The 245,130-nt window shown below is 51.7% G+C and overlaps 9 protein-coding genes and 1 non-coding gene across 11 annotated transcripts; 2 read left to right on the forward strand and 8 right to left on the reverse strand.

Moving 5' to 3' along the window:
• Positions 1–32,639: 32,639 nt before the first annotated feature.
• On the reverse strand, positions 32,640–37,207 carry TVP23C (trans-golgi network vesicle protein 23 homolog C). The gene is made up of 7 exons (XM_088523444.1): positions 37,166–37,207; positions 36,311–36,393; positions 35,722–35,866; positions 34,541–34,630; positions 33,782–33,913; positions 33,572–33,700; positions 32,640–33,071 (listed from the first exon to the last, which is right to left on the reverse strand). The coding sequence occupies exons 1-7, from the start codon at positions 37,175–37,177 to the stop codon at positions 33,039–33,041; spliced, it is 624 nt and encodes a 207-aa protein (XP_088379570.1). The 5' UTR covers positions 37,178–37,207; the 3' UTR covers positions 32,640–33,038.
• Positions 37,208–38,748: 1,541 nt separating this feature from the next.
• Positions 38,749–51,510, reverse strand: FBXW10B (F-box and WD repeat domain containing 10B). The gene is made up of 14 exons (XM_088523445.1): positions 51,018–51,510; positions 49,511–49,678; positions 48,183–48,395; positions 47,956–48,083; positions 46,927–47,049; positions 46,267–46,382; positions 45,596–45,799; positions 44,389–44,510; positions 43,700–43,848; positions 43,133–43,275; positions 42,425–42,583; positions 41,914–42,188; positions 40,808–40,981; positions 38,749–39,697 (listed from the first exon to the last, which is right to left on the reverse strand). The coding sequence occupies exons 1-14, from the start codon at positions 51,508–51,510 to the stop codon at positions 38,841–38,843; spliced, it is 3,324 nt and encodes a 1,107-aa protein (XP_088379571.1). The 3' UTR covers positions 38,749–38,840.
• A 4,463-nt stretch (positions 51,511–55,973) lies between these two features.
• LOC104566795 (cytochrome P450 2C5) lies at positions 55,974–61,315 on the reverse strand. Its single transcript, XM_010213604.2, has 9 exons — positions 61,076–61,315; positions 60,368–60,530; positions 59,826–59,975; positions 58,936–59,096; positions 58,312–58,488; positions 57,925–58,066; positions 57,266–57,453; positions 56,384–56,525; positions 55,974–56,167 (listed from the first exon to the last, which is right to left on the reverse strand). The coding sequence occupies exons 1-9, from the start codon at positions 61,256–61,258 to the stop codon at positions 55,974–55,976; spliced, it is 1,500 nt and encodes a 499-aa protein (XP_010211906.2). The 5' UTR covers positions 61,259–61,315.
• An 8,698-nt stretch (positions 61,316–70,013) lies between these two features.
• ARHGAP44 (Rho GTPase activating protein 44) lies at positions 70,014–90,146 on the forward strand. Of its 2 annotated transcripts, XM_088523446.1 has the most exons (21): positions 70,014–70,120; positions 77,299–77,338; positions 77,909–78,013; positions 78,388–78,464; positions 78,553–78,664; positions 79,307–79,383; positions 79,482–79,599; positions 80,122–80,190; positions 80,293–80,374; positions 81,415–81,542; positions 81,698–81,809; positions 83,054–83,135; positions 84,004–84,084; positions 84,310–84,423; positions 84,898–84,989; positions 85,183–85,363; positions 85,676–85,693; positions 85,935–86,156; positions 87,693–87,829; positions 87,902–88,285; positions 89,983–90,146. In XM_088523446.1, exons 1-21 carry the CDS (start codon positions 70,068–70,070, stop codon positions 90,129–90,131), a joined length of 2,433 nt encoding a protein of 810 aa, XP_088379572.1. In that variant the 5' UTR covers positions 70,014–70,067; the 3' UTR covers positions 90,132–90,146. The 2 variants fall into 2 exon arrangements, with proteins under 2 accessions (XP_088379572.1, XP_088379574.1); XM_088523448.1 differs by lacking the exon at positions 85,676–85,693.
• A 1,965-nt stretch (positions 90,147–92,111) lies between these two features.
• On the reverse strand, positions 92,112–93,956 carry LOC148594918 (testis-expressed protein 47-like). Its single transcript, XM_088523453.1, has 7 exons — positions 93,795–93,956; positions 93,526–93,658; positions 93,346–93,449; positions 93,142–93,206; positions 92,722–92,914; positions 92,402–92,558; positions 92,112–92,266 (listed from the first exon to the last, which is right to left on the reverse strand). The coding sequence occupies exons 1-7, from the start codon at positions 93,954–93,956 to the stop codon at positions 92,112–92,114; spliced, it is 969 nt and encodes a 322-aa protein (XP_088379579.1).
• A 444-nt stretch (positions 93,957–94,400) lies between these two features.
• USP43 (ubiquitin specific peptidase 43) lies at positions 94,401–108,088 on the reverse strand. Its single transcript, XM_088523454.1, has 16 exons — positions 107,534–108,088; positions 105,311–105,451; positions 103,489–103,589; positions 101,636–101,728; positions 101,420–101,555; positions 101,173–101,311; positions 100,198–100,357; positions 99,987–100,098; positions 97,927–98,030; positions 97,541–97,618; positions 97,313–97,442; positions 96,764–97,115; positions 96,311–96,469; positions 95,750–95,902; positions 95,358–95,651; positions 94,401–94,423 (listed from the first exon to the last, which is right to left on the reverse strand). Exons 1-16 carry the CDS (start codon positions 108,086–108,088, stop codon positions 94,401–94,403), a joined length of 2,730 nt encoding a protein of 909 aa, XP_088379580.1.
• Positions 108,089–115,094: 7,006 nt separating this feature from the next.
• On the reverse strand, positions 115,095–136,163 carry CFAP52 (cilia and flagella associated protein 52). The gene is made up of 14 exons (XM_088523472.1): positions 136,100–136,163; positions 135,061–135,260; positions 134,177–134,313; positions 133,422–133,550; positions 132,250–132,349; positions 131,671–131,787; positions 123,425–123,525; positions 122,261–122,431; positions 120,352–120,500; positions 119,505–119,650; positions 117,131–117,282; positions 116,427–116,529; positions 116,046–116,157; positions 115,095–115,270 (listed from the first exon to the last, which is right to left on the reverse strand). Exons 1-14 carry the CDS (start codon positions 136,161–136,163, stop codon positions 115,095–115,097), a joined length of 1,857 nt encoding a protein of 618 aa, XP_088379598.1.
• A 1,934-nt stretch (positions 136,164–138,097) lies between these two features.
• Positions 138,098–143,801, reverse strand: LOC104566827 (TBC1 domain family member 24). The gene is made up of 6 exons (XM_088523473.1): positions 142,768–143,801; positions 142,303–142,461; positions 140,677–140,740; positions 139,667–139,762; positions 139,083–139,356; positions 138,098–138,243 (listed from the first exon to the last, which is right to left on the reverse strand). The coding sequence occupies exons 1-6, from the start codon at positions 143,799–143,801 to the stop codon at positions 138,098–138,100; spliced, it is 1,773 nt and encodes a 590-aa protein (XP_088379599.1).
• A 3,806-nt stretch (positions 143,802–147,607) lies between these two features.
• Positions 147,608–241,076, forward strand: STX8 (syntaxin 8). Its single transcript, XM_010213625.2, has 8 exons — positions 147,608–147,630; positions 147,969–148,068; positions 151,438–151,532; positions 153,037–153,147; positions 162,984–163,108; positions 164,730–164,822; positions 207,893–207,994; positions 240,928–241,076. The coding sequence occupies exons 1-8, from the start codon at positions 147,614–147,616 to the stop codon at positions 240,993–240,995; spliced, it is 711 nt and encodes a 236-aa protein (XP_010211927.2). The 5' UTR covers positions 147,608–147,613; the 3' UTR covers positions 240,996–241,076.
• Positions 201,284–201,419, reverse strand: LOC148594919 (small nucleolar RNA SNORA16B/SNORA16A family). The gene has a single exon (XR_015913298.1). It is a non-coding gene; the product is annotated as a small nucleolar RNA SNORA16B/SNORA16A family (small nucleolar RNA).
• Positions 241,077–245,130: the final 4,054 nt, after the last annotated feature.

The following is a 245,130-nucleotide window of genomic DNA, read 5'->3' on the forward strand; positions in this document are numbered from 1 at the left end:
AATAATATTTTCCCAGTTAACTGGGAGACTCTGGGGGAGGAAAAGCAAAAAATACTGAGCTGCAGACATGTCTGCCCAAGAGGCATTTAACACATGAACCCAGTCCCAGCCACATGGGGACTGGGCACTGCAATTCCCTTCTCATGGGTGACTTGGACAGCATAGCCTACCACAGCTCTGAAGAACCTGCTCCAGGCCTGTGTGTTTAATTTCTGCTTTGCCTCATGGACATTAGCTTCGCTCAATTCACCATGCACTCCCTCAATTGCCTCTCTAAAAGTAAGCCTGAACAGAGAGAAAAACTTCCTCCAAGTGGGATAAAGGGCCTCAGCCCAGAAGATCCAGCCTTTCAGATCCCCAATATCTGGCATTGAGCCCTAACTTTGCTGCTTTTTACATGGTTTGTCCCTTCAGAGCACCATGTATCTTCAGGGAGGACTCAACCTCTTTGTTCACCAGGAACAAGACCATGAAAAATAAGTGGCTGCACAATTTCCACTTGGTGCAAAGAGGAAGCGGTGCCGCGGGCTGCACAATGGGCGCTTTGTGAGCCCGGACAGCAAGGGGAACACAATGAAGCATCAAAAACAACACGCACTGCTGGCAGGATGGTTCAAACAGATCGGCCTGTTCATCCTCCACTTCCCGGAGGCCCCTGGAAGAAATGCTGGCACTGCCATTTCCACGGGCTTTAAAGCTCTCCTATGGGTTGGTGTTCTTCCTAATTCCCAGTTTGGGTTTCCTTAATAAATCCCAGATTACTTAGCTTCTATAACACTGCTGTATTAATTCAGGCAGTCTTTAACCCTTTGAGTCCCAAAACAATGAGAACTTTTCCTTTCTGTTTGCCTTGAGTGTATTTTTTCAGGCTGAACTGCATGCTAGGGAAGGGGGCCAAAAACCCAGATGTGCAGTCTTTACCTGTTCTGGTAAAATAGGTACAAAATCCATCACCTCTGCAATACAGTACACCTTATATTAATCCATTGCTGATGCTAATGACTCTGCAAAGCACAGGGCTACAGGAAAGGAACGCAACAACTCTGCTCCATCTTCTGCATCCTGCAACACCAGGCAATCTTGCCATAGCTCTGAAGAGCATCGGTTCATGCACAGTATATGAATTATTGCAATGCAAATGGAGGGAACAGCAAGCTCTGGTAGCTAACTCAATGGATTCCTAGAGAGTCTGTTTGAAAAAGTGGATACTGCACATTGATCTGAGGAACCAAAGAGTAAACCCGACTTTTTTTTATCCAAGGAAAAAAGCAATCAGAAATGGACATTTCAGAACAATTGGCAATCTTGCCAACACAGAGCTGTTTATGCAATCAAGTTGTTATTTTTTCTTCCTCAGAAGTGCCTTCTTAAAAGAAGAACGAAAATTACAGAAGTTCCCAAAAACAAAAGTTTGATTTCAGCTAGGACAGAAATCAAAAGCAGACCAACAATCCACCCCATACCTTTTTTTGACACACCTGTTTCTGTAGAAGGGCTTTGATGTGGTCAGCACCATATCCCATCACCTTTGATTTCCCTACAGCACATTTCAGATGAGCTACTTGGAATCCCTCTTGGCATAAAAAAAACTTAACTTTGATCCCTGAAAAGCAGAAAAACATATATATTTTTGAACTCCCTAGCTCTCTACTCTGCACACAGTTGCATTTCTCTTTTGGAGACATCCCAAAGTCTTCAGCAGTGGAAATCTCAGGGTTTTGCCATGTCCTCTTTCACATGCTTGGCTTACACACAACTGTTTTCTAGAGGACTGACAGCAACAGTCTTGGGAGACTCATCCCTGCAGATCCTTTTGAGACCCTATTTCCTGTTCCTCATGCGTTTGGCAGCTACAGAGCTGGCAGAGACCCAGCAGGCAGCTTTCCCCACATAACATAACGTGCATTTCACAGCTCAGGAAGGAGTAAAGGGTACTGCAGAGCTGAGGGCAACTCTCTGCCCATGAACATCTGATATCCCTTCACCAACAGCCATAAACATCTCCAGAACATCTCCAGAGATAGACTCCTTCATTCTTTCTTCTCTGGTTCCAGCTTCCCTCTACTCATCCATGGTGTTTTCCCTACTGGCTAGACCAACCCAGTGGGCTTTACCTGGATAGCAGCTCATAACCTCCAGCCCCAGAGACCAGCTGCCAGGGAGCAAGATCCTCACCTCCCCACATCCACCAGGAATCATCAGGAAAGAGCTGCCCTTAGGGGAAACCACCACTGCTGCCCCACAGAGTCCTCAAACTTCCTGAGCTGGACCACATCCCAAGGACAATAATAAATCTATCCCAGTACCAGCATCCCCCACAAGCAGCATTTCCCCACTTTGTTCCTCCTCATATCTCATCTGATTGGCACCGACAGCAACAGGCTAGGAGATTCTATCAGTGTGTCCACCTCAACTGTGGAACACACACCTTGTTATTATCCTCCACATCAGTTACGCTGACTTTGTACTTATTTCTGATGAGGTTTATAGGCACACAGGTATAAACAAGTATAATAAGACCATTGCATTAGGATCATATACCTTGACTCACAGCTAAAATAATCCTTTGGAAGCCTTACAGTCTGTTTTACTCTAGAGATCAAAATAAATTTTAAAAGGATACCTCGCATTTGTAAATAAATACACTTGTAAACACTGTAGGTTTAGCTTCACTTTTGATTCACATTGCCTGGAAATGAGCTGGCCTGAGGAGTCATTTCAGTGCAGTTTCTATTTTAGCAGCCTTTGTAAACCTCCCACAACTCACACGGACTGTACTGGAGCAAGGCTGGTTGTGAGCCTTGCAGAAAGTTGTCACACAGTTTTATCCCTATGGACATTCCCATTGGGGTCAGATGTTATTCCCATGTGCAAAACAACACATGGGCCAAAATCTTCATAGGGTTGGAGCCTTCAGAGTTTTCCTGTTGTTCTCTCCAGCATTGAGGTGTTGCCTTTTTCTGACAAGATATGACGCAGATGAGGAACATTCCTGTGGCAGGCTTGCTGGAAGTCCCACTGTAAATATTGGTGATTGGTGCTTTCAAGTCCCACAGGACTGTGCTTTCTCATGGTGTCTTTGGTTTAATGTTGAAAGAATGCCCCAGCACTCTGCTCTCTTGCAGATATGAGAGCAGAGAGCACCTCTGCCACAGTCAGCACCTGGCCAGTGTGATGGCAGGAGATGCACAGGAGAAAGAGGGCACCAGGTCACTGCAAGCACTATCACAGGGCATCTTGTTTTGATGTCCTAAAGACCAAGGAATTTTCCATGCTTTTGAAGACTTTCCAGAGAAGCTTTCATCCCCCAGTCCCTCTTCCAAATTTCACACTTTTGTTTAAGCAGTAACAAGTTGATAAAAATCATCATGAGCCTCCTTGATCCAGCATCATCCTCTCGTCTAGTTTCCGTTTCAGCTGTCTGACACAGCAGGGGTGTCAGAGCTAAACACAAGTCTTCGAGTTACCAAAGTACAAGCAGTAGCCACATTTTTCCCAGAAATATTTTTCCTAAGATGTTAGCCAACATCCCTTGAAATAATTGCCATTCCTCACAGGAAGTTGCCCAGTTTAGTATAGTATTTCCCATCCAGATTTCTTAGGCAAATATAACCAATAACAAAGACTTATGTGTGCGTGTGTGTATGTATACATATGTGTGTATATTAATAAACACAAAGCAGCAATTCCTGGCCATGCTGTGATGCCTTCCCTGAACACAACTTCTGGGCAAAAAGGAGGAATAAGTCCAAGCACCATTACAGTGTGGTGATTGATCTGCTGGAAAGCAGAGGATGACCTGGGGGTACTGGTGGATGAGTTGAGCATGAGTTAGTAACATGTCCTTGTGATCGGTAGGTCAATAGTATCCTGTGTTGTATTAGGAAAACCATTACCAGCAGGTTGAGGGAAGAGATCCTTTCCTCTACTCAGCCCTGGTGAGGCCGCATCTGGAGCACTGTGCTCAGTCCAGGGCTCCCCAACACAAGAGTTCCTGGAGCAAGTCCAGCAAAGTGCTACCAAGATGAGGAAGGAAATGCTGAGAGCTCAGCTCATTCAGCTCAGAGAATACCAAGGGGGGGAATCTATTGAATGGGTATAAATATCTGAAGGAGGATGTCAAGAGAATAGAGCAAGACCATTTTCAGTGGTACCCAGTGATAGGATGAGCAGCAACAGGCACAAACTGAAATGCAAGAAGCTCCATAACATAAGGAAACATAAGGAAACACTTTGACTACAAGGGAAACCCTTTCCTTCCAGCCTCTGCCATTCTGTGAAGAGCTCCAGCAAGCTCCAGGCCCCAGCAGAGCCCTGGGTCAGGCTGCAAACCTCAACCAGGAAATATTCTGTGAGCCGAATCACACTTCCTATCACAGTCACATTGCCAAGTCAGCTAAAGTAAAGCTAGCTCAGCTCTATTTGCTGATAAGTATTCAATAGTATGCCTGATAGAAGTTCAGCACAAATACACTCTTCAGCTGAGAGGAAATAAATTAAGCTCTGCAAAAGCACTTTTCTGTGTTTACTGGTTTAATGATGCATTTTTCCTTGCTGAATGGCTACTCTTCTGTAAAATGGCAACAGAATAAAAGAAAACCTGTATGGCATTGCAGGCTAGTGATAACATAAGGAAGATCAAGTTGTCCTGCCCTATTCTCCCAAAACTGAGACAGAACCAGGCTCCTTCATTCAGCTGGACAACCAGACAAGTCCTCAGCAAGGTGAAGATCTGCCTGTCAAAAAAAACAGGCCCTGGGGCCAGGTCTCCACAGCTCCTCTGGAGGGATTTGAGGAGATATCCTCTAGTCATTAAGTCCCCTGGAGCAGAGAATAAGAGACATGGGGAAGAAAAAAAATCAGGAAAGAATCTCCATGATATTATAGTTGCCCTTATATTGATTTACTAGCCTTTAAGTTGGCCCTAATCTCCTCTGTTGAACAGTGGCCAAATAGCCAGTCTGATCCAGAACAGCTGTCACAACATACATGAGGGGGACAGACTGGGACGAGCCCTGTTGAGAAGCATCTCTATGGAGAAAAGTTTTAGCTAATAAAACACATAGCAGTCAGAAGTGCAAGGATTTACTCTGACATATCTGGGTAGCACTGGTGCGTCAGTTTGAGGCACATCAGGATACATAGCTACATTCCCCAGCGGCCTTCAACGCTCCTTCTGCATGAGGAGCATGAAGGGATCAAGGCTCCTTTTCCATGCAAAGCACAATCACGTGGGCTTTGGTTGGCAGTGCATAATGCATGAAGAGGAAAATGCTTGTGGGACAGCCACCTCCCAAGATGACCCATCCACAAGCAGCAGAGGAGATGTAGACAGCAGGCAGTGTTCACTACCAGTCCTGTTCTTTTTGCAGCAAATCACCAGGATCATCTTCCCCAGCCCTCCCAGATATCTCATCTCTGCCTTCAACACCTCCAGTACTCATATGAACACATAAAACACACACCACACCCCAGTGCTGGTTGTTAAAGTACACCATGGTTACTCTGCACACAGGGAGGGCTAGGCTTGGGATCAGGATCAGATGAAATCATGAAAATTAAGAAAGAGACAAACCAGGTTGGCCGGGCAGGCAGAGAGGGAGGGATAACAGCTCTAAGTATTAGTCAGGAAGAGTCAAAAGTTCATGATATTCCCACAGCAGAAAAGCTCTGTAAAGGCACCGCGCTGAGGTTAAGCGCTTAAACATGAGGACAGGAGAGTTCTCTCAGCAAGGCTTCCCCCTTGCAGGGCACCGCTTGCCCTCTGTCCACCCTCGCCTGCAGGAATAGAAACAGAGACTAAATTCAACCTAGTTACATAGCAAGCCAATACCATACCACAGGCAAGGTCAGCACCTTTCCAGGTGGTTCTCCAGGCTAGGATCTCAGTCACTTGCTATGGCCAAAATGCTCAGCAGTGACCCATTTGGTTTCAACATGCAATGGCATGACACCTAGCAATCCACCAACTTCAAAAAAATCTGTCACATTCACTCTTTGCAAGTGAACCAAAGTCCAGGACATGCTGAGGAGAACAAGACCGCCTCTGGCTAACACTTCTACAGACTTGAGGCTTAACTCACAGCTGAAACTGGGCTAAAGACTTGAGATCCACTCTCAGCAAGACACACAGCTCAAACCTGATTCCAGAGGAATACTAGAAAGCACCAGAGTTGTTAATGATCTTGTGAAGGATGGTTTTGCAGAGGCTACAAAGTCACATTGCATAGGGAAGGACTTGAGCATAACTCAAGGTGACACCAGTCTGCATTTCTCAGGCAGCAAATAGAAACAATGAAATAGCTGCTGCAGAGAACAGCAACTAGTTAGATACATGCAAACATGGTGTACTGTCCAATTCTGGAGGTCCTTGTTCCCTAGTCCTTCCTTTGCTGGGACCTGCTCACATGGACTATCCCTTTGCATGTGTCATACACCCCAACACATCCTATTTCAGCTACAGAGAAGACAAGACATACCTGCCTCATGTATTTCATCCTGAAAGCTCAGATACAGAAAGATGCTGAAACAGAACAAGAATTCAGATCCAGCCATAGATCTTACCTCCTGATAGTGTAGCTCCTCCATAACATCCAGAAAAATAAGAATAGCGATATATAGAAAGACAAGTAGCATCCCCAAAGCAGCTGTACATTTGGTTATCAAACAGCATCTTCAGCAAATGCTGGAACAGAGTTTATAGTAACATGGCAAAATTGGCAAACATGGAAACTTGGACCAGATACTCAACCAGCGTAAATCAGTGATACATTAATCAAGCCAGAACTCTACAACAGCAGAGGATCTGGCTCATGCTCAGCCCACAAGACCAGCTGCCATCAGACTAAGCACAGCACAAATAAGACACAGGGGTTTATAAAATAAAGTCTCAGATCAAAAGTAGAGGTATGTGATTCAAGTTACAGGCACAGCTTCAAATTAATATTTGTTTTACCTTAATTACTGTGTTATTAGCCTCAGCAGGAAACTTAGCTTGATAGGCAAGATCCTGCTGTCAGCCAACACAAACTTCTAGGAGTAATTTCTACTGAGCCTCATTCAAGTTGCCTAATACTACCAAAGTTGGCTCTATGGCTAATTAAGCTGAGAGCACAGTTCCAAAGAAAACCACACCTCCTGGATGGGAAGACACTTCTCACAGAAGCAAAGGTAGGATAAATGCATTCAGTGACTCCAAGGTGTCCACTCAGGGTATTCAATTCTAGCTTTGTCATACAGAACAGCTATAACACTATGCTGGAGCATTAATGAGCTTCTGACCAGCAGAAGACTCAGCAAGTACATTATTCCTATGAGACTAACACGACTTTCTGCATCTCTCAAGAACCAAAAGGATGCTCTGGATTCACTCTCCCTCTCGCCGCTCCTTCTCTCCCTCTTTTGTTATCCATAATCCCAGCAGTGTTTCACTGAGGGGAAGATGATTATTCAGGGAAGCTATATACTTCTTTATAGACGTACACTACGAAGCAATTCAGCTGAACATAAGCTTAAAAATAGCACCTGTGTGTAGCAATCTGAACAAGAATAGAAAGGATGGCATGAGTTTCCCAGGATGGCATCCACCCAGACTTCAAATTTGTCTCAAAAGCCTTAGCCAAGGTCCCTGCATTGGCTGGATCAAACAGAAGTTGATGAGGAGAGCTCAAATCAGGACACAGAGGGGTTCAGTGGAAACTCAAACATTGCCTCAGCACATTCATGATAACAGTTGCCAAGTGACTACTGGAGAAAACCTCTCCAATATCTACTTCAGTGAATATCCTACATCCTAACTGCAAGTGGTTTCTCAGCTTGCATGCAAAACTATAAAGTTTAAATCTAAAATTAAGGCAGAAGGCATATACTTTGTCACCCAGCACACTGGTCTGATTCACAGCTGGAACAAGAGCCAGGGTGACCAAGATGACCAGACAGCCCCACCCCATGGGTGGGAAAGCAGAAAAGAGGGAATCTGTATTTAATTTGAAGGGTAATACTCAGGGAGAAACATCCACTCCCCAGATCAGAGATGCCAGCTGCATGCAGGAAAGCTTGATTCGACCACAAAGGCCAACCTGAAACAAACATTTCAGATCCTATAGCTTCCCTCACAACAAGGTAGGGCAACAGCCTGGAGCACCCAGTGATGCTGGGACAGGCTCTAGGAAAGGCCACATTGCCCTTAAGCAAACACTTCCACCCAGGTTTAGGCAGCAACAGCATGTTATGGAGCTGGCTGAAGTCCACAGAGGCACAGAAGCTGGAGAACACAGCTGAGCAGAGCCAGGATGAGCACAGGGCCAGGCAGGCCTGCAGACCCAGCCAGCTCAACCAGGAGAGCTTATGGTAAAGCACTCAAGCCCAAGCTGTCCCATCACTGACAACAGTCATCTCCAGCATGCATTCCACCCTCCAGAGCCCAGCATGCAGAGGGTGGGCTGAAGTGCAGCACACAAACCAGGTGCAAAGAACTGGTCTAGTAGCCAGGGGCATTTCGACATAAGCTCCTCTCAGATGAAGGACTTGTGGCCAAGCAAGTTTCCACCAGGTGAAGAGCAAAGATGGATCTTCTCTGTCATAGATTCCTGCAAGACTGAAGCTTCTCTGTGTCTCTATTCCTCTGCAGTGAGGAGAAGGAGTCCAAGTTTCCCTCTGCCCATCATCCTTGCCTAGGCAGTCCGCAAGTTCTTCAGAGGAAGGACCGTGTTCAGCTGAGAGACTCCTGTCTCCACAGGACACCTCAATCTTGCTGCAAGACAGTTTGCTTCTCCTACACACCCAGAAGGACTTGCAACCCATCAGTTACTTGCAAGGCACTATCACCAACAGTGGCCAAAAGGAATTTCACTGGGCAAAATACTAGAAGCCACAGAGGGCGGCTTGTAATATTTCCCTTTCACATGCCAGCCTTGGTTCTCAAAGCACACAGCCTTATTTCCACAAGTGCAGAAGTGCTGAGGCTGCAGACACCTGTGAGATCAGCAGTTTAACAGTTTGGAGATCATTCCAGTTTAACAACTCCAAGGATGAAGATGACTTTCTTCAGGAAAGTGAGAGAAGCATATTTAGCATGGTCAAAAACAATTTAGTTCATTGCTCATTCAGTTATCACCACTCAAGTCTAATTTAGTCAGAAAAGCATCTCAGTTTCTAAATTATTTGGTCATCTGGGTCCATAAGAAAGGCTTGTTCAGATCTTACCATTTTAATGTTTGCACAAGCTAAAGACTTCATGGCACACATGAAACAAAACACTTTCATATCTTTGAGACCACACAAACACCCAGGGTCATGGCAGGGTACGTCAGACTCCTTTGAAGAGCACCACTCCTGAAGGTGAAGTGAAAATCCAACCACCCCACCCTTTAATTATTGGGCAGGACTTCATGCAAAACAGATTTTTGTTCAAAAGCGTTCAGAACAGCAACCAATCTCAACAGCAGTAACAAGCTGCACCAGCTTAAAAAAAAATCAGTTGGGAGGGAAGATAATTTCATCTAGAAGCTATTCTGCTTGGAAAAAAAATCATTTTGACAAAACAACAACAGCTTTAGTGAAATGCAGGACTCCAACTGGAAAGTGTCCAATATGGATCAAAAACATCATCAGCCAGAAGAACATAGAATTTGGCCCTTAATTAAAATGACCTCCCAAAAGGGCGAAGTTTGCACTGTTCGCTTTCATTTCATTAGGAAGTTCTTAGCAAAGGGAACCATATCCCAGCCAGCTCCTCAAGAAGTGACATCATGCAGGGCACATTGCCACAGGACACAGACTGGCTGCAATTTCTGGTGGCCCCAGACTGCCTCCCACTGAGCAGCCCTCAACTCCAGCTGGAGACCTGCTACATTCCCACATATATTTGAGGCTCCAGGCCAGCAGTGTGCTCTATATGCAAAATCCTTGCTCCAATGATGCCAAAGTTCTGCTTTGGGCTACAGGGGATCCAAGGTTGCAAAGTACGTGCCAGGATAGCAGAAGCTGGACCTTAACAAGCAACCAAGCTCTTGGAAAGGGAGCACAAGTTGGAGAAGCTCATCTCACCATCCAGTTACCTTAAACGTGCATGTTCTGAGCGCCCAGTGCTCAGCAGCAACACGCCTCGCATTCCCCACGGATGCCTTTCACTGGGAGCGGGTTGTGCGCACGCACACGCATGTCCCTGGACGGGAACACGAGCCAGGGCGCTGAAACAGCGGCCGTTTTTAGCAGGAAGATGCTGCAAGGCCACAACACACGCCTGGTGCGCTAAAAATGCAAACGGGAATGTTCAGTATCCAGCCAAATTAGCCTTGGGAACAGAAATACCGACTTCAGGCAATTAATCTTCTCCAGGGAAGAGAACATTCCCCCGGCCCGCCCTTTGGAAACCCAGGATGACCCAGGACAGAGCTCACAGGTCTGTTGCTTTTAATCAACAAACAAGAATAGAGAACAATGCAAGGGGCAGAAAAGGAAGTCATACATGTATGTGCCACCAAATATAACTCAGGAAGGGGCCTGCGCTGGAGAGATGAAGCCTCTTTCGTAGGCAGAAGGCTTTTGCTTGGTTTACCCACATGGATTGTCACGTTTATTTACTCAAAGGACTTTCTGAAGTGGTTTAGCTGCAGCAAGTCCTTGCATCTGTTTTCATTTTCCTGTACACACCACTGCAGCCTCCCCCCTCCTCACTCCTGCAAAGCTTCTTCAAAAACAGCAGTCTGCATAAGAGGATAAATGTTTTACAAGTGCAGGAAAGAAAACTCCTCAAGTAGCTGTGATTGCTGAGATAGGCTGGTTTCGTGTCTTCTTAGGAGCCTCCTGGAAGGATCCCAGTGAAAGAGGTTAGTTAGAACAGCCTTCTTGAGGACTTTTCTTTCTTATCAGACCTTGACCAGAGCAGAGGGATGCTGCAGACCAAGGTGGTTTTTGTTTTAAATGCAGGCATGTATATCCATCAAGAACAGCACAGGAACTTAGGAGAAAGGGACACCCTCCCAAGAGCTTTGGTGTCTGAGCAACAACCAAGTGAACCTTCCAGGCCTGGAAATTCAGTTTTAACCAGTTGGAAACTGTTTACTGACCAGCAAGAAGAGAGTCAGATTAATGAAAAAGGTCTTGTAAATGTTGACACATCTGCCATCTCTGATTTCTTTCAGAGAAAGATGAGTCTTGCTAGAAACAGGAAATTCTCTCCATTTCAAGGAGAGAAACAACAGTCACTGTGAATCCCAGAGCCATGAAAAACACAGGCCAGACCCTTCCTAGGACACATGGTTACCTGGCACTCCTTACATTTCTCTTGCCTTTGGTTGGTATCTATGCCCACAGAGCCATCACCTGGTGGATTCTCATCAATCAAGACTCCACTGCCCTGCCATTCAGGGGTTCCTTGCTCTCCTGTAGGGACCGGTCCTAGCTATAACAAAGCCTCGCTTAGAGGCCAGCTCTGAGGATCAAGCCATCCCTGCTTCACAGCTTTGATCCCTATGAACAAACTCAAAGCACACAAGACCTTACTACTCCTCTTGCAAAGGTAATGACTAACCCCCCAACAATGTTAATGACACTCAAGAAAGCTTTCTAGAGGTGCTTGCTCATACAACACTACTAAGCATTCAACCACTAGCCAGAGGTTACACACAATCCTTGAGCAGAAGAGCTTGAAGAACATCACTATTTACAAAGACACATTAAAGGCCTCTATCTCAACCAACGTTGCCAGGCACAGGGCATCCCAGCAAGCAGTTAATGCATGGCCCCTCTACAAGGCCTTCTAGTGGTGGAGTAACCCTTTTACAACATTTAGGTGGCTACAACTTTCATGTTGGTGGAAGGGTAAGAGCAAAACCAAGTATATGAAGTTTGTAGGAGATGGATCTAGGCAAGACTGGAGGTCAGGAATAGAGCTCGTGCACTCCCAGCCAAATCCAGAGGAGATTTGTGTTCCTAACTCCAAGAAATCCTGGGCCTGGATTTACGAGGATAAGAGCTTGATGTTTAGTCAAAGTAGAGCCCTCTTAGAAGTACTGGGCAAGTTTTCCAGGTTCAAGTCCCTCCTGACTCTTGGCCACAGCCACTTTGTCACCTGCGAAGCTCACCCCTAAGGAAAGAGGCAACATTCAACTCCACAAATCCATCCCTGGACTTCAGACACTCTGAATTCAGGAAGGCCAAATCAGAGAGTTTGGACCTGGCTAGTTTTCCTAATCTGTCATAGAAAAGGCAGCCAGGAATAAAGCTCTTCCAGCTGCATATATGGCTTGTAGCATGAAAGGCTCAAGTTGCTGAATGTCCTCTCCAGTGTTTCACAACAGCACTGCTCATCACTCCAAAAGGAAAATCATCCCAGTGCTGAGCTCCCCTTCCCCCAGTAAATAGCTGATAAGGCTCCTCTGCAGCTTTTTTCAGTCCTCTTTTCAGACATGCCCTTTGAAAACCCTTAACTTTAAGGGTAGATGGTGCCTATATAAAAGGCTGAATAAGTCCTGATTTTTTTCCTCACCTCACATCAGGCTGCAGAAAAGCAACTGATTCCTACTGACACCCTATCTGCAGCAGGGCCGTGGCTGAGCTGAGCCGCAGCACGGAGCCAGAAGCCTGGAAGAGCTTAGCACGCTGAGGACACAGCCATGGAGAGCATTTGGAGCCAGCATGGGAAACAGCTCCCCGCTCCACACGCTCACAGTGGGGACAGCAGCCCTACGCACACGCCATGCTCGGAGCCTCTTATTCTCCCAGCTTTTGGGGAGGCAAAGCTTCCTTGGGCCAATTTTCACAGCTCCTTCTCCCAGAAGGGTTCTGCAGCCAAGGTTGAGCTCTTCCCCTACCAGCCAACACACTCCAAAGCGCCCCAGCACCACTTCGTTTCTCTGGCACAGGTAGAGGCTCAAACATGCCTTGAATGTTCAGAGCACCAACAAAATCAGGCACTGATGAGTTCTGCACAGCTGCTCTGCATCATGCAGACAGACAGCCCAAAGCTGTCCAGGCTATGCAGGGGGGTGGCTCAGGCTGCTGCAAAGCCCCAGACAGACCTCGATTTGGGCCCAGTTTTACACCTTTGAGCAAGGTACGGTCCTCTGTGCAAGCAGTACTCAGCCTGAATAAAGTGACAGCGGAGGAGGAGGAAAAGCAGTGTCCCCGCTCCATCATTGGTGATGTTTGGGACACTTGCACAAGTGTCCCAAAGCCCAGACAAATGCACTGCCCATATCTGCTTTGCTTCAAGTTTGGAGTCCAAACAAATCTAAAGATTTGGCCCAAGCCCTCAGCTTTTAAATCCAGCTCTCTGGAGTAAACAGAGATGGAGCAAAGGTTAGCTCCCAAAGCCATCTGCCCCAAGTGCCATGAAGGCAGCGGCAGTTTTAGTTCTCCAAACGCACCTCTTCTCAAACAGGAGCACTCATTGATGCCGCTGGGCTCTTTGCAAGGTCCAAACAGACACGTCAACTCACTTGGGCTGTACTGAAACAGCTCTGAGGAACCAAGCTCATGCCAAGGATAAAAATCACATCATTGGTAGCAATCTCTCATTCACCCCGAACACACAGGGTATTAAATGAGCAGGTAGAGAAGGGTCCAGAGCAGCAGAACAGATACTCAGAAGAGGGCCCTAGGCTTGCAGACAGACCCCCACTAACAGAGAGCCTTATCTTAGGATTTGTGTATGGGGAAGAAATCAGGACATCTCAGTCAAGGGCTTGATCATGTTTCAGTTCAGCAATAGCAGAAAAACAGACCCAGAAATCCTGCTAAATTAGCTTTAAGTGACTGGGTGCTTCTTTCCCAGGAGGTGCTGACCTCCCCAGGCTGCTGCATGGTTTCACTCCAGCCAGGAGCCGGCGATCGAGATGCTGGCAGCGGGGCCTGCATGGAGCCACAGGGCCAGCGCTGTAACAACATCTGCTTTCTGTGATCCCCGGGCAGCACTCCAAGTTCATGCTGTATATACATACATCTGTGTCTCTGTACACCACAGGCCGCTTGTCTCCCCAAATGCTGCCAATCAGCAGCAACACACACCAAAAAGCTGTTCCCAAGAAACATCAAGCTGCAACCTAAATGGAGAGGCCACAGGTCCTGCTCAAACCAGAGCTGAACAGTTCAACATCGCCAAGCAAAACTCGGCAGCGGGACCCCAAATTCCATCCCATCCTGCAGCACCACAGCCTGCTGCACCCACATGCCTGCAAGGGACCATGGAAAGAGGATGGTCTGCACTGAGCTAAAGTGGTTTTGGAGCCCCTTTAGGATGATCAGGCCATGATGGATCACACCACAGGATCCAGTGCCTCATAGGGGCACCCTAATAACCCAGATGGGTCTGGCAGATTCATCTGCTTGGGAAACAGTTACAACACTCCCAAATCTCCTCTGAACCATGCCCATTTACAAGGGTGGAGGAGAAGGCATTTTAATGTTCCATGCAACAAATAAATGCACTCCTTGGCCATCATAGTCAGAGTCACATTGCCATTGGGAGCACACCTGACTGCTCAGGCCAAAATTAGCCACTAATAACTAATTAGCCACTAATCACACTCACTTGTGAGACCTCAGAGGAGGGAATTCACACCTGGGAAACCACCTTGAAATGATCAGCTTATAGGAGGCATCTCACATTTTTCCACTGCTCTGCCCATAACATTGACACATCTGAAAACTCCAGAGCATGAATCACGCTTCCTCGGCACATAGTTCCTGACTTAGGTGTCAGCTGCACAGAGCCAGGACTGAGAGATGATTTCCTCCCAACTCCCAGAGCGCATGAGAGAACAAATCAACACGTGGTCATATCTAAAGGACTTTTATCCATTCAACGACTTGCTTGTATTTAACAAAGTTCTAAGTTCCCAGTACTCAGGATCACCCTCATTACCACAATCTCAGCAGCACTTACCTGCCCATGAACTCTTAGGGGTGTTAACAGGAGGCATCTCCAGCCGGGTCAAGTGGTCAAATATGTCCCTCCCAGAAGGCTCCAAGATTCCCTTTAAAAAAAAGATCCATTTTTCTCCCTTTAAATATATTGCAAAGGTACAAGAAATAAAATCATAAAAAAGCTAAGTGGCCAAAACATTTTCTCCTATTTTTTCCTTCCTCCTCAGAGGCACCCGGCAGGAACAGATTGCAGGAAGCAGCTCTGCTGCCAACAAACACTGTGTTACTATAGAGATGTTTCGCTAGAGCCGCTTGCAGGAAAACACGGCTGGTTCCTCACACGCCAGCAGCCTGCTCTGAAAGCCACTGGAACCCGTGCAGGGCTGCAAAGGGGCACAGAGCAGTGGGACCCCAAATCTCCTGGCCTTGGGTGTCACCCTGGCACAGCAAGCTTGCTGCCTCTGAACAGCACTGTGCAGATTGCAGAGTCATGTGCTCAAAAGCCAGAAAGCACCAGAATTATGAGTGGTAAAATAAGATTCCTCCACCCTGTTGGAGGCTCTGCTTTCCAGCAGGCTCCACATGATCCAGGAAGGGTGATTTTGCTTTGCCACCAAACACTGTTGTGTAAAGCACAGGACTCTGCAGGAGCCCTGTTCCCCCCACTCCAAGAGCTCAGAGGCACTCAGAGTTTGCAGGCAGCCCTCATGTCTTCTCTTAAGAGTTGCCCCTTCCCTCTCCTTACACACAACCTCACCCCTTAATCCCCCTGTCTAATTTTCCTTCCCCACTTCCTTTAGCTTTTTTCTCCCCCATTCCCACCCCAAGTTGGCACCTCCCAGACCTTCTACCCCAGCTTCTGCAGCCCACAGAGACAAACACCCTCCCCAAGTACCTGAGCATCACTGGGATCCTCTTCTGTGCCAAAGCACCCCAAGAACCAGGTAAAGGGGTGTCAGGAGCTCAGATCTCATTGCAGGTTTCACTAGCCCAAACCTCTCACCTATAAAGTCCACCCAAAAACCAACCCCCACCGACTAAATTCTGCCCCTCCCACAGCACCTGCCAGGGGTTTTAGACCAGATTAAGATCCCTTGACAAGCTTCAGCTGTACCAGCCAGCTGGTTTTTAAGCCGCAGGGAGAGCAACAAGCCCAGGGTGCAGTGCTGCAGGTCTCCTTCCCCTTGGAAACAAGTCCCGGGGAAGTCTAGACATGATGGTGTCTAAGTGTCTTTGAGGTTCACTGCAAAAAAGAAAGCCCCAATAAGCTCTGATTTTCTGAGCCCAGCTTGCGGTGATGGGGACTGAGCTGACTGTGCCGTGCGGGCACAGAAGGGTCATCCCATGGGCTCGCCTGGCTCAGGGAAGGTCACACACGTTCCTGCAGGTCACACACGTTCCTGCAGGTCTCAGCTCCTGGCCACTGGCCACGGCAGCCTGGTCGCTGCTGTTAACACTCCTGCAGCCAGGTTTTACATCACCCAGTTTATTTTGGTCCCGGTAGCAGCAAATGCGGGAGAATCACCCCGGTGAAGGGGAGGCCGGGGTGAGCGGCGCCCGTGGTGCCTGGCGACCCTCGGGCGCACATGAGAGCTGGGGCCTGCGGCCAGACGGCAGCTCTCCAACAGACACCGAGGAAGCGATGGGGCCTTGCTCCTGTTTGGAGGATTTAATCTCATTTGGGTGAAATTTGGGGATGCCACAGTGTGCGCAGAGGCAACCCAGGTGCCTGGCACCCAGCTGGAGCGTCGCTGCAGGGCAGGACCAGGGTGTCCAGCCGGGCGTCTCTGCGCGCACACTGGGCCTTGTGGCAGCAAGAAAGAAGCCGGCGCAGGAGCTCACCTGCATGGTGACCCGCAGCGGGGACAGCGGCGCCATGGCCGCTGGCAGGAGGCCCCGTGCCCCGACGGGAACCACCCCGCGGGCGCCCCGCAGTGGGCCCTGCGCCGGGCCCACATTGTGATGCTTCGGGGGCCGCCTGCACCGCGGCCGCGACTGTTGCATCAACCGCCCCTCAGCCGACACCTGACGGCGTCTTCACAACCACAGGCAAGACAGGGGCACGGAGGCAAAGGGCTGTCCTGCGTGCCGGGCTCCCCGACGGGTATCCCCTATGTGCACCCACTGCTGCTTTTGGCATATCACTTGCTGGGCACATGGGACTCCTCAATTTTCTGCTTTTACCTCTCTTTATTTTATAAGAATATACGGAGAGATGTTCTGCAGATTTTGGAAGCAGGAGGCAGATTTCACGACAAATTCCTCTGAAGAGCCACGGAGGAAAAAATGTTGCAATAACAGGAGGGACTAGGTGACCTCATGGATATTTTCTGCATTGAGCACTTGGGAGCTTGTGGCTCCTCCCGGATCCTCCCGCATGCAGCTTTTGATGAGCTGCAGGCGAAGAAGAGAGGGTGTCTGTCTGGGAGCAGGCTGGGCAAGGGCCAAGTTTCTGGGGCGTTAAGGTGGTTTCAACAAGTCCTCGAGCTTCTTTCACCATTGCAATAACCTGGATTTGGTGCTTGGATTAGGGTGCTTCCCTTGCCCTGTCCACGCCGCAGCAGCGGGGCACAGAAGGACACGTGGGTGGGCAGACCTTGCATCCCCGTGCTCCTCGCTGCACTCCGAGCGGCTCCGTCACCCCGTGTCCCACATTCCCAGTGCATCCATGCCAGCAGGTGCGGATATCACCTGATTTCCTGCAAGCTGCCCACCCTCCTGTCCTTCAACAGTGACCCGAGGGCCCCACTCCCAAAGGAAACAGTGTGTGCAGAGCGAGGCCTCCCCTCCACGCGCCCCTCTTCTTCCTCGGGCCGAGGATGAAGGCTGAGCCGGCAGGGAAGCGGGGGCAGCGTATGGTCTCCCCCAGCCCTTCAGAGCTGTAAGCAGCACCTACGGGTCACGTAGACACGAACTCCAGCTCATCTCAGCAGCTGGGACTGCGACCCAGGGACGGGTGAGGAAAACGCCCGAGCAGCCGGCAGAGGGTGGGAGCTGCTTGGACATCTGGAACATACGGAGGCAGGGAGGATACACCAAAAAAAGGAGGGAAAAAAAGGCAAATTCAACCCAGTCCAGCAATTCCATCCATCCATCTCTCGTCATCTGTCCCTCTCTCATGGGAGGGCTGGTATTTTCCAGATAAGGGAAAGCCATCCCTATGGGCCGTGCTTGGGTGGTGTCCTGGCATTTCCACCCTGTTCCCGGCCAGGAGCAGGAAGCGCAGAAGCTTTAGTACAATGGAACTATTTTATCATTGACAGTAACTATTTTCCTGGAGCATCGTAAATTAAGAAAACTCCAGAGAACGCAGAGAAGGCAGAGCCCTCCCTGCAAATTCAGAAGTTTCAGGACTGAGGTCACTTCATCTGCTGTCCAAACACAAATGTGTCCCAGCCCTGTGCAGCAGAAGTTCTGCCGACTTGGAAAAGTGGCGACGGGGAGAGATGAGACTCAGGGGGGACATCAGGCTCTGTCACAGGCAGGGAGACAGGAAGCGAGAGGAATAGTGACCTGAGAACACTGTTACACCCTGGAAGGATGGAGCAGAAAGATGACTGAAGTAAATAGTTCTCCTCAGGAGCCAGCTGGGACGCTGTGTGCAGGCAGAGCGAGGGGAGGTCTGCAAAACCAGGCATCCATCCTGCAAGAGCTAGGTTGAAGCAGTAACGCCGGCAGGATGCCGGTTTCCAGGCCCCTGGCATGTGCCGGGGGTGGTCACAGGCTCCAGCTTTGTGGCGGTCACCAAGCAGGGGGTGCCAGGGGCCAGGCCGGGGCCAGGCCCTGCTCCACGGGGCGGCTCAGCCTCCGTGGGCACTGCTGGAGGTTCCGCAGGGATTTGCCTGGCCCGGCGGCGCCTGGCAGCCTCCGCAAAGCAGGCAGCGCTGCAGACACTCACCTGCCCTTTGGACACAGGAGCCGCCGTTCTGAGGAAACACATTGACATCAAGCACTAGAGACTTCCAGGAGCTCGCTCTAGTTCAAATATTCATGGAAATGAATAATCACTTCCTCTCTCAGCTTCCCTTAACAGGGAAGAGCTATTCCAAGCTTTGTCTGGAACTGAAAAAAGAAGCATGTCAGGAAGCCAAATCCATTTGTGGGGCAGTAGAATAGAGTGCTGAGAAGTGCTGGTCTGACCCAGATCCGGTGCATGCTGATAAACCTCCCCTGAATCATAACGGTCTAAAACCCTTTCCCCAAAAAGTTGGATTCATGATGCAATGTCCCGCTGACCACTCCCCACATTGCTCATCTGGGCAGGGACCCCTTGCAAATGCCAACGTGGTGCGCTGTAAAAGCTTCCTCAGTTTATTGTTGTTGGTAAGAGATGCTAATTGTGTGCCCAGCAAGAGTGCTCCGGTGAGGAAATGGCCATAAAGTGCATTTGTGTGACACATGCCGCAGGCTGGCCGCGAGCGCTGCGCTTCCTGCTCACCTCTCCACGCGTGGCTTTGCACCTACCTCAGCAGGGGAGGGAAACGAGCGCGCTGGGACTGAGCCTGCACTCACGTAACGAAGGAAAGGAAAAAGGTGAGAGGTTTTCAGTGTGTAGAGCCCAATGCCATCCTTGAGCAAAAGCTTGCGCGATGTAAATGTGCTGCTAGGCCTGGTTGGTATTTGGCAGGGAGCTGAGGCAGTCTGATTCCACAAGAAAGTTGATACTGAAGCCATGATGAGAGCCTGGATACCATGCCTTGTGTTTGGATCATGCTTTTTCCAGACCAATGAGTAAAAACAAGCAATTTTTCAGGTATCAAAAAATTGCAAATCAAAAGTGTCCAGATGAGATATATGATCCTAAAAATATCTTTTCATCCGTCCATCCATCCATCCATCTGTCCATCCATCCATCCCCCATCCTTTAGTCAAAAGGCAATTCTGTGCTGGATTTACAGAAAAAAAAAAAAAAAAAAAAGAAGAAGACCCCAGGTTGGAAGGAAGGGCAGAGTAAGCCATCCTCAAGCAACTGGAGCAGCATCTCTCCACCATCCAGAGCCAGAGCACAGGCTCAGGAGCAAAGATAGGGCTGAAGGGGGTGGGTTGCACCACCGTGTCCTCACCACCCCGCTGGCTGCAGCCTCCCTGCGCGGACAGCAAGGACGGAGCGAGACACACTTGGCTGCCGATGCCTCCTTGGCCACCGTGGGCTGGTCCGTGACTGATTCAGTCGTTCCTCCACTGTGTCTCAGCTGCAATCGTTCTCAGCCAGAGTTGATGAATATTTTTCAATTAAGTCATAAGAAAAATAGAAAGCCCCGTGCCCTGAGTATGCTAAAATCCCCCATCTCTGCTCTCTGTGATTGCCCATCCTATAGACCAGGATTCCCAGGGAAGGTCACACAGTGACATGGTGGTGCAGCAAAACCACAGAGCTGGTGCAAAAAAGTCCTTGAAGGAGCCCACACCAACCCTGGGAGCAGCGACCCTGCTGCGAGCTCTGCAGTTAGCTGTGGTGTTCCCCGCACTCACTGACATGGCTGTATCCCTCTTGAGGTTGTGAATGGTCCAACATCCAGCTGGGGAATTACTTCGAACGCACTCGAAGTATTCGGAGTAACAGTGTGGATGTTTTCCTGCTGTCCTTCGGACACGCATTGCTGAGAGCGGTAAGCAACCGTCAGCCCTTCTAGAGTGAGGAACGCTCAGTGTCCGGAGCATGGAGAGACCATGGCAGCGCTCCAGATGGCAGGAGAAGCCGACAAGCGGTGGCACGAATCTCCCAAATGTCACACTGGTCACATTACAAAGCGAGGAGAGGAAAGAACAGGGTCAAAAATCCTACAAACCAGAATGCAAAATTCAGCTATCGGCCACAGATTTTGATATCTACTGAGGAAACCCTCCTACCTGGGTTATGCTGTCAACTCAATATGCTGTCATCCTACCTGTATCCGTTTAATGTGGGGAGCAAATCTCACATGCAAGAAAATAAGATAAAAAAAAAAAAAAAAAGTTGAGGCTGGATAGAGCGCATGTTTGGCAGGTGACGAGGAGCTAGCATCCCCCGGCTGCCAGCGGAGTAACTGAAATCCCAGCACAAATGTATGGAGCCTTTCAAGAGCAGCAGCATTAGTGGCAGCCCTGCCTGCCAAGTCCCGCTAACACGAAAGCAAATAGGAGCTGCCATGTGAGTTGGGCCCCGCAGAGAAGCTGCTGCTGTGGTTGGCATGGTGCTGGGAGAGCCCCACGGCTCCTGCTAGGGCTGGCCACCAACATCCGCATCTCCATAGGCAGGAGGAAGGGGACAGAGGGTGTCTCAGCCCTGAGCATCCTCCCAAAGAGTGTCCGAGAAGGGCTGTGAGCAGCATTTCTCTGCCTCCCTTCTTCCCTCTGCCCCAAGATCTTGCCCTGAAACCAGGCTCCAGTGTCCATCCAAACCCCCGAGCATCTAGAAGCTCATCAGACACCACAGGGTGAACCTGGCCCACAACTGGCTTTTAGGGATGGGAACTGTATTTTGCCCTACTGCTGTATCTGGAATTTCTGTCCATGTGACTGGGATTTTCATGAATCTATCATGTATTATATCTCGACACACACTCTTTATTTGTGTGTGTACATGCGTTTATCTTATTTCATGCTGGTTTTGCTGTATAAAGGCCAACCCAAAATTTCAGTAAACTATGTTTATTTTACATATATGGAAAAAAAACAACTAAAATTATGGAAACGAAGCTCTTGTAGGAGTAAAATAACATGCACGTTCTTCTACCCTCTGTCTCTTTTCTGTATCACAAAATCACAGCTCACTGCAGACAGGATGTCTGCAATTCTGCATCCATATCACGTGCAGCAGCTGGACACATCTGTCTCAAACTGAACTAAGCCCAAACTTTCTGCTAAAAGTGTGTGAATGCCACTTGATCAAGCCAAAGGACTGATCTGCACGTTTTACTGCGTATGAACTTTTCAGAGCAGTCTGCAAACATTTTCTGGCCTTGACCGATTTGCCTGGGAGTACATGGCTGAATCATCTTGTTGAGCAGGGCCTGGTTGCTTGTGTCAAAGAAATTAAGAAAATAACTGAAACGAACCTCCAACCTTTCCCTCTATCGTGAAGCTGAGAGAAGGAAAGGTCTGAATTTGGAGGGGGAAAAAAATCTCTATCTCAATATTCATTACAAAAAGAATCACTGAACTCAAACAAGCATAACAAGATGGCCATTTATGCAAAGCAAGAGCAACTTCCCAGTCCTGCCCATGTCTATGTAGGGCAGAGCTGGCATCCTGTGTGGGCTCAGCAGAACGAGGCATTTAGCATTGGTGAGTTACAAGAAAAAACACACTAGTAACTCCTGAAAGGTTAAGAGAATTAGGGACAAATGATTCATTTTTCTAAAATAAATAAATAAATAAATTAGGCTTAGAAAATCATCTCCTCGTCTTTGCCTGATATCCAGTTTCAAATGGTTCCCATAGCCAACAAGAGGATACTGCGGTTACAGCAGCTGCCTTGCAACTGGGGTATCTGTGGAGTTTAGCATCGACTATAAAATATTGCCCTCCTCTGTACATCTAATTTGCTGATGAACCCCGAGACAATCACAGGAGTGATCCAACCCTCAATGTGCTAAACTTTCTCCAAAGAGAAAGACTCAAAACTGTGACAGAAATAGATGCTGAAGCATGGTATCTGTGGAGTAACCCCCGGCCCTTCAGCTTTAGGAGCTGCAGATGGTTTCAAGGACACTGCTGTATCATATCGTTCCTGTCTGAGCTTGCAGATTGCTGCATGGGGCATCCCTGTCTCCCAAGAGCTCAGTGGATCAACGCGTACTCCGCGTCAATGCGCTGCTCTGCTCCGTGGGCGCCGCCGCGCGGTCCCGGTGCCGGTTCTGGCCTAGCGCAGCGTTCCAGGGCCTGCTCGGGTGGCCCGCGCTGGGCAGGACGAGATAAGCTCCTCTCCGGGAAGCCTGAGTCAGCCCCAGCTGCCCGACGCAGAGCACCTCTCTCACGGAGCGTGTCCGGCCGCCCAGCGGCCCGCACGGCAAAACAACCTCCCGCTCTGCCAAGGGACGGGGAAGCCAAGGGCCGCTCTTCCTGCCTGTGATCGTGGGGATGTGGGAAACAAGCAGCCTCGCTGGCTGATTTCCTCCCCTTCTTCTTCCTCCCGGCTCGAGGCTGGCGTCAGGCCCACCCGCCGGCTCCGTGTAGACGTTTGTCTGACGGGAGGAAGGTGCCAGTCCAGGACCAGTCGCCCTGTCCAGGACCCTCCAAAGGGTGACACGGGAGAGGATTCCTCATCAGGGCACCTGATGCCGTGGCAGAAGGAGCCCTCATGGACAGCGGTGAGGAGCTGTTGTGGAGCGGAGCTGCTGCCCACCTTTCCGAGTCCTGGGGGACACCCAAAGTCATTCCCTCACACGTTTAGTGCAACCCAGCCCGACAGCAGTGACTTCCTCACAGCACAACCGCACGAGCAGCCACGTTTCCCCAGAAGAGCCGGCTGCAGGGAGCGGAGCCAGGACCTTTCCTGGAAAGCCAGGACATGCCCTGACTTCTCGATGTGCTAGGGGTGTGCCCGTCTTCATGGAAAGCAAAGCGCACCCGCGGGGAAACGCGCAGCGCGTCTCCTCCCCAGGAAGCTCCGCTCCGGTGGGTTTGGGACATGGCTGCCCAGACCTCTGTCCCGAGACACAACACTGCAAAACACATTGGAAATCTCTTTTAAAACAACAAAATTGGGACTTTCAATGTGCTTTGAGACGTATCTGTCTGGCAGGTGTGAGCGCTCAGATCCACTGTGGAGACATCTGCTCCCAAGCCATTTAGTCCCCATGAGTTTGTCGGCTCCTGAAGTGGACATCTAAAACGGATCAGCATTTGGGACTGCAGTGCGGTGACTCCTGCGCGTGTGAGCATGTGCACCCACAGCGCCAGCTCACGTGCGGTCCACATGGCAAGGTCGGGTGAGCTGGACTTCACTCTTAAGGAGTACTTTTAAATTAAGTGATTAAATTTTTAATCAGTTAATTGAAACCGGTCACTCTGCTTACTCTGAATGCTGTTCCACTACCAAAAAGTATGTGTAATTGCACATCTTAGTCATCAGCTCACATTTGAAAAACTTTGTTATTTGTGTCTTATACTTAAAATCCTTTTTGGATATCAAGATAGTTATTATTTCCCTCCTGCAGCTGCTCTATGCTACAGACATAGACCCATTTGTATGAAGGAATTCAGCCCTTTGGCTGGGCTCTTTTGCCCTTTCCTTGAAAAAAGGGAACAAAATCCCAAGACACATCTTTCCGGGGCCCATCGGCTGTTCATTAGGCACACTTCGGGATTGCTAAATCATTTTTTAGGAAAATAGACCATAGTCATCCTGACACACATACTTAGTGTCTCACAGGGCTGTAACCACCAGCCAGAATTTTGCTTTTTACTCAGAAATGACAGGAAAAACAGAATGTCTCACCTCTGACCCTTGGAAAGGGTCATACAGATGGCTTCCAGGACCGGCAGACTTTTAGAACATGTGATAATTCCCATGCATATTAACTCCACTGCTTCCTCTTGCACAGCTACAAGACATTCACAGCTGTAACCTACAGGTCCTGTGTGCTCAAGCCACAGGAGCAGAGCCAGTGCGCTTTGCCAGAAAAGGTCTGAGCTGGAATTTCCTTCGAATACATATTTAGACTACGAGGGACCTGAAGCAGAGAGTTCGTCTCTGGATCTGAGCGTCCTCGAGGATGCGCAGAAGGCAGCGGTCAGCTGTACTAGCCCAGGAGCGCCCGTGAACCAGCGCAGCGGGGACAAATGCCAGAGCTGCGTCCTGGCCCTTCCAGGTCCCACCTGGTGCAGGTTCTCTACTGTTTGCAGAGCTTGAACCTCCTCCCAAATATCATGAGCTGGGCTTGGACACTTAACTAGGATGCCTTGTTCAAGCAGAGATGATTAAGCTCGTTTTTGGAGAACCCTGTTGGGCTGCCCCATCCCCTAGGGGTGCTCTCAGGGGTGGTGGCCCTGCTCTGCCAGGGACAGGCTCCCTCCAACACTACAGGGTCTTTGGCTTTCACAGGGAGCATCGCACTGAGGAGTGAGTAAATCCTCCCGCTTGCAACCAAATTGCCCAGCCCCTCGCACGAGTCTCCAGGTGAAGATTTTATTATAGCCCACCCAGGAATCACCTGAAAGCCTGAACGAGCAGGGACCTGAAATCCCTCCCCCTGACAACAGGCAGTGGCTAAGCAGGCAAGGAACAGAACCAAGGTTACTTTAAGATAGAAAAAAAGCCTGCCTGATGAGAATCACCAAAACCTCCGTCCACGCTCACACAGACCGGCCTGTGCAGAGCTCGTCCTCCCCAGCTGGAGGCTCTCGGACCTCCCCGAGGATCCGCCAGCGGGTCCGAGTCGAGCCCCTGCCTCGTGCTGCTGTGGAGCAGCGGGCCCTGATACAAGGGGCATGCGGTGGATGCGGCATGCGCACCCTGTGCCTCCGAGGGCATCTGTCTGGGGATGCTTTTTGGTGTTGGTGGGCTGGTAGCTAACGCCCGGCAGCAGCCCATGCAGCCAGTGCTGTGTCCCTCCCAGTTACACCATGTTCCTGCGTGTTTACAAGTCTCCTGGTCCCAGGGCATCGTTCTCCAGCAGATCTAGAGAGCTAGAAGGAAGGGCTGAAATGTGGCCATTTGTGGACAGGGACAAGCACAGGACGCACTCAAAGGTGCACCATTACCTTTCTTCTCTTCGGTCTTCATGTGGCAAAGAACCATTAGAAAGCAAGAAGTTCTTTTTTTCCAAAGAAATCTGCATTAACTCCACTGGATCTGCGGAGGCCAAGGTGGAGACAGACAACTACAGCCAAGCTCTAAGTAGTCTCCACGGCCCCGAGCACTTGCTCAGATCAGTCACATTCCTGCTGTTTTCTGATTAGTCATTAACCGCCTGGATTTTTGCACAAATATTTGTAGGATGACAGCTCCTCCTACAAATGGCCATATTTGCCTGCAGGCTTAGATGCAGATATAGAATCCTCCTTTAGCTATTTTGACTCTCAGTTTTAGTTCACTTTTCTGTTTGAGTCTGTTCAATTGAAGCAGCAAAAGTTCCACAGGAACTTAAGGAAAAAATTATTGACAGTGTGGGTGACAGAGTCCTGGAACAGGTTGCCAAGAGAGGCTGTGGAGTCTCCTTTTCTGGAGATCTTCCAAACCCACTTGGATGCAGTCCTGAGTGACCCTGCGTGTGCAGGGGGGTGGGAGTAGATGATCTCTAAAGGTCCCTTTAGAGGTTCCCCTTCCAACCTTAATGATTCCATGATTCTATAATAGCCTTAATGCAGAGTGAGTAAGCCAAAGAAAGGTGCTCCATTAGTACACAAGCCTAATCCACCTAATAGCAGAGGCTCATAGTTCAGGTAGATGAGGTTTACAGTTCAGATACTATTTTTTAACTTCCAAAGTTCCGTAACATGGTATCTTTGGCTATTCCATAAACCTTCTGACTTCCCTCTGTGAAAGGATCTCACTCAGTTTAGGTCCAAAAGTAATACAACTGGCCCTTGCACTAATGTTGATGTGCAGGTCTGTGGGCTAGGCAGACAGGACACATCTAGTGATCCTGCATCTTAGAGCAAAAGGCTCTCTGTTCCCTGATCCTTGTCACATCACCAAGTCATTTATTTCCCAACAAATGGGTGGTCCCCAGGGAAATACAGTCTGGCAGTATTGCAACAAAAATACTACACACTGTAATCCTTGCAGGCCTCCTCGAGGCTGCTTGATTGAAAATGCCTCACACCTAAGAGGAATGAAATCCGGTGTCTGGATAACGGGATGATTGTTTTGTAGATATCCTAGAACTTCATGGCCTTATGGGAGAAAGGAGAAAACAGCTTGGAGTAATGACAAGTCTTGTTGATGTATCTGAAGCCAGAACCTTGGACATTGCCAAAAATTACACTAGGGATGTTTGTGAAAAAGAAAAGTGAAAAGACCACCCGAGCAGACGGGGTAGAATGGTCCACCCAGAGCGAGAAGGATAAGGTGTCATTGCAACACCAAGGCGGGATGGACTTGGAAGCTCATTTGTAGGAAGTAGTTGCAGAAGGGGGATGTGCAGGACCACAGAGGCGATGGAGGGTTTTGAAGGCCTGGCCCCACTTCTGCTGGATGGATGGAAGTCAGAGCACTGAAACGTCACCAAACAGGTGACAAATACTCCCTGCTTCCACCCAAACCAGATCAAGTGCAGTAAATGGGAGACATAGGAATGATCCAAGAGAGCCAGGAAAGAGCTTCCTGTTCCCAGATTCAAGATGTAATGAGAAAGGACACTTTGATCTGATGGTGCCCAGAAAAGGATGCTGCAGCCTGGCCTGCTCAGAGCATTTACTCACCCCTGCAGAACCAGCATCAAAATGCCAGTGCTTCTTACCCCCCTCCCTTACAGCAATGATAGGAGTGGCAGCATCAGCAAATACTCCCCTGCCCAAACACTTCTTCCTCAGGCCAGAAAATGAGCAGATCTTTGCAGCAGCCTGAGCAGCCCCAGGACAGTTTCATCTTGCTGTTTGTTCCCTCCTGGGCTCAGAGGCCTCATTACTCCTCACCACCCATTCCTGCCCCCCTGGCCCTGTGCTCATGGATCATGGGATAACGTTCACCATTTCCAGCCCTGCAGAGTAAAGGTGGACCCCTTGTAGAAAGTGGTGCAGCCTGATCTCTCCGGCACCACACTGAACCAGGACAAATCCTCCTTAAAATGCTGCTCCGGATGCCCAGGCTGGGGGCTGGGACCTGGCAAAGCCAGGTCCTTCGGGTTGTCCCTCCACGTCCCATCATCCTAAAATATTAATAGCAAGGAAAGCAGTTAGTTGCTGTTTCAAAGCACTGAAGAGAAGTAGCCAGGTCCAGAAGTTCTTGGCAAGATTTTCCCGGTGGCACTCAGTAATTTAACCCAGCAGCTCCCACCAAAACCTGTTGACAGAACATGGTTTCTAGGGTACGTGGGGGCCAAACCAAGCCTGGAGGGAGCCCCTTGGGAAATCCCACTACTCTGGGGCTGCCTGTGAGAAGGACACGTGTGCCCAGGGCGCCCAAGCCGGGAGCTGCCTGGCTCAGGGATACAAGAGCCCTGCGCTATGGCGCGGGGGATGGATGCAGAGCAGGAAGGCCGGAGCAAGGATACGGAGCACTGAGGGCCGTGGGGGCTCCGCGCTGGCTGCATGAGGGCACCCAGACCGAACCAGCCGCGAGCCCGTCCCGCGCGCGTCACTGGGAGGCTTCGCTTCTTACTCGCCCTGCCCAGCCCCAGCGGTTCAAGCAAAGCCGCCTTCCCGCTACACCCATCCCGCAGCCCCCGGTGGTGCCGCCCTTCCTGGCGCGTCCCTGCGCCGAGGGCCCCGCGCCTGCCCCGGCGCAGCCGCTCCTCGGGGCGACAAGGAAGCTCCCTCTGCTCCAGCTCCTTAAGCCCTCTCTGCTGCTGGGGGATTTAAGAGGGAAAAAGGAAGAAAAAAAAAAAAAAAAAAAAGCAAGGAAAAAAGCATAAGAGCTCCCTCTGCCGCTGTGAGCGTTGGGAGGGAGAGGGAGGGACCAAGTCTGCGCGCGCAGAGGCCGAAGGCCGGATCCCAACTCCCTGCTCTTCTAGGCCCAGTTCCAGGCTTCGAAGCTGAATTAAAGCAAACTCTTCTCAGTGGTGGCCAGTGACAGGACAAGGGGTAACAGGTACAAGTTGAAACCCAGGCAGTTCCATCTCCACATGAGGAAGAACTTCTTTCCTGTGAGGGTGCCAGAGCCCTGGCACAGGCTGCCCGGAGAGGCTGTGGAGACTCCTGCTCTGGAGATGTCCAAACCCGTCTGGATGCCGCCCTGTGCCCCTGCTCTGGGTGTCCCTGCTGGAGCAGGGGCTGGACTGGATGGTCTCCAGAGGTCCCTTCTGAGCTCAACCCTTCTGTGATTGTGTGTGTGAACCTGAATTAAAGCAAGCTCCCAGGCACGGCCCTGCAACCTGGCACAAGAAATTTCATGTGGACATGCTGAGAAGCTATGCAAAAAAGGGATTCACTTTTGCCCCTTCTTCTGAAGGGTGTTTGGGTGAAGCACAAGAAGTTTTGGGTTGGGACTTCTGCCATCAGGTGGGTTTGTGCAGCATCCAGCCCCATGAGCTCTCCAGCCCTGACCAAAGCCCCATCAAAAAGTCAGGCTATTGGCACTTAAAAAAGCAGATTATATGGAGTGCTAAAACTCATGATTTAAGGGGAAAAAATGACAAGAATGGAAGACCATGCAGGTCAAGTAGATACATCTGCCAGGGCAGAAGTCACCAAGTCAGAAAAGGGGCAGGCCTAAATGTAATCAAACTTTCAGTAGGAAACCGTGAATAAGGCTCAGCAGCTGAGGCCTCCTTTAATGTGGAGACAGGACAGCAGGTCCCAGCTAACGGGCCCATCCTTTCCCAGTGAAGCGAGAAGTGACTCACTCACTCCAGGGGTTACTATGGAGCTGTTTACACATTTCTTTGTAACTCTCCCAAAATGGGCCAAATAGCAGGAGGCTGGAGCAAGCTGGCAGCACAAGGAGTCGTGACTCAGCAGGTCAAGGGGGTTTCATGCATGAGCCCAGGGCACTCAGGCATAAGCCCACTGAGCTACTAATCCCAAAATAAACCAAATAAACCTTCCTCTTACCTTGATGCCCAATGGGCAGAAGGTGGGAAATCAGATTTTTTTTTTTTTTTAACTAAAGAAAAAAAGAATTGGGGAGGAATATGAGGAACAATAGATCACAAAACCCAACTCCTAAAGCGATCGAACAGCTCAAATATCCAAAGACTGGATTCATAGAGGTATAAAATAACTGGAGAGCATCAATGAAGGGGGAAGTTTGGCCTGACCAACACTGAAGCTCTTTGAAGAGTAGAGCCAGTAGCTGCTGCTCAGCCCCTCCGAGCACCCCGTCAAATATTTTCTTGTTAAATTCTCCTCCCTGTGTTGCTGCTTTGGTCCTTCTCCCTTCTCAATGTGCTGCGCCTGGCAGCCCTCCCTCTGCACAGCCGCCTGCGGATCTGCAACAGCAGATACCAACTGAAGGCAGCACCAAATATGCATATCAGAGACCCTACTCTTCCATCTCAGCAGTTGATCACTGGAAAAACAGATATCCCAACCCTGCACGTCTCCAGCTCCTACAGACGTGGCAAAGCTTCAGCTTACAGGAAGCTTCGCACCCTAAATAAACCCTCTTCTCCCCCCTGACCCAGGAGATGCGCAGCAGCTGAGGCAGGAGAACACTGAGGAGCCCTCATTTAATCCAGGGGGGTCTAATTCTGTATGAAAACGGGGCACAGGGGTGAGCTGAGGGCTGCCAAGAGCAGGTGCTGGCCATGACTGCAGGGGTCTTTTCCTGCTACAAATTGGAGGATATTGGAGGGGCTGGTGGAGGTGGCAGGGGCAGCCCAGGGAGCTTCAGCCCCATGTTTATTGCTGTCCCACGCACAGCAGGACCAAGCTGCCCCCAGCACAGCAGATGCAGCTTGTCCTTCTAAGCACTGATCCACACGTAGCGTTCTGCAGGAAGATGGCATGTCTGTCCCCAGATCTGGCCTGTTTGCAGGGAAAGGGAGGAGGGAAGCTAGAAATTCCTTCCTGCCAGGAGCCTTGCAGACAGCGTCGGGCCCCAGCCAGCATCCAGGCTTAACCCCCCGGCCCTGCTCCCTTTCGTCTCCCTAAGTGTCACGCTCGCTTCATCACTGTGGCTTTTTATTAAGGAAATACCAAGTGGCCCAGGACCCTATGCTCCAAGGACTCAGAACAGCTCTGCCTACAAAGTGAGGGTCATTTCAACCCCACTTTTCAGCAGTGCTTGCAGACTCGGAGAAGCACTTTGCTGCTTTAGAGCAAATAGTAAATATATATTTACTATTGTTGCTCTCAGGTTATTTCTATTTCTGTAAACTCTGAAAATTCAGTGCCCAGCCCAAGAGGTCATAGGTGGGGCCACAGTTACACAGCCAAAGCTGGAGAATCCAGATGCTGTGGCTTCCCCCAGCTCGTCTGAAGAAGCACATTCAGAGAATTCCCCTTGGCTGCAACTCCCATTTCCCGATTTGCAGGAAACCCCAGCAGACGGCAAGTACAAATCAAAAACTATCACACCCAGCTAGAGAAGTGATAAGGGACCCGGTCCTGCTCCATGCTGCAGCCAAATAGGATGAAATGCCAACTTCTCTAAAGCCAGAAAACTGGATGATTGCCGAGAGGCTAAAAATAAGCCAGAGAGGGCTATATTTAAAGGTACGCACTAATAAACATTCTATCCTTGATGAATAGACAGCAGTTTCCAGAAAAGCACTATTCTCCAGGCTTGGAAGAAGCTCTGACAACAGCAGAGCAGCTTTCAACGCATTTTACAACCACCACCTCGTGGCTGTGCCAGTGCTGGCCCTCTGGTATCAACAGGAGACTGGGGACGTGCTCAGCAGGAGCAGGAGGTCCCGCTGGACGCACCAGCCCCGGGCTCGGGCGGCCCCGTGTGGCACCTTCGCGTCTGTGACTGGACGTTGTCGTTTGTCTTCGTTAACTCGATGAGCGATACCTGTTAAATTATGTTACTGCCTGTAAACAGAGCACAGCCATGAATTATAGAAAGGACACCTGATCTGGTTAAACAAAGCCTTACTTTAATTTCATTTATAAATATATATATTTACAAAAAGAAGGTATCAATCCAAAGAGTTAAACAAATGTACAGCTCCCAAGTATTGCTACAGTACAGGGAGAAAAAAATATCATTAATACAATCCCACAATTTACAATACCCATTATTCAAAAAGAAAACACATTCTTAATTTAAAATACCTCATCAGAAGTTCAGAATATCCCCTGATGTTAAAGCATCATCTGCCTTGACAGAACGACATGACAAGAAGGAACCCATCCCTTTTTGTACAGCGCTTTGCACCAAATTCGTGGCTTTTTCATCTACATGAACATTATAACCTCCAATTTCATGATCATATAAAAGACTTTCCCCAGCCCAAAGACTGCTTGGAGAGCACATTTTGGGGACAGCATATTGCCTGGATTCAAGAAATGTAAACATCTTGCAAAGTCCATGCTAATGCCAGGTGTTTAGATAACCCTAAGCGGAGTATTTAAAACACCCTTCTGGTCATTTAACAGTGAGAAATAAAGGGCCTTGAGTTCGGATTCAGCTCTGGTTTAAATGGTTAACCCAAATCAACAGAGCCTCAGTAAATTATCAACATCCAGTCAGCCACGTGTCCCACTGTCCTGTGCCAAGGGCCTGGCCGAGGACCCAACAGGTCACACCATGCTACACCCTCTTGGCAGACGTGGAGATAAACAGTTGGGGCATCAACTGCAGGACTATTGTACAGACCCACGAGATGCCTGATGGCATCACTCTAACAGCTCCTGACAGCCAGCAGCTCAGGGAATTGCTCTGTCTCTGAACTCATGTGCACATCTTTCCCCACAACCTGCTCTTGCTGCAGACTCCATTCAGACACAGGCCTAAATGCAGAAGAGGGATTTTGTGTAACACCCAGGGGTTTGTCTAATCATGGTCTTGGCAAGATGTTACTGTGACACCCAAGAACATCTCTGATAAAAAAACAGAGCTGCTTCAAAGCCATTTTGCAGAGTTTCTGCCAGACCTCAGCACTAGACCTCCTCTTACTAAAGCCAAGATGTCCTTCAAATCCAGAGACCTCAACCAGCTCAGAGTCACTCAAATCACAGAACGAGAGAAAGAGAGATCTAAGGAAAAGGGGTCTGAACATTGTAGAAAGTAGCAAATACCTCCAAGAACAAAATACAGTTAACTCTACAGCTGAAACTCTTTGAGGTACCAATTGCTGGATGCTGTCAGCTAACAGAAGCCTCAGCTCATGCATGGTTTTTCTGAAGAACGCTCAGCTTTTCTGTCTCAATTCATCCAGGACACGCAGACCCTGTACGGAAGCCAACTACGATGGTTTTTAAAGTTTAGGCAAATTAATTCAAACCAAACTGAAGAAACACAACTGCTAGAGAAAAACTGAATGCAAGTTCTAGGAGTGTTAACCTAAAGTCTCGCACAATTTATTTACTTCTTTGAATTCACACACTGTTTATGCAGCTCCCAAATTCCACGGTCAAAGTAGCATTCTCCGAGTTCACCACTGCAAATCCAGCCTGGCTTAAGGCTTCCACCATCCTCAAGATGCTGTCTGGTCATCTTTAGCCACAGTCTACAGAAGAGAAAGAGAGTACAACACACAACAGCTAATTCAATCATCTGGCAGGATTCTAGGACGTGTCCACTTCTACCAGGGATTGACACTGGTCTGGGCCATATGGTAACCACTGCAGTGTAACATCATTTAAATGCAAAGTCAGCTTCAGAAGAGCACAGTCACACAATCATAGCATCATTATGGCTGGAAAAGACCTTCAAGACCATCGAGTCCAACCATAGATCATCCTTCAAGCTCACTGAGTCACAGTACATTGCTGTGAAGGAAGGCTCATCAGCGTTTCACTTCTGCTCACTCTAATGACAATTCCAATAAATATTTATGAACTTGGAGAATCAAACCACCTGCCCCCTACAGAAGACAGACAGGGCCACAGCCAGGAAACCTGGGGAAAGTAAAAATTCTCTTCATGACCCAGATGGAGAAAAGCTTATAGACAGAAACAGATTTGACTGCACAGGTTTGAAAGGCTTCCAGACCCTTGGAAATCTTACCTGTCGCAAGAACTGCTTTCCCAGGTAACTGGTTGCCATGCTTGTCAAGTTCTTCCTGCTGCCAACTTTGCACCGGATATAACCGTAGAGGTTGGCTCCCTGGAGCACCACCCCCATCACCACCACTGCCTGCGACACGGCAGAGAACGAGAGTCAGGGACTTGCACGTAACGCGCAGAGGCTGCTACTGCCTTGGAGAAACCAACTCACCAGCCACTTCACTTTGAAGGAAAAGAGAGCGCTGAACGCAAATATCACCCAGATCATAGGACAGGTGATCAGACCTAACCAGAAAATTCGAGACTCTGCTTCTGATGAGCCTTTATTCCCTTGTGCTGATACCTAGAAATAGAACAAAAATCAATCTGAGCAGACTACTGTACAGACTACAATGTTTTTACAAACAGTCTCAAATCAAGATGCCTCCAGGTTTCTGCCTGCACGTGACAGCACTCAGAGCTTCCAGAGTAACATTAAGATCTTTCTGCAAAACATGTTTCCACCTGAGGGTTCTTTTTGTCAATTTTTTATCAGAAGCAGTAGTGGAAATAGCATAAAGTTTTCTTGGAATGTTTACTGGGGTGCTAAACAGCCCCAGTATGTTTTGGGAACAACACATTTATTATATTGTTCAGTTTACGAAACACAGCAACAGTAAAATGAGTAATGTTTTCACACCAGAGAACTTTGTGGGTTGCAACATGACATATAAACACTTACTACACATTATGGAAAACTTCTAGGTTACTCTCAAAGCCAGAACAATAACTCAAAATAATTTAAAATCCTAAAAATGTAGAAAGTTGAAATAATCTTTATTCAGTAGCCTATATGAAACAAGCAGATGGTTACAGATATGTGTTTGGAAATAAATGTCTACATTGCACAATTGACCACATAAATGTAATTGCTAATTAATAGGAGCTTTATCAAACTGAGCAATGAAAAAAATATATAAAAGTCCTTTACCTTCCTGGCTTCAAATACCCAGTGACTTCTACCATCATCATCCACCTGGTTCCACCAGCGAAGGCCAACCATCAGTCGCCCTGTGACATTCTGAGGCAGGAAAAAAAAGCAGTAAGATTTTAATTTTCTGCTAAGAAAGATGAAACCCAGGCAGCTGGCTTAATCATGCAATCACCACATGCACCATAGAGCAGCATATAGGGATCAAGCTACAAATTTAAAAGATAGGGCCAATTTCTTATTTTCCGAGTTAATCTGACTGCTTTTGTAAGTCACTGAACAGGATGTGAAAATGAAGGAGCAAACAATGGTCTGAAGTCACGGCCACCCTTCCCTTTTGGTAACCATATAAGATCCCTCTGCTTCTAAGCATGTTTTCCTACCCACTAACATGCTGAAATTCTTTTGATTCCCCACTGAACCAATTCAGACAGCTATTCTGTTAGAAGACTATTCTCGTTTTATTTGTTGGGTTCATTTCAGCAGGCCTAGCAAACCAAATAGGCTCATTAAGCAGTTAGACTAGGACCAAAGTTGACACAAGGGGAATGACAGGGAAGGGATCGCCGCCTCTGTGAGGAAGGAGCTGTCACATCAGCTCACATTCTCAAACTGTATCCTAAAAACGAAGAGATGAGCTGCTTTGAAAAGAAAGCAAAATGGAAGCACTGCAATAAGACAGTTGTGCAGTTTCGATTTAAGGTTGACTATACAGCAGCTGATAGTAATTAAGAGGAAAAATTCTACAGACAACAGCCTAAGTTGCAAGCTAAGTTTTCCGAGGAATGGAAACAGGAGTAAATTAGGACTCTCCTGTCTACACTGCTGGGTTTTTTTTTTCCATTATATTCAGTGCAAGAACAAATTACTGTAATAATGCAAAGACAAGAATATTCTTGGCATTCTTAATATTCTTGGATTTTTCTGGCAACAAAGCTATGTCATCTTAAGTAAAAAAAAAAAAAAAAAGTTTTCTACTTGATTTTGAAAAAGAAAGATTTAAGAGTTATAATTTTGTAACACTTTTCAATACTTCATAACACTTGAGGTATTTTGGGGATTATGTTCTTGGAAAGGTGAAGAAAAGTTGCTTTTTTGTTACGTTCATATCACAATAGTTTATTACTGAATTATTTTTATAGCTCAAGATGAAAATAACAAAAAGCACGAGAGGAACTTACCTTCACAGCCCAAAAGTCACATGACAAGAGGAGGATAATTGTCACCATACAGGCAATGAAGCTGCTGGTTAGGAGCTCACAGAGCAGATAGACAACTATGGCACTGACTCGGAAGAACAAGTGAAAGAACGATGCCACCGGGTGCCTGGAACGACACACGGGAGGTACAGCCCAGTCACAGCCTCCGCAGCAAATTCACAAGGGAATGACCCTGCCACCACGATCTCCTGCCACCTCGCAGGCAGGATGGACCCTGCAGCACGAGATCAGCCTCCCCTGACTACTACAGACACAGCTCCCATGTCCCACGCTGCAGAAAAGCTCCTGTCACAAAGGGCTCACAGTCACCACCAATTACAATTCCTTATACTCAGGAAGAATCTTAACTCTGATTTCAGAGGGCAACAATACACATGGGCTGATATATTTTCAGGAATTGCCACTTTCCATTACCCAGAAGTTGCTCATAATTTCTAACTAAATAAAAATGATGTTTGTTGTTACCTATATTAACATACAACAGCTGTCCTTCCTTCATTGCCCTTGTGTCTAGGACTCCCCTAGAATCTCCCTCCACTAGTTAACGAACCTTATTTTCGACTTTTTGGATCTCCTGGATACTTCATCATCTGCGTCAAAGAGGGACACATCTTCAGTGTCATCATTGCTGTCCTAAGGAGACGGACAGACACAGAGTCACATGAGATAAAGAGGATCACTGCTCTCAGCTTCAAAAAGGGACAACTAGGACTATGAGAAGAACTGCAAGGACATCTTAAGAACAAAATAAGTTGAGAACAGGAAGATGTAGCCACAAATAAAAGAAAAACATGTAGCAGCTGGATTCTCTTCTAACTATTATCTATTTGGTGCTTGCTGAAATCTACTTAAACTCATCCTGGGAGCCCAAGGATCCCATCCACAGTCACGCAGCAAACTTCACAGCTAGCCTAGGGCTTATTATTCACCTGCTTCACTTCTTTTGCAGAATACCATATACCAAAGCCGCTGCTACAACGTGCAACAGGTTGAAACCCTCTGCATTTTAATAAGATTTCTCATAACGCATCGGTCACGGAATTCGAAGAATTTTTTTTTTCTTAAGATTTTCTTAATAGAAAGAGGTTGTGACTTTGCTGCAGGTCTTACAGCAAAGGTGACCAAGAAGCGGTCGGGAATTCCCGCAGAGCCCCGTTTCCCACCCTGCTCTCAGCCGCTCGCGGCCGCCTTGAGGCTACCGGGTGCCCCCGCGCTAACAGCGAGGCCGTCCGGGCTGCGGCCCGCGGGTCTCCCCGGTACAGCTGCGACGGGGAGGGGAGCCACGAGCCGCGGGGCCCGCAACGGCCGAGACGGCCGTTGCGGGCCCCGCGGCTCGTGGCTCCCCTCCCCGTCGCGGCCGGGCCAGACCCGGACCGAACCGGGCCGGTCCCGCCACCCGCCTCACCTGCCGGAGCATCGTTGGAGCCGCCGCACTTCCGGCTGCCCCGCTACGTCACCGCGCAGAGCCAATCGCGGCGCGCACCGCCCTCGGGAGGCGGTCGCACGGCGCGTGCGCGCCGGGAGGAGGGCGGGGCGTGAGACGTGGCGGCGGCGCCGCGCGAGTGACGTCACGGGGGCGGCCGTTAGAACCGTTAGAGGCGGCGCGCGGGTGTCAGGGTCGTTGTGCTATAAAGACGGGGAACGAACGGCCCATAGAGAGGCCTGACTGTCCTCACTTACCTACACATGAACCTAGCGTGAAACTCGGCGGCCTCTGACGGTTCTTACCAGCCGGTGTGTAACGCGCCGGGACGGAGCCCTGCTCGGAGCGGGGCTCCTCCAGCAGCGGCAGCCACAGCTTTGCTCACGGTTAAGCAGCACCGAGGCCTTAAGAGGTACAAGGCTGGAAGCTGTGTGGGCTCCTGATTACTGCTTTTACTACAGTCTTTAAATGAGCCATCAGTGAAGGAAGCAGGAGGGATTTCTGCCTTTAATACTGTGGGTTTTACCCTTGTGCATGGACAGGAGATGAGCTTGAATGCCACACATCGCATAATATTCTCAAAAGCATGTGCTAAAAGCTCTATAAAAGGAGTATTTGATAACTGGTGTGAGCATCCAACTACTAGTGAGAACACACATAAGAAAGAAACTTCCCAAGGGAAGCTGAGAATTCCTTTTTTTTTTTTTTTTTTTTTTCTCCTCTCCTCGACTTGAAGTCAGTATTTCTTGGATTGACCAAAGGAATGATAAAGAAGCATAGCCTGCAGTGTTGCATAAAGCCAAATACATAAGAGATCTGGATCTGATGGGATTTTGAGGATTGACCCCCATCTCCCACTGTGCCTGTTTTTATAGGAAAACTTTCAAAGCTGCCTGACCTGAGATTTGAATGACAGACTGGGAGAGTTTATGAATATTGGGTGGGGGAAGGCACTAAGAGAAGGTGGAGAGATGCATTAAATTCTAAAGATAACTTGGCACCATACAAAGTTACAATACTGTGTGAAGGGCAAAGAAGTTTAAATATGGTCTTCACAGCAGAACAGGCACAAACAGAAATGTAGGACATTCCCGTTGGATATGAGAAGCATTTTCTTAGTGTGAGGGTGGTGGAACATGGAAACAAGTTGCAGAGAGCCTGTGGAGGCTCTGTCCTTGGAGATGATCCCAGGGATCCAGTTTAATTTGGTGCAGACCTTACTGGACCTGGTTCAAACCTGCCACAGCTGGGAGGCTGGACTAGGCCTTGTCTGGAGATACCTTCCCACCTCATCCTTTAAAATTGAGTAAATTGCTCTAGGACCTAGTAAGAAGAATGCGTTTGTTCCAGTGCAGCCGAGCCATTGCTTCAGAAAGACTTGCCTTAAACAGCAATGCTGTGACTATAGTAACCCACAGTAGTTAACTATATATGTTCCTTAATATAGTACCTATCAATACCAAGTCCCTGGAGAGGAGTCACTCCAGTGCTTGCCTTGAGAAATATTTAAATTAGCCCAGAATACTTATTCAGTTTTTATATATATATATATATATATATATATATAAACTGGAGGGATCACAAGATGACACCATAAGAGATCTAATATATTTAAGAAGCTCCAAATAGTCATAGTTTGTTGGAGTGATGGATTACCTCAGATAAATGTGTTAAGGCCAAGTTCAGGAGCCGGTATTTTCCCCTCCTTGGTAAAGGAACCTATGGGAAGGCCTTTAATTTTCCTGGCCCAGGCCTTCTTGCACTCTCGCTGTTGGTCCTCTATGAGTTTTGTCTGGTTTGCCCGATACTGAACTGTTGTAGCTTCCTGATACGCCGCCTGCTGCTTTCTTGTCAGAAGCCTGAATCCGCTGTTAAGCCGATAAGGGTCTGCCGCATATTGAAGGAAGGGCTTTTTCTTTCTGGAAACTGCCTCTGTTTTCACTTGTACGACCATGGGGGTTGATTTGATTGGCTCGGAGGACGTTGTGAAGTGGCCGATCAGCTGAACCCCGGCTTCAGGAAGGGCAGGGACTTTGGCAGAGCCGCGGAGAGCTTGTGTCTCTTCCAGCGCACCACAGTACGACTTGGGACGGACGATGGACGGAGCAGGAATGGAGGACTTCACGAGGGGCCCGTGCAGAGAGTTTATTAGCTTGAGCCGCAGCCTTTTGCTTTCAAAGGGGGTTGAAATTCTTTTCATGGTCAGGGAATCACTGTTAGATCTCATGCGCTGGAGCTCGGCTGTCTGATCCCTTCTGTGCTGCCGGCGGGGTTTGGATATTTGCAGTTTTCCAGGGTGTTCCTGCTGACGCCGTGGAGGTGGCCCTGCCCCTGCGCCCGCTGGCGCGTGCCTCGGGCTGGAGCCGCCCGGCGCCGACCTGCAGCCGCTCTGCAGCGCGCGGACAGTTAGGAGTATCCGGCAAGGGGACAGCGGGCAGCTTGTCTTGTGCTGCAGAGCAGCTTCTGTCCTGTCACCAGGCGCACAGAGGGAAGAGCCATATTCAGTTTCAGCATCTGTTTTCAAAAAAGCAAAACAAAATAAACACTGCCTGAGCAGAGCTGGTGTCAAGGATCGTTCTTCTCGTCTTTGGTGGGGTATTACCACAAGCCAAGGCCCGTTGCAGTTTGCTCAGCCTTAGCCTCACTACTGATGCTGTCTTTCTCAGCCTGTGGTTTGTGCATTGCAAAGAGGGTTAAATTCTGATAGATAGCTCTGAAATTCCCAGTGTCTGAAAACCACTTTGAACAGCTACTACTCAGAGCTGAATTTGAATTGGGATTGCAAGACCTGCTTCCTAACCCGCCTGTGGTGTCACAAGTCATTAGGGGAGCAATATTTGATGCGTGACACCCACGATGGATTGTGTGGTGATGCCCTTAACCAAGAACCTTAACAAATACCATGTAGGACACCGGGGATCGTGGCCTTGCCACACAGCAGTTCACTTTGCCACAGTGTTTTGCAGCGCTGTGCTGTTTGCACGTTACTGTTTTGCAGCACAGCTCTGTATTTCCAAACTCGTTAACTTCTGCCCCATGGAAGTGTATTTCATACAGCATTAGGTTATAGCTCTGAAAGGTAAAATGGAGGAAAATAAACTAATGAAAATCATTTATCCTTGATCCTCAGGCCCAGAGTTTAGAACTGTTGGTTCTGCAAATACATAAGGCCTTAGATCTCAGTAACAGGCACCATGAAATTTGGGGGTGGAGAGATTCAGCTGATCTAAGCTGTTGTGCTGATTTCAAAATCTGTCTTTTTTAAACTCTGAGATTCCTGTATAATTCCCAACCAATTCTGAAATCAAAATCTAGGAGAGGCTACAAATTAAGGAAAAAAATGCCGTACAGTCAAAACCCATGTTTGTGATCAGAGCTATTTTATTTTCAAGTTTTAAGTTACCATGTCACCGTTGGCTGGTTGAGACAGTTTGCAAAATAACTTTTTTAAAATGATTTCCTGTGTAACTGGTATTGATATGTTTTACCCACTGCAAACCTTCCTTCCAGAATGAGCTTCGGACTCTCTTCTAGAGATCATTGCTTTTTCTTTAATCAATTCATTTATCTTAGGGGCACTCATTTTAAGAATTACTGTCAAAACTGTCTTTACAGAGTTCTTACCAGTACCTGGCACTGTTCTTGCAGAATATGACTTTTCTAAGCCGATCATATGGGGCTTTTGGTTATCCGGAATGAAATGGCTTTTCTGCTCCTGTGTGTTGAACGATGTTGTGCTTTTGAGCACCGTCTGCGGTGACTGGCAAGCTGCCGATTTCATCATTTCATGGCGGAGAGCTGGAAAAGAGAATTAATAATCTCGAGAAACTTTTTTAAAAAGTGGGGGAAATTAATATGTTGTAACTGATAAGACTTCAAGTCCTGTCACCATTTTGCTTCTTACCACAGCTTCTAAAAGCCTAGATTTCAGATAAGTATTTGCTTGGCAAAAAACATCATAGACAATCCAAAGATAATATAGCAAACAATTTTAAAAAATATTAATATTAAATATGTATGTATTCAACATATATATTTGTTGCCACAAAAATTAACATATAGTTAATTCCTAGCTTGTTTCCTGCATCTGCAAACTGGATCTTTCACCAAGCAGAGCTACACCAGAGAAGTTGGCATGTGATGGTCTTAAAAGCACGACAGCTTTCTTAGCCCATCACGTTGTCTGTAGCCAGCTTGAATGCAGCACTGGCAGTTTGTGATGAATATTGTGTTAAATACCTGCTGCAGACTTAAAAAAACCAACATTATAAAGGTAGTTTAAAAGGTGCCGGTTCATGTGCAGCTGCATTTCCCAGTGATGGCAGATTTTGAGTGCAGATTTTGGGGGTGGGAGGAGGAAGGGGTTAATAAATAATTCAAGCACTGAATCAGCTGCAGATTTCAGGACACGCCAGGTATAAGAATGTGAATAATACCAGTGATTTCTGTATTATTCAGTTAGAAAATGACAGTGAATTGATTAATGTGCTGAATTTATGCCAAACCTTCTTTCCAAAAAGGTGTAATTTCTCAGCTTTTGTGAAGCCTTTCACAGCCCCAGAACGCCTGAGGTACAGCACTACGTCTGCCAGATTGCTCCATAAAGCGTGGAGAATCTGCAGAGTGACTAGGGTGACGCAGCGGGTGCTTGAATTGACTGAATTATATGCTTGAATTTCAAAACTCATTTTAGAAACTGATGCCAGAGTATTGCAAAGACTGTGTAGTACTTTGAGATATTCCACAGCCTTTTGGCGACCGGCAGCAGATCAAGTAAGACAGCATGAGCTGGTCAGCATCTTTCATCTCCAGGGGAAGCTGATAAGTCTTCTGACTGACTTTGCCCCGTTTCGTTCGCAGAACGTGAACCGGTGTCTTGCTCATAGGTGCTTTGCGCTGCTCCTTTTTCCTTCCCGGCATCTCTCGGTCGGTCTTTACGTTGTAGTTCCACTGGACATCCTCGAACTGGAACATGAGCAGGCAGCTCAGCGCGTTGATCACCATCCTGCAGAAGGGAGGGGATGGGCTTTGAAGCCTGAGCTGCCCTTCGCACTGCAGCGATCAGCTAACGGATCCATTTGCTCCATTTATTACAGACCTTGGGGTACTTCAACACAAGTGAGGAAACTATTGCTTGCTTAAGGAAGAGACAAGCAAGGATCACTTGTTTTCTAGTCCCTCCAATTCAGTAGCTCAGGGGCTGATGGCCTGTGTAACTGTCATGTAACTGTGGCCACTCACCTGTTTTCTGCAACACAGAAAGAGGATATGGGGTCCCCTCGGCTATTGGCCCTCATCACTTTCAGGCAGCTTCCAGTGAGGTAGTTGAAGATCCGGATCTTCCCGTCAGCACAACCACTGATGACTCGGAGATAGAGAAACTCCAGAAACAGGACTGCTCTGTGCAAACAAACCAAAACAGCACAGCTTTCTCAGAGCCACCTGTGCCATTAAGTCCATCCACTGGATTATAGATTTCATTTTTATGTCTAAGAAAGTAAACGGAAACAAGCTGATGCTACATTTTTCACAGTTTTCGTATGCAATTAAAATATTACAGTGACCTAGTGCACAGTTGGCAGGGCTTTTCTGCATATAATTCAGTCAAATTTCACATACACAATATTCTCTATTCTTGGTTGAGTAATGAGGTAGCCTAGTAAATATAGATTGGGATCCTTGAAATACTGCACTGTAAAGGGCCACAGTCTTAATTTATCCATTTTTTGTGAGCAAGTGGCTACATATTTTAGGTTATTATAGGTCTCAAACTGATAGACACTACCAACACCTACTGCCTGATACTACTTTTGATGAAGACTGAAATCAAGGATGTTTCCAATTCTAGGGCTGGTAATTAAAGCATTTTATGTTCCTATAAGGGAGACATTTCCCTTACAGCTCTGTATTGATCATTGGGGGTAACTTGACAGACAAAGTGGTTCCTACTTTGGGTGACGGAAAGCTGTTAGGCACCTCTTGTAGTTCCCCACCATGCTCCATGCCAGGGCGTATCCATCAGTGCTTCCTGTAACCAAGTGCCACTGATCGAAGGATAAGCACTTAACCGGACCTTGGTGCCCTTCTAACACCTGCAAAGGGAAACAAACACACGTAACCATTTCCACGTGAGGAGCAAGACAGCTTCCTGCACGAGACCATCCTCACAAAGCTTTATCAGATATTATTAAAATATATCAATGCCCAACAGGGGTGACAGTGTCAGCTTAGTAGTCCCAAATAAGAAACGTTCCGGTCTTGCTGCTGCTGCTTAGCTATCATGCTGTTAACGTCATTTTCCATAATCAATGCATGTGCTAAATAGGTTATTGCATCGTACAATTGCAACCTCTTTCCCCTAAGGTAGAAAAAGTTTCTCTTCTTTCCAAGATGAGGACAAACGTTAATCCTGGACATTGCCTAAGGTAACTATCTAAAAAAGGTCATGAAAGTCATGATAAAGACAGAGGTTTTTGACAGTTTAGCACGGAATCCTCTCCCTAGCAAGAAACTCACTTTGATCAGAGCGCCGCTCTCCACGTACCAGACTTTCACCAGGCCCTTGTCACAGCCGCTGATGACGTGGGTGCCGTTCATTTTGACCACCCAAATGGTGGCGGTGTGCTTCAGGGTCCGGAGGCATTGCCTGCTTTCCAAATCCCATACTGTTAGGAGCAAAGGGGAGAAACACTAAATATCCACGTTCCAGTGACAAGTTTTGCTGAGTACAGCAGGAATTAGAAGGCATTAGTGGAATTTCAGCTGCATGTTGTGCCCACAGCTCAGCTTGGAGACAGGTATTGACTTCATGAGTTTAACTACACGGCTACCTTTTAAAATGCAAAGTCTAGAAAATGGCATATCCTTTTAATCCTTCAGTTATAAATACCAATGAAGTGTCTGGCAAAGCTGAAAACTGATACTGCTCTCCCAAGACTTGGTCTAGCGATGAAGCCACAAAGCCATTTTAAACTAAATAAAAACAGAAATACTGACAATTTATGCAAGGACACAGAGTCCGTGTGCGTGTGTATGCACACAACTTAGCGTTCTGTAAACAACAGCATGACAAAATTCACCATCCAGTTCATATATTTATTTTCAGAATCCCACACTTTGTCACATTCCTCACAACTCCCAAGTACTCTGCCCATTTGTCATTACTACTTGCTGTTGACCAGGAGCCTCCTGGTTTCAGCTCTCACCTTTCACCATCCCGTCTTTGGCTCCTGACACAAACTTATCTTTGAATAAATCCAGGCAGGTGATGGTCCCCGAATGACCGTTAAAGATTTTCGTACAAACACCACTGTATATATCCCAGCATCTACAAAGTAAGCACCAAAAAGGAAATCCAGTTATTAATAACTAACCAATGCATTATTAGTTCTGTTGTTGGGGTTTTTTTTGCTCCTTAACAGGCCCATCTGTCCTTCCATATGCCCTGGGTTAAACCAGGAATCATTCAACTCTGCTCCTGTAACAACAAATTAGCTTTTATATATGTGTGTGTGTATATATATATATACATATATATATATATATTTATTTCTCTCATGCAGTCTTTCACCTACCTACCTCCAAACCTGCCTGGAAATGGTTACATTAAGCTCGCCTTCATAGATAGGCCTTTATAGGCAACCTTATTTTTCCCGGCTGGTCTCAAGGTGACTTCTATTGACATTAGATAGAGAACTCAAACACACGCAAACCCCCCTTCGGCCTAGCGAGGGGCCGGGAGGAGCTGGCTGGAAGCAGCACCAACATTTTCCCCATTGCTCAGCACTGCCCTTGAGGAGGCCGCACGGCTGCCGCGGCAGAGCTGGGCCCCTTGATAGCGGGACATTACGCAAAGGGGTAATATCAACAGACCCTTGAGATCGGGGCAAATAAACCTCAGAGCTGATCACCTTCACCTCTTGCTTTAGAGTGTGGTACCTGGAAAGGAGCAGCAGCATTTTGCAAAGAAAAGTCTCTTTTTTTTCCCCCCCAAACCATAGGGAGATGCACGCGCAAGATGTTGAATGCACTTAACACAAGAGGCCTTTTCAAGTCCCAAGGAAGAACCCCAGCCCCACTGAAGCAGAGTCACCTTAGCAAAGCCAGAATCCTTCTGTAAGTGCCTAACTTTTTTTTTTTTTTTTTTTTTTAAGGATAAAATACACAGATTTTCCCAAGGTGTCTTCCATTTTAATCATTCAGTATCAGATGAAATTAGAAAATTGAGAAGCTGTCCTATGCAGGTGGAGGATATGCTTAATTCTCTCCTTTCCTTTTTTCATTATCCTAATGAAAGCAATGTGAAGGAAAATTCCTGAAGTTTGGGCTGGAAGGTTTAAAGTTTGGGGTTTTTTTTTCTAGATTTTCCAAGGGACTGGTGGTATCCTGAGGCACAGTCCTAGTGCTGCTCACCTGATGCTGAGATCAAAGCTTGCGCTGAGAACGAATCCTTCCTTCTCATTGAGGTACAGCGCTCTGATGCTCCCAGCGTGGCCAGAGAGCATGGGCAGCACTTCTTTCATTTCCAGCACACCCAAAAATCTCACTTTTCGGTCTGCAGAACCGACAGCTACCAAGTTTCCACCACTGTAGTGGATTACTCTGTTCGGGTCTAATCTGGATAAGAAACAGCGATCGAGATGAGCCTTAGCCAGGTAGTGGTGTCTGTCAGTCTCAACAGGCTGCAGCAGTTACTGACAGGCATTTCTGTAATATTTGAATTATATTGCTGAATTATAAAGCAAGCTGATGGACAACACACTCAGGGATGTGAATCCTTTGCAGGGCACCACAAGCAAGGTTCATAGTTCTGTATACCCAAGTTGGGAAGTAAGTTTGAAAATGGGAGGTGGTCCCCAGCTTCACATCCCTTGCAATCCTCTGTGGACTGATGTTCCTTACATCTCTAAAAATGACTCATCTTGGTATCTTATTTTAAGAAATGGATTCTATACTGAGGATTCTCTTAACGCTGATGCTGAGACCACCCATTCCCACAGGGGCATCTCGGGTCTTTCTGTCGGGTTTCAGGTTTCTTTAGCCCTACAGGGTTAGGGCAGAAAGCAGCGGAGCAGTCTACGTACTGGTCCGTGAGGACACGAATGTTGTAGGAGCCACAGAAGACATTTCTTTCTTCCAACTGTATGGTGTCAGTTTTCAGACCATGATAAGCTAACTGCAGACTATCTTCCTCATCCTCCTCCAGACAGAAAGAGACACACAAAAGTATTAACCAGGAGGGTGGAGAGAGCAGCATTACTGCGTAGTACATATAGCTCAATTCCTATTGTGCTGATGACCCCAAAAGACATGGAAAATGTCCACGGGAAACACCCAGCGTGTAGGAACGTCCCAGTTAGTAGAGAAGCAAGGATTGCTCCCTGTACAGAATTCAGTAGCAAAAGGTAGAGTAGCTGATAACAGCACCCTTTATTTGAGGAAAAACTTAATGTCCTCATGATGCTGCCCAGCCTTGCCAGTGCTGCTGGCCTCGAGACCATTCAAGGAACTGGAGGGAAGCACCAGTGCCCAGTACAAGTTCCTTCCATTGGGAGACACAGGCTCCCTCCTGTGCGAAGGGGAGCTGAGCACGCGTTGGTGCTTGTGAACTGCTCATGTGGGGCAGGCCAGCGGCAGGAGGAGAGCAAAGCTGCACCTAATTCACCATCCACCCTTCCCAGACCACTACGCCGTCCTCCTGCCCCAAACACCGATCCACGGAAGGAAAACCACCTCTGACATACCTTCAATTTACTGGTCCATTTTTGGTCTTTCACTTGGATGATATTTCCGTCTTTGTTCAACCGTGGAATGGTCACATTGACTATTTTAGCATAGTTGGAAACCACTCCCCGAGGGCACGAGCCCTGGAATAAACCAACAGAGGCAGCACTGTCACTGCACAGCCCAAACACACGGGGGACGCTGCTCGTGGTGCAGCACTGCAGTTACCTGCAGCCTTGTTCTTTGGGAATATCGCCAGGTCCTCGTGATGCTGCTTAAGAGCATTGGGTTACATTTACCACTTTGTTCATATAATATTTAATTTCTTAAAACTGTATATATTGTTACAATATTTAACTTCTTAATAGAAATATATTTTTCCCCCCTTCAAACTTAGAAGTCTTTAGCTTTCAATAAGCTGAAAAGCTTTTACTTCTTAATGATGGCAATTTGAATGCACATCTCGTCTCTAGTGACCACTCAGTTGATTTAGAATCTCCATAACCATTGAGGGGTTGAAAGGCTCCAAGCAAGTCTCTATCCTTATAGGATTAAGATTCATTTTAACACATGGAACCTTTCATTAAACCTTCTTTGAGTATTAGCAGGAGTATTTCCATGCTCTTTCCAAGAAATAGCAGGCACTCAGCCATATAATCCATAACTTTGGGGAATTTGCTTTTACTCTTAGTCTATAGCAGGTTTGTACTAACCAGGACAAGCCTTTACCCCTAGTTCTTCTCAACTGTGTCCCAACCACCAGCACTCACTTCCTGCATGGAAATCCATCTTTTCCATGTTTGTGTGGTGCTAATAACCCCACTGTTCCACCTGCTATAAAGGTCAATAAAGGCTGTTCTGTTTTGCTTTACCTATGACTGTATGAACATCTAACCCACTTCAGCTCTGCAGCTGAGAAAGGAGGAAGAAGGAGCAAGAAGTTGAGAAGGGACCTTCAGAAAAGGCTCTTTCATCTAATGGCCTGGGCAGCAAGAAGAAAAACCCTCTTTTTAAAGTGCATGATAATGGGAGAAGCCCAGGCCTCATACCTGCAAGCACACGATTTCCTCCTGGGTTATTTTCTGAGACACATGTTCCCTCTTGACTTCCTTGGCCAGAAAAGCCCAACATTTACTCACAGCCACACATGTACTGAGGGATTTTCGATCCAAAAGCCCTGAGGAATGAAAAGGACAGGGTGATTAACCCCTATGCAAATCAGAGGGCATCTCCGAGCCTTGGGAGAAGCCACCCCTGGAAAATGAGAGGACTTTACCCAGGATGTACTTGGACAGGTGAGCTGGCAGGCAGCGAATGAAATCCTTGTACTTGTTGATATGAAAGACCGAGTGGAAAGATCCTGGAACCACGGAGACACCTGTAGCGACTAAGGACGCAGTAGAGAATTTATCCACCGTACCAGGTCCCTTCTGTAAGACATACTCGCTGTTTTGGGGGCAGACAGACAGGCTAGTTGATAGCTGACCACCTAGAACACAACGGAATTGGCAGGCAGTAAGCTTGAGCTGTGGCTTCTATTCATGGTACGGTTGTTAGTAAGGCAGTGCAAAAGTCAGTCAACTTTAAGCCAACTTTGGAAAATCCCTTCAGTAGCACACAGTTCCAAAGGAAACGGTGGGCAGCCTCGTCCTGCGGGAGCAGAAGGTGTCAGTGTCTTGAAGAACAAGTCATGCTCCATCATGGGGCTGGAAGGTGCATGGGGTGCGAACTCTCCCTGTCCACCACTGCCCTGAAAGGCGCTGAGGGCTCTTCACAGGTGAGGAAAGTTTGGGTGATTAGGTATGCAGCACCCTCTTTGCACATGGTGGAAATGCAACACAACATATTTCTTCTTACAAAGAGAAGATACTTCATCTACCTCCTCCAATTTTATCTATAAGGATCACCAGCACAGGCTGCCCTAGTCTTTAAGGGGAATATCAAAGCACACAAAGGAGTGGGAGGCCCTCTCATCCTCATCCATTGGATTTTCCATCATGAAAATATAGTTCATGATTTTGCAGAAGGAAAAAAAAAACAAAAAACAAAACACACACACAAAAACTCTCTCCTGTTCTCTCCAAGGTAATGGAAAACCAATGACTTTCTCATACGACTAGCATGAGCTTTTTCATTTGTTTTGGTTGCTTAATGGTGTCCATGGACACCTCTAGCGTCTCTGTCAAGCGGAAAGCACCCACGGTGTAAGGCTGTCCTTGCTTTTAGGTTCAGCTCCAAAGGATGCACAGCAAAGGATTAGGGAGCTCAGATTGTGCCAATGGAACACCTTCAACCCTACGGCAGATCAGCTCGGTGCTCTCCACTGCACTCGGAGCAACAGGGTCATCTCGGCTATGGGACTGTGCTTCCAGCACCTCAGGAAATTCAGGAGCTGACTCAGCACAGATTCACCCATTAAGCAACAATCCCCTCTTGTACCAGACTTCCTTGAACTTTCCAGCTAAGCATTGCCATGATCTGCTCTGCTTTTTGGCTAAATGAGCTCAGAAAAGAACCGTTGCTGGGCAGTGCCAATTGCTAACCTTCCAGTTCCTTCAATATGCTATAGATTTCCTCCAGTATTAAATTCTCAAGTAGTGGTACCTGCATTACCAAACTGGCTGACTTTTGCAGATGAAACTGCACTTGCAAGGTTTGCAGACACGGTGCTAACGGATTGTATAGCAAAATGAATCCGGCTTCCGTGAGGATGACTGTCATCTTTGGCACTGTTTAAGACTTTAGAAGATGATTTGTCTGTGTCTTCTTTATCTGGAAGAATTCAGGAAAGAATTAAGGACATACACAGTCACAACAGGCACCTTAAAGTCCAATTAGGGGATTGCAGAAGTTGGACTAGAAAGTATACTAAGCTTATATTTTGCTATATTATTTATTCCATCATGTCTACCTATGCAGAACTAGTCCCTGGAGGGTTTTTTTCAGTATGTTTCTCATTACTTAAAGATTTAAACTGACGGTTCTTCCTTCTGAGACCTGCTGTCCCGCAGGATTCGTGTTAGGAAGTGTTTTCATTGCGCCGTGCTCGACTCCGCGCCCTTGGGGCTGCGCCCCCGTTCAACGATCCCAGCTCTCGGATTGTCACCGGTCCCAAGGGTAGCGCTGGGTCAGGGTAAAGCAGCAGAGCCCGAGGTCCCCCTGGCTCTGATTCCCGCTGCCAGGAATGCCCCTGTTCCCTCCACAGCATGTGTCCTCTCCCCCTGCTTTGCCATCCTGTTTCCTACAGCTGGAAGGATCGCACCAGAAGTGATGCGGGATTTGCGGTGTGAACCAGAAGGTTAATAGCGTGTGGCAAATAAAGTTGCAGTTAGTGTTGGCTGAACTGCTGCTTTCAGCTGTTACCATTTGTGCTGCCTGCAGGGAGAGTTCTGCTACGCGTAACAAAACATCTGCTTAAGAGGGGAACAGCCAGAGCAACAGCGGGAGCTGCCCGGGATGCTGCAGATGACAGAGGAACCCGGGCCCTGCAGCTGGGCAAGGCTACATCCGCGTCTAGCGTCATTCCTGGCGCTGGTGCTTGCGCTCTGTAGCTCAGGGGAATCCAGCCGAAGTCCCCAGGAGCCTCTAAGAGGGCAGTAGCCTTCTTTGCCACACAGATAATGTGAAAAGAAACTAAAGGGCAAACTGTCATCTATCAGAGCCACCACGCAGTAAATCCAATGCAATTTATTGCTGCAAGTGCTCTGCGGGAGTCACTGCTAGATCAAAACGAAAGCTGCCCCGGACCACATCTTCAGGTGCCAAAGGGGCTCTCAGACCTGACTGCTCTGAAAGGAAGCTTTTTGGTCCACTGTTTTCTGCCCAATAAGTAGTAAATAATAATAATAAAAAACAGTTGAAAAATCTCTTACATGGTAGTATTTCACCTAGCTCAGAAGAACATTTGTCCCGCATATAACCAAAGTTAACAGATAAAAGGGGAAAAGCTTTCTTTAGGCTAAGACCCGTGATGCACATCGGGTGACAGGCTGCCCCAGAAAATTCTGTGGCTTCTGACACCACGAGAATTTACAGGGTTGACTCTGGCCTTGCGATGTGACCGACGTGACGTCGGTGATCGCCCGCAGTGGGGATCTCGCGTCGCGGTTACCTGTTCTCGCCAGGATGGTTTGTTCTCGCACCAGGTCAGCCACCATAAACAGCAACTTGGCATCGCAGAGCTTCAGTAAGTGCAGAGTGTAGTTTGCTTTAGTCCAGTAGCTGCTTTTTGCGAACCACCACCACGTGTCCTGTATGTCTTGCTCTAGCCTCCATGGATCCAGAGCGCCATTGGAGCTGGAGGCGTTCCGGTCGCTGAGGCTGTAGGTGATTTCGGAGCGCACGTAAGTGAAATCCTTCTCCTGGGTCACTCTCAGGAGCCTCTCGATGTAGCAGAGTAAACTGAAGCTGTCAAAACGCTTGACGATGCCCTGCAGGAACCTGCTGCGGGTGAGTGCGCCGGCTCGCAGGAACCACTCCTTGGTGGAGAAGATCCTCCAGGCCAGGACACAGGTCTCGCAGCTTTCGCACACGGGCACCAGGTCCGTTTCCTTCCCGCATCGCAGGCTCGGAGCCGAGCACAGGCTGTACTCCTGCCTCTCCATGGCTCCAGCTGCCCTCCCGGGCCTGGAAGGGTTCAGGGACAGTGGCTTGAGCCCAAGAGCCTGGAAGGCAGGAGGCTCCGTCCGGCCGCCAGCCTCCCTCCTCCCCAGGGGTGGAGGCGCATGGGGACAGGCAGGCAGGAGGCAGAAGCCGGGAGGCTCAGAGGCCTCAGTGCAGCGTAGGACAGAGGCTCACGGGGGATGGAGACGGGTGCGTTCGGGGGCCTCAGGGATGCGGAGCCGAGAAGATGACGGCACCAGGGTGCAGGGGCTCCACCTGGCTCCGTCGGCGGAGGATGGAGGCACGCGGGGATGAAGGCGCTCGGGTCCAGGGGCTCAGCCCTGCGGGAGGGGGTGCTGCAAGACCAGGGGCAGGTCCAGGGGCGGACGGGGAGGGCTGCGGGGGAGGCTGCCGGCTCCGGTCCACGTCCCGGGCTGGACGGGGCGCCCCGGGCCAGCAGCAGCTCCCGCCGGCGGCGCCGGGAGCCCGCGCGGCCCCTCGCGCCCCTCCCCGCGCGTCGCGGCGCCTAGGAGACACCCGCTACCGTAACCCTCCGCCGCGCCGCGCCGCCGTATTGCCTCTAATAGCGCGCCCGCCCTATTGCCGCGCCCCCGGTGAGTGCCCGAGTTTTACCCTTCCCGCAGCATTTTTGCCCAGGAAAGCAGTGCCGATCAATAAACATTTCCCTTATTATTTTGGAAACATCTAGCTTTGAGAATTTGTTCTTAGAGTTTCATTTTAGACAGACTACTGCTCTTTACCAAATCATAAAGCAGAGAGAAGAGAAGTGCCCAGCATCAGCAGTCCAGAAGACCGCAGCTGTGGTGAGAAGAAAAGGCCATGGGAAAGGGCCCCACGGGGGCAGGGAAGAAGAGGAGGCTGCCAAGCAGCACAGCTGCCCTGGAACAGAAGGTAACCAGCAAATAAAGCAAAAGGATGTAAAAAACTTTCCAGAAAGTGGGAGTACACTCGGCCTTTGGACACCAAAGTGTTTGCTTTTACATGCAAAGCCCCAGAGATGAATGAGTTGTACAGTGTTGATCCAGGGTTTATTTGACAATAGACAGCGCAAAGTCCTCGAGTGAGGTTCAGCTGGCCAAAACCCTGTTTGCAGTCTTCCTCCTGAATCCCAGCCTGCCCTTGGTTCGAAGACAGACTCATGTAATGGCTTAGATTGCACCTAGAAAACCAAGCTGACTCGTCAGTTGTCTGGGAGAAGGGAGCAGGACTCTCAGTGCCGTAGAAATGCTGCCCTTGGGAGGGACGACGGCAGCTTCTCCTGCAGATGAGCCCAAATGAGGGAGCGGGGGAGTGCAGAGCCGGCAGCCAGGGGCTCAGCCCACCCTGGGAGGGCGCAGAGACACCCGAGTGCTTTGGTGGGTCGCATACCTGGCTCTGGGTGGGCACCAATAGCCACTTATACCACAGCCACACTCCTCCACTGGTGCTGAAAGCGGCTGGGGAGTAACAGGAGCAGGGGCAGGGAAAGGGTGTCTCTTCCTTATCTAATTAAATCAGAGCTTGACACTCCCCGTGCAGAGATCATGGTCCCTCCTGCAGTGACCCGTATTATTCCCTAAGCACAAAAAATGCTGTTCTAGGTTGTTTCTAGGAAACAGTCTTTGGCTCCCTACCATGTCTCAAAATCTTCTCGGAGCATTTAAGGCCTGCTGTATGTGGGACAAACCCCAAGAAGGGGACAGTCCTCTGGGAAGATGCAGGTTGCTTGTGAGGACCAGAAGCACCTCAGGCAAGGCCCAGCTTTGCCCTGCTGCACATCTTGGGGCAGCTCTGCTCTTTTTGGTGCGTCTCCAGCTCTCGCAGGTCACTAGGAAGAGCTCTTAGCTCTGGCTCCTCTGGTAACCACAGCAGCAGCACGCAGCTCTCAGCTCAGGCCCTTTTCCCACTAGGGCAGTTACAGCAAACGGTGCCACAGTTGGCATCAACCTTCTCCCACTCCATGAAGGAGACACAGCCAAGGGAAAAACCAGCATCTTAAGCGGAAACAGGACAGAGCCCAGCGGCAGTGCGGATCCAATGCAGGCTCGGGACCGGGCGGCTTTGGAACTGGAAGGGGCAGCACGCAAGGAGGAATCGCGACGTGTGGCAACACTCACAGCCCACAAGGGCTGGCGCTGCTCCCAGGGCCTGCGGCCCCTGGAAACCCTTGGAGGGGATGGGGAACGTCCCCTCTCCCAGATCTCGCACCAGCCCCGAGAGCTCCTCACGCACGTCCTGGGCACTGCAGGAGATGCGCGGGCAGGTGGAGCCTCTGCTCAGCACATGCCCCACAGCCAGGCCAGACCCACGCTCCCCACTCAGGCAGCGGGCAGCAAGAGCCCACGGGGAGCAACTTTTGGCATCCAGACACCATCCAGAGCTCCCACTTGGGCTCCAGCACCTTGGGAGGGCACCAAAGGGTGCTGCCCAAAGAGGCAGCACCCCAAGGCCCAGACACTGCTCTGGGAAGTAGGGCGACCCTCTGTGCCACCAGGCAGCACCTTGTCCTGATCTCTCCAGCCTCAGGAGGTGCCAGGACAAGCAGCCACCTCTGCCCAGGGCAGATTCCCGGATGGAGACCCCCAGGCAGGGGGGTCCAGTCAGCCCAGTGAGGGAAAGTCACCTAATACAGACCCGAGGCCACCACGGCACCTCTGTAACCGTTGCCTTCCTGCCCAGCAGGGACCTGGGCCTCACAGCCCATGGCAGGGGCAGCATCCCCAGCACCGAGCTGAGCTCCTCTGCCCAGGGGAACTGAGGCACCAGGAGGCTCTTCACTACCACACATTTTACACCAGCTCCACCAGGGTTATTTTACAAACCACTCCCATGCCCACATAGCAAACCTGGCACTAAGCGTGTTTGCTGGAGCAATATCAAAGGCAACACAGAAATAAAGGCCACAGTGGTGACCCGGTAAGCCAGCTTTTACCTGCTCCAGGCTCCAAAACACCTCTCTGCACTTCCAGCTTCTCCCTGCTTTAACTCAGCCCTTTTAATGGCAACCTGGGCTCCTTCCCCAGCTGAAACCACTTGGCTGCTGCTGGGTCCTTGGTACCCACCTGAGGAGACTGTTCTGCAATCACAGGCCTGCGGGTTGAAGCTTTGAAGCAAGCAGTAAATTCCAGAGATAAACAAGTTGTTTTTAGAGATTAAGATCACAGAGGAAAACCAGATAAAGCAAATTGAATGTTTTCTTGTCTGCCATGATAACAGGTTATAGGAAAAAAAAAAATGTTGGAATGGACAGAGCCCAAATCCCCTGTCCAGGGAGGTTTGCAGCAGGAAGAGACAATAGGAGAACTGCAGGTTTTGAAGGTCAGCCAGGGAATCTGCAGCACAGCCACGAGGCAAAGCCGTGCGAGGAGCCTGGCTATGCTGCCTGCTGGCCTGTGAGCGGGAGGAAGCAGCAGTCGTGGAAGGGAGAGCCCAGGGCACTGCCAAGGCTTGGCTACGGTGTGCCCACGTCTGAGCTGTTTTTTTCCCTTTGCACCATTATTAACACAAAGGCCTTTTCTTTAAAGGACCAGAGTTTGGGAATAAATCTTAGGATGTACCTGTTGGCTACTGAGTAAATCCCTTTTTATTTTAGCAGTTTCTCAGAGCAGCGCAAGTGCAAGAGACAGTAGCCTCTGCGTGGAGGAAGGAGCAGCGAGCGGCTTTGGTGGCAGGACTCTTCCTGCTCCCCACCACGGTATTCCTGTGGGACAGCGCGTTTCCCAATCGATGTCATCGTTTGTATCGCAAGAACCGATATTGCAGGTCCCAGAGTGGGGTTATGGTGCGGTGGGATGGGAGCAGCAGAATAAGTGTGACCTATGGTGGTAACTGGTGCTACCAAGCGGGGGGAATCCAGCCTTGCATGTGGACAAGGTGTCTCACACTCATCTTGGTTGTAGTGGCCTGTTCACACACTGTCCCTGGAAGGACGGGAAAGCCTTAGCACAGTTGGCTTTGCATCAGGAGACACCCCCCCTTGCTGTGGCCTTAGGGGAGTCTCGAATGGTGGAAGGGACACGTGGCCTCTCTCCTGATGGAAAACAACACAACAGCTTAGCGAGCATTGGGTAGTGGTGGCTGTTTTTATTACAGAAGCACTCACAATCTTGGACCGAAATGAGGTACTGCCACACACAGGGAGTTAGAGCAACAGGGAGCCCCGCAAGGAGCTCGGGGTCTAGCCAGAGGCAAGGTCGACCAGGGAGGAAAACCAGCACCGTCTTCCTCAGGTGACGGGGATGCTGGACGACTAAGATTAGGAACCAGGACACCCATAGAATTGGTGGCAGAGCCAAATAGTTTTTCTCTGAACGGAAGCCTGGCAGCCTAAGCCCAAAACAGGTCTCCCTTTTTTGGGTCTTGACTTCTGCACAGATCATGTTTACACTGCTTGCTGCTTTCTGAACGACTGAACATGCAGGGAGGCCCATGGGGAGGCCACCTCCTCCTGCCCTTTGCTTTCTGCTCAAGAACATGCCTGCCGCCGTATGGCGAGGAATTTGCCAGGTATTGTCCGATTCTCTATCTTCAGCCATAAGGCAGAAATATCCATCTCCTCGGACTCAACATCGAGCTCAAAGGTGAAGTTTTGCAGCAGTGTAGCAAGGAAGAGGAAGAGCTCGATCCGGGCCAGCGCCTCTCCTGGGCACATCCGCTTTCCTGGGAGGCACAGGGAGAAAAAGAAAAGACTTGAAGGAATCGCTTCATACAGGGGAAAGGCATATGTGTGTGGAGGGGTGGAGGTGGGCAAAGAGCCCAGAATAGCTTTGCTGCCAGCCAAGGTCAGTAGCATCTTCAACCTGGCTTTTCCTTAGATGGATTGGGACCCACCAGGCAGCATCCCAGCAAAGTCCATGTGCGGGGCTAAGCAGGTACCTGCTGAGAAAGCCATGAAGGCTTCGCGCTTCCTGAATTCGCCTTTCTCATCCAAGAAGTGGCGTGGGTCAAAATTTTGGGGGTTCTCCCACTGGGTTGGATCTCTATGCACTGAAGAAAATATTGGAATAACAGCTGTGTCCTGCAGGAGAAAGACGTGAGAGAAAAAGCGAGAAGGAACATGAGTGTTGTAGCACGTGGCTTTGCTGAGCAGAGCAGACCAACGCGGGGCTCGACCCTTGCCCGCAGCCCTGGCCATGTCTCTGTGCAGCCAGGGTTTCCTTCTGAAATGGAGAAACCCTCCAACCTTGCAATAGGGACGAGGGCTGGGCTGGGACAGGCACCGGCGGGAGCTCGCAAGGCACAGCTCGCCTGCAGCCCCGCACAGTGACACCAGCCATCACGGCGGTGGCAGTGGAAAGAGGAGACAGGCAAGAGGCAGGACAGCCGGAAACTGAAACATCAAAAGTTCCACAGGAACTTAAGGAAAAATTTCTCAACAGTGAGGGTGCCAGAGCACTGGAACAGGCTGCCCAGAGAGGTTGTGGAGTCTCCTTCTCTGGAGATCTTCAAAACCCGCTTGGACGCAGTCCTGTGCCACGTGCTCTAGGTGACTCTGCGTGTGCAGGGAGGTTGGACTAGATGATCTCTAGAGGTCCCTTCCAACCCTATGCATTCTATGATTCTATGTGCAGGTAGGATCAGCTGGGGCTTCGCTGCCCTCTTCTCCACAAAAAGGTTACAGCCACCTCACCTCACCGAGGATTGGGAAAGAGCAGTGGCCTTCACGAGGGAGCAAACAGTCCAGGGGTCAACGCGGATCTTGTTCAAGGTAGTTCTGCCACCCCTCCCCTCAGCCAGAGCCCAGTGCTGCCAGGGCACCTTGGGGATGTTGTGGCCCCAGAACTTGATGTCCTGCGTTGTCATGCGAGGAAAATTCTCAATTCGGGACTTCTGGAAGCGCTGCAGCTCGTGGATCACGGCGTTGGTGTACGGCATCCGCAGCTTGTCCTCCGTGCAGGGAGCACGGTCTGCACCCACCACTGCGTCGATCTCCTCCTGGACCTTAGCTGGGAAAAACTCAGGTTCAGGGCTGTAGTGTTTTGTGTCCAAGGGTCTCCAGTGATTTCTTGCTGGCCTCTACACCTATTCTAGGTTCAAAGGATGATCTAATAGAGAGTGAGGAGCCCAGTGCAACCCCTCACGGAGACCAAAAGTAGGGGGTCTGCTTGCATAGCTCCCCAGGTGGTGCAGGTGCTCAAGGCTTTGCCCAGAGCATCGATCAGAGCATCCAGGACCATCCACATGGGCAGGGTAAGGGTAGGAACAGAGGGAATGGTTGTGGGCAGAGGGAGACACACAACCCATCTGTATTTCTGTTTAATGGACCTCACTCTTGAGCAACCCACCAAGACTGATTCTGATCTCACAACAAAACCTCCTCCCATGGGAACCTCTGGGGCTGGGACTCTCAAGTCTGCTCCTTTGCTTCATCATGACTTACTAAGGCAAAAGAAACAGCTGCATTTAGGTGCCCTTACCTTGAATATGGGGGTGTTTAGTCAGCACCAGGAGGAAAAAGACCAGGGCATTGCTAGTGGTTATTGTCCCAGCACCAAAGAGATTGAATACCGAAAAGACCAGGTCTTCATTGCTGTACATGTTCTCCAGGCTGCTCTTCTCCTGCAGGAATGTGATAGGGAGGAAATTCAACACAAGCCAAGTGGTTGTCCTTAGGCTGCAGCCAGCTCTTGAGAGCAACCCTTATTCCCCATGGCAAATCCCAAGGGAATGCTGCCCTTCCTTGGTGCCCAGAGGTGTCCCTCAACATCTTCCCCATGAGGCTCACCCTTGGCGATGTGGCTAGCGGTTAAACCCTACTAAACACCTCTGGGAATTGAGACTGATTTCAGAGCAGCCACCTCTACCTTTTCCGCTTTTATAAGGAAACAGTCGATGTAGTCCCGGGGAGAGCTGGGATCCAGGCTCTGCTTGTGGCAATCGACTCTTTCTTGGATGTAGTCCTTGAGCTTCTCGCATTCGGCCAGGGCTTTGTGGTGAGGCCCAGGGAGGCGGTGCATGATGTTGGGGAAGGTGTTGTACACCTGCGGACACGAGAGGACAGCGGGCTCACGTGCCTGCACAGTTTCCCTCAAAGGTGGGCCTTGTTCTTTACTCTCTTATGCCTGGTTTCAAGCGCTAGCACCTGGTGAGACAACCCCCAGGAATGTAGTGTGAGGTGCATTGAGACACATTCCAAGGACAGCTTTAAAAATGTACATTGTGGGCATTTTTGGGGATACTCCCTGAGGGCTGCCCAGAGGAAGCTGTCCCTGTTGGATCAGGGCCACAAAGAACATTTGCCTCCATCTGATCTGGGGCAGAATTGAAGCACATACCTAATGTGACCATATGTTCAATTGCCACCAACCTCACTGGCAAAGAAAAGCTGTTGTAGGCAAAGCCAGACATCCAGTCCCAAGCCAAGGAGTGTCCCTAGACTGTCCGAATGAATCAGAAAAGAGGGCTCTGAGCACAGCAAGGGCACCTACCATGGCAAGAGGGGAGAGGAAAAAACTGATGTAATTTGCGATCACGGCCAGCAGCTCCAGAAAGGCTGCATCGCTGTAACTGTAGCGGCTCCCAAAGACAACAGAGCAAATCACATTAGCAACTGCATGTCTGAAAGTTACCATTGGCTCAAAGGCCTCACCTGCAGTGATGAAAGAAGCAAAAAAAAAAAAAAAGGTGTTAAAAAGTCAGTTATTTATTACACACTCACAGCAAAGAGCCCATCTGAGCTGCAGACACCGGGATATAGCTCCCTGCTCCCAAATGCCTTCCCAGTATTTGGGACCGAGGGACCCTACTTGCAACCTGCAGTAACCTGGAGGCTGGTACTTCTGCGCAATGACCACACTCCCTGCTTGCACAATCTGCTGGTGTTCACGATGCCGTTGGGAGACAGGGTCACAGCAGCGCCCAGGGTACAACCGAGTCCTCCATCCCTCCTGCCTCTGCCCTGCACAGTGTCTCCTCAAGGAGGCCTTGCAGGCATCACTTATTTTAAAATAAGGAAGCACCAGAAGAGGTGGGTGCCGTGACATGGGCTCACAAAAGAAGCACGTTGCTCTGGGTACCCTCTGTGTACCCTCTACATTCTCAGTCCTGGAAGTTTCCTATTCCTGCTCTTTGGGCATGAAAGGTTCCTCAGTGGCCATGCATCATGTGCACAGATTCATGGAGGAAAGATTCCATGCTGGGTTTCACAACCATGACTGTACTGACATCCTCACTGCCCTCCCTGGAAGGCTGGGACAGTCTAAGTCCTCTCTCAGCAAGGATCATTCTGCAAATAGCTCTGGGGACCAGACTTGCTGCACAAGGCTGTGCCGTGCCCTCCATCTGCTCCAACGGCCAGGAAGGGCAGGACCCACGTCACCTTTGAAGCTCGCCAGCAGCTCCACGAGGTGCTGGGCCTCCTGCTGCACGCGCTGCGACATGGTGTTCTTCCCCATCCCAAAGTCCCGCAGGGTGCTGAGCGTGAACCTCCGCAGCTCCCGCCACTTCTTCTCGTTGGAGGAGGCAAACCCTGAGAGGAAGCAATGGAAACCACTCATCTGCCAGCACACGCAGCTCCTCCGTGAGAAACGGGGCCCCTGGTGCTAAAACCGACGGAGGAGCCATAGGGCAGTAAGCCAGGGAATGACCATGGTGCGTGGACAGCATCCTTGAAGGATGAGAATCCCAAAAGAAACCAAGAACAAAGCTGGAAATCTGCATTCATAGCAGTTATCTAACAGGAATTAATATTGTTGTCAGATAAGAGACGTAATAGATTGAGGGGCTTGCAGAATATGAAATGTGTGTTTGACATTTTGGACACTGAGTCCCTCCCTATAGATCTAATCATTCACTGGACAGCTGCAGTCAGGTACTTTGTGCTCATCCAAAGACTAATAAAGAAGAAACCCAAGCACCTACCGTAATCTTTTGATAGCCGGACCTGAAGGGGTATTTCAGGTCTCCCTCCAAACTCCTCCGAATGACCAAGCAGAGCGTCCTTCACCACCTCGTAGCCACAGAGCACCACCGCGGGCTTCAGTCCCAGCCAGACGGTGAACACGGGGCCGTACTTCTCCCTGAGCTGATGGGAAAGGGGCGCTGAAGCAGGTGCCGAGTTGCCGCCCTCTGCTCCTCGAATGCCTCCCAGCCACAAAGCTCAGGTGAAAGGGATGGGAGTTTGACTTCCAAGAGCGCTGGGGAAAACTGTGAGTCCAAGGAGAAAATCTCCTGGTGCTCCCCCTCTCCCACCACCCCAGCTGTGCCCCGGCGGGACGATGCTCCCGCTGATGCTCCGTGGATTTTAAAGCTCGTCTGATCTTGCTGGGAAATGACTGTGGAAGGCAGCAGATGGTTAAATGCTCTGCTCACCCAGAAAGGGATTAGTATCACTTCTGTGGGTCCTGTTAAAGCACAAAAAAGACTAAAATAACAGTGCTGATTGTGGTCCGAATAGCACAAATTTGGGATTTTTTGATAGAGCAAGAAAGGAGGGAAGGGAAGAAAAAGGGGGAAAAGGAGTGACCCATATGACCGACCCCTTATTTTGGTGTAGCAAATTGCTGCTCCCTTCCCTGCTGCCCTGCCAGGGGCAGGGAGCTGCTACAACACTGCGAGCTGCTTTCTTACCTTCTCATAGGACGAGTAGAGGGGTAGGACGTCTTTTTGACATAAGTTTCCCAGGATGGGCCATGGGGTCGGTCCAGGAGGGAGCTGGCTCCTCTTCCTATCATTTTTCCAGACCAGGAAACACAAGAGAGAGAAAAAGAAAAGCATGATGCTGATCCCAGCTGTCCCAGCATCCATCCTCATCCGTCACCATGGAGCAGGGGCCAGAGGGATGGCTTCTCACACCACGGTAAAAACCCAGACTGAGCAGTGAGCAGAAGGGAGGTGAACTCTGCTCTTTATAGCACTGCCCTTCCCGCCGCTCCTGCCCGGAGGTTAAGGCTCTGTGCTCGCCCCTTGCCAGGCCGGGAGGTCAGTGACACAGAAAGGCTGGATTCTCCCGGTCCTACACAAACCCCGCACCTGCCGTGTTGTAACACGGACCCGAAAGCTCAAACATGGGACTTTCGCATTGCAAAACCCTGCACAGCTCAGCCAAGGTGATAAAACCTTCCCCCAGCCCACCGCGCCGAATCCCTTTGCTGTTCGGTGCTCCCTTTACGTGGCTCGCAATGCAAGAAGTTGCCACTGCCTGGGCAAAACCCTTATAAAAATCCTCGGTGGGGGCTTGGGCCTTGTTGTTCCCCGGCCTCTCGGGGCTGCTGCGGGGACGGAGCTGGCGCCGCGGAGCCGCTCGCTCCGAGCGCGGCCGGACAGCAAGGAGGGATGCGACGTCTCCCTGCGGAGAGGGCTGGAGGAAAAGGAGCTTGTATTCCAGGTTAGTGCCTGCAATGGAAGCGGCCTTTCAGCAGAGGGCATTACATGATATTTTATGAGGAGCCAGAATTATAACGCTATCCCCCTGGGGAGGCAGCAGCACCAGGATTACTGGGTAAGAAACTGGGACAAGCTTTGAACAAAGCTGAGAGAAACGGCCAGGACCTCCAGGACCTCTGCACTTGTGCCCTTTTTGGCCACGTAGTAGGGCGGTTTACAGCCAAACTTTCCAGGACAAAACCCTTCCCGTGGCTGGCACGGGTCAGCCTGGCATGGGGCTCCTGCAGCCGAGCTCAGCACTGCAGGTCCTAGCACCAAGTCTCCACAGACCAAAAAGCCACGGGCAAGTGAAACTGAACCTGCCACAGCCCTGGGACTGCTCCATTTCAGTATTTCCATTTCCCCCGTCCAGACGTGTTTTGTTTTGGAGGACTGGTCTTGGCAGGGTGGCCAGGAGGCCCACAGCTGAGGCCAGGAGGTGACCGTTAAACACTCTCTTTCCCCATCCTGTCCCTGCCTTTCCCCATCCTGTCTCTGCTCATCCCATGTTTTGCTGGAAACTCTTGGCTTTGGCACCTGCAAAGATTTGCTCGGGAACGTGGTGCAGTGACCTGATTTTTGGCATGAAGAGGAAAAACCTCGAGGTGACTGACACTGCCTTTTCAGTGGCAGCTGAATAACACTAAGCACTCACTAAAACAACAGGAAAAAGGAAAAAAAAAATGTAGCCATGGAGATTGCTTGGAGCAGCAAAGTGTAAGTGGAAGGGGAAATTCCCTCTTTTGGAAGCACAGCTCCAGCAGGCTCCAAACCAACAGGCAGACCCGAGGACGGATGCTCGGACAACAACAACATTTCAGTGCCACCCCATCCACTGCCAAAAAGGTGCTTAGAAAGCAAAATGTCTCTACTACAAAAATAAAGCATTACTGGCTTGCAGTATTGACAAAATGCAGCAAGCAAAGACAGCAGCCTGGACGTTCGTGAGTCCAGGTCACTAGAGGAACAAATTAAGAAAAACATAGGTACTCGCAGTGCCTATGAAACTTTGTATTTGTCTTTTCGAGACACTTATTGAGACTTTGCTGTACATGTTTCTTCCTAAACTATCAAATAGATTGAAAAGATCCACAAAATATCTTAATTATTTTATCTACTGTGAAGTATGCAGGGGTAAAAAAGGAAAGGCAGAAGCTGTCAACTAAACTTTCAGCAGCTAAATGACATTTTGCCTGAAAAAAACCTTACTAATGAATAGCACAAATGGGCTTTGGTGCAGCCCTTTCAGCACTTAGCAAGACTGGGGCCTAAAGTGAGTCCAAAAAATGGGGTACCTCATGTGTACCCAAAACTGCTGGTACTTTTCCCTTCTTTCTACTGATTTTCTTACGAGCCCTTTTGGAGAGCGGTGTCTGGGGAGGAGCAGATCCGGGCCCAGCCTGGGTATCGCTTCAGGAACAGCCTGCGAGACCTTTCAGTCAAGAGCACGGGAATAGCAGGAAACAGTCAGATATAAACACGCGGGGACGGACCCGGGTGACATCCTTCTGCAGGGAGAGCGTCCCACCGCTTTGCTTTGGTCAGCAAAAGGCAGGCTGAAATCAGTAGCTCCGAACAACAGGGAAGAATAATTTGACTTTAAAAAAATCCTTTCTGAGTTTGTCAGAGGCAGAGATTTTAACTTGGAAGGAACAGCTAAAAGAAACCAATAACGAGAGCAGCACAGAGCTGGCAGCCTCCAGGACACAGTGTGAAGGCTGGACCCATGCAAGCTCAAGGAAAAGCATTCCTAAATTAAATGTTCATGTTACTAGATCAGACTTGGAATATATCTGAGGGATAGATTCAAGGAATGAGAGGAAATGATGCTCATGGGGTGTTTTTTCAGTGTAGATGTGTAGGCAAACAGTGAAACACAGAAGCGAGAGAAAATGAGAAAACAACTCTAGTCAAATAAAGAAGTCAATAAAATATTTGATTATTGGATCTGGAAAGATCTGCTGTAGGAAAACATAACATAAGCTGCTTCTTAGCTAGAGCTTTTACTCTGTCTGCCTCAAAAGGCCTTGGAAGGAGCAGGACTTGTCCCACGGATGCACAGCAGAGCAGGCACCAGCCATGGAGCAGAGCCACCACATGGTGTGGCCACATATAGGGCCTGTCTGGGGACCCAGGCACAGAATCACTGAACCACCAAGGTTGGAGGCACCTCTGGAGATCCTCTGCTGCACCCCCTGCTCAAGAAGTATTGGCTGGGGCAGGATGCCCAGGACCGTGTGCAGTCATGGTTGGAATATCTCCAGGGATGGTGATGCCCCAACTCTCTGGGCAACCTGTTCCTCATTCTTTCTCATTGTGAAGAAGTGTTTTCTTATGTTTCAGTGGAATTTCTTATTTTTCATTTTGTGCCATCACCCCTTGTCCATTAGCTGGGCCCCGCTGAGTAGAGTCCAGCTCTGACTTGCTCACCTCCCCTGTCAGATGTTTACACACGCTGATAAGATGCCTCAGGGCCTTCTCTTCTCCAGGTTGAACAGTCCCAGCTCTCTTGGCCTCTCATCATACAAGAGACTCTGCAATCTCTTAAACATCTTAGTGGCTCTTTGCTGGACCAGTTCCAATAGCTGCAAGCCCCTCTGGTCCTGGGGAACGAGCACTGGACCCGCACTCCAGGTGTGACATCCAGGGGGTTGAGCAGAGGGGCAGGATCACCTTTCTTGACCTGCTGGCAACGCTCTTCCTAATGCTGCCCAGGATGACATTAGCCTTCTTCGCCAAAAGGACTTGTTGCTGGCTCGTGTCCAACTTGGTGCCGACCAGTCCCCAGCTTTTCTTCCCCATGGCAGGGCTTTGCAAGTCCCTCTGCCGAGCTTCATGAGGTTCCTCTCGGCCTATTTCACCACCCTGTCAAGGTCCCTCTGAACAGCAGCTTCTGGTTTACTCCTCCCAGTTCTGTGTCGCCTTCACACTAACTAGAGGGCCACCACATCATCCACGTCATTAATGAAGACATTAAACACCCTTACCTTGTGCTACATCCCATCTTTGGGTGTGAGGAGGACTAAGCAAACACCTGCAGGTTCCCCTAATCTTATGCTCTAACTCTGCTGGCTTAGAGTAAGCTGTTATATTACACTAAGGCAATTAATATTATCCTAATGCAATTTTCTCTTGCCAGAGCCCAAGCCCCGGCGGTCAGGAGGTGCTCTGCTCGCTCCCGGGCCTTGCTGTGCACAGCGAAGCGTGCGTGAAAACAGCTGAAAACCATTTCTGCCTCTGTCCCCTCCGCGAGCTGAGGGTGAAACGGCGAGGCGCTGCGTCTGCTCGCTGAACGCCCTGGTCCCGTTAATAACCAAACTGAGAGTATTTTTGGTTGCTCTTAATAATGCAGCAGCCCTGGCTGCACGGGAGCTCGGCTGTAGCTGCACGGAGCATCGTTTCCAACGGCCGTCGTTTCCTCTGCAGGAGCCTGGCTCCGCGCCAGCACCGCGCTGCAGCCTCCGCTCTGGAGGCCGGCCGGAGCATCGGGCTCCCCGCGCCCGCCGGGACCACCCTCCTTCCCTCCGCTCCTCGCAGACTCACTCCTCGCGGCGCGGCTCTCGCACTGCCCATTCCCGAACCGCTCTTCCCTCTGGAGAGAGCCTTGCTGTGCTGAACCAGCCGGATCTCTGCTCTCCTAATGGGAACACGATTCCTTGCTGGCTGCCAGCTCCCCACGTGAGTCATGTGCCCTGGGGGCCAGTTATTAGCGTTGGCGGCCGGTGACGGTCACGCACGGCACCACCGCGCGCGCCCGGCCGGCCCCAGCCGTGCTTGGCCGTGAAGGAGGATGTCGCCTGTGCCCCGTGCGTCCCCAGACGACCGAGCTCCTGCTCTCCTGCCCCCTGCTCCTCCTCCCCTCCACGCTCTGCCTTCCCCTGCCCTGGGCCCAGGAGCTGGTGACATTGCAGGGAGGGCAGATGCCATCAGGCAGGGACCGCAGCCCCGCTCAAAGCCACCCCTGACATCAGCTCCGGGAGAAGGACACAGGATGCTGGGTAGAAAAGCAGAGTTTGGACCAACCTGCAATGATGGGCAAGGCAAGCGCCCCGTGGGATTTTTTAGTGCCCTCCAAATTTGCTTGCCTTCCCCTTCTTTTTTTCCCTAAACACCCTGAACACAGGAAGCTTTAAATAAAATTACATTGCATTTTTTTTCCCTGCATAATGACCTAGACAACCATGGCATCTTCTACCACTTGTCTTCACAAATATCTTTTGAGGAGAAAGACATCATTTAAGCAGGGAAAATGAAGCAATTTGCATTTGCATTAAGTAAATGTCACTCACAATCTAATTCTAGTCTTCAGTGTTTTTAATTTTAACAGCAGGTGATTTGCACAGCTGTGGCAAAGCAGCAGCGAGCAGCCTGCAATCTAGGCATTGCAAACAGCCGTGGAAAGGGTAATGGTTAACTGGGTGATGCCAGGATCCATTTTGTTCCCTTCAGGGGTCAGGGAGGAGGATTTTACCGGTTAATCTCAGCTGGCACAGAAGGAAAATCCGGGTAGACTTTGCCTGAACTGCCCTGCAGGATCAGCTGCCCTCCTGACAACACGGGCACAGTCTGTACCGTGGGGTCTCTACTGTGACATGGACTAACCAAGCGTATCTATTATATTTATATATCAATATAATTTATATAGGATCTATAGTTGGCTACGCATTGATAAAATATGGTCCTGGTTTGGGGTGCACAAGCACCTTTGCCCACGCGCTGAGCCATGCAAGCAGAAAGGGTTCAAACAAGCCGGATAAATTGGGAACCCATGGAAATCCATCGCCTCCCCAGGAAAGGAACTCAATCGAACAAGCCTAAAACCACAACTAAACCTCCCTATCGCTTTTTAATTTCCAATCTTTAATTTCTAATCTTGTCTGGTGCTGCTGGTGGGCACACAGGCCAAACCAGCTCCACCTACCTATGGGATCTCAAGTTGGGGATCCCAACAGGGCCATCAATGAGTTTTAGGAAAATCATTAAAAGAATGCAGAACACATGGAATTTCTTAACTCGACCAGCGTCAGAGGTGCAGGTTGCACTGCCCCCAGGCTTCCCTGTTCCTGGATTTTTTTTCTCTACGTGTTCTGTGGGATGAAAAAAGCCCATCCCTCCCTTCTCCAGCCATGAGGCAAACTCGCCACATTTGTACCAAAGCCCCATGTCCCCACACTGTTCAGTTTGCTTCGTGCAATTACCACTCCTATAAAGCTCATTAAAATATGCTAAATGCAGAAAGAGGGGGAAAAAATAGCATTTGCACCGCAACTGTGAGCGCAGCGCTTCGAGCCTCCCAAGGCGCCTGCCAAACGGCTGCAGCGCAGAGGGGCTCAGCGCCCCGGCGAGGCCGCGGGGCCAGGCCGCGTGCGGACACCCGGCTCCCTTCTCCCCATGGGATAAATGTGTGTGTTGACCTGCTGCGTCGGCCGTATCTTCCTCTCCTTAGGGGGTCGCGGTCGCAAGAGGTGCCGCAGAGCCGGCGTGACCGGTGGGGTGAGCCGCAGCGACAGACCTGGCGTCGCCTTTGCCCCTTCCCAGCATCCTTCCTGATCTCCATCCTTCCAGTTGCTGTGGGAATAAAAATGAATAAATACATGCCTAAAAATACAATTAAACAAATAAATGCGCAACAGCGGCAGGAAAGGCCCTTGTAAATACCCTTCTGAGGGGTTGCCATGCCCCGTGGGGACCTTCCAGGGATGCTCGAGACCTACCGTGCAAAGACAGGGGTGGCAGTGTGCGCCGGCATTTCCAAACGCCACTTGTGTCACCCATGTCCCCTGTGCCTGGCGCTGACCTGGAACGGCCTTAGACCAAAGAGCTGCATCGTCTCTGGGCCAAAAGGGGCAGGTCTGGGGCCATATGCGGCCCGGCGGGGAGCGCCGGATGGCCGCGCGGAGCCGGGCGAGCAGATGGCGCGGGGCCCGCGAGCGGCTCCGGTGCTGCAGCGAGGAGCCCCGCGGCTCGGGAATTTGTCTCTCCAGTGCTCCTTCGTGCGCAGAGAGACACAATAATTATTTGGGAATGCGGCGGAGAGGCGAGTGCTCTGCTGCTGGGACCGCCCAGCACCCACGGGTATGGGCAGACGGGGCAGTGCCCTGCTCACGTCAGGGCTGTTGAGCGTCATATTGTTTTCCACTGAAATGGGTTGTCTTGATGCTAAATGGCTCTGACCAATCTGGGCTGACTCTTAAACACACTGGTCTGATCTTAGACATTCAAAAATGTTGAGTTGATTGCAGGGCAGGCGGGAAGGAAACCCTCAGGTATCTTCGGCAGATGAGAAGCTCCATCCTGCACTGACCTTTCTCCTGGATTTTCCCTTTCCCTTTCCCTTTCGCCATGGTGTCGCGCAGCAGTTTTCCCAAGGTCACACCCATGAGCAGCACATGGGGTTACCCATCCCGCTCCCACGGAAAGTTGTAAAACAGCGACTCTGACCGGCAATGGCTGAAAATGTGACCCAGGGAGAAGCTCCCAGGAGCTCTGGGTCCCACAGAAGTGACCCTGGGCTCGTCCCCTCCCAGCCGGGCACACGGACAGACCTGCAAGCCCGGCCCGGCTTTCCCGGCCGGCAGCTCACCCAGCGCCAGAGCAGGGAGCTCCCCCATCCCTCCTGAGCAGCTTTAAAGACCTCAACATAACCCCTGGGGAGTCAGAACCCCCTTGAATTTCACACAGTGGGATGGAGCTTCCTCAAAGCCTGGGGAGAGGGGAAAACTCTTCCAGGGACATGTCTGGGTCACACGGACAGCTGAAGACAGGAGCTGGGGGTTAAGCAAGCGCTGCCCCCACCAGCAAGTCACATACCTGGGGCTAATTTAAGCCTCAGACTACTAATAATAGTGATAGGACTCACTCCCTCTGCTGATACTGTTGCTTAGCCACAGTGGCAATCTCCTCCTTGCAAGTCTCAGGACGCTTCGGTCACTTAAACCACCCATGTTCACCCCGGGGTGCTCTCTGCACAGCCCCTGTTAAACACCAGGCAGATCTCACAGAAGGTGCGAACAAATCATGTGGAGCGGGGCAAGGACTGTTATTTTGCACTCACTCCAAGGCCACAAGCCTGGAAACACCCTCAGGTTGCACCCAGGAAAGGGAGCAAAACGTCCAACGGAGCAGAGGGCTGCACCGCTCGCTCCGCACCAGGATCACGGGGCCCAGCATCTCGGCTGGGCTGCAAAACCCTGACCTCAGCAAGGTCCAGCAAGGACAGCCCTGCTCGTAGCGTGAAACATCTTGATTTTTTTTTTCCATTACACAAACACCATCTTTTTTCCATCTGGGTGTCCCAAGAGCTGAAGCGAGCACGGCAGGGGCTAGCTTCATTTTTCAGGAATTTGGGGTCAGGGTGTCTCCTTGCCCAGCGTGTGGCCCATCCAGGGACCTTCGTTTGGACATCAGCAGCTCTCCACGCGCTTCTGGGCCGGTGTGTAACCCTCACAGTGCCTGGTGTCCTTGCCACGAGCAGAGGAAGCGCTGCCTATAGAGCTCCCTTGGGATGACCCTACAGTGCAGCTGCATCATCCCACTGTCCAACACATCGCTGGTGAGCTCCAGTGTACACCTAACGGGGACAGCGGGAGACCAGCGAACCCCCTTGGTCTTCAAAGAGGCTGCCAAAGCGCTGGCCTCACCCTGGAACTGTTTTGTGCCGCGGAGTCCCAGCTGCTCCCGCTCCCGTTCCGCAGACGGGAGGGCCGAGGCTGATGCAGATCAAAGCAGGAACATTCCCGAGGCTGCCGCGCGGCTGTTTCGCAGGGCCAAAAAGGGACCTCAAGCCGCTCGGTGTCATTTGGGCACAGCTGGGCACTGGGGCACCCTGACATAGGTGCATCCTTGGGAAAAAACAAAGCACAGAGGCGCCGTCCCGAGGGTCGGGCCCACGAGCCCCACGCACGGAGCGGCTCGAAGGGGCGCGAAGGAGGCGAGCGCGTCCCGGGGCTCCCACGGCGCCGCCCCGGGGGCTCCCGCCGCGCGCGGGGGCTCGCGCGCCCGGACTACATTTCCCAGCGCCGCCGCGCACGTCGCGCGCGGGGCGGGCGGGGGGACACGCGCGCGGGCGGGCGCGGGGGGGTCCGCGCGCGGCGCCGGCGGGAGGGATGCGGGAGGCGCGGAGGCCTCTGCGCGGCGCCCCCCCCGCCGCCGCCGCCGCCGCCGCCGCGTGAAGGGCGGCCCCGCCGCCGCCGCCGCCATGAAGAAGCAGTTCAACCGCATGCGCCAGCTCGCCAACCAGACCGTGGGCAGGTGCGCGGGGATGGGCGCGGGAGGGATGCGGGGATGCGCCCCCCGCCGTGCCCGCGCCCCCTGCCCGCCCCGCGGCACCCGCGCGTGTCCCGCACCCTGCACCGCGCTGTGTCCCGCGCCCACCCTGTCCCCTCGCTCCCTGCGCTCCCTGCGCCCCGCAGCGCCCTGTCCTCCCCTCACCCTGCCGGCCTCTGCCCCCCACCGCTGCGCACCCCCCACTGCCCCCCTGCGCCGCCACCCCTGCCCGCACTGCCGGCTGCCCCTGCCCTCCCCATCCCGCCCTTCTGCCCCGCCGCCCCTGCCCATCCTGCTGCCCCTGCCCACGCGCGGCCCCTGCCCACCCCCGTGCGGCCCCCGTCCTGCCCCCGGGGGGCAAAGGGAGCTGCGGCTGCCCCGGCGTCCTGCGCAGACTGGGGCTACCGACCCATCCGAGGGGTGTCCCCCGAGCCGAGGGGCTCCCGGGGCTGGACGCGGTGGGAGGAGGATCGGGGGTTCAGGGGTGCCCAGGGGCTCCCGCACGCCCAGGCCCCCGTCCAGAGCTGCGGGTTTGTTTATTGTTGTTGTATAATTCCCAGTGCTTTTGCAATGGTTTATGGTTGCGGGGCGGGGAGGGGGCAGATTTTCTCCCCGCCACCCCCTCCCTCTCCCCATGACCGCGCATCACCGCAGAGCGCGGCCGAGCGCGCGGAGCCCTGCGCCTTGCGTGTGGGTGGCGGGCGATGCTCGCGGCCCCGGCGCCCCCAGCCACCGCCGCTCGTCCCCGTCGCAGCGAGTGCCAGGATCGCGGCCCCTCGCGGCCCTGCTCGGGGTTAGCTCCCTGGGCGCGCGTGCATGCAGCCTACGCCGTCTTTTTTCCTTTAAATCCCCCGTTGCTAGCAAGGCCGTGCGGCTCGCCGTGCTGCCGAGCGGAGCTGCGCGCATCCGTGCGTCGGGGCCAGGCTCGCTTTGCTTTCAAAGCAACCACAGGAGGCTGCAAAAAGCCCTCCTGGAGCAGCCGTGAGGCCGGGGCTGAGCGCGGTGACAGCGGGCGGCATCCGGGTGCTGCCAGCTGCCGTGGGCAAAACCACAGGCAAAGCTGCTGCAAAGCCGCTGCGGGCCATGAAAACAGCGCGTGGACCGTTAGCAGCACCTTGGGCTCGGTGCCGAGCGAGCCGTGGCCGTGGGGCTGTCGCCTTGTTGCGCCTGTTGTTTTCCTCCATCCCGCGGGGGCTCCTCAGCCCCCAAACACGCGTCTAATCCTCTTACGGGCGCTTTGCTGCGACGCCGTCTTGTGACCGGCAGCTCCGGGATTCGGAGCCCGAGAGGGGCTCAAGCGCCGCTGCCGTGTGGCACCAGCCCCGTATGTGAGGAAAAGGGCCAGCTGAATTTGGGCTCTCAGTGGCTCTCCCCACTCCTTCCTGCAGCTTTTCGGTGTGCAACTGCCTTTCTCTATGTGTTGCCTGTGCAAAATTGCATTTTTTATGTTATTTTGTGTTTTTTCTGCACACGCGGAGCTGCCATTTCCGACCAGACGTAAAAGAGCTATAGCAAAGAAGGAGAGGGGCCAGGGCTTGCGCTGCCCATGGGGAGCGGAGCTGCAGGAGGGAAGGCTGCGGAGGGCCGGGCAAACCTGGGTGGAGTCCTGCCCTGTGGCCCCGAGCTGAGATTATTTTCCAGGAAAACCTGGATTTTGCTCCCCGCTGTTTGCTCTAACCCCCTGAATCCAGGCACTGAATCCATGGCTGTCTCCCTCGCAGCGCCTTCGCCACGGGAGCTTGTGGTTTCCCGGCTCAGGAGGGCGCATGTTTGGGGCACCGGTGATGTCCCGGGGGTGCCTGTCACCCCGGGGAGGTGACAGGAGGTTGTTCGCCGGCCTGGCAAGCTCCCGCGCGCTGCCCGCGTTTCCTGGAGCCCTGGGACAGCGGGCTGCGGCGCCGCGGCGCTGGGGATGGCGGCAGCGGATGGCAGGGCCGCGCGCCGGCTCCCTGCAGCCGCCGGAGGCAGCGGGCAGCTATTTTTATCCTGCTCCTCAGCAGCCAGTGCCGGCAAATGGAGCCATGAAATATTAATGGAGCAGCCCGAATGTTTTGTCCCCAAATTGCACATCAGTTCCAGCGCTCGCGCCGGCCCCCAGTGAGCATCGAGCGAGGAGCCGCTCGGCTGCCCCGGCGCTGCCGTTGGCGGTGGCTCTTTCGCCTCCTCCTGGCTCCGAGTGACCGCCGCAAACGCCGCGGCAGCCGGGCGAGCGCCGCGGGTGGGAGCGGTGCCCGCGGGGTCCTGCTGGGGTGTCTGTCCCCTCTGGAGGAGAGCGCTAGCGGACACGGCCCTTGAGCGCAGCACGGGCAGGACCCGCTCCCGGCGGAGCCTCCGCTGGGCTGCAGGGCGGGGAAGGAGAGGAGCTGGGATTTGCAGCAGGGGAGGATGGGGTTGGCGAGGGGTTTGCAAGGCAGGCGCTTGGCTTTGCCCCGCGAGCCCTCCGCCGTCTCCCTCTCCCGGCGTTCCTTCTCCAGGGAGTCGCTGGGAAGGCGCAGGCTCATGCTGAAGGGCTTTTCCTTGAAATCCGCGGATCGCTTTGCAGCCGGGACCTGGCACTGCAGCCCCAATGTCCGGCAGGTGCCAGGTCGCTGTGCCGGGGAAGGGCAGTTGCAGTGAGTTGTCCAGTGCTCAGCCGCTCACCGCTCCGCTTCGGGGATGCTGGGGCGTTTCGTTTCGCTCCGTATCCACCGTCCTTGGCAGCTGGCTGATACGGAGCGCCGCGTCCTTGGCCGGCTTTCGCGCGCCTCCCTCCCTCAGCACTCGACCGCCCAGCTATTTTTAAAAGGCAGGAGCAGCCACCCCATGTGCTGGATGGGAACAGTGAGAACCGACCCGTGCCCGTGCCTGTCCCCTACCCCACGTGCGGCGCCCATCCCCGCAGCATCGTGGCTCCCGACAGATGTTGCAGAGCAAAATTTGCTGTGTCCCCTAACGGCAGCGGAGTTGCTAAACGACAGCTCCTAAATGGTTTGGGATTGCACAGGGCTGCAGCTATTCCCCGTCGCGTTGTGCGTTTTGCTGCCTCATGCTCAAATTCAAGGTGCAGCAGCTGATTTTAGTGCTTTTCCCAAGCACGCGATGGAAGCTGAAGGCTGCAGCGAGGCATTTCTCATGTCTGGGCTTGCACTCCGGCTTGCATCCGCGTTGGACGCAGCCCTGCAGCCCCAGCCTGGGCTCCATAGGGCTGCAGCATTATCAGGCTGTGCCTGGAGGAGGAGGAGGAGGAGGAAGAGGAGGAGAGGCCAGGCCCGCGCTGCCGAGGCTGCAGCTTGCAAAGCACCAACTGAGTTGTGCAGAGCTCCGCACACTGGCTGCTCCTGCAGGCTCGCGGCTCCCGCGCGCTCGTGCCGTTCGCCTGGGGCTCTGGGAAGCTGCCGAAGGGAATCGGATCTTCCCATTTCTGCCCAAAGGAGATGGGAGTGATGTGCTGCTGGCTCCTCACGTTGGGTATTCGGAGCATTTTAAGGGTAGCGTTAGCTTTACCCGGGGAGCAGGTTGTCTTGGAGAGCATCTCTATTGCATCTGCGTGTGCTGTGAGGGCCTTCATTCACTCCTGGCCCTCCTTGGAAGAGGAGATACCATGAGTGACTGTCCTGGATAAAAGAAAAAGGATAAAGTGTCCTGGATAGAGGAGTATCCAGTGCCCTGGCTAAAGGAAAAGCAGGCTGGAAAAAGGATCAGATCGCATCCAGACTCCTGGAAGCAGGAGCGGACTCTGTGCCGGGCAGCCCCGCGGGCCGAGCGCCTGCAGGGCAGGAACCCACGGGTGTCTCCTGCCCGCGGGAGCCGCGCTGGGAAGGCGGCAGCTGGCTGGAGCCGCCGGGGTCAACGCGTGATTTCGTGTCGGCAGAGGCTGTAGTATTTGCGTGGGAATCAAATTAATTAGCTGGAGGGGCGGTGATTTCTGCTGGCAGCCGTTGTTTTTTGGAGAGGCGCGTGCTGACGGTGCCATAGCTGTGTCCACACCAACTTGCTGGCGTAGGCCCTTTCCTTGCTGTTATTTGCAGGGACCCAAATGCCTGGATGATGCCGGTGCCTGGTGATTGTCCAGCTCTTCCTGAGGGATGCAGGGGAAGAGGAGGAGTTTGCGATCGCTCGCCCAAAGGAAGGGCTAACACGCTGGAAGGCATTTATCCCGGCCCCTTTCCCTGGCATTCCCACAGGATGTGCAGGGGGACGGGTACGGGCAGGCGCCTGCTGCAGACGGTACCACCGGCCGAGGCTGCAGGACATGAGCCGACAGGCGGCCTCGGGGTGCCCCCATCCACGGATGCTGCCATCAGTGTGATGAGTTTGCTGGTCAAAGTCTTTCAGCCTGGTGGGGAAGGAGGCAGGAGGGTTAACAGACCCTTAAGCAGACTGAGCGGTCCCAAATCCCGGCGCGGAGCCGCCGGCCCCTCCGTCGCGGCCGTGTCCCTGGGCGGTGGCGCCGTGCGGCGATGCGGCCACAGCGACAGCCCGTCGCTCCCGCTCAGCATCACGGCCGCAGCAGAACTGTTTCCTCATCTCCAGCAAAGCATTTTCTTCCCCTCGGGCCCCAGTGCAGAGCGAGGCTGACGTCTTTTTGGGACGTGAGATGCTTCCTCCCGGATCTGCTCCCAAGGAAAATGCGCCGGCATGGGCTGCAAAGGGCCTATTTGCCCTAGTTCTTCCTGATTTCGTCCTTTCCCGAGGCTGCAGAGGGAAAGGGGATCCAAGGTGGTCCCAGGACCTGCCTCCCGCATCTGAGCCACTGAACGGGCGCCGGGTGCCCCGTGATCCTAGGGGTGCAGAGAACCCACCAGCTCGGCTCACGTTCCGCCCTCCAGCGCAGCACGGATTTGAAGGGGAGTTTTATGCACAAGAAGAAGAAAACATGTACCCAGCCATTTATTTTTATTTTATTTTTATTCTTTTTAAAGAGAAGACCCGCAGGAGGCCGGTGTGAGCGGAGCACTGGGGAAATGCAGCCACTGCACAGGGCGCTCGCGCTCTGGGCATGGTGTCCTCGTGCCCGGCCGCGGTGCATCCTCGGCCAACGGGAAAAGCGTCGGCGCCACCGATGCCGGGGCCTTTTCTTGCGGTGTTAGCACCGCCGAGGCGCAGTGCGATACCGTGCTGCTGGGGTAGGACAGCGTTATTTTTTCCTTAGACTCTTGACGTGTAAAAGCACCATCTGGACTGTTTTTTTTTTTTTTAATTATCTTTTATTTTTTCCCTCTGTGTTTTTTTCCCGTGTGTTTGGAGGCGCAATTTGGTTTTTACACTTCAGAGTAGAATTTCCAGAGCGCCACTGACAGGAACAAACAGAGACGAGGAGGAGTTTTTTTTACTTTCGAAGGCGTCGTGGGAAAGCAAGCGGAAGCTGGAGATGGGGCAGCAGAAAATCAGTGGAGCTGCTGTGGCCCCACGGATGCTCTGAAATGGGAAATTTTGGGCCCCTTTTGGCTTAATTGAGCGGCCCTGCAGTATCCCTGTTTTCACTGTGCTTGATTTATTTACTAACAAGAACACATTTTCCCATGTGCCTTAACTATGCCTAGAGCCTCCCAAGTGCATCTTGACACGAAGTTTTCCAGAGGGTAGGCACTAGAATTGGAAAAATGAAGGTTGGGGATGGAGGCCGTGTCCATCACAGCTCAGATGGCCATGACCCCATCCCGTAGCCTCCCAAAAGGAGCACCGGTGCCACGCAGATTTGCAGCAAGGTGCATGCAGGCAGTGCAGACAAGCCTTTCTGGAGCAAAACGCCCTGGGGACAGCGGTTCCACTCAGATTTTATCCACCCGGCCCCTCAGCTCGTCTGCAGGGCCTGAGTTGGCCGTGTGGTCGGAGGCAGCGCTGGCAGGAGCTGGGTGCGCGCTAGGCCACAGGGAACAACACCTCCCGTTTTCCCCCAGAGCCCCATTGCCCACGAGCTGCTTGGCTTGAACTGTTGATATTTCATAGCCTTTTTTGTTGTTGTTTTTTTTATTCCTTCAAATCTTGACTTCATTGGGCTCGCGTGGCCCCGCGCTCGGCCCATGCACATCCCTCCTGGGTTTAGCGGGGCCGCAGCCTCTTTCGCCTTGGGCCTCTCGGCTTCATTTGCTCCCCAGCTCCCGACCGGCAGCAAAAGCTGAGAACAGCCTGAACCCCAACTGCCTGAACACCATCAGTAAGAAATAAGTAATAAGAAAATACCAAATTGCCCTGGGCACGGCCTGAGCTGGGTGTTTCTTGTCTTTCCAAACAAGGCCCTGGCACGAGCCGAAATGATCCGACCCCCTCCCAGAAGAGTGGATTTGGGGGCGAAACACAGCTGCGGTTCTGCAGGTTTGGGGGTACAAAGCAGACAAGAGGTTTTCCTTCGGTGTGTGCTGGGAGGAGCGATGCCTCCCAGGAAGCCCCAGGGACAGGAAGGGGAATCTGGCTGCTCTCCTTGGCCTCCAGGAGAGCCAAAAACCAAAAACTGCTGCTTTTTTTTTTACCCAAACCGGGGTAGCGGCTCCCTGTGTGACTCCAAGCAGAGGGGTGAGAGCTCCTGAGGCTGCTCGGAGAGGCCCCGAGCTCCTCTCCCCTGTCCCCGTTGCCTCTGTTTGGTCACGTTCACCCCACGCAGGATGGGAGCGGGGCCTGGCGGGCCCGTGTCCTCCGCAGGGCCGCTGCCCTTCTCCTCAGCGCTCGGCCCGCGGCGGGCTCCTTCCTCACCGCTCTGGAGGGCACTTCTGCTTCCTGCCATGTGGAGAACAGGGTGGACGTCGAGCTCCTGAGCCGTGAAGCCACCTTTGCCGATCAGCTCCTGCCAGTTCTGGGGCTGCTCCCACAGCCGCTCGGCTGAGCCGGCCCTAAAGCAGCAGCGGCAGTGAGGAGCGCTCTCGGCCACGTGGCCACGTCGTGGCAGGAGTGGGTGGCGATTGAACCAGGGCTTCCGCCTGAGATGGTGCTTTTCCAGGCCCTTCTTCCCTTTGCTTTTCCTTCTTCCTTTCATCCCACCGCACGTGCTCTCCATACTGGCCCCTGCCCTCAGCTCCGCACTCACTGGTCTGTGCGTGACCAGGGGTGGCTTCGTAGGAGTGTTTTATTTCCCTCCATGTCCCCGTCGATCACCACAAGCTCTGGAGTGGGTTTGGAGCAGGAACGATGCCGAGCAGGTGATTCCCGGCACCGCCGAGGCCAACTCACCTTCCTCTCTTCCCCCACAGGGCCGAGAAGACAGAAGTTTTGAGCGAGGACCTCCTGCAGGTAACGGCGCCGTCCCGCGCGGGCGCCCGCGGGCATCGGGCACCGGCCGCCCGGCTGCGTGGGGCATTTCCACCCGCTGCCCTGCGGGGCCCTATCCCAAAGCATCCAGCATCTTCGTAGGTGGAAGTGAGGGGATCGTGGTGTCTCCTTTCCAGGTCATCTGGGTGGGTTTGCACCCAAAACAATACCCCATCCTTTCAACACGTGCATGTATATGTGTGTATATGTATGTATATAATAATACATAATGTATACATAATATATATGCATATATATGCGCATACCTGTGGGGTGCCGAGCAAGATGCCCAGGTAACACCTCCTGCCCCAAGGTTTTAAGCAGGTTGTGGGCAAAGAAGCCCGTTTGCAGAGCCAGCCTGGAACACCCGCTGGGATGCGGATCTTCCCGCAGAACAGAACCTGCTGCCCCTTGCCCAGCTCTCCAGGGAGCCGGGGCGGGATGCGTCCCGCGGCTCCCGGCTCCTGCAGGGAAGCTCGCGCCTCCCGGCGGCGTTTGGCCGCGGGGGCAGCTGCCTTGGGCTCCGTGCTGAGCCGGGCCTGTGCCCCGCAGGTGGAGAAGCGGCTGGAGCTGGTGAAGCAGGTCTCGCACAGCACGCACAAGAAGCTGGCGGCATGTCTGCAGGGGCAGCAAGGCGTCGATGCCGACAAGCGCTCGGTAAGGGCGACCGGCACCGCGGCGGGCGCACGGGGCCGTGGACCTGCTGGTTTTTCCCCATGATGGGATAGAGGGGAGGAGCGCGTGCCAGAATACGGGTGCCCACACTGGCGTATCCTGCTCCATAGCGGCCAGGAGCGCAGAATGGTTGAGATGCGCCTACAGGCACTGGCCACATGCATGTGTGCCCTTGCTGCACTCATGTAAAGGCGCTGGCCAGAGCAGCTGCGGTGTAAACCAGGGTGCAGGGATCGCAGCGCCTCGGCTGCCTCCAGGCACGTGGCGATACCCCTTCGCTGGGAGGAAATTCGCCCGTGTACAGCGGGAGCGGGCGGACGCGCGCGGGTGCCTGAGGGGCGCCGCTTGCCTTGCAGAAGAAGCTGCCCTTGACGACGCTGGCGCAGTGCCTCATGGAGGGGTCGGCCGTGCTGGGGGACGACTCGCTGCTGGGGTAAGCGGCACCTGGCATCCCCATGGGGTCCCCCGCCGCACGCAGCGCGGCGCCCACCCACCCTCGCCGCCTCTCTGTCCCTGGGCAGGAAGATGCTCAAGCTGTGCGGGGAGGCGGAGGACAAGCTGGCTCAGGAGCTCATCCACTTCGAGCTGCAGGTGGAGCGGGACGTCATTGAGCCGCTCTTCTTGCTGGCCGAGGTGGGTGGCGTGGCCGGGGCAGGGAGCGCGCGAGCGGCTGGGGCGCCTGGGCATCCCTGCCACCTCCGGGCGCTTCCCTGACATCCGGATGGACGGTTCTGCGCTGGTGCAGGAGGGGGTGGTGGCTCTTTCCTCCCGCCTGTCCCGGCGCCCCGTTCCGGGAGCTCGGCTGTTTGGCCCCGGGTGCTCTGTGCTGCTTCCTCGCTCTGCGTTCGGCCGCTCCGCGATGGGCGAGCAGGGCCTGAGGCCCCGACATCCACCGCCGCTGCAGCCTGGTGCTGCGGTCCCGCAAAGCCCCTCGGGGGCTCTCACTGCCTTCCCCAGCGCATTGGGCTTTTTTTGCATGCAAAGGGTCTGTTTTTGCTTGGTGCGCCGTGCGAGTTGGTACATTGTAGGCTGGGAAGTGGAGGAGGACAGAACTATCCTGGCGTGGGAACCATATTCCTATTTAAGGAGTCATGTCCTTATCTGACCTAGTTCCACAAATGCCAAATTTGTAGGTAGTTCAGGCTTAATATATAATGTATGACCCTTTTTTTTTTTTAACGTGTTGCTGTGGCCTCAAAACTTCCTGGGACCTGCTGCCCACACAAGTTTTCCCCAAGGAGCAAGGGCTCCTATCTCTTCTTCCGCCCTGTGCAGGTGGAAATCCCCAACATCCAAAAGCAGCGGAAGCACTTGGCAAAGCTGGTCCTGGACATGGACTCATCTAGGACAAGGTAGGAGGCCCCAGCCTCTCTTTTCCATCCTGGCAAATACTCTCACAGGAGTAAAAAGCCGGGGGGAGGGAGGCTGATGTGGCCGCCTCCGTCCTCAGGTGGCAGCAGTCGGCCAAGTCGTCGGGTTCATCCACCAACCTGCAGCCGTCAGGGGCCAAAGCGGATGCTCTCAGGGAGGAGATGGAGGAGGCAGCAAACAGAGTGGAGATTTGCAGGGTACCGGGGCGCTCTCTCTTCTCTCGTGGTGTTTGGGCTGGTGGGACCCACATGCCGCGATGGCTGCGGACGGAGCCCATTTGCAACCCGTGAGAAACCCTCCCGTTGGCCCCCTTGTGCGCCTGGCCCGCCCGCCCCAGTGCAGCACACGCATGCAGGGAGCACCTGGTGGGCCCCTTTGCAATTCAGAGCAAACGTCCTCCACCTCCTCCCCGCCAGAAAATGCGATAAATCGCTGGATATCCCCTCATTCCGCTCGGCAGCCGCACGCCGGCGCTGTGCGGGCCCTGTGCTGTGGTGCGTGCGTGCCGCTTGGTTTGCGGTGCCCTGCCACGCTTTTAATGAGCCGCTCACACCCCAGGAGCGCGGGCAGAGGCAAAAGAGGGGCCGGGGCTAGCTTCAATTTGCGGCAGTGCCACATGGTAGAGGCTGCAGGGGTGCGTGGCCAGGGGGGCCGTCCTTGCGAAGCCTCCAGGGCACGAACGCTGCCGCGTGGCCATCACCACCTCTCACCCCCGGCAGGACCAGCTCTCCGCCGACATGTACAGTTTTGTGGCCAAAGAAATCGACTATGCAAACTACTTCCAAACGGTGAGTGCCGCCCGCCTGGCTCCATCCGCCGCTGCCCCCCGTGCCCGCGCGGGCTGCGGTGGCACCCGGCACCCAACCCGCCCCGCGTTTTGTCACCCGCAGCTGATCGAAGTGCAAGCCGAGTATCACCGCAAGTCGCTAGCGCTTCTGCAGAACGTGCTGCCGCAGATAAAAGCCCAGCAGGGTAAGTGGCAAAGCCAGGCTCCAAGGTTGCCCGCAGGAGTTGTGCATCCGAATCCCCCATCTCTGAGAACCCAAGAGCATCTCTGAGCCCAAAGGAAAACCAGGGAGCTCCCGAGCAATCGCCCTTGTGGAATGATGCAAGCCATGGAGCAATGCAAGCCTGGGAGTGATGCTATTCTACTGGATGCTGCTGCTGCTAAAGCTGGGCAGGAAGCAATCTTTTTTTTTTTCTTTTTGAATTTTTTTTTTTTTACTTTTGCTTTTTGAGTCAAAGGACAGGCAAAAATAATGCCAGCATTTTCAAATGGCCACTCTCCTGGAAAGCGTTGATCAGACTCCTCGGAGCGTCCTGCGTGACGCCTGGAAAATCTTTCGCTTGGGTTTGATGTCTGCAGAGCACGGCTTTCCCAGGCACGCGGGGCAGAAATGTGGGGCTGGGGTGTTGCAGTGACATCTAAGCAGGATTCTCCTGACGAAGATTTCTGCACGGAGATGCTCGTGAAGTGAAGCCCTGGGAGCAGGCAGCTTGTTTCACCCTTCCTGCGAAACCTCCCCTGCAAGAGGCTCTCCACCAACCTAGCAGCTCTGCAACCTCTGTGCTGAGGATTTGCAGTCCCTCTTTGGAGGATTTGAGGATTTGCAGTTTGCAAATAACCCTCAGAGAGTGTGGAGAAATCCCTGCAACATGCCCTGTGCAAGCCCTGCAAGGGCTCTCTCAATCCTGGCTTTTCCCTGTAGCTGGAAGCGCCCTGGGCCCCAGGCAGGCTTCTTTCCTGGCCCTTGCTCTCTGCGGGAAGATTTTTGGGGTGTTACTGCAGCAGGAGCTGCCTGGGCCATGCTGGCTGCGATAGCTTGGCTGGCGAGTGCCGAGTAGATGGTGCACGTGGGGCTGGGGTGCTCGTGGTGTGGGAAGTGGGTGCGGGAAGTGGGATGCTTGGGGTGGAAGCACCTGGGGGTGTTCTGGGAACGGGAGGAGAACGGGCACATCCACGGGGCGCCTGCTCAGTGGCCATCCCTCTGACTCTTCCCTTCCTGTCGCAGAGGCTTGGATCGAGAAACCCTCCTTCGGGAAGCCGCTGGAGGAGCACCTGGCCGTGAGCGGGCGGGAGATCGCCTTCCCCGTGGAGGCGTGCGTCACCATGCTGCTCGAGTGCGGCATGCAGGAGGAGGTGAGGCCGGGACCGCCCTGCTGCCGCTGCCCGCGGGCCGCGCGAGGCGCCGCGCGGAGCCTTCTGGCAGCCCCGCGTTCAGGTGATGCCGGATGCCCAGCGCAGCCGCCCTGGGGTGCGGATTCCCCTGGGCCCACGCGCGGTGTCTCGTCAAGGGTCTGTTCCGCGTGGCTCCCTCCGCCTCGAAGCTGAAGAAGCTCAAGGCTGCCCTCGACTGCTGCGTCGTGGATGTGCAGGAGTACTCGGCGGACCCGCACGCCATTGCAGGTAACGTCTCCAATGGGGCAGTTCCCTGCGTTGCACCCTACCCCTTGCAGGCTTGAACCTGCAAGCACTGGCCTGGCCCTGCTAGGCTGCTTCCCTGCGACCGGGAAATCCTATCACATCTTAAAGCAGCTGGAGAGTTTCCAGAGAAACTTTTACTGTGCTGGAAAACCTTGGCAAGTGGAAAGCAAAACCCGTTGCAAATACTCGTGGATGTTGATGTGGCAGCAAGAGCAGGACGCAGCAAGGTGCTCCCTGCCGCTGCATCCAAAGCGCCGGGTTCATTTCTTGGCCTGGAGGCACCGGGAGCTGTTAGCAAGAGCCTGAAGTCTCCTGCCTAACTGTTTCAAATTTGGAGAACCAAAATGGAATGAGAAGGAAAGATTTTTCTATCTATTAATGCCCCCAAGTGGTTTAGTTTTGGCAGTAGAGTGTGCAGAGCTGCGATGTTGGAGAATAGGAGCTAAATGGTGCACGAGGAAGCACCTGCCAGCAATGGACATGGGAAGGGAAGTTGCATCTTTTACCGTCAATGACAATGTGGATGAGGAGCAAAGGCAGCTGCAGCAAAGTCCCACACTGAGCTGGAGTGGAAATGGGCCCCTTCGCACTCGCCATGCACCAGGAAACGCAAAGGGCTTTTCTTCCCCGCCGAATCGCATGAGCCTGCGCCGCGGTGAAGCTCATGGAGCTTTCAGGGTGAGGAAGGCAAATGTGGTTTGAATCGTGGCCGCCCCGCTGCAGAGCCCTGTGCCACGGAGCAGCCGCGCTGGTCGCCAGCTGTTGCCAGCTGTTTAACCCCGCGCTGCTGCGGAGGCCGCGCTGCAGCCGTGCACGGCCGCTCGTCCTGCGCTCCCCATCGCGCCGGGACCCAAGCCTGGCCCTGTGGGGACAGTTAGCCACCGCGGAGAGAAATGTCCTGGGAAGACCCCAGGCAGGAAGGAGTTAATGCTGATGGAGGTAAAAACGAGAGAGGGGAGAAAACAAAGGGCATTGGCAGGGCTGGAAGTGAAGTGGTCGCTGCGGATGACTTAGTGCTGCACCGGCTCTGGGGCAGAGCGGGAATGTTGAGGCTGCTTTGGGGGTGAGAGTGTCCAGAGCACAACATTCGGGTGCCACAAGCAAGGAGCAGAGCTGCAAGGCTGGTCCCCATCCCCGAGGGCAGCCCAGGGCGCGGCGCGGGGACAGGCCGGCGCACGTGCCCACGGCGAGCCCTCGCGAGCCCCGTCTCCCCTCGCGCACTGCAGGGGCCTTGAAGTCCTACCTGCGGGAGCTGCCGGAGCCCCTCATGACGTTCGAGCTCTACAACGAGTGGATCCAGGCCTCCAAGTGAGTCTGGGCATGAGGGGCAGCCCATGGGGGCGAGAGGGGCACCAGTGGCCATGGGGATTGTGCCCATTTCGATGGGCTAGGAGTTGGGGTGTTGGCATGAAATGGATGGGATAAAGCTTGGATGGGGAGAAGGTGTCTTCTCCTCCTTCCTGGAAGCGGTTCCAGCACTGTCTGAATATATGTTTGTCCATATCCCCATCTCTCTGCTGCCTGATGAGGCCTTGCAGAGCTCATTGCATGCCAGGAGCAGGTCTGCACCGAGGCTTTGCTGGGGCCCTGCAGCAAGGCAGGACCGAGGTGCCGGTTCCATGGAGCAGAGTCCCTGAGGCTCAGGGAAAGTCCTGCACCCCCAGCTTTGCCTTGGGCGAATCCCCAAAATGCCATCATTTCCCGCTGCCTACAAGCGCCTGGAGCAGAGGCGAGGGCCCAGTGTCCTCCAGCTCGAACCGTCTCGTTCCCTCGCATTCTGGGCTGTTAATTTATTTATGTCATTGTGTAAGCTGGAAAAAGGAATCAGCTTGGCAGGGGGAACCGAACTGTGCCCTTCCCCAGGAGTGGCAAAGGAGGGCATCCCCCACAGGCAGCACTGCTGCCACTGCTGGGCACTGCATGGCGGGATGGAGCCATGAAAATACTCCTATTTCCAGCAGCCCGAGTGCTCCTGCCAGCTCCTGTCCCTTTGCTGACAGCTGGCGCTCGGGAGCTGGCACTTGCTGCTCTGCTTGGAGGTGCTGGGTCTGGATGGGCCTTGTCTGGGTTCGGATTCAAAACCCAAAGAGGGGCATCTCGCCCCATAGGGATGGGTGGGTCGGAAAGCCTCAGTGAGCAGCTACGGCGTTAACCCTGTCGCCTGCCTCCTTCCTAGCATCCAGGAGCAGGACAAGAGGCTGCAGGCCCTCTGGAACGCCTGTGAGAAGCTGCCCAAGGCCAACTACAACAACATCAGGTGAGCGCCCGCACGCGGCGCCTGAAACCACCCCCATGCCAGGGCGGGATTTGGGTCCTCTTGTCCCTGGTGGAGCTGGAAACCCAGGGGATGCAGCAGGACAGGCGCTGAGCCCCGCAGCGCAGGCGGCGATGGAGCCGGGAGGGAGGTCCCCGGCCGCTCAGCGGATCTTGGCACTGCCTGCAGGGAGCCCGTCATGGTTGCATCTGGGCGCTCTCTTTCCAGGTACCTGATCAAATTCCTGGCACGGCTCACCGAGTACCAGGACATGAACAAAATGACGCCAAGCAACGTGGCCATCGTGCTGGGCCCCAACCTGCTGTGGCCACAGGCAGAAGGGTAACCCGGCGCCGGGGGCTCGCGCGGGGCCACCTCGTGCTCCCCTGGAGGGCTCGAGCGGGCCAAGGCGGAGGCTGGTGTAGGACCTGGCACGTCCCCATGGGGTTTGCAGGGAGGGAGGCAGCCCTTTTGGGGGGTGCTGAGCACCTACAATGCCTGTCGCTGCTGCTGGCAGCAGGGGCTGCTCGGCAGCCTTAAAAAGCTGCAGCTTAGCATCAAGCAGCTGTGAAACCTCTCCACAAATGCGCTGGGCACCCCAGCATCCTGGGAGCTGGGGCTCAGCTCTTTCCGGCATCCTTCAGGGGTGATCAGCATGCCCTGAGGAATGGCAGCACGGTCTGGAGCCGTGGCTGCTTCTGTCAGAGCCACGTCGGGGCTAGCGGAGAGCTGCCGCGGGGGCGAGGGCGGCTGGGGTAGGACATCCCGTCGGGAGCAGCGGGGAGGCCGAGTCCGCGCTGAGCCGCTGTCTTGCAGGAACATCACGGAGATGATGACGACGGTCTCCCTGCAGATCGTGGGCATTATCGAGCCCCTCATCCAGCACGCCGACTGGTTCTTCCCTGGAGGTAAGGCTGGTGTCCCAAGTCCCGTTTTGGCCAGTAGCCCTGGCACGGGGCTTGCTGGGCTGGGCATGTTGCCTGGCAGAGGCCACAATAAACTTGCTGCAGCAGTAGGGAATATGCCCAGCCCTGTGGCTCTCTGCCCCTGCCATCACCGTTTCACCAAGTGCCACCTGCACCGTCTCTTTTTCCCAACCAGACATTGAGTTCAACGTGACGGGCAGCTACGGCAGCCCCATGCACATCAACCACAACGCCAACTACAGCTCCATGCCCTCCCCGGACATGGACCACGCAGACCGCAAGCAGCACGACCAGGCCCGGCGGCCCCTCAGCGTGGCCACGGACAACATGATGCTGGAGTTTTACAAGAAGGATGGGTAGGGCCTTTCCTCACCGGTGCTGGGGTTCGGGGTTTGGTGGGATGGGGGTGGTCACCGCATTGGGATCCCCGGGCGTCCTGCAAATGTGGCCGTGACCCTGTCTTCGGTGGGTTTGCACCCTGTGTGTGCTCTCGTGCCTGCCAGCATCCCCAAAAGGCACCTCCACTCTGGGCAACACTGTCCCCGTCCCTGGAAAAGCCCCCTTCCCCTCCAGGCTCCCGCTGAAACCTTGTCCTTGCAAGCTCTGGGCCCAATGATTTCTGCTCGCGTTTCTTTTCCACTAATAACTCTCCGTTTCTGTCCATGCAGCCTTAGGAAAATCCAAAGGTACGGTATCTCCATGGCAGCCCCATGCGGGCTGGCTGGGGGTCCGGCCCGGCCGGCACTGATCCCGTCTGTCACCGTGTGGCAGCCGGGCAGGCTCAGCGCTCCGCAGGGCTCTGGCCGCTTGGCCCGGGTGGCAGAGGGGAGAGGGCACGATGCCTTGGGCACCCTGGCGCTGTGCCGTCGCCTGGCCTGGGCCACGCAGGGTGCTAAGGGCTCGTCTCTGTGTGTGCCTTCCCCGCAGCATGGGCGTCAGGGTGATGGACACCTCGTGGGTGGCCCGCCGCGGCACCTCGGTGACCCGCAAAGCGCCCTCCACGCCGCCCGCCGTGCAGCCCCCCGCGCCGCCCGCCGAGCTCGCCGCGGCGCCCCCGTCGCCCCTTCCCGAGCAGCCCTTTGACAGCCCGGCTGTTCCCTCCCCGCCTCCCACGAGCTTCGGCTTCCCGCCGGCAGCCGAGCGCTCCAGGTGAGTCCGGCGGTGGAGCGAGGCTCCCCCACGCCGCCTGCATGCGCCTGCCGGCTTCCTGCCCGTGCGAATCCAGGGGCAAAAGGAGCCCATGGCGGGAGCCCTGCACCCGGGGCTGCCTGGCTCACCAGGCGGTCCGGGTCCCCGCTGCGCCACCACCCCTGCGGGCTGTCTGCAGCCCTTGCAAGACTCTAGGTGCTGCTTTTAGGCTGCGAGGACCAGGCCAGCATTTGGTCCCAGTCCTGCGCTTCCTCCCCCAGGATGGGGTGGCTTGCTCCCGAGCTGCCCCGAGCTGCAGGGTCGTTTTGCCTGCCTGGATTCGCACAGCTTTGCAGCCTGCCAGCGCCGCCCCCGCCCCCGTGCCTGCCCCGGGGCAAGAGCGGCACTGCCGTGCACTGGCGTGGCAGCGGGCGTCACGAGTCACAACTGCCACAGCGTCACCCCACGTGGACGTTCCCTCCTCCTTCTCCTCCTCTTCCCATGGCCCCATCCATGCACCGTGCAAGGAGAGGTGCTGGTGGGATGCCCAGAAGGGCTGTCCCCATCACGCCGAGGGCACACGGGGAGCCTCAGAGGGCTTCTTGGCTGCCGGTGTCTGGGCGAAAGGGAGACGCTGCCCCGAATCAGCTGGCTTTGGGCACGGGCAGCATCCCGGCAGCCAAGGCCACTCGGGCTCTTCCCTCTCCTGGGGATCGCTCCTCCATGGCTCCCGTCTCTCCTGGTGGGTCCCTCCCCATGCTCCTTTCCTTTGCTATTATTTGGTATGATTTTGTTTTACTTGGGTCTGTTTTGTTTCTTCCTGTGGCGTTCTGGGACGTTCCGCAGCCCGGATGATGTGTCGTCTGCTTGGGCGGATTGCTGCCGCAACTACCCCTCCCCCGAGGACGGCCGGGCCCCCCCCTTCCCCGGCTCCCGGCTCCCCCCTCGCCTGCCCTCCGGGGCTCCCCGCGCCGCGCGCCGCAGCGGCCCCCCGCCGCCGTACCGCGGGCCAGGCTGCAGCCAGAGCCTGCCTCCGCTGCCCTCCTCCTCCTCCTCCTTCCCCCCGCTGCTGGACACAGAGCCCGGCCCCGTGCCCGGCTACCGCCACCTCCCCGCGCGCGGCTCCCTCCCTGCACCGCTCACCCCCTCCACTAACAGCTTCGCCCTCCCCGTCAAGTCCCCGCTTGTCTTAACCCACCCCGGCCTCCCCCGGGGCAGCTGCACGTGCACCGGGGACCCAGGAGCCGGGCGCCCTAGGTAAATATCCGCGCAGCGCCCTAGGTAAATACCCGCGCGTGGGGCCTGCCCCCCGGCCGGCCGGCCCCAGGGGCACCACCTGGCCCTGACAAGGGGGGACGGGGACGCCTCGCTCGGCCGCTTGCTGCTCGCTGGGGGTGGCGGAGCGGGGAGGCTGCCGCCTGGCACGGGGCAGGGAGAGCGCCAGGGCTTTGCACTGCTGCTTGCGCGAGGTGGGCAGGAGCGGGCCCATGGCAAAGCGCAGGAGCTCAGGGCGGCTTCTGCGCCTTGTTCCCCCCTCCACTGCCGTCTCTCCTGCAGCACATTGAAAACCAAGGAGCTTTCCCCCGTCTCTGGGCAGCAGAAGGGCAGCACGGTGCCCGGCGGCAGCGGGCAGCAGGCGTCCAGCCCCGGCGTGCAGCCAGCCCCGGAGCAGAGCCCGCTCGCGCTGCGCAAAGGTGGGTGCCGCGGAGGCCGCCCGCGTCTTGCAGCCCTGGCCCCTGGCCTCCCTGACGGGCCTCTCTCCGCAGTGTCCAAGAAGCTGGCGCCCATCACGCCCAAGGCGCCCTACGGCCAGCCGGGCGGCATGCCGGAGCCGTCGGCGGGCCAGCCATCCCCCGTGAGCCTGTCTCCCACCCCGCCGAGCACCCCTTCGCCCTATGGACTCGCTTACCCTCAAGGCTACTGCCTGGCCGCAGGTCAGCTGTCCCCAGCCGCCGCACCTTCCCTGCCTTCTCCTCCTCCTCCTTCCCTGCCGAGCACCTTAACCAAATCTCGACCCACCCCCAAGCCGCGGCAGAGGCCCACGCTGCCACCGCCACAGCCTCCCACGGCCGCCTCGTCCGCCTCTAGCCCGCAGCCCGCGGAGCACGGCCTGCTCGACGCCGCGGCCCCCGGGGAGAGCATGTCCACAGGTAACCGGGCCGCCGCCGCCCCGGGAGCCCGCCCGCCACGCCAGAGCCCCGCGCGCCGACCGCGACGGCGCCGCCACGGCGGGAGGGCGGGGGCAGCCGCGCCGCGCACGGCGCCTCGGGGCCCCGTTGGGGAAGGGGGGATGCGGCCGCAGGGCAGGGGTCACCGCGGCAGTTTGGGGAGCTTCCCTTGGCTTCCTACTGTAGCTCCCTCAGCCCTAGGAAGCTCCTTGGTGGAGCGGAGGCCTCTGGGTCTGCTGTCACCCAAGTCCCACTCTTCATCCAGCCTGCCATAGTGCAGGAGCTCCCATGAAGCCCAGCTAGGGTGCCCGGGGCGCCTTCATCACGTTGTAGCACCCACATTGTGTTCTCACCTCCTTTGTCACATTTTTTTCCCCCTTCTTTTATTTCTTTCTGCCCTGGCCGTGGTTGTGTCCCTGCAGCGGTGTGATGAGGCGGTGTTGGATAGGTGTGAGGGGGATGAGCAGGGTAAGCGCCGCAGCTCCCAGCTGCCCCCATCCCTGCCATCCCCCCGCAGTAACCCCGGCAGCCGCGCGCCCGCCGTGCTGCCCCCCGACTGACGCCTGTGCTGGCCATTCGCATGGGGCCGCTGCAGTGGGGCTGCATGGCTTTGCCACGCTGCCTTCCCATCCCACCTCCCCCTCTAGCTTCCTTAGTCATCAGCACCTTCCCTTTGGCTTCTTGAGGCTGGCGGCCCCACTCACCCAAGAAGCAGAAAGGTCCCACCCTGTTCCCACTCTTGCCCCATGGTGGCCAATGCTGCTGACCCTCCTGCTGCCACCCCGATCCCAGCTCGGGGCTGCCCCCCTCCATGAAAACGTCCCCTGATGCGGCACGTTTTCGGAAGGGATGTCATGATATCACCGCTCGGCTCGTGTGGTGCAGGGGGAACATCCTCCTCCTGCCGCTGCGTTCAAGTCAGTCAAGGCCAGAGAGCTGTTGGCCCCCTAGAGAAGGTCCTCGAGGTGGCACGAGGGTGCCCGGGGTTTGCAGAAGTGTGTCCCCTCGCACTGAGGACTCTCCTCCCTGTTGCTTCCAGCCCTGCCAGCGAGGCCAGATCAGGGAGGGCCGTGGTGGCAGGGAGCCGCTGGCCTGGTGGTGGCTTTGGCCTACGGCTTGCGACACGCTGGTGACCCTTCCACTTGGGTCGCCCTTCCCGGGGCGCTGCCTGTCGTGGTGGCCGGTGTCCCCAGCTGAAGGGGTTTTCCCCTGGGTGGCTTCCCTCGCCCGGTGAAGGATGGAGATGTCCCACGTGGCTTGGGCCGGCCATCTGTGCGGCTCCCCCAGCTCCAGGCAAGGGCCGCAGGGTTGGCGAGCACCCTGTGGGGAATCCAGGCGTGCGGGAGAGACTCTGCGCTATGGCCAAGAAGGCGCCATGGCCACCTGCCGTCCCCGTCCCACCACGTGGCCCCGCGGAGCTCGGGGAGAGCCGCCACACTGGGGGCTCGGCGCGGGCGGGAGCCGGTGCCGAGGCTGCGGCAGGCGCGGTGAGGCAGGCGGGCGCCCGGCGGTCCCATATGATGACATCCCTGTTCCTGGCACTAACCTGCAAGCTGCTCCTGGAAAGCTGCGCCTCCTCCGGCTCCTTCTCTGCGCCCTGCCACGCGCAAACCTAACCCTGCTGCCCCACGCAGCGCCGCACGCAGCCCCTGACTCTGCCTTTCTGTGCCCGCCCGCAGGTCTGATCCATTTTGATATCCCTTCCATCCACGTAGAGATTGATGCCGCGCTGCGCCGGGACCCGCTGGAGCCACCGCAGAGACGTTCGAGAGCAGGGAAACTCACCTCGCAGGAGGAGGAGGAGGAATCAGAAAGCACAGCCCTATGACACAGTGTCCCCGTCCCATCCTGGCAGGGCCACGGGCACCCAGCGGGCAAGGCAGGGCCGCGGGGCAGCCCCTGCCGCATCGGGCGCCGCTCCGTGCAGTCTTTATGGTTTCTTTCGGTTTCGCCTTATCCAGACTTTGCCTTTTTGACTTGGTGCCTCGTTACCCCCTCCCCGCTCGCCGTCCTCACAGGCTTCCCGCACTCCTAGGGCACGTCCAGCTGCAGCGCTGCTGCCCATGCCCCGAATTCCCTCTGGTGCAGGGCCAAGGCACCAGAGTGCTGCCGCGGGCCGGGGCTCTGGGCACGTTGCCACCCGCTTTCTCCTCCGGGCTTCCGAAGTCTGACGTGTCCTGGCCCATCTACTAAACTGGGTGCTGTGGGGTGGCCCCACGGGGCTGCCCAGCCCCGTCGTGGGGTCTGGGAAGGCAGTGCCCTTGTGCAAATGTCTCACCAGAGCGTCGCTTTGGGCTTCTCCGTTTTCTTTGCTTCTCCCTCCCCTTCCTCCGCTTGGGCGCTCGCTGGTTTTGCCGAGCAGGGCTGTTGTTGTGGGGCGGATGTGGCCGTCACGGTCATACCGCTGCGGCCAGGACGGGGAGAGATCTGAGTAGCAATAACGCGTGTGCACGTGGCCCGGGCCACCGCAGGGGCACCGCTCCCCACCGGCGCTTCCCCGAAACGATGGCCGAGCCGGGGCACCTGTGGGTAAGGGCACACGGGCCCGCGGCAGCCGCTCCGGCGCCCTGCGGCACCGGCTCCGCATCCCTTGTTCTCGTGGGGTGGCGCTGTGGAGCAGAGGCTTCGGTTGTGCATGCAGAGACAACGTAACCTTTTATCCTTTTCAGAGAGATGAGATTATATATATATATATCTGTCAGCGTAGATATATATATATTATATATTTGTATATATAAAAGAGTATATATATATATATTTGTTTTATTTGAGCCATTCCATCGGATCTAGTGTACAAATGTACAATGTAAATTGAAATGCTTAGCATTCCCAGCCCTCCTGGACCCCACATCCAGCCTACGTGTGTTACAAAGCCAGGAAAACCTCTCTCCCCGCGGTACTTCCGAGTTAGGACGTTAGAGCTTCTGCACAGGTCATGATGTGACTCATTACCCAACCTGTATCAGGGGAGGACGGGCAGGGGGGAGGGCAGAATCACCTGAAATAAATGTGCAAATTGCTGTTGAAATCACCGCAAACAGTGAGTTTATTCAACGTGGCTGCTTCTGATGGATTTGAGTGGTGAAGTGGGCTTTTGGCTCTGAACAGGCTGCACAGATCCCAGCAAGCTGAAGGAAAGGACTTGCTCCAAGCTGCAGGCTGGGATGTCTGAGCCCAGAAAGGTTGGAACTGTCTGGATTTAGGACGCAAGCACTCGGCTTTCCAGTGGTTACATCTGGTTCCCAAGCAAAAAGCAGCGCGAAGCCTCCCGCCTGTGCCGCTGCCTCTCCTCCTCCTCAGTCTGTCCCTGTGGCGTCCCCAGCCCCATGTCCCCGCGTGACGGTGGGAGCATCCCAGTCGCTGATGCGCCCCAGCTGTCCCCTGCAGGTCCCTGCTGCCCCATGGCTGAGCAGGACACGGGGCAATCCTGCTGGCGCCTTGGGGCTGAGCCCTGGGCCCGCTGCTCTCACCCGGCCGGTGAAGCTTTGCGGCTGGTCACTGGCCCACCGGGCTGTAAGGTGGCCACACAGCCCTCCTCCCAGCACATCGGACGTGTCCTGGGCTGCCACCAGTGAGGTGGGCCCAGCCCAGGGACCGGCAGCGATGGAAAACATCTGCCCACATGAGAAGTGCGGATTTATTATTTAGCTGGGGACAGGGATGAGACGATGACGCCCCGTCCCTCCCATGCAGCTCTGCGACGTGGCAGTGCCAGACCCCTGCACCCTCTCCGGACACACCACCCCATTGAGTAGCTCCCAACCTGTCCGTGGGGGCTGAGGGTCCCGGCACCCTCTCCCCATCACTGTCAGCTGCCAATCCCAGGGCCTGCGGCAAAGCCTCCGTGCTGCAGGGCTCGGGAATCCTTGCGGCCGTCACGGAGCTCCAGGGTCCCCATAGGCCATGTCTGCTGCAAGGCCGCGGAGGGGAGCGCCAAGTGCTCCCAGACCGGCCACACATGGTCTGCGGAGGGAAAGGAGGTGGCAGCATGACGCTGACCATGCCAGCAGCGCTGCAAACACAGCAGCTGTAGCGCAGGCTGCAACGGGCCCGGGAGCTGCAGCACAGGCTGCCCGGGCCCCTGTGTGCGCGACGCACCCGCGCCCAGGCTGGGGTGCAGGGGGCTGTCGTAGGCCTGCAGGAACTGCTCGGGGCTCTGCAGCTCAGCGCACGCCAGGAGGTGCCCCGCGGCAGCCTCCAAACCCAGCAGCTCGGGGACCTGCTCCACCAGCGCATCCAGGCCGTGCGGGGGGCTCTGAAAGTCACAGTGGGACAGGGCAGGGATGTGGGTGTTCAGGTCCAGCCATGCAGGTGGCACCAAAATCATAACAAGCCCGTAGTGTCTCCCGGAGCTCCCGAAGCAGCAAGCGCCATTTGACAGGAGCCATTTGGCCATTTGCCCCCCGTGCCACCCTCACCTCCGGGTGCTGCTGCAGCTGGCCAAGGCGCAGCAGCGTGGCCAGGCACTCGCCCACGAGGCCCTCAAGGGGCTCCGCACCAGCAGCCACCGGGCCCATGGACACATTCGGCGCCTGGTAGCTCCACTGGTGGAACAGTCGCGTGGGGATGTTGTGTGACAGCACCACGATCTTGGGCTCCATGACAAGTGGCCTGCGATGGGGCAGCACAGAGCGGAGGAGCTGCCCCCTTCACCTTGAGGCACAGGGACACCTCCACAGGCTGCATTTGGCCCCGGGGATGGGACAGGCCCGCTGCAGCCCCACGCATGTTCAGGACCAAGGTGCTTCCCGAGCTGCTCTCCCAGGCGCTCCCAGCAGCCGTCCCCACCGGAGCGCAGCACCCAGGGGTGCACTGGGCCAGTGCCCGGGGAGCGTCACCTGTGTCCCTGCTGCCCCGCGTCCCGCAGGTCCCGCAGCACGGAGAAGAGCACATCACTGGAGGCCTGCAGAGGGGAGAGGGCGCCGCACTGCGTCTCTGCAGCGGCTGCGGTTGGAGGCCAGGAGAGCGGGGGGCAGCTGCAGTGATGTGGACAGCACCGTGGTCACTGTGTCACCCGCCTGTGCTGGCTGTGAGGCCCCTACCTCGAGCGCGTGGACCATGCAGGAGGGGTACAGCAGCAGCAGCCCCGTGATGGCTTCCCCGTGGTAGTAGCGCTGCAAGCTCTGGAAAAGCCTCTCCCAGTACCCTGTGGAGCACCCGTGTCACTCGGCACCCACCCCGCAGCCGGGTGGGCGGGCGCAGGAAGGGCAGGGGGATCCCACCTGCCAGCTCACGCTTGTCCACTAGCTCCGGGGAGCCCCTCGCCACCAAGACCAAGCGGTGCAGAAGGGATTTCTGGCAGGGAGAGACGGGTGGGAGCTGGGGCAGGTGCGTGCGGGCGACTGCCCCACTGCACTGCAGTGGGGAGGTGGGGGAGGTCAGGGGCTGGCCCCCCCCACATCCGCACTCACATTCACCCTGGTGCAGAGCTACCACCTGCCCAACCCCAGTGGCCCACGAAGGCTGCAGTGCTGCTGGGCCCCTCTCCTACCTGCCCAGCACTGCTGCCCGCTGGCCCCCCGCTCTCCCGCCACCGCAGCACCCACTGCAGCAGGTTCGCCCGCATGAGCTGGGGCTCCGGCTCCCTGCGCTTCCTCGGCAACGCCGGCGTGCGCGTGTCCTGCACCGCCAGCCGCGCCGCGCGCCTTGCCATGAGGCCCGGTGCTGGAGGCAGGTGAGATCCCGCTGCTCCGCACGCTCTGCACCCTGCCTGAGCTCCCGCACCGCTTCTCCGTGTCTGCGCGCCTGGGCCGGGCTTTGTTTGCAGCTCGAGGAAGTTGCTCTGGCAACAAGGCAGCGAAGAGCCCTGCTTGGCAAGGCCGGACAGCGGCAGCCGAGGGCTGGCGTTGCAGCGCTCCCGCAGCTCCGCACTGCTCTGCTCCGGGGTGGCTGCGGGGCTCCGCCGTGCTCCTGTCCCTGTGCCAGTGCGTGGAGTCCCAGGGCCCCAGGCTGGGAGGAATCCCTGCCTGCTCCCCTGCGTTCCTGGCAGACAGGGGTGCCCTTGACGCGGCACCTCCCAAACACACGTATGTGCAGACACATGCACACACGTGTCAGTGCAGCCCCCAGCGCCTGTACCCCCGACACGGAGCAACTTTCACACGTCTTTAATAGAAAGAGCTGCAAAATGCAGAGGGCTGCAGCCCGCAGGTGCCCCGCATACAAAAGCTGGGTAGCAGAATTGCTTATTGCATAGACTGTAGTGTGGGCAATGACCCCCGCGCGCAGCCCCGCAGTACCAAAATAGCCGCCTTTTAGAAAACAAAAAGCGTCTCTGGATAAAACTCTCTCCATATATAATAAATACTCTCCCTCGCGATCTCTCTCCCCTCGGACCCCACGAGCCCCCACCCGCGCTGTGCTCGGTCCTGATTAAGGCATGGATTGGAAAAGGAGCACCAGTCTATGTGGCCGTGGGGCCTGATGGCACCCAGGGGTCATGGGGGCCAGAGCGGGACCCAGGGGCGATGGTAGCACCCAGCAGCCATCACAGTGCCTGGGACCACTAGGGTGTCCAGGGGCCATGACAGCACCGGTGGCCAGCATAGCACCCATTGGTTATCATGGTGCCCAAGGACCATGACAGTGACCACTAGGCAGGGTGGCACCAGAAGGCCGTGACAGTGCCCAAGAACCATCATGATGCCCAGTTGCCATTGCGATGCCCAGTGAACACCATGGACCATGATGGTGCCCAAGAACCATGGCGATGCCCAGAGGACATCATGACACCGTGGACCAGGATGGCGTCCAGGGCCCATGATGGCGCCTCAGAAGCTGGACTCGGGCACCGCCCTCCTCCGGCCCAGGGAGGCGCTGTGGTAACGAGGCCGTACGGGGAGGCTGCCGGGCGCACGGCGGGCGGGCGGCCCCTCTCCGCCAGGGCCCAGCGACACGGAGCGCCGCAGGCTGCGCTCGGCGCGGGCCGTCCCCCCACCCGCGCGCTGCGGCCGCTCGCTGCACCCATGGGGCAGCCCCACTGCAGCCCCAGGCAGCCCCACAGCTGTGGGAGCCCCACTGGGGCTCTCAGCCCCCCGGGGCAACGTGGCCGCACCGAGGGCTCTGGGGCCGGGGGGCAGGCGGGAGCGGCTCTCGCCTGCCCCGTCCCCTGTAGCGGTGCCCGTCATGAGGGGCACGATGGAGGCGTGCGTGAAGCGGGGCCGGCGCCCCGACTCCAAGTACGCCACGAGCTCGCCCGAGACGCCGGGCGCGCGCTCCCGTGAGGCGAAGGACCAGCGCAGCGGCGCCGCCTTGGCCCCGGTGCCCGCCTCGGCCTTGGCGGGCGACAGCTTCATGCTCACACTGCGGCCCTGGATGCCCCGCACCAAGGGCCGGGCCTCAAAGCCCCCTGCAAGAGAGGGGCAGGGAGGTGGGTGCCTGCAGCAAGACACCCCCCTGAAAAGGGGGCTCCTGTGCACGGATCCCCTCCTCGCCCCTGCTGCTCACCCTTCTCCAGTCTGCTGCCTGCGTCGGGGAAGCCGGGCGAGCTGGGGGTGCGGGGCAGCGAGGGGCACGTGGCAAAGCCCCGCGAGCCCGTGCTCTCCCGCTGGGTGCTGAGCCGCGACACCCAGTGATCAGACAGGGAGGAGCTGGTGGAGCCTGTGGGGAGGAAGAGGCTGCACGTGTGGGTGCCCCCAGCACGGGGGTGCACGCCCATGCATGAGTGTGCACATGGCTGCATGCGGCCTTGCGCGTTCATGCATGCATGCAGCTGCACTGTGTGACTGTGTACAAGGGTGCATGCACTAGAATGCGTGTGCATGTGCACGCGTGCATTCCCTGGTGCCGTGACTCTGCTTGCATGCACACCCATAACGCACACGTGTGTGTGCACGTAAGCGTGCATGGGGCTGTGCTCCAGGTGTGCACACACGCGTGACCCTGTGCATGACGTGTGCGCAAGCACGTGGGCATTTGGCCGTGTTCTGCACGTGCAGGTGGCTGCCCCTGGCAGCCTCAGGGTACCAAGTCACTCGCCAGAGGCCACGTGCCGCAGGCCCCGCTCACCTCTCATGGAGCTGCTGGCCGACCAGCTGGGGATGGCGTTCCTGCGCTGGTAGAAGAGGATGTAGGCGCTGCGGGTGCTCACCTCGTCCTCCCGCACCCCCTCCACCGTGCTGTCATCGTAGCTGTACCAGCGCCCGTCCAGAGAGTTGCAGCAGTAGGCTGGGGGCAGCGCAGGTGAGGGTGGTCGTGGCCAGCCGTGCTCTGGCCCCCACAGACAGGCCCCGGGGCCTCGCCGGGCACTGGCAGGAGCACCCGCCAGCGTCGCACTGAACTCGAGCATTGCATCACGTCCCACACGGCATGCTGCAACCTACATGCATCTCCCTGCTGTGCGCCCTAAAGCCACGTCGTGCCCCAGGGCACCCCCTCACCCAAGCACACCCGGGGCGCCACGGCACATCTCCCACCCCCTAGGGCACCAAGGCCCGTGGGGACGCCGTGCCGTGTGCTCACCCGTGTAGTGCCCGCCCTGCATGCTGCCGTGGTGGTTGCAGACGGCGTACAGGTCGTAGAGGTAGTCAAGCTGGCAGCTCTCGGGCAGGTAGAGCGGGGCCTTCCAGGGCGCCCAGTGTCCCAGCACTTGCTTGCCGGGCGCCTGGCCTCTTTGGGCCACGTGGGGGGCCATGTCGAGACCCCGCAGAGGGAAGCGCACCAGCGTGGTGAGTTTGTGCCGGCGCTCGGCCACCTGGCGGAAGCGCTTGAGGTGGATGATGAGGATGTCGGGCAAGGTCCAGAGGCTCAGCTTCACCGTGCCCTGCTGCAGCACCTTGCAGTGCGGGCAGCGCCACGCGTCGTCCGGCGCCAGCTGGGCAGACCAGGCGCCGTGAACGCGGTGCCCCGTGCTGAGCCGGGGCCACGTTTGCCTCCGAACCCGGCACCCTGAGCCCGCTGCACCCGCCGGACGCCTCAGTCCCCGCTCAGCCGGGCGAGCGCCAGCTCCGCCTGCCCATGGCGGGCACGTCCCCGGCCGGCACGTCCCAACAGGCGGCCAGCAGCCCGTACCTGCTCCTCCTTGGTGTAGAGCTGGAAGCACTCGTCCAGCGTGCAGCTGTGCTGCTGCTGGTGCGCCTGCTGCTGCAGCCGCACGCTCTCCGCGTCCTGCACCACCTCCTCCTGGATGCTGCCAAAGAGGCTGCGGGGCGGCGCCGGGAGCAACGGGGGCGCTCAGGGAGGCTGCCCTGGGCACAGGTGGGCCCCAGTGTAGGTAGGTGTCGAGCACCCGGGACTCACCGCTCCTTGGTGCTGATGTCCCACTCCACCGTCAGCTTCACGTGGGGAGGGCCGCCCGGGCCGCCCAACTGCAGCGCCCTGCAGGGGTGACGGTGCAGCGGGGCAATGCCCGAGCGCAGGTGGGCACTGGGGCTGAGTCCTCAGCCCCAGAGCAAGGCACCGAAATGCAGAGCAGGGAGCCCCAAAGCACCGGCGAGCCCCTCCGGCCCAGCCGCAGGGGAAGCGGAGGCAACACGGTGGGCTGCAACCCCCCGGGCATCCCTGCCCCCTGCGCTATTGCAAAGCAGTTGGGTACCAGGGGCTGGCCCAGTCCTGGCCCTCCTGGAAGCAGAGCGGTCACAGAGGCCGGGGCTCACGGGAACAGCCCCGGCACCAGCCCCTCTCACCTGTCCACGGCCGGGTGGCAGAGGGGCCGGGTGTCCTGCGGTGACAGGTAGCTGCAGCCTACGGAGCTGCCGGCCACGCGGATGCGGAACAGGGCTCCGGCGCCCTGCAGGAGAGACGGCGAGAGGCGCTCGGGGACGGAGGAGAGAGGCGCCCCCAGGACCCCAGGTCCAGCAAGTGCTCCCAGGGTGAGAGCTGCTCCTCATACCCCAGGGAGGAGCAGTCTGTGCTGGGACGCGGAGAGAACCTGGCACCACGAGTGTCCCACCACACTCGCTCAGGGGCCACTCAGACAGGGCACCGAGCAGAGGGGAGGCTGGTGCCCAAAGCACCCTGGAGGGCTCCAGGTCCCCCAGCCAGGGCAGAGCCCCGCGCCCCGGCTGCCCCCAGAGCCTGCTGCATTCGATAACCTTCCCACCCAGTGCCTGTGGGGATTTCCCTGGCGGCTCACCAGGGCATTCACCTGCAGCCGTCCCCTGCCCCATCAGGGCATTCCCTCCCTGCAGTCAGAGACTCGTTTCCACTCCACCTGCCGCATCCTGGTTTTCGGCACCCGCTCCAGCCCCGCAGCCGAGGGCAGCGCGCAGCAAATCTGGCACCTGGCCGCTTTGCGCCCCCCGCCGCTGTGCCGGGCACGGGATGCTCTCAGTACAGCCTCGACAGTTCCTGCCACCCCAGAGGCGTTTGGGAAAGGCTAGAAGCGGGGCCATTTCCTCAAAACACAGTCAGGTCTCCTTTTCTTGCACCATTTCGCCCTAGAAAAAGTCCACAGCTGGACTTCTGTTTCGGTTCCCAAGGTGGTCCAAGGGGACCGTGGGCTCAGTGAACCATCTCCCCACAATGCTGGGTTAGGATGCAATAATCTGTCTTCATTTTGCGCAGGAATTTAATTTTGGGTCCCAAGTGGCTTCCGATTATGATTTAACAAGCTATAATTTAATTAAATTTTTAGTCACTTGGAACAAATACGAGGGGAGATTAACATGCACAAAAATTAGCGTTACACTTAAAATTCCTCTTTCATCCCGTGGGCTGCTGCAACGCTTTAAGAAGGAGATGAGAAGTTCAGAAGGGAGCGCAGCCACATTGGAGATTTTTGTCTCTGCACAAATAGCAGAATGTTACGTTGCCCGTAATGGCACGATCCCCCTTCTACAGACGCCAACACCCAGGTGAAAACTGCATCACACTGTGTTGCAAAGGCACGTGAAAAGCGTCCCCACCGGCTGGATGCAGGGGACGGCCAGGGCTCTCCTGGGCTCTGGTTTGGTGGTGTCCTCCAGCCATGGCAGACAGCCCCTGCTTGGGGACCTCCACTACCTTATGGATGGTGGCACCCAGGTGCTGCACAGGGTGACTTTGCCACGAGGCTAGGGACAGTTATTGGTCCGAAGAGGCACCAGGAAAGTTCATGCGAGTTGAGCTGCACCATGGCCACCTACAGCAACACTGTGGCCACCCACGGGTCCACCATGGCCATCCATGGTGATGCTACAGTCACCTGTGGTGGCATCTGGGCCACTCATTACTAAACCATGGTCACCCATAGCAACACCACGGTCACCTGTGGCTCCACTACAGCCATCCATGGCTCTCCCACAGCCACTCATGTCTAAGTTATGGCCACCTATGGATTCACCATGGCTACCTGTGTCTAAGCCATGACTGTCTATGGCTAAACCAGAGTCTCTCATGTCTCCATCATAGCCACCACCAGCTCCACCACAGCCACACTCAGCTCCGTATTGTCAGCCATGGCTGAACGGTGGCCACACAGCAGTGACCCCATGACTGCATCACAGGCACCGCACAGCTCAACCACAACACCCATGGTTCCACCAAGACAACTCATGGCTCCACCATGGCCACCTATGGCAACCCTGTGGCCAACCCATGTCTACAACATAGCCACTCTGTTGCTCAACTATGGCCACCCAATAGCTCCAGCTTCTACTGCAAGAACTACACCTGGCTCAGCACGAGGCCGAGGTGGGACAGACCAGGGAAACCGCCATCCCACTGAGGCCACAAGTGTCAGCTCAGGGCTCAAGGCAGCACTCACCTGCGGCGGCACCTCGCTCCTCATCAGGTAACGCATTTTGGCCAGGATGCACTGCTGGAGCTGCTCCCAGGAGACGCCTCGGTCCTCTCGCATCACCAGCGGGGGCCCGAACCTGGGCAGGAGCAGCAGCCCGTCAGCGTGGGGCTTCACCGAGAGCCAGCGGGAACCCCGAGGAGCGCCCAGCGCCGTGGGCCAAAGCGGGCACACGTACCTGGCGGCCTGGGCGCCGGCGCCCACCGTGTTGCAGAGCAGCAGCAGGACGCGGCCGCCGGTGCCGCGGTGGAGGCACTCGGAGGAGAGAGCGGCCGGCGGCAAGCGTTGCCCCCCCGGCTCGGCCGCGTTGGGCGAGGAGGGCAGGCTCAGCGGGCACCCTGCAAAGCCGAGGGGCACAGAGGGATGCTGCCGGCCCGGGACAAGCGGGACCGGCGGGGCCGCGTGCGCAGAGCCGTCCCGCGCGGTTCCCACACAGCAGCCACACTGCGCTCCGACTGCTCCCTGCCGCCTCCGCCGCTGTTTTCCAGTTAAGGGATTTGTGTCCAGCTCCAGCAGGTGACTCATCGCTGCCAGCGCTGCCTCCCCGCACCAGCCCCCCACTCCTCATTGCTCGGGGTCCCTGGCACTCCACAGGCTGCAGCGCGGGGCAGGCACAGCCCAAGGGCAAGCAAGGCCCGCATCTCTGGCACTTCCCTTCCCAAACACAGCGGGAACACGAGCTGTGCGTGTGCTCAGCCCCCGTGGGCCGGGACGGTGGGGCGAAGCCTTGCAGACACCCCGTCATTTTCAGGTTTGCGTCCCCTGGTGTCACCGGGTGTCACACAGGTCCCCCCAGATCCCACGGTCCCCCCATTTCCAGTGCTACCCAACCCCTCCCACCAATCACAGCAGCGACACTCGCGGCCTCCAGCCAATCCCAGTGGAGGACAACTGCCTCCTCCAATCCGAGCAAGCAGAATTATTCTACCAATCACAGAAGAGTACATCTGGCTCCAACCAATCAGAGCAGAGATGCTATCAACCTCTTGCCAATCACGGCGCCACACACCTGCCTCTGCATGAAGTACTGAGAACAGCCAATCACAGGGCAGCGCATCTCCCTCTGACCAATCACAGCAGAGACACTATCCATCTCCCACCAATCGTAGGGCAGCACGCCTGCCGTGACCAACCGCAGCGGAGCGGGCGGTACCTGTGGGGCGGAGGGAGCCGCCGCGGCTCGCGGGCGGCTCGAAGGCGTAGATGCTGTCGCCCTCGCCGATGGCGCCGAGCTCCTCGTCGTCAGCGAAGGAGCGCCGGAAGCCGGCGGGGGACACCTCAGCCAGGACCACCTGCGGGCATCGCACGGACCCTCAGCACCCGTTCGGTGACCCAAGTGCGCGGCCGCCGTGCGGGATGCGACCTGGCCGCCACGGGGGCCCCATCCCGGGCGTTTTCACCTGCTCGGGGGGGATCCTGCCCTCCTGCGCCACCATCTCGCGCAGCTTGGCCACGGTGCTGAAGAGGGGCACGGCCAGGCCCACGCGCACAAACCGCAGGCTCTTGCACTGGAAGACCAAGGTGACGTTGAGCGGCCTGGAGGAGACACGGGGCGGCGGGGACACGTGAGCGCGGTGCCGCAGGGGCCGCGCGGGGCTCCGTGGGGCCGCGCTCACCTGGTCTGGCGCGGGGGGATCGGCAGCGAGACGCACAGGAAGGGGTCGAAGGTGTTGCTCTGCTTGCGGCAGTGCGGGCAGGTCAGCGAGGACCTGCAAGACAGGGGGGGCTGCCACCCTGCGCCCACCCCGGCACCGCGGAAGAGCCGCCCGGCCCGAGGGAGCTGCTCAGGACGTGGCAAACAGCCCCCGCGAGGCTCCGCAGAACGGTCTGTTCACTCTGAAACCTAACGACACCTGCCACAGCTGCTTTGTTGCAGTTCGGTGACACAAAGGCATTGCTTCAGCCCCACTAGAAGCTCCCTCCCGCTTCAGGCAGCCAGCACGAACCGCAATTTCTACCCAAATTTCCCAGCAAACTAAGTCAGAGCGATGCCAGTGCTCTTTGCATCATCACATTTAACTTCTTGAGCGCCCCACAGCCGACGCGCGTTGCTGCCGAAGCAGAGGCAGGCAGGGTGGCAGCCCTGCTAGGTGGGGACACCAGAAAGGTCCTCATCCCCATGCAGGGAGGCGCAGGCCATGGGCCCCACCGGCATCTTTTCCCGGTGCCCCCTGCACCTCGCCCGGGGGTATCCGCTGCCAGCCAGGACGGGGACGGCGCTAAGGGGCGCTGGGGACCCTGGTGCTTGGGCTGCATCCACCAGCCGGGCTGCCAGCTTCACCGGGGCTGCTCCCCAAAGCTGCAGCTGCCTTTTGCAACCGTGCGAAACAACGGAGGGTTTTAACAGGAGGGTTAACCTGTTCCTCCGACGGACGCCCTGCACTATTTTAAGCAGCCGCAGAGCAATCTGGGGTTTTTTTTGGACCGTTGCATGTTGCCCTGACATTTCTGCCTGTTCTTTGCCGCTCACAGCTCCATTTGATCGCGGGAAGGGCTGGAAGGCGAAGGAGCAGCGCTGCCCGCCTTAACCTTTAGAGCCAAGCAGGGCTCCGAAGCTGCAGGAGCATCCGGAGTCAGGAACCAGCGCGGGCAGGCGAGGGCAGCGCAGATGCGGAGTGAGGGGAGGGCCGAGAGCAGAGATGGGATCTTTTTGCCTCGAGCCGCCCCCTCCTACCCCAGCATCATCTCGGCACCTCGCCGGCAGCTTCAGCAGCAAAGCGACCCCTTTCTTTGCCATCCCAGAGCCCCATCAAAGCCCGGCTGCTGTTAATATTTAACGCCACCAAACCACTCACCTCGCTGCTTCGCTTTCATTCCTTTGTGGTTCCCCCCCACCCCATCCTTTTTATTCAGCAAAAAAAGAAAATAATAATTTTTAAAAGCCTTTTCTGGTCGCAGCCCTGTGAATCTGTCACCTGCAAGCTCCTTAGGGAAGCAGCTGTGCAAATTAATGGAGCTTTTTGCACCCCAGCAAGCTTTGACGTGCAGAGCGGAGCGGAGCGGCTAATGGAAATTAAAGAGCCTTTCTCGCTATCTGGCGAGGAATTAGGCGTGTGGGGAGGGAGGACTTGCAATGCTGGGCATGTCCCTCGGCGCCTGCACGGCCGCCGCGGGGGACAGAGCAATGCAATGGCCTCGTGCAATGAGCTGCCGCGGCCTCAGCGGGGCCACGCGGATGGGACTGCCGCTCCTTTTTCCTTCCACCCCTGCGCAGCCCCAGAGCAGGTTTCTTTTCCCTGGAAAACCCAATTGGATGGGGAAAATCTAGGGATTTAGCCCGGTGACGCCTCCCGTGTGGGCTGGCCAGGCCGACACGCGCCAGGCTTCAACAGCTCCTCACATCCAGCTGCTTGAAACAGCAGGTCACCTGCAATCAAAACTGCCCCCCACCCACAGCCCTTCCCGGTGCTAGGACCCAGGGCTGAGGAGGAGGAGGGCCGGGAGGAAGCCCGTGCGCAGCCCCGCTCACCTGTACTGCGCCTGGAAGTGGCTCTGCACGAAGCTCTGGCCGCGGGGAGGCCGCGCGGAGGGCAGGGCGCCGCCGGCATCGCCGCTCCCGTCCGGGCCGGGCTGCGGAGGGGCGAGAGCGGCGTGAGCCGGTGCCACACGGGCCCCGCGTCCCGGCCGGGCCGGGCCCTCCCGCACAGCCGCGCCGGGCGCTGCCAACCCACGGGGCGGCTCGTAGGGCACCCACCCTCTGTCATCGCCCCAACCGCAGCCCCGCGCCCAGAGCCCGGCCCGGGGGAGCCCGCAAACCCACCCTGGGATTTTCACCTCCGGCTAAGGCAGCCGAGGGATTATTTTTGCCAGTCTAGGGGGACGGCAGGTACTCGATGCCTGCGCAGCAGCAGCCCCCCCAGGGCATCCCCTCTCCAGAAGGAATAAAAGGTAAAAAGAAGAAGATTTTGTTCAACTTGTAAAGGAGCCCAGGCGGGATCCTGTTACACGGGCGGACCTGCCTGGCCGGAGGTACCTGCTGCCGGTGCTGGGAGCACGGGGATCTCTGCCCGTGGGGCAGCGAGCCCGGGCGCCCCGTGCTCTCTCGCGGGTACCCGGGCCATGTGGCGCCAGGGCCCGCTAGTGCCGCCCCGCAGGGCAGCCCCAGGTCTCAGCTGCTCATTCTGGAATCCCGCTGCACGCGGCGCTGCACGGGACGGGACGCGGGAGCGCGCGCCGTGCGAGCGGGAACGGGCACGGAGACGTGACGGGCGCCGCCAGGGCCCCGTCTGGGAGCAGCACGGCCGCGTTCGCTGAATCGAGGCATTGTCACCGGCCCGGCCGCGTGCAGCGCCCGGGGAAGCTAATGAGCCCGTGGGACGAGGCTGGCGAGCAAGTGCTGGAAAGGGCAGGGGCAAAACTAAGGGAAAAAAACAATTTAAAAAAAATCCTAAATTTAAAGAAGGCAGATATAGGCAGCTGGAAAGGAATTGCTCTGCAAACGCAACAAAATGAGCTGACGCAACGAGCTACGGGGGTTTATATGTAAGGTAACATCAGAGAGCGCCTGGTCCTTGAACCGAACAGCACCCAGGACCGCATCAACCATGCAATAACTTGCGAGGGATTTTTATCCATCCAGCAAAGGCGGGTGCCTTGCACCTGGCTTTTCCCATTAATGCTGTTTCCTCAGGCCTGGGCATGGGCTGCATCACAAGCAAACACGGGCCCTGCCAACCATGGGCTCCAAACCTGCCCCAAACCCCCTCTCCGAGGCCGCCCCGCTGCTATTTAAAGCCCATCACCAGCCGGGCAGCCGTATGCTCAGGCAGCTCTTCCCAGGCTCCTGGGAGGAAATTATTCAGCCTCGCTGGCTTTGAAACCTCCCTCCCCATGGATAAACCTCCTGCGCTCGAGTCCTCACTGATTCGCAAAGACTCCACAGTGGCCAAGAGCCTCCGCGAGCAAACGCAGCCCTAAGCGACCCACAAAACGGGATTCAGAGACGTGGAAAAAAAACGGGAATCAGCCCCCAAAGTTCTGCAGCTTCTTTTGCCAGCGAGAGCCAGGAGCCACCCAAGCCCCCTGCCCCATCCACCCTCCCGGCTGCGACTCCTCTGCCCAGCAGCAGAAGCGCAGGCACGTGGGGAGCTGCTTCTCACACTGCCCCCTGGGCAAAAAGCCCATTTGAACCATTTCTGCCTTTTTTTAATGGGCTCTGAAAGCAAGCGGGAAGTCACCTGCGGCGCCCTGCTAGCCCGGCAAGCTCGGTGGAAGATGAGATGAGCGTGGCAGGGCTCAGCTGGGTCAGAGTCCCGGCCGCACTCGGCGCACGCGCCGCAAGGGCCACCAACCTGCTCATCACCACGGGGCTTGGGGACGGGCGAGGAGGAGCCCAGGTCCTCGTGCAGGCGGTCAAGCAGCCAGAGCAGGAACTCGAGGGCGTCGTGCTGCGCGTTGCCCCGGAACTGCGCGCTGTGCTGCGCCACGATGCTCTGCAGGGCAAAGACACGGCCCTGAGGGCGCGGGCCACGGCCGCTGGGCCCACGACGAGGCACCGCGTGGCCGTCACCGCGCGTCAGGGCTGGCGGCCGCCACGATTAGCCTGGTAGGCAGCGGGAAAGGCACAGGGGAGGGAACAGGTCAACCCTCAGCAAGGTCATAGGGGCAAATCCCCTGGGGGACTCAGCAGTGTCACTCACTCCTTGCACTCGAATGACATTGGGAAGGGCTCCGAAACAGCATCTGCCTGGCTGGGAGAGGCAGCTTGGACGAACCCGCACTCGGCACCTTCGCTGCGGCGCCGCTGCCACCAGCTCCCACCTGAGCCGGCAGCTCCCGCAGAAAGGAAGCCACCGGGGCACGCAGGGTTACGGGGACAGCGGGGCCTCCTCTTGCGGCTCGGGGCCACCAAGGGGACATCTCCTCCTGGAGAGGCCCACGGTGGCCGCGCAGCAGCAGCCCCTGACACCAGCCTCTTCCCACCGCGTCCAGCTCATTGCATCAGACCTCAGCGTCACCTCCCATCCAGCGGGACGAGCTGCACCCAGCAGCTCCCCGGGCTGCGCTGCCCCGAGCCCCAGGAAACCCACTGCCCGCTCGCCCCGCGGGCGCCTGCGCGAGCTCCCCGCGCACCCAAGGGCTGGGGCGCCACGGGCCGACTGCTGCAGCCGGCCGCAGCTCTCGGAGCCCCATCCTCAGGGACAGGACTTCCCCACCGCCCCATCGCCTCCCCGTCTCGCCCTTGAGTCCCGGCTCTTTGCCAGGCTCACACAGCCCCCTGGATCGCAGCCAACCCCTCTCCGTGTCTGAGCCCACGCATCGCCTGGGGGCTGCACGAGACCCAGAGCCCAAGGCGAAGACAGGGAGAGGGGACCAGGAACAGCCCTGCCCGGCTCCACACCGGGGGCACCTGCTCTTTGCAAGGAGCCCCAGGGAGCCCCACAAGCTGCGAGATCAGGACCCACAGGGTTTGGTAGCCCGTGGCCGCCTCCCTCACAAGAAGGAAAAGCAAAACACACTGAGCCATCTCACCAGCTCCCGCCGCCTTGCCAGTGTCGGGAGAAACCCTGATCACCCTCCAGATTCTTTTAAACCAGCTGCTGGAGCAAGCTCAGACCTGCCGCGCTCGGCTCGCAGCAGCCGCACGCTGCAACCCCCTCGGCTTTGCCGCCTCCGGCCACAGCCCGCACCAACGCCTCCGCCGGGAAATACCCCGAGCCGAGCCCCAAATCCCCTCAGATTCCCCTCGCCGGCCCCCACGCTCCTTCCTCGCCAGCTCCACGGGTGCTCTACACAGTCTAGGGGTGACAACTCCAGACCTGCTGCTGCAGAGAGTAAAATGAGCTGTGGACACGGCTCGAGGTGCACAGGGCTTGACAGCTCCCATGAATCTGCCCCGCTCCCACACATTGCTGCAGGGGGTCTTATTTTAAAAGGCAGAGTTTGAAAAAAAAAAAAAAAGAGGGGAGGAACCAAAACAGAGCTGGAAATTCATGCAACATGTAGATAACCACCTAGGGGGAGGAAAATCAAAGAGAAGGCCAAAAGTTGGTTTTGGTTTTGCTTTTGCTTTTTTATCCTCCTTTCCTTTCCATACTGAAGTCCACCTGGGAGCAGAGGGGATAGCATGGAAATGCCATGCGCCCCACTCCACTTCGCCGCCGCAGCGCCCGGGGCAGTGAAGGGCTGCAGCCCATGTGCGACACGCGAGCACCAGCACCGCGGGCAGCTGCTCGCGCCGGTGGCAGGGCCCAGCGCCCGGAACGCCGAGCTTCGGTCCAGGGCATCAACCTGCCCCTGCGCTGACACCACCGCTGCCCAGCCCGCCCCAGTGCTGCGAGTGCAGCGAGCGGGGGACATCGCAGAGGGACACGGACCTGTCCCCGGGGCTGGCACCGCCCTAGCAGCAGCCCCGTGTCACTGCAGGCGAGCGCCGCGGTCACCCACGCTGCGTCCCGGGGTGGCATGGGGGGCACAGGGGTCACCCCTGAGGTTGTAATGAGCGGTGGGGACAGAGGCGGGTGGCAGCAGGCGCAGAGGGGCTGTGCGGGGGCTGCGGGGGGGCCGCGCCGTACCTTGAACTCGGCCGAGAGCTGCGGGGTGTAGTCGAGGGTCCAGAGGGCGCGGACGAGCGCGGCCAGGCGGTGCGTGACCTCGGCGCGGGCGCCGCGCGCGCGGTAGCGCCCGAGCGCGAGCAGCTCGGCGAGCGGCGCCGTGTTGCTCAGGCACTGCACCACGGCGTTCATGAAGCACGTGTTGCCGTGGTTGCGCAGCCCCTGCGCGCCCGGCGGCCGCCCGGGCCCGCTCCCCGCGCCGCCTCCGGCTCCGGCTGCTGCAGCCGCAGCGCCGGGCGGCTCCGCTCCGGGCTCGGCCTCGCCGCGGCCTCGCGCTGCCGCCGCCGCCGCCGCCGCGGGGGTCTCGTCGCGCCCGAAGCCGCCCTCGTCGTCCTCGGCGGCGGCGGCAGCGCGGCGGGCGCGGCGGCCCCCGGCCAGGCGGGCCCAGGAGCGCAGCAGCCGCCCGGCCAGGCTGCCCAGCGAGCGCAGCGCCCGCCGCCGCCGCGAGCCGCCCGCCCGCCGCGCGGGGCTGCAGCCGCGGGGCCGCCCGCGCGCCCCGCCGCCCGCCGCGCTCATGCCCGGCGCGGCCCGCGCTGCCGCCGCCGCCCCGGCGCGGAGCTCATGGCCCCGGCGCGGAGCTGGCGGCCCCGGGCGGGCGGGCGCGCCGGGCGCCCCCCGCTGCCGCCGGTGCGGGGGCTGGCGGGGCCGCGCGGGCGGTTTTGTGAGCGCGGCGGCTCCTCCCCCGGGCCGGGCTGCGCCGGGGAGCAGGGAGAGAGAAGGGAGCGGCAAGGAGGAGGAGGAGGAGGAGGGAGCCGGGAGGTGTCGCCGTCACCGCTGCCGCCGCCGCTGGCGACGGGCGGCGGCCGGGCCGGGCTGCGCTGCCCCCCGAGCTCCCGGCGTGTCCCAGCACCTCTCCCCTTGCAGGGTCGTCGCAGCTGGGACAACCCCGAGGGGTGCTCAGCGCTGCCCCTGGGGTTTTGGGCAGCCCGTGACGTAACGGGGCTCCACACCTGGCCACGAAAGACAGGTCGCCTCCACAAGGCTGGCAGCACGGGGGGTTTGGGCCACCTTGGGCTCAGCATCACCCTCTGCATCTGGCAGCCCACACGGGAGCCAGACATCACCTCCCTTGTCCCCAGTGGGCAATGTCACCCCAGCAGCGCTGGGTGCCACGCGGGGCACAGTCTGGGCTGACTCGCACTGCCAGCGCTCCAGGATCCCGCCCGCGGGGCTGCTGGCGGCGGGACGAGAGGCGGCAGGGACAGAAGCAGCTCCCCTGCGCCTGCCTCCGCTCGCAGCCGAGCCTGGCGCGTGGCCCAGCCCGGGGGCACCGTGCGCTGCCACTTCTGTTTCCTCCCCGCAGCGGCAAACCCGGCTCTCCCAGAAACCTGCTGTGCAAAAGCTTCGCCCAGACGGGCTCTGGGCTGACGGGTAGAGAGGCCCCAGGGCGGCTCAAGGGCTCAGGACGCGGGTGGGCGCACCGGACTGTGCTGGAAACACGGTGCAGCTCAGGCACTGTCCTCCTTGGCCAGGGCTAAGGGACTCAGCGGGGACGGAGCCGGGACGAGCTGCAGGCTGGGCAGGACACACAGGCACTTGCACCAAAGGAGCCCGCGAGCCGCAGCGCGTGTCCCAGACAGGGATGCCCCAGGATCCAGGGATGCTGCTGGGTTCACCCACACAGCCAGGCTCAGGCACACTCTGCCTTCGGATGTGGCTTGGACCAGGTCACTGAGCCCCTCAGGGTCTCCGATGTGGAAAGAGGTTGAAAACGTGACCTCAAGGCACCTCAGAGGCTCTTGAGCTGGAATGGGGAAAACGGGAGTCTGCAGGCTTTAAGCTGCAGCCGGTAGAGCTGAGCCTGCTACGGCTCAGGGCTGGGCTCCTCAGCACAGACCTGCTGGGCCAGGCTGGCCCGTGGTGCTGGTGAGATGGACCTGGAGAAGTGGCTGTGGAGAAGATGAGGTGGAGAAGATAGACATGGAGATGACGGCCATGGAGAAGATATCCATGGAGAAGATGGCCATGGAGAAGATGGCCATGGAGAAGATGGGCGCGGAGAAGCCTCTTGCACCATCGCAGGTCACAGCCTGGTGAAGGAAAACTCCTGCCCAATGTTTCTGTGAGCGGCTCTCCCCAGCTCTCGGCCCAGGTTTGGCAGACAGGGAATGGCATGAAGGCTGAGCTGAAGTTCCCACGTCAGACACCCCCAAAGTGTGGAGTTTTGGCTCCCAAACCATGTTGGTGCCTGCAATTAAAGTTCATTTGTCCATGACCTCCTGGCTAGAAAGTTATAGCACCTTTCCCCACTCTGAAGCCCATCCTTACAAAGCCAATATACAACATGTCCCTTGATATAGCATCTGAAAAAGTAGGGTTTTTCTGTACAACAAAAAAGCAAAAAGCAAAAGCGGAGACTTCCCAGGGCTCTGGGCAGCTTCTTGTGCCAGCTCCATGGGGCCGGGACACTCCGGGTCTGCTGCAAAACCTGGTACGAAACCTTGAGAAACAACAACTGAGATGGACAGAGTCATTTGCATAGGGAGAGGGTGATTTTTCTGTCTGAATTATTTCACAAAGGCGGTTGGGCTTTGAGCCCAACGGGAAGAATTGAGTTTATCAAAGCTGAAAAAAAAAAAACCCTCCTGGCTCATTTAAAAGAAGACTCTTTGTTGCTTCGCTCTGGCTGATCTTGGCTGGAGAAGCCAAACCCCAGCCCAGCAGCCTCCCAGTGTGGCAGCCCAGAGCCCAGTACTGAATTCAGCCAGAAACACAAAACACCCTGATGATGAACATGAGCAAAATGGTCCAGAAAACGCCAAGAAGGAACGCCATGGCAAAAGAGGCAGGATGCAGAGGGAGAGGCAAACCAGAAGCCGACGGGTACTGGCAGCTGGCATGTGGATCTGAGGGCAAAACTGACAAACGTGTGAAAGCAAAATAGTCAGGAAGCCCCAAACTGCTGGAATCACTCTCGTGATTCCCGCGCCAGGAACGCTGGCTAGGTTAGTCTCCCTTTCCCCAATATCACATCTCTAATTTTGGCTCTTCTTTAAATAGTCCTGAGCCCCGCGCCGTTCTCATGCCGATTAAATCAAATATTTATTGGTGCTGCATCGTGCTCTAGGCAAAGCCTTTTTCCGGAGCTCACTGCTTTCTTGGGCTCCTGCCTTTCAAGCTGATGTTTTCTGCGCATCAAGAGACTTGGAATAAATTTGGAAAATCTCCATTTCAAGTGCAAAGAGAGAGGAATGACACCCATGATTGTGAAAAGCTCCTTGCTGCTCCTGAGCAAGCTGCTGTGGCACCCGAGACACCAAACTGCTGGGACAAGCGTAATAAGTGCAGCAGGGTTCAGCGTGGCCGCGAGAGGCACGAGAGTGTTGGGATGGGGAGCGCAGGGAGGAAAAAAATCTGACCTGATCTGGCCTGAGTCAGCCGAAACCCAGTGTGATGTTGCCAAGTCACAAGGACTAAAAAAGCCAAAAAAAAAAAAAAAAAAAAAAAAGGCCCCAAAAAGCACCCTTCATGCGTGCATGCTGGGTTTTGTCCCAGGACAGTGTTTGCTTTATTTAAGCCTCTCTTGTCCTGGCCTGGGAAGAGCTGCGCGGCCAGGTGGAAACTCGTCAAGAAGGAGCTTTCCCTTGCAGTAGACGCCTCCATAGTCGGGCTCTTGACTCTAATTAAATTATAGATAGCGAGCTAAGTTATTTAGCACCCGTATTAAAGATGCATGGGCCCTGCCTGGTTCCGGCGTGCGCTGGGGACGAGCAGCGACAAGGCAGCTCCGCGCGGCTGTGCCGGGGCTCGGAGCGCTGAACATGCTCCATCGATCCACAGCACGAAAGGGCAGCAGATAACTCGCCTCGGAGCTGCAGTAACTTACGCACTTTGTTTGCAGCAATTCCGCTTTGTTTTTAATAAATATGTATGGAGCCCTGGCTGCTTCGCTGAGCAGGCAGCCCCGGGCTATTTATACCCGTTATCCCCTGTGAGCAGAGAAGAAATTGGGGGTGGAGAGGGACAACCAGCTCCATCTGCAGCAGGAGGGAGCGCAGAACCAGGTCCTTGCCCGGGGTCGCGTTACAGAAACCGCCCCGTGCTCTCCCAGATGAATCTCAATTCCAAGATTCAGCTGGGAACCACCCTCCCACCGCAGGCCTGTTAGCTCCTCTGTATTTTCCTGGGTAAATAAAATCCATTTGCAGAGCATGTGCTCTGCATGTTTTTGCAACCAGGGACCCCGGGTTTTGCAGGGGGACGAGGGCAGCCTCCCACGGGCAGCCTCCCCCTCCGCCGGGCCTGCGGAGCGGGTGCTCCCAGGCGGGATCGGGATAACTGGGAGTCCCAGAACCAGCACCCGCCCATGGGTTGTTCGGGATGCAGAGGGCAGAGCCTGCACAGCAGCTCGTCCTGGGCTGCATTCGCCTAACTACCCCACCTGGAACAATTCCCCCTTTTCCCAGGGGCAATAAAAGACCCCAGCAGCAGCACGGGGTAGGACGTGGCGCTTCACAAGGCTCCCCATAAAGTCCCTATGAGACCCGGTGCTGTCGCAGCTCCCCGCAGCTCTCCCAGCAGGCAGGTTGGCAGGAGCTGCACCGGGAGGCGGCTCCGGACCCTGGGCTGCGCAGACAGTCCTACCCCAGCAGCTCCAGCCTCCAGCTCCCGAGCCAGCAGCTCTGGGAGCCGCTAGAGGAGCTCAGGGCTGCGCGTCACCCGTCCCCACCTTCCCTGCTGCTTTGCAAAGGCTGGACTGAATAGTGGGTGCAGGGAGGACGGACAGGGGGGATATTAGCTCTCCTTGGCAAACAGAGGTGCCTGTGACTCTTTATGGCAATAGCACACTCATTATGGCTAATTCCACGTGGAGTGCTATAGATCTCCATTATTAACAGGAATTCATGACTAAGAGGAGCATAATGAACACATTCACATTGCAAAATGCAATTCCCCCGCCGTCAAGCAAACGTATAATGGGGAAATTTATGCCTGCAGTTTGTGTTTCCCCAACCCAGCCTGACTCCTGGCTGAGGAGCAGCCCGTCGGCTTCCTGGCGCTACCCATGTAGGTCACATCCATTTGCAGAGCTCCGGGGCTCCCTGGGGCCCGCGGCGGTGCTCTCACCAGGAGGCTGCGCCGGGGCGAGCGCGGCGGAGCTGCGGGCACCGGGCACGGCCCGGGCAGCGGGTGGGCTGGCGAGCGCCTCGCTCACCCGCGGGGCCCCGTTTTCCCCCAAGGAAGCAGCAGACTCAAAGGTCACGCAGCTCCCTGCGCTCACGGACTGACTCAAGAGCGCTCGTCCCTGCGAGGAGCAGCACGTGGGGCAGTGGCGCAGATGCTCTGCTGCCCCATAGCTGCAATGCGGCAATGGGGCAGCTTTGTGCACAGATACCACGGTCGGGGGCTGCAGGGTTAGGGCAGATGCTGTTGCAGGATATCAAACACACTCATGGGCAGTGACCTACACTGGCTTGCTGAGCTGGAGGAAGGCTGCTGAACCAGCGTCCAGGCGTAAAGTCTGGAGTGGCCTCAGTTACACGATGCAGCTTCACACTGGAAAGGAAAAGGTGCAGAGCAGAACGTCTCCACATACTCTGTGCTCATAGTTTCTGATCTGAGAGAGTTGCTGGAAACAGGCCCAGGGCAAGAGCATCTTCACTATTCAAAACAAGCAGAAAATGTGCTTTACCAGCCCTTACTCTTCAGAGTGTCATTGCCTGTTTTCCAGAGTCAGCAGTTGACCAGAACCAGGTGTATCACAAAAATCCATCTCCTTCTGCTACTCCCAAGCAGGGAAGAAGCTGCTTGTGCAGCAGGACGACGGATCACAAAACAGCCGCACAGAAATAGGACCTTTGACTCCCCAGGAAATTCTAGTTCTGCCTGTAATGACAGGATTGGGTCTATCTGGTGGGAACTAGATAGCTTTGCTGCAGTGAGGCCCTACTGGGCACTTATCTGCATCTCAAACTCTGCTGTTGAGGCAGTGCGGGGAGCTGGCAGCGCCTGGGGTCCCCTAAGGCAGAGAGGTGTGGGGAGGGGAGCTGCCACTGCTGCTGTCCCTCCCGTGGCCACCTGTGTAGAGAGGACACCGGGGCTTTGCGCCTGCCTGGTTAGCTCTGCATGCACCGAGGTCTGTTTTCATTCTCCCAGCAAAACCACAAACGTTTAGACTGTCCATCCCACATTCCAGGGGTTTGATTCCGCTTTCCAAACCACAGCGAGCATTACTGCCGAGCTAGTAAAACCTGCTCGAGTGTTTATCGCTGCATAGCATCAGGTCTTGAATCTAAAGGAAAAGAGGAAGGAGCAACTTAAATCCACTGCTTGAGACTCCGTTAATAAGAGCAGAGAAATTTCAGCCAGAAATAATATGGTTGCAAAGTGTTGGATGGACAACATATGTGCAGAGATACCCCCAGAGCCAGGCCAAAGGTATCTACCCTTACTGTGCTATGAGTGACAAACATTTTCAGTGGCATGTAGAGAATAATAGACAAATCATATCCACAATTTGCTGTCCGCTACTGCATACCGAAACAGTTCAGGCTTTCAGTCCAGGTATGATAGTATTTGAAACTGCTTTTAAATCATCTTATTGTTTAAATAAAATGTTTGTAAGCATTAACATTAAAATTGTAGCAAAAATGTTACCTTTCCTAATTTATGACAAAATCTCCAGAGGCCTTCGATGCCAGCAAAATACATAGTTACTTCACTTGTATCACTTCACAGAATGGCTGCGTTTGAAATACAGTTTGTCCAAAGATCAGGGTATTTTAAGAGCTCTTGTTTCTCATATTAGATATGATACCAAAGACTCATTCTCAGACAAAATACATATTTCATACTTGCATTCGGAGCCCTAAACCCAAGTGTTCTAACGCAATTACCTCTGAAAAATCAGGCCGAATGACCAGGAGTTGCTCCAGATGGAGAAATCCAGACATTTTTGGAAATGACTGAACTCTTGAATCAGGCTTCTGGACAGACTCTTAAAATGGATGTCACAAAGGAGGAAGCCCCCAAATCCCTGCACGCCTTTGAAAATGCTGATTTAAAAGCTTAACTCAAAAGAGCTTCCTAGTTAAACACTTGAATTGGAGCTGAGGGTTTTTTTTGCCTAATCAGGTCCAGACAAATTAAAATGAACACAGAAGACTGAATTTACACAAGAAGTTATTCATTAAAGGAAGGGACAAGAAAGGGGCAGGGAAGAGAAAGAAAGCATGTGAAAGAGAGAGAGCACACATACCAGCAAGATATTCCAGGGGAGACTGCGGAAAGGTGGCAGTAACAAACAGCTAGCGTAATAAAAACAGTGAAGATTTTCAGAAATGATGGATACTTTCACTCCTATCTGAGAAAGAAGAACAGCAAATTCTTAGCCCCTCTGAAAAATCAGACCTAGTTATTCAGTGCTAGAAAGGATATCTGAAGGATCTGGTAAATTCATACCACAGAGCAGAAAAATAGTATCTCCTCTAATAGCAGGAATGCCTTAAAACAGCCTTATCTATAAAGGGAAGGAAGGGTGAAGCGCGGCCGGGCGGCAGCGGGCGGCAGCTCCCGCGGGCGGTCAGGGCGCGTGCGGGTACCTCCAGCGCAGGATGGCGCCGTCGGCGCTCACGCTCACGATGTACTTGTTCCCCGGGCAGATCTTGAGGCGGGTGATGCTGCCGCTGTGGCCCACTCCGACGTGAGTCACTTCCCCCTCGTTATAGTCCCACATTTTCACCAGATGGTCATCGCCACCTGCATTGGGCACAAAGGAAAAACAGACAATTACACAAAGTTCTGCTGGTTTTTTTTTTTTGTTCCCTCATCACAGGCTATGGGGTTCATCTGGTGTAGGAAGGGTGAGATACACTGTTTTGAGCATCATGGCAAAAACTACTTCTTTTCAACTGAACCGGAGAGAAAGTGTCCAGCAGAGTGCTCAGGATCGGCACCAGCAGATCATAGTCAGTTCTGGTCAGCAACTGGCCAAAAATACTAAGGACCTTCAAAAAATCCTTAACCAATGTTGGCCTACCAGAGTAACCTAAAGAAAAAGAATAAAATCCTGGTGCTGAACATACACAATACGACGGTTCCTCCATGCCTGTACGAGGCTCCCAGAAGAGATGTCATGATTGTGGGGAATGTGTGAGCCTGAGGCTGGATGGAGCCTGGAGTCATTCTCATTTGCAAAGCAACAAAGTCAGGACACTTGAACAGATCATTCAAGTGTATGGTGAACACTACTGAACTGAATGAAGTGCAGGATGAGGTGCAGCCTGGTACTCCCTCTGGGACACTTGAATCTTGTCTTTACCCTTAAAATACATCTTGCAGGACTGAACCATAGTAATTTCCAAGACTGATTCACAGCCTCTTTCTAAGGATTTTTCTTCAGTGATTCATTTTATTTTCCCCTGCAGCTGAACTTCATTTTTGTTCTTTCCTGCCCCACTGGGTGTTTGGTTTATTGCCTTGCCCTTCCTGGTGAATAGGGCCTCCTCTTTTCCAGTTTCACCCACCACCTCACCTGTGACAAAGTGAGCTCCATCTGATGTGATGTCCATGCCATTGATGGAACCTGAAGCAGATCCTTCCAGTTCCCTGATTGCAGAACCATCAAACACTTCCCAGTACCCAATCTACAGAACAGACCAAAGCCAAAGTTCAGTTGTGCAGAATCAGCACAGTGATTTCAACACTGCCCTGCAACATAAGCTTTTCCTGAGGTATGAGAGTTTTCTCCACTAACAAGGCCACTATTCCATAAGAAATCCAGGAAGTTCTCCCTAATTCTCATGGCCTGGCTTGATTATGGCCTTACTTGATTCTGACTAGAAACATGAAATGTTTGTAAAAAGGTTTGGGATTTCTGAATTGCTTTAAACACAATTCCTGTAGTTTTCCTTACCCTTCTATCTGTTCCACTGGTGATTATCTGGTACTCTTCAGGATGGTAACACACACATTGGAATAATGTGTTGGCTAGAATCATCTGATTTCTTATAAAACGCCTGCAAAACATCCCAAAAGAGAGCAAGGGGGTCAAAAACATTAAGCTTTCGAAGTCTGAACTATATCCACCAGATCTCTCTTTCTGCTTGGATATTACCAGGTACCAGTCTGAGCTCAGGGTTTCATGAAGCCTATTAGTGTCATCAGTTCTCATCTCTATTTCATAAGACTTTTGATCTGCTGTCATATGAGATGAGAATTTCTAATCTGGAATGCTTTTTAGGTGCTATGAACAATGCAAAAATGTCCTTATCTACCCCGTAACTCAGAAAGTCTAGGGATCTGCAGTGGCTAAATAAGACCCACGCAATGTTGGAAAACAAGGCTAGTAGGAATCGTAGGAAAACATCCTCCCAATCCCCTTGGCCAAGCGGGATCAGATACAACAAAACAACTCTGAACAAATGTTTGTCTAAACTCTTCTGAACAGCTTCTAACGCTGTCGACTCTACTTTCCCTGACTTGATTGCTCTTCCCAGTAATTTTCTTTTCCCTTGCCTCCCTGCCAAGTGATGTCCCAAGCGGGACACAGTAATCCAGCAGACACATTATGAGCACTTTAAGGCTCTTGCATCTTTTTTTTTTTTTTTGTCTCCTTACACAATATCCCAGATAATGCATGTTCCATCAAGGCTGGCTGTGACACATTCTCGGTCATTCTTCTTGATCTTGATACAGGACACGGCAGATATGTGCTCCTTCAGAACCTCCTCCAGCTTGCGAGTTCTCTCACCAATCTCCCAGACCCTCACCTGCAAATCAACAACAAAGATCTCTTGAACCACCTGCTTCTGGCAGAGCTCAGGTTGATGCCTGAGGCATTCCTGAAATCCGAGTTTCTCCTACAACACGGATGACAACCAACTCTCAGGGGACTCTCCTTGTTTTTCTGTGGGTTATTCATAAAGCTGGCTCCTAAAATTGAATGCAGTTCTTGAGACTGTAATCCATTTTGCTCAGGAATTCCTGACCATTAACCTTTAACCTTGCTTTTGGCAAGTCCCCACTGTGCCATGCTCAGTCTACTCATCTCTCATCAGGCAAAAAAAAAAAAGAAAAACAAGAAATCTACTCCATGATATCTTTCCAGGGATGCTTTAAAGATCAAAAAGGAAGGATTATGAAAACTGAATGTAAAAAGCTGCCTACTATTTGTGCTACATATAATGCCAGCAAGTAAGTATAAAACAGTTCTTCAAATCTTTGATATAAAATATGTGTCTGAAAGCACTTTTTTTTTTCCCCTAGTGATGGTTAACAATAGAAATCTTCTTGCTTTGAGGACCTGATTCTTCAAACTTCTGATATGGAGAAAATGCACTTACTGCCCAATGAGTGCCAAACTTCATGATACCAATTCATTTTTACATCCCATTAAAGTCAGATCCAAGTGAAAATGTGGTGGTTTAGATAATGGCATCAAAAGCAAGAGCTGACCTTTCATGTTTTGAAGCCTCAGGTTGAGTCACCTATGGGATCTGGATGCCCAGTTTCCGCTAGCTAAATGAAACCAGAACATCCAGATCTCTTAAGCAACCCTGAAAGTCACAGCTTTTGGATGATTGATTTTGATGGATCCATTAGCATTTCAGAACATCTTTTCATGCTCTGGATGAATACTGCAAGTGCTCCCCTGCAGTTCCTGGTTCTACTTACCCGACCTTCTAGCTTTAATTTTGTCTCTGCTGCCTTTTGCAGTTCCGAGCTCACCTAACCAGGGCCTGTGCCATTTCGTATGTGTTTGTACAGAATCTAGGTCTTCTGCCTTCTGCATCCTCCGGTGCTAATCACCCAAGATACTTAAGTGTTTTTTATTAGTGAAGGGCTGAAGTGTCTCATCATCTCTAATGTTTTCATGCAGTGAGACAGGACACTGCTGCTGTTACAATTGCACAGAACGAGAGTGGTTCCAGGATTAGGATATTAGCCTTGAGATTTGAAAGATCTAAGTTCAATTCTTCACTCTTAAAGCCTTTCTTTGCAATCTTCAGCATGGCACTCACAAGACTAAGGTTAAGGTGCACAAACAGGATTCAGGAACCTTAAATCAGGGTGTCAGGCATCTGCACACTTAGGAAGTCTGGTTCTGAGTATTGCCAGGCTTTAGAGGTGAAGTCTGAACCAAAGCAAGAAACTGAACAAGAGCTTTCCAAGCCTAATTACTTATTTTTTGTTAATACAAATGAACGAAGCTGTGTTTAAATTATTTAGACTTTGTGGGAGAAAAGAAAGCATAGATAGATCTTTTCATAGATTAAAAAGGGCCACAACTAAATGAATTGCGTGGAATAGCCAAGAACAAAGTGTTTGTTTTTCTATTTCTGGGAAAAAAATTCTTGAAGTGCACAGCATGATGCCTATAACATATTTTCTGATTTTTGAGGTTATTTGTATTGGAATGTCTTCATAATTGCACAAGAAATCAAGTTATTATTGGAGCCTTTGATTAGCACCACTACCTCCTAAGCCAGCAATTGCCACCAAAGAAAATCAGGAGGTTCCCCATAGACAAAATAGTGATATAAAGTACACTTTGTGCTATTGATTTTTAAGTTTTTTTTTTTAAAGAGGGAGAAAATTAAATGAATTCATACAAGTCAATTTGGACATGACTAGGACTCCCGAAGGAACGACAGAAAGAAAATCTGTGCTCTAGACACAGGCTTGCAAACAATGACTACAGCAGATAAGCCAAGTATGAGACGCAAAGGAGCAAAAAAGGGTTAAGAGTATGTTCTGCATTAGAAGGATTTTCCAAGACTACCTCACCGGAAGAAAACAGCGCATTGTTTTCTATTCCACCCTCTAAGGGGAAAAGATTTACATGTATCAAGGGCTAATATTTTAGAAATGAGGCCTTTGCTTAAGCAAAATCAGCCAAGAATAGCTCACCTCCCAACTAAGGGGGTTCAGCCAATTCCCATGTCCTGTGCCGAGAGCACAAAACAGCTCCCAGGTTTTGAGCACAAGTTACCTGTCCTTCACCTCCTCCGCTGATGATGCGGCGGCAGCTCCTGGTGGCGGCGATGGCCGTGACGCCCAGGCTGTGGGCATGGTCGATCACGTACATCAGCCGCCCGGTTTCCGGCATGAAGGCGCGGATCTTTCCGTCATTCCAAGCTGATGAAAACAAGGAAACAGAGGATCGGGACTCATAGACACTTTCTTCATACTATTCTGTCTTTTTCCTTTCCAAAGGAACCCTTTTTCCTCTTTTTTCCCCTTAATTCATGTATTTAATTATTAATTATTTAATTATTAATTCATTATTAAGCTCCTTTATAATGCTTACACTGTTAAACCACTAGTTTATATATGGAATCACTGCAGCCTAGAGCTGTATTTCCAAATAAACTGCTGAAATGTCATTCCTTTGTGGTTTGGCCATGAGCAAACAGTTTTGGTAGCAGCAGAGGGGCAGCTTTGCTGCTCTCAGTAGCTGAGCAGCAGTAGTCCCTGTGTAGTCACTTTGTGTAGGGCAATGGGTAGGGCAGATTTGTGCAAAAGGTGCTCTGCATACCTCAAAAGTTAGTATTTCGTATATGGCAAGGTTAATAGTTTAGAAGTGAGTCTTTTGCATAAAGTTGAATTGAGTTTTGAACTGCTGGAATTCAGAGCCAAAGCAGGCTCTCAAAATCTTGCCTTTTCCATATATTGCAACTATGGGATTTGGGGTTTGTAAAGCAAAGCTTGTTGGATCAGTTGTGAACAAATGGGCTTTGGGGTCACAGAAATGAACTGAAATAACTCTCAGTTTAAACCTTTCCTCACTCTAAACACCTAAGGACTGAACTTTACCATGGGACAGGACCCATCGTTACCTGAAATGATGCTCCTGCCGTCGCTCATAAACTCTATGGCTCGGCAGGTCATGTTGGGGATGACGATCCGGAGCAGCTCCCTGTTTTCCGGGGTGTGCCATACCCGGATATCATTTTTGGAGCAGGTAGCAAACAAGTCAGAAGTTCCCCTGGAGAGTGCAGAGAGGAAAGGCAACGTGGGGATGGCACAGGGAAACGGCTCCCTTATCAGATCTGAAATCACCCTTCAAAGCTTGGCTGTTTCTAATGCTCAGCTGTAATCTTCTCAACAGGGATCACCACAGTCCTTTGCCATGGGACCACCTTTCTGGCAAAAAACCTCCCCCGATTTGGTTTCAGTTCAAAGACTCATCATAAGGGGCAGTTAAATTGAAATTAAAAGCACTCTTTTTCCTTAGTTGAGGTTGTGACGGTTACTCCCCACATAGGATCTCTAAAAGACTTCGGATGTTTCTTGTACTACAGAGGAGTGGAGAGAGGGGCGCTGACTGCTCAGACTTAACGCTAGGGACTAACTCGAGGCTAGAAGGAGCGATTTTGCAACATCACCAATGACTTTGCAGCATGAGATTAATTCTACCTGGCATAAAATAATACATTAATTATGCATGAAGACAACCAAACCATATATTCTAGGGATATGAGAGCAAGTGAAATCTAGGAAAGGTATCACATTATTCTGTTCACCATCAACACCTGGAAAGATGAACCAGTACAGGGAAAACTGACAGAACAAAGTGCAGTCCCTTCAATCCAGGCTTGTGCAAATGCTTTGTAAAGCAGGGTAACAACAGCAGCTTAAACTGAAATAAGCCAGAACAGGGAAATTAAGTCTGTATTTCCAAATCAGTGCTATGCTCTGTTCAAGAGTGGGTAACAGACAAAAAATTTAAAACATATGCAAGGATGCAGTTACAGTCATTGCTAAATCTAGCTCATCCAAATAACTCTGACGCAGATGTACTAGTCAGGTATATTAGCATCAGATTACTCCAAAGCTCCCCATGATTTACTCATTAAATTAGAAGGATGTGGATTTTTCAGACTGGTGACAAGCAGGGAGGAGGGCATCTTGCACTCCTGATTTATACACCACACGTTTTGCTGTACTCAGGTAAGATGTGATAATTGGTGCCGTGTCAAGAAGGGATGCAACAAGAGCACATGGAAACCCAAAACCTCCTTCTGGATGAAAGTGCCATTCTCTGTTCAGAAAGGGGACAAGGGACCCATTGTTTGTATAAAATGTCACCATCCTGCTGCACACAGCACGAGGGAAGGTTTGCTGCCTCTTCCTGAGCTGAGTGCGGATGGAAGACATGCCAGCACCCCTGGCAATCCACCCTGCAGGCCTGCGATTAACCCATGGGCCACCTTGTCAAACACGAAACGACAAGTGAGATTGAGAGGGCTCCCAAAACATTTCACTGGGTTTGTTAGTCAGCTCTCAGCTAAGATTCAAGAGAGTGGTAGAAAAGCAGCCAGTGCTGCAGATACAAAGCTGAGCTGCAACACGATAGACAGAAGGAGCCTTTCAGGATTCCCACTGATGGGGGACTAAGTGCCCCAGGTCTCGTAGTGGTGGCACCCTACGAGGAGCAGGGACTGGGAAGCAGGGCGCTGCCATCACTGCTGTTATCCAAACACAAATAATTACCTCCTTTTTATTTAGAATCCTTTCTGTCGATGGATGATTTCGATTGATGATGTCAAACTGAATTGCCGCCTTCTGCTTTTAAGCAGTTGCTCCCCAACACCCATTTTATAGGTAGATGAAAGCATTCCCTGGATAAATCACCTGGAAAGGCATCTACTAGACTTTAGGAACTTGCTGCTTAAAAGGATTTACGTAGCTGTCTTGGCCCTACTTGCACCTTCCTCTCATTTCTTTGCAACCAGTTGTACTCACAGAGGAAAAACGATGTCGTGGATGGCTTCGTTATGGCAGGTGGCAATCAGCTCCTCCTTAAACTCTGTGTAATTAACTCGATAGATCTGGGACTCATTTGTCCCTGCAAAGAACTGGTGCCCCTGACCTCTACGCGTCAGGGAAGTCACGGTACCTTGAACTTGAATTTTCCTGTTAGGACAAAGCAGAAGTTTGGTCTGATGATGCTGACCTTGATATGTATTTTCCATCTTCCCTTTGTCCCTTTAGAGAGAGTCTTGATTTCCCCTTTCTCCCCAACATGCTTCATATGAGGCAGTGATGTCAATATGCAAAAACGTGCTCAGGACTAACATTTCATTCCCCATCACATTTGCTCCTACTTCATATGATCCTGCGTGTCCCGTCTGCAACTCTGCCAGGGCTTGAAAAGGCAGCACTCTGGGGACTGGACCAGGGCCTAAACTAACAGCACCCTGTTTATATTCTTGCTCATGTGCACTTAAGTATCACAAACTCAAGAATAATTGCAGTTTAGATCTTTTGGGAATTGTTACAAAATGGCATAAAGCTAAGCTTTCAGAACCATACACCTAAGCTGCCTGTTCAAACAATGCAGAATGAATAATTGCAAGCCCATTTTCAAATCACTTACTGGGCAATGAAGCCTGAAGCTTTCTGTTTGGCATGCAAAAAAAAAAGAGTTTTGCAAATACTCCAGTGCTTTGAGACAGTGACTATAAAATCAGTGGAAGCCCTCTTTTACAATCCCACTTCCTCCTACAAACACTTATCTTTTTTTAGATGGCAAACACTGCTTTCTAAGCTTACTTCCTAAGCTGGTGTAAATCAGCATACGTTTTCTGCTTTTGACAGACTTTTTTTTTTACTACAATTTAGAATCTGATTCCAAATGCTTAAAAGGTAGCAATGGTCATTTAAAATGAACTATGCGTCTGGCAATTTACTTCTATGTAAAAATATGCAGTAATTTTCAATCTGCTTCATTTTCATTATGCTGGAACCATACTGTTTATTTTAACAACACCGATTTTGTCCGCAGGATTGAAAAACTGAGGCTTATTTGGATTATGCTTCTTTGGGGGAAATGATTGGTTCTCATACTATGACTCTTTAGGGGAAGTTTCACCTCTACCCTCCTCATTCTCCCTTCTGCCGACTCACTTCATTGCTTTGTAGTTGGAGCCTTTACAGAGAGCTACAATCCCTCCTCCGGTGCCGACTATTATATCTCCTGTCTTCAGCAAAAGCAAAGCTGTGACTCCCTGGGAGAAAACAGGATTAAAACACAATTGGATGGAAGCAGAGTCTCTCTATTGATGCAGCCATGCTGAATAGCACAACACGGTCTTTATCAGGCTCCCCATGGTGTTACTTATGGCACTCAAATTTTGCTTTATCAGTATTCTTTGCATGACCTAGGCCAGAAAGTGATCCTCTAGTAGAGAAAATGGAAGAAAAAAAGTTCTTAGTTATAGGTACATATACACATACAGGTGTATAAATATATATATATGTACAGGACTAGTGTACAAGCACTTAAAGAGCAAGAGCAATAACCCCCTCATGAACCCTTTGGAGTGTATGAGTCTATATACCCTTAGCTTATTCCAGCAAACAACACACACATTTTTGTATTAGTGCCTCCACTTTTCCTTTCACAGGTTCTTCATCTGTCAGACATCAAAACAACAAAGGATAAAACTCAACAAATTCTCTGTGTCACAGACCTCTTTCAGTGCTTGAAACCCAGTCCCATCTTCCTGGTATTAGTAATAACAAATACTTGCCACAGAAAAACTTGAGAAACCAGCCAGCCCATCAGCACAGGTTTCAGCTATTTGCTAAAATTAGTACATTAACAGAAGACTGGTCACTGGGAAAAGGAATAGTGCTGTTTGGCAGATAAGGCACGAGACTACAGTCAAAAAAATAAATCAGTTCTCAGCCTTATCACAAAGTTTCCTGGATACATTAGACAAATCACTATCTCTCTGCACTAGTTTTGCTGTACGCAAAATAATATTGCCCTCCTACATAAGACAGCAGATTGATTCTTGAAAACCTCTGAGAGACCCCAGAATAGGTTAAAAGAGGGGTGAAACTGTCACTGTGGGGCCAAATCTCAGTATTTATACCCAGAAGAAAATTCTCTTTGTGCAGCATACAAACGAGTGAAATGGGGGGGCGGAAAAAAGGAGAGGAAAAAAAAGAAATGCAAATTCAATCCCAACTTGGATTTAAAGCTGAATTCCATCACTAGGTGGAAAGGAGGTCCCAAGAGGCACCTCTGCTCTTTCCAAGAGAGCGGGAAATGATCCCTGGTGGCTGCTCTGCACCAGCTGACGATGGTTGGAACTGCAATAGAGGCTCCAAACTGCATTGGCCACTATCTAAATTTAGAAGCAGTCTTGCCAATTGTTGTGATAGTACCAGTTACACAACAGTAAGATTTTTCCTTTAAGCCTCAGCTCTTAGGAATTGAAGTTTTCACTTAAAAGCTGTGCTTAGTGTTTCTTTCTTTCTTATCTTTTTTATTTTTTTTTTCCTCTGGAAAACAAAACTAGCATTTAGTGTTGTAAAAGCACAAAAAAGGGACTAAAAAAAATATTGAAGAATGATAACCAAAACACACATCAGAAGAGTTTTACATTTATTATTTAGGAAGAAATCACTGTCATGTGCTTGACTTGTGATTTTTGACACAGGCGGCAGTATTCTGTTTTTCAAAATTTCCTGGGAGATGTTGATGGCATTTTCTGAGTCCCCTGTTACTACAAACCCTTTAAGTTTCTTTTGATCTACTATTTTGTAGGGGATGTGCTGTCTGTGTCTGCAAAAGACTTTCATCTCAAACGCCCTTCAGGTGTAGCAGTTTTAGGGCACTTAGAAACCAAACCTGTGACTATGTAGTTTACATGATTACAGCTTGCTGCAAATTCGAATTTCTATAGTGCTTTCAACGTGGTTTTCATTTTTTTTCAATGCATTCCCTTTAATTTTCCTACTTTGGCAGGCAAGTAAATACCATTAACAGCAAAAAAAAAAAAAAGAGCCTCAAAGTGTTCAATTGCTCATGTTGCTAAGTTCTCAAAAATGTCAGAGTTTGAAGCACTGTGAGTAAACAGGTAGCTTGATATATAATGAGTGAAACTTATAGAGTCGAGCAGGTCACGTTAATGAGGCAGTGAATACTCTATTTTACATGCTATTTTATATGCTGCCAGGCCTTTTGTAGATGGAATACAGTCTAATGCAGAGGGTTAAAAATATCATCATTCATTAATTGCTGCTCCCCAAAAGAAACCACCGCTTTGAAGTATGATTACTACCAATAAAAACACGGGAGCACACGCAGCGCCCGTTCCCTGCCCTGCAGGGAGACTTGCTGGCTCTCACTCTGATCTCTTACACAGTGCTTTATCACCCTACTAGCTCTTCCACTGCACTTAGTTTAAATATTTTTCACAATGCAAACACTCCAGCTGTTGCTGCAAATGCATTTGCCAGAGCACGTCCTGCTCTGCATCTGAACAGCTGCCCTATAGCTCCTCAAGCCTGCGATGGGAATAAAAAATAATTTTACTGTTTATTCCAGTGTTTGTAGGAATTCACCTAAGTGTAATTGCATTTAGCTGGAAAACAAGTTGTTTTGTAATACTAGTGCACTACTCTGTGTACTCCTACTACGCCCCTCCAAAACAGAGACAAATTAATGACCTCTTCAGATCATGCCCACATAATAAACAAACTTTTTCATGTATCTATAAACAAAGCTCCTTTAAGGTTCATCAAAACTATTTTCAATGAATTTCATCTCTGCATCTCAATTCTTTACAGAACTGCTCGTCACGGGGTCATTGTTTCATGGTGAGCACGGGCTCACGCTTCCTTGGCGCCCTTGGTGGAAAAGGTTTGCAGGGATTCAGGATAATGTTAGTAAGCAAATATGCATCTTTCTGGATAGAAGTGCAGTGAAGTAATGAATCATAATGCTTAAGGTTGGCAGGGACCTCTAGAGATCATCTAGTCCAACCCCCTGCACACGCAGGGTCACCTAGAGCACGTGGCACAGGACTGCGTCCAAGCGGGTTTTGAAGATCTCCAGAGAAGGAGACTCCACAACCTCTCTGGGCAGCCTGTTCCAGTGCTCTGGCACCCTCACTGTTATTTTTTTTTCCTTAAGTTCCTGTGGAACTTTTGATGTTTCAGTTTCTGGTCCTTTCTCCTGTTCTGTCGGTGGCAGGGACAGGTCCCACACTGGGAGATGCGCAGCCAATCTCTGAGGCCAGGCAGCAGGGGAAATGCATGGTTAGGAAGGTTGAGATGGACCCCAAAAGACAGACTTTGGGCAAGCACCTCCTGCTGGAAAGGGCTCTTCTGAACCAGGCGCAACAACAGCTTTGCTTCAGGCTGCTCGAGCTAAGGGAATTTTTGGTACCACCTGCCAATCAGGGACGTGCTCCATTTTCAAGAGAGATACAAAAGATGTGTAGCGAAATACATACAGTTCTACAGGAAAACAAACAAACAAACAAAAAAAGTGATGACAACAACAACAGAAAAAAACCCACATCTCTCAGGGTTAGCACTATTATGCACTAAATTTTGTAGAAACCAGACTGCCTATCCTTTTGCACTGATAAATGCTCTACTTTCTATCTGATAAAATAGAGTACCTATTCTGGTATCCCAAGCTATGCTAGAATTGGAAATTTGTGACATAAAACACTAGATCCTGCTGTGTCTGATGAGGACTTGCTGGCATTTTTTTACAGTGTATTTTTTGTGTCTGGAGGTTTTCAGAGGGTGGACCAAGGAGAATCACAGTAAGGGGCTTGGAAGGAAGAACTGGAGGATGAAAGAGCTATTTTGAGCAATAGGGTAGGGTAGGAGCTTGGAGGGGCTATCTGTTATTTCCACATAGGGTCCTGAGTACAAATGGAGGGAGAAAAATGCACCACCACTGCCCAACATGTCCTTCTCCCTCCTCCTGGCATTATCACCGTATCTTAAGTAGATGCTTGAGTTGTTAAAACGAAATGGAGGTGGGACAGATCTACCAGCCAAGGTCTCGGGCACAAAGCTGGAAGTCAACTGTGGTGTCCACTTTGGGCTTTCACGTCCCCCTGGCACCTTGTCAGCCCCTTGTGTAGTGGAAGATCCTGTTTTTCCTCAGCTCTTCATTATCAGCAGCAATATCAGGTGAAGCCAGTGATGTGCCAGCGGTTTCTGCCACAAATTGTGTTTCTATAATACTGTTTTATAAGAAAACTGCATATGGACAAGATTGTGATCTGCCTTTGAGCATCTGGTTTCTTCAAGATGTCCTAGGATCCCTTCCAACCCCAAATTGCACAGCATCATGTTAATGACCCTCTCTGATCACTGCATTAGCAATGCCCTCAAAACAGAGAGCAGTTTCGCTTCAGAAGCACCAGCACCTTCACCTCAACCCAGAGGCACGGGAGGTCGGGACCTGGAACGGCTTCACACAGGCGCAGCTGCAACACGACTCCGACGGTGCCAGCGTTCCAAAGGGGAGCTGATAATCGCCAGGAGCTCAGTGTAGGAGGCAGCAGAGCTCGGGCGGGACACGGGTGTGGATGCCAAGAGCTGCAGGAGAACAGCGGGAAACGCAGGAACCCGGAGCGCTCCGGCGCGTCGCGGTGATGCGAGCGGAAAAACGGCCTCGTCCCTTAGTGGGAACGCGGAATTCCATCCCCCGCGTTCCCACAACGCCACTGGGATGGATGAGCCTCATAACTTCTCCCGCCTTCTGGAGTAGGTGAACAGTGAAACATATTTAAAGAACTCGGTGGCTTTTCACATCCAAGTTATACCAGGGATGGGGGCATGTATCTGGAATGCAAGAAGTATGACGTTTTGATGGGAAAACATGTGAGTTTTATACACATGTGTTGGTACAAGCAAAGTCCAGGAGGTTTGGAAAAACAAGTCCAAATTAGCTTTTTGGGGGGAGTTTGCTGCTGAATTTTTCTTAGCGCTCTTGTTAATCTTGTGTTTTCTCTCAAATAACAAGATCTACTTCTTTCTAGGACAGCTTTCCCCCGGCATTCAGTACATTCAGCACTTCCACCTGCAATTCTTCCCTTGTTTCTTGCTGATTTGCAGTGTTTCCAATAGAGCAACAAAATATATTCAACCTTATTTTGTCAGGGAAGCACTGGAATTCCTTAGGTATCACCCTCTCCACTGGGTATAAGCTGAGAAACTACATGAAGTCTTTTATAGCAACAAATAAAGAGAAACAAAGAGAAAATGTACTAGCCAGTGCTGATTGTTTATCACCACAACTCCCTGCATGCAGAATTCTTGGCAATGAAAGACCAAAATTACCTTATTCAGAAGATAACTCCTGTCTGGGGATCCCCATGCTCAAACCCGTGAGTCCCAATTGCAGCCAAAAGAACTATGTTAAAAGGACTTTATTAAGGTTATGAAGTTAAGCACTCCAAAGTTAAAAAGCAACAGAATGAATGCATCCTGTGCAACCTTGTTGTGTCCCCACTGCATAGATTTTCTCTGTATATTTAATATATTTGTATATGTATTTTAACAAAGTCTTTAGGTATATGATCTAGGCTATTTTTTCAGCAAGACCTCTGCCTCCTCAGTGAAAAAGCTACAGCTACTCGAGAGATCAGTCAGGAGGGGTAAAACAGAATAGGCTGTGCTGAGAGGACACAAATAATCCATAATGAACAAAGAGGCAGAAGAAGAGAACAGATCATCTCTTGGCCAGGAAACCTTCGTGTTGTCCAGAAGAACTGAATGTGAGAAATCACCTCTGCCAACATTCTCGTGACGCTGAGTAAGTCATTTAAAAAACTTTTAAAGTGGTGTCTAGTGTGTTGCTCATTTCTCCAGCGCCAACACTGACACTCTGGGATTGATTTTCAAGCGCATGGAGCATTGAAACCTGTGAATAAGGTCAGAGGAGTCACGCGTGGATACAGTAAGAAGCTACACTAGTACCATGGCCAAAACAAGAGTGGGGACCCAACCTCTCAAAAAGCATTCCAGAAATCAGCGACCAGCAATCTGCACTTCGAGGTCTGCGCGCTTTAGCACAAGCTAGCTGCCACAGAAATGCCATTAAAGCATTAGTTCAGAGCATTCACACTTATTTTTGATGGCAGTGCTCAGTAAGGCAACCCTGGAGCACATATTATCCTCTCGTTTCAATGGAATATTGGGCACCTGCTTGTTAATGGCCACCAATGACACAAGTCTTCTGAGGGAGGCAGTATCCAAGAATCACGGCATGGCCGAGCCTGGAGGGCTCTCTGGAGAGCACCTGGTCCAACGTCCCTGCTCAGAGCACGGCCAGCTAGAAAACAAAACACTGGAATGCAAAGAAAGAACCTACAGAAATTGCACCTTGCAGGACACAAGTCACTGACGGACCTGGACCGTTTAGCTCCAGCACATAGATTTCCTTCTCTGAATGAAGGGGGGTAACTGAAACCAGGCTGTATCATCAGGCTCTTTGATCCCCTCAACACAGAGGAGATATGCTTTATTTGTAAATTTTCACTGTTTTGCTGATCCAAAGAAGGGAGTTGCCTCTCTCAGTTGTACTGGCAACAGTTTATGAGGCCCTGCTGTAAGATCAGTGAAATTATCTGGGGAAGAAAAACGCTGTTCTCAGGGTTATCTTTCAGCTGAATCCATTCTTGATCCACTATAGCCCTACAGGCAATTCAGTTGGCTCAGCTGGGGCGACAATAAACTGCAGCAATAATGTAGCATGAAATTATGGTCTCAGGCAGCTTTGGTTTCATTGCAGAAACCACATAAACAGGGCACAGCCTGTTCTGTTTCCCCGACCTTTCATCCCTTCGGCTCAGCTTTATTCTGCTTCTTGTTCTCCTCCTTATCCTTATCATGGTCCCACTCTTATTTTCTCAACAACTTGCAGGATTTGCTCCTTGTTCGTCGACGCCAGCTGCCCCTGTGCCATGCTAATTCTCACTTCAGTGGGTCACACTGAGCATGTGCCAACTGCAATTGCTGTTTACTGCCTGTCAAATACAGGAAAACCTTCAGTAAATAATCAGCAAAAGACACATCCCTTTTAGAAAGGCCATTCCATTGCCAAATTTCATATCTGTTTTAAATAATTTTGAAGAGAAAATCTCCTGAATGGAAAAGAGGAGGAAGGACTGGGGAACAAACACAGAAACCTGGTACTTTTCCAAGCAATTGTAGTGTTTTGAAGTTTTTCCGAAATGCTTTTCCTGTAGCAGGCACCTGGCCTGGAAAATTACAGAGCAGGCAGGTCAACAGATCTGTAAGATCCAAATATAGGAGTCTATAGTGGAAAGTATGGGAAAATCTCACTGCTAAGCATTTTTACCATTCTCCTTTAGAAACAACCTCTGTCTAGCTCTAGCTAGACCCTGTATCTCCCTGACATCAGGAGAAAGCAGAGAAAATGCAAGTCTTTCTCATTTTATCATTTACTGCTAGAGAATAAGCCAGGAGAAATATTTATTTTACTTCTTCCTTGTGGTCACTGCAGCCACCTCACTACTGTTGGAGAGACTTGGACCTGCATCTCTGGAAGCTTTTGAGAGCAAAACTGTGACTCATTAGGAGCTCACTGACTGTGCGACCTCTTCTTTCCCAGTCCGGTCACAGGAGAGGTGAGATGCATAATTTTTGAGGGTAGGGATATTTTATTTTCATTCCCACTGCAAAGACAGAACAGGAAAGGAGAGGGAAAAGAAGTTTCTTGCCTGACTTACAGTTAAATGATGTTGCTAACAGCATGTTAGAAGAACCACATCTAATATCCAGTTCCACCAAAAGGTATTTCATTGGATTCAGATGGTCAAATATTGACTGTCGGACATTCAGGCTATTCAGCAGGTGCTACATTTAATCTTGGTATCCTACTTCTTAAGTTCAGTGAAGAAAAAGGTAACAGTGATGCTGAGAGAAAGTACCAGTGAATTAAACATGGAGGACTGATCCATCCAGAGGAAAGAAAACTGCCAGATAAGTCTCTTGAGGCAATTCTTGTGCACAGATAAAAATATCAGGAGTTACTGTATTTTTATGATTGTTTCCCAGCTTTTTATTGCTCTTATCAAATTTAATATAAGCAAAAACTTCTAGAAGCGCACAGAAGATTCAGGTGAAACTGAAATTCTGACCCAGACAAAAATGAACAGAGTCAAGTCAACAATCTCAAACTTCAGGATCAAAATTAAGACATTCCCAAAGACAAATTCCCAAAATTAAGGCATTCCAATTAATAGCACAGAGCAAGGGTTAGTTTTTGAACCAACTTGGTAATGGTTCTCCCACGTGTTGCCCTAGTATCACCGACTGACAAAGATGAAAAGCAGGGAAAAAATCAAGTCAGAGCTGGCACTCACCATGCTGAACTTCTCCTTCTGAGGCCCGTAGTCACTCATCAGCTTGTTGTTGGGGTTCAGTTTCAGGACATCACCACTTGATGTGCCAACATAGAAATAACTATCATCATCTGCCATCTATAGGAAAGTGCAAATTAAGAGATCAGGGTCCAGTTACTCGATGCTTGTACCCAGCATAGTGCTCTGCTCTGTAAATACCTTCGCTGGGTGCATTGCCATGATTTCACTTGAGGGTATATAGGCAATGTTTTCATCTCAGCACACACACAAAATCCACAAATCCAAAGAATGGAAGGCATTTTTCTAATTAAATACACATAATATTTTGAAGTATAAGTTGAATTCACTGAATGGTAGAGCCTCTCCAGCTAAAATTCAAGCTGCATCTCCTCAGAAGTGTTCAAAATACTCTTTTCTCAGAGGGAAGAAGTTATGGGGGACTGTCTGTCATGAGACAAGATTTAATAGCTTCATTGTCATCATATATTTGGTACTTCCTACATTACTGTAATAGCTCATGGTCTTTCTGTAGTCGCTTGAGAGTTCCTCATTTTAGCCACATAATTTACTCTAACTTACCTTAACGCATGTGATCACTCTTTTCAGTTGCCCTGTTTGGCATTCAGTTGGTCGGATTTTTCTGTTTTTAAGATCCAGTTCCCATACTCGAATGGTCCCACTGTAAGAGAGAATATACTGCAATCAAATCTACATATGCAGAAAAATCCAAGTTCTTTTACTGTCACAAGAATTAGAAAAGCTTTCACTAGGTCATGTTATTCTGAAATTTTAATTAGGAGGAAAAAGAACAATATAGCATATGACAAGAAGGAGGCATATGAAGGAAAAAAAGAAAAAGAACTGTATCAGAGAGGGAAAAAGTAAATCTGTCTTTTCTGCTGTTTTTATGGTAACTTTTACCAGATAAATCAAAAATCTAAAAGATTCAGCAGAAATATTATTAGGACTGTGGAGGAGCATGTAACAACCTTGACACTTCATTTCCCAAAGAGACATGCACTGTGGGAATCCCGTTTCTTAGACTAGGAAATGAGCACTACAGGCCACTTTCAAGTATTTTCTAGCACAGTTTAATTGACAACACAGGAATCAATATAATAACTTTGCACACAACCTCCCTTACATTTTACAGAGAATTAAAACTGCCAAGACCAGCACTTGGCAACTGCTTCCAAGACTATCTGAAGCTGCTCCTCGATTCAGAGGGGCTGTAGGTCCTCAGCACCTTTAAATGTCAGGCTAGATAGATGAGGGCTGTACCAAATCCAGGCAAAAATGTTGTTCTTTGTATCAACTTTGGTCATAAGCCAGTAACCAGTTGTACACAGCATCTGGGGAGGACAGGAGCCCATCCAACACCCTGCGAGATACCATTGTTTCTAATTAATAAGCCATTGTTCAAGGCCTTCATTGACTGCTTGTCTTGTGTAACGCTGGGAACTAAATATTTTAAACACCGCCCGGGGAATGCAGCACCAACTCCTGCCATGAGGCAGAAGTGACGCACGCTGGTCCATGTGCTGCCTTGAAAGCAGCTGCTTCTGCGAGGAACAAGCAGAAATGCCTTAAAGGGACAAGTTAATGGATTTTCATAGGTCCATTCAGAGCAAAAGGAAAAACACTCGAATGCTGCCTTGCCTAACTTGTGTTGTACTTAAGTGAAGAGCCTTCGGAAAGGGAAGTGGTCTATGGGTTTTCTAAGAGCCCTGCTCATGTAAACAAACCCTTACTTCCCAGCGGTGACAAACATCTCATCTCTGCATCTGGAGAACGCCAGCACTGTAGCATTCCCGGCGCTGCGAGCCGACGCGGGGCTGCCGCACACGGCCTCTCTCTTGGGAATGCTCCACACAACCACGCTGCAGGAGGAGGAGAGGCATTAAGGAGTTTCCATTTTATAAACATGACTTAAAAAACTTGCCACAAAAACACAAACAGGCCTATTTTTCTGCAGTCAGCTGTTAGACAAATATACAATAAAAGTAACTTTGTGGATATTTTATCTAAGAAAATTCCTAACATAATTACTAGGAATTGCAGTTTCCACCCCGTTGTTAAAGTGGGAAAGTGTACTTATCTTAAGGATTCTGTTGACCAAGAGTCCAGTCATATTTTAGGGCAGTGGTAGACACTAATTTAATGACTTTTTCTTCCACCCTTACTTGCTTGTTGAAGTAACCTTTTGGTGGCATTTAGACTTTCTCAGGACACCCGAGTTAGCCAGTGAACAGCCCAGTCTGCACATCCCATGCGGGTGGCAGTGCCAGCTCGAGAACTGGCTGTTCCCCCTCTGCTTCCCACCAGCCGCTGGCTCCTGCCCTAGAGCCCCCTCCCGGTGGCACCAACCCTGCCTCCTGCCAGGAGGAATGGGGAACGGGGTTGTGTCCGGGGACATCCTGAGAAGGGGAAAGAGCAAAATTGCCAGAAGAGGGAAAAAGTGCAATATTCTTAGATGTCCTACCAAGAGGAAATTGGAAATTGTTACCTGCCATCGTCCTGGCCTCCCAGCGACACGAGATAAAGGTCGTTTGGTGAAAATGCTAATCCTTCAATTCTACCCTTATGAAGTGACAGTCGAGCAAGTAGCTCCTGCTTCTTAAAATCCCACAAAATGATGTCTGCCTGAGGCCCAAAGCAAGAGAGGGGAAAGCCCAAGCATTAGACATAACACGCTGAAGTCCTCTGGCCTGAAAAGGCTGAGTTACAAGGAGCCTCGCTTAAGGTTCCCTTCTTTCCAGCCCCAAGTTCGATGGATATGAACCCACTTCAGATTAGGCGCTGTACCAAGTGCTATTACAATGCACCAGTCCAGCAGCTCAGCCTTATTTCAGAAACAAAAGTTTGCACTCATATATTGATCTATGGAACAGTACTGGGCTTAGATTTTTAAATAGTGGCTATTGGCTCAGTTCCTTTCCAACGTCTCAGGGTCTTTTCCACCAGACACCAAATAAGCCATAGGGAACTTCCAAGATCTAAAATTGTTGGTACTTGTCAAGGACTTCTGAAAATCCTAAGCAGCCCTGGAAGTCAGGTCCCGCTTTAAATACGATGGCATTTATTAATTAATGTCAGATGAGATTTGGGATGCCACCTGCTCATGACACTTTTGATAAAAAGGCCTGGAACTAAGAAATGCCTTAACCTAGTTACTTGATCCTAGAGGGAATGTTTAACACCATGTAAAATATAAAGGCACATCCAGCAAGAGAGCGGCCACAGCTTCCCACCACCTGCAGTGCCCTCCCACTGTAGGCATTTGTCTTCCAGCAGAAGATTTATTCTTTAAGCAAAACGTGTTCCCATCACCGGCAGGCCAACTTCAATCTCCACGGGCAATTATATGGCTAGAAATAACGCACGATCCACCTTGAAGCCCATGAAGGTGACTTGTCCAGAGGCCACCAGCATTCCGCTCTTCGACACCACCACGCAGGAGACGTTGTTGGTGTGGCCGTGCAGGAAAGTCTGCTTGCCGTTGGCCATGCCTTGAATAACCACAGTGCATCCCAGGGGATAGAGAATATGCTCCTGATCGGGGTGGCAAATGAGGCCAGAAAGTATATGCCCTGCAAGAGAAAGGAGGCAAGAGAGCTGCTGCTCTCCGAGCCGCGCTGGGCCCTCAGGCCCGTCTCTGCCCTGGCTGGGGCAGATGGCCCCAGAAGAGCACTCCCGTCTCCCGCTTTGGGCCACAGGGACCTGCCTCCTCGACCTCTCCATGGAGAAGTCCCTGCTGGTCACGTTTCCCAAGAGAAACCCTCTCATTTCTCAGTGTTTACCTCACAGGCAAAAACAAGAGGTTTCCATTTCCCACTCAAAGCAGAATAACCCAAAATGAAATGCAAGGGTCACCTTCACTGTTTTGTTTACAAATTTAGAAGGGGCCCTGGGCTTCTGGCACGTAATGGGAGATTTAACGGGCCCAAGGGTCTGAGCACTTCATGACACCGGGTTCACGGGAGCACCTGCTGATTCATGACAGCTGCTTTAGGGGCTCACGTTGCCGTGACCTGCATCAAAAAAGCCGCAAAGCTGCAAATCTCCCCAGGGAAGGAGCAGCCTGCAGAGCCCCTGCACCTGCGGGGTGGTTTGTGGCCGCGCTTTGGGCAGCCTCGTGTGGTTTTATTGCAAAATGAAACGTGTTTTCACTCTGGCAGGGTGGGTAATAGGGAAAATAAAAATGCAGTCACTCCGTGAAACTCTTCTTGCTCTTAGCTTTGGATTGTCTCTCCTCAATTCCCGTGTTTCGGAGCGGGTGACGGGGAGGAGCAGGGAACACTGTGCGTGCCAAACTGGCCCCCATGTCACCCCCGCCCCAAACCTGCCCTCATGTCACCTCGCCCCCCAGGCTGCCCCCTCGGCGCCCCAGCCCCAGAGCGGCCGCCGCGGCGGCCCCCGCGCCCGGTACCGTTGAAGCCGATGGCCGCCTGCAGCTCCAGCTCGGCGCCCGCCCCGCCAGCAGGCGCCGCCATCGCGCTGTGGACGCGGGCGCCATGGAAACGGCGCCTGCGCACGCGGCTCCCCGGCGCCACCCGCCGCCATTCCGTGTCCCCAGGTGCCCCCGTGCTCCCGGCCTCGACGGCCTTGGTCACGACATGGCGGCCGCGCGGCCCGGCCGCTCCAGCCTGCCCTGCTGCTTCCGGCCGGGTCCCGCTCCCGCTGCGGCACCACCCGCACGGGGAAGCCCGGCGCCGGCCTGAGGCCCTGCGGAGGGCCCTCTTGAGCCTCCCTGCCCTTCTGCTCTTCTTTTCTTTTTTCTTTTTTTAAAAAATTTATTATTCTCTAAGAGTTCTGAACTTTATGTGGTAATGGAATAAAGCGCAGGGAAGAAAGCGCTGTAGCCTCCCTTTTAAAAACAGCAGACACTCATCAGATCACAGGCACCCAATGCAGTAAGTGCCCCACCAGTCGCTGTGATTTACAGTCCAGATGAGCGGCTGTCGCACATGTTCAGCACCTGCAGCAGCAGAGGCGTCCACAACCTGAACGCTGCAATCCCAATATCTCGTGTTTTAATGCAATAGATGGGACCTGCTTGCCCAGAAACGCTCTGAAGGCCAGAGGCTGCAGAGGGGATTCCTAATGAGGGGCCAGGCATCTGGTTCTTCCTCTGCATCTCTGGGTGGAGAAGAGAAATAGAGACTGGGAAGGGAAGGGGGCTCTCAAGGGAAACTCAGCTAGGCAGAAAGTCGTGTGCATGGCCCCAGAAAGAAAGAAATATTGAAGATGTCTTAGCAGAGCTCTTTAAATGAAGAAAAATGAGTAATTCTCCTGTGCTCTTTCACGTGAGTTCAGTGAGGCCAGGCAAGAAGAGATGTGGGTCTCATCCCTTTACCTCCCCTTGATATGTTTGGAAGCCAAGTAATGGCTAAGGCTGCTGCATAACTGGCTGGTGTGTGAGCTTGCTGCTGCTGCTTGCTCCTCCCCATGCCCTCTTGGCACCTCTGGAGCCGTTTGCATCGAGGTAGCGATAACTCCTGCTCTGAAGAGCTTGGGAAATGGCAAGAAAGATAAAGCCACAAATGAAAAACACACTTGGACGTGGCATAGACGCATTTTCATTCTGCAACTAGAATTATCTTTGCACAATTTATGTACAGTCCTCCCGCAGGGGTTGCATTGTCTCAGCTGGCAACAGTTAGATGTTCCTCTTTCATATTTTAAAATGTTGTCGCTGTTACCCTGACGCTGGGTAATCTGGGCACGTTGGTTAGACTTGTGTGTGTTAACTGCCTTCATCAGTCCTGCAGCATCTACCCTTTGCTGTGAACGTAGGTCTTGGTTTTACACAAGCATGTCAAGGAAAGTTCACGGGCAGGGAGTTTGCTAATTCTTGGTCAGCAATTTCAACCAAGAACAGTAAGAAAATCTCCCGCACTGTGTGGGATGATGACCAGTGCCCATCTTGAGTGAATCCTGGTAACCCACAAAGGCTCCAGAATTCTGCATGTGGTCCAAGGAGGGTATTGAGCTTGGGACTGCAGTGCAATAGAGAATGGTGAGTCTTAGAACTTTCTACCTTCGAGCTGGATTTATCTAGACTCACAGCTCCCCTGTTTGCTGTTGTATCACGGGTCTGCTGCAGAGCCCGGCCACACAAACGGGAGAGCTGTGGAACCCCCGAGTAGAGCTCAGCTCTCCCCTGGGCAGAGGCCGAGGAGCAGGTGGGGATTGAGCTGGGGAGGAGCGCTGGGAGCTCCGCTCCTCTCGGACCCCCCTGAAGGCAGCACCTGCAGGACAGTCCAGGACAGCTCCCTGCCCCTGTTCCCGACGTGGCCGCTGGTGATGGCAGGGCAGGGCACACAGGATGCTGGGCAGAGGGGCGCAGAGCGCAGAGGCATCCCTGGCGCTGCCAGCCCAGACCGTAGCGGTGAGGCCGAGGGTGATCCCGGCGCAGCGGGATCCTCTAGGTGTTTTGAAAGCCCCAGGCTTCCAAGAGCTGCACCTTGAAGTTCTCCTGGCAGAGCGGAGGGTTGTCGAAGGTGTCACAGGGCTCCGTGTGTCCCCAGTGCAGGTCAGCGTCGAGGGCCAGAGCTTGGCCTCCTCCTCCGCCTGCAAAAACACACTGGATGGTGGGGACTCGCTCTCACCTCCTCGCTGCTCCAGCCAAGAGAGCGGCCCAGCCGACCAAGCTGCTCAGGACAGCCTCCATCCCGCGTTATTCCCTCTGCCCACACCTGGGAGCTGGAGTGGGAAGCCCCGAGCTCCCCTTTCGGCTGACCCAGAGGCCAGCGTGGAGAGCTCCGCCGAGCAGCTCGGAGGAGGCAGGCGGCGAGACGTTGCCCTGGCTGCACAAGCTGAATTGTTAGGCTGGCTGGAGAGCCCGAGAGCAAGGAAAGAGTGTTGCATCCCCCCAGCTTGGGCTTGCCCTGGCTGCCTGCTCCGCAGGGCTGGGAATGGCATTTCTTACCCACCGTGCTCCTCCACAGTGAAGCCACCTGGGCTGTTGTGGGCACAAAGATTTAACCCCCGGGACCCTGTCACAGCAGATGGCATGAGGGGCCCAAGGCCGTTCTGCTCTAGGTGCCCAGCCCTTGCCTTTGTCCAGCTCTTCCCGACCTGCAGCGCCAGGTCTTGGGCTGGGTGGCACGAGGTGGCGGCAGCCTCGGAGCTGCACGGCCGCACGTGCAGGGCAGGACGCGGCAGCCCCGAAGGTGCGGAGTCCCCGGGGAGGTCGGGCCGTGCTGCTCCCCCCAGACTCACAGAGACCTGGTCGCCGGGGCTTGCAGAAGGGGCATCCTACCCAGGAGGAGGGGGTAGTTTCATCTCCCCTGCGTTTCCGTTGCTTAAACCAAGCCAGGAGGCCTTTGCGTGCAAGGGGTATCAGGGCAGATCAGGTGCGATCCAGTTCAAAGCCCTTCCCAGCCAAAGCAGCAGCGCGAGGTACTCACCAATAATGATTCCTTCCCGAGAGCCAGACATGAACATGGAAGCTGTTTTGGAAGGCAGGAGGAAATGCCGGATGGCCAGGAAGGGGGAGAGGCGGCCCCCGCCGCGCGCCGGCGCGGGCACGCGGAGGTGGCTGGAGCTGCCGCCCGGGCTGTGCGGAGCGGAGCCCAGCGGGGCGACGGGCGAGGGCGAGCGCGAGCGCGCGCGCGGCACCGCCTTGGCCAGCTCCGGCTTCTTGATGAACACCCACTCGTAGCGCTCCGCCTCGGGACGCACCTGCGGACAGGGGAGGCCGCTGAGCCCGTCCGCTCCGCGCTGCCGGGCCTGCGGCAGCGACCACGCGTGGCATCTCGGCAGCACCAGGGCTGGAGGCGGCTTTTGTCCACACCAGGCACTGCTGGGGCAGGGAAACCTCTGCCATCCCCGCTGCTGGATGATGGATGCTGGGCTTTGCCCCTCGGAGTTTTTTCCATCCCGCTCCCTCTGGGGGAATCCCAGGGCTGTCTGGGGGTTGCTTCGTGCTGGAGCTGCTCCATGCAAACAGGCCGAAACCCTCCGTGCTTATAAATAATAAAAGGTGACTTACTGTGAATACGAAGCACTCTCCTGTCCCAAAAAAGCCCGATGTCGCCCCACTCTTCCTCCTTTCGCTCCAGTCAGAGGAGAGAAACGCCCCGCACACCTTGGGGAGAGAGCACGGCAGCAGTGAGCTGGCAAGCCAAGGGGCCTGGAGCAGCGGTCACTTGTCTTGGGAGATTTTGGGAAAAAGGCATTTAAAAACGACAAAGACTCAGGTAACACATTTGTGTTGCCTACGGGGATTTTACCAGTCCCTGGGAGCAGATGAGACATCACTCCCTAGGCATTTTATCCTCTTCTTCCAACCCGTGCTCAGGCCAACCCTGGTGTAGATATCCTTCACTTGGAGGAGGCCTACTGAAGGGTGGGAAATCAAAGCTGCCCTTGGTACTAAATGAAGAATAAAATGAGCTAAAGAGTGTAAGTAGTGGGGTTTTAAGTCACCTTTTGTAGTATGTGTAAAGCCCTGAAGGATGGCAGAGTGTTTATCTCCTCACCACACTGAAGTGTCTGGCCAGGGAAAGTCAGGCCTTGAAGGCCAATAAATCTTTAGGATGCCTGAACAATTTACAGAACTTGCTTCTGCTGTTTGATGAAGAGAGATACAATACGGGTTTATGAACCGCTCACGGAGTCCCTGGAAAGTGGCCTGGTTTGGGTATTTTTGCAGTTATTGTACGACTTTCAAGTACTGAAGAAGCTGTCCTTATTTCTCTTCCATTTCCCTTGTGTGGCTGCTACTGAAATCAAGGAGAGAGCCTGCGTTTAATATATTTTAAGCAAGACCTCGTGCAGGCAAAGCATCTGCTGCCTTCAGCGAAGTCTGCTGGGTAAACACTTCGTGTTTCAATCTATATTTGCAGAAAACAAAAACAAAACAAAACCCACCCTATGTCTGATGGCCCCTCTCCTTCCCTCTGTCCCCTCCTCTGCTTTCCCCAGTAGGGAGAGCCACAGAGCCCTTCCCCAAGGCAGCATCCACCCCCCAGCCCCACACTCCGCTTGGGCTGGACTTACTTCTCCCTCCGTGGTTTTTATGAGCAGCACGGTTGGTTCGTAGCCTTCACAGCACGAGTAAAACCTGCAGAGATGCAAGTCTGAGTTGTGCAAGTCTGAGACCAGCACAGTGAGCCCAGGCGTTCGGCAAGGTCCTCGCCTGGAGCTCATCACAAAACAGCCTAGAAATGACACATATATCCTCCAGGTATGGGGAAAACAAGCAGTCAGGTTTGCCTGCAGCTGCGCAGGGATAAGAGAAGGGGAGAGCTCTCAGGGGAGTGAAAACAACTCCTGTGGCCAGCAGGAGAGGTGTGAATTAGCAGCAACTGGGTGGGCAAACGTGCGGGAAAGGCGATGGGTACCAAACGCTGCCCTTCCCCACGTGATTCCCGCGGCGTGTGCGACGGGTGTGAGCTGCCCTGCCGCATGGTGGGGACGGGCACAGTGCCAGGCAGGCTGGCACTGAAGCCCCAGCCGGGCTGTCAGCCTGCGGGGTGTCCTCGGCAGCACATTTGCAACCCAGGATCACTCTCGTCTGGAGTGGGAATCCTCTAGTCTATCTTACACTAGTGGGGGGAAAGTGCCCTTTGGTGAGGGCTTGAAATAGCCTGTTTTTCACACTCTATGTGACATGAAGCTCTAATGGAGAGTTGAGAAGAGCCGCTGCTTTCCTGGGATGATTGTTATGTTGAGCAGCCTGCCTGAGTGAGCTTGTAAGGGATAGAGGCAGAAACACTTCATCATTTAGCTCAGGCAGCTCTGGTGTTTGTGCAGTAAGTGGGGGAGTCAGCTTATTACGGGCTCTCTCGAGTCATCATTTTTGCTTGGTGAAGCAGGTAATTTCTCTGATAAATCCAAACATAAAATACTGTGCCCAGGGAGGTGGGCTGAGGGCACAGGAAGGGGCAGTGTGCCAAGCAAGCTTGCCTTCAATCCCGCTGCATTTCTGAACTTTTGGGAGCCCGGGGCCCTGCCTGACTGCCAGCCTCCCATCGCCTGGGCTCTGTGCCTGCTGCTGGACGGTGGCACAAGGAAGCAGGAGCCTTTGGCCAGGATGCGGCAGGGCAGACAAGCCCTGGCTGCTAAGATTTGGGCATCCCTCGCAACACCTGGGCTTTCCTAGCTTGCGTCCAGAGGGTTCGATGCCTCTCCACTGTGGGACGCACTCCACATCTGAGCTCTGCCTGCTCTGTCCATGCTGCTCCTCAGCGTAACGTGTTCCTGTGACGAGCATGTTTGGGTTTCCTGCCTGAAAATATTCATGCAAACGTAACATCTGCTCGCTGGAAGTGTTTTTCTGTTCCATGGACCGGGAAATCTATGGAAAACTCATTTCCCAGCTCAGTTTTGAGCTGCAGCATGCAGCAGCTGCCTTTGGCTCTGTGCCACCCTCATGGAGCAGGAGCTGGGCTGCTCCCAGGCTCACGGCCTCGAGGGAAAGTGTGTGCCCTTAGTGGCAGCAGGTAGACGTGGGGCTCCTGCCACAGCCAGTAAAGTCTCCAGGAGACTCCAGGAGACCCGGGAAATGCGCCCCATAAACCCAGCGTGTCGTAAGGGCTCCTTCCTACCCCACGGGTGTGCCAGCCCTTACCCAGTTCTGCGCTGGGCCCGTCTGCGTGACCCGAGTTGTGCCTGGCCCTTTACCTCTGCAGGCTGTACCCGTTTTCCGAGGTGGAGAAGAGCAGCAGCGGGGGGAAGAGGGAGAAGCGCTCGGGGATCCAGGACCAGATGATGCGCATCTCCTGCGCCGTTACAATGCTGGAGGTGAAATTCTGCAGGTCCACGGCCAGGTGGAAGGATTGCCTGTGCAGCAGAGGACGCCTGTTACTGCCAAGCCGGGGGCCACGTTGACTTATGTGCATGCAGCCCCACAAATCAGGTTTCCTTACACCTTCTGCACCCTGAGCTTCCTTTTGGTGTTGCGGTCCCTAATTCTGTGGTACCCCTTAACCACATGTGTGTCTGAAAGGCAGCTGGCAGAGTCAAACGAAGCCAAAACGTGATTACGTGACGCTCCCTTCATGTTTACCTCCTCTGTGACTCCTAGTTTACCTGCTTAACCCTGAGAGCATCCCCTGTCTGTGCTGGCAAACCAGGAGGCCCTCTTACCTGCCCTGCACCATGGTGATGCCTCTCTCCATCAGCGCCTTCCTGTTGGCCATCTGGAGAAGCCAGATTTCCTTGCGGGAGAACAGCCTGATGCCAAACGCTCTCTCTAAGAGCTTGTCGACGGTCACGTGCTCCTCAATGTTCTGCAGGAAAGCTTGCAGGTCTGCCTTGATGTCAGTGCCCTGCAGCTCCGGGGAGCTCCCCGAGAGCCTGTACTGCTTCAGCAAGGCCAGCGCAATGCGGTAGAGGACCTTCTGCCCCTCCAGCAGGTAGACATCGAATATGCGGATGGCGTAACTGAAGGGGAGGTCGTGGAAGAGCCACGACAACCATTCCGAGTAGACCTCAAAGACGTTCTCGGAGGTGCTGGCTATCAGTCTGTGAGCTGCTGGGCAGTGCTTGTTGGCCAGGTCCCCAAAAGTCATGCAGGAGGCTTGGTGGGCCAGGAAAGATTGGTCAATGTAGCTGGTGTGGGGGGCATTGCTGGCGATGAGGCGAGAGATGTTCTCGAAACACTGAGCTTCCCCCCGGCTGTAGTGCAGCAGCAGCGCCGCCAGCGCGGGCAGCGCGGGGCTGTACGTGATGTCGGGGAACAGGTTGCCGATGCAGATGAGGATCTTCTTCAGCGCGGTGACCCCTTCCAGGTTCAGGCAGTACGTGGGCATGGAGCAGCCCTCGAGGAAGTCCGGCAGAGGGTGGGAGCTCACACTCTGCTTCCCGAAGAGCCGGCCCGCTACGTCTGTGTAGACTAGAGCATCCGGCGTCACGAGCCGGCAGGTGACCTGCTGGATGACCTGGTGGTAAACCTGGGCTCTCAGCTCGCGGCTCCGTGCCCAGTAGCCCTCTCTTGCCAGCCTCTTCAGCTCTTTCTTGGGCTTAGTGAGGATGTCTCCAGGGATATCTGCCTGCTGCTCCACGTCCGGCATCCTGTCCCAGTCCACGAACTGTCCGTGGCCCAGACAAGAGGAGGCATCGATATCCCACGTGTCAGGCTCGGACGTGATCACCACAGTGACTGGAGACGAGCTGAACATCTCTGCAGGAGAAAGACCCTCCATTGGACGCGCTTCATCACCCCGGCTGACAGCGTTTCACCCTGCCTGGCTGCACTTCTACCTTTCCTGTCAAGGAAAGGGCTGCAGGAGGCCTTGCCTGGCTGGAGCTCCTCACACCGCCCTCGCCGGCTCACTGGCACCTGCAGACCCTGTACTGTGCCCAGCTGGAATATCGGAGCTGCTCCGGAGGGACCCTGGCCCAGGCACGTTGTCCTGCAGCACCGAGCACAGCTGGGCACTGCATTAACCCCCAGTGCAGCAGTAGTGCCCTCAAAGCCGCTCGTTTCCATCACTAGCTGGAAGGCAGTAAATGATTTCTGCCTCCTGTGTGATGGTGGGGGTGCCTCGCTGGGAGGTGCTGAGCGCGGCCTCCTGCCCGCGGCGGCGGGGGAGCAGGGCCGGGGCTGTGCCCGCCGCGCCGGCCGAGGCCGGAGCCTGCCGGCTGCTGCCGCCTCAGGGGAGGCAGCGCAGGACGAGGCCACGGTGCCGCCTCCCGGGCGGCCGAGACCTGCCGGCTGCTCCCCTTGCACCAGCTCTGCCTCCTCGTGAGCTCTTCAGTCACTGAACTGGCAGGAAGGCTGCGAACCCTCTGCCTGGAGGCACAGAGAAGTGCCAGGCAGGGCACGGCGTGGGTGCCCAGCCCGCGGCTTGCTGAGACGGGCAGTCAGGATGCAGTCCCTCTTCCCAGGGGACTCCGTGAGGCAGCAGCACCACAGAGCTGTCAAGGGCCACCAGACCCTCCCAAGGTGTCCCTGGCAATTTGCTGCCGGGCACAGAGCTGGCGCAGCAGGGCCACATGCTGCCAGCCATGAGGCTGCCCCAGCCAGGGGCTGAGGGAGGGCCTGACAGGCCACCGGTCCGGACGCAGGAGATGGTGCTGCAGCCAGAGGGGCCTCCCCAGTGCGCAGGGAGGGCAGTGCAGGCTGCAAGGGGCTCCCCTTCCCAAAGTGCCCTGATGCGCTTGGGCAGACCCATGCGCTGGACCGCACACGAGGGCCGGGGTGGCTGGGGGACAGCGATGCCCATAGCAGAGCTGCAGAGCTGCAAGCAGCCTCTCGCGCTCGCGGGACGAGCCGGCTGCCAGCCCTGCACGGGAGAACAGCAGAGTTTGAGCTCCTCCTAGAGAGCAAACGCGGGGCGTTTTTCTTCCCCAGGGTAACAAGAGACCTCTGCTCTGGATCCTGTTTGACACGGTATTAATTGTCTCTGTGCTGGCGAGTTCTGCCAAGCTGTTATTAACTGGCTGGGGTAAGGGTGATTAGCAGAAAGCATTAAATTCCCTGATGCGTTTATGCTGGATGTGCTCAGCCCTGCGGAGCGGGCTGAGGATGGAGAGGCTGCATGCACCGTCGTGGAGGTGCGTGAAGCTAAATCGCGTTGCTCTGGGACCTGCCACCAAAGGGGACCTGGCACAGGGACAGCACAGCCCGGCCATACGGAAGCAGCCTGGAAGTGCTGGGATTTGGGATTTCTTACAGGTGAAGTCTGGCTGTGGTTCAAATTATTCTGCTTCGATTTGGCCCCTGCTCAAGCTCAGCGAAAGCGGATCGGGTTAATTCTGGTTCAGGGGGAAAGCAGCAGTTTGCAGCAGATCCTGCCTCCGGCTGGCTCCAGCTTTAAGCACATGCTTCCATGAGCGGGGAGATTACTGTGACCTCTGGCTTCCCACGGCCACTGTGAATCCCAGGGCAGATTTTCCCCCGGACAAGAACTCTACTGGGGCCTGGCAGGGGCTGAGACGCCTGCAGTCTCCCCCGGCAGGGGTTTACCTGGCATCCCTGTTGCACCCACATGCCTTGCATCATTTTAAGATGAAGAAATACCTGAATGGCTCTGGAGCTACCTGGAGCTGGCGAAGAGGCTGCAAAATGGTTGGGGAAGGGCAAGGGGGTCTCATACACCCAATACAGCTCCCCAGGCCCTGAAGGGCGCCCAGACTGGGGACATGTCCCCCCACCAGCGTGTGTGCGGTGCCCCGGCCTGCCAGTGCCCGCTCACCTTGCACGGCGCCCGCCCCGTCGCCCTCGGGGCCCATCGGGGCTGTCCCCAGGGCGGCGGGCGCCTCGTCGCTGCCCACGGCCGCGGCCGCCCCGTCGAGGCTGCTCCTCTGCACCTGCAACATCTGCCCGGCTCCTTCGTCACCCGCCCGCCCGCCCGGGGTTTTAATGACGACGGGTGTTTGGTGTAAACACGGCGGGTGGAGCAGGGCCCCTCGGCGGCCCAGCGCGCCCCGTCCTTGAGCCGCCCCAACGCAAACAGGGCGGGCGGCCGCGTTCGCCCCCACTTCCCCCGGCACCGCGTGGGCCTGGGCAAGGGCAGGAAGGCGGCCGCGAGGTGGGAGCGGAGGAGGCGGCAGCGCCGCCTTGTGAGTGCTCAATGGGGGAAGAGATGAAGCGCGCGGCGGCCGCCGAGGGAGCAGAGGGCCCCGAACGCTCCCCTGCCTCGCCACACACCCCGGGCCGCGGCGTGCGCGGCTGCTGTTGACACCGTCAACACGGCGCAGCGTCACGGGCCCGGCCCGCGCGCAGGCAGCACCGCCATGCGCCAAGGGGACACGGGGCAGGCGAGGCTCTGCCACAAATCCCGCTCCCGCCTCCGCTTTCTCCCCCAAAATTGGGAGAGGAAATCCGAAGGAAGCAGAGCAAAGGGCGGAAGGGAACATTTGCTGCATTGGTTCCTTCTGCTGCCTCAGAAGGCAGCAAAATACTGCCGTTTTGGTGCATTTTAACCCACAACATCCTTATCACAGCAGCAACGTCCTGGTGAGGCTGCAGCTCTGTGGCACAGCCTGTGCCTTTGGGGCCTTGCTGCCCCAAAGAGCTGCCGATGGACACGAGGTCGGGCTGCTCTACGGCAGCTGCACGCAGGCAAAATCGAAAATACGACACGTCTCCGTGTTTCCGCGCGGGGGCCGGAGGCATCGCTTTCCCCGCAGAGCAAGGGCTGTTCCCGGAGACTGGGAAGTGACTGTGGGGAGGGAATAGCTGTAAACAACGCACTTTCCCTGCCTGTGTTTCCAAAACAAACACAGGGCAAGCAAAGTGCCCCAAAACACAGCCCCAAAACACAGCCTTGTGCCCGTGACTGGCCACGTGGCCTTGCCTGGAGCCATGGGGACCTGCCGGGCCTCGGCCTCTGTGCGGGGGAGGCACTGGGCACCCCTGCAGCTGGCACCACGCGCCCTGCGCCGGCACCCCTTGTGCTACACACCCAGCACCTCTGCTGCAGGCACCCTGAGCCTTGCATCTCTGCAGGGTGCCCTGGACACCCGGCACCTCTGCAGCGTGTTCCAGGCACCCAGCACCTCTGCTGAAGGCACCCTGAGCCTTGCATCTCTGCAGTGTGCCCTGGACACCAGCACCTCCACAGCGTGTGTTGGGCACCCTGTGCTGGTCACCCAGCACCTCTGCAGCGTGTTCCAGGCACCCAGCACCTCTGCTGCGTGTGCTGGGCACCCTGTGCTGGGCACCCAGCACCTCTGCAGGGTGTGCCGAGCACGTGGCACCTCTGCAGCCTGTGCCAGGCACCCTGTGTTGGGCACCCAGCACTTCTGTTGAAGGCACCCTAAGCCTTGCATCTCTGGAGTGTGCCCTGGGCACCCAGCCCCTCCGCAGCGTGTGCCGGGCGCCCAGCAGCCCTGCGGCGGGCCCGGTGCACCCCGCAGCGGGCAGCTCCGCAGCGGCCCCGCTCCGAGCGGCACCCGACACCCCGCGCCTGCGCGCGCGGCCGCCGCCGCCGCGGTTTGGGCCTCGTCGCGCGCCGTCGCCAGGAAGCGCGCGGCGGCGGCGGCCATGGCTCCCGAGCCCTGGTGAGCGGCGCGGCCGGGCCGGGGTCGTGACTCGCCGGGACCCGGCGCCGCCCCGGGGCGCGCGGGAGGGCCGGGCTCGGGCCAGGTCCGGGCGGGCGGCCCCGCGGCGCGGGCTCCGGGCGGCCTCTCCAGGCCCCGCCGCAGCTGCGGGGCCTCCCCTGCCCGCCCTGGGGAAGCTGGTTCGGGTTTGGGCCCCGCTTTCTCCGCTCGGTTTCCACCCCTACCGGGTCACAAGGGCAGCCGGTTTCCCCGCGCTGTGCAGCTAAGCTGTATAATAATTATTAAAATGGGAAACGGGGGTGCCGCGGTGCGCTGAGCTGCCTCCGTCCTGCCCGCAGGCTCCTGCTGTACGATGCCACCAGCCAGGCCGCGCAGGAGATCGCGGAGAAAATCCAGGAGCGAAACCGCTGCCAGAGGAACGGGGAGAGCACGGCAAAGGTACCGGGGTGCCCGAGGCGCCGCTCGCGGGACGGCCGCGGGCCCAGGCTTCACCTCGAAGCGCTGTGGGTGCGAGTGGAGCCATAAATCTGCAAAAATCACCCCGTCTGAGTCAGTTCTGAATTTCCCACTTCTCAGACTGAAAAAAAAAAAATCCAAACCGAAAAAAACCCATAATGCTCTTCTGGAAAACTTCAGTCAACCCAAACTGTTAGGTCAATAAATAAATAATGATAGAATGTATTCTTTAAGGTTGTTGTAAAGAAAACAAGAATGTGTTTTCTCAGTTGATGGCAGCTTTTTGACGTCGCAGGCGTATTTTGGATTTAAGAGTAACAAGTTTTCCGTACGCGGGGTCTTGCAGGCCCTGCAGAAGGGGACGGGGAGCAGCCCTTGGAGCGCTGGGCTCCCAGCGGCGCGGGGCGGCCCCGGAGCGGAGCCGTTTGGTCCCCGTGCAGGGTGAGCGGGGCCCCAGCCGCGCAGCTCGTTGCCCTTCCGTGGCGCCTGTAGGACAGATCAAATGTGAATTTTGCAGCATCTCTTTTTTTCATTATTGCATTTCTAGCAAAGGCCAGTGTTTAATATAGATGAGAAGCAAACTTTAGCACTTCTGTGTGCATTTTTAGGTTTGCCACCTTTTCACACTTCCTGCTGACAAGATTAAGTGAAAGGAGAAAAAGAGGGATCCTCAGGAGGCTGCTGGCTTTCGAGCTAAAAGCCTCCTCCTTTCCGTCAAAAACCGTAGGAGTCTCCTTGACTGCACATGAGTCATGACATTAGCTTTTCCCTTGACTGCATTAAGTGGAACATGCATGGAAGTTATTCTTTTATAAGTACTGCTTTCTGTATAGAGGTTGTTCTTTTGCTATAATTTGCATAATTAAAAGCACCGAGTGATGTACTTGGTCGACTGACTGCCCATTATAGCAGGGCTGTCATATGATGTGAAATCTTCTTCACTGCTCTCATTTTTGGTAGCTTTTAAAATAAAATGTCATTTTTGAAATTTCGGAGAAAGCTTCTAAAAATAATCAGTGCTTCTAGTGGGTGACTGGAAGATGGACCTAACTTCAGAAGAAGTTTCAGGAGGCCCAAATAAGCAGTTTTTAAAGTGACTGGGGAAACCCTTTCTCTCGCTCTGGAATTGAACATAGGGGAGCATTTAGAAGCAGTGCTTAAAGTGGCTGCTTTCTAAACAACAAAGTGTTTGAAGTTGTACAGATATATGCAAGTGATAGAAGACTAACCAAAAAAAATTTACAATTTAATTCCTCTCTATTTATAGAGCACAAAGGTCTCTGTTGTGCATCACTGTTGTTTGTGACGTGTTCAGGAAAAAAGAAAGGTTGTATTACTGCTGTTTGAAGTCTTTCCTGCACCGTAACCCTTCTAGGTTATGTTTTATGGAAACATTACACACTTGACTAATTTCTTCATAAAATCATTTGTTCCATGCTCTGTGTTTTCCAAGTGCAATTTCCCTTAATCCATTAACAGTTAAAGACGAATATTTGGCAGTGCTTGATTCTACTATAAACAAGTTTCCAACAATGAAAGAGCTGTTTTCATAACAGAAACTCATGTTGAGAAATCCGTGGCTGAGCAATCATATATTCTACGATTAGCAAACAATTTAACAGAGCGAAAGTCTTTGTACAGCGTTTGCCTGGCAGGGAGATGTAAACAGGTTTTTATTTTTGTAGTATTTTGCCATTAGCATGACTTAAAAAAAGCTCTCATTGGTTATTGCTGAATAAAAATAGAGCAAAAAAGTTAAAATGGAAAGCAAAAAAAAACTTTAGGGAGGTATTTTGAGCCAGCACTCGCCATCCGTGAACTCGTCTCTATTTGGCTATCTTAAAACTTCCATTGGTTTGGTTTATTTTAGTTTATTATATTTTTTTCTCTAAAGGAAGTGAAATCCTTTGTTACAAGACAATTTCTGGCCAGGCAGCAGAGAGAATTTGTTTGTTAAGTGGCTCTTGCACCCATGCACCTTTTGTGTTGTTCTGCTGCCCTGGCCTTGTTAAACGCGCTGCTCCCCGGCTGGGTGCGCGCGCAGGAAACGTGCACGTGAAGTGAAAGGCCCTTTTCTCATCCTCCCCGGAGGGCCCCGTGGCCTGAGCTTCCCTGCAGCCCTTTAGACCCCGTTACGGCCCTGGCCTCGAGCGCTCGGCTGCCCTCCGCTGCGGCTGTGCCCCTCCGTGGCTGCCAAAGCAGAGCTGCCTCCGTTCCTGTCCTTGTGTCTGGTAGGGTTTGACTGCAGGAGAACAAGCCCCATTGATTTATGCCTTTGTTGCACTGGGTGGTTTTTTTTTTTTTTGTATTTTAAAAATTATTATTTTTATTTTCGATAAATCCAACTCCGTGCAAATATCCAACACAGTTTAACTGAAAGGCAGGATGCTTGCAGCAGGGTGACTGCTCAGCCAGACCTTGCTATCTGGCTGTTGCTGCTATGCTTTTCCAGAGCTCAGGAATGAGAGTCCGAGCGAATATTCCTTCTTCCTTACTATTTCAGTACTCGAGGCATCTCAATTTGCTAACGACTGTAACCCACAGCATGGTTAGTATCTTGTTTATAAGAAGGACATCGTTCCTAATTAGAATGCCTGGCAAAGGCAATTGCCTTTATAATGTGTTTTTCGTAGTTACGCGCTAGATAACTGGAATCGGAAGGAAATTAAGGAAAAAGGCAACACAGAGGATAATGTCATCCTGATTTGGGGGAAAGAGGAGGAGAATTCCCACAGTCCTCAGATGGGCTCGGGGCAGAAAGGAATGTGCACGACCTAACTGTGCTTTTAGTAAAACCAGACCCCTATAAACTCAGTGTACGTCAGCAGCAAGAAGAGATGGAGTGTCCTAGATGGCATTGAAAAATAAAATAAATCTGAATTTCTTGTGGAAGAGTTAGTGGAGGAAAGGTCCAAACCCGTAACAACCTCCCCTGTAATCGTGGGTGCTGGGCAAGAAACCTAATGGCAGCAAAAGCTGGCGCCTCTATTCGTGTTAAAGATCAGAGGGAAGAACTGGAAAACTAACTGGAAAATATTAAAATGTGCTGAAATATTTTGCCCATATAAAGGAATCTGTTTATAAAGACTTGAAAGAGAGCTCTCCATATTAAACAGCATTAATGCATTAGAATTGTGTTTGTGAAACCAGCTCTATTTATCTAATTATTTTGTAAGCAGAGCAGTTAACTGTGCTGTTCCCTGGGCAGCTCTGGAGGTCGCTCTTCTCTCTTCAGAAGGGAAATATCCCTGCCCATGCCGCTGAGGCTGCCCGCATTGTCACCTGCATGTAGGAACACAAAAATGTGCACAAACAAAACTCCAGCGACAAATCTTTGTGCTTCCCCCTCAGCTCAACGTGGCCATCAGGTCGTCACTGCAGAGTCTCAAGGAGAAGATCGATCAGCTGAAGGACTTGCTGCTTCGGGCAGTATCAACGCACCAAATGTATCCGTGTAAACGTCATCTCAGTGACCTTCCTGTGCTGTAAGAGGGGGTGGAAAAACATGCTGGAGTTGGGAAGAAACTTTGCTGTGCAGCAATGGCTTGGTTTTGAGGTTTGGTGTTTTCATGGGCACGTGGCAGTGTGGATGGCACTAGCAGAGACTGACGTGAGCTACAGGGCTGCATCCTCAGAAGCATCTTGGTATAAAAAAGAAATTATAGGTTTCTCTTGTAGGATTATTAGCCTAGGGCCTGACGTGGGTCTGCTGCTCTCTACGTGGGAGGTTAGTGAGGCCTAAGGACACTGTGCGAGGAGCGTGTCCATCTCCCTGTAAAGAGGCATGCAGGAACAAACTGATTAGATGAGTGAGTGATTACTTTCAAGCTTACTGTAGCAGAAATCTTTTCTTAGCATGAGCCTTGTGAATGCTCTGAGGATGCTGGGTACAAGTTTCCTGTCATTTGAGTACCTTAGAGCAAGTGGATGCTGCTGCAAGGCAGAAAACACACACAAATCACTATGGCTAGTGCATAATCTTCTTAAAAGTACTAAGAAAAGAATAGTCTTTCAAAATGCCTGTCACTGAGATTGATTAAAAAAGCAAACAGACCTGCTACTGTCAAAGTGATAGTGCTCCAGGATATCTTGTATTTCAGAGACACTGAACAGATTATTTTTTTTCCTGCTTCAGCTGCTGCAAAGGAGTCCTGAGGATAAACTATAGATGGGATCAGATGCTCAAAGTAGATTTTTTCATTTTTTTCACTGTTTCATGTACTGAACTTTGCTGAGAACTACTACCATGGTCTGTGTAATGAGCCTTGGTTCTGGTGAAATAGGATGTGAAGTACCCTGCTAATTTCAGCAGCTCCGTCCTGCTTTGGGGCTGCCTCCTTCATATCAAGTACTTACAATTCGTGCAGGATAGAGCTGTTTTAAGAAAAGTCGTTCATTCCATAAGCATAACCCATGTGCTAGTGTCATATGTTGTCAGTGTTAGAGTACATCACCTGTGTAGTGTTTTTTAGTAATAAATGAAAGAATTATCATGCTGGGTTATGGAGATACCATTCTGAATTCTCAGGTTAATTTGGTAGTATATACCCTCCCAGTTTTAGCCTTAATTTGAGATGAGGTTCTGAAATCATTTTCTTTGAGATTTGGAATCCTCAGAAACGTGTAGAATAAAAACAGTTTTCATTCAGAATTGAGTGACTTAATTTTCTTTTAGGTGTTGTATCCTTTTGCATTAAAATGCTTATTCTGGTAGTCCTCCTGACCAAGTCTGGGTTGGATAGATAATACAGTTTATATGTGATATGAAGATGAGTGTGTTTTTAGATATGTATTCTGATCTTTGAAAATTGTTTTTTCCAATTTGGAAAATTCCAGTTTGATGGTGCAATATTAGCCAGTTATGCAATACTAGCCAGCCACATGTGTGATCCTCTCAGTATGGAATTGAAAGCTTCTTTTAAAGTTTGGACCTTAACCAAGTGCCACTAGCACACAGCTGGAGGGGGACAGGAGGCAGAACTTGGTGGACGACCTTCTCACGCGACAGAGGCAACTGCAGGCGTCGTACAAGAATGAAGGCACAGAGCCAGATGTGATAAGGTAGGACAGTGTCCCCGGAACCGGGCAGAGTGATTTGTGCTTGGAATATGTCTGAAGGTGATGCCGAATGCATCCATGGAATTCATCTACCTCTGCATGTAGCAAAGCAGTTTTACTCTTCTAGAAACCTTGTGCCCTTTCTTAACAGCGATATCAGATATGCCTTCCAAGGCTGGAGAAGACACAAAGGAGCGGAGAGTTACTCAGAAGCGGTAACGTTTGACTTTGTGATCTAGTCCAGACTATATTGAGCTGGGCTGCTAGGTTTGTGTGCATTGTTGGATAAAAAACCTGTTAGGGCAAAGCTTAAGCTTCAAATGTTTCCCCAATGATCTTTCATTTGTTTGTTAGAATCAGCAGGATGCATTCAAAGGGAATATCTTTTGGTTTCCCTTTTGGTTGTATCAGAGCAGCACAGTACAATGTCCTGGGGAGAATTGTTCCCCAACAGACCAGTTAATAGCCTGAACGTTGTCCTCTCTTCATACAGTTCTTTCTTATATGGTCCCTTTCTAATTGAGGGAGTTATATTTGTCATCTCATACTTGTTTTTAGAAATCCTGGATGGTCTCTAACTGAGCAGGAAGAAAGTGGCAGCTGTTTTTTGCAGTGTGAAATTCAAACCTCTTGCCTGAGTTACTCTAACAAACTCTAAGCAGCCCTCAAGTTGGATGTGATGGGAGTCCCAGAGCTGCGGTGTGCATCACACACGAAGTACTTCAGGCACAGCTTGATAAAGGTTGAAAGACCTGTTTATAAGATGCCTTTTAATGCAGCTGTTGCAGGGATGGGTTGTTTCTTATGATTCGTCATCAGCCTTTTGAGTTTTACCCATTTCTAGTTAAAACAGGACTGACCTTTTGCCAGGTAATTGTACATGCAGGTATTTGCTACCTGGCATGCCTCTGAATTTTAGCTAGCTTTAGTTTCTCCATAAGACGTGTGCAACTTTCCAAGAAAATTCTTGCAAGTGCACATCTGAGAATTTTTATGTCTGAGTTACCAAGTTTGTTTTTCTTCGAGGTTATGATCAATGAATTCATTACTGGGGAGGGAGAAGGGAAAAAGGGTAGCAAGAAATGAGTTTTGTTCCTAGCTGACAGCAAAGTGAAGCTGTCATTTATTTCCTCTGCAAGCAAAAGGGGGTAGATTGGCCATGTTAGTGTTGGATTAGGGCTGTGGTACCTCAGAGCTGAAATGGCTCGTGCCAAGGGACAACTTCATCCTCATGATTCACTGACTGGTGTGCTTTGATCTCTATTACCAACATTCATGCAAAAAATTAAAAGCTGTACTACTGAACAGTGCAAATTACCTGTACCCTGACCCTCTGTAGGTCACTAAATAATGCTGTGTTTTAGAGAATTATGATTTTGGCCAAATTCCAGTGCAGATAATTGCGTTTGCTCTTGCTAATTTTTCCACTGCAGACTCGGTTAATCTTCCGTCCTTCAAAATGGTGCAGAAGAGAGGGGAAGCTGCAGCCTCTGGGTCATTGCAGAGCTTGTATTTCCACGGATGGTGAATTATCCTTGACTGCCGCCTGGAATTAGTGAATATTCTAATTTAAAGTCACTTGTGAGCTAGTGTGTTCGCTTTGTAATTTTTGTGAACATACTTCTCTGGAAAATTGTGTGTATATATAAAATAGGAGCTATTTGGACCTTTTGATTAACGCGTGGCAGATTTAGCGCCCGGGCACGGACTCGTGGGGCAGCTTGTGGGTCACTCGGGGGCGTCCCCTGCCCCACGGGCTGGGCACAGCGTGGCCTGCTCGGAGCTTCCTCCTTGAGTCGGGCACAGGAGTCTACGGGTATTTCTATATTGGACTCACATGGTAGAAGTGTGGTCTGGTTTCTAGTATGAGCTTTGAAATGCGCTGTATTCACTTGTAGTCCGAAGGGTATTTCAGCTGGGAATGTACAGCTCTGTCTTTTATACACGCACGTGCAAAGTTATCTGTGTGAGAGAGTGCATGAGAACCCTTACGGGAGGGTTTTTCGCCTTTTTAGTCAGCCCTCAATCTTAGAACAAAACTTCATACAGTTATAAAAAATTAGTGTCTCTGAAGGAAAAACGCTCACCTTTTTTTCCTACATGCTTTGAATTTTTCAGAGCTGTGTGCTTGAAAAAGGCAGAGATGGTTTTCATGCTGTTGCAGTGTAAAAACGAAGTGTGCGTGGCAGTGCTGTGGCATGCTGCTAATGTTAAAAAAAGATCTCTTTTTTTCACCTGATTGCTGTGTATTTTGGACCAGGTACTGGGGTTATCTCAAAGTCTCACTCATAGTTTCCCATATTGTCTTGTCTCTTTTTTTTTTCCCCAGGAAGGAGTGTGTGGTCGTGTTTTGCCAGGATCACATCACTATGGTGGTAGGGAGGTGGGATGGAGAAGGTCGGTCTCTTTTTGCTGGGGGCCCATTGGGTCAGAGCTGCATCCTGCTCAGCTCTTTCCACACATTTTTCTTTTCCAGGGGAGTGTTTGATACAGCCAGACCAACTTGGCCAAGGACCAATTTCCCCTTGCAGTTCCTCACCTTTGAGAAACGGAATAGTGTCAGTGCAACACCCACTACAGGGAGTAAAACTCTGGGCTTCCCTCTAATCCATTAATTGTTTTAGGGTTTCAGCATTCTCTTGAATAGTAAAATAGCAAAATTTTGGGGGGAGACTGATGATGTGAGTAGGCTCTTCCATGTTACCTGCTTGGATCAGTGCGTAAGCTCATGCAGCCTTGCAGAATGGGCTGTGCAGCACGAGATCTCCACGCGTAGCCTGGCAGGCGGTGCCGCTGCCAGGACCCAGAGCTGCCCTGACGCGGAGGGGCTGGGGCAGCAAGGAGGAAAATAGCAAAATCGCAGCATAATTTCAAGCTCCATTACAAGTGACCAGGGAAAGCAGGATTTTGCAACACAAAATAACATCAGAGACAGTACTTGTGCTATTGCAGGGCTTGGAATTTAATAGTTGTCTTTTAACTTGTTTAATTTAAAACAAAGCCAGGAATTCTCTGCCCGGTGCCTGGTGATTGCCCATCCCTTCCGTACTCCTCCTTGTAGGTCTCGTTTCACTGGTACAGGCAGAGAGATGGCCAAGGCCTGAGTGATTGGTGAGGAAGCCACATTCCTGTTTCTTGCTTGAAACTGGCCTGTGTGGATGTCAGCAAGTAGTTTGTGTCTCCTCTGCCTGCCGTATTGTTTGTAAGGATGAAAGATAACATCTTCTAATATGGTTAATTTGCTTTTTACAGCACTACATTTCTTTAGGCTTGTTGTAGACTTCGAGAACAACTTGCTTTAGTTTTTAGCAAACTGCAAAGGCCGCTCTTCAGTGTGTCTGAAGCCTGAGAGTGAGATTTACCCACTGCATAGAAAAATCAGCACATGATGTTTGATTAAGTTCTGGCAGTGACACTTTTCTCTTGTTCTGTATTGGTTTTCTGTATCTAATCCATCGCTGATGTGACAGCACGAATTTTCAGAAGTCTTTTTTTTTCCCAGCAGTCATTCCTTTCATTAACCTTCTTGCACCACTGATCACATATTTATTGTCCTCATGGCCTATAATTGTGAAGGTTTCCCTAAAATTAATCTTCGTTTATATTTGGTCACCATTCAGTGAGTTTTACATCCTTTGAAAACTGCCGTAAAGCTATTTCTGAATGTGAAGTACAGTTGCCTTAATGCTCTTAATATTTATCCTAACTGACAACTTGGGCCAGAACACAGGGCAAGACACTACATTAGTTTGGTATAGCATTAGTTTACCTTCCGGCGTTGTCGGCCTTAATTAAGATGCAACTGGAATTTTCCAGGGAAAAGACTGTGCTGTTTGCATGACTCTGAATAGTCACTTAAATTTCCTTTTAACTGTCTTTTAATAAACAGTTTCAGTATCTTCTCCCCTCGTTTCTCCTTGTAAAGAGATTTGCACAGTTTCTCATAACACAGGCTTTAATGGAGCAGAAGTCCCAGGGTCTTCATATCATTTGAAAGGAAAAAGTAGAAAAAGCAGGTGGAAATGTTGACTTTCTTTCTGGGAATCATGCATAATATCAAGCTTCTGTGGGCCTTTGAACATTTGTAGAGGCAAATGAATTGAGTATATCCCTCCTTCTTTCAGACCACGTCGACAATATGTAAATATGTATGGAGATCACTGGTGAGTAAATAAATTGTGTGTACTCTGACATGCTTTCCTTGATTTTTCTTTTGATACTAGAAAACAGAAAAATGAGATTATCGTGAGACACAAAACACCTCAAATAATAAACATCTTGGTAACGTTTAGGAATGTCCATATTCTATTTTTCAACACAATAAATGCTAACCCACATTTAAATACTTGTCTCTCGTATGTAAGATATTTAGTTCCTAATCTCAATAGACATGTGGATGTCTGACTTTAATCAGTAAGCCATTAGGTGCTTAAATACCTTTACTAACCTGGTTCTTATTTATGAAGGAGGAAATACTCTTTGGAAAAGACAAGTGAAAATAGCAGGGTTTCTAGGTGCGTTTAAAATACTCCTTGCTTTTCTTCCCCCCTGTTACTACAGGTGTTTGTAGCTGCAGTGCTCTTACAGCAGGTGTGATTAACATTGGGCCTAGAAAATCAACAAAAATAACTTCTAATAAGGCTGCAAGAAGAGGTGGGTTGTCTATCCAGAAAGCCATTCCCGAGAACATGTGAGTCGTAAGATCAAATCTATGGCCTGGGGCAAGATTTTTCCAGCATTCGTGTGTCTTTGGCTGCGTGGGCACGGGGCAGCGTGGTTGCGGTTGCTTCAGCATCCTCCTCGCCACCTCTAAGCTGTGGCTGTGTAATTAGGCCATCTCTCTGTATCACACTCTTCATTTGGGAGCACTTATATGGTATATGCAGACAAGAAGGTACCCTCATGCAAGCAGCTTCCAGCAGCGTAAGGTGGCCCTGCACTTGCTGCAAAAGCTGAAGGTTCTTGAGCTCACCTGCAATTTAAGGGAGATTCTAGGATGGTGGTGGAGTCTTCTAAGGGTTGGTTTGAGGCGAGGTTCTCTAATGACCTCCTTCAAGTCAGGACCGTGATTGTGGGGAAATTGTATATACTTGTGATGTAATGAATAGCAAAGAACCAGAGAAAAGTAAGTCAAAACCCCCAATTCTCAGGCCTTATGCTTCAGGTTATGCCTGCCTGATTGTTATTAATGATTAATGCTCATTAGTCCCAGGAAAAAAAGTCAGTAGGAGGGAAGCTTTCAAGGCTAAACTACTTTCATGTTATATGCCTTATGTTTTGCCTCTTAAGTTTTCTCGAAACTACCTGAAGTTCCCTGCCAAAAATTGTTTGTGTATCCAGCACTGTTACTGTTTTACTCTGACGTGGGCTTACCGAATCTTAATGAAATGTGCTGCATCCGTAGTGAGAATAAACACCAAGTGTGACATGCTCGGGGGCTAATGTTCTTTTTTCTTGTGGTCAGAGAGGTTTGAACTAGCAGGCAGGGAGCAGAGGCCTGGGCATGAACAGAGCCCTGTGCCTTGTCCCTACAGTAGCTGTAGACCGTTTTGTGAGCAGAACAAAGCGGGTCTCGCAAGGGAGGTTTGTCTTTTCCTCTGGGTGTGATTGCATAAGATGCAATTTCTTTTTATTAGGAATTCCCCCTTCCCCTATAATTCCCTCATTCCTGAGGAGAGCAAGTGGGCCGTAGAGATGAGTTTTTTGCTTTGATGTGGACTGCATGTTTTATAGTATGTTTAGGATTGGGCTTTGCCCAATTCTTGCATAAAAAGTAAGGGTTGATGTAGAAAGAAGATGATAATGTCTAATATCCAGAGAAGTGACTATTACTCTGAAGAAAATGTTTATTGCAGTGTGTATTTTGGGTTTCGCATAGAAAATTGAGGCTGCCGTGAAATAAAACGTGAGTGTAAACACCGTGATCAAGATGACCTCTCCGAGATGCCTGCCCTGCTGCGGGAGTATCTTCCCTGTGTAGTTTATTGCTCGGCCACCCCAGCCAGGCTCCCAGCTCTCCAGCGGCGCTGCTGCTGCCAGGACAAGTGCTGATGCGGCTGCGCCAGCGCGCGCCCGGCGGCCACGTGTGGGCAGCGTGAGGCAACCGCGGTGCCGCTCGCGCCGTGGTGGAGCGCGGAGCTGCTCCGTTGTCACGCGAGCAGGAGTCATTGGGCTTGCAGGCGTCACGGAGCTGCTGATGGGCCCTGTGGTCACCTGTTTGTGTAGCCCGTGTGCGCTTGGCCTTCACTAAAACCAGTGGGACTGGGGAACTGAGCCACAGGTCACAGAATCACAGCAAGGTTGAGCTTGGAAGGGAACCTCTAGAGACCATCTAGTCCAAACCCCCTGCTCCAGCAGGGACACCCAGAGCACGTGGCACAGGGTGGCATCCAGGTGGGTTTGAAGATCTCCAGAGAAGGAGACTCCACAGCCTCTCTGGGCAGCCTGTGCCAGGGCTCTGGCACCCTCACAGGAAGGAAGTTCTTCCACATATGGAGTTGGAACTGCCTGGGGTTCAACTTGTACCCATTACCCCTTGTCCTGTTGCTGGCTGCCACCAGGAAGAGTTTGGGCCCATCCTCTACATTCTCCCCTCAGGTATTTGTACATGTTGATAAGATCCCCTCTCCATCTGATGAATGGCATCAGGAGCAACGTGGTGTTTTCTTGGCTGTGAGATGTGCTCGCTCTTAGTTGTTGTGCAGGCAGAGCTTGGTAGATGGCCTGCTGGCACCAGGTAGGGTTGCCCTGTTCTGTAGGCCTCTTGTTCGAACGATTCTGGTGGGAAGTCTTGCAGTTGAGAAGGTACTTGATGGGCTTTTTGTAACTGCGTGTGCTCACGTGCCTTCTCCTCATTTTGGGGAAAGGAGAGTTTTCATATTCCCATGTTAAAATAACATTTGTTATTTTATTTGCTAGCTCAAAGCTTCCTAAAATGCTCTGCCTGCCAGTGCGAGTGATTACATCGTAAGCGAGAGAATACCCATGTTCCTGCTCCGTGGCCTTGGAGGGCGACCAGTGAAGGTGCTCTGAGCACTTCAAAGAGAGCTGCTCTATAACGGTATCGTTAAGGGGATGTCCAAGCGACCAGGCCACCGATTGTCATATGACCCAGGTTTTGTTTAAGATTCAGTCTTGCTGATCGTTCTTCCAAAGCTATAAGCCTTGATGTGTGGCCTTGGTCTAAAGTAAGCACTGGTTGACTAATCTAAGTTACTTGGGAAGTTTTATAAGAATTATGGGTGAAACAATGCCTTCGGAAAGATAAGCCCTCACTTGTTAAGCACTGACATAGCCCCCTGATTTTAAACCCCATCATCTTTTATACTTGGGCACACTGCTAAGCCTTGTAATTAGTTAAATCTGCTCCTATAATCAAAAGCTATCCGCACACTCCACTGCTCTGTGACGGTTTCAAAGATTTACGTGATTAACTTGGCGGAGGCAGTGGGTGGCTAATTGGATAAGCTTTAATCTTCACACCGCCAAAGCGAAACATGGTAGGATCAGAGGAAGTAGGAAGTTATGCTATGTTGTGTGGGGAGGTAGTTACCAAACATGTCAAAAAGATTATTGTAACAAGCAGACCAGTTGTCATGACCCAACCTAGAAGAATAGGGCAGATTATTAGGGGAGAGAGAGAGAATGGTGCAAATTATTTCAAATTTGCTTGCCTTGGCTTTTTTAAAGGCAAAAATGGTTGCAGAGTTGCTTTCTTGTTAGCTAGGAGACAGCTTTACATTCCTTTAGATTTATTTAAGTATTTTTTTTGTCAAATGTTGTTAACTCCAGGTTTTGTGGACATCCTAAATGAGCTGCCAAACTGAGTGGACTGTAGTGGTCTTTATATCCCCAACGGGTAATGCTTCTGTTATGTCTAGCTTTGTGAACCTGGTAGCAATTGTCATGAGACTTGAAAATACAAGAGTGTTTTTAATCTCCCAAAGCAATGAAGGAAATGTAGGTAATGTAAAATTGTGTTTCAAGGTTGCAAACCTTTGTCTAAACCAAACCTGATCTCCTTACTCAGGAATATATGGACAATTTAATGGAGGTGCAAAGGGATGAAATGCAGAAATATTGCAGCTACTCCATTTCAGATGTTGCTCATGAAAGCCAGCTGGTTGCTGGCAGACTGAAGCAGCTTGGGTTCTGCTCTTGAGTAATGTTCCAACATGATTAAAGTGAGATTTTGTGAGTTACAGTGAGGACTTTTTAGTCCTGCAGGAACAAAATTAATTTTCTGTTCCCGACAGGTCCATTACTTTGAAGGACAGATGAACAAATACTGTAAGTTTTTAGTGGGAACAAATTGGGTGTTCATAAATGTAAGTGTCCATGAATGTAGTACGAAGTGTGTAGTGCAGTGGGCACAAATGAGGGCGTATGTGTCTCGTTTATGGACAACCCAAAATTTCATGTGGTAGAGATGCACAGTCATTTCTCAGCAGTGGCAGTTCATTTCCTGGACAGGAGATGTCTCTAGTTCACCATCATTCTTCAAAGAACTCCTAGACGCGAGTCCTGGATTTTACTTAAATGTCTTCGGCATAAAACTTTGGTCATCTTTCTAGAGTTCTGCAGGAAAAATGTATATAGAAAGTGTCTATTTAACTTCTTTTCTCTTCATTGATATTTGTGCCTAATTAGCTTTTTTGATACAGAGTTTAATGCAAGGGTTTGATCACAAAATGATTTCAAGACTCTGCTTGTTCCATACAATATTTCAATGTATCACAAGAAGAGACACAGAGTCAAATTAATTAAAAAGTCTCACAGTAATAAGTTTATGAATATATGTTGAGAAATACTTTTATGTTATCTGTTATCTGTTGTTGTTTTAAGGAAGTGTTTTGAGAAAAAGGATAAAAATGGGAATAAAATGAGGAGTTTAAGAGATCAGAGCAGAAAGCAAAACCCCTTGCTCCTGTGCTGCTCTCGAGGAAGCAGCCTTGTTGGTGTCACCCCAGATCCGAGCAGTGGCTTTGGGTCCAGGCAGCGTGTGGTCTGTCATTAAATGTTTATCTTGTAGCAAAGCACAATGAGAAGCTGAAAGCAGAGAAGCAGAAATCTGGTACTGAGAAAAATATTTAAGTGGCATTTCATTTTACTACTTAAATTTATGTATCTTGGACGTGAAAAACTTGTTTTCTGTTGTAACTAGGGAAGTGTCTCTAATGCTAACAGCCTTAAGTCATAATTCTTTTAAGAGAAAACCCGTAACTTGATTACTTCTACATGTAAGAGTGTGTGCCTGGCTTCTTGTTCCTCTCTGTGCCAAGCCAGGAAACGGAGCAGAGGAACTGTGTGACTTCGGTCTGTGAATTGCAATCCTGAGCCAGCCTGAACAGGAACAAGAAACTAATAATCTCATCGGAGCTATGTCTGTACTAACGTGTCGAACCCCCTGTGCTTTGGAAGTTGTCAGGCTGTACAGCAGTGTGGTCAGAAGTTTGTATCTTGATCACAAAGCAGATGCATGGAGAATATGTGCACTTCAACCCTCTTTCTTTTTTGTAACAGCTTTGAATGCTCTGCTCTACTTGCAAACTGTATTTAGAGTGAACATATAAAAACTGTATTTTAACATAAAGGTTTTTTTTTTTTTTTACAGCAAATGTAGTTCTATCTTTATTGCTGGAAATGCTGTGGAACCTGCAGATGTATTTGTTATTGGAGATAATTAGGTTCCTTTGGACAATTTCTGCCACGATGGCAGAGAATTGCATGGAGTTAAGACAAACATGTGCAGTTCCATTGGTGTCAGCTCGTCGTGCACAGAGTGCAGAATGACCGAGTTTCATGTTTAAAACTATAAAAATTACTGAATTTGTTTTCAGGTCTAGCCTGATGACCGGAGGAGTCAAACGAGGTGTAACCAACCCATGGCTCCTGGAAGAACCTGAGGAAACCAGGGCACTTGGCTTTGACGATATCAGGCAGCAGCAGCGAAGGATCATACAAGGTAAAAGAGCATTTTTGTTTTACAGAAGCATTGGTAAGACTGAGAGACAGCCTTTATTAGAAAGTCAATGCAATAAGCTGTGCCCAAGTTGTATAACCTGGAGGGAGATGTCAAGTTTTAGGTGGTTGTTTTCTCTATTTGAAAGAGCAGCATTGTGCAATATTCTTATCTAGGGGTATCTTCTTCAAGCAGCTTTTCAAAAATGTCCCCATTCCTATTGAAGCAAGGTTTTTTTTTTTTTTTTCTTTTCCCGGGGTAGGGAAGGAGAAACCACTGAAACAGTTAATAGCTCTCGTTTCTGAGTGTATAAATTTGTAAGGCTTCTTTCTATTCAGGTTTGAGTATTCAGTGGTTACCTTTTGTCTCCATTTTAGTGAAGCTGAGTGTGTAGGGAAGAAACTGCGTTGATGCTGATGGAATAACTCTTGGCTACAGCTTGACTCGAAACGGGCAAAACCTTACAGGGCACCCTTGATTTTGCCTGTGTTAGTGGTTTAGTCTGCAGCAGAGACCTCGTTAGTTGAACTGAGTGCAGTGGTGTTGCTGCTGTGCTTCAAGCCAGGTAAACATTCACTGATAACTATTGCTGGAGTGGAAGTAGGTAAGAATTCCCTGAGTGGAGGAGCGCCACAGCCTGCTCGCCCCGGGAGGCGGGTGAGGTAATGGCTCCGTGTAATTTAAGCGTTGGAAGCGATCGGATGCCGTGGGCCTCCCGATAAGGCCGCTCGAATTAGCGTGTGAAAGCGTGTTCCGAGCGGCCGCGCCGCGGGGCCCGCGCTGCTGGAGCAGCCTCAAGCTCCAGCCTTTGGTCATGTCTTAGGTGTCCTTCCAGGGGGCTGAAAAGGGTATTGGGGGCCGGACCGCCGTCTTATTGAAGGGAAAGAGGGTCTGGCCATGCCATACAAATTTTTTGCCTCACTATATGCAGCCACTTGGCTGCTCAGAGTCTTGTGACGTTGCTGCTTGTCACTTGGTCAAACCACTAACAATGTGGTCTACGGCATCTCTTGCCATTCTGCCTCTTGGCCTCTCTGGACAAGCAGAGCTGCAGTTCATGCCAGGGGCTCTTACCGAGGCCTCTGCGGGACCTGCAAGCTGCAAGAGCTGAGTTAGGTGGGTGGCAACATGAGGGGCACTTCAAACTTCAGCTGCTCCTGCTGCGTCCCTCTATACCAGGCTCTCCTCCGTGCACTCTATCCTCTTGCAGCTTTAAAAATTGACTTGAATTCCTTGGCGTTTGCATCACCTGTTTGTCTTTTATTCAAGTTAAAAATTTCTTGGAAAATGTAAAAAGGCTAATCAGAGGTCTGTGTGTCTGTGCCAGGAAATCTCCTGCATTTAGGATTGAGTAACCACTGAATGTTGAATTCTTGGATTTTTTGGGGACCCTTCAGCTAAATGTCCCAGCCAGAGCAGACAAATTAATTATCCATCATTCACTTTATTTGAGGAGTGCTGTTAGAATTAATTTTCATGTAGTGTTGATGTCTTTTTCTTAAAATATTTTAACTCTTTAAGCACAAGTTAGATCTTCATCTTCACTTTTGCATCCTTTATGTACGTAGCCTGTGGCATGTATCAGTCGTTTTGTTCCTTGTGTGATTTTATTTTTCTTTTGCAGAACAAGATGCTGGGCTCGATGCTCTTTCTTCAATCATATCCCGGCAAAAACAAATGGGGCAGGAAATTGGGAATGAGCTGGATGAGCAGAATGGTAAGAATGACACCCATAGACACTCATTTTCCATCGTTTTAATTTAAGATTGTGATTTTTAGTCCTTAGAGAGCTGCACTATTTTCCCCATATAGTAACAAGACACTCTGTACATGTTTATGTATCAACAACTCCTACAGATTCTCTCTTCGTGAACTCGTTATTTTTCATTCTTACACTGCCTGCCCCCTTGTATGTATATAACTACAGTGCTTAGTATATTTTAACCAAGCCTGCCTTTGAAAGAAACACTCAGTGGTTATTTGTGTAGTTAATGTTATACCACATTTTCCAGTGATGATGCTCTTAACAGCCCAGGTCTTTTTTAGGTAAACGTTTATTTGTTGCTGGGTTTCATTAGGATGCTCTTACTCTGCGTCTTTCATGATTAACTAAATGGAAAAGACTTGAATCAGTGATTAAAGGAGAAGCATCATATTATTTGCCACAGATGACTTGGATTTTGAGCATTTCGTGGCACTGACTGTAGGACTGGGTTAAGTGCAGTGTTGAGATAGAAGGTACCTATTTTCTTTAAACTGAGTCCGTATCTAAATGGTGGAGTTGCTCTCAAGTAAAATGTGCTTTGTTACTCACTTAATTGTTCACATGACATAAACTGTCCCTAGGAGAGCAGATCCTCCGGTCTCTCTGACTTTTTCATTTCTTACAATATGGTAATAGTTCAATTAGAGCCTTGGAATCCTGCCAGTTTTCTCCCTTGCACAAAGACTTGAGCCATATGGTTTATCCTTGGGTCGCGTTGTACTTAACCACTGGGAAGGTAAATGCCCTTTTACTTGCTAATAAATGATACGCTTAATTCGGCTTCTTCCTGGGCCTGCATTTTTGTTTTTTATCTTGCATTTCTCCATCTGTGTGCTCACAGTGAGGGGGTTTCCCTGCTAACAATTAGGTAACATAAAGTACTATCGGGGAGCCCCGTTCCAGCTGAGAATGGAGCCAGAGCAGGGCTTGCTCATGTTTCCCTTGTATCCATGTTCTGACTAAATCCAGGAGGAATATGAAATGTCGAAAATACTTCTTTGTTTATTAAGATTGTGAAGAAATGGCTTGCGCAGCTGGGAGAAACTATGCAGAGCACTCTTGTCATATTTTGATCCTCTGCCTCATACGAGCAGAAATCTTGGTTTCATGCGTCTCTCATATTAAGCATTGTTTAAAAACTCATATTAATTGTTTCTTTTGCTCTAAATAGGAAACAGGTGGGAATCCTGAGTATGTTTACTAATTCTCTGTGAAACATTGGTTTCTTGTTAGGAAATTATATGATCTATGTCCTGTTTCGCTCTGGTTGGGGGTAGATTTCCCAAATCCTTATATCTTAGGGACTCTGAAGGTTATAGGGATTGTACCACAGCATTTCTGTGTCGCCACACCAAGCTCCTCCCAGCCTTGAACACCTATGAAACTGGGAATATGTTTAACCCTCTTTTTAACTGATGGTGCAAATAATGCCAGTTTGGTTGGACTTGTCTTTCGGATAACTCGAAAGCCTAGAGCAAAATTCCTAATGCTGTTGTGTGAGCTCTTACAGAAGCTCTAGGCGGCTGCAAAGCCGGAGCCTTTCGCAGGCGCTCGGTGCTGCCGCGTTTTTACCTGTCTGTTCTAGTCCGCAGAGCAAGTTCCGAGGCGGGGGAGCCGCTGCGGTGCCCGTGTCGCTCCCGGGTGCCGCAGAGCGCTGCCTTCATAGAATCATAGAATCACAGAATGCTTAGGGTTGGAAGGGACCTCTAGAGATCATCAACCCCCCTGCACACGCAGGGTCACCTAGAGCACGTGGCACAGGACTGCGTCCAAGCAGGTTTGGAAGATCTCCAGAGAAGGAGACTCCACAACCTCTCTGGGCAGCCTGTTCCAGTGCTCTGTCACCCTCACTGTTAAGAAATTTTTCCTTAAGTTCCTATGTTCCTTCGGAAATCCATAAGCAGGCTGAAGGCAAAGGGAGACGCTCCGGCTTTCGCAGGCGGGGACGCCACCATCCTCAGCCGTCACTCACCTTCTCGCCCCGGGCGCGTCGCTCCTCGTGCTTCCCCGGGGTGCAGTCCCTCTCCTCGTGGGGCTGCTGCCGTCGGCGCACTGGGGAGCCTGCAGTCCCTAGCAGTGTTTTCCAGTGGCTTCTTTCCCTTCACGCATCTTATTTTATGTCCTGTACTTAACTTTCTGCAGACTTTTCTCAGGCATTTTGCCAATATTGTGTCACTCTACCCAGCCAGAGTTGATGAGCATAACTGCGCTGTAATTTCCCCTTATTCAGAATGTCTTTCCTTCCTAGTGCTGAGTGATAATAGCATCATCTGTGTTGTGGGGACGCAGGGGAGTTCGTCTTCACTGAAGTGCTCCATCAATATTTCTTTTTATTGGCGTCAAATTTTCCATCCCACTGTGTACTTCTGTGCACCTGGAAGTCCTGCTTCCCACCCTGCTTTGGCCATTCTCACATTCTGCAACTCATTATATTAAAAATAAATAAATAAAAATAAAGAAAGGCTTAATTCGGAACAGGCTGATAGTGCCTGACAGTGCAACAAAATTTAAGAAGGTAGGAAGTGTCATTATTTTCCAGGCTACCTGGCTTTCCTGTATTTACCTGTTTGTTATTCCCTCCCCAGCAGCCGGGCTGTGTCCCCTGCTGCGGTCCCGCTCGGGGACCGTGCACAGACGGTGCCGCCGCCCGCGGCGCGGACACCCAAGGCAATTATGCAAAGTTTACTTCTCCAGCAGGGTTGGGACGGGCAGATGCCTTTGTGTTTGTTAAATGACTGAAAAATGATTAAGTTTCGCTTTTGGAAGGGTCGTTGCTTGGCTGTACCTGCCTGCGCTTCGCTGGTGGGCCGGCAGCTACAGTACCCTGGAAATGGACCCTGCTGCTGGGGGAGGTGGTTCCAGCGTGCCAGGAAAGCCTCTCTTCCCGCGGGATGTTCCCTCTTCGGGCACCGCGGGTGACGCCAGCCTCGCTCAGCTCTGCAGCGTTTGAGCCAGGCTCCCTTCCCAGTCAGCATGGAGGAGCAGGGGATGCCTCTGGCCTGTTCCACGTGTCCACCTCGGGCTAGGGAGAACAGTGTCCTGAAAAAGCCTGTTTTTTCCCCATCAACTCTTACAGAGAGCCTACGCTCAGATGGAGGTTGCTTTGCAGACATCTGCCCTGAGCAGATGAATCCTCCCCTTAGATGTTGTTGCGGTGCTCCAAGTTTTAATTGAAGTCTCATGTCATTCTTCGCTCGGACTTTCAGTATGGGCCTATCCGAGAGATTTTATGGCTCTGTGCTAACTTGAGGGTCCTTTTCAAACCTCCTGAGCGTAGTATTTTGCACTGATGAGCAAAGTAGAAGCAGGGTACCAGGAGACAATGTTTTTTTCCAGCCTCAGGAGTCTGCCAGCAGTGGGAGAGATGGGGGATTAGCAAAAGAATTTTCCCATCATTAATTCCAAATTTGGTCCCAGAAAACTTTCTGTAATCCTTTCATCTGTTAGATGAAAAAAAAAATAAAGCAAGAAAAGAGTGTAAATGGCCTCTGGCCCTGTTGATGAGGCAATCTGATCTAGTGCAATAATTTTGGAAGAATGCTTCCAGAACTTCTGAATGCTGTTTGTTTTACCCTTATAGAGACGATGTTGTCTCATTGTGGGATACTTCCATGAGAATATAGTGCTCTTCACGACGGATGGTAAATATGGACAGCTTGCAAAACTTGTAGTGTTTGGCATTTTTACCAGGTTACTTCCCACTTAGAAGCTACCACTGATGGTGTATACCTTTTCTTCCTGCTGCTTTAAAACTCGTGTAAGAACATAAATATGTTTTTAAATGGATAAGCTGCAAAACCAGACTGCTGTTTGTATCCTACTGGTAAGGGGAATACTGTGCACTGTTGGAGTGAGTATCTAGGATGTTCTTAACCATTTTTTTTTCATTTTGAGTAGGTGATCTGTCATAATGACAATTTAATTAGATGAGTAGTAAGTCAAAGTCAAATTTTGAAGCGCAAGCCAAGATGCAATTATTATTGTTATTATTTTAAATAGGCTTGCAAATAACGGTTTCCCTGTCACCTCTGGCTGGTCACAGCTGATGGTGTCCAAGCCTCAGGCGGACACGGGACCAGGCCTTTGGTGCCAGTTCAGTAGTGAGGACGGGTGCTTTGCCTGGCTTACAACATTCATTAACCTGGTGGGTCACTGTCAAAATACAAGTATACAATATACAATATACAATACTTGCATTTGGAGCCGTGTTATGCTGATTGCCGAGTGCATATGCAGGGAGAAGTACTTTGTAAATCAAGATCAGAGGAAGTGAGGGGAAGTATTCTTGGTGATGCAGGGGCTTGTTGAAAATAATACAGGACTCAGAGCATAGCAGGGGATTCAGTTCGTATCTCCCAGGGCTGGACTTAACTATGGCAGTGCTCTCTAGTGCAGAGAGCAGTGCCAGTATTTGAACACTAAAATGCTTCTCTAAAAGGTTGTTTTACACGACCGTTGCATGATCAAAATCAAAAGGGAATCTTGAAGGAGTTTCACATTTCAGTTTATTAAGAACATTTTGCTATAATGCAAACTAATTAGCATTGTGTATGCAATATGTATGAGTGATGAGACTAAAACCAATGGGGCTGCAGATGCATTACCTCACTGTTAGGATTAGTATGTAAATAAGGAATGATTAAAGATTACATGTAAATTTTTAAAAAACGGTCATCACCTTGTTTAAATGGCTGGTGTTCTCATCATGCAGGGTGTGATCCTGCGCGCGCCGACCGCCTCCTGAGACACCGAGTCCTCTGGCTCCTGGAATGTGGAGGTGTTCAGCATTCCCGAGGAATGCTGAGCACCAGCAGGTTGGGGCTCTCTGAAAACCTCGGAGGAGAAACACGTGGTTTTAATATTCCAATTTAAAATAACCATTCATAGCTTGACTGACCTCATGCTATGCAGATAGATTTTTATTTTGCCTCCTGAGCTTATTGTATAGAGTAGAAATGACTTCAGATTTATTGGGGAAACATTCGGTCTTTATTGAATGCAGCTTAGTTGGAGTTAGCTCTTCTTAGGGGAAAAATGAACCCCCGTGTTAAACCATTGCTGTTTGTCGTGGATGATCTCAGTAGTGGAATACGCAGTGCCGGTGTCGAGCGCCCCGGAGCTGGGACATGCCAGAGGCAGGGCTGGAGCGCATTCCCTGCGAGTGGCCGGGGCTCTCCTTTCTTCCAGGTTTTGGAAGGCTCTTGGTGAATACGGCGAGGGTCGTGCGTGGCCTGTGGCTGCAGCACGTGGGTGCCCTGTTACAGAGCAAGGCCCGGCTCCTGCCGGGGTGTCCGGGGTGTCCCCGGGGTGCCGGGTAGCCCGGAATTCCGGAGCTTGCTGGAAAGCACTGCCTTTCTGCATGCCGGCCTCTGGGCCGTGCGTTTCGGTGTGCGGAGCTTCCGAGCGTTGGCACTAGCAGCGGCACTTGCTGGGGTCGGTGCTCCTGGTAATGAAATACTGGGGACTGTGAAGTTCTGTTTGGAAGGACAGAGAAGGCTTTTTGTATATGTGTGTGGTTTTTTAGAAAGAGGTTCAGACATCCTTCACTGGGCACCCAAAATAAGCCTTAACTATTCATTTTCTTGTTTTCCTTCAGTGAGCAGGAGATGATAGTGTTTAATCTCCCAGGGGGGCTGTGGAAATATGCTGCTGTTTACTATCAGGAAGACCATTGTTGGAAGCCTGGAGTGGAAACGTGTAACTTTTCAGAGCAGAGTTTGGGTAGTTTGCAGCCAGGAAGGCTCGCAGCCTCATGCTGCATGGGAAGGACAGAACACAATACTCAGCGTTTGTCAAGGAGAGAACCCTGCCTCTTCTGCCTGCTGAGGGAAATGAAGGTTATGTGCAATAAAACCCAAGGTTGCATGGTTAGAAAACACACATCTCCACAGAGCAGCATTATTTGTGCCATTTCCTAACCTTTTGAGTACATGAGCTTGCAGCCTCCGTGTTTTCAGTGTTTATGTACCTGTGTATTTTCCTGGTAGTCTTGGAAAGAACTCTGAAAAAAAGAAAAACAGGGAAGTCCCTGCAGTGTGGATCTGTCTTCAGACCTGGGTCAGCAGCCAGATGAGGACACCGAGCCGGGCACCTCTGCAGCCCAGGCTGACAGGTAATTTTGCAAGTGTGGGATGACGGGAGGTGGGAGATGCCTGGTCTCTGGTCTTGGCGGACACCTGCGCACGGCAGAGTTAAAGGTGAGGCCTGAGCATCTTGTGTTTCCTTTCAGGCTCTTTGAGGAGAGGTTTCTGGTAGTCAGAAACTCTTCTACATCAATTGTGCTGCACGAAAACGTAATGTTTGGAAGTACTGATGAGATGATAAATCTGTGGAGGCTGTTGCTTATGTCCTTGTTAAGAGCAAGTTGTTTCAAGTGAGTTTATGTTTATTCTGTCGAAGAGAAGGGGAGAAGTAGTAGGTACCATTTTAACTTTAGAGAGGTTTTGGTGTTGCCTCACAAGACTTTCTTGTAAACAGTTTGTAGCAGCAAGGGTCCAAAGGAATCATTTTCACCAGTGTAGATGTGACATTGATTGGATAATTATAGCCAGAGATTAATAGTTGATGGCTCATAATTGGAGTGGGAAGATATTTTGACTTGGACTGTGTAAGTCTTTCTGGTTTTGTTGAGCATTTTTGTTCTGGATCTGGACAATGGGGTGGGCAGTGGTTTTGCTCAACTCCCCGTGTAATACAGAAATAGGAGAGACTGCAATTACAGTGATGACAGTGCTAGAATTCCTGCTAATGATCTTGACTAAATAGAGTGAAATTCAGTCATGTTACCTGCCAAGGAGTGACACTGCTATAAGGATGATCAGGACGAGAAGCTAATCCTATGGAGAAGAACTTGAGTAGGATGGATCACCGTAAGCTTGTGAAATGAGGGTATGTGGATTGTAACTTAAACATGAATAAACAACATAATGTTGTGAGAAACGTTGTGTATGAACAAAGTGCTGTGTGGGGAATACGTGCTCCTTCCATGATGTTTGGCAAGGGGAAGGCACAGCATGGGGCAGAGCTGTAAGGCAGTGCGGACCGAAGGAGAGAGCCCAGTGGGCAGCAAAGACGGATTTCAAAGCCTAAGGCATGAGCGGCGAGGGGAGATGGAGCTGCTGGGAGTTACCTGGTCTCAAGAAGGGAAGGCTGAGGTGAGCTGCAAGGTTCCTGAAGGACGTAGCGAGGGAAAGAGAGAAGGGGTGGGCCAGGAGCCCTGGAGCTCAGCCAGGATCAAAAGGACGAAGGAAATCATTCCAACAGCCGGGAATTGGGCTGTATGAGGAGGCTGTGCAGTCCCCACCACAGGAGAGCTTACAGAACCCAGATTGTTCTTGACTGCTGCACTAGTTGAGCTGAGCCAGAGCATGAGATGGAATAGACAATTTATTTTCCTCTATGACCATGTCTAGCTTTTCGCTTCCTATCTCTTTTCTGCAGCTTGGCTTCCCTCAAATGTCCTGTTCCTCTGCCTTTACCAATTTGTTCTTTTATCTCCTGTGCTGAACATCTAATCCTCGCTTTTGCAATTGCCATTCAGTATTCCAGCGTTCTTGCTCAACAAGTTCCCCTTCTGAGTCCTGTTCCACCTCCCTCCTTAACCTCTGTACGTGTTAATGTGAAAGCATCGGGGTCCTGGAGCTTCCGAGGCCACAAGAGAGGCTTAACGTGGAAAACCCGCATTGTTCCGAAATGGCCCAGAGGTTTTGGCTGCAGCTCTAATATATTAATGTTTTTAGAAATTCATCTGGAAGCAGACGGCCAAGTTGGGAATCTTTAGCCCAAGTAGTTAGTTTTTCATCGTTTTAAGCAACTGAAAATAGGGCCTTCTCATGGGAGGTAACAAATGGCTCAATAGAGGGTTATGTTACTGAGCCTGCGTGTGGATATTTTTGCTATGCTCTATGTACACAAAATACTGGGAGATGACACTTTTTCACTATTTTTTTCTAGTTTTATGCAGTGCTTACAGAACCAGATAAAGCAGCAGAGCACAACCTGGAAGCAGATAAAAGGCGGCGCCTCTGCAGTTTGACTGGCTCCTGCATCCTCGCACACATTCACAATGAGTCTGTCTGGCCTCTTGGCACCCGTAGCGTTTTTCCTTGAATAGTTCAAGCCGTAAAATAACTGTTCAACATTTGTCTTCTCAATTATGTGGATTTTTCCACAGTTAGTCAATCTCTACCTCACCCATACCGCTGTGTGTGGGGGAAGCTGCCTTCCTCCGTCTGTCTGCATGGGGATCAGAAATGCTGGAGTAATTAATGTGCAGGAAAAATTAGCCTCAAACTTTCTTGTGAGCCCTTCAGGACTTCTCGATAACTTTTATGATACCAAACATCTTGCTTGGTAATTGCTAACTCTTGCCTTTAGTTTTGTGGCAGGGCTTATGAGAAGCTCTGCTAGGGATACAGGGCTTCATTTTTAGCAAAAGAGAATTCTTTTTTTCTCATCTGCTTCTTCAGGCATTTGATTTAAACTGTTTAAAAAGAAAACAAAACCTCACTGTAACTGTAGATATTTCAACACTCTGATGAATTTTTCCTTGTTAATTTAGCTTTTCCCCCTGTTCAGGATCTCGACCTGAGACCAAGGCTATTTGCCTAGCCTGCTCTCCTGGTTTCTTAGGGTGACTGTCACGCATCATAAGGAAGCAGAAAGGCACTGATCCAACCTGTTTTCCTTTATGGCTCCTTTTTGGTAAATGGCATACCTTTATAATTGCAAATCCTGGCCTTTCTCTGGTCTTTCCTACACAACTGATTCTCCAGTTGTAGGAAAAAAAGTCAGGAAATGCATGGTCCAGTGTAGAACAGCCTTTGCTAGATCTGGTGAATTATGTATTTACCTTTTAACCCTCACAGACAATACCTTGGTATGAACCATCTGGCTTATTCTCCTTAGGTGCCGTATCTGGCTTTTGGCTGAATAAGAACAAGAAGACTTCAATGGCATGTAGGAGACTGAGTTCCAAATTTGTAGAATCACAGAATCACCATGGTTGGAAAAGACCCTCAGGACCGTGCAGTCCAGCCGGGAGCCCGTCCACACCACCCTGCTCGGCCGTGTTCCCGAGCGCCTCCTCGTTCCTCGAGCACTGCCAGGGCTGGGGACTCCGCCACGTCCCTGGGAGCCTGTCCCAAGGCTTGGCTACCCTTCCTAATAACTTCTTCCTGATATCCAACCTGACCCTCCCCTGGCACAGCTTGAGGCCATTTTCTCTTGTTCTGTCTGTAGGTGTCTTGGAGAGGGGATCGATCCCCGCCTCACTGCAGCCTCCTGTCAGGTCGCTGTGGAGAGCGATCAGGTCTCCTCAGAGCCTCCTCCTCTCCACACTGAATAACCCTGGCTCCCTCAGCCGCCCCTCCTAAGGTCTCTGCTCCAACCCCTTCCCCAGCTTCGCTGCCCTTCTCTGGACATGCTCCAGCACCTCAATGTCCCTCTTGTACTGAGGGGCCCAAACCTGAACACAGTGTTGGAGGGGCGGCCTCAGCAGCGCCAAGCACAGAGTGACGCTCCCTGCCCTGCTCCTGCTGGCTGCTCTGTTCCTGACACCGGCCAGGAGGCCCTTGGCCTTCTTGGCCACCTGGGCTCACTGCTGGCTCCGGTTCAGCCGGCTCTCAGCCAACCCCCCAGATCCTTTTCTGCCCTCAGCTCTCCAGCTGCTCTGCCCCAGCCTGTAGCGCTGCTTGGGGCTGTTGTGGCCATGTGCAGGACCTGTCCTTGGCCTTGCTGAACCTCCAACACTTGGTCTCAGCCCATGGATCCAGCCTCTTCAGAGCCCTCTGCAGAGCAGGGGGATTCTTTCTGCTCTGCTCCCCATATGCCTTATGTTCAGTCTGAGCTGCATGGGCCTCAGACATGCTCTGCTTCAGCATTTGCACATGAAGATGCATCTCTAGTTCTGCGCAGCATTTGACTCTTGAACCATTAAGCACCACTTATTTGAAAGTGAAGCATTCTTTCTAGACCTATTTGCTGTTTGTCGCAGTGAAGTGCAGTTGTACTTTAGTTGGTGCTTTAAAAGACCGTGCAGCTCTAATGTTTCCTGTGTCCTTTCCCGTTTTTAGAGAACTTCTTCGTGGTTTATGGAAAAGAAAAATGTAGGTGGCTGCTGTGTCCTGCATCGCTTGCTGGCTTGCTCAGGCACTCTCTGCAAGAAGAGTGGGAACCATAGGTAGGAACCATAGGCTCTTGTGTCACAGTGATTTTGGTGAGTAGGCTGTGAGCTGCTTAATGGCCTTTTAATAGATTTCCCAGAAAATCCATGGGGTCAAAACCCAAGCAGTCAAAGCACAGGAGAGAATAACAAACCCATGTTTCTTGGCATGTTGTTATCATGAGGTATGGCTGGAATCTGCGGAGTGCTTTGAACTTGCTCAGCGCTAAGTCAGTTTGTGAATTCTTCCTGACAGATTCTCCCGTGTCTCGTGTTATCCCAAATGCATTTCTAGCTTCTCCCTCCTCGTGTCTTTGCATGAAAGAGCTAAGAGCTATCCTTGGTGTTTTTAATTATTATTATCATTTTTATCTCTTGTTCCAATAGTCACTCAGTGGAACATATTACTTCTCGGCCATTATGTTGTAGAAACCAACATGTAGAAAATGTTGTAGTGAGCCCACGATTGAGGATATGGCTTAATGTGCCCAAAATCACTAGAGCAGACCTGTTCCAACTCCTGTTTAACACAGCTCCAGTGTCAGGCAGGTTTTGTAGCTACAAGCAGTTGGCCCTAAGGACTACAGAGCCAATTCTGAGGTGTGGGGGATAGATTTGTCATGTAGTTTGTGTTATTTCATCCTGAGCTTTAAAGCCTGTTTTGGTGCCAGAGAGTTCAGCGTGCAAGATTTGTGGGAGCAGTGATTTTTATGGAAAGATTTTAGCAACTTCTATATGAGTCTTCTTTCCTTAACGTCAGACAGATACTGTGAAAGGAGTTTGGATGAGAGAGGCGTGGAGTGGAGGTAAGGTGTCCAGGTAGGGTATTCTGTTACTTTAGAACATGAAGGTTTTGAGTTGGAGATGGCTTGGAAGAAGGGCCTCCCCGTTCTGTAGCCTCCAGGGATGTGCTGGATGTGCAGTGAAAAGCTCAGTTTGTGGTGAGACAGCGGGTGGGAGCAGGGAAGAGGAGCTGGGGATGGTCCTTTCCAGCCCAGTGTTCAGGCTGCTGCAGCCTAGTTCTATTTTTGAGCCTTTCTGGAACACACAGCTACTTGTGGCAGCTATATTGAAAATTTATAGACCCTACAAGGTTTATCAATTGCCAAGCAGTTATAGCTGGTCTGTTCTGTAATAAATAAATGTAACACATGGAATCACTTTGGTAATCAGCACCTCTCAGAACCAGGAGTGAAATGGAACATCTTGTACTGTTCTGACCATAGCAAGAAGCAGAAAGTAAGATCAAGCTGGTTGCTCTGCTGCCTCCTTGCATACAAGCAGAACTCCCCTGTGCACTATCTGCATGGGGAATGTGGCTTTTGTCTTGTTCACAGTGCACGGGTATTTGCAAAATCTGCTGTTTGGTGTAGCCTGGAAGTGGCAGGTGACACCTGGCTACACTCGAACACGGAACCGGCCCTACGAGCGGCTGTTCCTGGGGTGCGGGGGCACGAGTCACTGGGAGGAGGGCAGAGATGCAGGAGCCGTTTGCTGTAAACAGAACTGAAGTTCATGCAATGTGAACATGCTGCGTGGAAGTGCTCAAGTTGGTATCTTGAAGCATGCTTAAATCACTTAAAACACATAGAATCATTGTATTGCAAATCTTCTATAAGTAAATGTAATAGCTTCTTTGAAAGATGGCATTTTGAGTGGAAGATGTCTCAAGTGTTTTGTGTTAATAATGCATTCAAAATGTATTTGTCCCCATGTGCCACCAAGCAAATGAGGGTGCTACTGTAAGTATTAGTCTGTTTTACTGTCATATAGTCTGTTTTACTGTCATATACTGCAGTGAGTCGGGCACTGCGGCCGTACACTGCAGCCCCTCTCTGTTGCTGTGCTGCCCCTTGCGTGTGTGTGTGTCTGTGTGTGTGTGTGTGTGTGTGTCTGTGTGTGTCTGTCTGTGTGTCTGTGTGTGTCTGTGTGTGTATGTCTGTGTGTGTGTGTGTGTGTGTGTGTGATGCACTCGCTGCTTCCGAGGAGCTTCCTTAGCAGTCAGACTGGAATGACTGTCCCAAGAACCAGAGGCACTCTGCAGTGTAACAGCAGTGTAGGTCCTGTGCTTGGAAGCACACATGATTATTCCTCTTTACTTCTCTTCCAACAGAGAATTGTGTAAGAAACACTTTAGCATAAGGGAGTAAATCACATACTTCAAAAAAGATACTATAATACAAACCGGCTGGCATCAAAGTGCAGCAGCATTATCAAATATGTCTTTTGGCTACGTGGATTGCATTGTTCTGAAATAAGTATTTGATCTCAAAATTTTGTTGGAAATTTTCTCATGAAACCAAGTTTTGCCTTTTTTTTTAACCAAAAAAAAGAAAAGAAAAAAAAAAAACAAAAGGAAATAATGGTTGGAGCCCAGAGTCTTTAGTCTGCAACATCTGGGCTTGACGAAGTTTTTCCAGCTCGAGGGATACCTTATCTGTTGCTGTGCTGAGTTTGGCGCTGGGACAGGTTGCTGCGGGGCTGCTCTGAGCACCAGGAGCTCCAGGGTTCGCTGCAGCGGCTCAGCTGAACGTGCTGCACAGACACCCCTTTGGTATTAGCAGAAACCCTGGCAGCGATACTGGTTTCAAGTGCAGCCAGAGATTTCGGAAGACTGTTTTTGGTCTGTTTTGGGCAAAACCCACATAAAAATGACAGCTGGTATAAACCCAGAAAATGTTTTAGCTCTACCTGGCTCTCTTGACCTTCTGTATTTCCAATGCCATAATGGAGCTGGAGGGAATAGCGACACGGGACACTCGGCTGTCACGCCGGGGCCAGCCGGGTCTCCGTGGGCTCCTGGCCGTGAGCGCGTCCGCCCGCGCCGTGCCCTGACGGCCGGGGAGAGCTGGGGGCGTCCCGGCCTCCTTGGGGAGGACACGCGGAACGTGGAGCCTCCCTTCCGCAGAGCAGGGAGGATTGCTTTTTCCCTTTCTTGTTTTGTTTTTGTATTAATTTTCTTTGTGGGAGATAACTATAGTAAAAAAGGGGTTATTCTTGGAGGAAAAGTGGGAATTACATAGAGATTATGGAGACACTGTGGCAGAGAGCCATTGACTTGTTCACTTTGGTTTTCTCCAGGTAACGTTTCCCTGAGCGAGCTCGAGTCTGAGCTTGGGCTTGCAGGGGTGGGTGGAACTTGGCTTTCCTCTGGTGTTCCGAGGCCAGGGCCGCAGTGACTGGGAGGGAGCTGCCTGTCTCGTGGTTGATGCTGATGCTGCTTCTCTTGGTACTGTGGCACCCATGAGTGGGAGCTGCTGGGCACAGGCAGAGCGTCCCCAACAAGCCGGGGGGCTGGAGGGCACAACGTAATTGTGGTGTCCCTTATCCTTTGCATCCCACCTGGGCATCTTGCTCATGGAGCTCTAGTTATATTATTAGGTAGCTCTGTTACCTGCTGTTATTTTGGAATATCAACATTTTCCATATCCCTGTGTTATCCAGTTGCTATGCGACAGGGCGTGGGGATCATTTTACTGCAATTGGATTTTCAACCCATGTTTGTAGATAACGTGGGTTTTTGCCAAGGAAAATTAGCAGTGTGAATTGAACTCTAAAGTGGCCTTCCGAAATGTGATATTTTAAATGAATAGAAAGTGAGATAAACTGGGAGGAAAGCTTCCTTCTGGCCGAGCCTATGACATAGACTACTTTTTATGCAGTAGTTTCCCATTATGAATAATTATTTTCACTTGGAAATTATTACTGGGACTAAGCTGCCTCAGAACACCAGGCTGCAGGTAGACAGAGAAGACCTGCAGTGTAGTACAAGTTCAACTGACCAAAGAGCTGTGAAAAGTTGGGCTGGATTCTGCATTTGCTGGTTCTGATGCCTCTGTGTAGCTACTGGGGTCGGCGTTAGGCTGCCTGGGCTCCTTCCACTGCTTGGTGGTACCTCCTCGTCCGTGGTAACTATAGCAGTGCTTTAACTTCAGCAGAGCCTGTTGAACTTAAGTACACTCTTATATTATACCTTATACTTAATCATTTCACAGTTGTGTTGTGCTGTCCAGAGCTAGGGACTGTCACACCCACGGCTAAGTCTCCATCCTGAGCTCAGTTTTGTTTCCCTTTACAGCAGGCAAGGCAATTGCAAGGTCTGTCTTCACTTGAATTAATTGTAATTAAACTTCTCTTTCCTACCCCGTTTTGGGGATTTTCTTAGCACGCTATTTCTAGGTGACTCTTCAGCCACGGTGATAGTGGTCAGAGGGTGCAAGGCTCGAGTGTGTCATTGCTGCTCTGGAGCCGGAGCAGCAAGTGAGATGGAGCCCTGGTGGCTTCACAGCGCTGCTGCTGGGCAGAGCCGGCGCGGGCTCGGGCACTTTGGTGATGGCTTTTCCCAACGCTGCAGGTTCGCACCCGTGACACCGTTCTCAAAAACAGAAGGCAGATGGGAGAGACTTGATTTATGCTGGGTCAAGGGATCGATGCCAGTTTCCCTCAGTCCTTGATGAGAAGGACTTTCAGGTAGGGCATTGGAGAGAGGTAGCCGGGATATTTGTGTCCATTCTTGCACTTGACCTGCTTAAGAGTTTAGGAGGGAGTATCATGGGGTTTGTATCCCCAGATTGCAGATAGAAGGAACATATTTATGTCTCATTTCCTACGCTTTAACTGACAAATAAAGGCCAGAATCTGCTGTAGATTTTTCTGATCAGGTCTGTCTCGAGCTGGAATTCATGTCAGAAAGGCACAACAAGGTAGGGGGTTTTAGTGGCGCAACATTGCACCTCCTAAAAGCAAGTGTAAAACAGAAATGTAATGATTAAAGCCGAGCTGAAAGAGGTTTAATTGGCTTATTACAAACAGCAGACTTTCTGCTGAGTGTTGGCAGTGCAGCTGATGGTACTTTAAACAAAATGTTCAAGGCCGACGGGTAATAGGTTTTGCCCAGTTTCCTATTACCCTCATAATAGGTTTTTCTTGCATGAAAAATTGCTGTGCCACTTGGTGAGGATCTGGAATTAGCCCTTCTCCAAACAGCTATGCGAGTTCACCGTTTCCAGGAGGATTTACGCCATCGTCCGACCTCAGCTTCGAAATTCCCGACTTGCTCCGTGCTCTGCCGCTGTCGGCGGTACGCGGCTCCGGGCAGAGCGGTGACAACTGACAGCTGCTTTCAATAGCTCTATCTCCATTTTTTTTTAATCTGAAGGTGATAATTGCTCCTCAGTCTCTGCTGAAAGAGAAGCTTTTTTTCTTTTTTTAATAGCAATGAAGAAAAATTAATACTTGGGGAAGAAAAACCCTTTTTAAATAGATCTTATGCCAGACTTGGTTGTCTTTGAGCTGTTTTCAACTTGTTTGGTAACAAGCTGCTTCAGATCATGGGTATGTGCGGAGGAGTGTTGCCCACCATGTTCACTGCTTTTAAAGGTGGTTGTGTTTCTTTTTGATCTTACCCGTCATTCAGATTGGAAGAATGGTCAATATTTTTTCTTATCTACAGAGGCAAAATGCAAGAGCGAGATTGACCTTAACTGTAAGTCAGCTACAACTATCATCTCTATAACACTTTAAATCAAGTTTCATGCCCAAAGCTCCCAGGAACTGTTTTCTGCTCTACTGTGAGAGTCCCAGGAGATTCTTGCAAACAGCATTTCCTTGGTGAAGAGGACCTTACCTAAAGCAGTAAATATTTAGACTGTTTTGCTTGAAGAAAGATGCTCAGCTGTTCTCTGGGATGTGGTGACACTCGCAGAATCCAAAAGAACATGTCGGCAGCCCTTTTCTGAAGGGAAGATGAAGGAGATTGGCGAAGGACAGAGTTTTGTGGCCTGGCTTCTCCTCCAAGTCATTAACATTTTCCATGCTCTTAAAATGTGACAGCTGAGCAGTTTATCCTGTGAAGTTTGTAGGAAGATTAAGGGAAACACTTTCATTTCAGAGTTGCCAGGAGCCTTTATAAGGACTATGTTTTAAACAAGTCTCCCCAGACAATGTTTAAAGAAGTCTGAAGAGGGAAAAACAGGCTTAACGGGAATTAAGGAGAGCAACCGGCCACCGAGAGCAGCGGAGATCGTCTCACTGAATTCATCCGAGGGTCACGATGTCACCGAAACCCCGTGTGGCAGCGAAGCCGTTCTTCAGTTGTGGTAGAAAACCGTTTCATAAGCTGCCTGGTGCGAGGAACTTTAGCAAGTGTGTTTTTTTGAAAGGGGAGAAGCTTTCCCAAAGTTCCCGCTAATAGTTGTAACATGAAAACAAACTTCAGGCACTGAGAAACAGTAGTCCTGCCCTCACGATGCCTGCTGGTGTTGGGGACGATTCTGATGAAATTCCTGGCGCTTTGGGATCAAAGCGCTGCTAGCGACCACCGACACCTTCCAATTTAGCTGCGCTCCAGAGCTCCTGGGTAAGTGTGGACAGGAGGGCGTTGCGGCCGCGGCTCCAGACGCTGCCTCTCCTCTTGCTGTGCGGAGCTGCACGTGGATTACAGAATCCCAGAATCCCAGAACGGCTGAGGTTGGAAGGGACCTCTAGAGACCATGTAGTCTAACCCCCCTGCTCCAGCAGGGACACCCAGAGCACGTGGCACAGGGTGGCATCCAGGTGGGTTTGATGATCTCCAGAGAAGGAGACTCCACAGCCTCTCTGGGCAGCCTGTGCCAGGGCTCGGGCACCCTCACAGGAAAGAAGTTCTTCCGCATATGGAGATTAAACTTCCTATGTTTCAACTTATACCTGTTACCCCTTGTCCTGTCACCAGCCACCACGGAGAATAGTTTGGCCCCATCCTGCCTACATTCACCCCTCAGCTATTTATACATATTGACCAAATCTCCTCTTCCTGGGAGTCTTCGCTTCTCCAGGCTAAACAGGCCCATCTCACTCACTCTTTCCTCACACGATAGATGCTCCAGTCCCTTCATCATCTTTGTGGCTGGACCCTGTCTAGAAGCTCCATTTCCCTCTTGTCCTGGGGAGCCTAGAACTGCACCCAGTGCTCCAGGTGCAGCCTCACAGATGTGAGCAGAGGGGCAGGATCCCCTCCCTTGACCTGGATTAGCTGTCAACGCCGGTGGCCTGACGCCGTCGCAGGTGTCCTCTGCCCTCTCCCTGCAGCAGCCTGCGCGGCGCCGCTCCTGCGCTCCCACATCAAGTCTTGCCCAGTGCCAGCAACAGGAGGGAGAAGCAGAGCTGCTGTGATCATCTAGCAACTTCCACGCGGTTAGTGGGTGTCTTAGAGAAAAGCGAGCTCGGTGCAGTCTACTTTTTAACATGTTTTAGGGATTTGAAGACTCCTTTTGCCTTCTGGAAAAGAAAAAAAAAAGGGGGGAGGAGGAATGATGGAAGAGAAACTCAATTTAATACACTTGAATGTTCCTGTGTGTCTTTCCCCACATCCTAAACATGAAAAATATCCGTACGTATCCTTTTGGCCCTAGAGGAAGAAAAAAGGAGTCTCCAGCTGGAGTTCATGAAATTTTATTGGATAAATGAGCAGTGTCATGGTTTTGTGGCAATCTCACTAGAGCACACATGGTATTCGGTGAGTGAACAGCCGTTTCATGCACACTCAAACTGTCCTGAACCACTACCCTCCCCAATAATTCTTCATCCATTCCACGTGGGAGAGAAGCATAGAGTAAACTGGTTAAAGAGGAAAGTTAGAAATCAAAAGGTATATTTTATCTCTTTTGAAAAGAAGTCACTGCTTTCCTTTTATTTTTTTTTTTTTTTTGCTTTTAATATTGCCTGAAATAATTTGTTATTTCAAAGGTGCTTTTCAATCATGGAGTCACCAGGTGACTACAGGTTTGATGATCCTGCAAGCCTGTGGCCTGTGTCTAGCAGTGGTGTTGCTTGGGAGGAATATGTATGTTGGTGGGTTTGTCGGGTTTTTTTAATCTTTTTTCCTCCCTTCCAAACTGCCCCTTAAAATAATTGCCCGGCCCTTTAAATGGAGGTTGAGCCCCCCAGCTGCGGGGCGCTGGGCAGGTCCCTCCTCGCGCCGTGTCCGTACCCGGCTCCTCCGCTCCGTCGCGGTGCCGGCGCCGCTTGGCAGGGCGCTGAGCCGGGCTTGGCATTGCTGCTGCTCGAGTCTGGATCCCTTAGTTTGATTGTGTCATTTCCAAAAACAGCCTTGAGTGCGGGGCCTTTCCTTCCGCTCTCCCCTCTTCCCTTTCCTTATTTTCTCTTAGGATGGCTTATGTGCTAGACTCTGTCACTGTTTTTCCCTCAAGGCTAAAATGCTATAACCTGACCAAGGAAAGGGCTGATGTTTGCATTGATGTCGTCTCCCTATAAACTGCTCTCAGCATCACGTGGCTCAGCCGGGCAGTGACAAGTGTCGCTGAGCAGCAGAGGCCTCATAGTTTTCTGCCCTTTTGGACAGGGGATGCCCTGAGCACTGCATGGTTGTGCTTCTTGGAGTGACTTTTTGAAAACCGGGCCTCTGTATGGCCTGGCACTTTTGTGCTGAGGTATTTGACTGTTATTTTGCACTGCTTAGGATGTTTGTATGTTTTTTTTTCTTCTTAATTATAGTTATAGCTCCTTTTCTGAAACTAAAAGACTTACAGCATCGAAAACGACTCTTCTTATGAAGAAGCCAGTGCTCCATATGCAGCGAGGCTGTTGGAGTGGCCATGCAGTATCACACACTGCCCCGCTGAGCTTGGGCCAGGCAGCCCAGGATGACTCAGGTTCATGAGAGCAGGATGGGAGGAAGAAACGTCACCTTCTGCTGGTACCTGGCCCATTTGTGCCTGCAACCTCCCCCCAGGTGCCACCTGGGAGCCCCTGTGCCCTGGGTCCTCCTGGCTGCTGTGGTGGGTCCTTACCTGCAGGGTGAAGGGGAGAAGTGGGCAGGGTGCATTTGTTTGTTTGTTAAGTTTCTGTTTCAGTTTGTGCTATATTCTCAGTAAATGAGAAAGAAGTTGGTATCTTCCTTCTTCATTGGAAACAAGTTCCTTCCTTGGCATTTCGGTAGCTGGGGACATGCAGAGGCTTGATACCCAAGTGTGCCCAAAAATCTCCCATGTGGGTTTCTGCACGTAGTAGCTGAAACCCTTGTTAGCAAAGAGCTCTGGCCTTGGGCATTTGCTGCTCGTGATGATCTGAAGTTGCTGAATTTGTTGCAAGGTGGAAGCTTTGGCACGGGCATTGCCAGCGCCTCCGGGAGCCTGGGCGCACGGGGAGACCGTGCGGCACCGAGCACGGCGATGCCCTGGGGCCGTCCGGCTTCTGCTGGGGAAAATCCGGCTCTGGTCAGTGGAGGAGAGCCACGGAGGTGAATTCCTTCCCAATGTGCACAGGAAAGGGAGTCTCGGCACGCTGAGGAGGCGGTAACCTGGAAGTGAGGCCAGCAGACCACAGCGCGCTGCATTCCTGCTGCTGCTCCCAGGGGATGCCGGGCAAGATGATTAATATTTTAGCATCTTTGTTCTTTTGTTTTGCTTCCATCGCTGGAGCAGCTTAAATCACCGGGAAAAGGCCCGACACTTCTCCAGTTACACAAACAAATGGTGCTGCACTGGCTACGAGCATCGTGTTTTTGGGAGAGGTGAGCGGGGACCTTCCGTGGCCGCCTTTGGGAAGGGCTTTCTCGCAGCCACAGATGTGACGTGGGCGTTAAGCTTGTCAGTGCTGCAGAGCTGCTCTATTGCAGCAGCTGGGATGCTTTCCAGTAAAAGTGCGTGCCTGAAGAGGAGCCTGCCACGGGCCGGCCTTCGGGCCTAGATTCTGAATAAAATATACTGTGTCTTGTCAGAGGCTTAACTAAAGGAAAATAGAAGATGTTGGCTTACCTTTTAAACTGCTGCTGGTTCTTTCCCTTAACAAAATAATTCTCAGGGAAATATTAATTTGTTCCAGGTTCCATGGAGCAACCCCTTGCTCCCCAATCCTCAGTGAGGAAAAATATGACTGCGTAGGTGCAGCTTTATAAAAGCAGGAGATATCAAGTTGCACGTTATTTTCTGATTCGCAGTGTTACCACATGGATTTAGAGAAATCCAAGCTGTGGTATCAAAGTTGCTCTCTTCTGCACGCCTTAAAAAACTTCTGGGATCGTCTGCTATTGCATAGTTGTGGTTTAGTGGGAGCATTTGAATTTGTGCTTTTTATCCATGCTTGCCCAGGGACTCATGGTGTGCCTTTGACCATGACACTGTACGGTGCTTTTTGCTCCTTGACCAAAGCAGAAAAAGAAAAGCAAGAAATTATTTACTTTGCTTACCTGCTCTTCTCCAAAAGGTTTATGCAGTCAAATTTGGGAAAGAGCTGTGGGATTCTCCAAGACAAGGTGAAATTGCTGGACTCCTTATTCTTTGCATTTTCTTCAAAGTAGTTCAGATCATTAGGTTATGTAGAGATAAAGTGTGTTTGAGTTAGGATGAGCCCCTCCCGTGTCAGCCGAGCTGCCGGAATCGCGGTGTCCTGTGCTGGGACAAACTTGGCTGAGTCTCCCAAAGGGTGTTTTATTCCCAAGGGGACAACGTTGCGTGTTCGGTCACCCGGGCTCAGCTGCTGAGCAGGGATCTGCGAGCTGGGAAGTGGCTGGGACACCCTCCTCGTGTGGGGGACACGGCCATGCTGCAGGGCACGTTGTGCCTGGGAATTAGGGAAACCAGCGGATTGCATCCAAATACAGCCGTTGCCTTGGAGCCAGTATCACTGGATACAGCTGTGGGGAAAAATACAGATACATATATATATATATATATATATATATATATATATATATGTATATATATTTTAATCTGAGAGCCAAGAAATTCTGGAATAGTTTCCAGGAGAAGATTATTTTTTTTCTAGGCCTGGGTTTCTCTATGGGAAGATGTGCTGCCGTTTCTAAGCAGCCAAAGCAGTTACATCGTTTTTAAAACAAATTTTTGAGACTTCGAGTGCTGCAGCAATGAAAAAGCAGCCATACCTGAGCCTCCGAAGTGGCAAAAAAGCAGTTTTAAGTCTATTTATCTTTCTAATGCTATTAAAAACAAACAAACAAAAAAGCCATTGGCTTATCTAGTGCATGAAGATGCATCCCGGAAAAAAATGTGCAGCCCTGGCGGCCTTGAAGAACTCAGTGTCGTTACGAGCGCGGGGCATCACGGCGGCTGCCATTGATAATTCCGAACCCACGAGCATGCGTTAGGCTGCTGATTTTGCCTTGCTGCTGAATTAATGTCAAAGTGGAAAGTATAAACAATTCTTTGAATAAAATTCTGTTTGGTTTGCCTGGTCCCCGAGATTAACAAATCTGATTACTGCATTTAAATTTAATACCCCCAAAATTCCCTAAATGAATGATTCACTGTGAGGCCATGAGGAGATGTAATTATCTATGAAAACTAATGAATCATGTCGTTAGGATATTTTTCCTTGCAGCTGTCTCCAATTAATGTGTCTGTCAATTCTGAGAGAGTAAAAACATCATCATCCCGGCGCAGAGCTACCCCCGTATTGTTGTTATCCTTCACGCTGCTCCGTGGCCATGTTGAGCAATAAGGAACTCGTGGCTGCTTTTTGCTCTGGGCGGCTGCTATTCTTGTAAAATGAGAAGAAATGACAAGGTGCTTCAATATTTCTCCCTTTGAAACTAGTCAGAGTGACGTTCATAGAGTCTGATACGGTTTAACTGCCACTTTCGAGTTTACCTACCCAGGATAGGCTTTGCAGAAACAAACTCTGGGGAGGATTTAAAGCTTTTCCATGCTAATTTTGCCTGTGCAAATATCTTAAGAGGGTTATATTTGGGATAAGAGGGTTCATGTGGCCAACTTTTGTTAAGCAGAGGTTTTCCTGTATGGATCAAGTCATAGTTTGCTCAGGATGCTGCTGTGGTACCTCCAGAAGTGAATTAGGCAGCTTTCCCCTCTTAGATGGTAGGAGATGTTGAGTCTCTAACAAGTAGCTCAGAAATCCTGTAAATGGTTAATGAGTTAAGGATTAAAGGAAGCTTCCGAAGGCTTGGATTGCAGTGACCTTCTCTGGCTCAGGTTTGATACCCAAGTGGTCCTGCATCAGCTGCTGCTCATCTTTTCCTCTCCGAAAACTGCTCTACATCTGCTCTTAGCTGTTTTCATGTAAGTTATTTTAGCTATGACTAATGTAGGTTTTCCGGGATGGGATGGCACAAGGGTACCGAGGTTAACGTGGCTGCGCAATAAGGGCGTTGAGAAGTTGGTCGACAGTCTGTTTTCTTGGTGCCGCTGTTGGGCCGTGTACAACGAGCCCACGGGGCTGTGATGACCGTGGAATCGCCGGGAAGCAGCGGCCAGCTGGAACCTCCTGCGCTGGCGAAACAAAACGGGGCCAATAAACCTAACAGAGAGTTTACTCTGTTGTGGCAAATGAACTTTTACAGCAAAACATACCTGTAAAGAAGGCATGAGGTTCAGATTTCGAGCTTGGCGGGTTAACGTGGCCCCCGGCCAACACTGCAACGCTTCTTTTCCAGCTCTGTGATCCCGGGAGCTTGGCAGGCGGCTGCCCGCGACGCGCTGAAGGCCGGGTCAGTCCGGACGGGAGCCTGCGGCGGGGAGCCACGCGATGCACCTGGAGAAGGGAAGCGCCGCCTCCGGACGGGAGCTCCTCCGAGCTGCCCCGTCGTTGCGAGGGTGTTTGTGGTCCCGCGAGCGAGCCCGTCTGAAGTGGTTACCCCTGCCAGGGAGGAACGCGCTGCCGCCCGGTACAAATTGGTCTCCTGCTGGGTCCCGACTCATTGCACCTTGGGCTCTCAATAGCAGCGGCTCTCGCCGCATTGTTCGGTGCGGGTGACACATTGATACGATCTCCGGCAAGGAGAGGCTTGGCTAAAACGTGGATTAAGAGGGAAAGCGAGCGGATTGCAGGGAATTAACAACTTGTTCGCGTTCCTGGGGCGGTAGGGGAAAAAATAGTCTATGATTTCTCTCTAGGTGTGTTTTTAGAAGGATGTTCGCTCTGTGATTATGGAGCCACTAAAGGTGCACGACGTACTCGCAGAGGAGCAGAAGGCGTTTAAGGCATGAGGCATCCGGCAAGTTGTTGCTTTCTGAACACCTGTAATTGCAATTAGCAGCAATAAACCAAAAGCAATTGGGCTGGAGGAAAAGGGAAAAAAAGTACAAGGGTTGTGGGGAGAAGAGGTGAGTGTGTGCAGCGCGTCCTCAGCCCTGCTGTGAGCTCACTGTAAAAACACCAGAGTTAATTTTCAGACTGTCTCGATGATCAAAGCCAGACAATACAGGATCTTCCCCCGGGCTTAATGGTCCTTCCTATAAAAGGCCCACGCAAGGTTTGTTTGTAGAAGCACAAACCCTGCAGCCCTGCAAGGAGCAGCAGCTTCTGCTTTTCGCGGGCAGAGCGCGAGGGAAGACGCGGGCGCAGCGCGACCTGCGGAACAACCGCAGGCAGAGGCTGCGGAGAGCAGCACAGGGCCGTGTGCCACCTGTGTGGCACTGTGCTCCCTCAGCTATTTTAATAGCTAATTAATCTTGATTTGGTTGGATTTAAGAGGGTTTTTTTTTTTGTCTTTCCTTTTTTGGCACATATGTGCAACCTATTATACCATAAATCCCACACGTTTCGGCGAATGTCGTCCTGATTGTTCCCTGCAGCTCAGCGCACCACTAGTAAAACACTCAAGGTCAGGAACTCGGATTCTTTAAGCACTGTATTCAAGGGAGCCAATTTATTGTTCCGTGGCAGCAGAAAGAGGCAATTTCTTTTGGACCTATATCATATTGGCAGCTAATCTAGAAAGGTCAGAATTACCTTTAACACGGTAGGTTTTGTGGGTGCCTTAATCTGTCTTGATAAAGTAACTGTTGTCCCCCCCCGATACCACCAGAGAGTGTTTCTGAATATTGCATATTTTTACATTCCTCTTATGTCTTATATCACGAAATTGATAAAAGTGTTCTTTGCATTTGTGTCTGTTAAAGGGTTTAAAGCAATTCGTCTGGGATAGTAGGAAGTGACCTTCATATCAAATAATCCAGAGCTGGCAAGTGAGGGTTTTTGGTGGCTTTCTTGTGGCTAATTTGTGCTGTGAAAGCTGAAAAAAACTGCAACTTAGTCTTAACACATACCTACGTCACTTCTTGCCTTCAAAGACCCATTGCTGTGTCCTCAGTGTGGGATGTTCCTTATTTTTCATTGCTTCAGAGCAATCATGCAACATCTAACCTTTTCCCCCGGGTGTTTTGATGGTTCTGTGAATGAGACATCGGGATGATAACGCGCATTAAAACAGCCAGCATAAAAGAATTGCTTTCCATGTCTTAAAATAAAAAAAAGAGTGGGGTGGAAGAATCCTATCCTACTTTGCCATCTCTGTCCAAAGGAAAGCATCAGTTGGATGAAGCGGCATCGTGTTTGCGGGAGTGAGTGCCATTGCCTGCTCTTCCTTCTCCCCCTGCTCTTCCTTCTCCCATCAGTCTCACTCACTCACTCGGCCATGAAGTGTCGGTGGCAGAGGCGAGCGCAGCTCATGGGTTGGGACACCGGCAGCCAGGGCTCTGGCTCCGCGAGTCGAGCTGGCGCTGGAGGCACAGGCAGACCAGGCAGCTCAATAAGTTGCTCAGTGTGAGGTGGCTCTCGCAGGGTTTTTTGTGCTCAAGCGCATCAATGACAAGAGACACCAGGAAAAGAGCCGCATGGAGCGGGCCGCTCTTTAAAAGCAGGGTATTTTCATGAATTTCCCTTGCGAATTCTGGTCTGGGGACACCTTGAAGGACATTTCTTGCATGCTTCTGGTCACCCTAGTAACTTACTTAAGGATATATATTTCTTTGCCTGTGCTAAGTACTAATTCATGCTCTAAAGCTAGGAATCTAATAGCTTAATTTGAGGGTGTTGGTTTCCTGTGCTTTTGATGCACAGGCAGGTAATAATGGTGCCTTGCCAGCAGTCTGCCAGCTCTACCAGCTCCTACTGTGATCAAGCAAGAATCTTCCTTTCCTTGTAGTAATCTTGCTGGAACACTGCGGCTTCAAAACGAGAGACTTGGTGCTTATTGAGGAGCTCCGAGAGAAGAGCTGCCCCGGAGCGCGCAGGGTCTGGGCTGCGGTCAGGAATGGATCTGGAAGCAGAGCTGCTGTTGGAGCAGCGACGTCGGCTCTCCCGCCCCTCTGCATAGTGAGCAATGGGGTACGTGACGCCTGCGTCCCCAGAGCTGGGGGTCACGGGGGACCCGGCTCCGGCTCACGTTGTGTTGCCGTCACTGCCAGACAGCCCCGTTTCTTCCCCGGTGTCTGCTGCAGTAGGCAACTCCGGTCTTTTGTCTGGTGCTCCTGTGGCCTCCCTCATTATTCCACCTGCTTTATTAGCCATCAGGGTGCTGCGTCCCTTTGTGGATACAGCTAAAAAAAGGGACAAAGAACACGAAGGGTGGCTTTCCTCCAAGGTGAAACACTGTCTGTCAGAGGTTTTCTACCGATGACACTGAAAGCGAGTGCAGAGAGATTTCCTCTAGCCCTGTTCTCAGTCAGAAAGTGAGGCAGAGACTAGCTAAAAAACAAATGCTACCTTGGATGAAACTTGATATGTATTTAAAGAACTTTTCCACTGAAATCAATCTTATGTTACTTTATTTTTTTTAACGATCTGGCTCTGAAAAGTCTCTCCTGGGGTTGTCTCATCCACACTTAAATATTTGAGATTTTTAAAATCGGGATTTCTTGAAGCTTCGTGATTTTCACTGTTACAAATTTTTAATTCCCAGTGAGTGAATCTCTGCTTTTCAGAATCTCATGAGTACTCCGTGGGGAAAAATTTTAAAAATAACATGTAAGTTTTAAATAATTTACTATGAGAGTAATTGGCTTTTTAAGGCAGTTCATAAACCTTTAGCTGGTAAAAATCACAGTACCTTAATCTGAAAAGCAGAGGGGGAGGTTGTCAGGGTGAAGGCTTATAGAGTTTTCAAAGACAAATTGTTTAATGCCATCACCAGCTAGGAAAATAAATAGTTCTGCCACTCGATTGAAAACAGAAGCATCTCCGAAATGAGACTTCCCTGGCTTTCAAGCATTGTTTGTTCCGCAACAAAGAAATCAAAAGGAACTTAGTGGAAAGATGTGATCCAGTTTTCGTTTATGAGAAGTGAAAGGCGAAAGCTCCTACACTATGTTTTACTATTCTTACTGAATTTTCAAGTGCTTTTCCTCCCTCCTTTCACAGGCCGACACTTTGTACGAGGCAGCTGTCTCGTGTGAATCAGCGATGCCCACGATGTTTGTAGGTCATTTCCCTCTGTCGGGAGAGGTGGCCGGACCAGCCACGGTCTCTGCCTAAATGGTGGAGCGATGAGTGTGAGACACTGCTCTCAAATCCCGTTTTCAATACGGCTAAACTGTTTGCAGCAGATTGAAAGCTGGGGCCATGCTTTGCCTGTGTAATGAAGGCTGCATTTGTACCCCTATAGTAACGCTACTCACAGGCCAATCAGTAGTATCTAGCCGGCACATCTCCTTGCAAGTGATGGTCTTGCTTTAGTTGGGCTAATGGACTGATGAGATCACCTCTAATTTGTGTACCAAGCTGGTTTGTATCACATCATTGAAAAAAGAAGGGGGGAGACCCCGCACAAAACAACAAAACCCTCTTTATTTTATTTTTTTCTTACCGGACTTCAAAAGCTGGCATTATAAACAGCGTGTTCTGCCCTGTGAAAGTAGCGTCTCTTGCTTGAAGCCATTACCTCAGCCAAGAAGCATCAGAAAATGAGCGCGCTCGTTTTCCCGCCGGTTTTCATTTACCCCGGCGTTATGACACGCCGCTAGGAGCAATGCTATCAGTCTGTCCCTTGGAGCAGGAAGAGGCTCCTGGGAACGCTCGCCTCGCGCTGGGCTCGCTCCGTGATACCGGGTTTAATTGGCTGTCTGCATCCACAAGTGCACTCATCGCCTCCTTTGAGCAACCAAATGAAGAGAGCTTGGAGCGAGAGAGACGCTTAGAGTATGTTCGATATTTAAACAATGTCATTGTTTAAAATACCCACAGCTCTGAACCTTGAAGAAGAAGGTTTCTAAGGCCCCTAAGAGCGTATAACTGGCTCCTGAGGGCTGTGTGACAGGAAGGGCCCTAAGCTCATGACAGTGAATGTGAAACACGGACCTTAGCTGCCCCAGGTTTCAGTGACGCTGCTCGAGGTGGGCTTGGTGCCGTTTTGCTGCAGATATGATGCTTTGGGAGCTCTTACCTCTGTGCGTCATCATGAAGAGCAGGTCAGTGATAGTGACTGCTGACACTCATTCAGATTTGGTGCTGGTTTGACCTAGTACTGTAAATACCAAGCTGCCATAATACCAAACTAGCACCAGAAGGAGCCCCGGGAAGGGCTGCAGGGGCTTCCATAGAATGGACACGAGGATTTTTATGTGGCCTCCTATGCCTACCACTTCTGCTAGGAAGTTAAGAACTAAATCCCACTGGATTTCCATGAAGTTACATGTGTAGTTTCCCTCACGTTCGTAAACCTTCACTGTAGTAATGATGATAAAGACTGGGATGACCAGGAGGGTGAGGGACTTCCAGTAAGAGAAGAATAGCAAGAGATGATCTTTCAAAGCAGCCAGATGTGAGGGGGAGATGTGAGAATGTCATCTAAGAAGCCAGGCTGGACTCATGTAAGTGTGCTGAGGGCATTAAAGCAAATAAGAATTTCTTGTGCCTACGTGGGGAAACTTTTGGAGAAGTCTGGCGGAGCCTGCTGAAGCGCCGTGAGAGGCAGCGTGTTCCGCCTCCCTGAGCTGGGCCCGTTCTCACCTCGCGTAACGGCAGCGGCCGTGCAGCTCAGCGCACGGCGCGTTTTCTGCCCCTTGCCTTGGCAGCATTATCTCCAAGTCCTTTGGAAATGATGTAAGTGTAAAAAGAAGAAAATAGGAGAGAAGGCGGAAATGGGGGAGTCGCAGGCTTAGTTCTGCAGAAAATTTGCAAAGGGGTTGGATATCAACTGGGAGGAAAGCGCATGCAGCAGGGTCAGTGTTCAGGTATTGCCAGCAGAATTACTTGAAGCTTTGACAGGTGGCTTTTCAGTGATCTGTTTAAGCCTCCTTGAGAGGGCAGTGGTGCCTAGCGATCACAGCCTGAGGTAGAGAATCAAGGTGGCTGAACCAATTTGGGCAGTCAGGTTTCAGGTCAGGAAATGGGGCTGACACACTGGCTTGTGAGGACACCCTTCTTCGTTGTGTCAGGGTGCTGGCCTCAGCACCCTCTTCTGTTTTTTCCTGTGTTTTTATCACTATTTCCCATTCCTTTTCTCTATTTCTTGTGGCGTGGCACATAATATATCTACTAGGTGGTAACTGGTGGCTTGCCTGTAGTACAGTATGTGCCAGACCTTGGCTATGATTGATTTTATTTTTTATATATACAAATATGTGGGTGTATAATGCATACGTATTTTTAACTGCCCACTGAATACCCTAAGGTAGATGATCTCAGCTGCAGGGGTGCCGTGCTCTATTGCAGACACAGGAACCTGAATTCATGGCGATGTCCATGCTGTTTGCTCAGCCTCTTGGTTATTGTCCTCCTCTTCTCCTCCTCCTCCACACTTCCTAGCACTTTTCACCTTGTGTCAAGGAAAACTGTGAAGCTGAACTTGAAAAAAATGTTAGATAGCCCTTTCTGGCTTGCAGAGCAGGGCAAATACTCCTGTAGTAGCTTTTCTGGCTTTTTTTTTCCTTCCTCTAGGAATAAGCTCCAGTGAAGGAGTGAATGGGGTATCTGTGTGTGAGGTGTTGTGCTAACCAGTTTAATTATGTTGAATACTTGATACGGAGTGAGGAAAGGGAAATGTGTTCCTTGAATGAAAAAATCTGTCCCAGAACATTGCAGTGTGTCTTGTTTCACTGTGACAAAAACCAGGTGAGCACAAATACTCTGCTGCAGCTGGAAGAGCCATTAAACCTGCCCGGCTGCCGGGATCTGCTCTCTGAGCCGTGAAACCCGATTAGAAACCGTCCGTGGTCCTAAGGAGAGGAATTCTCATGCACAGTTACTTCAGCTGGGTTTTTAATCTTGTAATAGTGTCTTTTGTGGAAAGGTTTGCTGACAGGAGGCACTGTGTAACACACGGGGATGTTTCTGAAGAAGGGATCACGCGCTGCGGTCACGACGCAGGTACCTGCGGGGCAGGGCCGTAGTCGGGTGCACCTTGTGGGATGTCTCCTCCATGACCTCTTGCTTTCGATGCCCGCGGGAGTCATCAGGTTTGGATACTTGTTCAGTTTGGCCTGGACATGCAGAAGAGCTGCACTGTGGAGCAGAGCTGTGCTGAGGTGACCCGGGAGCTGAAGAGTGAGAGGTGGCGAGTGAAGTGGGAAAACTTGATGATGTGGCCACAAAAAAAGCAGGCAAAGGCATTATGGTAGCCCAGGATGTAGCTAGCAGTAATGCTGATAGGTAACAACTTGCTCCTATGTAAAAATATTTATCCTGAGGACAGCAAGGCACAAGTATCATAGCACTTGTCATAGTTTTGAGCAAATTTTTGGAGTATTTTCTCACTTTTCATTTAAGAGACAGTCAGGGAAGACTCAACACAGTTCTAGTAACTGTATATGTTAGTATACTGGCTGCATTACAGTTATGTTCCTTATAGGATAAGAGTGTTTTTTTGGCAGGCTGTGTGGCAGCAGAGTGTTGCAGTGATGCTGTTAATTAAGCAAAAGAACTGTTTTGAGTTCATCATGAAAAGAGTTCGTCCAATTTTGGGGAAAAAAAGGCAAGAGAAATTGGCCATGGTGCTCCTCAGTTGACTTGGAGAGAGATGACCTTGTTCGTGGTGTGGCTTAGAAGATCAGTACTGAGATCTGGTCAAGAAACTAGAGCTGAAAGAAGGAAATAATCGTAAGAGCTCAGCACACAAAGCTCTGCATTGTATGTTTAGTAGGAAGAGAGATTTAATAAAGTATGTTGGTAGAAAGTGTAAGAAGTAATTGAGTTAGACTGTAGAGTGTTTTGTGAAATGAGTGTTGATAGAAGAGTTAACCAACCAGACTATTGTTGCCTGGTATCTTCTGTGGATCAGCCAGTTTTTTTCTTCCAAGCTACTCTACAGCTTCAATTAAGCCAGGAGTTGTTTTTTTTCCAAAATTTCTCTCCCTCTAAAGGAAAGAACAGTTAATAGCAAAAATGGAATTCTTCTTAGCAGCAAACTTATAAATCTGAAATCTGAATAAATAAATGGTGCAATGATCAAAAAATGTTACATTAACACTTTTTTATTGCATTAGCTGAGACACTTAAGTAACGTGTAGTTATCCAGAGGCACTGGGAGGATTATGATTTTTCTATTTTTATCAGTTTTACCATTCTACACCCTCCTGGTGCTGATTTCCCCCGTGCATCTGCTTTGCTAACATTTGGACTTCCATTGAAGTCCGCTGGAAGAATTTCGTTCTCCAGAGCTTGTCTATCTTTCTGTTCCTGTAACAAAAATTCTAGCAAGAAAAGGGCCGTGACAAACTATGGTCTGAGGGAACCGGGACCATGTCTGTCTTGGAGCTCCTGAGGGATGGAACATTTAACTCTCATGAGGCACATCTGAAAATCCCGGTCTTCTCATGGAGTTGGGTAGAAGGGTGTAGAAGGGCATCTGCAAAATGCAGCTGTGTCACTGGTGGTTCCCTCTCCGTGCTCGTGTGCGGTTTGTTAGCTCAGTTTGCTCTGTCAGCGAGCAACGGTGTCCAGGTTGTCCTGGGACTGTCTGCCTTGTTTGGGCTTTTTGTGTTTGCTTCCCTGCTGAACCGGCTGGTAGTTCATGTTGAGTTGCTGTTTCCATGACAAGGCCTCTTCTTGGAGATTTACAACTCAGCTGCTTTCATTTGCCAGGCTAATGCTTTGGAATGCAGGTTGACAGTCCAGATGTGAACCCTTTCTCCTTAGGAAAAAAACAAGGATTAAATGTGTTTTAAAAGTGATTTTTTTAATGAAGATTGGGGCCCCAAACCTAACATTCGAGGCCTCGAAATAGTGCTGTTACCTCGTGAGGTTAAACTTTAAAATCTAGAGACTTCAGCGTATGTCACCTTTTGCCAAGTTTCAGTACCTGTTACTGCAGGTATCAAATGGTTTTTAAAAACACGAAATAATCAGGTTCTGCCTCTCGGAGCAGCTCGTGCAGGGTGCGGGTGATGGCTGTGGCGCTGCTCCCGCCAGTGCGCACGGGTGAGCACGGCGCTGTGGCACTGTGTGGCGCCGGGGAGATGGCTCCGTTTGCCTTCGCGAGGGAGCTCGTGGTCCGTCCCGCCTGCTTGGCCGGATGGCCCCTTGGCCGATCCGTGAGGGGAGCCGTGGCCAGGAGCGCCCCTGTCCCATCCTCCGTGTGTCTCCAGCCCGGCGCATGGCCTGGCTGAGGCAGGAGCGCCATGGTGGCCGTTGCCATCGTCCGTGCTGGGATGAAGGCCCTGGCTGGAGGACAGGTCCGTCAAGTGGGGCTCAAGTGGAAAAGGTTTCAACAGAGGTGTTTAATGAGCAAACTTTGTAGTGTGAAATATAATAGCCTCAGCCAGAGGCTGAATCTTTCCCTGTGTGCTGATGGGGATCCGTGCGACGCCTCTCTCCGTTAATGCCCTCTGGGGTTTCACAGTTGGAGAAACGAGGCCGTGGTGTTACTGTCCTTTCCAGGGAAAAAGGAAAACACCTCCAGCTTTCTCCCAGTGTGCAAGGTGGAATCAGGCATCAGGAGGTGCCCGTGCTACCAGGTGTCTTAAAATTGAACTCCTGGCCTCACAAATTAAAAAGGATGGATCTTGTAATATAATAATAATAATAAGTTTCTCAAGTTGCCTTGGGAAATATCATAGAATCATAGAATCATAGAATCATAGAATGCTTAGGGTTGGAAGGGACCTCTAGAGATCATCTAGTCCAACCCCCCTGCATACGCAGGGACACCTAAAGCACGTGGCACAGGACTGCGTCCAAGCGGGTTTTGAAGATCTCCAGAGAAGGAGACTCCACAACCTCTCTGGGCAGCCTGTTCCAGTGCTCTGTCACCCTCACTGTTAAGAATTTTTTCCTTAAGTTCCTATGGAATTTTTGATGTTTCAGTTTCCGGCCATTTCCTCTAGTCCTATCAGTGGCCACCACTGAAAAGAGACCATAAGACCATCATGAGGTAGAGATGGCAGTGCTTCACAATATTGTTTACTTTACAACTCCACTGTTAATTAAAGAGTTTCTTTGATTGTTTTTTTAATTTGGAGTCTACAATAAGCCTCTTTGGCTGAGCTTTATGAAACCTCTGTAGAGCAGCACAGAGATTGCAAGTAGACAAGGCATATTTTGTACATTCACTTGAAGTTTGTTCTTGTCAGAGATCTCTTGTCTTTCTACCGTGTTGCAGAACAACAGATTAGTACAAATGTGCTAAGAAAGAGGTTTAACAAATGGCCAAAAGTCACATATGTTTTTCCTAATTTGTAGCTCTTCTAGTATCAGTTTTTTTGTTGTTTTTTTTTAAAGTGAGGTGTCATAAGTTGAAGAATTGGAATGACTTGGAATTTGCGCACATATAACCAAGAGTGATTTTTTTCCCTGCATGTGTGTTCACATTCTTTAGGAGTGGTGGGGGAGGGAAGGACAGAGTAGTTTGGCTGGAGAAAATGTTGTTTGATACATGACCTCTTGCTGCAGTAAGCTAGTGAACTGCCTTCTTCTCTTGTATTTGGGAGTGATCACACAGAAAGCTTCTGCAAACAGTTGCAGAAAGTACAATGAGCACTAATAATCTCTTCAGTTTGATAAACCGTGTATTTATGTAGCTTGATAAAGTGGAGGCTTAAGGTTTCCTTCCTGTGCTGCAGATTGTCACCCTGGAATTCAGAACTTGTGCATTAAGATCAAAAAGGTTTTTAGCCACAGTCTTCTGAGGTGTCCTATAGACACGTTATTTAGCGTTACTAAACCCTAGGCTTTGTGCAGCTTTTGACAATTAATCACTTCTGGTCTTTCCAACAAATGGACTCTGTAAAAAGGAGAAAATTGTATAGGAGCAGAGCAGCTGTGTAAGAGCTCCCTCTGTATAACAGCCTTCCCCTGCTCTGCAGAAATCCATGGGCACTAAGCCATGCAAAACAGCAAGTGTTCGGCCACATCTGCAGAAAATCCTTGGGAGGGCATGTGGAAAATTGGCACAACTTTTGGTGGAAGGAAGTGGGAAGAAAGAAAATCATTAGCTAAGGCTAAGGGGGATTCATAGACTTGCGGTTGTCTTATCTGTGGAAGTTGTTCTTCCACCCGTTTGTTGTTTTAACCACTTCTCTGACTAACCTGAACATTTTCCCTGGCTGCAAACTTAGAGTGGAGCATTTTTGAGCCATCTACTCAAGAAATACTTGTCTTCACTGTTGGTCGGCTTCTGGGCAAGTGAGAAGGTATCATGTAAATAATGTTGGCAGTGTGGGAGACTAGTTCCGTTGCAGTTCATCTGATTTCTGGTATTTGCTTTGCACTGGAAATGTTGTTCAATGATGTATTCTTCCAGCTAATTTAGTCGATTTGGCATTGACTGCAGTAGAGCTTGATGAAGTATGTCAGCTGGAGATCAGTCCCAGGTGCCTGGGTTGACCTTAGCTTTATCAGCTGCTTTCAATACTGTGACCATGAAGCACTTGCAAGTTTTCTGGTTCCTCCCATGATTGATGGACCAGTTCTAAAGTGGCTTTCCTCCTTGTTTGCAATCCAAGAGGGTAATGCCCTGCAGCTGTCCAGAGCAAGATGCTCTGGTGAATACTGTGATGCTCTCTTGGCTCCTTACCAACCCAAAGGTCCACTGAAAGGGCAGTTGTGTTTTGCAGACTTGACAGCTGCATAATCTGTGGTTCTCTATTTGCCTCTTTTCTAAATCTGTGGAGCAGGATTGATCAAGTCTACTGCTCAGGAGCGCCCGAGTTATTCTAGAAGAGGCTCAGCTTTTGAGGCCCATAGCAGAGCTGGCCGGCACTCGTGACAAGCGGCAGAACTAAGCGCAGCCGCTCGCAGGCCGCGTTGGCTCTTCGGAGCGTGCGCCCAGTTTCGATGAGTCCTCATCTGCTCCCGGGTGCGTCGGGGCAGGCGTGTGAGGAGCAGCCCTCTGCCCAGCGGGCTCCTCTGCTGCATCCCACCATGCTGGCAATATTTCATCTTTTTATCTCTTCAGTATTGGAGTACTGAAGTGCATCTACCTCAGGATTATATGTTTAGATTTTTTGGAAGATTGTGTGAAATTCCAGCCCCACCTGAGTTCATTGCAAGCCCTCGCAGGGGTACGATTGGGTTGGGGACAGGATTTTATCCGTGCATTTCTGAAACTAATTTTTGCATGATCTCAAGCTTCTGCAGAGATCATCAATGAATCCACACATGTAGAGGAAAAACCTGCATTGAGAGGGGTCTGGCTATGGGAAGGCTGTACCTCCAACCTGTAAAGTGCAAATGTCTCACTGAAGGCCTCTGCCAAAGGAGGTCACAGCGTCTTCCTTTTGGGCTTGAGTGCTGTAACAAGTGACTACAGGTAACTGTGACTTCACCCCCTGCTTTTCTCCTTACATGAGACACCCGAAAGCTTGGACATTGCCTGGTAAGTGCTGAAACAGAAAGACAACCTGATTGGGACCATCTGGGGTTGCAGCAGCATTGACAAACACGCTCACGGCCCCCGCCACCGCCTCCTGCAAGGGGAGGGTGGCCAGTGCAGAGCCCCATCGCACCGTGCGCGTCGCCTGCTGTCACTGCGCCCGTCGTGCCCAGGCACAGGCCACCCGTGTGTGTGTCCACCCTGCCCGGCTCGTGGAAGGAGCGACACTGCAAGGAGGGGAATGCTCCACTCCAACCTGCGTCACCAGACCCAACATCACATCGGCGCGTGGCACCGCATTCCCTCCCTGCTCCTTAAGTTGCAGGCTGTATAATATATTTTTGGTGTTTCTCGCAATGTAGAACAGCGCTGGTCATTTTTTCCAGTCTTCCTTAATCTATTTCTAAACCGGGTGTACTTAAATCTCCAGTTGTTAAAGAATTCTCATTTGTTGGGGCCATGGCAGCAATGAAGTGTTTCACTAACTTTTAAGCCTTTTTAATGTGAAAAATGTGGGACATTCTAGTTGGTTGGAAATAGCCTTCTGGTTAACACTTCGGGGATGTTTCAGCCCTGCTTTTTGGATTGGATTTTCTTTAATTTGGGTAGGAATAGCTTTATACATCCTGCGCAGCCTGTTAGACATCTCAGGAATTCCAGGATTTGAATGGGCTTGGGCTTGCATATGATTTAAAGCTTTAGAAGTGCTGCTCAATCTGCAAAATCTACTTCTCTCCTTGAAAACACTCCCAGCGTAAGGGGATAATTCTGTTTATCTTAACTCGTGGCGAAGCCTAACAATCCGAGAACTTTCTCCTGGGAACGAGGCGGCGTTGGCCATTTATAATGGTGGCTTAAATCGCGCTCGGGCTGCCTTCTCGGCAGGTCCTGAGAAATGAGCTGCTTTCCAAGGTGCTTGGGAAACTTCGGCAGCAGCTCCCAAGTGGCTGGGACCTTTGTCCTCGAGGAAGGAGGCTGCCTCGCAGGGTTATCCATCAGCGGCCGCTCGCATCGCTCACAGCTCGAGTTAATCAAAGCGGAGTTCCCCGCTCCGTCGCGTTTCGCCCCTGCTGTATTGTTGGGCTGAGCGATGGCATGCAATTCCCCGGCAGATTGATGGGGAGCATCCCTTGTGAGCGAGCGCGCGGCGGGCAGCGCGCCGGCTTCAAAGCGAGGCCGCGGGACGGCCTCGGATCAGTGCTGCGTAGCGGAGGAAAGGGAGATGCTTTGCCCCACTGCTTTATTTTTTATTTTATTTTTTTCCAGTTTGACTAAGGTCTGATACCTGCAAAAGCTGCATTTATTAAAGCTGCCATGCATGGATTTTCTCCTATTACTTCCTTGCTCCAACAGATCTGCAATTTAACAAGCGTGGAAACAGTAACTGTCTGGTGGATCCTAACGGGACCACAGCTGCATTGAGTGTAACTTGAATGATTTTTTTCTGAAAGGTCCATGAAGTGGGCTGGAAACCTGCACTCGTAGCGCTCTGTGGCCGAGTGGTGCTTCCCTGGAGAATCAGCATCCCTGCTGCTCCACGGCTCCACGACCACTGCTGGGCATTTGCAATCCAAGGTGTTTGAAATCCATGGAGAAGCATCGCGGTAGTGTACAAGCTTGGGAAGGTGATGGAACTGCCTAAAGGAAGCTGAGGGGAATATTATGAAGAACTTCTAAATGGAGCATTTAAAAAGCGATGTGTCTCTCTTAGGTAAAGGGCAAACAAACAAACACGAAGTCTGAATGAGCTTCTGTCCTTTCCTTTTCTGCTGCAAGATTCCAGAAAACAAACCTGTGACCATAGGAGAAATGTTTTGATTGGCAGCCTTTTGATATCTGAACATAAGGAGGCTCCCAGGATTCTACTGCTTTGGGCTTTCCGAGAGAGGTGCAGAATCTCTTACTGTTGTTTTATCTTTTTACAGGATTTCCTTGTTTTCAAGAATTTGGGAAATCAATTTAATGATGATCTCCCTATAGTCTATAATTCGAAAGTTTTGCTGGTTATTTTGATCATCTGGTCCAAAAATCTCTGCTTTTTGTATAGCAAGACTTCTCAGCATTATGGTTTGAGTAAAAAACAAAGATTCTTATATCATGGATAAGATCACACTGCAGGGCGGTGGTTTGGTTTTGTTTTTTTTGCCACTGTGTTAAACAAGAGTTTAATGGATAAATGGCAATGCTCCTTTCAGTGAATGCTATAAATCTGAGTCAACTTTTTATAATTTTCACTCCTCCCCCTCATATTAATATCGGTTTTATAACTGGTTGACAGTGCTGGTCTGTTCAAACACGGCAAATACCAAGGAAGGATAATGTGTTGGGAGTAAGGAGGAGGAAAAAATGACCCGACTTTACATTCAAATGCTTGTAGTGACGGGACTGTTATCTCCTTCCAGATAACTGGAAAAGGATACTCCAAATACTATATCATGCAATACAGTTATTGCCTGCCTTATATCACTAGGAGTTCTCAACACATCTGGATTGAAAGTGGTTCCAGTAACATTAAAGCGTAGTATTTTGGTTGGCACAGTGACACTGTGGTATATGCCAATTAGTAATGGCTCTTGGAAACAGGCTGCTTTAAAACTCTCCCTGAACTATTCCCCGGAGAAATTATTCAATTAAGTAGAACTAAAATTAATGTCCATGGGTTTTGTTCGAATAAAACAAAATAAGCAGCTGGAGAAGGGAAAACTTCTCCGTGTGTGCTTTTAAAATAACAGCTCTAGCTAATAACTGTGTTTCCTGGGCTCAGTCCTGCTGTTTGTTTTCTTAGCTCTGCAGCTCTCCAGTCCTCAATAACCTGCTGAGCGTTTCTGCAGCTGATGGCCTCGGAGGGCTCCTCGTCACTGTGATACGTTGTCAAATGACCATCTACCGCCTCACACCCAACTGGAGGAGGCTGAAATGTTCCATTTTGCTTGAGGGTTTAGCAGCATTTGAGTCTTAAAATATTTTGGGTAGGATGAACAAGTCTCTGCTCTCCTGTATTGTTCAGTGCTGCGGGAAGAGGGGGCGTCCGGTGGGAATGGTGGTCTTGGATGTGTCCTGCGGGTCCTCGTGGTGGATAGCAAGGTCTTTCCGTAGCAGAACGAACAGCGTTTTCTTGTGCCAGCGAGAAGGGCAAGTCTGTGATCCTCAGAGCTGCCGAGGGCTTGGTGACGTGGGGGGAAAGGGTTATGCCAGAGGCCTGCAATGGTCCTCGGCCTTTTGAGCTGGGTGCTTGGGCTGCTTTTTATTTCCCAAAGGACGGACAGAGGTCGTAGGACTCTGGAGCTGTTTACTCTTGGTGCATTTTTGTTACCACCAGAAACCCAAGGAGTCCGGAGCAATCCTGCATCCGCCAGGAAGCCTCAGGTCAGAGCTGGGCTGGCCCGCGCCATCCTCGTGGCCGTGCGCCGGGACAGGAGCGGCAGCGGCAGGAACCCGGGGCTGCCCGACCCAGCGAGGGCAGCGGCGCTGCCCGGCGCGAGGAACAAGCGTCGCCCTCGGCTGCCCGCCCTGCTGAGCACGGCCCGGGCAGGAAGGGATGCCCGAGCTGGGGACGTGCAGCCGTGGCAGCTGCGGAGGAGCAGGAGATGCCCTCCCCCAGTTAATCCATTTCATTGGATGCAGCAACCAAGCACGTACCCTCGGCAGGCCGGGAAGGCTCTTCCGAACCTGGCCCTCTTCAAGTCCTGGTTAATAAGAGGAGCTGAAAAGCGATACAAGCAAAACAGAATTCAGAAATGAGCAAGCTGGTTTCCTTCTTTGAGAAGTCAGTATTTTGCTTTCCAAAGGTACGGGAAGTTCCGCCAACGAAGAGATTAAATGTCACCAGTTGCATTCACAAGATGGGGGCAGGAATCTTGGTCCTGCTTGCAGTGCAAAACTCCTCCCGGCGGGGAGCGGTGGCGTCTCAGGGAGCGACCAACATGGAGTGCAGATGAGTGTGGACACGAACAGGATTCAGAGCAGCAAGACCCAGAGCTAATCTGAGAGAATGACTGTGCTCGCCCATAGCAGGTAGAACTGCACGTTGGGGCGGCTGCGAAGGCTGGGCACACGCAGAGAAATGAAAATCTTTTGCTCTGCCTTTAGTTTTCTCTTTCCAGTGTGCCGTGACAGTCCAGCTGGCACGTCGTGCTAAGGTTGTTTAGGTTTTTGAGGACTTGCATTAGTTGCAATCTTCACTTCATACCACTGGCATTTGGAACAATGCTGGCTTTCTTATTAACATGTAATTGTGGGGTTTGCATGTATAGGGGTTGGCATTCGCTATATGATTCATTTCTTTGGTATCTAGCTCTTCTCCTGAGGCACCAGAGACCTCAAGGAGGGAGGGGGGAAAGCCTGCTTGGCCTCTCCATTATGTGCCTTATTGTAATTTTTTTTGCATAGCATAAAATATTCCAGAATTTATTTTTCTGCATGTTTTTCTTAAGACCGATTGCAGCATTCCATGACTTCCGCAGCGGGACACTGGGTCGCTGCGTTGCTCACCGATAAATGCAGTTGAGTGATCTGTAAATTTAAATCTACAGAAACTTTTAAAAAACAAATCAAACCAAACCAACCCCTAAACATTCTGCTATTCCGAGCCAGGGGTCACTTTCGTTTCTCTCTGCCCATGCTGTAGTTCATGGAGCTGTTTCCACTTGGGTTTTCAGATGGACTGAGGGGGACTCAAAGGTGGTATTGCCAAAACCCAGTGAGACTTTTTACAAATTTTACATGAAACAGAAAATCAGTTGGCACCTGGTCAGCTGGGAAACCTGCAGAAGGGCCTGGTTTTCTTCACGGGAAAGAGAGTCTTTCCTCCCGGGAGCTCCGCATGGCTGGAAAGGGAGGCGGAGCGGAGCGGGGCGGCCGAGCGGGCTGCTGCTCTCGGGAGTTTTGGGGCTTCTCGATTCGTTGTCAAAGCTGGGAATTTTGCTCGCAGAAAGGAACCTGGTTCTTTGCTTCAAGCCTATTGAGATGTTGCATCTCGACCTTCGGGGCTCTCAGAAGGGAAGCAGAACCACTGAAGATCTAGGCCTGAAGAGCACTCTGAGGTTTGGTGTTTTTATCGTCTGTTAAATGATTTTTCCAGCAGAAACTTACCTCAGAAAACTCCTTCCCAGCTGCAGGAAGACTTGGATGGCCGAGTTGACAGGGGAGATGGGACTCCGCAGCCCAGAGGAAGGTTCCTTAGAAACGTCAGCACAGCCAGGCTGTGGCAGAGGCGGATGGGGGTGGCTGTGTAGGACGTGGCGTCCTCGTGTCCTGCGGGACTTGCCGGGTTTGCAGTGCCCAGAGACCGCAGGATTCTGGGGGAGGAACCGAGGGAAGCCCAAGGATCCTTTGGAGGTGGCGGCGGCTCCAGCACCCGGCAAGGGTTGAGTTCAGGGTGTTTGGTTGCCTCCTGCGTGAGACCCGAGTGCCAGGGAGCAGCTGGAGGACGGGGTGTTCCCACCTCCCGGGAGGTGCCTCGTGGCTGCAGCGTGCGGGATCCCCATCCCGCCGGAGGCGCTGGAGTTACCGTGCCGTGGCGGGAGAGCAGCGGTGCCAGCGCTTCAGAGAAGGCATCAGTGGGTTTAGGAAATAAAACACGATGTTTGTGATTATCATTGCAGCAGCGAGGTCTTCAGTGGAGGGGGGCATGAGGAATGAGCTTTCTTCCTGAGAAATGCCTGGGATTATTTACAGCTCTTTCTCTATCCATTTTTTACATCGTCTGTCATCTGCTGGCATCCTTTATAGGTTGCTGTAGGTTTTTAACCATGGACAGATGTGATTAAGATACGTACACATGTGTGTATATATATATATATGCAGATATATATGTACATGTGTATGCATGTATATATAGAGACGGATACAGTTGGAATACATTTAATTTTTATTTTTCCACACTGATAACCATGCTTAGCCTGATCCTCCAGGAGAGGACCAGGCACACAGATGTGCACATGGATGCACTTCGGGGTCTAGCAGCAGTAAAATGTGACGCTAGGGCCATTCCGCCCTTCCAGCAGGAATCCAGCGTCGCTTCTCCTGGCTCTTGACCGCCTGTCACCTCAAAGGCCGCGTTCCTTGTTCCGTCGTGGACCCCACGCTCCGCAGGGCGACGCTCTCCCCTGGGAAACGGCGAGAACCGCGGAGCCGTCGAGCAGTGTCTGGCACGGCCCGGGCCGCCCGCGCCTCCCGCTCACCCGCTGCGCCCTGGCACGGCCCGCGCGGGGCATCGCGGAGGAGACGCTCTCGACGCCCTCCCAAGCGCAGCACCTCGAGCTTCGAGTGGTGACAGAAAACACCCCTGGCTGCTCCGCTCAGCTGCAGCTTGCTCACCAGGATGTTTTTCAAGGAGGGTCTGCTCAGTGTTGGCAAAGGAAAGTCTCCTATTTCCCAAGCATGCTTATCACTCCGTCCTTGACAACGCTGGGAACTCGCAGCACTTCTTTTTTCTTTCGTTTAGAGGCAAGCATGAGAATTGTGCTGGTTTTCCTGTGTGCTGAGTCACAGGAGACAGATAAAGTTTCTCCAAAATGCTGATACCTCTGCAGATGTTGGATTTGGGAAGGAGAATTGGGTGGGAAGGGAAGGAGAATTAATAGGTGACCTACACACTGAGCAAACTGTGCAGTTCCGATTTGGGACCTGCCACCACTTGGGAAAATGTCTTTTCCCCCCCCCCCCCCCCCCACAAGGTATGGGTTTTATCTGGAAAAGAGTCCCATTGGCTTGGTGCTTTCCTTAGTCACAGGAGTTGGTCTGCATTTATAGAATAAAACTGCCCGAGAAGCCCTTGGTGGCTTCCTTGAGACCTGCCTTGAGGTGAACACCGGGTGGCTGGGGCGGTTGGGACAGGGATCAGGAGCTGAAGTGCCTGTATTTTTTCAAAGTACAAATGTGCACTGGCAGGACACTTAGGTCTCTTAATTCTTCACAGGGAGAAAACCTCCTTGGTCCTATGAAGGCCTTAGAAAATGTCCTCTGTGTCTCCAGAACATCCAGGTTTCGTGATGCGCGTGTAGGATCAGGTAGTTTTGATCTCCCCATCTAGAGCATCTTCTCTACTCCTTGGGAAGTTTTGAAGGGCAGACACTGCTCTCTCCAGTGTCAGCACCTTGCTTCTAACACAGGGCAATGGCTGCTGTGAAGGAACACAGTCAAAACAGAAGCTGGTCTGTAAAGGCCCTGTACCACTGTTGGGGCTTCCGTATGGGTCAGCAGTTGCAGTGCATCCAAATAAACAAAATGTTTGTGCCAATTCTTGTTGACTTCATGGACTTCACATAGAAGTCTGCAACAGGTTGACATTTCAGCAGTGCTGGAGCTGAGCAGTGCAGGGCTGGGACCTGCTCGTGCACGAATGACTTCAGCCACCACCAGCTGGCATGGTGGCGGCGCTGGGCCTGCTCCAAAAAGGCAGAGCAGATTTCCCAGGACAGCGATGGATCGTGGAGAAAGTGCAAGGACTGTGACCGGAGGAGGACGTGTTGCAGCAGCACTGGGGTTATGGCTGCCGTCCCAATTCCCAATGGATCCCCTGGCACACACACGGACACACAGACACACACAGACACACAGACACACACAGACACACAGACACAGACACACACAGACACACACAGACACAGACACACACACAGACACAGACAAACACACACACACGGACACACAGACACACAGACACACTCCTGCCTGCAGGAAGGAGCAGCGCCAACCCACCATGCGCCCTTGCTTTAAGCCTTTTACCTGCTGTGATTTCCAAAGATAAATTCACCAGGTGTGCAAGCTTGAGGGTGGCTTGACTTGAAATTTCCCTTTGCCTCCTATTAAGAATAGATGCAGGGAAGTTTTGTGCGTTCCCTTTTCCCTGCGGGTGAGCCGGGCTGCAGCGGAGACATCCGCGGCTGCTTCCAAAGCGTTTGCTAAGATAGCGGGTTTGCATTTGTTTCGGTGACTATATAACAGCCCGTAACTGTATGTAAATGTCTACGTAAACGGCATATAAATGACTATATAACAACTCCACACATGGAGATGCTGTGTTCCAGGGAGTGAAATTTGAGATTTTTCTGTAGCATACCCATTAGTTCTTTCACTAATGCTTTGTGGCTTCCATTCCCCTGTACTTCAGTTCTGTGGTTACTGAGGCTGATGCTGCTGTTTCAGACTCCATATATATAAATATGTAAATATATAATAAGTATATATGAGTATAATAAATATATATATGTATAATAAATATATATAAGTATATATATAAGTATACATAATATATACATAAATTATATATATGAAAGTAAATATACACATATATGTTTCCCCTGAAGCCAGAGCCCAAAGCTGGGAGGTTAACGCAGCGTTCCTGTCTCTCCGCAGAGATCATCGATGACCTCACCAGCCTGGTGGAGAACACGGACGACAAGCTCCGCAATCAGACGCGGCACGTGAAGGTGATGGACAAGAAGTCGACTTCCTGCGGTAGGAAATGGCTCAAGTGCCAACCCTGTGCTGTTGTTGGATGCCCGCGAGCTCGGGGGCTGTGTGTGCTGGGCTTCTTCCTGAAGACAATCTTCTGTAAAGAAGGTTGCAAACTCGATGGTGGTTTTAGCTGATGTTGCAGCTCTGATTTACCACACTTGCTTTGTGTCACTGTAGTCAGCTTCCTGAAGCGTCTGACTGCAGGATTACACAATATTTTGATTGGAAATTATAGATCTGCATGAAATGAGTGCAGTCCGTGTTAATTAGGTTTAAGAAACCTCATTAGATACCAGCTCTCGGAAAATGCTGGCGATGGGCAGCAATCCCATGGGCGTGTTTGTGGTGGTGTCCGGAAGCAACATGTTCTCAGCCAAGCAGTATTTGGAGCCTGTAAGACATGAAATCCTTGCTGGTTCAACACTTCAAGTTACATGCAGACTAGTGAAATTAAGCTAGACTCCTTTTTTGTATAGTGAAAAACAAGGTCATGCATCTTGAGACAGTCAGGGTGTCATGTATAGGGTGAAGAGCTGGGGATTTGGGGAGGATATTGGATATTGTGGCTTTACCTTGGAGGAGGTGAGTGTTGTCCACCTGCAAGTCTCCCCCCTTAGTATTAATTTGGAGATTGTCTTCGTGAGACTGTCTGGGAAATAGCACGGCCAATTTTAATGTCCATGGTTCGTTTTTGACAAATCAGAGGCCTTAAAATGTTACAAGAGGGATTTCTGCTCTTTTAAAAATGGTCTCACAGGGAGAAGCTAAAGGAGTTCCGTTTCTGCAGCTTAGCTAAGAGAAGATTGAGGCTTGACTCGGTCCTGTTTCTGGGTAAAGAAAAGGGCCGTGAGTTTGTGGGGGCTTTTATTCCATTGGGTGAAGCCCTGATGGCTGGTAGCTAAAGCTACCAAACTCGGACTAGCAGGGAGACTTTTGTTTTCTTGAGCAGCGAGGATATATTTGAGGAATATAATGGATTCTCCATCCGTGATACCTTTTTGAAAGCTAAGCCCTTGATTGATATAAGTTGATGAAAATCTGTGGCCTCTCCTGGAGGTTAAAGTTGACTTGTCAGAGCCATTTGTCTCTGATTTTGCACGTTCCTGCGACGGAGGTAATTAAAGACGTGCCTGCAGAGCCCGTGACTGATTTCTGCGTTGGCTCTTTAATGCTGACGCAAGATTTATATAATTGAAAAATGATTGCACTCGAATGGTGCTGGGTCTTTGGAGCCTTCCCTCAATTTCCGTGTTTTTTTCCACCCACGTGCGGGGCGGCGCGAAGCGAAACCCTTTGCAGGGCGGGCGGCAGCGTCGATCCCGCTGCCCCTCCTTCCCTGTCCTCCCTGTCCTTCTCCGGGCTCCTAGTGCGAACGCAGAAGCCAAACGGCGCCGCCGGATGGGGAGCCTCTCCCCGTAACGCGGGAGGCGCTGGGAGAGGAGGAGGAGGAGGAGGATGTGGGAGGCGAAGGCCGGGGGGATGCGGCCCGGCTGGATTCCTTGGGGGTGACCTCAGTCACCCTTTCCACACTCCAAAACGTTTTTCCTTGGGGGCCGGGGGGAAGCGCTGCTGCCTGTTGCCGTGGTCCGTCTGCTCCGATGGCTCTTCCCGTGTTTGCACAACGATTTGGGCAGATGTAAACACAATATTGCCTCGGATGGCTCTTTGGATCTGCCTCCTCGTGAGGTTTTTGAACAATAATGCTGCAAAATGTAGGCTTTTATGGCATTCTTCCCATTCCTCTCCCCTCTTTGGCCTGACACTGAAAATCCCTGCTATGTCAAGATCAAAAAAAACCCCTCTGCACTTGTAGAATTGTCCTTGATCTAATCCAAACCCCAGGAGAACTGGCACTTGTTCAGTAACCTTCCGAAAGTTTTCTCTAATATTTCATGTAAACTGGTGAAATCCTGAGCAGCAATTTGGTTTCAGCAGCGTTATTTGGGATCAAAATGGGACAGACAAGTCCCATCTCTGCCTCTCTCCCTCCCCACCCCTTCCTCCTTAGTCACCAAGATGTTTGTTTGGAAGCAGTTTCTGCACTCTTGCAGCTTGTGGCTGGTTTGGTGTTTGAAGTCAGAATGGCTTTTTTTCTTCTTTTTTCCTCTTTTCCTTTTTTTTTTTTTGTTGTTGTTTTCCCGATGAGTGCATGTATTGGAGCAACTGGATGGGGCTACAAGCAGAGCAGTCTGGCAGGAGCGGTGGAATAATCACCCTTTTATGAGCAAGAATGCAGCACATTAATGGGTGTGACTTTGTTAGCAGCCAGGACAATAATAAAATCAAAGTGTTGCTGCTGAAACGCAGCTTTAATCCCTGTTTCAGCGTCTTGCTGTCATGCGAACGTAGCTCCAAGTGTTCCTTCCCGTGAGGAGCAGCTTGGACAGAGGCATCGCTTGGTCCGAGGTGTTGCAGGTGGCATCTTCTAAGCTTCAACGTTCCTTCAGCTGTGCACAGGTAGGACAGGGACACGCAGGTGTCCCCTCGCGCCCAGTTCACACACCTGCAGATTTTTGGTTTGTTCTGTGCAGAATAGCACTCACGAGCAATTTATCGCTAATATTTTCATTAGAAACGTAACCCCTCAGATTGTCCTTTTAAGAACTGCATTTGGATTTTAAAAAAAAGTAACTGAAGGTGTAGATAGAGCTGAGGCACAAGGGAACATAAACAACCTTCCTTTCCCCAGACAAGCGCTCGGGCTGCACCGAGCTGGGTGTGCATGGCAAACTGTCTCACACCTTGCTGCTGCTCCTGATTTCTCCAGTATATCCACTTTTCCCAGGTACAGGTAGCCTAATTTTGATCTCATCCATGCCGGGGATTACAGTTCCTCCCTTTGGGATTCGTGATGCTCCAAGAAGATGCTGTGCAGGTTTCTTAAGAGCTCCAAAGCATGACCTCTCCTGACACCCTGTACAATTGGGCAGCATCAGGTTCAAGCACGTACTGTTTGCCTGCAGGGAGGCCCTGACCCGTCCCTCCAGCCCGGGGCTGTCGTTGACCTAGTCATGCAGGGCAGACAGACCCTCCTCTTCCTCGGCTGCATCCCTGGGTGCTGTTTTCTCAGATACCTTTTCCACCCCTTCCTTGAGTTTCGTCATTTTATGGAGGCAGCCCCCTGAGAGGTTGACCGAATCGGGTTTGCTCGGTGAGCAGAACATCCTGTTGCCTGAGGCTTTCATGTCCGAGCGAGCTGTGGGGATTTTAGCAATGCCTGACACAGCAGAGTGCTAGATGCCACATGCGGAGATGCCATCACAGCCAAATTCTGTTGAGGTTCTGTATAGAGAGAGCCCCTCGGTCACAGCACAAGTACTCAAGTGGCCTCGGGATCGAGTGGACGGAGCGCAGGGGTGGGTCGAGCACGGTCACACTGAAGTATTCTCCAGGTCCTGCTGAACACCCCTTGAACTGGGGGTGCTGCTGCCGCCCAGCAGCCGTCGTGGTGGCTCTGCTGCACAGAGGCCTCGCCAGGATGCCCGCGGCTGCATCGTGGTGGAAGCTCAGCGCACGCCCCAAGGTCAGGCTTTAATTCTCCCCACATGTCTCTGTCTCACCGAATAGTGGTGAGGGAAGGAGACCGTGTCGCTGCAAGCTGCAACTCTGCCTTCCGCCTTTCAGAAGAATGAGGGGCAGCCTCAGGTGAATGTAAATCCCTGCAGGGCCCTCACCAAAGTTTGTGTCTCTGTGAAATAATACGTGAGAGCAATGTGGTGGCTGAGTAAATATTTTTTCCTATCTTTTCCATCTTCCATTTTCTCCTATTCCACAAGATGGCATTGCAATCTACTCGCCCTTCGCAGGGACCCAGGTGGGTCTCCCCGATGTTCCCTTTGCGTTCCTGTGAAGGTTATGGAAGATGCTGAAAGCAGCACCTAGGCTGCCATAAAGTTAGTAGTAACTTTTTTTTTTAAGCTATATCTTAGCAAGTCACCAAGATACCTGAACCAAGTGCAGGACTTTGCCAAATGAACCAGTCTGAGTTTTCTGGAAGTTGAGTTTGTTTTACAACAAGGCAGCTTGGATTATATAAGGTTTCCTCTAGAAAGGAATGATTCATGCGGGCTGTGGCCTTTTCCTGCCAGATTCTACGATTGCTCTGTTCTAAGTTATAGTTATTTTTGCCATGGATTTAATTTGCTTTATAAATTATGGATGGCAGTTACTCAGGTTTGTTCCTCTGACGTACGTTGTGTGTTTAGATGAGCAAGTCTCCATCATTTTTTTTTCTTCTTAGTGCAGTGGAGAAGTTGGTGTAATGTGACATTAAATCAACCTTTCCTGCAATCTGATTCTCAGAAAACTTACACCAATGTTCCTCCCGGGTGCTGCTCCGACAACTGCCTTGGTTCTGAGTCACCTGTCCGTGCTGGTGCGTGAGGAGCTTTCTGGGCCAGTTGGATTTTTCTGTGTGGCTTTTTTCCCACCTTCTCTAAGTTTCTTCCATTTTAAGCAATTAAGTAGAAGAGTTTGTATCAAGCTGTTATCATTGAAGGAGAAAAAGCTTCAGCTGAAGCTAATATGAATCTGCTGGAGAAACTGGGCTCGTCAGTGCCACCTTCACAGCCTGCTGGTGCCCTGAGTGCTCGAATGGCCTGGGAGCAGCGGGAGCGCAGGGACAGCAGCGGATTGAAGCCGAACTCAGCTGCAGATAGAGGTCACCAAGATAAGAAGCTCCTATTGATTTACGTGGCCTTCCTTGCTCGTTAGAGGAGAGACCCAATTAAGGTCCCTGCTGGGGGAGAGCGTGCAGGGTGCGCTCGGCTCTCATTAGACACCAGAGGGTCCACAAAGCGCGTTAGGCCTTGAGACAAGGAAGGACGTGCAGCTCCGTCAGTGATGCCGAAGGAGCATCGTTCAGAAGGAGCAGTCCGGCAGTTGCAGTAGTTTGCTCAGTGAAGAGGTTGGATTTGTTTCGTTGCCTTTGCCCTCCTGCTTTCCCAGCCCATTAGCCACTTTTCCCCTCCTGTGCTCGCCCCGAGCCCCCACACAGTAGCCGAGCGGGTCCGCAGCGCCCGGGGCCGAGGCCGCCCCGCGCTGGCGCCGTGTCGCTGCGCCCGGCAGGCTGCTCCGCGCTCCCGCGGGGGCTGTTCGGCCCCTCCGCCTGGTTTGTGCGCTTTGAATGCCTTCTCCTTGTGCATTTTGTATTAATAGTTTAAGCATTTGGCCTGAAATTGCTCATGCTGAGAAGTTGGAATGGATTCAGCTGATCAAGGACTCTCGACCTAAACAGTTGTAACCAGTTTGAAAATATGTATATTTTCATGTAGTTGCTTTTTATATTTCTTTCCAGGTGAGGAGCACTTACGGTGGTGAAAACTCTATGTGTTTTGCAGTACAGGAGGAGGCTCTCGGGTTATAGAACTGCTTCAAGATGAATTTCCAAAATAAGGTCATTTCCCCCACCCGACACCATTACTCCTGTTGGAATTTATAAACTTGTTGCCAGCCCAAGCTTGTCCGAGATACTTCATTTTGTCCTCATGAAGTCCTTGTTCTGGCGTCTCTAATTCCTTTCCCCCTCTTGTATTTTATGCCCCCAGATATGGGTGTCTAAGAGATCACTCTGTGTTTACTCCCAGATGTGGTGTTTGGTTTTTTTTATGCTGAACAAGCATCTTTACCCTTCAGTCTCTTAAACTAATCTCTGTGCTCTCTGATAAGCCCCTTTATTTTGCAGTTCCTCCCAGTTACCCTCACCTCTCCTGCACACGAGCGCCGAGGGGCCGCAGGACTCGCTGCGTTTCGCAGTCACACGAGCTCTGCTCTGGTCCTGGCTCTTCACGGGCTCTCTGGGGGCTCCGCGTGTTGGTGCCCTGGTTCTGTGTTCAGCTCTTTGCTTGAGCCCTTCTCATTCTTCCATGTTATCACTTTCTTCCCAGCTCACAGCAAAACCTATTGTTTGTCCCAGATACGTGGCCTCCTCTTTTGCACTATTAAATGTCAAAGTTTCTCTTTTTAGTTCTTCCCTGTGTGTTATCCCAGCTTTCCTCTCTGCTGCTTGTGCTTTCCAACTTTGTGTCATCAGCAAATTTCATCAGCACGCTTACTTTTTGTGCCAAGATCATTAATAAAAATATTTAATAAGATCAGTCTCCTGACCGTTCCTTAAGGAACTCCACTGGTGACCTCCATCTATTCCGATAGCTCTTTCAACACTACTTCCTCTTTCACTGGTTTCCTAGCCTTACAGTTCAGATAATCCCCGTCTTTTACATTTAATAATTTCCCACATGGCAGTGTACCAAATGCGTTGCTGAAGCCTGCATGGATGGGATCTGTTACATTTCTTTGTCTAGAAAATTCATTATCTTAGGAGGCCAACCTGGCACGCTTGGTTTGATAGGATATTTCCTTCAGTAATCCCCCACTTTCTAACCTGTTTATTATTCAGTTTCATGTTCTAATTCCTTTTTTCCAATTTGCTCTAGAGCCTTTCATCCCGTTGAAGTTATGCAGACGTGTAGTTGCTCAGATGCCTTTCCCTGTCCCGAGTCAGTGATAAAGATGCTGCTCTTGTCCTCTGGTCCTGCGCAGGCAGCCGCAGTTTGGCCAAGTGTTGTTTGCTCTGCTCTTTCATGCACACCCCAGCTCATGGCTCCTTCACAGGCTCACCTCTTAAAAACGTGAGTTCTGTGGACTTTGGGCCTCCCCGCTGCATTAACTAGTGTGTCAGTGGTGACATTAGGGCCTCACAGAACTGTTGTGACCTCTCCATCCTCACACCAAGCCCTGGATTCACTAACTGCAGCAGTGCTTGCTTGCTCTTGGTGTGCCTGGGTCTTCTGCACCCATGTTGTCTTTCCTCACCTGCTTTTTTTGCTGTTTGTAGTGGTTCCCAAAGGATCTCTCTGAATAACTCTTCCATGGTCAGAAGAAAGGAGTGAAGCGGCACTGTGACTGAGGCTGCAAAACAAGGTGCTTTTTAGTAGCTGAGCCCTAAATTTTAAGACACCTAAACTGATGATAGAGGGAGCTGAAGGGTTCTAGAGACTCATTTGTAACATAAATCAGGCAGAGGCTCAAGTGTAAAGCTATGAAATGGCAGCCAGTCTAAATGCTCCTTTCCATTAGGAGAGAGCGTAAAGGAAGAGCAGGGACATAATACACTAGAGAGAGGAGGGGGGCATGGAGAGCAGCGGAAAGGGTGGGAGACACCTACTTAATTACATTTGCATATGCAGCTGTGCAAACAGAGCAACTTCATCAGTGCTTGCTCATACCTAGCGGGAGATTTAGAGCAGCTGTTGTCAGCCCATGGATCAAGATTGTGCCAGGCTGGTGGTAAACCGAGCCCCGGGCGCCCTGCGCACCCAGGCTGCCCGTCACTCCAAAGGGCCAAGCAATTAGTTGTGTTTGAATATTTCGGGGGAGAAAATTGGGACTGTGTGAAATATCCAAGGGCAACTGCTTACAGCGTGGTTTCCAAGGATACATGTTGCAGAATTAAATCATTAAGTTATATTTCTGAAAATGGTGCTGAAATGTGTTAATTTGTACATTGCCAAAGCGGCTGAAACTTGCCTCCTTCTGCCTTTTCTTTCATAACAATCTCAGTGACAAAATAATTACTCTACCCGATTGTCAGAGTTGAAATACAGTGGTGTTCTGGCCTGGGGATTTCATGTCACGTCAAAAATAAATTAGGGGGAAATTTCTGGGTTAACCATTTGCATTAATTCCTATGACTTTGAAATTCTGCCTGAAGTTTTGGTTCCTGAACACACAGTGAACAGTGAAGTCTTGAAGACTCTTGTATTTATATAGAGCAAGTCATTTCAAGGCTCCTTTGGTCTCTTTATTGCTTGTTTATTGCTGGATCTCTGTTAGCCAAAGATACTGTCCTGAGCACACCGGGCATGTTGCTGTTGCAAACGCAGTGCCCAGGCAGTGAGCAAACAGCGTGTGCAAGACGGTGTCACTGGCCCCAGGCATCGAGGGACAGGACTGTGGGACGCAGCAGTGCTTGGAGGATGTGGTCAACGGAGAAATTAGTTTGCTTGGAAACAATTTGCTTCTTCAGGGCCTTTTGAGATACCTAGAGGATGCTGATCCTACCAAAACCTGGGCGTATAAATCAGCAAGGGCTGTCATCTCAAATCTTTATTTTGCAAAAATACAAGGCCTTAATATAATCGTCGCGGCCTTACTAAAATATCCGGGCCCTTTTTAGGAATATGGGTTTTCATGTCTGTTTGGGAATGTTTCTGATGCTTAAAGGAAAAAAAAAAAAAGTGTTTTAAGGTGAGAATCAAATCCGTTTGTGCAGAATTCATCTTGAAGCACCCAAATGGCAAAGTTAAGCTTCGAGCAAGAGCGTTGCAGGGACGGTGTGGGGCAGCTGGGGGCGGTGGGAGCGTGGCGCGGGGCCGAGCGCTGCCGCGGGGACGCCCCCGGGGGGTTCGGCAGCACCCGCGGGGCCGCGGGGCGGTGTGCGTTGGACGGCGGCTGCCGCTGCGCACCGCGGCGGGCTCTGTCCTGCTGCTGTGCTGCTGCCTCCCGCTCCAGGCCGGGGATTTGTGCTCTGGCTGCACGGACGCTCGGTGCAGCTCAGGGAAGAGCTGGCGCCTGCAAGGGAGCAGCAGCCTCTGTTGCTGGGCACGGCACAGTGGTGCACACAGGGCCACCGCGCTTCCCGCCGGGGCTCCCGGGAAGCGTTTGCTGAACCGACTGCAGTAAAAGACGCTGCAGCTGCAGAAAGGGGCCGTTCCATGTCTGGCCGAGGTGATTAGATTGGACTTGCTGACGTGAGCTGATCCAAGGGCAAGCTGCCTCCGGAAAAGGCCTTCACCGTCCTCTTTACGAGGAACGTGAAGTTGAGGCCAAATTTGCTCTCCAAACGCTCCAGCGTGGGAAGCGGGGCTTTACAGCATGGTTTAACGAACGAGCCTTAGGCAGCTTTCACCTTGTGCGTGAAGGGAGCGTGGGCAGATTGCAGGCCACGGCTTCGATATCGCTCCGACGCAGCGCGGAGGTGTGACTGCCACTGTAGGGGACGTGGCCTTTAGGGTGGCTTCAGTGGGAGCCTGCAGCCAGCCTGGGCTAGCTGTTTGCCCAAAGATTTGGGCAGGTTTTGTGTCCTTTGAGCATCCTGCTGTTGGACATGACGCAGCATTGAGGTAACGCGTGCCTGGCACACGTTGATGGTGCTGGAGGGACGGTTGGCACCCTGCTCTAGACCAAATCGGTGCAGAGGTGCACGTCAGCTTTGCAGAGCAACGTAGCAAGCAGTGGTGAGCTCCTGGAGGCCATTTGGGAGTGTGCAAAGCAGGTCACAACACAGCAGCAGGAATGCTGCTTGCGCCACGCAGATCTGCAAGCAGCCAGGTGGGAATCACCGTTTCCAGCACCTGCAGGTGTGAAGCCAATCATGGCATGCGTTCGAGTTGTCCTGTACCACATCCCGGCGTGGACCGCGTCATACGGCAGCTGCTGTGTTGCAGTTACCTCCTATTAAAAAAAGAAGAGCACTAAAACATAGCTCTGGCAGGAGACCAGCGTCCCTCGCTCTGCTTCAGTGGAAACTTCAATTTTGAAGCCTCTAAAATTTCCCACTTATTGCACTGATTTCTGAGAGATGCTGGGCGATTCTTGCAGGACGTGCAGCTCTCGCAAAATGGCTTTAATGGGTGTCTCGGGGCAATTGTGTGGCTAATAAATCCAACCACATTTAGCACCGCAGCTCCCAGCGACCAGCTGGGCCCGGAGGTGGGCCCGGCGGGCTGCGTTCCTGCCCTTCCCCACGGCCCTGCGTGGCAGACGGCTCTGCAAACGCTTCCCCTCGGTGCCTTTGGAGAGGCTGGGGAGGACTCGCCGGTCTGGAAGCTCTCCCTGCTGCCGGAGACGGACACTTTTACATGGTACAGACAGTGCCTGCTGTGACTTTTACGGCCTTGGGTTTTCAGAGCAAATGGCTTCGCTCCCAAGTCGGCTAGGCCCAAACGACCTTCCCTTGCTCCTTAACTGTCTGCTTAAAATTATGTACACTGGCTCCGTTAGAGAGCATCGATCGGGGTTATTTTGGGTGGTGCAGGGAGGTCTGCTCCTTTCCTTCCCTCCTCATTACCAAGCCGAAGCGCCCGCTTAGGGCCTGGGTTATTTACCTAATAAACTGCCTCTTGTATCATCTAGGAAATGCTTACATTTTTCTGCCAAGAAATCCTAGTAACAGGCAAACAGAGGGCTCGCAGTCAGGTCTGGGGAAACAAGGAGATGAAGGTCAGCTAATATCGCGGTGATTCTCTCTCGCGGTGGCCATGACAGCGGGGCTGGTTTATTTGAGGATCCCAGACTCGGAGTCATTGCTCACATTGTTGGTTCCCAAGCGCCGGAGGCTGTGCCAACACGGGACGATATTAACGTATTCTGCAGATCAGTGAATGAGGAATTCCTGGGCACTTCTTTCTTTCTTTCTTCCCCTCCAAAAAAAGAAAAAATCCTCTTCTCTTTCCCCTTCCTCCCCCCGTGCACAGTGCACTTTGTTTGCAGCCGCTTTGTGCGCAGGGTGTTGCCGGGCATCCCTAATGAGAGCGGGAAGAATCGCGGCGGGAGCGCGCGGGGGCCGGCGCGGCGGGGGCCTTCGCGCGGCTGCCGGCGGGCTCGGCCGAGGGCGCCGCGCGGGACCGGGCCGCGACAGCTCCCGGGAAGCTCGTGGCTCCGCTGCCTCGGCGCTCCCTGGGCTCACCCGAGCCAGGAGCTGCTAACAAGGTCCAAATTCAAGCACGTGCCCCTCCTGGGGCCTCTGCGAGTTCTGTGTGCGAGGAGCGGGTTCAGTGGGACAGTGTCACGGGGGCTCTCACAGCCCGTGCCGAAAGGCAGCTCCGTGGAGATGAAAGCCGGGCTCCTGAAGAGGCAGCTAATAAAACTGTGATGGATCAGGGAAAAGCATGCAAGCACCTTTTCTCCATGTTCCTTTCGCTGCCCTTCCACAGCAGCAATTGCACTTAGATATTTTTTAATATATTCTCCGATCCCTCATGGAAATGGTAATGAGATGAGAGTGGCTAAAGAGCTCTCCAGGCGCGGCGTGGGCGCGGGGCGGACGGGGCCGCGGAGCGCGCGGGGCTCCCGGCGCACAAGAAGCCCCTTTGTTCCCTCCTCGCTAACGCGGGGCCGCGTCTCAAACGCGCCGGGACGAGGCGAGGAGGCTGAAGAGGCCGCGCTGGAGGCACCGTCGTTCTGTCCTGACAGGAGGGGGAGAAGCCCCCTCGCCCTCTGCCTGTTAGGGCCTCGCTTTGGGCCGGCAGCGCGCGGGGCGCGTTTGAAGCCCGCACAGAAGGTGCTCTGCCGGCGTCAGCGAGGGTGTTTTGAGGCCCTCTTTTGCTCGGGCTTAATTAAGAAACCCTCCTGCTTTGTCTCGCGGAGGCCTGTGAAGTGCGAGGCTCTGGCCGCGCTGCACAGGGCCCGGGCTTGGCAGCCCCAGTGCTCTTGTGCCAAGGAGAGCGAGTGCGGGCGGCCCTGCATGAGGAGCAATGCGCGAGTGGCCCTGCGTGAGGAGGGAGCACGAGTGGCCCCGCGTGAGGAGGGAGGGAGGGGCGGCCCTGTGTGCGGAGGGAGCGCGGGGCGGCCCTGTGTGAGGAGGGAGCGCAGGGCAGCCCCGCGTGCGGAGGGAGCGCGGGTGGCCCCGCGTGTGGAGGGAGCGCGGGGCGGCCCTGCGTGCGGAGCGTGGCGCAGAGTGGCCCGTGCAGGCACCTTGGCACCTGGCGGCGTGCGGGGAAGTGCAACAACTTGGGGGGGATTCGCTTGGGAACATCCTCCCCGGCCTCCTTCCTCAGCCGTCGTGGCCATGATGAGCTGTCAGAGGAATGGCGTGAGGAGGGGAACAGTCTAACAACCTGGAAAATCACCTCATCTAACCAAAGGAATGGACTCGCTTTGAACCATATGGCATAGAGAAATGTGACCGACGTTTCCGTCAGTTTGCGCGAGGCGATTGTAAATAAATGCCATGGTCCTTTAGAGCCTTCTCCATAGGTCTTGGTTGGGAAGGGACCATGGATTTGATCTCCTTGGAGCTAGCAGTCAAAGAGGAGACTCTGTTATGAGCAAGCAGTGAGCCTGATGGTATCAAATCAAGGCCCATGGACCTTCAGCATCCCACTATTAAGGTTCAAAAATCAGGAGCAAAATGTGCATGCCTGGAGCAGCAAATGCAGAAGAAAAAATAAGTATTTTATAGTCTTTTCTGGGCTCAGAAAGTGGTTAGTGAAGTGCTGCTTCTATCCAGTCCGAGGTGTATCTTCAAGTCCGGTGGTTAATGCAGGGGAGAGGCTCTGTAGCCAGGGACCAGTGAGACGTGATGTGGTCCTTGGTCCCAGCCTGGTGGCCAAGTCCTCTCCTGCAGCACAGTGACTGCAGGTGGCCTGGAGGAGCCTCGTGTCTCTGCATACGGCCTGAAACACTTCATCTTCATCACGTTGCTCTGTTACTTTATTGGGAGACTGCAAGCTTAGCCAAGGAGAAACCTTGGTAGCAATTCAGAGTGAGAGAGAGAGAATGGTTGGGCTGCCTGGAGATGGAGAGCCCAGACAGTAGTTCGTGATGGATGTTGAGACTAAGGAACTTTTAACACGAGTTGGAGAGCACCCAGCGAAGGCTGTCAAGGCTTGGCAGCTGTAGTTGAGATGATGATTTGCCAGCTGTAATTTGGGGGTAGTTTATTAGGCAGAGCAGAATGGGAATAATGTTCACGTATCAGTAACTCCTGTAACCTTGTTCTAATTCCTGAGCTCTGCTGCAGTGCAGCTGAGCAGTTCTGGTGCTGGGGGTGTAATTCAGATGCGAAATCCATAATATAACAGGGTGCCCAACACCTAGGCAATAACTACTTTCTCTTGCCCCTCACCTGGGCTCCAATCTAGGCTGAAGAAGAGGGAATCTGTGGTTTATACAGATATTTCTAATGCTTAGTCCCTTCTGGTTGCCCATGAGAAGAGACCACAAGACAGGTGTCGTGTAAGATCCCATACTATGAGGGCTGGACCTCAGCATAATCCTTTCATATGCATGTTTGCATAAACTCTTCCAGATCAGCAAGAGCCAAAGGTTGAAGGAATCTGGAAAGTATAAACCCTCCAGAACCAAAGAGATTCCTGGCTTTATTGCTTCTCCCTGGGCTTGGTGATTTGCTTTCACACTGTAAGACCTCCAGGCCCTGCAGGGTTGGAGGGAGGGGGTGGGTTCTTGTTTTGTTTTGCTTTACTACTGCAGTGTTGATAACGTCTGTGGGGATCCCAGCAGCCGCCGTTTTGTGTTTCGCTCCCGAGCACCAGGCAGCACGGCAGCAGTGCTGCTAAAGTTTGGGAAAAGCACCTTGTCAGAGCCAGCGCGAATCATTCCTGCTGAAGAAGCAGAAATATTTTTTTTTGGCATATAAAGAAAATATTAATTTCCCACCTTGATATAGAATTAGAGACTCAAAAGTCAGAAAATCCCATGTTTAGGGTTTCTGCAAATATACCAGCAGTGCCATATGATTCATGCTGAGCATTTTACGGCATGCTTTTAAGGGGAACACAGCATTATAAACAGTAATGTTCCAATTTCCTGAGATGGGAGTACTTAATTTCTGCCTCCAAATTCTGCATTTTCAGCTGATCTTTGCGCCTTTTGGTTTAGCCGCGCTCTATCTGGGGCGTGCGTTTTGGCAAGATCCCGAGGCGGCTCAAGAATCAGATCAGGCTGTAATTAAAGTTTCTTTCCAGCTTCTTTTCTTACGAGAGCCTGATGTCTGCATGCCGGGGAGACGGGAATTTTGGGGCTCCTGGGTGCCCCTCAGGCCTCTCCTGCACCCAGAGGCAGAGCAGGAGGCAGGAGCCACCCCGCAGCTCCCCACAACCCGGCGCACGCAGGTTTGGGGGCACGAGGGCTAAGGCTGGCCTGAAGCAAGACCTTTTTTTGCCTGATGTTTGTGAGCCTTCGCATCCACCTCTGCCCTCTGCAGCAGCGGGTTTGAATACAGGCCTCCTTCTCAGCCCCCTCTTCTCATTGCCAAGAAGGACTCTTGCTGGTTTTGACACTGCACGATGAAACATTCGTTGCTGCAAAGAACGGAGCCCAGTGTCCTGCTCCATCACTAGCGTAACTCACACTCTGCTCCTCCTGCCCAGGTACTTTTGGCAAAACAGAGGAGCTTTTACTGAGGGAATTGAGGAGATCTGCCTCAGGTAGTGCCCTGTTGTGGGCAGTTGAGGTTGTTCCCCCCAAAACTGGCAGCTCTGAGTTCAGAAATCCCCAACACGGGAATCAACCCCGTGTTCTGTGCAGCCTGGATGCGTTCCCGTAGCATCCAGAGCGTTGTGCAAGGAGAGACGTGGTGGCTGCTTTTCTGACCCTCATCCACCCCCTCCCACATCGTGTTGTACAAACCTCATCATTCTGTTTTTGTTTCTTACCCTGGAACCATTTGATGAACTCGACCTAGATTTGTAAATACTTTTGTAAATACTTTTGGTGTGACTGGAAATGTGTGTTTTCAGAGAATTCATTAATTGCTCAAAGCATTTTGTCTTGCTGTACTGAGGAGTCACTTACTCCTGTACGTCCCCATCTTGCAGCTTTGTTCTCGGTTGCAGTTGCTGTTTCACAGGACGACACCTTTTGCTCCTTAATCCCTCATAATTTCAGTACTTCTTCCCCAGGGCTAGTATTTCTGCTCTGCTGCTTACTTTAGTAATCATGTTATTAACATTTCCTTTGACACATGATTATTTTACCCCTATTCTGCTTCCTACCGCTGCTGGTTTTATGCCGGTTTGCCATCATCTGTTGTATTTCCAAGGTGCTCCTCACTGATTGCAATTATGCAGATGACTGTGGAAAAGCTCTGCTCTCCGGCGTGCTTAGCTGGTTGCATTTACGCGTTCAGAGCGTATTTGTGCACGCCGTGAGCAGTTAATGGGCTGTGAGGTGCTTTCTTGTAAAGGAATGTCTTGCATTTAGATCCGGCAGCCTTAACCACTGATGAAAAGCTCTTCCTCTGCTGGGACCTGCTACTGAGACTTGTGCACAACCAGGTTTTGCTCCAGCCTGGACCACATCCCTTCAGCAGCCGTAACACGGAGCTGCGACGTTGCTTCCCTAGGGGGAAATTCCTGTTTTCGGGCTTGAGATTCTGGCTGAAATAAATGGAGAGCTGGTCAATTTGGAGACTCGCAGGAGGTGGGAGAGCTCTGCCATGTGCTGCACAAGCCCCATTGGGAAAAGGAGGGTTGAATCCTAGTTAGTAGTTGCAGGAAAGTCAGAGATGCCCTGGGGATGTCCAGATGTCACCTTTGGAAAGGTGAATGCTTTATTTCGGCTATCAGAGAGGAGAAAAACGCTACACAGAGTCCATCTGCCGGGAGTAGGTCCCGCTTTGTAGTTTCAGATGATGATGCCCCCAACACTGCTGTTAGATCCTTGTGCTGCCCTTGCCTGTCATGGTTACACACCTCACCGCTTGCTAAATATATTAGCCCTTTCCATCAGATTGATGATCTGATTTCCTAGGTTTTATCTTCCGTTGCTCCTCTGAGGTACCAGGGCATGAGATATCTCTTGTGGTGGAGCCTGCTTTGGCCAACCTAGACTGCAGTTTCAGCAGTCCTAACCGCAGCAGCCGCTTGCATAAGAGAGACTCTCCGAGGGATATTTTTAAAGACATCTCTTGGATAAAAATATCTCAGGTGGGAGGGCGAGCGCTCAGCACGCTCTCACCTTCTGAGGCGCGCGGGTGTTACTCCCTGCACTTTAAATAGACCAAACGGGGAATTTCTAGTTCTTTAGATAATGGAGGGTTGTTGAATAATGCTCTATAGACTCACATTACAGCGAGGAGTCTTTAAAAAGAAAAAAGTGTTATAAAGCAAAGCCTGGACCAGCTGTGGAACAGCCTCTCCCCAAAATTGCTGCTACCCACAGGGCACCAACAGGCACTTGGGGGTGTGCAGTGTTTGTGTTCATGATGCTGCTAGTAGCATCTGCTTCAAAAATGCTGGCGCTTTTTGGAAGGAAAGAGTCATTTTAATGTAAACTGCTGAGCTGCTAAAACACTGCTGTGACTTTCCCTGCAAAATTTTAAGCTTAATCTCCTTTTTTTTTTTCTTTTTTTGGAGAGTTAAATGGAAGTTCACTGGAAAAGGAATATTTAATACTGCCAGAGAAGGTTCTTGATTGCGGTTTATCCTGAAGCTGGTAATGAATGTGAGCTATCGGGGCCTAGGGATTTGCCATATGAATTTCCCAGGGTCTAATCATCTCATAAGGCTGCTGAGTGTGACTCCTTCCCCGGTAATCTACTTAACTCCGTAATTTACCCCTCCTTTTGCGTTGGGAGGAGAATGGATCCCACAGGTTGTTTGCATGACAAGGGGCTCCGGCTGCTGCGGGGCTTTGGGGAAGACGCTGGCAGTTAATTTAATGGTTTCCCATGTTGGCTGGCATTTCTCTAATGGTGAGCCCAGTTCCAGGCTGCACCGTGTGTTTTCATAGCTAACATGCTAAAATATGATTTTGCCTCGCAAAGGATGTGTTGGGTTTTTCCCCCTTCCCAAAACAGATCTGGGGGGAAGTTGTGTCTGGTAGTTCTAGGATTATTGGATTTGCAGATAGGATCCGCCACGCTAATGGCAGCTCCTGACTTAGGACCAAAGGCAGCTAATGGGGAGATGTTTCCTGGCAGTTGATCGTGCTCGAAATCTCCCCTTAAAGTCCACAAAATCCCTGAGGACAAGGTTAAAAAAAAGATTCTCAACAAGCAAACTAAGTGCCGCATCCAAACCGTCCGCATCAAAGGAAGTAGGGATGTCCCATCCCCGAGTTTGTTGGGTTCACCTCACTTGTGCTGGAAGTTCGAGGGCAACATCCCTTCATTTCTTCATATCCTTTTAATTTCTTTAATTGCCTCCAGAGGGCAAACGTGGCACCCAAAGGGCCTGCTCCCAGCTGGGCGCGTGGCGGCCCGAGGAGCGCCTGTCGTGGAGCAGCGCGGTCCGGAACTCACGGGAGGATTGAGGGAGAGTTTGGTGGCGCCTTTAAAAAGAAATCAATTCTTGACATTGCCGTGGTTGTGTTCCTGGGTGCCTGGGGCCGCGGCGGTCGTCGCGGCGGAGGCGACGCAGGTTCATCCGCTCTGCTGGAGAAGTGCGACGGTCTCAAACTCCTGCACCTCTAGGGATGGGTGTTTCTGATTCTGTTTTCCAGCCTTTTCTTACTTGGTAGCTCCATTCTTGTGCTGGAAAATGCCCCCAGTCCATCTGCTTTGTTAAATCCGCTCCTGATAGCCTTGCTCCTGGTGATTTCCCTTGGAGCTGGTCAAGCAGACCGTGGAGCGCGGATTGCTGCTTCTGCTGAAGGTCACCTGATTAGTGACATTGATTTCATGGCTCTTTCCAGCTTTGCTTGTGACTCCTTGAGCAAATGCCTGCGTCCACACAGTATCCAGCTGGTTTCAGATAGATGCTGTCTAGCTCCAGAGTCCACCTCTGACACCCGCCTGCGGCATCAGGCTGCAGAGCTAGTCCTGTGCCGAGCTAGAAGTCAGACTTTCGCTAGCAATACCCGCAGGATTCCGATCTGTTTTGTTTTCCCACAGGAAGGATAAATGGGACAAATAATTTATCTGGCTGTGTATAATCTGCCTGTAAAGGAGAATTAAGCACGTGGTGCAGCTTGAGCTGTACTTTTGTAGAAATATATTGAAAGCCTATTTGTTTTCTCATTCAGAAAGACATAAAGTTGGCTTAAAAGTGTAATTTTAGCAGATCGCACCACCTGGCTCGAGTTAATGTTTTACAGATAGAAGAGTTCTCAAAATAATTTAAATGCTAGGGCTTTCTAAATGGAGATCTCCCTGGAAGCTCGCTCAGAGCTATAGGCTGCCTTTATCCTGAATCGGCTGCTTTGACATCTGACAGTTTTCTCCCATGCTGGAAGGATGGATTTTCATTCCTCTTAGGTCCTTTTGTGCACCCAGGGTGCAAGGCTGGGCGCTGCCCTGGCACCCATGGGATCAGCAAGCCCCGGGGAGCTCGGGGACGGGTCTGGGTTCCAGCACCGCTGCCGAGGTGCCGAAGGACACCCGGCTCCTCGGCTTTCTGCTTTCCAGCCCACCTACTACGTGCCCAGCTTCCCCGTCCCCTCTGCCACTGCAGCGTGTTGCCGGAGCGGGAACCCCGGGCTGCTCGGCAAAGCGTCGCCTTTATCCGGTCCACCCAGCGCCGGGGACTTTCTTAATTGTGGGTTCTTTCAGTTAATAGCAAAGGTTTGGAAAGGCCTCGCACCTCAGCAGGGCTCACTTCTGCAGGGCGCCGAGTGCTCTGTTCTGCATCCAGCCGAGCACTTCAGTGTCTTTAAGAGCACTTCATGGGCTCCAGCAGGCTCATGATTTCAGCGCCTTGCGGGATTGAGCCAGTACCAGCTTCTTCCAGGGATTCTGATTCGGAGAGTAACATCCAGGAAGGTGTTTCTTGAATGTCAGTGTTACCTTAAATAGAAGCAACCCCAGCTCCACAGCTCCAGGTGTTCAGAAACACATAGCGAAGGTTGAAATATTGCTATTTTGGGAGGGGGTTTCTTCCTGGGAAAGTGATAGATGGACAAAAAATTGTGGTTAAAGGTGATCACTTCCCATTCTTTCTTTTCTTCCAGTTTTGCCCTAGCAGAGGTTAGCTTTACATGTGGTCGTCCTCAGTGAGCGTTTAATAACTGAAGAGGAAACTGAAGCGCTTTGGAAAAGCACGGAATAAGCAAGCGCTCCGGGGAGACGCGCAGTGGCGACATGATTAATAAGGGACACTCCTGGAAATGCCATCACCGCGGCGCTATTGGAAAAGCAGATGGAGGGTCCCGCTGTCAGGGCAGCAGCAGACAAATGATCCACAAGGATTTATGGGCCTTCTTTGCACCGAGGATTTTTTTCCCTCCCAGAAGTGCTAAGGGAATAAACTCTGTAAATGGAACCGTGGGTTTAGAGTTAAAGGAAAAAATACTCAGTAAATCGGGTGACTTCTTTTAGCTCTGAAGTGTTGCTGTTCTTGGTGATTATTTGGTAACGGGGAGCATTCCTTACGCAGACCGCACATAATTTTCTCTCCTTGTACTGGTTTTCCTCTCAACTCCCTCATGCGCCTGGGCATGACCGAGCGATACCTTAAGGATCTTGGAAAGGGAACACGTTCTCCGTGGGGAGAACATGATGCAGAATATAATATATAGACACACAAATACAATATATATACACACACACATGTATATATATACACAGAGGTTGCCTGTACCACATATTGCGCTTGCTCCCAGGGGTCCAGCCCGTTCAGCCCTGCATTCCTCATGTCACCCCGGCGGGTTTTCCTTCCCCTGCACTTTGTTCTTGGAGCAGTTATTTCTTTCCTCCCTTTGAAGACACTGGCTTTGCAGCTGCCCTGGCAGCTTGGAGTTGTCAGGCAGGAAGGCAAAGGAGCAGACCTGCAGTTATGGCCTTACAAAGCGTTTGGGAAGGTGCTGGGATGAAGCACTGATATTTTGCTTTCTCTCCTTCCCTCCACAAAAATCCTTTCTCGTTTTCATTCTTTTGCAAAATGAGGGAGAAGTGCTTGTACTGCACTCGCATAAATTGTACAGGTTTGGCACTGCTCAAGACGGAAGCTTTTTTTAAAAATATACATACATGCATATATATATAGTATATAGCACACCAACATACAGGAATCAGAAGATCCGTGAGTGTGGGCACTGAGATGCCTTTCCGTCTTCTTTGGTGGAAAAGCTTCTGTTAACATCTAATTGGTTTCAAGCATTCAGCAAGGGCTGAATTCCCTACTTTGCCTACAGGAAACCGCTACTGAACTAGATTTTTTTTTATCAACTTTCTGCTCTTCCAACTCCATTTACCAAAATTAAACAAAACAAAAAAAAATCTAGGCAAGTCAAATCTAATTTCTTATCACAGTTCTGTGTGTGTTGGCTCAGTTGTTTGTGAGATTGTTTCTCCCGGCTCGTTGTTTCCTTTGGCATTTTTAGAAGGGTCTTTATAGTTGTTAACAGCTGTGAAGGGTATTAATAAGTATTTGGTTGCTGGTTTCTGCAGTTTTGCGTGCTGATTGGATTGGATTGCCAAAGGTTGAGCAAGTTTCTAAAAATAGGGTTGTCCTTTAAAATGTTAAAACATATTTTCTCAAGAAAACCCAGCTATATCTGTGTCAGGATTTTTACACGCAGGCTGATAATGCTTCTGCAAAAGAGAAGTGAAAAGTGCATGAGAGAGTTTCGTTAAAGTCAAGTAACCCTTATACAGAGCTTGAATTATGCCGGGGCAGTTGGCGACTGCTCGGGGTTGCTCCGTGGACATGGAGACCACGACCCGGAGCGTGCGGAGCCGACGCGCCCAGGGGATTCTTCTCCATCACGCAGCTTTTCGGACCGTGTCTGGAATCCTGCATCACCTTTGTGTCCCCCACTACAAGGGAGAGGCCGATAGCCTGGAGCAAGTGCGGTGAAGAGCCATGAGGACGGCTGGAGGCTGGAGGACACGATTTGCAGAGATGTGTTTGGCCTGGTGAAGAGACAGCTTCACGTGGGCAAGATGGAGCATCCACCTTCCCGTTCCTAAGGGAAGCGTATTCAGAAGCATGAGGCTCTTTACAGGCATGCACAGCGGGAGAACGAGACCAAGCAATCATAAAATAAAGCAGGAAAGTTTCCAACTTGATATAAGGAACAAAAACTTCCCCATGAGGACAGCCAAGCACTGGAGATCAGGGGCCGGGGGAGCTGTGGAATCTCCATCCATAGATGCTTTCAGATGGACAATGTCCTCAGCAGCCTGGTCTGAATCCAGTTTGGACCCTGCTTTGAGCATTAGCTTACAACAGAAGCCCCCGAGGTCTCTTTGTACCTAGTGGTTTTATGATTTAAGGATTTCAGCTTCTTGTTCTTCCAAGTCAGAAGTCCATCTTCTTGCTTCGATCACCAGTTCTTGCTGTTGAGCACTAAATTCACCCCAGTGAAACTGGTGGACTCGGGCAGCAGAAATCACCTGCAGACTGTTTATGGAGGCCCTCCTGCATGCTGGGAAGGGCTCGATCAAGTGTCTCGTTTTATCCAAATAAAAGAGAAGTCGATGCTCAGCGAGGCCTGTTTCTTACATCACCTGAAACAGAGTTTACTGGCAGAAATCCATGTGACAGCAGTAGGTAATGAGGCTGCCCAGCCACATCAAAAAATAGTTTAATAAAAGTAAAGGTAGGTTTAGTTCCCTCTGGGACTTCAGAAGTAGAAAATTCTTCTGCTTTAATCAGATCTGTGTGCAATGAGCGCCACAACATACAACTGTTGCACGCCATGGGCCACCAGCCCGGTGGCTGCCGAGCTGCGTGGGGCTCGTGGAGTGGCTCAAGGGCAGCTGCTGCAGGAGAGTTTTCACGGGATCGATGGATCTGCCGGGCGAGCTCCCGTTTCCCGGGAGGCTCCCGCTGCAGACAGGCCCCGGAGCCGCCCGCAGCCGTCCCGCTGGGCCGCTCCGGCGCTCTGGGAGACCCTGGGCATTGCCAGCGTGGGCTGGTGCTCTGCAGGGCATCCCCTGCCTCCGGGCCACGCTGAAGCTTTGGTGTTTAAGCCTGGTTGCATCCTGTGCTGGGCTGGTTGTAATCGCAGCACTGCTCTTAACGGGGAAGCTCCTCGGCTCAGCTCACACTCTGAGCGGGGCTTGTGTGGTTGTGAGCTTGTGCTCCTCGTGCTCCTGAAATGGCCATTTCACCCGTTTCCAGTCAGGAGAGCGGGTCAGATTTTGGGGCAATGCAGAATTAAAACGGGAGCGTTAGCTGTGCGCAGGCAGCTCAGACGTAGTGTGTAATTAATCCTCACCTGTGGCTTTTTAAAGCTAGCAACAACCAGAGCATCCCAGATGGGAAATCCCTGTTTGTTGAGATGTTATGGATTACAGGCAATTTTTGTGGGACCCTCCTCAGCAGAGAGCATCATCCCTCGAGGTGGGTTTGCATCAAGTGAGTGAATGGGAGCAGAGCTGCACAGCCCAGGTTTGTTAACCCTCACAACAGCCTTGCTCTACACGGTCATCCCAATAGCTTTGTACTTAAGATTGACCATTTCAGTCTTGGCTGTTTTGTGCTCATTTTTTATTTTTATTTTTTTTTTTAAATCCATGCTGCTTTTATTTTTTTTTCTGGAGTCTCTCATACTCAAGTCTGTGCGAAGATGATTTATGGTGCTAGTAGGGGCTCTGTTGGAAATGCAGGACCTATTATGAAGCGGATTGAACAGCCCATGCTGAAATGTTTATCGCTGTCTTCAAAACAGAACACATTAGGGTTGATGGTGCCTGTCCAGGAAAGAGAGCGAGTAGTGCAGAGTGGGCCGAGTGGGGTATTTTTAGTATTCCAATAAAAGACAAGGCTTTTAAAGGAAATCACTTACTGCCATTTTGCAATCAAGAATGCAGGAGTGTTCCAGGGACTGCAAGAAATATGCTTCAAGAATGTCAAAACCATAAGGAACTAATCATTAAATATTCTCTCCTCCCCACCCTCGTCTCTAGCTCCGAGGAAGCCGTGTCGAAGCTCCGCAGTTTGTGTCCCCGCCGTCCCGGCTGCTCCTTCAGGTCTCCGAGGGACTTGGGAGCCAGCAGCCCCTGTTCAAAAGTCCCTTGGGTGCCTCTGCGAGGAGGGCAGTTTTCCCAATAAAAGCCCCTCGGAGCAGGTTTCTGGGATGCTCGGCCTGGCCTTCGTGACGCGTTGTGCACAGCAGGTCCCGTAGCTAACCCTCCTCGATGGCCGCCTCGTGAGCGAAGCCCCTCATGCAGGTGCAGCTTTGCTGCTGCAGCTTGGTTCACGTGGGTGCCCGAGCCTGGATTTTCCAGGCAGGGCTCTGTGTCCGTGTGGAAACCTCTCGGAAGGATGCCGAGGCTGTAGCAGACCCCCCTAACCAGAGGCAGGTTACCCCAAGCGCTTCTTTGGGCAGGACAAAAGCGGAGGTGACGCTTTCCAAAGTGCTTTAAGAGCCTTGCGGGCCAATTGACGGCTGCATCCAAGTGGATCTCGTGGTTCCCTGCTCCGTGGTCCCGGCCCTTCCCTCGTGCTCCCCGGCTGTCCCGGGGAGGCAGTGCAGGGAGCTCGAACGGTGGGAGACTGACCCTACCCCAAAACAAAGACCAGGGTGGCGGGATGGTGGCAGATGGACCCAGGCAGATGTCCCCTTCTGCTCAAGGCCAGCAGAGCAGCCCTTTGATTTCTTTTCATTTGTTTTTCTTGCTGGAGAAAGTAGTGGAAGAACAACAGTGCCCTGCTGAGATCATCTGTCATGTCTTCTGCCTTCTCCTTGCTGGCTTCAGGTGGCAGCTTGGGGATGAGCTGCTGTCGGGCAGCCCCTTTCTTGCAGGAAGCCCCTTTCCAGGTTGCCTGCTGGGCTCCAGTGCTGCGTGTCCTGATGGAATACGCGGCTCGTGGATGAAGCAGCTTGAAGCAGAGTTTGAAAAGATGCACGTGAGGAGGAAGACGTGCGTTTGGGAGGCAGGGAAGGCAGCGTTTTGGGGGAGTTCACCCACCTCCAGTCCCAGGTGGGTGCCTTTTTTGCAGCTAGTGCTGGGATTTGCACAAAAATCTCCTGCTTTCCAGTGCAACCAGAAGTCTCTGTGGTGGAAGGACTAGAATGGAGCACAAAAAGTTGTAACCTGTGCTACAGGACAGCTGCTGGTGACCTTTGGATGCTCTTGGGTGCCTTCTCAAGAGGAAAACCTCCCCTGGTTCTTCCTAACACCATCCAGTCCCAAGTGCCTCTTGTTCTCCCTATCGTGCCCCTTCAGTCCACACCGAGTGCGACTTGGGTTCTTCCTCGCTCTTTGTCCTCAATGGACGGGTGGAAATTCTATCTGCTGAGCCTGGAGAGGGCACCTGCACGTTGGCATCCTCTCCTGCCCATCTCTGCGCAGCTTGATCCCAAATGCAGGAATCGCGATGGCGCTTGGGACTTGTTTAGGTTGTCACATGGGTGAACTTTACCTGAGACACAGGTGATTATAGAACCTCTCTGGTCCTTTCTGCCCCGCTTGTTTTGTTTTCCTCCTTCTGGGAAGGTTTACTGCACGCTGAGGTTTTTCAGACTTTCACAAGGCCCGGTCCAAGCCGTAACACAGTTGCTCAGAAATGCAGCGCACTGCTTGACTGATCGGGTTTCTTGGCCTTGTTTATCTAAGGAAAAGGATGCTAGAGAGTTTGCAGGAGGGAAAACTGGAAAATGTGCGTGCTTATTAAAAGAGAAAAAATAAGAGAGGGGAGAAGAAAAAATAAATCACATGCAAAAAAAAAAGAGCCAGTAACCATGTCTGCCGATGACCTTTGGGGTTGGAAATACTTTGATAATAGCAGTGTTGGAACAAACAAGGAAAGTCTATGAAGTCACTGTAGCAAGAACAAAAGGAAAAAAACAGGAGGCTGTTTCCAGTGTCTCTCTTGCTGGCGCGGGGCTGCTCTGCTGCCCGGGTCCCTGTGCACGTGCCTGGCGTTCCCTCCAGCACACGCATCGGTGCAAGGCATGGGCAGAGATGTGCAGAGGTTGCCAGGTTTGGCTGCAAGTGAAACAGATGTGAGAAAACACCAAAAACGGCTCCTGGGGAGATGTGAGTCTTCGCTTGTCAGCTTTTGCTGGGCATGAGTGCAACACCCAGTGCAAATTTACCCAAAAAAAGAGCTTGTGCTCCAAAGGGACTTTGTTTTGGATGGTGTTTAGCATGGTTATCTCGACTGATTGAGAGGGAAATTGTGCAACCCTTGCTGCATGGCTGTTATTCATTGAGTGTTAAATAACTCTGGTCTTGTCTTTGTGCAGGAGGTGCAGGTGATGCCAGGTTTGGTGCGGAGCAGCTCAAATAGGTGGCCAGGTCTCATGGGGAGTCTGCACTCGCTGTGTGTGCAGCGATGAGTCCAGTAAATGCTTTATTACCACGTCTTTAGGAACCATTGTTTGTAGAGAGGGATTATGCGTGTGGAAATTTTTAACACTCTTCATTGACACTGCAGTGATTCTATCTAAAACGGGCAGTGAAAGGATTCTCCCCAGGTTGTTCTGTGTGAAGTGGCATGTGCAAATGCAAGTTTAGCTCTGTGCTGCTCTTCCAGGAGTCTTCCTTGCAAGCTATGAATTGTTAGAGCTTATTTCTTGCTCTGGTCGCTACTTGTCTTCAAACATAACCTTGGCTGTGCGTGAGCTCCAGTTCTTCTATTTTAAAGGTTAGATGTGCCCGAGTTTCCCAAGTGGTTCAGGAAACCTTCCTCTCAACCTTGGCTTTGTTGCCCTTCTGGTAATATAAGAGGTTAATGAATTGTGGTTTTTAAATGGTCTTCTGGATGGGAAATGTCTGTCATTGCTGGGCCTGAAACTTCTAACTGCTGTCAAAAATGCACCTTTGTGCAGGTGGGCTGAGAGTCATAGGAGAGGTTGGGAATGTTCACGGCGGTTGGGTCTGCTACCGAGAAAGCAGTGACTAAATTCATTTCAAATATTCCTCTAACAGTTCGTTTAAGGTTGGATTTAAAAAAGAAATCTGTTTGTTTTTGAAAGACTATAGGATTTCTTTGCAATTGCACTTGGAAGCAGGTCAATATACTATCTGGCACGCCTTTGTCGTTTGAAAAATAGTTTTAAAAAGAAGCAAATTGAGGTCTAACAATAATGGATTAAGAGAAACACTTATCTCACTTCCTTTCGTTCAGTTGGATGGTGCGTGTGGCTTGGGACCTAAGCACAGGGGATTATTTGACCACTGAAGCAATAAACATTTTGAATTTAAACACGATCCGTGCGGCTTCTGAGGCAGGACGTGACATTTGATTTCCCACAGCGTTTTCTTCCCTCACTGCTTATTTATCCGCACTTTGTTGGCCAACAGGTCCTGCTGCCGGTACCGCAAGGTGCCGTATGCTCTGTTGAGGGCTTGGATGAGCACTAGCAAACTCGGTCGTGTGCCTGAGGGTGGAGTGTAGATGCAAGAGGCTCCAAAAGAAATGAAAATGCATCAAAAATGCATTTTTTAATATGTGAAATCAAGTGGACCGAGGATTTAGGGTGTATGAACCAAGTCTTACACTTTGACTGGGACGATCAGGGTCTTCAGGTTAACCTCTCAATAACTCCAAATGGGGCAACTTCTGGTTTTTCTTTCATCTTCCATAGGAATGACCTAGGTTTTACTTTCTTCCAAATAAGGGATTATCATTGCGACAGTTGCTGTTTCTAAAGAGTTCAGCCCTATTTACTTCTTTATTTGCTTGTTTTTTATTGGAAGTGTCTCTTTTTCCCTTCCAGACCCCAAGCAGCACACGGGCATCTGGCGTGTTTAATAACGCGCTCTCCGAGGCCGCTCTCGCTTTTCCTTGCGCGTCGCCCCCGCGCTGGATGTCAGCGCGGAGAGGTGCGACCGCAGCGCGGAGCGCTCGAGCGCCGCGGGGTCAAGCGCAATAACGTCGCGGTCCCGCGGGGCCTCCAGCGCTGCAGGTGTCGGAGCGGGGCCGCGTTACACACAGGCCGGCCTCGTCGCGTGGGATTTGTGCGCAAGTGGTTCTTAATGCTACACAAATTGCATACCCTGTCTCACTTTAAAATAGGGAAATGTTAGAAGGAAAGATTTTATGGATTTGCGGGGGGGAAGTGTTTGGCATTTCCTTTTTTTTTTTTTTTTTAGGCAACGTAAAGGACAGCAAGATGGATTTCTTCGGGCACTTATTGAACTAGTGCTGTAGGTGACCCAAACTGTGAGTCAGCTGCCCGCATTGGTTCTCTGGTGCCTTGAAAAATCAAGGTTTTGAACAGATTTGGGCAGGTCTCTGCTGTGTATCTGGTAACACAGGCTTAAAATTAACCTACTGAAAAAGCAGATAAAGGGTGTTTTGGGTGATTTTTTTTTTAACTGTGACATAAAAAGAAGTTCTTGAAGACAGTAGCGGAGACTCTGCAGCCTCTCCTCGAAACTGCTTTTTCCCTGCTTCTCTCCTACTCTATAAAACAACTGTGATGTGTTTCTAAGTTAGCACTCTGTGTCACTTCTAAAAGAAAACTTACTGCTAAACTTCTGAATAGGCAGTTTGGTGCGAATACAGCTTTCTTGGCATTAAAAAAGCAGCTTTTTTGCAGATAATGTAATCCTATACCAAGCTCTTTAAGACATAGCATGCTCTTTATATTTATTAGTTTGTAATCTATGAAAAACAGTGATATTTTGAGCTGAGCTGTTCCGGGAGCTGGAAATCAGTGGATGGTTGATGAACTGGCATCCATGCTCTCTCTGAGCTGGTTTTCTAGTCCGGACTAGACAAAATCAGAGCTCCCTGCAGAGCCCAGGGCAGGAGCAGGCCCTGGTGCATAGAAAGACGGAGGAGGAGGAGGAGGAGGAGGAAGCTGTGTCCTCCTCCCGGGCTCCAATCAGTGAAGCAGCGTTCGTGGCCAGCCAGGCCACAAAGCTTTTCGTGTCTCTGGATTGATCCTCCAAGCTAGAGAGAGCCGTGGGGGTCCCCTGTGCTCTGGTGTCTGGAGCCTCTCCTAGCTGCATCCGTCACGGCTGGCGTCCCCGGGATGGAGGAGCCGGGAGCGGAGCTGGGCCCCAGCGTGGGCTGTGGGAGACAAGGGTGCTCCGTGGCCTGCAGAGTCCTGGACACGCCAGCACCTGCCCCGGCCTTTCAGAAACGTGGGTTCAATTGGGCAGGGGGGCAGTCCTGGCCTCCCTGCGGAGTTCAGGGGCTGCGGTCACCGCTGCTCCGGTGGAGCATTTCTGATGTTCATACCATTAAAAAAAGGTGTCCTTAGACCCCAAGTTAGCCCTAGCCAGGATGAATTTATAGAAATGAGACGGGTTTCTCTGAACACAGAACGCCAAGAGCGACGTGCCCAGCCCCGCGGTGTCTGTTGGCGCCGGGCGGCTCCGCGGCAGAGCCTGCCCCGTGCGCAGCTGGAGCGCGGGGCCTCGCGGGGAACGCGCTAACTGATAACACGTTAAATCTAAATGGCCACAATTCCATGGGCACGGAGCAATTTTTAATGGTAAATCAATAGTCTAATAGAAGCAGCCCAGAAATCTTTTGACACTTATTCAAGAGGGAGTTGTCAAAACAAGATGTATTTATGACAGGGTTCCTGCCTGCCTTTTCAAAGGCCCTTGAATCACTGCCAGCTGCTAAACACCCTCGCGTTCCCGGGAGTTACATTCAGCACAATAAGTGGAGATTTCACAGTAAATATTGCCGTGTCAGAACGCTGGCAGAGGCGCTCGGTTGACAAGCAGCAATTGGCCGCGGTGTCCGGGGCTGTGAGGGCTCCGCCATCGGGATGCTCGGGAGCGGGAACGTCCGCCGGGCTCCCGCCGTCGTTAACGCTGGGAATTACCAGGCTCGGAGGGGCCCCGTCGATGGCTCTGCCTCTGCGAGCAGGGGGGAGGCGGCAGCGGTTCATCGCAGAGCAGCGGGTCCCCGCTGCTCCGTCGGGCCGGGCTGGGGCTCGGAGCTGTTGTTGAAGGCGACGGGGCCGGCAGGGCCCCGTGTGCCCACGAAGCCGCGAACGGGGCTGCCCGTGTGGCCCATGCGGGGCCGTCCCCGCGGGCGCTGTCCCGGCGGAGCTCTACAGGGCAGGGTGTTTCGTGCCGTCCTTACGCGCTGCCTCGCGTGATGCGGCTCCAAACCCCGTTTAGGGGACCGGGACGGGGAAGTAGCAAAAGTTGGGAGGAAGAGGGCAAATCAAGCGGCTCTGCGGTCTGCACGCCCGTGCTCCCTGCGGCTGGCGTGTCCTGGGGAGCGTGAGCTGGGAGTGTGGTCTGGCTTCTGGCGCCCTGACGTTAGCAGTCCCAGCCGGGCAAGAGTCGTTACCGTCTGGCCGAGGGGACACGAGGGGAACTTCTTCAGCCTCCTGTCCCTGTGTTTACGTAGTTCATTAACCCCAGGGAAATGCGGTGTGAAGCAGTGCTAGGAAATCATCTTGTGGCTACCCAACCCCTTACAAGCGAGTGCAGCCTGAGGGGGTTTGCGTTTGTGTATGAAGCCCAAGAGCAAGGTTAGTGCTGGGGGGGTAGATCAGGTTGAGCAGGGAAGGGTCCCTGCGCTGGTTTTGTACCTGAACACCCAAGCTGGTGGGTTCTGGAGAGGAAGATCTGGGACTAGGAGAAACCTCAGAAGATGGGGTGTTGTTGTGGACACCAGATCCTCTGAACTTACGTCTGGAAGGGGCTTCGGAGCTGCGGAATGAACGTGGGCAGGTACCGTGAGCCCAGCCCGGAGGCGTTACCACAGCGCGAGCTTTCCTCTTGCATCCGAAAAACCACGGCTACATTTGGAGTATTAACCCCCATGGTGTCGAGGGACAGGAGGAGCAGGATGGAGCTGACAAGGGTCCATGTCCACCTCCACAGTAGGATTAGATGCAGGTAAAGCCGCTTGTGCGGAGATCCCCACGGAGCCGTGCCCGGAGGCAGAGCCGCATCTGCCAGCGGCCGCGCGCGTCGGGCTGCGCCGCGCTTGGCACTGCCCGGGGGAAGCAGAAAGGGGAGCAGAAGCAGAGCCCCTCCGCACAGTATTTCTGTCCTGAACGTGCTCCAAGAACGTGACTTCTCTGGGCTTCAGCTGTGGTTTCTGCAGCTCTGTGGAGCCCTGTGGAGCTTGAAGAGCTTTGCACTTCCTCCAACCTGCCTTAGTTAATGATGCTGTAATTGCATGCAGACTGCTGCGTTTGTCTCACCTCTCCCTGAGAAACACCTAGCAAATGTGCATCTCTGTCAGCCTTTCCTTTTTGCTTCCTGCAGGAATCTGTTTTTTTTTTCCTTCCCCTCTCCAACTCCTGTTTATTTTATTAGTGGCTTTGATTCATGAAGGAGTTCTTGATGAGGAGAATATTTTTATTTTGCAGGACTTGAGGGAAAAGAAAAGGGGAAGAAAAAAAATAGAAAAAAGAAAGCAAGCACATCAGACGGGGACTCTAGGATGCCTAATTGCTGTCAGATCGTATCCGGAATGTTTTGTTATGAAAACATGTTGCAGTCTTCAAAACTCCAAGTCTAAAAGCTTCAGATCCTTGTAATCTGCTGTTGAATAGTATAAGAAAAAACTACAATGTGCCTAACATCTGGTCTTTATCATGCAAGAGGTGCTTTGAAATGTGTATGTTACTGCCAATTTATGTTATTTTCTTCGTATTTTTTTTTCTGTGCATATCGAGTGGATCAGATAAGCCACTAATACCAGCTGCTTTGTGATTTACGTTGCACTGACATGTGCCATCTCCGCTTTCCCATCTCACATGGGGAGCAAACACTTGACCGCTGCTTTTGGAAACAGGAAAGTGGCTCCAGGTTTTTAATACCAGGCTCTTTCCAGGAATGAAATGAAGTTTATTTCGTCTTGCTGACCTTGCTGTTGTTGCAGTGAATGTTCTCTTACGTTTCCTACTCGTTCTGCTCGTGTGCGTTAGCAGGGCTTTATTAGTCCCGGTTCCTGCTGTGCAGTGATTCTAGTTTTATGGGGAGTTTTTCACAGGAGTTGTCAAAGAATGATTATACCCCATTAACTTTACTTTGTATCATTACTAATTCACACCTATCGGGTATTTTCCAAGAAACTGATCTTGGTTCTCTCTTAATTGCTAAAATCCATAGACTTGGTTACACTGAAACTGTGCAAAGGATTTGCACCCTCTAAAACTTCTCCCTTCAGTGCAAAATCTAACTGAAAATCTGAATGTGGCCGTTTGATCAGATCTGATCTCGTCCCGGCTTGAGCAGGTGGTTTGCTCCCAGCCACACTGAACACCTCAGGACAACTCAGGACAAAACAGGGGTCGTCTTCCCAAGGCAGCAGCGCGGCCGCTCGCACCGAGGTGACACCGGGGCGGTTGGCGAGAGCCTCTGTCCCCGAGGAGCAGGCGACAGCCGTGTCCCCGGGACAGGAGCCCCCTGCCTGCGCGTGCTCCGAGCGCCATCGGCTCCCAACGTGTCTCCACGTGGACACGGGCTTCCCATCAGCATCTGGAGTTGGGTGTTGTGGGACACTCCTGCTTGCTGTAGAATTGGTGAGGAGAGGGATGAAATGTAAACACGAGGGAGCAGAGAGTGTCCAAGGCCAAACCAGGCATTTGGTGGCATTAAACATGCAGTGGGCAGTAGACACTGGCCACCTATTCATGTTCTTTTGGTTTTCTCCAGGTGCTCAAGAGAGCTGCTGGGTAGATGCCAAAGGGGCTCTCTGGGTGGGAATCACCTTGCCTGCCTTCAAAAGGCAGTTGTCAAAGGCCCAACTAGTCTTCTCCACGCTGACCATTGAAAATACTCGGTGTAAATCCCTCTCAGAGGGTGATTTGCCTTGATTTTGGATGTCCAAAATCATGTAGACCTGCCTCCCCGTCTCCTCGGAGCTGAAGTGACCAGCTCAGACCCGGACAACTCACGTCAACTCTCTGACGTTTGGTGCAATCAGCTCCTCCTGTAGAGATCAGAAACACCAGTAGAAGTCTGTGTTTGCACAGCGTGAAGCCTTTTGAGCAGTTTGCAATCTGTGTTGGGTTTTGTGATTATAGCAAGAGCCCCCCAGGGCTGGGTCTGTGTGCTGGGTGCATATCTGCATGTTTTGAACGCAACTCGATGAAGTGCTGAATGCAGATAACAAATGTTTTCAACTGAGCATGAAAGAAAAAAAATCCTGCTGGTGGCAACTCTCTCTCCCTGGAAAAAAAACCATGGACCCCTGGCACAGAAACGGTTTCTGCACAGAAAACATGGCACTGTTTACAAAAAGCTATGTCTAATATCCTTTTCCAGCTTGGAAAGAGGAGTTTATTTTAATACATCCTTTTTTAATTGCCATGAGCTGGACTTGTAAATATTGTAAGTGGTTGAGTAATCGTCATCTGTTAACGGACCAAGTGAAGGGACATTTTTTCCACTCTTGGAGCCCTAGCGTATTCCCACAGCTCTGCCGGGGGGTGCTGCGGCGCGGATCCGCGGAGCGGCCGCGCGCCCCGGGGACACCCCGTCACCTGGGGACACCCTGTCACCTGGGGACACCCCGTCACCTGGGGACACCCCATCAGCTGGGGACACCCCTTCCCGGAGCGGCTCTTCCAGCCGGGGGAAGGCGGCCGCCCCTGTGTCCTGGAGCCGTCTCCGCCGCCCGGCCCCGCGCCTGGGGCAGCTGGGGACGGGGCGCTTGGGAAGATCCGCGCGGCCGCTCGTCTGGAGCGCTCCTCAGAACTCCAGCACTTCTTAACACCCACCTTCTGCGGAGCAGCATGCTGTGCCTGCACTAATAAATGCTCGTAAAGTTTTGTAAGATCACATTAGTCATTAATTTCTGCCTGAGGTTCTGGGGAAGGACGGAGCGCTCAGAGCTCGCGTGCTGCCAGGTTTGGCAGAGTGCTGGTAGCCTCTCTCTCAATTGTTGTTGACGTTCATTTTCCAAAGCCAGGTAAACACACAAAAACATTTTTTTTTTCACTTTGCAAAATGATTTTGTCTTAAAGCAGGAGTCATTTGGACTGGAAACAATTTCCTGATGCAATATGGTTTTCCTTCTGCATAATCCTTTGCCCAGTGGGCTGGTATGGGGGGATCCTAGGGAAGTTTAACTGGCCTTAGCATGGTGTTAGTAAGGGTTAAACATATCCTTTAACCCTCACAGGGCAGATGTTCAGCGTGGAAGATAACCTACAAGCACCACATTCAAAACAGTTAGTTTGGAGTCAGTGTGAGAAGAGTAACTGCTCTACCAAGGTTACTTAGGTGTTCGCGTTGCTGTGCGGGTTATTAATGCACCGGGGTCTGGGGAAGGGTTTGCACCAAAGGGGTCTCGCACCGTGAACGTGGAAGAAAATGTTTCAGGTGGACGAGGAGCAGGTCTCTGAGGAAGAATTTGATTGCAAAAGGCCCCTTGTAGGAGCGGAAGGCGGTGACATCCATGTGGTTTGCTCTCTTGCAGGGATGCTGGTGGTGATAGTGCTGCTGCTCATCGCCATCGCCGTGGTTGCCGTCTGGCCGACCCACTAGGGCAGATGCGGGGCCCCGTCGAGCTGCTGCTCCACAGCGGAGCGTGGAGGAGCCCGGAGGAGACACCGACTTTGTGCAAAGACCCTCGTGATTTCAATAAACTCAGCAGTGCTGAATGAAGCTGTGTGCGGCCGACATGCGTTCCCTCCTGCGGGCACAGCTGAGCAGCGCTGCGTGGAGCAGGTACCCGGAGAAGGACTCGCTCCCTGCCCCGGTGCAGTGTTCTGGGAGGATGTGCTTACCCGTAGGATAGGCACATTTCCCGGTGCATCCGCATCTAAGCAAGCGATCGTATTTGGGTGCGTCTGCCTGGCCCATTCGTTCTTCTGTTGAAGGGCTGGTCGTCTTGAGGGTTTTAAAATACTGTCTGCTGATAACCTGGGGGTACCTAAGTGCAGTTCCTGTGCTGTCTGACTGAGGTTTCTTACATTTCCCAAGAAATAAACATTTTAGGCAACGCATGTGTATAGACCCCCATCGAGATGGAAAACCAGAGAGCCCATGTAGCCTTAATGGGAGCAGCCTGAGGAGGAGGGCATAGGAACTCGCATGAACTGCACAGAGCCTGGCACGAGTGGGTCAGTGTTTGGCCGTTGCGGGGGAATTGTCGGCGCCCGTCTCCGCACACAGAAGTGTGAACGGCAGCGGTTTGAGCGCGGCCGGCTGCACGAGCGCGGGGAGCCCTGCGGAGCCGGGACGCGCACGGAGCGCAGCGGGAGATGTCTGCCTCTTGCTTTGATAATCCTTCACAAACTGTTGAAACCGAAAGGGAAATGTAACTATGGCAAAAACTAACAGCAACAAAAAAAGCATCGAGCATTCGCTTCTGGGCAGAAAAATCCTTATTTTGTTATATGCGCCAATTTGATTCTCATATTGATAGAGCAAGCAATAACAGCACTGAATAAAAGCCAAACTGTTCATATACAATTTAGCTGAATGATATTTGCTGCTGCCTGTTCTCTGTAGTGTGCATTAGTGATCTTTAATGCTTCCATATTCTGAGAGCTGATTTTAGGAAGAGGGAAAAGTGGCTCCTATCAAGTGTCCTGTGTGTCTTGGTGTGCCTTTCCTGGTGTGTCTGTAATGCTGGCCAGCCCCAGGCTGCTCCTTCCCGCAGTGATGGGGTGTGTGTATCCTGCCTCTGCGTGTGCTCTGTCCGTTCCCTCCACAGCTGGGGATGGCAACACACTTAGTGGGCCAGGAGATGGGAAACCCGGGCTCCTTGGCTCTGCCACGTCACACTAGCTGAGCCGTTTTGCTCTCCTGGGCTCAGTTTCCCCATCTATCAGTTGAGGCTCTGGTATCTCCTCCGTGACAATCTTGGAGACCTGCAGATTGCAGTGCACATTTCTCCTTGTCAAGCATCTCGGAACCTACCTTGGGTGGAGATGAGCTCCAACGGAGTCGCTTCAGCACCTGGGTGGAAACGACTGTGGGATGTGATGGGAGAGGCTTGGGTTTGGCGGGATGAAGGTGCTTCTAGAGGCTGAGTGCACCAGAGCCGGAGGTTCAATCCTTGAGGGTCGGAGCCATGAAGAGCACCATCACACACTCCTTTTCCTGCTGTGTGCTCCTGGAAGAGACATGGGATAGATGGAAATGGGATGGGAAGTGTGTGGGACGGGCAGGCCAGCACCCATATCTGGTGTTTAAAGGGGGCAAATCTGGGCTCGTGCTTTTGGGTAGACAACCAAATACCGCGTTCCTGGCTGCTGGGCAAGAGAAATGATGCCCGTGGCTTTTCCTGGGTATCTGTTGCTGAAGAAAATCGTGCCCCAAGGCTGTAAAAGTCGGGTTGAGTCGGACCGCACAGGCTGTGCCTGTTTGCCTGTGCTTGGAAAGAAGCTTCATGTTCCGGCCTTCGAAGGAGGAGGTGGGGGAAAACACGTCCTTGGGGTGGTTTTCAAAAGGCCGCAGCAGGTTTTGGATTATTTTGTTGCTTGATCTCCGAGCCGAAATGAAGCTCCGAGCGAGGCGACTGCGGCTGGCACGATCCGGCAGCGCGGAGGAGCCGAGCGGGAAAACCCGCCCGGGGTCGCGTCTCACGAGGAGCCTTTTGGCCCAGCCCCGCTCGGCTGCTGCCTCCGGCACCAGCCGGGACAGCCCCAGGACCCGGGGACGAGCGGATGGACTTGGCTTCCCGGGAAGCCCTTTGCGCAGGGAAGCTCGTTTGGCCTCCTGGGTGCGCCGGAGGGACGCGTGGCAGCGCCGTGAGCGCGGCACGGGCGCCGGTGTCACCAAGGACCAGAGGGGCTTGGAGAAAAGGTGCTGCTGATTTACCACATCCTCAGCCCCAACCTTGCAGCCGGTGCGTGGGACAAGGGGTCTGACAAGGACATACCCAGATTTGCCCTTAGGTAACACCAACATGCTGCGGGGCTGGGGCGTTTCGGTGAAAAGGAGGCGATTTGGCTGCCCCGCCAAAGCAAAGGGGAGGTTAAAGCGCCTGAGCAGCTCATCCCGCTGCTCCCTGCTCCACCAACCCATCGGTTCAAACATCCCTGGGGCCAGAGGGGGGACACGCAGCCAACGGGCCTGGCCGGGAGCACCGGAGCGGGTCCCTGTCCTCAGCCCAGGGCGACGGGAGGCAGAGACTGCAGGAGCCGGGCACGGTTTACGAGAGTTTATTCAACTGGTTTCTGACTTTAGTCCTACCGGGTGGGTGCTGAACAGTTACAAGCTTCTTCGGGTTCAGTTACAGCCAATCTAACGGAACGAATGAACAAATGCAGAGAAAAAACAAAACCAAAAAGCGAACAAGAACTCGGGGGGGAAAAAAATGATAAGAAAATCCACAACTTTTCCACATGTCATTAAATATATTCATATATAATAACCATAATATATTAGTATGCATTGTAAAGAAACATCGCCCAAAGCAGTATGCAATGGTCATAACTAAACAACATTTACAATTCAAGATATTAACAGGAAAAAATAAAAATTAAACAAAACAGAACGAACACAGGTTTTGCGACGGGGCCGCGCTGGGGTGAGGCGGGTGTGCGGGGCAAGGGGCCGGATGCGACGGAGGGACCGGAGCCGGGACGAGGCGGCTCCGCGCGCAGCCGTTGTGGGGCATCCGCGGCTCCCAGCGGCGCCTCTGGCTTTCGGCTCTGCCTGGGGGCCCCGGTGTCCGGGGGTGGTTGCGGAGCCCGTGTCCTGTCCCCCTCCAGTCCCCTGGGGCGCCGGGGTCCCTCTTGCCAGGGTTTCTCGCCTCCTCGTGCCGTGGGACGGCCGCTTGCAGTGGCAGGGACACATGGGTGGCACTGCTGGAGCAGAGCAGGTGAGTGACATGGGCAGCCACAGCCACGGCCCTGGGGACATCCTGGGTGTAGATGGACACGTCGGTGCCTCTGCAGTTATGCTGTGGTTACCCTCGTGCGTGCATCCGCGGGGGCAGCAGTCCTGGCTGTGGAGGGTGATGTTCAAGGGTGACGTCTTAGTCCTGCTTCGGGACAGGCCAGAGGTCCCCCCGCCAAAGGAGGTGTCCCGAGGGGGCTGCAAGGAAGACTTGCTTCTCCAGACCCCCGAAAACAGGAGTGCTCTGCCTCTCCCTGGGGAGCAGGGCTGTGCATGGGCTCCTCCAGCCACTGGTGCAGGTCGGGGTTACTGAAGACACTGGTTGGACAGAGCCATGGGGTTGGACAACCATGGACGGAACGAAGGAGCATCTCTAAAGTGGTTGGGAAGCATCAAAATCCAATCGTGATCAAGGAACGGGGTCCTGGTGGGCCGGGGAGGGTTGCACCTGCAGTAGTCGCTCTGAGTCCAATAGTTTCTTGGAGCTCTAGTTAGTTCTACACCTCGCATTACCTGTACAAGCACCTTGATTCCTTCCCCCTGTCGCTTTTCGTTAGTGCCCGGAGGGTCCCTGGGCTCTGGCAGCTTGGCAGGGTGGACAAGCGCCTGCTTGGAGCCATGGAGTTTCTTCTGCAGCTTCCCAAAAGACGGAAATGGGCCGGAGGGCTGGGGCCTGTCTCCGTTGCTGCCGCTGTTGGGGGTGTCGAGGCCGTGCCGGGGTCGGTGGCAGCGCTCGCCCACGTGCGCTTAGAAGAGGGAGTCAGAGATCCGAGTCCCCTGGCTTTCCCATCCTCCCCTTCCCTGTGCAGGAGCGTGCTGAAGGCCTTGG

Source organism: Tinamus guttatus, unplaced genomic scaffold, assembly GCF_059628265.1.
Source record: "Tinamus guttatus ecotype Peru unplaced genomic scaffold, ASM5962826v1 Tinamus_guttatus_pri_ptg000188l, whole genome shotgun sequence".
Classification (NCBI taxonomy): Eukaryota; Metazoa; Chordata; class Aves; order Tinamiformes; family Tinamidae; genus Tinamus; species Tinamus guttatus.

Bases quoted from the DNA above. Each gene is read 5' to 3' on its own strand.
- TVP23C (XM_088523444.1), bottom strand. The intron at 33,914-34,540 runs GTAAAGGACTTT...TTCTATTTCTAG, and splicing joins GGGTATTTGAAGCCAGGAAG to GTATCAGCACAAGGGAATAA. The intron at 33,701-33,781 runs GTGAGTTGGTTT...GCCGTGTCGCAG, and splicing joins CCTTCAAAGTGAAGTGGCTG to GCAGTGGTGGTGATGGGGGT.
- FBXW10B (XM_088523445.1), bottom strand. From the start codon at position 51,510: ATGGAGAGGCAGGAGTACAGCCTGTGCTCGGCTCCGAGCCTGCGATGC. The intron at 48,396-49,510 runs GTACCACTACTT...GTTGTGTTCTAG, and splicing joins CAGCCAGTTTGGTAATGCAG to GTGGTCAGCTATCAACTAGC. The intron at 42,189-42,424 runs GTGAGTGGCCAC...TCCCTTCTGCAG, and splicing joins TTCTGTGTTGCAGAAAACAG to GATGGTGATCAACGCGCTGA.
- LOC104566795 (XM_010213604.2), bottom strand. From the start codon at position 61,258: ATGAGGATGGATGCTGGGACAGCTGGGATCAGCATCATGCTTTTCTTT. The intron at 58,489-58,935 runs GTAGGTGCCCTT...TCGTGTCCGCAG, and splicing joins TCCTCTCCCCTCTTGCCATG to GTGTACAACACCTTCCCCAA. The intron at 56,168-56,383 runs GTACCTGCTTAG...TGTGCCTCCCAG, and splicing joins CTTCATGGCTTTCTCAGCAG to GAAAGCGGATGTGCCCAGGA.
- ARHGAP44 (XM_088523446.1), top strand. From the start codon at position 70,068: ATGAAGAAGCAGTTCAACCGCATGCGCCAGCTCGCCAACCAGACCGTG. The intron at 84,424-84,897 runs GTAACCCGGCGC...GCTGTCTTGCAG, and splicing joins CTGTGGCCACAGGCAGAAGG to GAACATCACGGAGATGATGA. The intron at 88,286-89,982 runs GTAACCGGGCCG...GCCCGCCCGCAG, and splicing joins CGGGGAGAGCATGTCCACAG to GTCTGATCCATTTTGATATC.
- LOC148594918 (XM_088523453.1), bottom strand. From the start codon at position 93,956: ATGGCAAGGCGCGCGGCGCGGCTGGCGGTGCAGGACACGCGCACGCCG. The intron at 93,207-93,345 runs GTAGGGGCCTCA...TCCCCTCTGCAG, and splicing joins GCATGGTCCACGCGCTCGAG to GCCTCCAGTGATGTGCTCTT. The intron at 92,267-92,401 runs GTGCGTCGCGCA...TTCCCTCCGCAG, and splicing joins GCACCCCAGCCTGGGCGCGG to ACCATGTGTGGCCGGTCTGG.
- USP43 (XM_088523454.1), bottom strand. From the start codon at position 108,088: ATGAGCGCGGCGGGCGGCGGGGCGCGCGGGCGGCCCCGCGGCTGCAGC. The intron at 103,590-105,310 runs GTTGGTGGCCCT...GCCCCTCCGCAG, and splicing joins AGCCCCGTGGTGATGAGCAG to CCCGGCCCGGACGGGAGCGG. The intron at 97,443-97,540 runs GTGAGTCCCGGG...GCCGCCCCGCAG, and splicing joins GACATCAGCACCAAGGAGCG to CCTCTTTGGCAGCATCCAGG.
- CFAP52 (XM_088523472.1), bottom strand. From the start codon at position 136,163: ATGGCGGCGCCTGCTGGCGGGGCGGGCGCCGAGCTGGAGCTGCAGGCG. The intron at 116,530-117,130 runs GTAAGGAGACAA...GATGTTTTGCAG, and splicing joins TGCATTATCTGGGATATTGT to GCGTTTTATAAGAAATCAGA. The intron at 116,158-116,426 runs GTAAGGAAAACT...TCTGTTCTGTAG, and splicing joins CCAGTGGAACAGATAGAAGG to ATTGGGTACTGGGAAGTGTT.
- LOC104566827 (XM_088523473.1), bottom strand. From the start codon at position 143,801: ATGTTCAGCTCGTCTCCAGTCACTGTGGTGATCACGTCCGAGCCTGAC. The intron at 140,741-142,302 runs GTAAAGGGCCAG...GCATCTCTGCAG, and splicing joins AACGGGTACAGCCTGCAGAG to GTTTTACTCGTGCTGTGAAG. The intron at 139,357-139,666 runs GTAAGTCACCTT...CCCTGTCCGCAG, and splicing joins GAGAGTGCTTCGTATTCACA to GTGCGTCCCGAGGCGGAGCG.
- STX8 (XM_010213625.2), top strand. The intron at 151,533-153,036 runs GTATCCGTGTAA...AAGTGCCACTAG, and splicing joins GCAGTATCAACGCACCAAAT to CACACAGCTGGAGGGGGACA. The intron at 153,148-162,983 runs GTAGGACAGTGT...ATTTGTTTTCAG, and splicing joins ACAGAGCCAGATGTGATAAG to GTCTAGCCTGATGACCGGAG.